The 243,793-nt window shown below is 42.9% G+C and overlaps 18 protein-coding genes and 13 long non-coding RNA genes across 45 annotated transcripts in view; 13 read left to right on the top strand and 18 right to left on the bottom strand.

The window, feature by feature from the left end:
• The window catches only part of LOC135339120 (furin-1-like), a 6,702-nt gene extending 3,918 nt beyond the window's left edge, over positions 1-2,784 (top strand). Inside the window, exon 9 of the mRNA XM_064535251.1 lies at positions 226-2,784. Coding sequence (XP_064391321.1) covers positions 226-2,638 — 2,413 coding nt within the window. The 3' untranslated portion in view covers positions 2,639-2,784. The remainder of the gene's footprint in view (positions 1-225) is intronic.
• A 63-nt stretch (positions 2,785-2,847) lies between these two features.
• Positions 2,848-4,893, bottom strand: LOC135338947 (uncharacterized). Its single transcript, XM_064535042.1, has 5 exons — positions 4,671-4,893; positions 3,910-4,512; positions 3,544-3,812; positions 3,273-3,319; positions 2,848-3,067 (listed from the first exon to the last, which is right to left on the bottom strand). Exons 1-5 carry the CDS (start codon positions 4,891-4,893, stop codon positions 2,977-2,979), a joined length of 1,233 nt encoding a protein of 410 aa, XP_064391112.1. The 3' UTR covers positions 2,848-2,976.
• LOC135338948 (protein EFR3 homolog B-like) lies at positions 4,619-7,670 on the bottom strand. The gene is made up of 6 exons (XM_064535043.1): positions 7,520-7,670; positions 7,210-7,341; positions 6,819-6,900; positions 5,989-5,997; positions 5,654-5,789; positions 4,619-5,431 (listed from the first exon to the last, which is right to left on the bottom strand). Exons 1-6 carry the CDS (start codon positions 7,666-7,668, stop codon positions 5,148-5,150), a joined length of 792 nt encoding a protein of 263 aa, XP_064391113.1. The 5' UTR covers positions 7,669-7,670; the 3' UTR covers positions 4,619-5,147.
• A 1,031-nt stretch (positions 7,671-8,701) lies between these two features.
• Positions 8,702-12,077, top strand: LOC135339122 (NLR family CARD domain-containing protein 3-like). 2 transcript variants are annotated; one of them, XM_064535255.1, is made up of 3 exons: positions 8,702-8,962; positions 9,218-9,569; positions 9,719-12,077. In XM_064535255.1, the coding sequence occupies exons 2-3, from the start codon at positions 9,437-9,439 to the stop codon at positions 12,037-12,039; spliced, it is 2,454 nt and encodes an 817-aa protein (XP_064391325.1). In that variant the 5' UTR covers positions 8,702-8,962; positions 9,218-9,436; the 3' UTR covers positions 12,040-12,077. The 2 variants fall into 2 exon arrangements, with proteins under 2 accessions (XP_064391325.1, XP_064391324.1); XM_064535254.1 differs by having other exon boundaries at positions 8,704-8,962; positions 9,231-9,569; positions 9,719-12,075.
• Positions 12,078-12,481: 404 nt separating this feature from the next.
• On the bottom strand, positions 12,482-85,326 carry LOC135339247 (uncharacterized). Its single transcript, XR_010395958.1, has 3 exons — positions 85,271-85,326; positions 84,706-84,774; positions 12,482-12,781 (listed from the first exon to the last, which is right to left on the bottom strand). It is a non-coding gene; the product is annotated as an uncharacterized LOC135339247 (long non-coding RNA).
• Positions 32,653-35,441, top strand: LOC135338895 (NACHT, LRR and PYD domains-containing protein 5-like). The gene is made up of 2 exons (XM_064534988.1): positions 32,653-32,956; positions 33,115-35,441. Exons 1-2 carry the CDS (start codon positions 32,653-32,655, stop codon positions 35,439-35,441), a joined length of 2,631 nt encoding a protein of 876 aa, XP_064391058.1.
• On the bottom strand, positions 41,456-44,711 carry LOC135338896 (protein EFR3 homolog B-like). Its single transcript, XM_064534990.1, has 9 exons — positions 44,413-44,711; positions 44,037-44,187; positions 43,739-43,863; positions 43,412-43,567; positions 43,089-43,220; positions 42,700-42,781; positions 42,029-42,164; positions 41,531-41,810; positions 41,456-41,468 (listed from the first exon to the last, which is right to left on the bottom strand). Exons 1-9 carry the CDS (start codon positions 44,616-44,618, stop codon positions 41,456-41,458), a joined length of 1,281 nt encoding a protein of 426 aa, XP_064391060.1. The 5' UTR covers positions 44,619-44,711.
• On the top strand, positions 44,778-72,976 carry LOC135339135 (NACHT, LRR and PYD domains-containing protein 5-like). 2 transcript variants are annotated; one of them, XM_064535274.1, is made up of 3 exons: positions 44,778-44,889; positions 70,079-70,417; positions 70,578-72,976. In XM_064535274.1, the coding sequence occupies exons 1-3, from the start codon at positions 44,865-44,867 to the stop codon at positions 72,902-72,904; spliced, it is 2,691 nt and encodes an 896-aa protein (XP_064391344.1). In that variant the 5' UTR covers positions 44,778-44,864; the 3' UTR covers positions 72,905-72,976. The 2 variants fall into 2 exon arrangements, with proteins under 2 accessions (XP_064391344.1, XP_064391343.1); XM_064535273.1 differs by lacking the exon at positions 44,778-44,889 and adding an exon at positions 69,455-69,971.
• Positions 61,532-62,533, top strand: LOC135339186 (uncharacterized). The gene is made up of 3 exons (XR_010395858.1): positions 61,532-61,820; positions 62,172-62,221; positions 62,262-62,533. It is a non-coding gene; the product is annotated as an uncharacterized LOC135339186 (long non-coding RNA).
• On the bottom strand, positions 62,463-64,527 carry LOC135339242 (uncharacterized). The gene is made up of 2 exons (XR_010395953.1): positions 63,869-64,527; positions 62,463-62,651 (listed from the first exon to the last, which is right to left on the bottom strand). It is a non-coding gene; the product is annotated as an uncharacterized LOC135339242 (long non-coding RNA).
• Positions 73,003-74,147, bottom strand: LOC135339211 (uncharacterized). The gene is made up of 3 exons (XR_010395910.1): positions 74,110-74,147; positions 73,906-74,021; positions 73,003-73,539 (listed from the first exon to the last, which is right to left on the bottom strand). It is a non-coding gene; the product is annotated as an uncharacterized LOC135339211 (long non-coding RNA).
• An 8,682-nt stretch (positions 85,327-94,008) lies between the features above and the next one.
• On the top strand, positions 94,009-97,389 carry LOC135338950 (NACHT, LRR and PYD domains-containing protein 5-like). The gene is made up of 3 exons (XM_064535044.1): positions 94,009-94,454; positions 94,567-94,899; positions 95,060-97,389. The coding sequence occupies exons 1-3, from the start codon at positions 94,430-94,432 to the stop codon at positions 97,387-97,389; spliced, it is 2,688 nt and encodes an 895-aa protein (XP_064391114.1). The 5' UTR covers positions 94,009-94,429.
• A 7,835-nt stretch (positions 97,390-105,224) lies between these two features.
• Positions 105,225-106,442, bottom strand: LOC135339230 (uncharacterized). The gene is made up of 3 exons (XR_010395940.1): positions 106,373-106,442; positions 106,184-106,240; positions 105,225-105,326 (listed from the first exon to the last, which is right to left on the bottom strand). It is a non-coding gene; the product is annotated as an uncharacterized LOC135339230 (long non-coding RNA).
• Positions 106,443-106,553: 111 nt separating this feature from the next.
• LOC135339138 (NACHT, LRR and PYD domains-containing protein 12-like) lies at positions 106,554-233,897 on the top strand. Of its 3 annotated transcripts, none has more exons than XM_064535278.1 (3): positions 106,566-106,633; positions 231,078-231,410; positions 231,571-233,897. In XM_064535278.1, the coding sequence occupies exons 1-3, from the start codon at positions 106,609-106,611 to the stop codon at positions 233,874-233,876; spliced, it is 2,664 nt and encodes an 887-aa protein (XP_064391348.1). In that variant the 5' UTR covers positions 106,566-106,608; the 3' UTR covers positions 233,877-233,897. The 3 variants fall into 3 exon arrangements, with proteins under 3 accessions (XP_064391349.1, XP_064391348.1, XP_064391347.1); XM_064535277.1 differs by lacking the exon at positions 106,566-106,633 and adding an exon at positions 230,631-230,970 and having other exon boundaries at positions 231,571-233,896; XM_064535279.1 differs by lacking the exons at positions 231,078-231,410; positions 231,571-233,897 and adding an exon at positions 106,740-109,586 and having other exon boundaries at positions 106,554-106,633.
• On the bottom strand, positions 115,950-123,389 carry LOC135338897 (protein EFR3 homolog B-like). Its single transcript, XM_064534991.1, has 16 exons — positions 123,372-123,389; positions 123,095-123,219; positions 122,768-122,923; positions 122,447-122,576; positions 122,331-122,335; positions 122,058-122,139; positions 121,542-121,550; positions 121,346-121,472; positions 120,847-121,126; positions 120,382-120,594; positions 120,297-120,304; positions 119,824-120,188; positions 119,384-119,497; positions 118,844-118,967; positions 117,438-117,887; positions 115,950-117,389 (listed from the first exon to the last, which is right to left on the bottom strand). The coding sequence occupies exons 1-14, from the start codon at positions 123,387-123,389 to the stop codon at positions 118,944-118,946; spliced, it is 1,656 nt and encodes a 551-aa protein (XP_064391061.1). The 3' UTR covers positions 115,950-117,389; positions 117,438-117,887; positions 118,844-118,943.
• Positions 133,790-136,573, top strand: LOC135338898 (protein NLRC5-like). Its single transcript, XM_064534992.1, has 2 exons — positions 133,790-133,922; positions 134,068-136,573. The coding sequence occupies exons 1-2, from the start codon at positions 133,790-133,792 to the stop codon at positions 136,425-136,427; spliced, it is 2,493 nt and encodes an 830-aa protein (XP_064391062.1). The 3' UTR covers positions 136,428-136,573.
• Positions 137,463-143,298, top strand: LOC135339201 (uncharacterized). Of its 9 annotated transcripts, none has more exons than XR_010395893.1 (8): positions 137,463-137,594; positions 138,105-139,024; positions 139,406-139,504; positions 139,789-140,444; positions 140,558-140,674; positions 140,784-141,238; positions 141,350-141,550; positions 142,324-143,298. It is a non-coding gene; the product is annotated as an uncharacterized LOC135339201 (long non-coding RNA). The 9 variants fall into 9 exon arrangements; XR_010395896.1 differs by having other exon boundaries at positions 141,353-141,550; XR_010395894.1 differs by having other exon boundaries at positions 141,373-141,550.
• On the bottom strand, positions 139,064-143,368 carry LOC135339165 (uncharacterized). 2 transcript variants are annotated; one of them, XM_064535310.1, is made up of 17 exons: positions 143,102-143,368; positions 142,995-143,053; positions 142,770-142,908; positions 142,611-142,718; positions 142,418-142,564; positions 142,289-142,363; positions 142,124-142,240; positions 141,935-142,069; positions 141,654-141,879; positions 141,334-141,599; positions 141,084-141,262; positions 140,747-141,029; positions 140,499-140,692; positions 140,291-140,442; positions 139,780-139,900; positions 139,521-139,720; positions 139,064-139,473 (listed from the first exon to the last, which is right to left on the bottom strand). In XM_064535310.1, the coding sequence occupies exons 1-14, from the start codon at positions 143,132-143,134 to the stop codon at positions 140,313-140,315; spliced, it is 2,091 nt and encodes a 696-aa protein (XP_064391380.1). In that variant the 5' UTR covers positions 143,135-143,368; the 3' UTR covers positions 139,064-139,473; positions 139,521-139,720; positions 139,780-139,900; positions 140,291-140,312. The 2 variants fall into 2 exon arrangements, with proteins under 2 accessions (XP_064391380.1, XP_064391379.1); XM_064535309.1 differs by having other exon boundaries at positions 141,334-141,879.
• On the bottom strand, positions 143,736-146,061 carry LOC135338899 (uncharacterized). The gene is made up of 6 exons (XM_064534993.1): positions 146,030-146,061; positions 145,552-145,778; positions 144,793-145,395; positions 144,427-144,695; positions 144,229-144,275; positions 143,736-144,004 (listed from the first exon to the last, which is right to left on the bottom strand). The coding sequence occupies exons 1-6, from the start codon at positions 146,059-146,061 to the stop codon at positions 143,914-143,916; spliced, it is 1,269 nt and encodes a 422-aa protein (XP_064391063.1). The 3' UTR covers positions 143,736-143,913.
• LOC135338900 (protein EFR3 homolog B-like) lies at positions 146,670-150,336 on the bottom strand. Its single transcript, XM_064534994.1, has 9 exons — positions 150,041-150,336; positions 149,665-149,815; positions 149,285-149,409; positions 148,962-149,117; positions 148,652-148,783; positions 148,262-148,343; positions 147,382-147,426; positions 147,186-147,321; positions 146,670-146,953 (listed from the first exon to the last, which is right to left on the bottom strand). The coding sequence occupies exons 1-9, from the start codon at positions 150,244-150,246 to the stop codon at positions 146,724-146,726; spliced, it is 1,263 nt and encodes a 420-aa protein (XP_064391064.1). The 5' UTR covers positions 150,247-150,336; the 3' UTR covers positions 146,670-146,723.
• Positions 150,397-221,429, top strand: LOC135339132 (NACHT, LRR and PYD domains-containing protein 12-like). Of its 2 annotated transcripts, none has more exons than XM_064535267.1 (3): positions 150,397-150,513; positions 151,174-151,512; positions 218,908-221,429. In XM_064535267.1, exons 1-3 carry the CDS (start codon positions 150,489-150,491, stop codon positions 221,412-221,414), a joined length of 2,871 nt encoding a protein of 956 aa, XP_064391337.1. In that variant the 5' UTR covers positions 150,397-150,488; the 3' UTR covers positions 221,415-221,429. The 2 variants fall into 2 exon arrangements, with proteins under 2 accessions (XP_064391337.1, XP_064391338.1); XM_064535268.1 differs by lacking the exon at positions 218,908-221,429 and adding an exon at positions 151,670-154,115.
• LOC135339219 (uncharacterized) lies at positions 159,956-162,544 on the bottom strand. The gene is made up of 3 exons (XR_010395925.1): positions 161,814-162,544; positions 160,747-160,875; positions 159,956-160,330 (listed from the first exon to the last, which is right to left on the bottom strand). It is a non-coding gene; the product is annotated as an uncharacterized LOC135339219 (long non-coding RNA).
• LOC135339184 (protein EFR3 homolog A-like) lies at positions 167,810-169,510 on the bottom strand. The gene is made up of 5 exons (XM_064535332.1): positions 169,379-169,510; positions 168,799-169,034; positions 168,422-168,582; positions 168,133-168,256; positions 167,810-167,966 (listed from the first exon to the last, which is right to left on the bottom strand). The coding sequence occupies exons 2-3, from the start codon at positions 169,002-169,004 to the stop codon at positions 168,534-168,536; spliced, it is 255 nt and encodes an 84-aa protein (XP_064391402.1). The 5' UTR covers positions 169,005-169,034; positions 169,379-169,510; the 3' UTR covers positions 167,810-167,966; positions 168,133-168,256; positions 168,422-168,533.
• LOC135338901 (NACHT, LRR and PYD domains-containing protein 12-like) lies at positions 180,474-182,791 on the top strand. Its single transcript, XM_064534995.1, has one exon. The coding sequence runs from the start codon at positions 180,626-180,628 to the stop codon at positions 182,789-182,791; it is 2,166 nt and encodes a 721-aa protein (XP_064391065.1). The 5' UTR covers positions 180,474-180,625.
• Positions 190,387-197,026, bottom strand: LOC135339235 (uncharacterized). Its single transcript, XR_010395945.1, has 3 exons — positions 196,401-197,026; positions 194,808-195,481; positions 190,387-190,441 (listed from the first exon to the last, which is right to left on the bottom strand). It is a non-coding gene; the product is annotated as an uncharacterized LOC135339235 (long non-coding RNA).
• LOC135339156 (NACHT, LRR and PYD domains-containing protein 12-like) lies at positions 204,485-207,834 on the top strand. The gene has a single exon (XM_064535300.1). The coding sequence runs from the start codon at positions 204,637-204,639 to the stop codon at positions 206,803-206,805; it is 2,169 nt and encodes a 722-aa protein (XP_064391370.1). The 5' UTR covers positions 204,485-204,636; the 3' UTR covers positions 206,806-207,834.
• LOC135339192 (uncharacterized) lies at positions 207,846-209,989 on the bottom strand. Its single transcript, XR_010395869.1, has 4 exons — positions 209,453-209,989; positions 209,052-209,101; positions 208,283-209,002; positions 207,846-208,091 (listed from the first exon to the last, which is right to left on the bottom strand). It is a non-coding gene; the product is annotated as an uncharacterized LOC135339192 (long non-coding RNA).
• Positions 222,712-225,146, bottom strand: LOC135339227 (uncharacterized). Its single transcript, XR_010395937.1, has 4 exons — positions 224,939-225,146; positions 224,137-224,210; positions 223,975-224,023; positions 222,712-223,889 (listed from the first exon to the last, which is right to left on the bottom strand). It is a non-coding gene; the product is annotated as an uncharacterized LOC135339227 (long non-coding RNA).
• On the bottom strand, positions 230,006-231,141 carry LOC135339228 (uncharacterized). Its single transcript, XR_010395938.1, has 3 exons — positions 231,051-231,141; positions 230,715-230,770; positions 230,006-230,592 (listed from the first exon to the last, which is right to left on the bottom strand). It is a non-coding gene; the product is annotated as an uncharacterized LOC135339228 (long non-coding RNA).
• A 505-nt stretch (positions 233,898-234,402) lies between the features above and the next one.
• Positions 234,403-236,095, bottom strand: LOC135339207 (uncharacterized). The gene is made up of 2 exons (XR_010395904.1): positions 235,822-236,095; positions 234,403-235,708 (listed from the first exon to the last, which is right to left on the bottom strand). It is a non-coding gene; the product is annotated as an uncharacterized LOC135339207 (long non-coding RNA).
• A 10-nt stretch (positions 236,096-236,105) lies between these two features.
• LOC135339193 (uncharacterized) lies at positions 236,106-238,511 on the top strand. Its single transcript, XR_010395870.1, has 5 exons — positions 236,106-236,514; positions 236,632-237,111; positions 237,327-237,463; positions 237,555-237,659; positions 238,320-238,511. It is a non-coding gene; the product is annotated as an uncharacterized LOC135339193 (long non-coding RNA).
• Positions 238,512-243,793: the final 5,282 nt, after the last annotated feature.

Genomic DNA, 243,793 nt, shown 5'->3' on the forward strand with positions numbered 1-243,793 from the left:
TACACTAGATATGCATTTATTTATGATTTGTGTTTTCTGTACATTTTGATGTGGCCATACATGTAACTTAATTTTAGAACGACCAATTTCTAAGTAAAACTTGCAGCTTACTCTTAGGAGCGTTGTCATACACATACAAATACAATAACGTAACAGTTGTACTGACCATTTATTTTGTTGTTAGAGTTAGTGTATATGTTTCACTGTGTCCCCCCCCCCCTGCAGTGGTAACCTGACGTGGAGGGACATGCAGTACCTGCTGGTGTACACCTCAAACCCACACTATCCCCACGACGACCACTGGATCACTAACGGAGTGGGCCTCAAAGTCAGCCATCTTTACGGATTTGGAATCATTGATGCTACAGCTCTCGTTAATCGAGCTAGGAACTGGCTAACTGTATCCCCTCGTCTGAACTGCACCATAGACCTCGCCAAAACTATTGCCACGGAGTCGACCTCTGTACCTAGTGCTCCACTGAAAGTAATGGGCAAATTTTCATCCGATTGTGCTGTATCATATATCGAACACGCCCAAGCGATTGTGACCCTCAAAATGGTGGCTGGTCAACGTAAAGACGTCAGTATTACCTTAACGTCACCACAAGGCACAAAGTCCATTTTACTGCCGTATAGAAGATCAGATCGACACACGGATGGAATTCACAATTGGCCCTTTATGACTTTGTTGACATGGGGGGAATCCCCTCAGGAGGGGGAGTGGTCTCTTGTGGTTAGCACACAGAACGGAGCCAAAGCTGAACTGTCCAGATTAGAACTTGTTGTACACGGAACGCATGAAACCCCAAGAGCTCTTCGCAATGTTCCGGCTGACTGTGACCCCCAGTGTAAAGGGGGATGCTCTGCTCCCGGACCAGAATTTTGTGACGATTGTAAGAATTTTCGAATGTTCTCAACGCTCAAATGTGTTGAAAAATGCCCAGTAGGAACGTTTCAGAATCACCACATGTGTATAAAGTGCCCCGAGCTATGCACAGAATGTACGGATCAGCATACTTGTGTGAGCTGTGTCGATGGTGCGATTCGATTGGACGATGGCTTGTGTGCCGAAGGGTGCCCCTCACTAACATATCTCGCTCAAGATCACACCTGCAAATCCTGTCACAGTTCCTGTCTCAGCTGCAATGGTCGTTCAGAGCATAACTGTACCGATTGCCCGGGGCAATTCTCTCTACAGGATGGACAGTGCGTCATTAGAAATCCAGAATCTTGCGAATTTAGACAATACTTTGATCACAGAGCTTTAGAATGTCGATTGTGCCATGCTTCATGTCAGAACTGTACCGGTAAAGAAAGTAATCAATGTACCCGTTGTCATAGTAATCACACCCTCGCTGACGACGGCCGCTGCTTGGAGAATCAACCCACTATCGAATGTGAGCACAGGGAGTATTTCGACCGAGAGGGTTTTCGGTGTAACCCCTGCCCCATCAAATGTGCTAGCTGCTCTTCAAACATGACCTGTACATTCTGTGAAGATCCCTTCTACCTGACAACCACCGGAATGTGTGTGGAGAAATGTCCAAATCGCACTGTCACCAACAACAAAACCCATACTTGTCTGGATACACACTGCACCGATAAATGTCTCACTTGTTTCGGAGCGTCTGCTGACAGCTGTACAAAATGTGAAGACGGAACTTTCTTGTTTGGTTTGTCCTGTGTTACCGAGTGCGCTGAGCACACCTTTGTTACCTCCGATAACACTTCTTGTCAACATTGTAACGAGTCATGTGCCTCGTGTAATGGACCCTCGATCAGTGACTGTCTCTCATGCCCAAAGGGGAAGTTTCTTGTCCAAAATAATTGTTTATCCGTTTGCCCTGAAGGAAGTTTTGCGTCTGATGATACATGTGCTCCCTGTCTTACCAACTGTGCTCAATGCTCATCTGCTACTAGCTGTCAATTGTGCAAAGATGGATTGTTGCTGATGGCTTCAGATAACTCATGCGTGGAGGAATGCCCAGAGGGCTTTGTCAAACAGCCAGCCAGCAAATCCTGTAAATCGTGTGGACCGCACTGTATCGATTGCTCAGATCCGACCACCTGTCACAAATGCGAGGAAAACTTTGTCTACTATGCTCCTAACCGATTGTGTCAATCTCACTGTCCCGATGGCTACTACCTCAACCCTAACAAGAGAAGCTGTCTCGAGTGTAAGCCCCCGTGCAGCACCTGTGTGGGCTCGGCTAACCAATGCCTTACCTGTGGTAGCAACATGGTATTTGACAAAACTTTGAACAAATGTCGTTCCTGTTGTAACTCTGATCGGGCGGTTGGCGTGCCGTGCTGTGATTGCGATGCTTCGTCCACCGAGTGTGTGAATAAAAACAGTCCGGACGTGCAAGAGCCTCTTGTTGAGAGTAATGGTACACACTTCATTCTTGTCGGCCTGGGGGTGATGATGGTGGTTACCCTGGTGATTATTTCGGCATTATTGGTAGTATATGTACTACACAGACGTAGTCGGAAGTATCGAAAGCTGAATGAGAAGGATCTTTTGAAGATTGAAGATGACAGTGGATCAGATATGGAGATTTTCATACAGAAGACAAAGAAAGGATACACAAGTTTAGACACTATTGATCATGACACTATTGGTCAGGATGCTATTTGATCAGTACATACTGCATAACATCCTGATGTCAATAATTATATAAGTTAATTATCTTATTTTTATAATTACCAAGCTATTGTATTGTCTAGCGATAAAAATAATTTATTTGTTCACAGAAAATGAAGATTTTGCAAAAATGCAATGAATTGCTGTGATGGCGATCTTTACCCATCAACCTGGTCTTTATTAGGAAACAATTAATTAAGGTATCAAATTTTCAAATTCCCAGCTTAATTGGTGCATGAACAGAATATAAAAATGAAACTACCGGTAGAGACGTACACAATAAATCACACACACACGCACTATATCGATTCTATTATTGATAAAGTCTGTGGCTAGTGTAGAGAGGGCAGTTCCATATCATAAGCATTCTGCGGTGAGGCGAGACTGTCCATTGCCCCAGGGATGGGTACAGGGGAGGTCACACTGTGGGGGGGGGGGAGGAAAGAGTAATTACCAATAAATTATCTACAGTTTTAATAATTCGAATGCGGCCGTTATTTTTTACTCACTTGACGACGTACGTGCAAAGATTAATTGCTGTACGAATTCTAATATCACACCATACGAGCGATGTACATTCAGTACAGTTATGTCATAATTATTATACTTTACTGTTCTAGTGCTGTACCTTGTGTTGAGGATTTCCGCGAGATCAGAGAACACAATACTGTCATCCTATATATACACAAATAAACAACAAAAAGTAATCGACTCTGCATATGTACATACCGGTACATGCATGTTTGATGTTAGTTACAATAATGCCCCACACACACACGTACCCCTCTAGAACACTTACCCCTCTAGAAGACTGTTCCACCCCATGCCCCCCCCCTCCTACACACACTTACCCCTCTAGAAGACTGTCCCACCATGCCCTCCCTCCCACACACACTTACCCCTCTAGAAGACTGTCCCACCATGGCCTCAAAGCTCACATCAGGCTTGGCCACATCTTTACCCGCAGTCAAATGAAACACTATATCCGTTGACTGCTCCCCCTGCCCGCCTGTCACGCCACCCTCCTCGCCAGAGATGGCTATCTCCACTTTCTCCTTGAGATTGTTGAAGCTGATCTGGTCGACGTTGAGTGGAGATTCAGGGCCGTAGTCGAGGGAGACAGAGAAGTGATTGGACAGTTCAGGAAGACTATCACGTCCCAGTTTACCTGAAGGGGATGATAATAAACACCGCATACATGTACATGTAGAGTGCACAGTATGTCGAGATTGGTTCGTACACGTATGACAGTCCTCGAGACTTACCTGACGAGGGCGGTGGAGACGTTCTCTTGGCGTCTACTTCAGTTAGGTTGAACAACAAAGTCTCATCGTCAGCCACAGCCGACAGGACCTCCTCATCTGAGACCACACCCCCTGTATCACGCCCACCATCCATTTCGTCTGCAGTCACAAACACAGCCTCAGGAAGCAACTTCGGAGCTGTCTCCCTCCTCTTAGCAATCACTCCATCGATGTGTGTTTTGAGTACCTCATTTCGACTAATCTTGGACGCTAGATGCAGCACACCCGCCACTGTAGCATGTAACACCACTCTGTGATGTGCCTCAAGACCTTTCTCCTTCACAGCAAGCTCTTGCAGCTGGTGTAGGAAGACCAGTATATCCGAGAGCCCTTGATAAGAGAATTCCAGTGTCAGGAGAAATACAAGTTGGTAGAAAGCGAGTGTGTTAGCAGGGCTAGTGCAGAGAGCTTTGGCCAGTTCCAGGAGATTAGTGAAGAGAGAGTTGACTGTTTTAGAGAGGAATCCTTTCGAAACCACACCCAGTGAGAGCCCGACAGCCTCCAGACTCACCCAATCACTGCACAAGGGGAGGGTATAAATACACGTACATGTAGCTGTAAGCACTGCACATGATTGTATACATAGTGAAAGTTACGACAAAAGCTCATATGGACCTGTGTAATTGACAAATAAAATCTAGCACGCCTCAAATGCACACTGAACATAGCAAGGTGCACACACACACACACACACACACACACACACACACACACACACACACACACATCCACGAACGTGTTGAGAGGAATCTTGTCCTTGTTGGCATGGTGATCTACGAGACGATGCCAGAGTAGGGCCACATCCAGCTGTGTGCTGGGCTCTCGTATGAGGAGCAATTGAACGAGGGAGGCGAACAGTTGCCCTGGGAACGCCGTCTCCAGCACTGATGCGTGACAGGTGTCAGCCACCGCCCTCAAACACTTGACCAGGGAGGTAGTCAACATGGGGCTGCATAATAAAGGGAAGAGGGAAGCTTAAACACTTAGTAATGCACGCAGTCTATTGTGCATGGTCACATAATTATAAGCAGATCATCCTCTATAATGCAGTCTACTCAAAGGTTACTGCTATAAACAGGATTCACGAAGGCACCAGAATCAGAGAACACGTACATGTACAAACAGTGTTTATGACAGGAAACTAAACACATACATGTACACAAATAGCTAAATGAAGCAAGAGCTTTATAATATCATTCTCACCTGTTTTGAGTGTCCTGAGGTGCCAGAGGATGTACAGACAGTCCAGTGGTGGCTCCGCTATCAAGACCCCCTGAGGCCACGGGTACATAAGAGTTGATGAGCCCCAGTATATCTGGCTTGTGATAGTCAGGAAGGACTCCTGCAAACTCCCCCACAGTGATAGTGATGGATTGCTGAAAGGTCAGAGAGGACGTGAGGTCGGAGGGGCCTTCTGAAACAGTTTCTATGGAGATACGGAGGTGGCGGACCAGTGTACGGAATATATCCAGTACAGACGGACCTGCATGAGTGGACACAAACTAAGTAATGTAAATACATGTATGCAGATTTAAAGCGTGGAATTAAACCGTGTCAAAATTAACATACATGTACAGTCATGCAGAAACTTTAATAACAGCTATGAAAGCGTCTGCGTATGAAGAATATATGCGTATAGCCTTCTTTAGAAAATGGCCCAAAAATAGTGTTGAAACCATACAAGTACTTTACCATGGAGACTCACCAAGAGAGCTGTCTGCTGCCACGGCAACACACTTAGAGAGTGTGCCGAGGATCCCTTGTTTGGTCTCCCAGGACTCCTTCACCTTGGCATCCAGGTGGTCCACCAGCGACTGGACGGCCTTGTACCGATCCTGTCTCTGTGGGGTACATGTACAGTGGATAATGTACACTGGGGGGCTGTGGGGGTACGTGTACACTGGGGGGCTGTGAGGGTACGTGTTAGATACTGTACACTGGGGGGCTGTGGGGGTACGTGTTAGATACTGTACACTGGGGGCTGTGGGGGATAAGATAATGTACACTGGGGGCTGTGGGGGTACGTGTTAGATACTGTACCCTGGGGGGCTGTGGGGGATAAGATAATGTACACTGGGGGGCTGTGGGGGTACGTGTTAGATACTGTACACTGGGGGCTGTGGGGGGATGAGATAATGTACACTGGGGGGCTATGGGGGTACGTGTTAGATACTGTACACTGGGGGGCTGTGGGGGTACGTGTTAGATACTGTACACTGGGGGCTGTGGGGGGATAAGATAATGTACACTGGGGGGCTATGGGGGTACGTGTTAGATACTGTACACTGGGGGGCTGTGGGGGTACGTGTTAGATACTGTACACTGGGGGCTGTGGGGGGATAAGATAATGTACACTGGGGGGCTGTGGGGGGATAAGATAATGTACACTGGGGGCTGTGGGGGTACGAGTTAAATACTGTACACTGGGGGCTGTGGGGGATAAGATAATGTACACTGGGGGCTGAGGGGGGATAAGATAATGTACACTGGGGGCTGAGGGGGGATAAGATAATGTACACTGGGGGCTGTGGGGGGATAAGATAATGTACACTGGGGGGGCTGTGGGGGGATAAGATAATGTACACTGGGGGGTACATGTCTACACTGTAAGTGGACACTGGAGGGAACAATTGAAATGCTTGAATAAACAATCCTCTTCAGAAAGTGACGGAGTATGTTGGACCTGAAAGCTATCAATGCTACACAACAGAATAAAGCAGAGAGCAACAGAATACTGTTGACAGTCCGTTATGGACAGTCAAGTCAGAATTTACAGTCAATCGTATGACCATAAGTATTTTTATCAAGCTATGATGCACTATACACTATGGTGAGAACACTTGGCCACCAGTGCATGTATATACGTGTACCTGCATGGCTTCCACAACGATGACGTACACACCAGCTGTGAATTCCTTGTCCGATATCCATAGTTTGTTTAGGTCAAAGTGTCTACAAGGGAAGCAATGGAGTGTTACTATATACACAGGAAATGAGACAATGGTTGTCATGGTCTAGACCTGCTGAGACAACATTGCACAATAGGTCAGAGCACTTTACTAACATCAAGAGTTCATTAAGAATCCTAATGAACTCCTGCTGAAAAATGTAGTTCCATTTAAGTTACACCTATTAGGGAAACCACCTTGCCTACAAGTACAGTGTTGTAACACCTACGTACGTACACTGTATACATATACATTAGGGAAACCACCTTGCCTACAAGTAGCACCGACGCACACGAGGCATTGACTGACTTACTGCAGTATTGGCTTGAGGACACTGTCGATGTGAGAGAGTCCGGCAAAAGTGATGAGCTCAGTGAGACTATCCTGAGAGTACCCTCCCAGACTGTCTCCCTCCTCCACAACAGGCTGGATCTCACCAGACTCTCTGTCAGAGTGGGAGGGGGGTTACTATGGGCACACACTGTATAATTATCTAAGGCCATCAATAGGTAAGTTTGATACAGACTGAGGCTATCAACATTTACTCATTGAAGTATGTGTATTAGCCAGTGCTCCAGAAGTAGAACTGAAGCAAATTGTAGTGACTTTCCTAGACAGTATACCTTGACTGGGCGACACTGTGACTGTGCATATTGAAGAGGAATGGCGGCACTATCTTGTTCATGTGATCAAGGTCCCAAATGTTCATCTGGAGGTTGTCTTGCCGACCAATCTTCTTTATCACTCCCCTCAGCCCTTGCAACCCAGCCATCCTCGTCCTGTGTGAGGTGTAGTGGGGAGGGGTGGAGTTGGTGATGAAAGCAATTCAATGTGATCACAAGTTATGCACGTGGCAGAGCACCCTAAGGGCGGTATAGTTCAAATATGACACCTAACACTTCGACCTGTGGCCACACAAACTAATTTCAAAACAGTAAATGTGCACATACTCGTGATATTTGTCGGCGTCGTCGACATTCTTGGTGAGGCTAAGAGAGGCAAAGCGGTGGATGAGGAAGTCGTACTGTCTGTGGTAGGGGGTGTTCCCTTCCTCTCGCTCGGCAAACTTCACAAACTGTGTGTGTGGAGGAAGGGTCGTCAATGTGTTGTATACACAATACACTCTTAACAAAATGAAAAGTATATGTACATGCAATCTAATCGTGAAGATACACGTTCACTCTCTGCACTCACCCACCAACACACTCTACTCACACACCCACACCACACACACTCCCTACTCACCGAATTAGTGGCCATGATATGCAGTTCTGTGTTGCTTGTTTCCAGCATATTATGCAGTATATCCAGGTAGCTATCCACAATCAACTGGAGCTTTCGTGAGTCACAGGCTGACAGCAGCTTCTCCGTCACTTGCAGAGCCACACTCACATGCCTGGGGGGAGGGAGGAGCATGAAAATGGTATTTTGTACCACGTTTGTGAGAAAGCCATTGGATACTATAGTTGTATTATAGACATAACATTTAAAGTTCCCAGCCACATATATACACCATTTTCTGTTTCGTAGGTATGGGGATGGTCGATAACTTTCCCCTATAGCTATATACATGATCATGACATGTCGACATTGTACAGGTACGTCTCTGAAATAGTCGTCTAACCCATTTCTCTCTCTTTGCAGGCTCCGACGCAGTCTCAGAGCGAGGTACTCTCCAATATTGTCCAGATGGTCAGGGGAGGTTTGAGCAAAGAAGAGCAGCTTGTCCATATTAGCAGACACAGGTGTGGGTGTTTGAGGGTCCTCTGGGAAGAGCCCATCAACCAGCCGTTTGTAGCGAGGTTTGGGGCAGCAAAAGCACGTCGCCATAGTTAGATCTAGTTCTGTGTCTTGATTGATAGTAGACCAAGCTGTAAACGTAACATGAGAGCAGAGGTTTTTACAGTAGAGGCTGGCCAGATGTGAAGTAATTATTAAACAACCACACCCTCTCACAGCTAAAGGGAGTGGTCCACTGCAGGGAACTAGTAAGCAAACTCTGGCAAGTAAACAAACTAGATGTACGTACATGTACGTTGGAATGGCCGCTAAAGAGCAAAATCAAGGTAATCTAAGTCCTTGAATGATTCAGTTAGATTAGTACACACAATTACACATGACACATGCCCTAGCTAGCTCGCTCGGGATCTAGATCTTGGTTCTACTATACTGACATCAGCACTAGATCTATACCTATATCATCTATGGTTCTACACCACTTTCACCTTTGGTAGTATAACATCTATTGTACGTATGACGTGCATAGACAGATATTAGAGTCCACTGACTCACTGCTGCAAAATTATTACTATTTTTAATAGTGAATTCCCTCAGAGCTCACAATTGATGATCTGAAGACAGAATTGAAACTGACTGATGAGCAGCTCAATACCGCAATAAAGGAACCAGATCTACCCGAGTTAGCAGCATGTTTCGATAACACTGATGACTATCTTGAAAAGCTGGAGCTATCACCTGGACAGAAAACTGACGTCAGCGAAGTGAAGGCTAAAACACGTCTAAATCGCACTCAAGCCGGAATGAAACTTGCCCTAGAATACTGGCAGAACAAGAACCAACTACAAGCCACCTTCCAAGCTCTGCTACTCATCATACTCTCTCAGCTCAAAGGAGACGTTGCTGTTCAAGTGTGCAAGTATTTGTCTGACAAATGTGAGTCTGTCATGTGAGAGTGTGGTCATTGTGGTACCATACGTTGTGGGAGTGATTGCAACCGAATAAGGTAATTGCTATTGTTACACATACAATTCTGTATTAACTATCACCAGGAATGGTACTCACTTATTGTTTTGTTTCCCCAGACTCCACCACCTCGTGTCCCCCCTCCCGAGAGAGGGTCTTGCTGAACCACAAGTTGTCCTCGTACAGGGACTACCTACAAAGTCGCTACAGAACACAAGTATCCACATCATCCACACAATGGCCTCCTGTTCCAACAAACAAAGTCTTCAAACTGGCCATGATTCAGAAGGAGAAAATACAGAGAGGAAGAATCGACGATGAATTTGTTAGGCTATCAATCACAGGAAAAATCGACGATATTTTACTTCAAAAAACTCCGGTTAACTTGACAAACATTTTCTCTGAGATTGGGGATAGACGAAACTTTGTGTTGATTGAAGGAGCTCCCGGCTCTGGCAAGAGCACCCTTGCTCTACACATCTGTCAGGAGTGGGCAAAGGGGAAACTGTTCCAAAAGTTCGATATTGCAATCCTCGTGAAACTGAGAGATCCACTTGTTAGAGAAGCGAAGACAATTGCTGACGTACTTCCCTGCATTGATACGGCCGTGGCTAACAAGACAGAGGCAGTTATAAAATCACTGTATGGCAAAGGTGTACTGTGGGTGCTAGACGGATGGGACGAGCTTCCTTTTGACCTCCCTAGAGACTCAATCATCAACAAACTAATCCGACCAGACATGTCACAAAAAGGAGCCCTACACGAATCAGCTGTGATTGTAACATCTCGACCGTCATCTTCAGCTGAGCTCCACCCACTAGTCTCGTCCAGGGTGGAGGTGTTGGGGTTCACTCCACATCAACTAGAACAGTATTTTACCGAGTGTCTGAATGGTGACTCACAAGCTGTGCAGACTCTACTGGAGAGAATTCGAGAGAACCCAGTGGTAGAAGGTAGCTGCTACCTCCCCCTCAATGCTTCCATTGTCGTTAATTGCTTCCTTTCTGACAACCACTCCCTCCCAACATCCAACCACGGGATATTCACATCAGTGGTCCAGAGCTCTCTCAAGAGATACCTAAAGGAGAAGTTGAGGAAGACCACTCCAGTGGGAGACATCACATCCCCAGACTCACTGCCCTCGGAAATCAGAACACAGACCGTACAAATGTGTCAACTTGCATATCATGGGATCGAACAAAATAAAGTGACATTTACTGACAGTGATTTGGCCGCACTTCACATTACGAAGGAGATTTCAAACGTTGGATTATTACAAACTGTTCCCAGCATCATTAGCGATGGTGATCTGGTTTACTACTGCTTTCTCCACCTGTCTATTCAAGAGCTACTAGCAGCAATCCACATCTCTCTCATGCCTCCCAAGCAACAAATTTCTGTATTCCAGAAGCTCTTCGGGAATCCTCGATTCAGTGCAGTCTTCCAGTTTTATGCTGGTATCACCAAACTGAGTACTAGTAGACCAATCCTCAGCTTGCTACCTCGATTCTTGTGTCCAGTTCCAGCCACTGTTTTTGATCTGGTCAGAAAGGTTGTCAAAAATGAGAAAGAGAAAGAGTATGGTGAGCCGAAGTCCCTTTTGTTGTCCCTCATCAATTGTTTGTACGAAGCTGAAGACTCGTCACTGTGTGTGTTTGTGGCTAATCTTCTTAATCACAATCTACATCTTGATAACACTGCAATGAATCCTATTGACTGCCTCTCTGTTGGATATTTCGCATCAGTTTGTTCCAACACCAGTAATGGATTCACACTTAGTCTCAGAAGTTGCTCTATTAGTGACCAAGGCTGCAAATTTCTGGCCCGAGGACTTTCCAAGTGTCCCAACTCTAATAATGATATTCCTACAGAAGGGATACACATCGCTGAGATTATCGAGAACACTAGTTCAATATCTAAATTGGTTTTGTCTAATAATGCCATTGGTAACAGTGGACTTGGCACACTCTGTGCGGCCTTGTCCACTAACACATCATTAAAGAGCCTGGACCTGCAAAAGTGCTCACTAACAATATCAGACGACAATGGAGCTGCCCTCTATCAACTTCTGAATACAAACAATTCCCTCGAACATCTTAATTTGTCTGGTAACACAGTGACTAGCTGTCGTCACATTGCTGCTGGACTTGCAGTCAATAAGACTTTGAGAAGATTGGACTTGGGTTTCTGTGAACTGACTGATCAGAGTATCGAGGAGCTATCAACTGGACTGATCAACAAGATTAAAACACTGTACATATGGGGTAATACCTCAATAACAGAAGATGGAATGAAGACGCTTGCCAGACATCTAACCACCCACTGCTCTGAACTGACACGATTGTTGATACCCGACCACCTAAGATTCTGTATCTGGACAGTATTCAGGGATGCTAACAAAGAGAGGAAGAGAAATGGACTACCCGAGATTTATGTGTGATAATTGTTGTTTACCCGAGATTAATTATGTTTATTAATTGATTGATTATTAATTGTGTATTCATTAGATTATTAATTTATAATTAATTGATTATTATTAATAATTAATGTTTAGTTATAATTATATTATGATTATTGTTGTTATTAATTAATTAATAAATGTTAATTAATTTGTTGTGTTATGCATCTAATCTCTATCATTGGTCAATATAATTATAGCACATGTACAGATGGTGACGAGTGAATTCAATGCTTCCTACTGACACGGAGAGCATGTCATGCACTAGCTGTATGTATGTAACTGAATACACTATTGTAATAATGCTATAATCTCCACCTAGCTAGCCTCCTTCACAGGCTTTCAAGAGAAGTGCGGCCTGGGCCGGGATCGAGGCTAATCTCGACATGATCTACTTTTGACAATAATTATATTACTAGGGCAATTTACAAAACAGTTAGTGTACAGAAGACTAGAAATATGTCGGCACATTACATAACAATTACCTAAAAACAAATCAGTTGGAATTGGTCAATATAGCACAGTAATAATGATGGTTTAAATTCTACAGTGTCACAGAGAGCACATGCACTGTACGTATAAAACTGTCAATGAATGTAGTGGAAATCCAATTTAACGCTCTGTCGATTTTTGTTTATAGGAAGATGAGCAGATTAACGTTCACTTTGGCCCTTCCAAACATCTTCATGATTGCCAGGCCCTCATATTGCAGCTGAAGGAGGTCCTGTGTGGGGAGAAGAGAGGGCAGTGAAACACTTCAACTGGTATAAGACAAAGAATGCATGTATTTGTAAGACAAATGAATACATGTACTTACATACACAGTACAAGCATACCAACACTATACCTGACACAAGGCAGTAAACTTCTTAAACACTTTACGTACCTACCAAATTAATTCTACCTGTACACACACCCTCACCTGGAGGACCAGCTCCACCTTCTCTATCTGCTTGACGTGATCTCAAACACAATACTTTCGAACCTGAACCTGGGCGAGTAAGAAATAATGTTCACATAATTATAGCATAACGTTGCACATAAGATCAAGGCCGTAAGCAAGCGGTCAGGCTGGTCAGGTTTTGGCCTAATCACTTTTTGCAGCTCTGTAGGTAATGGTCGTAAATATTGTGAGTGATAATGCGCATGCATGCTGTTTTGGTGAGGAAAAGTGATGACCTTTTCTGAGGTAAAAATTCACCACTGTACAAAAGTTCCAATAGCAGAAAAGCAGCTGACCTTTAATTGCAAGTTGGCCTGACCACTTTAAAGTTGCTTGCTACGCCCCTGCATGAAGATTGGGGCATAAAAATAAGTCAATAGCCTCACACTGGAGGAATTGTTAAAGTCTAGATTAGTAGTATAGTCTGAGCTTCAGTCAAACAGTGGACAAAGTACGTACCAGAGCAATTAATGGCACATGTGATGATGATCATGTTGTTTAATAGAAGTATGCTTGTATAACGGCTACTCAAGTATACGGAGACTCACAGAGTGGGTGGAGCATATCTCCATGAACGCTGATGTATGGATGATTGGCTTGGTCACGTCAGAGTACTTGTCGCTACCCAGCCTTCTGTCCAGGGGGTCCACTGTCGATGCTCGCAAGAACTCTCTGTGGGGGGTACAATGGGTGTATGTATATTCATACCCTCTGCATGGCAACGAAAATAGGTAATGTGCAATTTAGATCATACGATACTTTAGTAGAAGGTAGAAACACACATGGCATCATCACATGACCATCATTCGTACATACACACTTTCAACTATTTGACTACAAATTCAGTTTTGGTTTTCACATTTCTTATACCTAAACTTCTTGAAGACGTCCGAGTGTACGGGTTCATTACTGACAGGGCAGCACTCTCAGCCTCAAACTGTGCAAAGGAACAGGAAAAACACGATAAACTCTTAAACCAACAGACAATAATCATGGAAAGTTAATAATTTTTTGCTGATTTGGCGTTTTTTACCAACAAATAATATCTAGTCCAGTACTAATTTAATGTACATAGATGCAGTGCATAATGTAGGCCATAATCTGTACAGGTATGCTGTACCACTTTTATTACCTGTTGTTTGTAGCACTCAAATATCTACCCCATCGGCACACTGCTCTGCTCCAACTCCTCACAGCGATCCAGTGCCTTCTTGAGCTCTTCCTCCATCACAAGTCTCTCTTGCACAGCAGACTGGGTAATAGATTGCATGGTGGTCATGTACACACACACAGGTATACAGATACAACCATCACAGCATCGTGGTAGTGGTACAGTAGTTATAATAAAGGTACAGTAGACTCTCGCTATTCCGACTCTCTGAAGTAAGGCCTGAAATGTGGCCAACTCGCTATTCTGTATACCTATCTGTATATTTTGCATTTTTGCGAACTCAAATTGCATGGTGGTCGATCATGTACACACACACACACAGGTAATACAACCACCATGTGGTAGTGGTACAGCTGTTTGCTCACTGCATTACCACAAAACAACAAAATACCATACAATGTTGCTATGCAAACAACATGTGGTCCTAAGCAATGATGGCTTCTAGCACTTGTATGTTAAATGGGTACTTTTTGAGGGTTACAAAAATGTCTAATCTGCGAGACCCTCAAAAATTACCCGCTATAAGGTGGCCATCAATATTATAGTAAATGCTCTCACGATCTACTCTTAGTGGTATAATTTTTATATGGAAACTAACATACAAATGAAAGCACCGCGGGTGCTGATGCCTCGGTGGAGATGCCAAAGCTACATAAAATAAAGCTACTAGAGTCTAATAGCTTTTATACACATGACATGATGAACAATTAATTTTGCTGCATGCAAACTCAAGGAGTGGGTAATGATCGACCATGATTGTTGTTAAAAACAATCGATGCCAAAAGTTCAAGTCTAAAATTAATGGCTGCATTAGCAGAGCCTTGCAGCTCTCTTCTCACTCTTGCAGCTACCAATAGCTAGCGTTCTAGTGCAGAGCTAACTACTAAGTAGAGTAGCAACACTCGGTAAACAAGTTTGGCTACGTGCTCTTCTGAAAAGGCTGCAATGGCATTCCAAGTAAGCAAAACTAGGCATAACTCGAGAACGAAGCATTATTTTGCAAATCCACGAATTAAAATCCAAGTAAACATGACTAGAAGCCTATAGAAACTCTTACTTGCACTTGATTCACCCTTGAGCAGCTGTAGCAGTCTACACAGACAGACACACACACACACACACACACACAGACAACTACCGTATACCTCGCTTGCGCATGCGCACCGAGGCATAATTATGGTGAGGATCTGAAATGGAGAATGGGCGGGGACTAGCTTGCATATACCAGCAGATATGATATACATGTAGCTACTAACCGTCCACTGAATGTATGGAAAGCAGTGTGAAGGCTGAAGAAACTGTTAGTACGAAGTACTGCAAAGGACATCAAACAGTGCATGTACATAGTGGGGACCATAGGCAGTGCATGTAAATAGTGGGGCCATAGGCAGTGCATGTACACAGTGGGACCATAGGCAGTGCACGTACACAGTGGGACCATAGGCAGTGCACGTACACAGTGGGACCATAGGCAGTGCACGTACACAGTGGGACCATAGGCAGTGCACGTACACAGTGGGAACATAGGCAGTGCATGTACACAGTGGGAACATAGGCAGTGCATGTACACAGTGGGGCCATAGGCAGTGCATGTACACAGTGGGGCCATAGGCAGTGCATGTACACAGTGGGGCCATAGGCAGTGCATGTACACAGTGGGGCCATAGGCAGTGCATGTACATAGTGGGGCCATAGGCAGTGCACGTACATAGTGGGACCATAGGCAGTCCATGTACATAGTGGGACCATAGGCAGTGCATGTACATAGTGGGACCATAAGCAGTGCATGTACATAGTGGGACCATAGGCAGTGCATGTACATAGTGGGACCATAAGCAGTGCATGTACATAGTGGGACCATAGGCAGTGCATGTACATAGTGGGGCCATAGGCAGTGCATGTACACAGTGGGACCATAAGCAGTGCATGTACATAGTGGGGCCATAGGCAGTGCATGTACATAGTGGGACCATAGGCAGTGCATGTACATAGTGGGACCATAGGCAGTGCATGTACATAGAGGGACCATAGGCAGTGCATGTACATAGTGGGACCATAGGCAGTGCATGTACATAGTGGGACCATAGGCAGTGCATGTACATAGTGGGACCATAGGCAGTGCATGTACATAGTGGGACCATAAGCAGTGCATGTACATAGTGGGACCATAGGCAGTGCATGTACATAGTGGGACCATAGGCAGTGCATGTACATAGTGGGACCATAAGCAGTGCATGTACATAGTGGGACCATAGGCAGTGCATGTACATAGTGGGACCATAGGCAGTGCATGTACATAGTGGGACCATAAGCAGTGCATGTACATAGTGGGACCATAGGCAGTGCATGTACATAGTGGGACCATAAGCAGTGCATGTACATAGTGGGACCATAGGCAGTGCATGTACATAGTGGGACCATAGGCAGTGCATGTACATAGTGGGACCATAAGCAGTGCATGTACATAGTGGGACCATAGGCAGTGCATGTACATAGTGGGACCATAGGCAGTGCATGTACATAGTGGGACCATAGGCAGTGCATGTACATAGTGGGATCATAGGCAGTGCATGTACATAGTGGGACCATAGGCAGTGCATGTACATAGTGGGACCTTTACAGGTCAAATAATTGTTGTAAATATTACAACAAAGGAGCATGCTATTAACTTGTCAATATTGATCAATGTTGATATTGGATTGTGTGGTAGATTGTGAGAGCTTTGAAGTACTAGTTTTGCTGAGCTGCTTGACACTTGAAACTGGATTGGCTCTGGAAGCACTATTGACTTTGTACTCTTTTTTTTTTGCAGGTGATCTTAACTGCTTATTCTCCTGTTCAGCCATTGTCTGTTGGCTACTGCTTCCATCAACACCACCTTTAAAGATGCTAAGTTTAATATTACTTTCTCCAGACACAACTCATCTCTTGTGTGTCCTACTGTGTCCCTTTACCGGTCAAATTGAAGGTTTAGACCAGCTACAGCTTTTAAAGGCCACACATACTTCCATCGAGGCAAGCAGCAAGGCATAATCGACTGGTTAGTGTGTGTGTGTGTGACGTGAGTGTGCACAACCATTGTCCCACGCCCATCTTCTAAGCTAGTCTGGCCACGCCCTCCCCAAAGAAGTCTTCATTGGGGGGCGGCGATCAAATCAAGCTAAGTTGGTGGGTTGGGCTGACCACAAATTCAAATTCAAACTAAAGTGATGACCCTTTTCCCGATTAAACGATTGACCGATAAATGCATGTACATAGTGGGACCATAGGCAGTGCATGTACGTAGTGGGAGCATAGGCAGTGCATGTACGTAGTGGGAGCATAGGCAGTGCATGTACGTAGTGGGACCATAGGCAGTGCATGTACATAGTGGGACCATAGGCAGTGCATGTACATAGTGGGACCATAGGCAGTGCATGTACATAGTGGGACCATAAGCAGTGCATGTAAATAGTGGGACCATAGGCAGTGCATGTACATAGTGGGACCATAGTGGGACCATAAGCAGTGCGTGTACATAGTGGGACCATAGGCAGTGCGTGTACATGTGGGACCATAGGCAGTGCGTGTACATAGTTCCATAGGCAGTGCATGTACATAGTGGGACCATAGGCAGTGCATGTACATAGTGGGACCATAAGCAGTGCATGTACATAGTGGGACCATAGGCAGTGCATGTACATAGTGGGACCATAGGCAGTGCGTGTACATAGTGGGGCCATAAGCAGTGCATGTACATAGTGGGAACATAGGCAGTGCATGTACATAGTGGGACCATATAGGCAGTGCGTGTACACAGTGGGACCATAGGCAGTGCATGTACACAGTGGGACCATAAGCAGTGCATGTACATAGTGGGACCATATAGGCAGTGCGTGTACACAGTGGGACCATAGGCAGTGCATGTACACAGTGGGACCATAAGCAGTGCACGTACATAGTGGGACCATAAGCAGTGCACGTACATAGTGGGACCATAAGCAGTGCACGTACATAGTGGGACCATAAGCAGTGCACGTACATAGTGGGACCATAAGCAGTGCACGTACATAGTGGGACCATAGGCAGTGCATGTACATAGTGGGGCCATAAGCTCTGTACACACACTAGAGGTCAATTTGAGTACCTTTTCTACTTTGCTTAAAAAAATGTTTTTTCAGGTCTGCGCCCCGAACCCCCCCAAATGTTCAACAGCGTACGGCCGTCGTCATTTCCCCCGTAGCTAAAATCCTGCTTGAAACCCTGACAATAGTGAGTATTTGTGACATACCGTATAAGTAGAGGTTGTATGGTGAAAATGTTCGTATATTTCGTACTGTAGAGCATCATACACTGTACGAAAAATAAAACTACAAAACTATTCTACAGCAATAGGCTCAACGTGGCTGTATGAATATTTAAAATACGAAATATTTCCAGTCCTACAGTATTATAAACTCTTTAACCACAACTTTGGTAAACATAATATTATTTCTTACCTAAACTTCTTGAAGGCATGAGTGAGTGTTCGGATTCATTACTGACAGGGCATCATTCTCAGTCTCAACTCACATCAACCTCCAGCATGGGGTGGGTCGATCACAGTGACATAACACACACAAACTGTGCAAAGATGATAAATCGGCATTACGGTAACTTAAACCAACAGATGATAAATGGACTAAAATCATGAAAACTCATGAAAACTCACTAATAATAACGAGTGTTGCAAACTGCGATGTGCTAATGCATGCCTCTCACTTATAGTTTCGATTAGGGGGGGAGGGGCTAAATGAGGCTCTTTATACTGCTAATCACAGGGGCCCCTCTTTCCGTATTCCCCCAAAACCTATAATCGCAGTCACGTGACCCCTAACCTCTAGCGTGAGAGATATGAATGGGCACGTACATGTAACATCTGCTTAACCGATACCTCGCGGATATGAGACAATAAATCTACTGCAACCTGTAAGACTAGTCTGATATACATGTACCACAGAAACAGTGTGCTTGTGTACATGCTAATTTAAAACTACTCACATCTGCCTTGCTGTTGGCCAGTTCCAATTCTCACTCCAGCTTAGCCATGACACCCAGGTCCATGATTTGAGACCTCTCGAGTAGCTTCTCCTCCAGCTCCCTCAGCAGGTCATCCTCTAGACATTGAATGGTCTCACTCTTCTCCTCAACCTGACAGGGGAACATCAATAAGTTGCTGCCAGGTGGAGAATACTCGACATACAACAGTGACGTGCATGTACACTCAACTACTGAATCTGGCAATGAAATTTAACGGTATTCTCCCACTTTGAAATAAAGGTCAGCTTAAACTTGGACTGTAGTAGCAAATAGTAGATCGATTTTGATTAAAGGCCAGTGAATATTCTAACCACTGCACATGTGTATCTCTCACCTCTGTGGGTGGTGTAGGAACGAGGGAGGCCCTCTGATACTGTCTAGAGGACTGGACTTCTTCTCACTGCCAATCTAGGAGGTATGAAAACAAAATATGCATTTGGTAAAGATCTGCTCCCAAACAACATTGCAATTGATCCACATTTACAGGTAAAGGGTCATTAAAGTAAAATATGACATTTGAGCACAAACATTCCTCCTGTCACCTCCTGCTCATTCAGGAACTTCATGAACCTGGTAGGAGTGAAGTGCATCTTGAAGGACTCGTCACATGATCTTGGAGCAAAAGATACAGACTTGGTTGAGGATTTGAGTGGGGCTAAAGTGAGAGAGGAGGTTGTGGGGGGAGGGGCCTCAGATCAGGACTGGTGGGACGTAGTGTCACGTGAAAGAAGACTCGGACACATGGTCCTCCGTCTGGACAGCTGCTGTGAGGAGAATGAGAATTGTAAGGTACTGGAATTGAACTGTGCACAAGCACGAAATACATGTACTATTTTATTCGCACCATGCACATAACTAACTAAAAATGCTCACCAATAAAACACCACACACCACTTGGTGTACAACATTTTAACGAATCTAAAAGTATACAAATGAACATCTGCTCCTCTGCTCCTCTAGATAACCTGCCCAACCCTCCACATACACACTGGCTGGATCATGCATAAAGAAAATGGCATCTATTTTCACAGCGTTTGACCATCAAACGTATCAGAGAATAATCTCACGCCCATTATTGCTGATTTGCTTGAAATGCCCACCACCATCTTAGCAATGTACCAGCAAGGGGCTTTTGTTGTGAGCATCAATGGTAGGCCATGGCATTCAGTTGCTATTGATGAGTCACATGAAATGCAGGTACTCTCTGATAAGAAGATCTTAATTGGACTGTTTGTGTCTGAAATGGGAGGCTTACTACAACTTCATATCAGCTAAAGCCTACAAGGTGTTAGGGCCTTCTAAAAATATGATTTCCTCTACCAACTCAATCAAAACTATATAAGAAACAATTTTACTTTTCCCTAGTGAGATCTCAGCTCTCTCAACTCTGGCGACCAATTACTGCTCAAATACATTCATTCTTAAAGTGATTGAGCTCACCTTTGGTAGCGCTGACTTATCACAGCTGTTGGTCCAGAACTCTGAGCTTCCCCTCGAGGTGCAACTGCAAGTGACAGAAGATTTAAGTTGAGGTTGAGAAAAGAGTTTCATGCAATAAAGTTAGAAGACACTGAATAAGCAGATTACCAGATAAAGTACAGCATAATTATGTTCCGGACAGGAAATTGTCCGGGTATAATTGGAACAGATTTTTATAGCGCATGCGAAGTGTCCGGGAATAATTAGCATGCAGCTGCATACGAGTGAGCTAAGTTTAATAGAACAGGGTACGACTGAATAGTTGCACTATTATAGCTATCTAAAACTAGATACTCAAAGCTATCTAACTGCAGCACTCTAAGTATTACTGGCTGGTTATGACTGTAACTCAACTTTTCAAGGTATTGTCCGGACAAATGTAATATTAAAGCACAAGAGTGTCCGTTGTATTAGAACAACGAAAATTGGCAGGCAAGAGTGTCAGGGATAATTAGAAGTTTCTGAGGCGATAAATTAGAAGATATACGGTACCTCAGAAACAGACATGCAAGTTCGTTGTCTAAGGACATAATTATTGCAGTGCTTATAACTATGGCTAATACAAGGGTGCTCAGTTAAAGTCGACCATACATACTTGATCCATATTATACATGTACCCTGGGAGCAGTACAATAAGTCAAGAGCTCATAGTAAAAAAGAGAGAGTATCGAACGCATCGCTATCTTGCATCAGATATATTCGGAAAGTAACGTGACACCCTGTCTGAAACACGTCATCAATTAAATTGATCAGTTACAAAGCAGGAAGTTACGCTACTTTCCAAATACATCTTATGCTACGTTGGATACTCTCTCTCTCTTATTATGGGACTCTTGTTATTAGCGGCCTCTCAAAAAATTGGCTAAGAATAATTACATGTACACAGCTGTAGGTACACACTTGCCCAACCCACTCACCAGAGAGGACACACCTTCGAGGTTAGGTAAATTTATGACCTCTAAAAGTAGCGACAGCTGCGTTGACAATTAATTTTTAATGCCGCGTCCTAAATGGAGGTAAATGTAGGCACACCCTAGTAAAGTAGTAAAGATTCTAACTCACTGGAAAATACGTTTTTAAGTGGCTATAGAAATCGAGGCAAGTAGACTGAGTAGAGTTACATGTACCTCCAATTAGATGAGACCCTCTAAATAATGGACACCAGGTCTTCAACATGATTTTCAACCTCCAAAAGAAGCGATCTCTGGCTTCAATAAGTTTTAAAAAGTGTTGCTTTAATTAAAGGTCTTACGGTAATCACATTTCTTACTTGAATACGTCGGGTTCATTACTGACAGGCAGCATTCTCAGCCTCAAACTGTGCAAAGGAACAGAAAACATGATCCACGACGTACCTTACAAGGTAACATAAACCAAGAGATGAACCAGACAATCATCTATGGCTAATAAATTGACTCACCATCTTTCCATTGGGAGAATGCTGTAATACTTTAGCAATGGAGCCAGGTTTTGTCTCTAGCTCTAGCTAGCTCTGTGGGTGAAAACAATATGTCTTTGGTGGGTGTGGTGGTGAATGTAAAAAGTGGGTGTATCTCAATCTTAGATATCTGAGATACACCCACTTTTTTTGCAAGTCATGCAAAAACAACAACACTCAATAATATATTTCAGAGAAATCTAGAGCTAGCTAGCTGCAAGGCACAGATTTATTTACTGGAATGGCCACTAAAGAGCAGAACCAAGGTATAAAGACTGTCATGTTTCCTATAAAGGATAAACCCAATGATTGCTAAAGCATAAAACCCTCATTGGTGATTGCTAACCTTGTGTGCTTGCTATCTATTTTCAGAGCTCACAATTGACGATCTGAAGACAGAAATGAAACTGACTGATGAGCAGCTCAATACAGTAATAAAGGAACCAGATCTACCCGAGTTAGCAGCATGTTTCGACAATGTTCACAAAGGCTATCTTGAAAAATTGGAGCTCTCACCTGGAGAGCAAACTGACGTGAGGACTAGAGCATATGTAGATGGCACTCTGGCAGAAATGTTGCTGTCTACTTAATTGCTATTGTTACACATACAATTCTCTATTAACTATCACCAGGAATGGTACTCACCTATTGTTTTGTTTCCCCAGACTCCACCACCTCGTGTCCTCCCTCCCGAGAGAGGGTCCTGCTGAACCACAAGCTGTCCTCGTACAGGGACTACCTACAAAGTCGCTACAGAATGCAAGTATCCACATCAGCCACACAATGGCCTCCCGTCCCAACAAAGACAATTTTCAAACTAGCCATGATTCAGAAGGAGGAAATACAGAGAGGAAGAATCGACGATGAATTTGTTAGGCTAACAATTACGGGGAAAATTGACGATATTTTACTTCAAAAAACTCCGGTTAACTTAACTAACATTTTCCCTGAGATTGAGGATACACGAAACTTTGTGTTGATTGAAGGAGCTCCCGGCTCTGGCAAGAGCACCCTTGCTCTACACATCTGTCAGGAGTGGGCAAAGGGGAAACTGTTCCAACAGTTCGATATTGCAATCCTGGTGAGACTGAGAGATCCCCTCGTTAGAGAAGCAAAAACAATAGAAGATCTTCTCCCTTGTAGGAATTCAACACTGGCATGCCAAATAGGGGCAACAATTATAATTAATTGATTGATTATTAATTGAGATTGATTGTTATTCATACAGTTTTGACAATTGATTTTAATTAATTCTGCCATAATGCATTCAATGACAATTTAAATGCATAGAGAAAAGCAGTGAAGTATTATATACTAGTATATATAATTATGTTAGACACTATAAAAACAAATATTGTTAATTAATTACAACTTGTCAATAGCACAGCAATAACAAAGGCTTCTCCTTGGTAATAATGAACAATAACAGACACACACACACAGTCAGCTTTACCGTATCCCTCGATGGCTACGCCTCGAGGCATAACAAGGGCTTCTCCTGGTAATAATGATAAATGCTCACATGCACAGTAAATTGTCAATGAACATATGCAAGCAATTTGCTAGTGAAAATCCAATTTAACGCTGTGATGCCTTTTGTTCATATAATTATGATGAAGATGAGCAGATTAACATTCACTTTGGCCCTTCCAAACATCTTCATGATTGCCAGGCCCTCGTATTGCAGCTGAAGGAGGTCCTGTGTGGGGAGAAGAGAGGGCAGTAAAACACTTTAACTGGTATAAGACAAAGAATGCATGTATTCTACATAACACAAAATCATATTAGTACTCCCTTTATTGCTCCCCTCACCTGGAAGACCTTCTCTATCTGCCTGCCCAGGAAACGACCAGACACCTCAAACTTGCTCACATCCACTGAAAACACAACATTTCTGAACCTGGGGGAGTGTTAACATAGCGCTCAACGTTACACATAGAGGCATAAAATAAGTCAATAGCCTCACACTGAAATAGATTAGTAGTAGAATCTGGACAAAGTACGTACAAGAGCAATAATATTAAGAGCACATGTCGATGATTATCATGTTGTTTGATCATAGTAGAGGGATTCCCAGAATAGTACATCAATGACAAGAGACATACGAAGCTCTTAACATCAATACCGTGACACACCAATGTATGCAGGAATTGAAAGCATAATTATATTCTATTTAGTATATAGACAGCCCGTATTAAAGATCTAAGCACACAACACAAGTATGTTAGTATCTGCTATGCACTCCAGTACGTAGGTGGAGACTCACAGAGTGGGTGGGGCATATCTCCATGGACACTGATGCAGATGATTTGATTTGATCACGTCAGAGTACGCGTCGATACCCAGCTATCTGTCCAGGGAGTCCACTGTCGATGCTCGCAGAAAGAACCCTCTGTGGGGGGGGGGGGGGGGGAACAGTGAGAGACATAATTATTATGATTCAGTTCCGGGAATAAATGTCATATAATTGACTCACATTTTTTCCAGCCGAGGTAAATGGAACACAGCTATAGGTTACGTCTCTGTGGGGCATGGAAAAATTGATTGACTTAAATTGTGTATCAGGTTTTAAGCAACTAATAAGGATTATCACTTATTGAGCGCACAATTCCCCGCCCACACACACCTGGTCAGTAGACAGCTGATTGCCTATCCACAACATTGAAGGATTTTATCGCAGCTATGTACTTCATTGTACAGCTGCAAGGGGAGTGACGTGTGATACAGTGTGATTCAATGAAAGTCAGTACAACACAGTTAGTGTATGTTTACCAAAGAGGTACATGAGATTGTTCTGACAAATCATTCTTGTACTCTCTAATACACTAACAGGGTTTCATCTAGGATAACAAGTTGGGGGGGGGGATTTGGGAGTGCGTAAGCGCAAGTGTTTGGCTATGCCCACTTAAAAAAAGTTGATTTAATACTAATGTGATGATGTCATTATTCTACAAGATTTGGGGGGGGGGGAAGAACCACCCCCCCCTACTAGATGAAACCCTGACTAACTGATACAGTACCAAAGATGCAACCTTTTACATGGCAAAATTAAAAACGGCCATTGTCAAAGTAATGTAGACGCAATCGGCATCATGTATAAATTGTGTATTTGGCCTGGCCTAAGCCATATTCAGTACATACTATATAGCAGGTCATTTTCGTAGGTTATAACATTCGAAACAAACAACGTCTACACACAGTAAGTGCAGTAGTAGTAGATCTAAGAGGTAGTCTAATGCTCAAGAATGATGGAACATCTTATATACATATAGTAGTCATCTGCAGAATTGTGTAGAGGAGATGTTTCACCATCTTTGAGCATTAGTTTACCTCTTAGATCTACTACTACTGCACTGCACTATACTGCACTTACTGTGTATATAGCTAGTAGGTATCTTCAAGACCAGCTAGCTCACTGACAGTTGACAAACTAATGCTCAAAGATGGTGGAACATCTCTACACAATTCTACTACTACTGCATGCACTTACTGTGTATATAGTAGGTATCTTCAAGACCAGCTAGCTCACTGATGTCGATAGTTGACAAACACTCTCTGGGACAAAAACCATTGTGTAGCTCTTACTTCAATATTTTACAAACTTCCTTTATTTAGAATAATAGCGCATGCATTGCAGAATGCAGGAGGCTGCAAAATAATTATGGTGGGCCGTTTGTTTCAAAATTCAAATGTTACATTTTCATTCAAATCACAATACATTCATTCAAGATGTGCAATTTTCATTCAAGAGCATTCAAGATTATTCATTCAAGATTCAAGATTTTGATGGATGCATAAACATGCATAATTTCAGATGACTTTAGCCACACTTTGTGGTTTTATTGCATGGTGTAGTTGTTTTAATTAACAGGAAATGGGGTTCACAATAATCAACTCCCTCCCTCAGTAGTGGTAAGGTGATTCCCAAACCAGAAACATGACATTGATTGACGAAAATTAACAAGAGGTCAGGGGTTCGTTGCCGACCTTCGAGTTTTGAGCATTAAGCAAAGGACATCTTATAAATGTTGTGTTTTAATGACTGTATATGCATGCATGGCATGCATATCTTGAATAATTATTGTCGACTTGAATGCATTAAAATCTTGAATGACAATTGCATGGTCTTGAATGGTCAGTGGATCTTTGGATCAATTTAAATTTATTTTGGGCAGAATTTCAAATCGATAGAAATTTATGTATTTTTTGATTTTGAATATTTTGAAACTGCAAGAGTACATGCAAATGAGTGCATTCTATTTTCAATTCTTGAGGTCCTGAGTTTCGTGCAGAAAAAAGCAGTTTCATATTTTGCACCCACAGGGGTTAGCTTATAATGACCTTTGTACTCTAAGAAGCTGTGCACTTTATAGTCTGTTATAAAATCAGTATTATGTGCACCTAGCTTGTATGCGTACAGGTTATGTTAACAGTTGTATCCCACCCTGATTGACAATGACAATTACACCCCTGTCTGTATAGGTGTTCCAAGTACCATGGCCAATAGATGAGTGTTCCCAGCATACAGACGGTACTATACATATAATCATACAGTTGTTCGATTGCACACACACACACACAATAATATCATAATTTAATTGATCCTTCAACATTGAAATGTTTAATAATATTAATTATGTACAGTTAAGGAAGTACATTATTATATTATACATAGCAGAGTCGTGCAGTTGGCTAGCCTCGAGGAAGTGATTGGGATATCAAGGCTAGCAGTTGGCAAGGTTATATTCTGGCTATATTTAGCATTGCATTGGAGCATGGCTTCTCAAGAGTACAAAGGTCATTTTAAGCAAACCCTGTGGATGCTATAAGCGCTAGTGATGGTCAAAAATTGAAAATGCTTTTTCTGCACGAAACTCAGGACCAATTCTTCCTCAAGAAATTAAAAGTAGAATGCACTCATTTGCATGTACTCTTGCAGTTTCAAAATATTCAAAATCAAAAAATATATAAATTTCTATCGATTTGAAATTCTGCCCAAAACAAATTTAAATTGATCCAAAGATCCACTGACCTTGAATGAATACTGTATATGCATCTTGAATGAATGTATTGTAATCTGAATGAAAATATAACATTAATTTTGAATTTTGAAACAAACGGCCCACCATACACCATAGCAAAAACACATTGATTTTACAATGTAAAAGGGTGGGCCAGCTCAGCACAATTCAAATAGCAATCAAAATTCCAGGCTCTTAAACGAATAGGACTATTATATCATTCAATGACAATTTAGAGAAAAGTAGCGAAGTACATAGTATGTTAGAACATTAGGTCGTTAATTAATCAATTGCAACGTGTCAATAGTACATGCAGATGATATAAATAATTGAAGAATGCTCACATGCAATTGTCAATGAATACATGCAATTTGCTAATGAAATCCAATTTAACACTCTGAGGATTTTAAAAGTTCATGAGGAAGATGAGCAGATTAACATTCACTTTGGCCCTCCCAAACATCTTCATGATTGCCAGGCCCTCGTATTGCAGCTGAAGGAGGTCCTGTGTGGGGAGAAGAGAGGGAAGTGAAACACTTCAACTGGTGTATAAGACAAAGAATGCATGTATTTGTAAGACAAATGAATACATGTACTTACATACACCGTACAAGCATACCAACACTATACCTGACACAAGGCAGTAAACTTCTTGAACACTTTACGTACCTACCATCTACCTGTACACACACCCTCACCTGGAGGACCAGCTCCACCTTCTCTATCTGCCTGATGTGATCTCAAACACAACATTTCCGAATCTGAACCTGGGCGAGTAAGAAATAATGTTCACATAATTATAGCATAACTTTGATAAGATCAAGGTCGTAGCAAGAGGTCAGGCTGGTCAGATTTTGGCCTAACCACTTTTTGCAGCTGGGTATAGTAATGGTCGTAAATATTGTAAGTGATAATGCGCATGCTGTTTTGGTGAGGAAAAGTGATGGCCTTTTTCTTAGGTAAAAAATTCACCACTGTATGCAAAAGTTCCAATAGTACAAAAACAGTTGACCTTTAATTGTAAGTTGGCCTGACCACTTTAAAGTTGCTTGCTATGCCCCTCCATGAAGATTGGGGCATAAAAATAAGTTAATATAGCCTCACACTGGAGGAATTGTTAAAGTCTAGATTAGTAGTAGAGTCTGAGCTTCAGTCAAACAGTGGACAAAGTACATACCAGAGCAATTAATGGCACATGTGATGATTATCATGTTGTTTAATAGAAGTATGCTAGTATAACGGCTACTCAAGTATACGGAGACTCACAGAGTGGGTGGAGCATATCTCCATGAACGCTGATGTATGGATGATTGGCTTGGTCACGTCAGAGTACTTGTTGATACCCAGCCTTCTGTCCAGGGGGTCCACTGTCGATGCTCGCAAGAACTCTCTGTGGGGGGTACAATGAGTGTATGTATATTCATACCCTCTGCATGGCAACGAAAATAGCTAATTTGCAATTTAGATCATACGATACTTTAGTAGAAGGTAGAAACACACATGACCATCATCACATGACCATCATTCGTACATACACACTTTCAACTATTTGACCACAAATTCAGTTCTGGTAATCATATTTCTTACTTGATTTCTTGAAGGCTTCCTGAATGCACGGGTTCATTACTGACAGGGCGGCATTCTCAGCCTCAAACAGCGCGAAGGTATACAGAAAAACATGATCAACTCTAAACCAACAGATAACCGGACAATTCATGGAAAGTTACGAAAGGGTCAAATTTTCTGCTGATTTGGCATTTTTTTACCAAAAATTAATGATTATGGTTAAATTGAAAAACAGTCTAGTCCAGTAATGTACATAGATGCAGTGCATAATGTATGCCATAATCTGTACAGGTATACTGTATCACTTTTATCACCTGTTGTTTGTAGCACTCGAGTATACCCCATCGGCACACTGCTCTGCTCCAACTCCTCACAGCGATCCAGTGCCTTCTTGAGCTCTTCCTCCATCACAAGTCTCTCTTGCACAGCAGACTGGGTAATAGATTGCATGGTGGTCATGTACACACACAGGTATACAGATACAACCATCACAACATCGTAGTGGTTAGCCTCGATTCCAGGCCGCGAAGAGAAAGGCGGCCTGGAATACCTTGTATGCACATGCGCGTACATTACCCCAAAAAGGGGGTAATCCGTGCATTTGTGGATACTGTCAGTAAAATAAACCGTATACTATTTGTATTTTGAAGTTACGGTCCGTTACATAAAAGTATTGTGCAAATAAAAAATTATGACTGAGTTCTTACGCCTTTTATTGTATCAAGCCAAGTCTCTACTTAACGACACTGTAAGGGCATATCTCATGGACACTGATGCAGATGATTGGTTTGATCACGTCAGAGTACGCATCGATACCCAGCTATCTGTCCGGGGGGTCCACAGTCGATGCTTGCAGGAAGAACCCTCTGTGGGGGGTACAATGAGAGTCATAATTATTATTATGATTCAGTTCCGGGAATAAATGTCATAGAAAGTCACTAATTGACTCACCTTTTTTCCAGCCGAGGCAAATGGAGCACAGCTATAGGTTACGTCTCTGTGGGGCATGCAAAAATTGATTGACTTAAATTGTGTATCAGGTTTTAAGCAACTAATAAGGATTATCACTTATTGAGCGCACAATCCATTCTACCCCCCGCCCACACACACCTGGTCAGTAGACAGCTGATTGCCCATCCACAACATCGAAGGATTTTATCGCAGCCATGTACTTCATTGTATAGCTGCAAGGGGAGTGACGTGTGATACAGTGTGATTCAATGAAAGTCAGTACAACACAGTTAGTGTATGTTTACCAAAGAGGTACATGAGATTGTTCTGACAAATCATTCTTGTACTCTCTAATACACTAACAGGGTTTCGTCTAGGATAACAAGTTGGGGGGGGGGGGGGGAGATTTGGGAGTGCGTAAGCACGTCGCAACATGTTTGGCTACGCCCACTTTTGTTTTAAAAAAAAGTTGATTACAACATGCTTAACCTAACGCATCACAGTAGAGATATCTACCTTTAGTTAACTAATGTGGTGACATGTAGTACTAATGTGATGATGTCATTATTCTACAACATGGGGTGGGGAAGAACCACCCCCCCCCCCCAATAGATGAAACCCTGACTAACTGATACAGTACCAGAAATGCAACTTTTATATGGGAAAAAAAAAAGGACAATAGTCTCTAGACACAATCGGCATCATATATTGTGTATTTTGCCTAAGCCTTAATCAGTACATACTGTATAGCAGGTCATTTTCGTGGGATAAAAAATCCGAGACAAAAACGTAGGCGTGGTGCAGCAGTGATTTCGTGTGTAAAAATTCCCTTTGCTTCACTGCATTGCACGCGTTCCGGTCAACCATGCCTACGTTTTCGTGAGTGATAAATATTCGTCAAGGTTTAGTTTGCCCACAGAAACTATACCCAGGACGCTATACGTACGGTACGGTATACTGTACCACTTTATCACCTGTTTCAAGTACTCTTCCTTCTCCCGTTACTTTGTAGCACTCGAATATGTCCACCCCGTCCACTGCAGGCACACTGCTCTGCTCCAACTCCTTACAGCGATCCAGTGCCTTCTTGAGCTCTTCCTCCATCACAAGTCTCTCTTGCACAGCAGACTGGGTAATAGATTGCATGGTGGTCATGTACACACACACAGGTATACAGATACAACCATCACAGCATCGTGGTAGTGGTACAGTAGTTATAATAAAGGTACAGTAGACTCTCGCTATTCCGACTCTCTGAAGTACGGCCTGAAATGTGGCCAACTCGCTATTCTGTATACTTGCTGCCCCAAACTAGTAATTTTATACGTATACATTTTGGGTGTGGTTTAGCAGAAAAACTGTGTGTGGGGGGAGTGGTTGGGGTGTACAATGAGAGGTAGGAAGCGGGATGCTCATGAACACTACAATGAAAGTTATAAAAAAGGTAAACCGTTTTGTGAGCAAACACAGCTGTGGGATTACATTGTAATAGAGAGGAAATGATTCATTATCTTTATTTATTATCCTCGAGACAAAACCGCAAAATTAGTCATTAATATTCGAGGTAGGTTGATTATAAGCCGCGGCTATTTTCTGAAATGCAAACTACCGCGCTATTCCGGCCAAGTTGCACTGTCCCAAGGGTGGCCGGATTAACGAGAGTCTACTGTACATGTATTAATTATACAGTATTCACCGAGTGTATACATGTACATGCTAAACTCACATCTGCCTTGCTGTTGGCCAGTTCCAATTCTCTCACCAGCTCAGCCATGACACCTGGGTCCATGATTTGAGACCTCTCGAGCAGCTTCTCTTCCAACTCCCTCAGCAGGTCATCCTCTATAGACATCGAATGGTCTCACTCTTTTCCTCAACCTGACAGGGGAACATCAATAAGTTGCTACCAGGTGGAGAATACTCGACATACAACAGTGACGTGCATGTACAGTCAGCTCTCTCAACTCTGGCAATCAATACTGCTCAAATACATTCTTAAAGTGATTGAGCTCACCTTTGGTAGCGCTGACTTATCACAGCTGTTGGTCCAATTCTCCAGAACTCTAAGCTTCCCCTCGAGGTGCAACTGCAAGTGACAGAAGATTTAATTGAGAAAATAGCTTCAATATACAGCTACGTTGACAATTATGTTTTAATGTCGCGTCCTAAATGATATAGCCACACCCTAGCATCGTTTTTGGAAAACACGTTCTAGAAATTGAGGCAAGTATAGACTGAGTAGAGCTATCCATAATCAGATACGACATCAGGTTTTTAACATAATTTTTCAACCTCCAAAAGAAGCGACATCTGGCTTCGTAATTATTAAAAAAAGTGTTGCTTTAATTAAAGGTCTTACGGTAATCATATTTCTTACTTGAAAACTTGAATACGTCGGGTTCATTACTGACAGGACAGCATTCTCAGCCTCAAACTGTGCAAATTAAAGAACAGAAAACATGATCCACGACCTTACAACATAACTTAAACCTGTAGATTTAATAACCAGACAATACTATTGATGAGCAAGACAATAATCTATGGCTAATCAATCGACTCACCCTCTTTCCATTCGGAGAATGCTGTAACACTTTAGCAATGCAATGGAGCTAAAAGCTAGCTAGCCAGGTTTCATCATAGATAAACTATGGTTTCACTCAAATGTCTTTGGTGGGTGTGGTAAATGTAAAAAGTGGGTGTATCTCAATCTTAGATATCTGAGATACACCCACTTTTTTTGCAAGTCATGCAAAAACAACAACACATTTCTGAGAGAGCTAGCTGCAAGGCACAGATTTATTTGCTGGAATGGCCACTAAAGAGCAGAACCAAGGTATAAAGACTGTCATGTTTCCTATAAAGGACAAACCCAATGATTGCTAAAGCATAAAACCCTCATTGGTGATTGCTAACCTTGTGTGCTTGCTATCTATTTTCAGAGCTCACTATTGACGATCTGAAGACAGAAATGAAACTGACTGATGAGCAGCTCAATACAGCAATAAAGGAACCAGATCTACCCGAGTTAGCAGCATGTTTCGACAATGTTCACAAAGGCTATCTTGAAAAATTGGAGCTCTCACCTGGAGAGCAAACTGACGTGAGGACTAGAGCATATGTAGATGGCACTCTGGCAGGAATGTTGCTGGCTTTGAAATTCTGGATTCTGACCAACGAACTAGACGCCACTTTCCAAGCTCTTTTACTCATCATACTCTCCCTGCTCAAAGAAGACGTTGCTGTTCGAGTGTGCAAGTACTTGTCTGACAAATGTGAGTCTGTCATGTGAGAGTGTGGTCATTGTGGTACCATACGTTGTGGGAGTGATTGCAACCAAATAAGGGACTCTTCAACTTAATTGCTATTATTACACATATTCTGTATTAACTATCACCAGGAATGGTACTCACCTATTGTTTTGTTTCCCCAGACTCCACCACCTCGTGTCCCCCCTCCCGAGAGAGGGTCCTGCTGAACCACAAGCTGTCCTCGTACAGGGACTACCTACAAAGTTGCTACAGAATACAAGTATCCACGTCAGCCACACAATGGCCTCCTGTCTCAACAAAGAAAATTTTTAAACTGGCCATGATTCAGAAGGAGGAAATACAGAGAGGAAGAATCGATGATGAATTTGTTAAACTAACAATTACGGGGAAAATTGATGACATTTTACTTTTAAAGACTCCTGTTAACTTGACTAACATTTTCTCTGAGATTGGGGATAGACGAAACTTTGTGTTGATTGAAGGAGCTCCCGGCTGTGGCAAGAGCACCCTTGCTCTACACATTTGTCAGGAGTGGGCAAAGGGGAAACTGTTCCAAGAGTTCGATATTGCAATCCTCGTGAGACTGAGAGATCCACTTGTCAGAGAAGCAAAAACAATTTCTGACATACTTCCCTGCATCGATACGGCCGTTGCTAATGAGACAGAGGGAGTAATAAAATCACTGTATGGAAAAGGTGTACTGTGGGTGCTGGACGGATGGGACGAGCTTCCTTCTGACCTCCCTAGGGATTTAATCATCAACAAACTAATCCGACTAGACATGTCACAAAAAGGAGCCCTACACGAATCAGCTGTGATTGTAACATCTCGACCGTCATCTTCGGCTGAGCTCCACCCACTAGTGTCGTCCAGGGTGGAGGTTTTGGGGTTCACTCCGCATCAACTAGAACAGTATTTTACCGAGTGTCTGAATGGTGACTCACAAGCTGTGCAGACTCTACTGGAGAGAATTCGAGAGAACCCAGTGGTAGAAGGTAGCTGCTACCTCCCCCTCAATGCTTCCATTGTCGTTAATTGCTTCCTTTCTGATAACCACTCACTCCCCACATCCAACCACGGGATATTCACATCACTTGTCCAAAGCTCTCTCAAGAGATACCTCCAGGAGAAGTTGGGGAAAACCACTCCAGTGGGAGACATCACATCCCCAGACTCACTGCCCTCGGAAATCAGAACAGAGACCGTACAAATGTGTCAACTTGCATATCATGGGATTGAACAAAACAAAGCAACATTTACTGACGGTGATTTGGCCGCTCTTCGCATTCCGAAGGAGATTTCAAACGTTGGATTATTACAAACTGTTCCCAGTATCATTAGCAATGGTCATCTGGTTTACTACTGCTTTCTCCACTTGTCTATTCAAGAGCTACTAGCAGCAATCCACATCACTCTCATGTCTCCCAAGCAACAAATTTCTGTATTCCAGAAGCTGTTTGGTAGTCCTCGATTCAGTGCAGTCTTCCAGTTTTATGCTGGCATCACCAAACTGAGAACTAGTAGACCAATCCTCAGCTTGCTACCTCGATTCTTGTGTCCAGTTCCAGCCACTGTTTTTGATCTGGTTAGAAAGATTGTCAAAAAAAAAGAGAAGAAGTATAGGATCCTTTTGTTGTCCCTCATCAACTGTTTGTACGAAGCTGAAGACTCGCAACTGTGTGTGTTTGTGGCTAATCTTCTTAATCACAATCTAGATCTTAATAACACTACAATGAATCCTATTGACTGCCTCTCTGTTGGATATTTCGTATCAGCTTGTTCCAACACCAGTAATGGATTTACACTTAACCTCAGTAGTTGCTCTATTGGTGACCAAGGCTGCAAATTTCTGGCCCGAGGACTCTCCAAGTGTCCCAACTCTAATAATGATATTCCTACAGAAGGGATACACCACTTTGCTGAGATTATCGATAACACTAGTTCAATATCTAACTTGGATTTGTCTAATAATGCCATTGGTAACAGTGGACTTAGCACACTCTGTGAGGCCTTGTCCACTAACATATCATTAAAGAGCCTGGACCTGCGCAAGTGCTCACTAACAATATCAGACGACAATGGAGCTGCCCTCTATCAACTTTTAAATACAAACAATTCCCTCAAATATCTTAATTTGTCATGTAACACAGTGACTAGCTGTCGTCACATTGCTGCTGTACTTGCAGTCAATAAGACTCTGAGAAGATTGGACTTGTATTCCTGTGAACTGACTGATCAGAGTATCGAGGAGCTATCAACTGGACTGATCAACAAGATTGAAGAACTGCACATATGGTGTAATGACTCAATAACAGAAGATGGAATGAAGACGCTTGCCAGACATCTAACCACCCACTGCTCTAAACTGACACGATTGTTCATACCCGACCACCTAAGATCCTGTATCAAGACAGTATTCAGGGACGCTAACAAAGAGAGGAAGAGAAATGGACTACCCGAGATTAATGTGTATGCATTTGATTATTAATTTATAATTAATTGATTGATTATTATTAATATAATTAATGTTTATAATTAATGATGTTTAGTAAATTATAATTATGTTTAGTTATAATTATATTATGATTATTGTTGTTATTAATTAATTAATAAATGTTAATTAATTTGTTGTGTTATGCATCTAATCTCTATCATTGGTCAATATAATTATAGCACATGTACAGATGGTGACGAGTGAATTCAATGCTTCCTACTGACACGGAGAGCATGTCATGCACTAGCTGTATGTATGTAACTGAATACACAATTGTAATAATGCTATAATCTCCACCTAGCTAGCCTCCTTCACAGGCTTTCAAGAGAAGTGTGGCCTGGGCCGGGATCGAGGCTAATCTCGACATGATCTACTTTTGACAATAATTATATTACTAGGGCAATTTACAAAACAGTTAGTGTACAGAAGACTAGAAATATGTCGGCACATTACATAACAATTACCTAAAAACAAATCAGTTGGAATTGGTCAATATAGCACAGTAATAATGATGGTTTAAATTCAATGCTCCCTACAGTGTCACAGAGAGCACATGCACTGTACGTATAAAACTGTCAATGAATGTAGTGGAAATCCAATTTAACGCTCTGTCGATTTTTGTTTATGAGGAAGATGAGCAGATTAATGTTCACTTTGGCCCTTTCAAACATCTTCATGATTTCCAGGCCCTCGTATTGCAGCTGAAGGAGGTCCTGTGTGGGGAGAAGAGAGGGCAGTGAACACTTCAACTGGTGTAAGACAAAGAATGCATGTATTTGTAAGACAAATGAATACATGTACTTACATACACCGTACAAGCATACCAACACTATACCTGACACAAGGCAGTAAACTTCTTAAACACTTTACGTACCTACCAAATTAATTCTACCTGTACACACACCCTCACCTGGAGGACCAGCTCCACCTTCTCTATCTGCTTGACGTGATCTCAAACACAATACTTTCGAACCTGAACCTGGGCGAGTAAGAAATAATGTTCACATAATTATAGCATAACGTTGCACATCAGATCAAGGTCGTAGCAAGCGGTCAGGCTGGTCAGGTTTTGGCCTAACCACTTTAGCAGCTGGGTAGGTATATTGGTCGTAAATATTGTAAGTGATAATGCGCATGCTGTTTTGGTGAGGAAAAGTGATGACCTTTTTCTTAGGTAAAAAATTCACCACTGTATGCAAAAGTTCCAATAGTAGAAAAGCAGCTGACCTTTAATCAAGTTGGCCTGACCACTTTAAAGTTGCTTGCTACGCCCCTGCATGAAGATTGGGGCATAAAAATAAGTTAATAGCCTCACACTGGAGGAATTGTTAAAGTCTAGATTAGTAGTAGAGTCTGAGCTTCAGTCAAACAGTGGACAAAGTACGTACCAGAGCAATTAATGGCACATGTGATGATTATCATGTTGTTTAATAGAAGTATGCTAGTATAACGGCTACTCAAGTATACGGAGACTCACAGAGTGGGTGGAGCATATCTCCATGAACGCCGATGTATGGATGATTGGCTTGGTCACGTCAGAGTACTTGTTGATACCCAGCCTTCTGTCCAGGGGGTCCACTGTCGATGCTCGCAAGAACTCTCTGTGGGGGGTACAATGAGTGTATTCATACCCTCTGCATGGCAACCAAATAGCTAATGTGCAATTTAGATCATACGATACTTTAGTAGAAGGTAGAAACACACATGGCATCATCACATGACCATCATTCGTATATACACACTTTCAACTATTTGACTACAAATTCAGTTTTGGTTATCACATTTCTTATACCTAAACTTCATGAAGGCGTCCGAGTGTACGGGTTCATTACTGACAGGGCAGCACTCTCAGCCTCAAACTGTGCAAAGGAACAGGAAAAACACGATAAACTCTTAAATCAACAGATATAACCAGACAATAATCATGGAAAGTTAATAATTTTCTGCTGATTTGGCGTTTTTTACCAACAAATAATTATCTAGTCCAGTACTAGTTTAATGTACATAGATGCAGTGCATAATGTAGGCCATAATCTGTACAGGTATACTGTACCACTTTTATCACCTGTTGTTCGTAGCACTCAAATATCTACCCCATCGGCATACTGCTCTGATCCAACTCCTCACAGCGATCCAGTGCCTTCTTGAGCTCTTCCTCCATCACAAGTCTCTCTTGCACAGCAGACTGGGTAATAGATTGCATGGTGGTCATGTACACACACACAGGTATACAGATACAACCATCACAACATCGTGGTAGTGGTACAGTAGTTATGTACATGTATTAATGAAAGCACCGCGGGTGCTGATGCCTCGGTGGGGTGCAAAGCTACATAACATAAAGCTACACACATTATCATGATGAATATTTTTGCATTTTTGCTGCATGCAAACTCAAATTGCATGGTGGTCGATCATGTACACACACACACACACAGGTAATACAACCACCATGTGGTAGTGGTACAGCTGTTTGCTCACTGCATTACCACAAAACAACAAAATACCATACAATGTTGCTATGCAAACAACATGTGGTCCTAAGCAATGATGGCTTCTAGCACTTGTAGGTACTTTTTGAGAGTTACAAAAATGGCTAATCTGCGAGACCCTCAAAAATTACCCACTATAAGGTGGCATCAATATTAACTGATACAGTACCAGAAATGCAACTTTTATATGGGGAAAAAAAAGGACAATAGTCTCTAGACACAATCGGCATCATGTATTGTGTATTTTGCCTAAGCCTTAATCTGTATAGCAGGTCATTTTCTTGGGATAAAAAATCCGAGACAAAAACGTAGGCGTGGTGCAGCAGTGATTTTGTGTGTAAAAATTCCCTTTGCTTCACTGCATTGCATGCGTTCCGGTCAACCATGCCTACGTTTTCGTGAGTGATAAATATTCGTCAAGGTTTAGCTTGCCCACGGAAACTCTACCCAGGACGCTATACGTACGGTACGGTATACTGTACCACTGTATCACCTGTTTCAAGTACTCTTCCTTCTCACGTTACTTTGTAGCACTCGAATATGTCCACCCCGTCCACTGCTCTGCTCCAACTCCTCACAGCGATCCAGTGCCTTCTTGAGCTCTTCCTCCATCACAAGTCTCTCTTGCACAGCAGACTGGGTAATAGATTGCATGGTGGTCATGTACACACACACAGGTATACAGATACAACCATCACAACTAGGGATGCGGCGATTATGCGAGCATAATTTTGAGAATAATAGGTAGCTTGGAGCATTAGGAATTATGCGGAAATAAACGGTAGAGTGGGTGGGAATAATTATTATGCCACGTGGCTAACATTCTAAATAAAGCACAATTACCATTGTTATTGTACTCTGATCTGATCTCTGGGCTAGGCTGAGTAGTAGCTAGCTAGCCTTACTGGTAAAGACAGACCATAGACAGTATAGTAGACTACTAGTACTTTATATGGAATCTGAAGAAAATCAAGAGATTAGATTACTGAACCTACTGAAGCCAATTCCAGTTCCAACAAGTAGAGACATATCGATGTTGGATCAACTCAAGGCACTTTGTTTGGTGATCAGCAAGACAATGCTCTTCAGGACTATGTACATTATTGTAGAGACTTCCTTGTGTTGCAATTTATCAAAAGATGATTTTTATTGTGATTTTAATGAAGAATAATGATTTTTTTTATGAGAATAATAGGCTATAGCTTGGGAATTGGAGAATAGAATAATGGGTAAAATTTGGAGCATAATAGCCTCAAGCCTAATCACAACATTGTGGTAGTGGTACAGTAGTAATAAAGGTACAGTAGACTCTCGCTATTCCGACTCTCTGAAGTACGGCCTGAAATGTGGCCAACTCACTACTCTGTATACCTGCTGCCCCAAACTAGTAATTTTATACATAATTATACATTTTGGGTGTGGTTTAGCAGAAAAACTGTGTGTGGGGGGAGTGGTTGGGGTGTACAATGAGAGGTAGGAAGCGGGATGCTCATGAACACTACAATGAAAGTTATAAAAAGGTAAACCGTTTTGTGAGCAAACACAGCTGTGGGATTACATTGTAATAGAGAGGAAATGATTCATTTATTATCCTCGAGACAAAACCGCAAAATTAGTCATTAATATTCGAGGTAGGTTGATTTTAAGCCGCGGCTATTTTCTGAAATGCAAACTACCGCGCTCTTCTGGCCAAGTTGCACTGTCCCAAGGGTGGCCGGATTAACGAGAGTCTACTGTACATGTATTAATTATACAGTATTCACCGAGTGTATACATGTACATGCTAAACTCACATCTGCCTTGCTGTTGGCCAGTTCCAATTCTCTCACCAGCTCAGCTATGACATCTGGGTCCATGATTTGAGACCTCTCGAGCAGCTTCTCCTCCAGCTCCCTCAGCAGGTCATCCTCTAGACATTGAATGGTCTCACTCTTTTCCTCAACCTGACAGGGGAACATCAATAAGTTGCTGCCAGGTGGAGAATACTCGACATACAATAGTGACGTGCATGTACACTCAACTACAGAAAATCTGGCAATGAAATTTAACGGTATTCTCCCACTTTGAGTTTGTGTGCTTGTGTACATGCTAATTTAAAATTACTCACATCTGCATAGTTCCAATTTTCACTCCAGCTCAGCCATGACACCCGGGTCCATGATTTGATATCTCTTGAGCAGCTTCTCCTCCATGTCTAGATGACTGCACTTCTAGAAGGTAAAAGGAAAACAAAATAATGCATTTGGTAAAGATCTACTCTCATGCAAACAACATTGTAATTAGTATTGAGAGCAAATACATGTGATGATCATTACCAAATTTACTGGTAAAGGGTCAAACTGTTAGCAAGAGAGTTCATAATAGACGAACTCTTGCTGTTAGTATGTAAAATTGCCAGCTATGGACCCCAACTAGTACCTACATGCAAATTTTAGGGGGGGGAATTGGAGCTAGGGGGAATATCCCCATTCCCCCCCTGTATGACACACTGCTCACCCTTTAGAAGACTGCCCCCCCCCCCCATACACACACACTCACCCTTCTAGAAGAATGTCCCACAATAGCCTTCGGAGCTGTCTCCTTCCTCTTAGCAATCACTCCATCGATGTGCGTCTTGAGTACCTCGTTTCGACTAATCTTGGACGCTAGATACAGCACACCCGCCACTGTAGCATGTAGCAGCACTCTGTGATGTGCCTCAAGACCTTTCTCCTTCACAGCAAGCTCTTGCAGCTGGTGTAGGAACACCAGTATATCTGAGAGCCTTTGATATAAGAATTCCAGTGTCAGGAGAAATACGAGTTGGTAGAAAGCGAGTGTGTTAGCAGGGCTAGTGCAGAGAGTTTTGGCCAGTTCCAGGAGATTGGTGAAGAGAGAGTTGACTGTTTTAGAGAGGAATCCTTTCTAAACCACACCCTCCAGACTCACCCAATCACTGCACAAGGGGAGGGTATAAATACACGTACATGTAGCTGTATGCACTGCACATGACATACATGTACATGTAGTGAAAGCTAAGACAAAAGCTCATATGGACCTGTGTAACTAACAAATAAAATATAGTGTGTCAAATGCACACTGAACATAGCAAGGTACACACACACACACACATCCACATACGTGTTGAGAGGAATCTTGTCCTTGTTGGCATGGTGATGTACGAGACGATGCCAGAGTAGGGCCACATCCAACTGTGTGCTGGGCTCTCGTATGAGGAGCAATTGGACGAGGGAGGCAAACAGTTGCCCTGGGAACGCCGTCTCCAGCACTGATGCGTGACAAGTGTCAGCCACCGCCCTCAAACACTTGACCAGGGAGGTAGTCAACATGGGGCTGCATAATAAAGGAGAGAATACAATTATGGAAGCTTAAACACTTAGTAATGCACGCAGTCTATTGTGCATGGTCACATAATTATAAGCACGTCATCCTCTATAATCTACTCAAAGGTTACTGCTATAAACAGGATTCACGAAGGCACCAGAATCAGAGAAGACGTACATGTACAAACAGTGTTTATGACAGGAAACTAAACACATACATGTACACAAACAGCTACATAAAGCAATAGCTTTAAAATACAATTCTCACCTGTTTTGAGTGTCCTGAGGTGCCAGAGGATGTACAGACAGTCCAGTGGTGGCTCCGCTATCAAGACCCCCTGAGGCCACGGGTACATAAGAGTTGATTTTCCCCAGTATATCTGGCTTGTGATAGTCGGGAAGGACTCCTGCAAACTCCCCCACAGTGATAGTGATGGATTGCTGAAAGGTCAGAGAGGACGTGAGGTCGGAGGGGCCTTCTGAAACAGTTTCTATGGAGATACGGAGGTGGCGGACCAGTGTACGGAATATATCCAGTACAGACGGACCTGCATGAGTGGACACAAGCTAAGTAATGTAAATACATGTATGCAGATTTAAAGTGTGGAATTAAACCGTGTCAAAACATACATGTACAGTCATGCAGAAACTTAATAACAGCTATGAAAGGATCTGCGTATGAAGAATAAATGCGTATACCCTTCTTTAGAAAATGGCCCAAAAATAGTGTGTGCAACCATACAAGTACTTTACCATGGAGACTCACCTAGAGAGCTGTCTGCTGCCACGGCAACACACTTAGAGAGTGTGCTGAGGATCCCTTGTTTGGTCTCCCAGGACTCCTTCACCTTGGCATCCAGGTGGTCCACCAGCGACTGGACGGCCTTGTACCGATCCTGTCTCTGTGGGGGTACGTGTATAGTGGATAATGTACACTGGGGGGCTGTGGGGATACGTGTTAGATACTGTACACTGGGGGGCTGTGGGGGATAAGATAATGGCTGTGGGGGGATAAGATAATGTACACTGGGGGGCTGTGTGTTAGATACTGTACACTGGGGGGCTGTGGGGGATAAGATAATGTACACTGGGGTGCTGTGGGGGGATAAGATAATGTACACTGGGGGGCTGTGGGGGGATAAGATAATGTACACTGGGGGGTACATGTCTACACTGTAAGTAGACACTGGAGGGAACAATTGAAATGCTTGAATAAACAATCCTGTTCAGAAAGTGACGGACCTGAAAGCTATCAATGTTACACAACAGAATAAAGCAGAGAGCAACGAAATACTGTTGATCACAGTCCGTTATATGGACAGTCAAGTCAGAATTTACAGTCGATCGTATGACCACAAGTATTTTTATCAAGCTATGATGCACTATACACTATAATGGTGAGAACACTTGGCCACCAGTGCATGTATATACGTGTACCTGCATGGCTTCCACGACGATGACGTACACACCAGCTGTGAATTCCTTGTCTGATATCCATAATTTGTTTAGGTCAAAGTGTCTACAAGGGGAGCAATGGAGTGTTACTATATACACAGGAAATGAGACAATGGTTGTCATGGTACTAGACCTGCTGAGACAACATTGCACAATAGGTCATAGCACTTTACTAACATCAGGAGTTCAATAAGAATCCTAATGCACTCCTGCTGAATGCAGTTCGATTTAAGTTACACCTATTAGGGAAACCACCTTGCCTACAAGTACAGTGTTGCAACACATACGTACGCACAATGTATACATATACATTAGGGAAACCACCTTGCCTACAAGTAGCACCTACGCACACGAGGCATTGACTGACTTACTGCAGTATTGGCTTGAGGACACTGTCGATGTGAGAGAGTCCGGCAAAAATGATGAGCTCAGTGAGACTATCCTGAGAGTACCCTCCCAGACTGTCTCCCTCCTCCACAACAGGCTGGATCTCACCAGACTCTCTGTCAGAGTGGGAGGGGGGTTACTATGGGCACACACGGCATACTCATACACATTGCCTAAGGCCACCAATGGGTAATGGTGCGTGTACGTCGCTCATTGAAGCTACAGTATGTATGATTGTGTATTAGCCAGTGCTCCAGGAGCAGCAACTTGTAGATACTATTAATGTTATTACATAATTATAGTATACCTTGACTGGGCGACACTGTGACTGTGCATATTGAAGAGGAAGGGCGGCACTATCTTGTTCATGTGATCTAGGTCCCAAATGTTCATCTGGAGGTTGTCTTGCCGACCAATCTTCTTTATCACTCCCCTCAGCCGTTGCAACCCAGCCATCTGCGTCCTGTGTGAGGTGTAGTGGGGAGGGGTGGAGTTGGTGATGAAAGCAATGTGATCACAAGTTATGCATGTGGCAGAGCACCCTAAGGGCGGTACAGTTAAAATATGACACCTAACACTTCGAACTGTGGCCACTCAAACTCATTTCATTTCAAAACAGTGAATGTGCTCATACTCGTGATATTTGTCGGCGTCGTCGACATTCTTGGTGAGGCTAAGAGAGGCAAAGCGGTGGATGAGGAAGTCGTACTGTCTGTGGTAGGGGGTGTTCCCTTCCTCTCGCTCGGCAAACTTCACAAACTGTGTGTGTGGAGGAAGGGTCGTCAATGTGTTGTATACACAATACACTATTACAAAATGAAAAGTATATGTACATGCAATCTAATCATGAAGATACACGTTCACTCTCTGCACTCACCCACCAACACACTCTACTCACACACACACACACCACACACCCACTCCCTACTCACCGAATTGGTGGCCATGATATGCAGTTCTGTGTTGCTTGTTTCCAGCATATTATGCAGTATATCCAGGTAGCTATCCACAATCAACTGGAGCTTTCGTGAGTCACAGGCTGACAGCAGCTTCTCCGTCACTTGCAGAGCCACACTCACATGCCTGGGGGAGGGAGGGGCATGAAAATGGTATTTTATACCACGTTTGTGAGAAAGCCATTGGATACTATTGTTGTATCATAGATATAACATTTAAAGTTCCCAGCCACATAATTATATATATACACCATTTTTTGTTTCGGAGGTACGGGGATGGTCGATAACTTTCCCCTAGCTATACATGACATGTCGACATTGTACAGGTACGTCTCTGAAATAGTCGTCTAACCCATTTCTCTCTCTTTGCAGGCTCCGACGCAGTCTCAGAGCGAGGTACTCTCCAATATTGTCCAGATGGTCAGGGGAGGTTTGAGCAAAGAAGAGCAGCTTGTCCATATTAGCAGACACAGGTGTGGGTGTTTGAGGGTCCTCTGGGAAGAGCCCATCAACCAGCCGTTTGTAGCGAGGTTTGGGGCAGCAGAAGCACGTCGCCATAGTTAGATCTAGTTCTGTGTCTTGATTGATTGTAGACCTAGCATTTATTTGTAAAACGTAGAGCAGAGGTTTTTACTTTCATAATTATGTGAAGTCTAATTATTAAACAACCACACCCTCTCACAGCTAAAGGGAGTGGTCCACAGCAGGAACCTCTGTACAAGATACACCCCTTTTTGTGAACTAGCCAAGCCAAGCAAGTAAACAAACTCTGGCAAGTAAATATCTATAGATGTACATGTCGGAATGGCTGCTAAAGAACCAAATCAAGGTATTCTAAGTTAGATTCTAACACACATGACGCATGCCCTAGCAGAGCGAGGTACTCTCCAATATTATCCAGATGCATGGTTAGGGGAGGTTTGAGCAAGAGCAGCTTGTCCATATTAGCAAACACAGGTGTGGGTGTCTGAGGGTCTGTACTAGCTAGCAGAACATAACCACCACCATAATTGCCCTAGCTCGCTCGGGATCTGGATCTGGGTTCTACACTTTTGGTTGATAGCAATTATCATATGTACATACATACATAATTATTGATTAATTTACAGCGCCACATCGGATAATTTTTGGGCCCTAAAAGAAGCGCCACCGTTGCTGTAATTATTCTTTTTCTGGCGCTCATAAAAAGGCTTGTTTGAGACATCAATTAAGACAATCATCCTGCATCTTTGACTTCCTTCACACTTTCAGCAGTTGTCTGACACATAGCTAATGTTGTTCACGAGTCAGCTCTCAACGGTGCAGCTAGAAACTGAACTAGACCATGCCCATTTTCTCTATACTAGCTGTAGAACATAAGCGCCACCATAATTTAGGCGCCAGCTGGGCTAAACGCAATTTGTTGTGTTTTGTGTTTTGTACTGCCACAACTACGGTAGTCCACTGACTCACTGATATAAAATCTATTTTTAATGGTGAATTCCCTCAGAGCTCACAATTGATGATCTGAAGACAGAAATGAAACTGACTGATGAGCAGCTCAATACAGCAATAAAGGAACCAGATCTACCCGAGTTAGCAGCATGTTTCGATAACACTGATGACTATCTTGAAAAGCTGGAGCTGTCACCTGGACAGAAAACGGACGTCAGCGAAGTGAAGGCTAAAACACGTCTAAACCGCACTCAAGCCGGAATGAAACTTGCCCTAGAATACTGGAAGAACAAGAACCAACTACAAGCCACCTTTCAAGCTCTGCTACTCATCACACTCTCCCTGCTCAAAGGAGACGTTGCTGTTCAAGTGTGCAAGTACTTGTCTGACAAATGTGAGTCTGTCATGTGAGAGTGTGGTCATTGTGGTACCATACGTTGTGGGAGTGATTGCAACCAAATAAGGGACTTTCAACTTAATTGCTATTGTTACACATACAATTCTCTATTAACTATCACCAGGAATGGTACTCACCTATTGTTTTGTTTCCCCAGACTCCACCACCTCGTGTCCCGCCTCCCGAGAGAGGGTCCTGCTGAACCACAAGCTGTCCTCGTACAGGGACTACCTACAAAGTCGCTACAGAGCACGAGTATCCACATTAGCCACACAATGGCCTCCTGTCCCAACAAACAAAGTCTTCAAACTGGCCATGATTCAGAAGGAAAAAATACAGAGAGGAAGAATCGATGATGAATTTGTTAGACTATCAATCTCAGGAAAAATTGATGATATTTTGCTTCAAAAAACTCCACTTGACTTGACTAACATTTTCTCTGAGATTGGAAATAGACAGAACTTTGTGTTGATTGAAGGAGCTCCCGGCTCTGGCAAGAGCACCCTTGCTCTACACATCTGTCAGGAGTGGGCAAAGAGGAAACTGTTCCAAGAGTTCGATATTGCAATCCTTGTGAGACTGAGAGATCCCCTCGTTAGAGAAGCCATTACAATTTCTGACTTACTTCCCTGCACAAACAAAGCGATGGCTAATGAAACAGAGACTGTGATTATGTCATTGTATGGCAAAGGTGTACTGTGGGTGCTAGACGGATGGGACGAACTTCCTTCTGACCTCCCTAGAGACTCAATCATCAACAAACTAGTTCGACCAGACATGTCACGAGAAAGTCCGCTACACGAATCAGCTGTGATTGTAACATCTCGACCGTCATCTTCGGCTGAGCTCCACCCACTAGTATCGTCCAGGGTGGAGGTGTTGGGGTTCACACCACATAAACTAGAACAGTATTTCACCGAGTGTCTGAAAGGTGACTCACAAGCTGTGCAGACTCTACTGGAGAGAATTCGAGAGAACCCAGTGGTAGAAGGTAGCTGCTACCTCCCCCTCAATGCTTCCATTGTCGTTAATTGCTTCCTTTCTGACAACCACTCCCTCCCCACATCCAACCACGGGATATTCACATCGGTTATCCAGAGCTCTCTCAAGAGATACCTCCAGGAGAAGTTGGGGAAGACCACTCCAGTGGGAAACATCACATCCCCAGACTCACTGCCCTCGGAAATCAGAACGCAGACCGTACAAATGTGTCAACTTGCATATCATGGGATCGAAAAAAACAAAGCGACATTTACTGACAGTGATTTGGCCGCTCTTCGCATTACGAAGGAAATTTCAAACGTTGGATTATTACAAACTGTTCCAAGTATCATTAGCGATGGTCATCTGGTTTACTACTGCTTTCTCCACCTGTCTATTCAAGAGCTACTAGCAGCAATCTACATCTCTCTCATGTCTCCCAAGCAACAAATTTCTGTATTCCAGAAGCTGTTTGGTAGTCCTCGATTCAGTGCAGTCTTCCAGTTTTATGCTGGTATCACCAAACTAAGAACTAGTAGACCAATCCTCAGCTTGCTACCTCGATTCTTGTGTCCAGTTCCAGCCACTGTTTTTGATCTGGTCAGAAAGATTGTCAAAAATGAGATAAAGAAAGAGTATATTGAGCCGAAGCCCCTTTTGTTGTCCCTCATCAATTGTTTGTACGAAGCTGAAGACTCGCGACTGTGTGTGTTTGTGGCTAATCTTCTTAATCACAATCTAGATCTTCATTACACTACAATGAATCCTATTGACTGCCTCTCTGTTGGATATTTCGTATCAGCTTGTTCCAACACCAGTAATACATTCATGCTTAGCCTCCACAGTTGCTCTATTGGTGACCAAGGCTGCAAATTTCTGGCCCGAGGACTCTCCAAGTGTCCCAACTCTAATAATGATATTCCTACAGCAGGGATACACATCGCTGAGATTATCGAGAACACTAATTCAATATCTAAATTGGATTTGTCTGATAATACCATTGGTAACAATGGACTTTGCGAACTCTGTGCGGCCTTGTCCACTAACACATCATTAAAGAGCCTGAACCTGTACAATTGCTCACTAACAATATCAGACGACAATGGAGCTGCCCTCTATCAACTTCTAAATACAAACAATTCCCTCGAATATCTTAATTTGTCTGGTAACACAGTGACTAGCTGTCGTCACATTGCTGCTGGACTTGCAGTCAATAAGACTCTGAGAACATTGTACTTGTTTATCTGTGAACTGACTGATCAGTGTATCGAGGAGCTATCAACTGGACTGATCAACAAGATTGAAACACTGCAAATATGGGGTAATGCCTCAATAACAGAAGATGGAATGAAGACGCTTGCCAGACATCTAACCACCCACTGCTCTGAACTGACACTATTGTACATACCCGACCACCTAACATCCTGTATCGAGACAGTATTCAGGGACACTAACAAAGAGAGGAAGAGAAATGGACTACCCGAGATTAATGTGTTAGATTATTAATTTATAATTAATTGATTATTATTAATAATTAATGTTTAGTTATAATTATATTATGATTATTGTTGTTATTAATTAATTAATAAATGTTAATTAATTTGTTGTGTTATGCATCTAATCTCTATCATTGGTCAATATAATTATAGCACATGTACAGATGGTGACGAGTGAATTCAATGCTTCCTACTGACACGGAGAGCATGTCATGCACTAGCTGTATGTATGTAACTGAATACACTATTGTAATAATGCTATAATCTCCACCTAGCTAGCCTTCTTCACAGGCTTTCAAGAGAAGTGCGGCCTGGGCCGGGATCGAGGCTAATCTCGACATGATTTACTTTTGACAATAATTATATTATTACTAGGACAATTTACAAAACAGTTAGTGTACAGAAGACTAGAAATATGTCGGCACATTACATAACAATTACCTAAAAACAAATCAGTTGGAATTGGTCAATATAGCACAGTAATAATGATGGTTTAAATTCAATGCTCCCTACAGTGTCACAGAGAGCACATGCACTGTACGTATAAAACTGTCAATGAATGTAGTGGAAATCCAATTTAACGCTCTGTCGATTTTTGTTTATAGGAAGATGAGCAGATTAACGTTCACTTTGGCCCTTCCAAACATCTTCATGATTGCCAGGCCCTCGTATTGCAGCTGAAGGAGGTCCTGTGTGGGGAGAAGAGAGGGCAGTGAAACACTTCAACTGGTATAAGACAAAGAATGCATGTATTTGTAAGACAAATGAATGCATGTACTTACATACACCGTACAAGCATACCAACACTATACCTGACACAAGGCTGTAAACTTCTTGAACACTTTACGTACCTACCAAATTAATTCTACCTGTACACACACCCTCACCTGGAGGACCAGCTCCACCTTCTCTATCTGCTTGACGTGATCTCAAACACAATACTTTCGAACCTGAACCTGGGCGAGTAAGAAATAATGTTCACATAATTATAGCATAACGTTGCACATAAGATCAAGGCCGTAAGCAAGCGGTCAGGCTGGTCAGGTTTTGGCCTAATCACTTTTTGCAGCTGGGTAGGTAATGGTCGTAAATATTGTGAGTGATAATGCGCATGCATGCTGTTTTGGTGAGGAAAAGTGATGACCTTTTCTGAGGTAAAAATTCACCACTGTACAAAAGTTCCAATAGCAGAAAAGCAGCTGACCTTTAATTGCAAGTTGGCCTGACCACTTTAAAGTTGCTTGCTACGCCCCTGCATGAAGATTGGGGCATAAAAATAAGTCAATAGCCTCACACTGGAGGAATTGTTAAAGTCTAGATTAGTAGTATAGTCTGAGCTTCAGTCAAACAGTGGACAAAGTACGTACCAGAGCAATTAATGGCACATGTGATGATGATCATGTTGTTTAATAGAAGTATGCTAGTATAACGGCTACTCAAGTATACGGAGACTCACAGAGTGGGTGGAGCATATCTCCATGAACGCTGATGTATGGATGATTGGCTTGGTCACGTCAGAGTACTTGTCGCTACCCAGCCTTCTGTCCAGGGGGTCCACTGTCGATGCTCGCAAGAACTCTCTGTGGGGGGTACAATGGGTGTATGTATATTCATACCCTCTGCATGGCAACGAAAATAGGTAATGTGCAATTTAGATCATACGATACTTTAGTAGAAGGTAGAAACACACACATGGCATCATCACATGACCATCATTCGTACATACACACTTTCAACTATTTGACTACAAATTCAGTTTTGGTTATTGAAGGCGTCCGAGTGTACGGGTTCATTACTGACAGGGCAGCACTCTCAGCCTCAAACTGTGCAAAGGAACAGGAAAAACACGATAAACTCTTAAACCAACAGACAATAATCATGGAAAGTTAATAATTTTCTGCTGATTTGGCGTTTTTTACCAACAAATAATATCTAGTCCAGTACTAATTTAATGTACATAGATGCAGTGCATAATGTAGGCCATAATCTGTACAGGTATACTGTACCACTTTTATCACCTGTTGTTTGTAGCACTCAAATATCTACCCCATCGGCACACTGCTCTGCTCCAACTCCTCACAGCGATCCAGTGCCTTCTTGAGCTCTTCCTCCATCACAAGTCTCTCTTGCACAGCAGACTGGGTAATAGATTGCATGGTGGTCATGTACACACACAGGTATACAGATACAACCATCATAGCATCGTGGTAGTAGTACAGTAGTTATATAATTGCAGGTACATGTATTAATGAAAGCACCGCGGGTACTGATGCCTCGGTGGAGGTGCAAAGCTACATAACATAAAGCTACACACATTATCATGATGAATATTTTTGCATTTTTGCTGCATGCAAACTCAAATTGCATGGTGGTCGATCATGTACACACACACACACAGGTAATACAACCACCATGTGGTAGTGGTACAGCTGTTTGCTCACTGCATTACCACAAAACAACAAAATACCATACAATGTTGCTATGCAAACAACATGTGGTCCTAAGCAATGATGGCTTCTAGCACTTGTAGGTACTTTTTGAGAGTTACAAAAATGGCTAATCTGCGAGACCCTCAAAAATTACCCACTATAAGGTGGCATCAATATTAACTGATACAGTACCCGAAATGCAACTTTTATATGGGGAAAAAAAGGACAATAGTCTCTAGACACAATCGGCATCATGTATTGTGTATTTTGCCTAAGCCATAATCAGTACATACTGTATAGCAGGTCATTTTCGTGGGATAAAAAATCCGAGACAAAATCGTAGGCGTGGTGCAGCAGTGATTTTGTGTGTAAAAATTCCCTTTGCTTCACTGCATTGCATGCGTTCCGGTCAACCATGCCTACGTTTTCGTGAGTGATAAATATTCGTCAAGGTTTAGCTTGCCCACGGAAACTCTACCCAGGACGCTATACGTACGGTACGGTATACTGTACCACTGTATCACCTGTTTCAAGTACTCTTCCTTCTCACGTTACTTTGTAGCACTCGAATATGTCCACCCCGTCCACTGCTCTGCTCCAACTCCTTACAGCGATCCAGTGCCTTCTTGAGCTCTTCCTTCATCACAAGTCTCTCTTGCACAGCAGACTGGGTAATAGATTGCATGGTGGTCATGTACACACACACAGGTATACAGATACAACCATCACAACATCGTGGTAGTGGTACAGTAGTTATATAATTGCAGGTACATGTATTAATGAAAGCACCGCGGGTGCTGATGCCTCGGTGAAGGTGCAAAGCTACATAACATAAAGCTACACACATTATCATGATGAATATTTTTGCATTTTTGCTGCATGCAAACTCGAATTGCATGGTGGTCGATCATGTACACACACACACACAGGTAATACAACCACCATGTGGTAGTGGTACAGCTGTTTGCTCACTGCATTACCACAAAACAACAAAATACCATACAATGTTGCTATGCAAACAACATGTGGTCCTAAGCAATGATGGCTTCTAGCACTTGTAGGTACTTTTTGAGAGTTACAAAAATGGCTAATCTGCGAGACCCTCAAAAATTACCCACTATAAGGTGGCATCAATATTAACTGATACAGTACCAGAAATGCAACTTTTATATGGGGAAAAAAAAAGGACAATAGTCTCTAGACACAATCGGCATCATGTATTGTGTATTTTGCCTAAGCCTTAATCTGTATAGCAGGTCATTTTCGTGGGATAAAAAATCCGAGACAAAAACGTAGGCGTGGTGCAGCAGTGATTTTGTGTGTAAAAATTCCCTTTGCTTCACTGCATTGCATGCGTTCCGGTCAACCATGCCTACGTTTTCGTGAGTGATAAATATTCGTCAAGGTTTAGCTTGCCCACGGAAACTCTACCCAGGACGCTATACGTACGGTACAGTATACTGTACCACTGTATCACCTGTTTCAAGTACTCTTCCTTCTCACGTTACTTTGTAGCACTCGAATATGTCCACCCCATCCACTGCTCTGCTCCAACTCCTTACAGCGATCTAGTGCCTTCTTGACCTCTTCCTCCATCACAAGTCTCTCTTGCACAGCAGACTGGGTAATAGATTGCATGGTGGTCATGTACACACACACAGGTATACAGATACAACCATCACAACATCGTGGTAGTGGTACAGTAGTTATAATAAAGGTACAGTAGACTCTCGCTATTCCGACTCTCTGAAGTACGGCCTGAAATGTGGCCAACTCGCTATTCTGTATACTTGCTGCCCCAAACTAGTAATTTTATACGTATACATTTTGGGTGTGGTTTAGCAGAAAAACTGTGTGTGGGGGGAATGGTTGGGGTGTACAATGAGAGGTAGGAAGCGGGATGCTCATGAACACTACAATGAAAGTTATAAAAAAGGTAAACCGTTTTGTGAGCAAACACTGCTGTAGGATTACATTGTAATAGAGAGGAAATGATCGATTCATTATCTTTATTTATTATCCTCGAGACAAAACCGCAAAATTAGTCATTAATATTCGAGGTAGGTTGATTTTAAGCCGCAGCTATTTTCTGAAATGCAAACTACCGCGCTCTTCTGGCCAAGTTGCACTGTCCCAAGGGTGGCCGGATTAACGAGAGTCTACTGTACATGTATTAATTATACAGTATTCACCGAGTGTATACATGTACATGCTAAACTCACATCTGCCTTGCTATTGGCCAGTTCCAATTCTCTCACCAGCTCAGCCATGACACCCGGGTCCATGATTTGAGACCTCTCGAGCAGCTTCTCCTCCAACTCCCTCAGCAGGTCATCCTCTAGACATTGAATGGTCTCACTTTTCTCCTCAACCTGACAAGGGAACATCAATAAGTTGCTGCCAGGTGGAGAATACTCGACATACAATAGTGACGTGCATGTACACTCAACTACTGAAAATCTGGCAATGAAATTTAACGGTATTCTCCCACTTTGAAATAAAGGTCAGCTTAAAGTTGGACTGTAGTTAGCAAATAGTAGATCGATTTTGATTAAAGGCCAGTGAATATTCTAACCACTGCACATGTGTATCTCTCACCTCTGTGGGTGGTATAGGAACGAGGGAGGCCCTCTGATACTGTCTAGAGGACTGGACTTCTTCTCACTGCCAATCTAGGAGGTATGAAAACAAAATATGCATTTGGTAAAGATCTGCTCCCAAACAACATTGCAATTGATCCACATTTACAGGTAAAGGGTCATTAAAGTAAAATATGAAATTTGAGCACAAACATTCCTCCTGTCACCTCCTGCTCATTCAGGAACTTCATGAACCTGGTAGGAGTGAAGTGCATCTTGAAGGACTCGTCACATGATCTTGGAGCAAAAGATACGGACTTGGTTGAGGATTTGAGTGGGGCTAAAGTGAGAGAGGAGGTTGTGGGGGGAGGGGCCTCAGATCAGGACTGGTGGGACGTAGTGTCATGTGAAAGAAGACTCGGACACATGGTCCTCCGTCTGGACAGCTGCTGTGAGGAGAATAAGAATTGTAAGGCACTGGAATTGAACTGTGCACAAGCACGAAATACATGTACTATTTTATTTGTACTACAAAACTAACTAAAAATGCTCACCAATAAAACACCACACACCACTTGGTGTACAACATTTTAACGAATCTAAAAGTATACAAATGAACATCTTCTCCTCTGCTCCTCTAGATAACCTGCCCAACCCTCCACATACACACTGGCTGGATCATGCATAAAGAAAATGGCATCTATTTTCACAGCGTTTGACCATCAAACATATCAGAGAGAATAATCTCACGCCATATTGCTGATTTGCTTGAAATGCCCACCACCATCTTAGCAATGTACCAGCAAGGGGCTTTTGTTGTGAGCATCAATGGTAGGCCATGGCATTCAGTTGCTATTGATGAGTCACATGAAATGCAGGTACTCTCTGATAAGAAGATCTTAATTGGACTGTTTGTGTCTGAAATGGGAGGCTCACTACAACTTCATATCAGCTAAAGCCTACAAGGTGTTAGGGCCTTCTGAAAATATGATTTCTTCTACCAACTCGATCAAAACTATATAAGAAACAATTTTACTTTTCCCTAGTGAGATCTCAGCTCTCTCAACTCTGGCGACCAATTACTGCTCAAATACATTTATTCTTAAAGTGATTGAGCTCACCTTTGGTAGCGCTGACTTATCACAGCTGTTGGTCCAATTCTCCAGAACTCTGAGCTTCCCCTCGAGGTGCAACTGCAAGTGACAGAAGATTTAAGTTGAGGTTGAGAAAAGAATAAAGTTAGAAGACACTGAATAAGCAGATTACCAGATAAAGTACAGCATAATTATGTTCTGGACAGGAAATTGTCCGGGTATAATTGGAACAGATTTTTATAGCGCATGCGAAGTGTCCGGGAATAATTAGCATGCAGCTGCATACGAGTGAGCTAAGTTTAATAGAACAGGGTACGACTGAATAGTTGCACTATTATAGCTATTTAAAACTAGATACTCAAAGCTATCTAACTGCAGCACTCTAAGTATTACTGGCTGGTTATGACTGTAACTCAACTTTTCAAGGTATTGTCCGGACAAATGTAATATTAAAGCACAAGAGTGTCCGTTGTATTAGAACAACGAAAATTGGCAGGCAAGAGTGTCAGGGATAATTAGAAGTTTCTGAGGCGATAAATTAGAAGATATACGGTACCTCAGAAACAGACATGCAAGTTCGTTGTCTAAGGACATAATTATTGCAGTGCTTATAACTATGGCTAATACAAGGGTGCTCAGTTAAAGTCGACCATACATACTTGATCCATATTATACATGTACCCTGGGAGCAGTACAATAAGTCAAGAGCTCATAGTAAAAAAGAGAGAGTATCGAACGCATCGCTATCTTGCATCAGATATATTCGGAAAGTAACGTGACACCCTGTCTGAAACACGTCATCAATTAAATTGATCAGTTACAAAGCAGGAAGTTACGCTACTTTCCAAATACATCTTATGCTACGTTGGATACTCTCTCTCTCTTATTATGGGACTCTTGTTATTAGCGGCCTCTCAAAAAATTGGCTAAGAATAATTACATGTACACAGCTGTAGGTACACACTTGCCCAACCCACTCACCAGAGAGGACACCTTCGAGGTTAGGTAAATTTATGACCTCTAAAAGTAGCGACAGCTGCGTTGACAATTAATTTTTAATGCCGCGTCCTAAATGGAGGTAAATGTAGGCACACCCTAGTAAAGTATAGTAAAGATTCTAACTCACTGGAAAATACGTTTTTAAGTGGCTATAGAAATCGAGGCAAGTAGACTGAGTAGAGTTACATGTACCTCCAATTAGATGAGACCCTCTAAATAATGGACACCAGGTCTTCAACATGATTTTCAACCTCCAAAGAAGCGATCTCTGGCTTCAATAAGTTTTAAAAAGTGTTGCTTTAATTAAAGGTCTTACGGTAATCACATTTCTTACTTGAATACGTCGGGTTCATTACTGACAGGCAGCATTCTCAGCCTCAAACTGTGCAAAGGAACAGAAAACATGATCCACGACGTACCTTACAAGGTAACATAAACCAAGAGATGAACCAGACAATCATCAATGGCTAATAAATTGACTCACCATCTTTCCATTCTGAGAATGCTGTAATACTTTAGCAATGGAGCCAGGTTTTGTCTCTAGCTCTAGCTAGCTCTGTGGGTGAAAACAATATGTCTTTGGTGGGTGTGGTGGTGAATATAAAAGTGGGTGTATCTCAATCTTAGATATCTGAGATACACCCACTTTTTTTGCAAGTCATGCAAAAACAACAACACTCAATAATATATTTCAGAGAAATCTAGAGCTAGCTAGCTGCATAACACAGATTTATTTACTGGAATGGCCACTAAAGAGCAGAACCAAGGTATAAAGACTGTCATGTTTCCTATAAAGGATAAACCCAATGATTGCTAAAGCATAAAACCCTCATTGGTGATTGCTAACCTTGTGTGCTTGCTATCTATTTTCAGAGCTCACAATTGACGATCTGAAGACAGAAATGAAACTGACTGATGAGCAGCTCAATACAGTAATATAGGAACCAGATCTACCCGAGTTAGCAGCATGTTTCGACAATGTTCACAAAGGCTATCTTGAAAAATTGGAGCTCTCACCTGGAGAGCAAACTGACGTGAGGACTAGAGCATATGTAGATGGCACTCTGGCAGGAATGTTGCTGTCTACTTAATTGCTATTGTTACACATACAATTCTCTATTAACTATCACCAGGAATGGTACTCACCTATTGTTTTGTTTCCCCAGACTCCACCACCTCGTGTCCTCCCTCCCGAGAGAGGGTCCTGCTGAACCACAAGCTGTCCTCGTACAGGGACTACCTACAAAGTCGCTACAGAATGCAAGTATCCACATCAGCCACACAATGGCCTCCCGTCCCAACAAAGACAATTTTCAAACTAGCCATGATTCAGAAGGAGGAAATACAGAGAGGAAGAATCGACGATGAATTTGTTAGGCTAACAATTACGGGGAAAATTGACGATATTTTACTTCAAAAAACTCCGGTTAACTTAACTAACATTTTCCCTGAGATTGAGGATACACGAAACTTTGTGTTGATTGAAGGAGCTCCCGGCTCTGGCAAGAGCACCCTTGCTCTACACATCTGTCAGGAGTGGGCAAAGGGGAAACTGTTCCAACAGTTCGATATTGCAATCCTGGTGAGACTGAGAGATCCCCTCGTTAGAGAAGCAAAAACAATAGAAGATCTTCTCCCTTGTAGGAATTCAACACTGGCATGCCAAATAGGGGCAACAATTATAATTAGTTGATTGATTATTAACACAAAGCAATTTGCTAGTGAAAATCCAATTTAACGCTCTGATGCCTTTTGTTCATATAATTATGAGGAAGATGAGCAAATTAACCTTCACTTTAGCCCTCCCAAACATCTTCTAAACTCAGGACCAATTCTTCCTCAAGAAATTAAAAGTAGAATGCACTCATTTGCATGTACTCTTGCAGTTTCAAAATATTCAAAATCAAAAAATATATAAATTTCTATCGATTTGAAATTCTGCCCAAAACAAATTTAAATTGATCCAAAGATCCACTAACCTTGAATGAATACTGTATATGCATCTTGAATGAATGTATTGTAATCTGAATGAAAATATAACATTAATTTTGAATTTTGAAACAAACGGCCCACCATACACCATAGCAAAAACACATTGATTTTTACAATGTAAAAGGGTGGGCCAGCTCAGCACAATTCAAATAGCAATCAAAATTCCAGGCTCTTAAACGAATAGGACTATTATATCATTCAATGACAATTTAGAGAAAAGTAGCGAAGTACATAGTATGTTAGAACATTAGGTCGTTAATTAATCAATTGCAACGTGTCAATAGTACATGCAGATGATATAAATAATTGAAGAATGCTCACATGCAATTGTCAATGAATACATGCAATTTGTTAATGGCAATCCAATTTAACACTCTGAGGATTTTAAAAGTTCATGAGGAAGATGAGCAGATTAACATTCACTTTGGCCCTCCCAAACATCTTCATGATTGCCAGGCCCTCGTATTGCAGCTGAAGGAGGTCCTGTGTGGGGAGAAGAGAGGGAAGTGAAACACTTTAACTGGTGTATAAGACAAAGAATGCATGTATTTGTAAGACAAATGAATACATGTACTTACATACACCGTACAAGCATACCAACACTATACCTGACACAAGGCAGTAAACTTCTTGAACACTTTACGTACCTACCATCTACCTGTACACACACCCTCACCTGGAGGACCAGCTCCACCTTCTCTATCTGCCTGATGTGATCTCCAACACAACATTTCCGAATCTGAACCTGGGCGAGTAAGAAATAATGTTCACATAATTATAGCATAACGTTGCACATAAGATCAAGGCCGTAGCAAGTGGTCAGGCTGGTCAGGTTTTGGCCTAACCACTTTTTGCAGCTGGGTAGGTAATAGCGTAAATATTGTAAGTGATAATGCGCATGCTGTTTTGGTGAGGAAAAGTGATGACCTTTTTCCCAGAATAGTACATCAATGACAAGAGACATACGAAGCTCTTAGCATCAATACCGTGACACACCAATGTACGCACGAATTGAAAGCACAAATTCTATTTAGTACATTGACAGCCCATATTAAAGATCTAAGCACACAACACAAGTACGTTAGTATGACTATCTGCTATGCACTCTCCAGTACGTAGGTGGAGACTCACAGAGTGGGTGGGGCATATCTCCATGGACACTGATGCAGATGATTGGTTTGGTCACGTCAGAGTACGCATCGATACCCAGCTATCTGTCCGGGGGGTCCACAGTCGATGCTTGCAGGAAGAACCCTCTGTGGGGGGTACAGTGAGAGTCATAATTATTATTATGATTCAGTTCCGGGAATAAATGTCATAGAAAGTCACTAATTGACTCACCTTTTTTCCAGCCAAGGTAAATGGAACACAGCTATAGGTTACGTCTCTGTGGGGCATGTGAAATTGTGTATCAGGTTTTAAGCAACTAATAAGGATTATCACTTATTGAGCGCACAATCCATTCTACCCCCCGCCCACACACACCTGGTCAGTAGACAGCTGATTGCCTATCCACAACATCGAAGGATTTTATCGCAGCTATGTACTTCATTGTACAGCTGCAAGGGGAGTGACGTGTGATACAGTGTGATTCAATGAAAGTCAGTACAACACAGTTAGTGTATGTTTACCAAAGAGGTACATGAGATTGTTCTGACAAATCATTATTGTACTCTCTAATACACTAACAGGGTTTCCTCTAGGATAACAAGTTGGGGGGGGGGGAGATTTGGGAGTGCGTAGGCGCGTCACAAAATGTTTGGCTATATGCCCACTTTTGTTTAAATGATTACATCATGCTTAACTTAATGCTAATGTGATGACATGTAGTACTAATGTGATGATGTCATTAGTTATTAGATTCGCTAAATAATAACTTAGGTACTTTACTGGATACCCAATTGAAACAAAATTAAAATTCCTCACAATTCACCACAACCACAGACAAGTACAATCTATGAATTAGATTATTTTACACCACAACTGTCAAAGATAAAAATCACAAATGTACCTAAGTCATTTTGAAACATACCTTGTAACTCCCCCCCCCCCCCCCTGTACGAGTTATATGTTTGTGTTAAGCACACTTAACAGTGTACTCTAAAAGCTACATTTTGATAGTACAAACTTGGGTATGATGTAAACACTACTGACGTTTTGGCAGGATTAGTGGAACATATATTTATGATCCATTCCCCCCTTAAGCCGTGGCTATTTTAAAATACCTCGCTATTCTGGCCAAGCTTCACTGTGCCAGATTAACAAGAGTCTAGTGTACATGTATTAACGAGTGCTGCAAGCTGCGCTGTGCTAATGCCTCTCGTCATGTTTCGCTTTCTCTCAAACTATGAGAGTGTTAGAGAGTTGAAGAGGTAATTACATAATGTATTACTGTTGACAGAATTGAATTACAAATAGAATAGGAGAGGAGCTGAATGTAAACAGAAGCCTATCTGATGGCTTGATGAATAATCAATCTTCAAAGATAGAAGTAACTGTTATTTATATGGCCTGTAGCCAAACAGTGGGAGCAAACCTTTGTCAAAGGCACAATCTGTACAGAATAGTAATAGAGAATTTGGATCATGAGGCTTATTTAAACACAACAGCAATATTTGAGAAAAGACTGTTGTTACATGCATCTATTGTTACCAGACTTGTGTACTCTATTGTTATCTATTCTATAATCATTGTTGTGCTTGTGGCTTCTTACCACTAGAATCCCAAGAAAAAGTAGATCAGGATCTGGATTATCTCACACGTGGGGATGAGCATGCATGCGCATTAAATCTACACAAGAATAATGGGTGTCTGCAAAGAGAACAAATGGCTACTATAGTTTATAGCATAGATAGAGCAAAGAGGGATTGGCAACAAAATCGACCTCGAATAACCATCCGTGTTACTCGAGGCTGTCTACTTCAACATAGGAAGACAGCCTCGAGTAAAGCACAGGCTGGGAATGGTTGAGGAGACAACTGATTGTCTTACTGTCAGTATAACAATCCTGCTGCTGATTTTAGACTTCATTTCCATGCTTGAGGCTATATGTGATCCAGACACTACTTAGTTAGACAATCTTAGCTACATTATATTATAGGTGCTATTGGTACATAGCCATAAAAAAACGGTGAAAAAGCGCTATGTACCGCTAGCTCTTTCTCAAAAAAGTGTTTCGCGGCGTTACGGTGGGGGACAACACGCATCGTTTCAGGATAAGCCACACCCCCTGCACAAAAGTCCACACATAAGCAGTGCATGTACATAGTGGGACCATAGGCAGTGCATGTACATAGTGGGGCCATAGGCAGTGCATGTACATAGTGGGACCATAGGCAGTGCATGTACATAGTGGGACCATAGGCAGTGCATGTACATAGTGGGACCATAAGCAGTGCATGTACATAGTGGGACCATAAGCAGTGCATGTACATAGTGGGACCATAAGCAGTGCATGTACATAGTGGGACCAAAGGCAGTGCATGTACATAGTGCAGTGCATGTACATAGCGGGACCATAGGCAGTGCATGTACATAGTGGGACCATAGGCAGTGCATGTACATAGTGGGACCATAAGCAGTGCATGTACATAGTGGGACCATAAGCAGTGCATGTACATAGTGGGACCATAAGCAGTGCATGTACATAGTGGGACCATAGGCAGTGCATGTACATAGTGCAGTGCATGTACATAGTAGGACCACATGTACATAGTGGGACCATAGGCAGTGCATGTACATAGTGGGACCATAGGCAGTGCATGTACATAGTGGGACCATAAGCAGTGCATGTACATAGTGGGACCATAGGCAGTGCATGTACATAGTGGGACCATAGGCAGTGCATGTACATAGTGGGACCATAGGCAGTGCATGTACATAGTGGGACCATAGGCAGTGCATGTACATAGTGGGACCATAGGCAGTGCATGTACATAGTGGGACCATATGTGACAGGGCCTAGGAAAACACCCCTTAACGCGGGTGTACCCAAGTTTATTTTTATTGTTGAATCGGATAAAGCGTTCTCTAAGCTTCAAAATGATACCAAGATCGACCTCCTAGCTATTTTCTATCCGGAGATATGTTCGAGGGAACGCTACGAAGTATTGCAACGCCCTCTTGAGTAAATGACGCTCAAACGTCATGAATAATTGAAGTTCAATTATTGATTTCCGGGCACTTCCGTATACTCATAAAGCTTAGTAAAAGATTTTCTGGAGAAGACGAGTTAGTTAGATGAAGGCTAGGCATTCTAGGACTCTCTAGCTAGCTAGTATAGCTATGTAGCTGGATTGCTTGGCATCTAGGAAGGATCTTCTAAGAAATAAAAAGACAAAGACTCCCGTCGCTCCAATGGTAAGCTTTCATGTCTTGTTATCAGCTTGTACTTACTTTCTGTGTCATGTATCAGTCTTATAATAGATCGCTCACTTATATGGAGCCTACAAAAAGTGTCTCTGTTCTTCATAAAGCTTAAAGGAAGCCTGTCTGATCTATTATAGGTGGCCTTTCACTTAGTATTCGTCTATATGCTAGATCCAACTTATTATTAGCCTTACAAGAAGCTTTCCTCCTTTAATTTAGTATTGGTATCACTGCCATTGTGCTTAGTATTAGCAGGCCTGATGGGATGAGTGATCACATCTTGGAGAGCCCAGGAAACCCTGTGAAATTGTCCTATAACATTTATATGGATGGTTCCCCCAGGTCGTTGCGAGTGTCGGAGGCCTGAGAAACAATAGTCTATTGGCTAGAATGTAAGTGATGTGTCTATCTTAACTTACTACTTATCTGTAGGTAGTTATGGAGGGTTTATGAAGACAAGTGGCACGGGATGCATACATCTAAAGAAACAAGAGTGGATCTACGCCAAGCTAGCTAGCTAGATAGCTGCTCTTTCTAATGAATTTCTGTTGCTAAATTATGTTTGTTAAGAAGTGGAGCTATAATATACCTGGCTCCTCTTGATGATTGTACTGGGCTGATGAAATAGTCCTGTACAAGTTGTAATCTTTTTTTGTTAAAAATAATTAACAATAATAGGGAAATTCCCTCACGTAAACAGTAAATTTCATTGTAAAAAATGAACGTTCGGTGAGTTTCTTCAACGTCCGCGCTTGACCTGTTTAAAGCTTCGTAGAGAGCCAAATTTTTACAGGTAGGTAGAGGAAGGGCTGAAGTTAGCACCTGTGAAAAAAAAATTTTTTGCCCATGTTTTTCATTTCTACTAAATAATATTGACCTATAGCCTAATTTAATTAGTGCCGCGTTAAGGGGGGTTTTCCTAGGCCCTGTCACATATAGGCAGTGCGTGTACATAGTGGGACCATAGGCAGTGCATGTACATAGTGGGACCATAGGCAGTGCATGTACATAGTGGGACCATAGGCAGTGCATGTACATAGTGGGACCATAGGCAGTGCGTGTACATAGTGGGACCATAGGCAGTGCGTGTACATAGTGGGACCATAGGCAGTGCGTGTACATAGAGGGACCATAGGCAGTGCGTGTACATAGTGGGACCATAGGCAGTGCATGTACACAGTGGGACCATAGGCAGTGCGTGTACACAGTGGGACCACAGGCAGTGCGTGTACACAGTGGGACCACAGGCAGTGCGTGTACACAGTGGGACCACAGGCAGTGCGTGTACACAGTGGGACCACAGGCAGTGCGTGTACACAGTGGGACCACAGGCAGTGCGTGTACACAGTGGGACCACAGGCAGTGCGTGTACACAGTGGGACCACAGGCAGTGCGTGTACACAGTGGGACCACAGGCAGTGCGTGTACACAGTGGGACCATAGGCAGTGCGTGTACACAGTGGGACCATAGGCAGTGTGTGTACACAGTGGGACCATAGGCAGTGCGTGTACACAGCGGGACCATAGGCAGTGCATGTACACAGTGGGACCATAAGCAGTGCATGTACATAGTGGGACCATAAGCAGTGCATGTACATAGTGAAAATGTTTTTTCAGGTGAGTTGAAGGTGTACAATGCAGTAAGAACTAGACTGAATAGTTGTAAGCACAAAACCTCCAAATTGCACCTTAGACAATCATTCCGCCAAATTTTTCCAGTGGCTGCCCCCCGAACCCCCCCAAATGTTCAACAGCGTATGGCCGTCGTCATTTCCCCCCTTAGCTATAATCCTGCTTGAAACCCTGACAATAGTGAGTATTTGTGACATACCGTATAAGTAGAGGTTGTATGGTGAAAATGTTCGTATATTTCGTACTGTAGAGCATCATACACTGTACGAAAAATAAAACTACAAAACTATTCTACAGCAATAGGCTCAACGTGGCTGTATGAATATTTAAAATACGAAATATTTCTAGTCCTACAGTATTATAAACTCTTTAACCACAACTTTGGTAAACATAATATTATTTCTTACCTAAACTTCTTGAAGGCATGAGTGAGTGTTCGGGTTCATTACTGACAGGGCATCATTCTCAGTCTCAACTCACATCAACCTCCAGCATGGGGTGGGTCGATCACAGTGACATAACACACACAAACTGTGCAAAGGAACAGGAAAACATGATAAACCGGCATTACGGTAACTTAAACCAACAGATGATAAATGGACTAAAATCATGAAAACTCACTAATAATAACGAGTGTTGCAAACTGCGATGTGCTAATTATAGTTTCGATTAGGGGGGGAGGGGCTAAATGAGGCTCTTTATACTGCTAATCACAGGGGCCCCTCTTTCCGTATTCCCCCAAAACCTAATCGCAGTCACGTGACCCCTAACCTCTAGCGTGACAGATATGAATGGGCACGTACATGTAACATCTGCTTAACCGGTACCTCGCGGATATGACACAACAAATCTACTGCAACCTGTAAGACTAGTCTGATATACATGTACCACAGAAACAGTGCGCTTGTGTACATGCTAATTTAAAACTACTCACATCTGCATAGTTCCAATTTTCACTCCAGCTCAGCCATGACACCCGGGTCCATGATTTGATATCTCTTGAGCAGCTTCTCCTCCATGTCTAGATGACTGCACTTCTAGAAGGTAAAAGGAAAACAAAATAATGCATTTGGTAAATATCTACTCTCATGCAAACAACATTGTAATTAGTATTGAGAGAAAATACATGTGATGATCATTACCAAATTTACTGGTAAAGGGTCAAACTGTTAGCAAGAGAGTTCATAATAGACGAACTCTGCTAATAAAGGAGAGAGTACAATTATGGAAGCTTAAACACTTAGTAATGCACGCAGTCTATTGTGCATGGTCACATAATTATACGCAGATCATCCTCTATAATCTACTCAAAGGTTACTGCTATAAACAGGATTCACGAAGGCACCAGAATCAGAGAACACGTACATGTACAAACAGTGTTTATGACAGGAAACTAAACACATACATGTACACAAATAGCTACATGAAGCAAAAGCTGTATAATATCATTCTCACCTGTTTTGAGTGTCCTGAGGTGCCAGAGGATGTACAGACAGTCCAGTGGTGGCTCCGCTATCAAGACCCCCTGAGGCCACGGGTACATAAGAGTTGATGAGCCCCAGTATATCTGGCTTATGATAGTCGGGAAGGACTCCTGCAAACTCCCCCACAGTGATAGTGATGGATTGCTGAAAGGTCAGAGAGGACGTGAGGTCAGAGGGGCCTTCTGAAACGGTTTCTATTGAGATACGGAGGTGGCGGACCAGTGTACGGAATATATCCAGTACAGACGGACCTGCACGAGTGGACACAAGCTAAGTAATGTAAATACATGTATGCAGATTAAAGCGTGGAATTAAACCATACTACCATATTACTAGAATGTTTTGCGAGCATCAAACATTTACGAATTTTGCGAAGGGTTGATCAATTCGCAACAATAATATCCGCAAAACCTAAAAATTATTACTAGTAAATACACACGATCCTTGCCAGAACGCAATAGTTAGATCGCAAAGGGTCAAATTTTCTGTTGATTTGGCTCATTCGAAAAGGTTTTTCACCAGCAAAATATTCTAGTAATACGGTACCAGGAGCACATTACAGAAGGAGCGTCTGACCTCGGAAATCGCATCTCGTGGAAGTTTGCAAAGCATGACCTTATATGCAAAACCACTAAGTGGGTCTGCGGGCGAGTGCTAATTGAGCTGACGGTGCACTTTTACCAAGCATAGGTCAATAAAAGTGAAAAGCTACAGCTAGCTAGCTAGCTATAGGCCTAGTAGTAAGCTCTCTCTTCTAACAATCCCAGTAAGACTCCCTACTGCAAAAACAAAACGCCTAGTATGTGTTAGTCTAAGTCTAGCAAACTTTCTCTGTACAAAGTGACTGGATATGCTCGTATTTTAGAACTTTCTGTACCTTACCGATGACAGCCTCTTCCATGATGTATACCAACATCCATCAAAGATCTAGCTATTCATTTTAGCTCTTTCTGGATCAACCTAGCTCTCCTGCTGCTGAATTACAAACAAAATCCATTTATAATGATATTCACAGGCTGACCGCGGTCCGTACTTTATGTACACAGTACTTACACACTTTTCTTATAAGGCAATGCGGCGTTTAGCACACGAGATGCGATTTCCGAACCCATGCACAGTTAGACGCTCCTTCTGTAATGTGCTCCTGACGGTACGTAGTGTCAAAACATACAATGTCATGTACAAACTTTAATAACAGCTATGAAAGCATCTACGTATGAAGAATAAATGCGTATAGCCTTCTTTAGAAAATGGCCCAAAAGTAGTGTTGCAACCATACAAGTACTCTACCATGGAGACTCACCTAGAGAGCTGTCTGCTGCCACGGCAACACACTTAGAGAGTGTGCCGAGGATCCCTTGTTTGGTCTCCCAGGACTCCTTCATCTTGGCATCCAGGTGGTCCACCAGCGACTGGACGGCCTTGTACCGATCCTGTCTCTGTGGGGGTACATGTAAGTGGATAATGTTACCCTAGGAGGCTGTGGGGGTACATGTACAGTGGATAATGTACACTGGGGGGCTGTGGGGGGTACATGATAGATAATGTAAACTGGGGGGCGTGGGGGTACATGTACAGTGGATAATGAACACTGGGGGGCTGTGGGGGTACATGTAAGTGGATAATGTACACTGGGGGGCTGTGGGGCGTGGGGGTACATGTACAGTGGATAATGTACACTGGGGGGCTGTGGGGCGTGGGGGTACATGTACAGTGGATAATGAACACTGGGGGGCTGTGGGGGAACATGTAAGTGGATAATGTACACTGGGGGGCTGTGGGGGTACATGTACAGTGGATACTGTACACTGGGGGCTGTGGGGGGTACATGATAGATACTGTACACTTGGAGGCTGTAGGGGGTACATGTGTGTGGATACTGTACACTGGGGGGCTGTGGGGGGTACATGTGTGTGGATACTGTACACTGGGGGGATGTGGGTTGTACATGTGTGTGGATACTGTACACTGGGGGGCGTGGGGGGTACATGATAGATACTGTACAAGGGGGGGGTGTGTGGGGGTACATGATAGATACTGTACACTGGGGGGCTGTGGGGGGTACATGATAGATACTGTACACTGGGGGGCTGTGGGGGTACATGATAGATACTGTACACTGGGGGCTGTGGGGGGTACATGTGAGTAGAAAGTACAATACACATGTACACGGGGGGGGGGGTGTGGGGGGTACATGTGAGTAGAAAGTACAATACACATGTACACGGGAGGGTGTGGGGGGTACATGTGAGTGGAAAGTACAATACACATGTACATGTAGGTACCGTATAGCGGGTAGTTTTCGTGGAGTAAAAAATTCGTTCAACTCGGAAAACGGTGGTTTTTGTGAGTAAAAATTTGTTTAGTCTCGTTGCCTGCACTGCATTCCGGTAAGCCACGCCTACGTTAAAATTTCGTGGAGGTCAGCTTGCCCACGAAAATTACCTGCTATAATTACCCGCTGTCTTCGTGGGGGATACACATGTCTACTGGAGGGAACAATTGATCAAGAATAAATCAAGAGTATGTTGGACCTGAAAGCTATCAATGTTACATAACAGAACAAAGCAAAAAGCAACGAAAAACTTGTAGAGACTATTCATTTTATTACATAATTATAGTATACCTTGACTTACTGCAGTATTGGCTTGAGGACACTGTCGATGTGAGAGAGTCCGGCAAAAGTGATGAGCTCAGTGAGACTATCCTGAGAGTACCCTCCCAGACTGTCCCCCTCCTCCACAACAGGCTGGATCTCACCAGACTCTCTGTCAGAGTGGGAGCGAGGTTACTATTGGCACACACTGTATAATTATCTAAGGCCATCAATAGGTAAGTTTGATACAGACTGAGGCTATCAACATTTACTCATTGAAGTATGTGTATTAGCCAGTGCTTCAGGAGTAGAACTGAAGAAAATTGTAGTGACTTTCCTAGACAGTATACCTTGACTGGGCGACACTGTGACTGTGCATATTGAAGAGGAATGGCAGCACTATCTTGTTCATGTGATCTAGGTCCCAAATGTTCATCTGGAGGTTGTCTTGCCGACCAATCTTCTTTATCACTCCCCTCAGCCCTTGCAACCCAGCCATCCGCGTCCTGTGTGAGGTGTAGTGGGGAGGGGTGGAGTTGGTGATGAAAGCAATGTTATCACAAGTTATGCATGTGGCAGAGCACCCTAAGGGCGGTACAGTTAAAATATGACACCTAACACTTCGACCTGTGGCCACTCAAACTCATTTCAAGTGCACATACTCGTGATATTTATCGGCGTCGTCCACATTCTTGGTGAGGCTAAGAGAGGCAAAGCGGTGGATGAGGAAGTCGTACTGTCTGTGGTAGGGGGTGTTCCCTTCCTCTCGCTCGGCAAACTTCACAAACTGTGTGTGTGGAGGAAGGGTCGTCAATGTGTTGTATACACAATACACTATTAACAAAATGAAAAGTATATGTACATGCAATCTAATCGTGAAGATACACGTTCACTCTCTGCACTCACCCACCCACCCACACACTCTACTCACACACCCACTCCCACACCCACACACATCACACTCCCCCCTACTCACCGAATTGGTGGCCAGTTCTGTGTTGCTAGTTTCCAGCATATTATGCAGTATATCCAGGTAGCTATCCACAATCAACTGGAGCTTTCGTGAGTCACAGGCTGACAGCAGCTTCTCCGTCACTTGCAGAGCCACTCACATGCCTGGGGGGAGGGAGAGGCATGAAAATGGTATTTTGTACCACGTTTGTGAGAAAGCCATTGGTTGTATCATAGATATAACATTTAAAGTTCCCAGCCACATAAGATACATCATTTTCTGTTCCGGAGGTACAGGGATGGTCGATAAATTTCACTAGCTATACATGACATGTCGATATTGTATACTGTACAGGTATGTCTCTGAAATAGTCGTCTAACCCGTTTCTCTCTCTTTTGCAGGCTCTGACGCAGTCTCAGAGCGAGGTACTCTCCAATATTGTCCAGATGGTCAGGGGAGGTTTGAACAAAGAAGAGCAGCTTGTCTATATTAGCAGACACAGGTGTGGGTGTTTGAGGGTCCTCTGAGAAGAGCCCATCAACCAGCCGTTTGTAGCGAGGTTTGGGGCAGCAGAAGCACGTCGCCATAGTTAGATCTAGTTCTGTGTCTTGATTGATTGTAGACCTAGCATTTATTTGTAAAACGTAGAGCAGAGGTTTTTATGTAATATGTTGGCAACCCTGCGCTTTCTTCTGGGTTTCTCACCCGTATCGTTTGAGGTACCCCCGAACGAGTCGGGTAAGAACTCAGCTAGTTCGATAAATTCCCCATTTTCCGATTTTTTAGATAGTTTGTCGGGAATGGGGATGGCATTCTGGCCTACATTGACCGTATATGGAATAATGCTTGGTATCGTCGGTAATGTGGGGAGGCTCATGCGGGTTTGAGTACGGGGGGCACTAGTGGATACGAGGGGAACATGTGCTAGTGAGGTACTTGACATACCTGCCGTTCCGGTGCTGACAACAGGGCCTGAGGTGGGACTCCGTGGGGTACCCGAGCCGGAAGCAGAGATGGTTGGGATCGAGGGTGGGACTGATGGTGAGACTGATGAGGGGACGGCTGTGGGGTGGTGTTGTTGGACTGCTGCCTGAATCCGCTGGTCCATTGCGGTGATGATCGTTGGTAACACCGCGCCGAGGGCTGCCTGGACAGAATTGGCAATCATGGTGTTGAAAGTTGTCGGAGTTGTCGTCGGGTTGGTGGAACTGATGGGCGGTGTTCCAGTTGAGGATGTGCTCGAGGAGGTAGTGGTCATCTTCATATAGAGAATTATAGGATAGATCAGCAAGAGAAATCTTGAGAATTATGGGATAGACCCAGAAGAGAAGTTTTCTATTCTTTCACTGACTGCCTGACCACGTGTTTCTTGCGCATGCCCGTGTTGGTTGCAATTGGTACTCCATTATATTTCTGAGAGAGCTAGCTGCAAGGCACAGATTTATTTGCTGGAATGGCCACTAAAGAGCAGAACCAAGGTATAAAGACTGTCATGTTTCCTATAAAGGATAAACCCAATGATTGCTAAAGCATAAAACTCTCATTGGTGATTGCTAACCTTGTGTGCTTGCTTATCTATTCTCAGAGCTCACAATTGACGATCTGAAGACAGAAATGAAACTGACTGATGAGCAGCTCAATACAGCAATAAAGGAACCAGATCTACCCGAGTTAGCAGCATGTTTCGATAACACTGATGATTATCTTGAAAAGCTGGAGCTGTCGCCTGGACAGAAAACTGACGTCAGCGAAGTGAAGGCTAAAACACGTCTAAACCGCACTCAAGCCGGAATAAAACTTGCCCTAGAATACTGGCAGAACAAGAACCAACTACAAGCCACCTTCCAAGCTCTGCTACTCATCATACTCTCCCTGCTCAAAGGAGACGTTGCTGTTCAAGTGTGCAAGTACTTGTCTGACAAATGTGAGTCTGTTATGTGAGAGTGTGGTCATTGTGGTACCATACGTTGTGGGAGTGATTGCAACCAAATAAGGGACTTTCAACTTAATTGCTATTGTTACACATACAATTCTCTATTTACTATCACCAGGAATGGTACTCACCTATTGTTTTGTTTCTCCAGACTCCACCACCTCGTGTCCCCACTCTCAAGAGAGGGTCCTGCTGAACCACAAGCTGTCCTCGTACAGGGACTACCTACAAAGTCGCTACAGAGAACCAGACTCCACATCAGCCACACAATGGCCTCCCGTCTCAACAAACAAAGTCTTTAAACTGGCCATGATTCAGAAAGAGAAAATACAGAGAGGAAAAATCGACGATGAATTTGTTAAACTAACAATCACAGGAAAAATTGACGATATTTTACTTAAAAAAACTCCGGTTAACTTGACGAACATTTTCTCTGAGATTGGAGATAGAAGACACTTTGTGTTGATTGAAGGAGCTCCCGGCTCTGGCAAGAGCACCCTTGCTCTACACATTTGTCAGGAGTGGGCAAAGGGGAAACTGTTCCAAGAATTCGATATTGCAATCCTTGTCAGACTGAGAGATCCCCTCGTTAGAGAAGCCATTACAATTTCTGACTTACTTCCCTGCACAAACAAAGCGATGGCTAATGAAATAGAGACTGCAATTATGTCATTGTACGGCAAAGGTGTACTGTGGGTGCTGGACGGATGGGACGAACTTTCTTCTGACCTCCCTAGAGACTCAATCATCAACAAACTAATTCGACCAGGCACGTCACAAGAACGTCCGCTACACAAATCCACCATGATTATAACATCTCGACCATCATCTTCGGCTGAGCTCCACCCACTAGTCTCGTCCAGGGTGGAAGTGTTGGGGTTCAATCCACATGAACTAGAACAGTATTTCACTGAGTGTCTGAAAGGTGACTCACAAGCTGTGCAGACTCTACTGGAGAGAATTCGAGAGAACCCAGTGGTAGAAGGTAGCTGCTACCTCCCCCTCAATGCTTCCATTGTCGTTAATTGCTTCCTTTCTGACAACCACTCCCTCCCAACATCCAACCACGGGATATTCACATCAGTGGTCCAGAGCTCTCTCAAGAGATACCTCAAGGAGAAGTTGAGGAAGACCACTCCAGTGGGAGACATCACATCCCCAGACTCACTGCCCTCGGAAATCAGAACACAGACCGTACAAATGTGTCAACTTGCATATCATGGGATCGAACAAAATAAAGTGACATTTACTGACAGTGATTTGGCCGCACTTCACATTACGAAGGAGATTTCAAACGTTGGATTATTACAAACTGTTCCCAGCATCATTAGCGATGGTGATCTGGTTTACTACTGCTTTCTCCACCTGTCTATTCAAGAGCTACTAGCAGCAATCCACATCTCTCTCATGCCTCCCAAGCAACAAATTTCTGTATTCCAGAAGCTCTTCGGGAATCCTCGATTCAGTGCAGTCTTCCAGTTTTATGCTGGTATCACCAAACTGAGTACTAGTAGACCAATCCTCAGCTTGCTACCTCGATTCTTGTGTCCAGTTCCAGCCACTGTTTTTGATCTGGTCAGAAAGGTTGTCAAAAATGAGAAAGAGAAAAAGTATGGTGAGCCGAAGTCCCTTTTGTTGTCCCTCATCAATTGTTTGTACGAAGCTGAAGACTCGCAACTGTGTTTGTTTGTGGCTAATCTTCTTAATCACAATCTACATCTTTATCGCACTACAATGAATCCTATCGACTGCCTCTCTGTTGGATATTTTGCATCAGTTTGTTCCAATAGCAGTAATGGATTCACACTTAGCCTCAGAAATTGCTCTATTGGTGACCAAGGCTGCAAATTTCTGGCCCGAGGACTCTCCAAGTGTCCGAACTCTAATAATGATATTCCTACAGAAGGGATACACATCGCTGAGATTATCGAGAACACTATTTCAATATCTGAATTGAATTTGTGTAATAATGCCATTGGCAACAGTGGACTTAGCACACTCTGTGAGGCCTTGTCAACTAACACATCATTAAAGACACTGAACCTGGCTAATTGCTCACTAACAATATCAGACGACAATGGAGCTGCCCTCTATCAACTTCTGAATACAAACAATTCCCTCGAATATCTTAGTTTGTCTCATAACACAGTGACTAGCTGTCGTCACATTGCTGCTGGACTTGCAGTTAATAAGACTCTGAGAACATTGAACTTGGGTAACTGTGAACTGACTGATCAGAGTATCGAGGAGCTATCAACTGGACTCATAAACAAGATTAAAGAACTGTTCATATGGGATAATGACTCAATAACAGAAGATGGAATGAAGACGCTTGCCAGACATCTAACCACCCACTGCTCTGAACTGACACGATTGTGGATACCCTCCCGCCTAAGATCCTGTATCAAGACAGTATTCATGGACGCTAACAAAGAGAGGAAGAGAAATGGACTACCCGAGATTGATGTTTGGTGTTAATATGTGGTAATTGTTGTTTACCCGAGATTAATTATGTTTATTAATTGATTGATTATTAATTGAGATTGATTGTTATTCATAATAATGAACAACACACAGACAATAGCATAGCAATAACAAGGGCTTCTCCTTGGTAACAATAACAGACACACAGACACACGCACACGCACACAGTCAGCTTTACCGTATCCCTCGTGCGGCTACGCCTCGAGGCATAACAAGGGCTTCTCCTGGTAATAATAATGATAAATGCTCACATGCACAGTAAATTGTCAATGAACACATGCAAGCAATTTGCTAGTGAAAATCCAATTTAACGCTGTGATGCCTTTTGTTCATATAATTATGAGGAAGATGAGCAGATTAACATTCACTTTGGCCCTTCCAACAATCTTCATGATTGCCAGGCCCTCGTATTGCAGCTGAAGGAGGTCCTGTGTGGGGAGAAGAGAGGGCAGTAAAACACTTTAACTGGTATAAGACAAAGAATGCATGTATTCTACATAACACAAAATCATATTAGTACTCCCTTTATTGCTCCCCTCACTTGGAAGACCTTCTCTATCTGCCTGCCCAGGAAACGACCAGACACCTCAAACTTGCTCACATCCACTGAAAACACAACATTTCTGAACCTGGGGGAGTGTTAACATAGCGCTCAACGTTACACATAGAGGCATAAAATAAGTCAATAGCCTCACACTGAAATAGATTAGTAGTAGAATCTGGACAAAGTATGTACAAGAGCAATAATATTAAGAGCACATGTCGATGATTATCATGTTGTTTGATCATAGTAGAGGGATTCCCAGAATAGTACATCAATGACAAGAGACATACGAAGCTCTTAACATCAATACCGTGACACACCAATGTATGCAGGAATTGAAAGCATAATTATATTCTATTTAGTATATAGACAGCCCGTATTAAAGATCTAAGCACACAACACAAGTATGTTAGTATCTGCTATGCACTCCAGTACGTAGGTGGAGACTCACATAGTGGGTGGGGCATATCTCCATGGACACTGATTGGTTTGATCACGTCAGAGTATGCGTCAATACCCAGCTATCTGTCCGGGGAGTCCACTGTCGATGCTCGCAGGAAGAACCCTCTGTGGGGGGGGGGGGGGGGAACAGTGAGAGTCATATTATGATTCAGTTCCGGGAATAAATGTCATAGAAAGTCACTAATTGACTCACATTTTTTCCAGCCGAGGTAAATATAGGTTACGTCTCTGTGGGGCATGGAAAAATTGATTGACTGAAATTGTGTATCAGGTTTTAAGCAACTAATAAGGATTATCACTTATTGAGCGCACAATCCATTCTACCCCCCGCCCACACACACCTGGTCAGTAGACAGCTGATTGCCTATCCACAACATCGAAGGATTTTATCGCAGCTATGTACTTCATTGTACAGCTGCAAGGGGAGTGACGTGTGATACAGTGTGATTCAATGAAAGTCAGTACAACACAGTTAGTGTATGTTCACCAAAGAGGTACATGAGATTGTTCTGACAAATCATTCTTGTACTCTCTAATACACTAACAGGGTTTCATCTAGGATAACAAGTTGGGGGGGGGGGGGGGGGAGATTTGGGAGTGCGTAAGCGCGTCACAAAATGTTTGGCTATATGCCCACTTTTGTTTAAATGATTACATCATGCTTAACTTAATGCTAATGTGATGACATGTAGTACTAATGTGATGATGTCATTAGTTATTAGATTCGCTAAATAATAACTTAGGTACTTTACTGGATACCCAATTGAAACAAAACTAAAATTCCTCACAATTCACCACAACCACAGACAAGTACTATCTATGAATTAGATTATTTTTACACCACAACTGTCAAAGATAAAAATCACAAATGTACATGTACCTAAGTCATTTTGAAACATACCTTGTAACTCCCCCCCCCCCTGTACGAGTTATATGTTTGTGTTAAGCACACTTAACAGTGTACTCTAAAAGCTACATTTTGATAGTAAAAACTTGGGTATGATGTAAACACTACTGACGTTTTGGCAGGATTAGTGGAACATATATTTATGGTCCATTCCCCCCTTAAGCCGTGGATATTTTAAACCACCTCGCTATTCTGGCCAAGCTTCACTGTGCCGGATTAACAAGAGTCTAGTGTACATGTATTAACGAGTGCTGCAAGCTGCGCTGTGCTAATGCCTCTCGTCATGTTTCGCTTTCTCTCAAACTATGAGAGTGTTAGAGAGGTGAAGAGGTAATTACATAATGTATTACTGTTGACAGAATTGAATTACAAATAGAATAGGAGAGGAGCTGAATGTAAACAGAAGCCTATCTGATGGCTTGATGAATAATCAATCTTCAAAGATAGAGCATGTTATTTATATGACCTGTAGCCAAACAGTGGGAGCAAACCTTTGTCAAAGGCACAATCTGTACAGAATAGTAATAGAGAATTTGGATCATGAGGCTTATATTCAGTAGTATTTGCACAAAGTAGAAAAGACTGGTGTTACATGCATCTATTGTTACCAGACTTGTGTACTCTATTGTTATCTATTCTATAATCATTGTCATGCTTGTGGCTTCTTACCAGAATCCCAAGAAAAAGTAGATCAGGATCTGGATTATCTCACATGTGGGGATGAGCGTGCATGCGTATTAAATCTACACAAGAATAATGGGTGTCTGCAAAGAGAACAAATGGCTACTATAGTCTATAGCTAATAACACCTCTTTTCTGGCTCTTAGCTAACAAAAAGCTAGCGCTTTAGTGCAAGGCTAACTTATAAGTTGAATAGAAATTTTGTGCGAACAGATGATTCTACGAAAGATTCTGAAGAGACTGCAACAGCCTTCAATGTGGGTCAAACTAGTCATAACTCGAGAAAGAAGCCTTAGTTTGCTAATCCACGAAACAAAATCCAAGAAAACGTGGCTAGAAGCCATAGAAGCTGTTAGTTTTTGTCGCATTGCAACCGTTGAGCAGTTACAGCTGGAATACACACACACACACACACACACACACACACACACAGTCAGCTTTACCGTATCCCTCGTGCGGCTACGCCTCAAGGCATAATTATACAGTATTCACCGAGTGCATACATGTACATGCAAAACTCACATCTGAGTTGCTGTTAGCCAGTTCCAATTCTCAGCCATGACACCCGGGTCCATGATTTGAGACCTCTCGAGCAGCTTCTCCTCCAACTCCCTCAGCAGGTCATCCTCTAGACATTGAATGGTCTCACTCTTCTCCTCAACCTGACAGGGGAACATCAATAAGTTGCTGCCAGGTGGAGAATACTCGACATACAACAGTGACGTGCATGTACACTCAACTACTGAAAATCTGGCAATGAAATTTAATGGTATTCTCCCACTTTGAAATAAAGGTCAGCTTAAAGTTGGACTGTAGTTAGCAAATAGTAGATCGATTTTGATTAAAGTCCAGTGAATATTCTAACCACTGCACATGTGTATCTCTCACCTCTGTGGGTGGTGTAGGAACGAGGGAGGCCCTCTGATACTGTCTAGAGGACTGGACTTCTTCTCACTGCCAATCTAGGAGGTATGAAAACAAACTAATGCATTTGGTAAAATCTACTCTCAAACAACATTGCACATTGACAGGTAAAGGGTTATTAAAGTAAAATATGAAAACATTCCTCCTCTCACCTCCTGCTCATTCAGGAACTTCATGAACCTGGTAGGAGTGAAGTGCACTTTGAAGGACTCGTCACATGATCTTGGAGCAAAAGATACGGACTTGGTTGAGGATTTGAGTGATGATAAAGTGAGAGAGGAGGTTGTGGGGGGAGGGGCCTCAGACCAGGACTGGTGGGACGTAGTGTCACGTGAGAGAAGACTCGGACACATGGTCCTCCGTCTGGACAGCTGCTGTGAGGAGAATGAGAATTGTAAGGCACTGGAATTGAACTGTGCACAAGCACGAAATACATGCACTATTTTATTCGTACCACATAACTAACTAAAAATGCTCACCAATAAAACACCACACACCACTTGGTGTACAACATTTTAACGAATCTAAAAGTATACAAATGAACATCTGCTCCTCTGCTCCTCTAGATAACCTGCCCAACCCTCCACATACACACTGGCTGGATCATGCATAAAGAAAATGGCATCTATTTTCACAGCGTTTGACCATCAAACGTATCAGAGAATAATCTCACACCCATATTGCTGATTTGCTTGAAATGCCCACCACTACCTTAGCAATGTACCAGCAAGGGGCTTTTGTTGTGAGCATCAATGGTAGGCCATGGCATTCAGTTGCTATTGATGAGTCACATGAAATGCAGGTACTCTCTGATAAGAAGATCTTAATTGGACTGTTTGTGTCTGAAATGGGAGGCTCACTACAACTTCATATCAGCTAAAGCCTACAAGGTGTTAGGGCCTTCTGAAAATATGATTTCTTCTACCAACTCGATCAAAACTATATAAGAAACAATTTTACTTTTCCCTAGTGAGATCTCAGCTCTCTCAACTCTGGCGACCAATTACTGCTCAAAGACATTTATTCTTAAAGTGATTGAGCTCACCTTTGGTAGCGCTGACTTATCACAGCTGTTGGTCCAATTCTCCAGAACTCTGAGCTTCCCCTCGAGGTGCAACTGCAAGTGACAGAAGATTTAAGTTGAGGTTGAGAAAAGAGTTTCATGCAATAAAGTTAGAAGACACTGAATAAGCAGATTACCAGATAAAGTACAGCATAATTATGTTCTGGACAGGAAATTGTCCGGGTATAATTGGAACAGATTTTTATAGCGCATGCGAAGTGTCCGGGAATAATTAGCATGCAGCTGCATACGAGTGAGCTAAGTTTAATAGAACAGGGTACGACTGAATAGTTGCACTATTATAGCTATCTAAAACTAGATACTCAAAGCTATCTAACTGCAGCACTCTAAGTATTACTGGCTGGTTATGACTGTAACTCAACTTTTCAAGGTATTGTCCGGACAAATGTAATATTAAAGCACAAGAGTGTCCGTTGTATTAGAACAACGAAAATTGGCAGGCAAGAGTGTCAGGGATAATTAGAAGTTTCTGAGGCGATAAATTAGAAGATATACGGTACCTCAGAAACAGACATGCAAGTTCGTTGTCTAAGGACATAATTATTGCAGTGCTTATAACTATGGCTAATACAAGGGTGCTCAGTTAAAGTCGACCATACATACTTGATCCATATTATACATGTACCCTGGGAGCAGTACAATAAGTCAAGAGCTCATAGTAAAAAAGAGAGAGTATCGAACGCATCGCTATCTTGCATCAGATATATTCCGAAAGTAACGTGACACCCTGTCTGAAACACGTCATCAATTAAATTGATCAGTTACAAAGCAGGAAGTTACGCTACTTTCCAAATACATCTTATGCTACGTTGGATACTCTCTCTCTCTTATTATGGGACTCTTGTTATTAGCGGCCTCTCAAAAAATTGGCTAAGAATAATTACATGTACACAGCTGTAGGTACACACTTGCCCAACCCACTCACCAGAGAGGACACCTTCGAGGTTAGGTAAATTTATGACCTCTAAAAGTAGCGACAGCTGCGTTGACAATTAATTTTTAATGCCGCGTCCTAAATGGAGGTAAATGTAGGCACACCCTAGTAAAGTAGTAAAGATTCTAACTCACTGGAAAATACGTTTTTAAGTGGCTATAGAAATCGAGGCAAGTAGACTGAGTAGAGTTACATATACCTCCAATTAGATGAGACCCTCTAAATAATGGACACCAGGTCTTCAACATGATTTTCAACCTCCAAAAGAAGCGATCTCTGGCTTCAATAAGTTTTAAAAAGTGTTGCTTTAATTAAAGGTCTTACGGTAATCACATTTCTTACTTGAATACGTCGGGTTCATTACTGACAGGCAGCATTCTCAGCCTCAAACTGTGCAAAGGAACAGAAAACATGATCCACGACGTACCTTACAAGGTAACATAAACCAAGAGATGAACCAGACAATCATCTATGGCTAATAAATTGACTCACCATCTTTCCATTGGGAGAATGCTGTAATACTTTAGCAATGGAGCCAGGTTTTGTCTCTAGCTCTAGCTAGCTCTGTGGGTGAAAACAATATGTCTTTGGTGGGTGTGGTGAATGTAAAAAGTGGGTGTATCTCAATCTTAGATATCTGAGATACACCCACTTTTTTTGCAAGTCATGCAAAAACAACAACACTCAATAATATATTTCAGAGAAATCTAGAGCTAGCTAGCTGCAAGGCACAGATTTATTAACTGGAATGGCCACTAAAGAGCAGAACCAAGGTATAAAGACTGTCATGTTTCCTATAAAGGATAAACCCAATGATTGCTAAAGCATAAAACCCTCATTGGTGATTGCTAACCTTGTGTGCTTGCTATCTATTTTCAGAGCTCACAATTGACGATCTGAAGACAGAAATGAAACTGACTGATGAGCAGCTCAATACAGTAATAAAGGAACCAGATCTACCCGAGTTAGCAGCATGTTTCGACAATGTTCACAAAGGCTATCTTGAAAAATTGGAGCTCTCACCTGGAGAGCAAACTGACGTGAGGACTAGAGCATATGTAGATGGCACTCTGGCAGGAATGTTGCTGTCTACTTAATTGCTATTGTTACACATACAATTCTCTATTAACTATCACCAGGAATGGTACTCACCTATTGTTTTGTTTCCCCAGACTCCACCACCTCGTGTCCTCCCTCCCGAGAGAGGGTCCTGCTGAACCACAAGCTGTCCTCGTACAGGGACTACCTACAAAGTCGCTACAGAATGCAAGTATCCACATCAGCCACACAATGGCCTCCCGTCCCAACAAAGACAATTTTCAAACTAGCCATGATTCAGAAGGAGGAAATACAGAGAGGAAGAATCGACGATGAATTTGTTAGGCTAACAATTACGGGGAAAATTGACGATATTTTACTTCAAAAAACTCCGTTTAACTTAACTAACATTTTCCCTGAGATTGAGGATACACGAAACTTTGTGTTGATTGAAGGAGCTCCCGGCTCTGGCAAGAGCACCCTTGCTCTACACATCTGTCAGGAGTGGGCAAAGGGGAAACTGTTCCAACAGTTCGATATTGCAATCCTGGTGAGACTGAGAGATCCCCTCGTTAGAGAAGCAAAAACAATAGAAGATCTTCTCCCTTGTAGGAATTCAACACTGGCATGCCAAATAGGGGCAACAATTATAATTAATTGATTGATTATTAATTGAGATTGATTGTTATTCATACAGTTTTGACAATTGATTTTAATTCTGCCATAATGCATTCAATGACAATTTAAATGCATAGAGAAAAGTAGTGAAGTATTATATACTAGTATATATAATTATGTTAGACACTATAAAAACAAATGTTGTTAATTAATTACAACTTGTTAATAGCACAGCAATAACAAAGGCTTCTCCTTGGTAACAATAACAGACACACAGACACACGCACACGCACACAGTCAGCTTTACCGTAGCCCTCGTGCGGCTACGCCTCGAGGCATAACAAGGGCTTCTCCTGGTAATAATGATAAATGCTCACATGCACAGTAAATTGTCAATGAACACAAAGCAATTTGCTAGTGAAAATCCAATTTAACGCTCTGATGCCTTTTGTTCATATAATTATGAGGAAGATGAGCAAATTAACCTTCACTTTAGCCCTCCCAAACATCTTCTAAACATCTTCATGATTGCCAGGCCCTCGTATTGCAGCTGAAGGAGGTCCTGTGTGGGGAGAAGAGAGGGCAGTGAAACACTTCAACTGGTATAAGACAAAGAATGCATGTATTCTACATAACACAAAATCATATTAGTACTCCCTTTATTGCTCCCCTCACCTGGAAGATCAGCTCCACCTTCTCTATCTGCCTGCCCAGGAAACGACCAGACACCTCAAACTTGCTCACATCCACTGACGTCATCTTAAACACAACATTTCTGAACCTGGGGGAGTGTTAACATAGCGCTCAACGTTACACATAGAGGCATAAAATAAGTCAATAGCCTCACACTGAAATAGATTAGTAGTAGAATCTGGACAAAGTACGTACAAGAGCAATAATATTAAGAGCAGATGTCGATGATTATCATGTTGTTTGATCATAGTAGAGGGATTCCCAGAATAGTACATCAATGACAAGAGACATACGAAGCTCTTAACATCAATACCGTGACACACCAATGTACGCAGGAATTGAAAGCATAATTATATTCTATTTAGTATATAGACAGCCCGTATTAAAGATCTAAGCACACAACACAAGTATGTTAGTATCTGCTATGCACTCTCCAGTACGTAGGTGGAGACTTACAGAATGGGTGGGGCATATCTCCATGGACACTGATGCAGATGATTTGTTTGATCACGTCAGAGTACGCGTCAATACCCAGCTATCTCTCCGGGGAGTCCACTGTCGATGCCCACAGGAAGAACCCTCTGTGGGGAGGGAACAGTGAGAGTCATATTATGATTCAGTTCCGGGAATAAATGTCATAGAAAGTCACTAATTGACTCACATTTTTTCCAGCCGAGGCAAATGGAGCACAGCTATAGGTTACGTCTCTGTGGGGCATGGAAAAATTGATTGACTGAAATTGTGTATCAGGTTTTAAGCAACTAATAAGGATTATCACTTATTGAGCGCACAATTCCCCGCCCACACACACCTGGTCAGTAGACAGCTGATTGCCTATCCACAACATTGAAGGATTTTATCGCAGCTATGTACTTCATTGTACAGCTGCAAGGGGAGTGACGTGTGATACAGTGTGATTCAATGAAAGTCAGTACAACACAGTTAGTGTATGTTTACCAAAGAGGTACATGAGATTGTTCTGACAAATCATTCTTGTACTCTCTAATACACTAACAGGGTTTCATCTAGGATAACAAGTTGGGGGGGGGATTTGGGAGTGCGTAAGCGCAAGTGTTTGGCTATGCCCACTTAAAAAAAGTTGATTTAATACTAATGTGATGATGTCATTATTCTACAAGATTTGGGGGGGGGAAGAACCACCCCCCCCCTACTAGATGAAACCCTGACTAACTGATACAGTACCAAAGATGCAACCTTTTACATGGCAAAATTAAAAACGGCCATTGTCAAAGTAATGTAGACGCAATCGGCATCATGTATAAATTGTGTATTTGGCCTGGCCTAAGCCATATTCAGTACATACTATATAGCAGGTCATTTTCGTAGGTTATAACATTCGAAACAAACAACGTCTACACACAGTAAGTGCAGTAGTAGTAGATCTAAGAGGTAGTCTAATGCTCAAGAATGATGGAACATCTTATATACATATAGTAGTCATCTGCAGAATTGTGTAGAGGAGATGTTTCACCATCTTTGAGCATTAGTTTACCTCTTAGATCTACTACTACTGCACTGCACTATACTGCACTTACTGTGTATATAGCTAGTAGGTATCTTCAAGACCAGCTAGCTCACTGACAGTTGACAAACTAATGCTCAAAGATGGTGGAACATCTCTACACAATTCTACTACTACTGCATGCACTTACTGTGTATATAGTAGGTATCTTCAAGACCAGCTAGCTCACTGATAGTTGACAAACACTAGCACTCTCTGGGACAAAAACCATTGTGTAGCTCTTACTTCAATATTTTACAAACTTCCTTTATTTAGAATAATAGCGCATGCATTGCAGAATGCAGAGGCTGCAAAATATGGTGGGCCGTTTGTTTCAAAATTCAAATGTTACATTTTCATTCAAATCACAATACATTCATTCAAGATGTGCAATTTTCATTCAAGAGTATTCAAGATTATTCATTCAAGATTCAAGATTTTGATGGATGCATAAACATGCATAATTTCAGATGACTTTAGCCACACTTTGTGGTTTTATTGCATGGTGTAGTTGTTTTAATTAACAGGAAATGGGGTTCACAATAATCAACTCCCTCCCTCAGTAGTGGTAAGGTGATTCCCAAACCAGAAACATGACATTGATTGACGAAAATTAACAAGAGGTCAGGGGTTCGTTGCCGACCTTCGAGTTTTGAGCATTAAGCAAAGGACATCTTATAAATGTTGTGTTTTAATGACTGTATATGCATGCATGGCATGCATATCTTGAATAATTATTGTCGACTTGAATGCATTAAAATCTTGAATGACAATTGCATGTCTTGAATGGTCAGTGGATCTTTGGATCAATTTAAATTTGTTTTGGGCAGAATTTCAAATCGATAGAAATTTATATATTTTTTGATTTTGAATATTTTGAAACTGCAAGAGTACATGCAAATGAGTGCATTCTATTTTCAATTCTTGAGGAAGAACTGGTCCTGAGTTTCGTGCAGAAAAAAGCAGTTTCATATTTTGCACCCACAGGGGTTAGCTTATAATGACCTTTGTACTCTAAGAAGCTGTGCACTTTATAGTCTGTTATAAAATCAGTATTATGTGCACCTAGCTTGTATGCGTACAGGTTATGTTAACAGTTGTATCCCACCCTGATTGACAATGACAATTACACCCCTGTCTGTATAGGTGTTCCAAGTACCATGGCCAATAGATGAGTGTTCCCAGCATACAGACGGTACTATACATATAATCATACAGTTGTTCGATTGCACACACACACACACAATAATATCATAATTTAATTGATCCTTCAACATTGAAATGTTTAATAATATTAATTATGTACAGTTAAGGAAGTACATTATTATATTATACATAGCAGAGTCGTGCAGTTGGCTAGCCTCGAGGAAGTGATTGGGATATCAAGGCTAGCAGTTGGCAAGGTTATAATTATTCTGGCTATATTTAGCATTGCATTGGAGCATGGCTTCTCAAGAGTACAAAGGTCATTTTAAGCAAACCCTGTGGATGCTATAAGCGCTAGTGATGGTCAAAAATTGAAAATGCTTTTTCTGCACGAAACTCAGGACCAATTCTTCCTCAAGAAATTAAAAGTAGAATGCACTCATTTGCATGTACTCTTGCAGTTTCAAAATATTCAAAATCAAAAAATATATAAATTTCTATCGATTTGAAATTCTGCCCAAAACAAATTTAAATTGATCCAAAGATCCACTAACCTTGAATGAATACTGTATATGCATCTTGAATGAATGTATTGTAATCTGAATGAAAATATAACATTAATTTTGAATTTTGAAACAAACGGCCCACCATACACCATAGAAAAAACACATTGATTTTACAATGTAAAAGGGTGGGCCAGCTCAGCACAATTCAAATAGCAATCAAAATTCCAGGCTCTTAAACGAATAGGACTATTATATCATTCAATGACAATTTAGAGAAAAGTAGCGAAGTACATAGTATGTTAGAACATTAGGTCGTTAATTAATCAATTGCAACGTGTCAATAGTACATGCAGATGATATAAATAATTGAAGAATGCTCACATGCAATTGTCAATGAATACATGCAATTTGTTAATGGCAATCCAATTTAACACTCTGAGGATTTTAAAAGTTCATGAGGAAGATGAGCAGATTAACATTCACTTTGGCCCTCCCAAACATCTTCATGATTGCCAGGTCCTCGTATTGCAGCTGAAGGAGGTCCTGTGTGGGGAGAAGAGAGGGCAGTGAAACACTTCAACTGGTGTATAAGACAAAGAATGCATTTATTTGTAAGACAAATGAATACATGTACTTACATACACCGTACAAGCATACCAACACTATACCTGACACGAGGCAGTAAACTTCTTGAACACTTTACGTACCTACCATCTACCTGTACACACACCCTCACCTGGAGGACCAGCTCCACCTTCTCTATCTGCCTGACGTGATCTCAAACACAACACTTCCGAACCTGAACCTGGGCGAGTAAGAAATAATGTTCACATAATTATAGCATAACGTTGCATCAAGGTCGTAGCAAGCGGTCAGGCTGGTCAGGTTTTGGCCTAACCACTTTAGCAGCTGGGTAGGTAATGGTCGTAAATATTGTAAGTGAAATGCGCATGCTGTTTTGGTGAGGAAAAGTGATGACCTTTTCCTAGGTAAAAAATTCACCACTGTATGCAAAGTTCCAATAGTAGAAAAACAGTTGACCTTTAATTGTTAGTTGGCCTGACCACTTTAAAGTTGCTTGCTATGCCCCTGCATGAAGATTGGGGCATAAAAATAAGTTAATAGCCTCACACTGGAGGAATTGTTAAAGTCTAGATTAGTAGTAGAGTCTGAGCTTCAGTCAAACAGTGGACAAAGTACGTACCAGAGCAATTAATGGCACATGTGATGATTATCATGTTGTTTAATAGAAGTATGCTAGTATAACGGCTATACTCTCACTCAAGTATACGGAGACTCACAGAGTGGGTGGAGCATATCTCCATGGACGCTGATGTATGGATGATTGGCTTGGTCACGTCAGAGTACTTGTTGATACCCAGCCTTCTGTCCAGGGGGTCCACTGTCGATGCTCGCAAGAACTCTCTGTGGGGGGTACAATGAGTGTATGTATATTCATACCCTCTGCATGGCAACCAAATAGTTAATGTGCAATTTAGATCATACGATACTTTAGTAGAAGGTAGAAACACACATGGCATCATCACATGACCATCATTCGTATATACACACTTTCAACTATTTGACTACAAATTCAGTTTTGGTTATCATATTTCTTATACCTAAACTTCTTGAAGGCGTCCGAGTGTACGGGTTCATTACTGACAGGGCAGCACTCTCAGCCTCAAACTGTGCAAAGGAACAGGAAAAACACGATAAACTCTTAAATCAACAGATATAACCAGACAATAATCATGGAAAGTTAACGATGCTGATTTGGCGTTTTTCACCAACAAATAATATCTAGTCCAGTACTAATTTAATGTACATAGATGCAGTGCATAATGTAGGCCATAATCTGTACAGGTATACTGTACCACTTTTATTACCTGTTGTTTGTAGCACTCGAGTATACACCATCGGCACACTGCTCTGCTCCAACTCCTCACAGCGATCCAGTGCCTTCTTGACCTCTTCCTTCATCACAAGTCTCTCAGACTGGGTAATAGATTGAATGGTGGTCATGTACACACACACAGGTATACAGATACAACCATCACAACATCGTGGTAGTGGTACAGTAGTTATATAATTGCAGGTACATGTAAGCACCGCGGGTGCTGATGCCTCGGTGGAGGTGCAAAGCTACATAACATAAAGCTACACACATTATCATGATGAATATTTTTGCATTTTTGCTGCATGCAAACTCAAATTGCATGGTGGTCGATCATGTACACACACACACACAGGTAATACAACCACCATGTGGTAGTGGTACAGCTGTTTGCTGACTGCATTACCACAAAACAACAAAATACCATACAATGTTGCTATGCAAACAACATGTGGTCCTAAGCAATGATGGCTTCTAGCACTTGTATGTTAAATGGGTACTTTTTGAGGTTTACAAAAATGGCTAATCTGCGAGACCCTTAAAAATTACCCGCTATAATGTGGCATCAATATTATAGTAAATGCTCTCACGATCTACTCTTGGTGGTATATATGGAAACTCACATACAAATTATGGTGAGGATCTGAAATGGAGAATGGGCGGGGACTAGCTTGCATATACCAGCAGATATGATATACATGTAGCTACTAACCGTTCACTGAATGTATGGAAAGCAGTGTGAAGGCTAAAGAAACTGTTAGTACGAAGTACTGCAAAGGACATCAAACAGTGCATGTACATAGTGGGACCATAAGCAGTGCGTGTACATAGTGGGACCATAAGCAGTGCATGTACATAGTGGGACCATAGGCAGTGCATGTACATAGTGGGACCATAAGCAGTGCATGTATATAGTGGGACCATAGGCAGTGAATGTACATAGTGGGACCATAAGCAGTGCATGTACATAGTGGGACCATAGGCAGTGCATGTACATAGTGGGACCATAGGCAGTGCATGTACATAGTGGGACCATAAGCAGTGCATGTACATAGTGGGACCATAGGCAGTGCATGTACACAGTGGGACCATAGGCAGTGCATGTACATAGTGGGACCATAGGCAGTGCATGTACATAGTGGGACCATAGGCAGTGCATGTACATAGTGGGACCATAAGCAGTGCATGTACATAGTGGGACCATAGGCAGTGCATGTACATAGTGGGACCATAGGCAGTGCATGTACATAGTGGGACCATAAGCAGTGCATGTACATAGTGGGACCATAGGCAGTGCATGTACACAGTGGGACCATAGGCAGTGCATGTACATAGTGGGACCATAGGCAGTGCATGTATATAGTGGGACCATAAGCAGTGCATGTACATAGTGGGACCATAAGCAGTGCATGTACATAGTGGGACCATAGGCAGTGCATGTACATAGTGGGACCATAAGCAGTGCATGTATATAGTGGGACCATAGGCAGTGAATGTACATAGTGGGACCATAAGCAGTGCATGTACATAGTGGGACCATAGGCAGTGCACGTACATAGTGGGACCATAGGCAGTGAATGTATATAGTGGGACCATAGGCAGTGCATGTACATAGTGGGACCATAGGCAGTGCATGTACATAGTGGGACCATAGGCAGTGCATGTACATAGTGGGACCATAGGCAGTGCATGTACATAGTGGGACCATAGGCAGTGCATGTACATAGTGGGACCATAGGCAGTGCATGTACATAGTGGGACCATAGGCAGTGCATGTACATAGTGGGACCATAAGCAGTGCATGTACATAGTGGGACCATAGGCAGTGCATGTACATAGTGGGACCATAGGCAGTGCATGTACATAGTGGGACCATAGGCAGTGCATGTACATAGTGGGACCATAGGCAGTGCATGTACATAGTGGGACCATAAGCAGTGCGTGTACATAGTGGGACCATAGGCAGTGCATGTACATAGTGGGACCATAGGCAGTGCATGTACATAGTGGGACCATAAGCAGTGCATGTACATAGTGGGACCATAAGCAGTGCATGTACATAGTGGGACCATAAGCAGTGCATGTACATAGTGGGACCATAGGCAGTGCATGTACATAGTGGGACCTTTACAGGTCAAATTGTTGTAAATATTACAACAAAGGAGCATGCTATCATAGATAGAGTAGAGAGGGATTGGAAATGGAAGTGATTCACGTGATGTTTTACAATGAAGTCTATGTAGTGGCTCTGGGACCATCCGTGTATCTCCTCATAACTCCCACAAAAGCCCGGGAAACTTATTGTGTCCAAAGCATACATCTCAGAGCTACCCCCATTACTGAATCACATGCCCCCTGATAGTAGGTATCAATTGGAAACAAAGAAAATATAATCTCGATTGTCGTGAAGTAGCTAGAGGTACACAGAGCGCTTTTTCATGCTTGTGTTCCTATAGTACCTTTGATATAGCTAAGGCTTTGTAACTAAATAGTGTCCTGTGTCCCAAATGGCCTCAAGTATTAGAGAAAGTTGATGTTTAGCAGAAGAACTGCTCGTGGACTTCTTACAGAGAGCAAAACAATTCTCATGAATTATTCATGTTTAGCCCTCGTGTTAAAAAAGTAAGCCTCGATTAAAACCGCGGAGATACACGGATGGTACTTCGAGGGTACTTCCGTTTCCAATCCCTCTTCTACTCTATCTATGATGCTATTAACTTGTCAATAATTATATTGATCAATGTTGATATTGGATTGTGTGGTAGATTGTGAGAGCTTTGAAGTACTGGTTTTGCTGAGCTGCTTGACACTTGAAACTGGATTGGCTCTGGAAGCACTGTGACTTTGTACTCTTTTTTTTTTTTTACAGGTGATCTTAACTGCTTATGTTCAGCCATTGTCTGTTGGCTACTGCTTCCATCTACACCACCTTTAAAGATGCTAAGTTTAATATTACTTTCTCCAGACACAACTCATCTTTTGTGTGTCCTACTGTGTCCCTTTACCAGTCAAATTGAAGGTATAGACCAGCTACAACTTTTAAAGGCCACACATACTTCCATCGAGGCAAGCAGCAGGGCTGGCTAGTGTGTGTGTGTGACGTGGGTGTGCACAATCATTGTCCCACGCCCATCTTCTAAGCTAGTCTGGCCACGCCCTCCGTGGCCCTCCCCAAAGAAGTCTTCATTGGGGGGCGGCGATCAAATCAAGCTAAGTTGGTGGGTTGGGCTGACCACAAATTCAAATTCAAACTAAAGTGATGACCCTTTTCCCGATTGAACGATTGACCGGTAAAGGGATAAGCAATGCATGTACATAGTGGGACCATAGGCAGTGCATGTACATAGTGGGACCATAGGCAGTGCAAAGGCAGTGCATGTACATAGTGCAGTGGGACCATAAGCAGTGCATGTACATAGTGGGACCATAAGCAGTGCATGTACATAGTGGGACCATAGGCAGTGCATGTACATAGTGGGACCATAAGCAGTGCATGTACATAGTGGGACCATACGCAGTGCATGTACATAGTGGGACCATAAGCAGTGCATGTACATAGTGGGACCATAGGCAGTGCATGTACATAGTGGGACCATAAGCAGTGCATGTACATAGTGGGACCATAGGCAGTGCATGTACATAGTGGGGCCATAAGCTCTGTAAACACACTAGAGGTCAATTTGAGTACCTTTTCTATTTTGCTTAAAAAAATGTTTTTTCAGGTGAGTTGAAGGTGTACAATGCAGTAAGGAACTAGACTGAATAGTTTTAAGCACAAAACCTCCAAATTGCACGTTAGACAATCATTCCGCCAAATTTTTCCGGTGGCTGCCCCCTGAACTCCCCCAAATGTTCAACAGCGTACGGCCGTCGTCATTTCCCCCCTTAGCTAAAAATCCTGCTTGAAACCCTGACAATAGTGAGTATTTGTGACATACCGTATAAGTAGAGGTTGTATGGTGAAAATGTTTGTATATTTCGTACTGTAGAGCATCATACACTGTACGAAAAATAAAACTACAAAACTACAAAACTATTCTACAGCAATAGGCTCAACGTGGCTGTATGAATATTTAAAATACGAAATATTTCCAGTCCTACAGTATTATAAACTCTTTAACCATAACTTTGGTAAACATAATATTATTTCTTACCTAAACTTCTTGAAGGCATGAGTGAGTGTTCGGGTTCATTACTGACAGGGCATCATTCTCAGTCTCAACTCACATCAACCTCCAGCATGGGGTGGGTCGATCACAGTGACATAACACACACAAACTGTGCAAAGGAACAGGAAAACATGATAAACCGGCATTACGGTAACTTAAACCAACAGATGATAAATGGACTAAAATCATGAAAACTCTCTAATAATAACGAGTGTTGCAAACTGCGATGTGCTAATGCATGCCTCTCACTTATAGTTTCGATTAGGAGGGGGAGGGGCTAAATGAGGCTCTTTATACTGCCAAGAGTTTATGATAGAGAGAGAGTATCGAACGTAGGCATACTGTACATGAGATGTATGCGGAGAGTAACGTGACTTCCTGTATCTGTCACAAGCTTGGAATTTGCACACTGACCAATCCAGTGTGGGTGATGTAATCTATCAAGAAAGTAGATTACATCACCCACACTTGGATGGGTTGATAGATTACACCCACGCTTGGATTGGTCAGTGTGCAAATTCCAAGCTTGTGACAGATACAGGAAGTCACGTTACTCTCTGCATACATCTCATGTACAGTATGCCTACGTTCGATACTCTCTCTCTATCATAAACTCTTGATACTGCTAATCACAGGGGCCCCTCTTTCCGTATTCCCCCAAAACCTAATCGCAGTCACGTGACCCCTAACCTCTAGCGTGAGAGATATGAATGGGCACGTACATGTAACATCTGCTTAACCGGTACCTCGCGGATATGACACAACAAATCTACTGCAACCTGTAAGATTAGTCTGATATACATGTACCACAGAAACAGTGTGCTTGCTTGCATACATGCTAATTTAAAACCACTCACATCTGCATAGTTCCAATTTTCACTCCAGCTCAGCCATGACACCCGGGTCCATGATTTGATATCTCTTGAGCAGCTTCTCCTCCATGTCTAGATGACTGCACTTCTAGAAGGTAAAAGAAAAACAAAATAATGCATTTGATAAAGATCTACTCTTATGCAAACAACATTGTAATTAGTATTGAGAGCAAATACATGTGATGATCATTACCAAATTTACTGGTAAAGGGTCAAACTGTTAGCAAGAGAGTTCATAATAGATGAACTCTTGCTGTTAGTATGTAAAATTGCCAGCTATGGACCCCAACTAGTACCTACATGCAAATTTTAGGGGGGGGGGAATTGGAGCTAGGGGGAATATCCCCCTTCCCCCCTGTAGGACACACTGCTCACCCTTTAGAAGACTGCCCCCCCCCCCCCCTATACACACACACTCACCCTTCTAGAAGAATGTCCCACAATAGCCTTCGGAGCTGTCTCCTTCCTCTTAGCAATCACTCCATCGATGTGCGTCTTGAGTACCTCGTTTCGACTAATCTTGGACGCTAGATACAGCACACCTGCCACTGTAGCATGTAGCACCACTCTGTGATGTGCCTCAAGACCTTTCTCCTTCACAGCAAGCTCTTGCAGCTGGTGTAGGAAGACCAGTATATCTGAGAGCCTTTGATAAGAGAATTCCAGTGTCAGGAGAAATACGAGTTGGTAGAAAGCGAGTGTGTTAGCAGGGCTAGTGCAGAGAGTTTTGGCCAGTTCCAGGAGATTGGTGAAGAGAGAGTTGACTGTTTTAGAGAGGAATCCTTTCTAAACCACACCCTCCAGACTCACCCAATCACTGCACAATGGGAGGGTATAAATACACGTACATGTAGCTGTATGCACTGCACATGACATACATGTAGTGAAAGCTAAGACAAAAGCTCATATGGACCTGTGTAACTAACAAATAAAATATAGTGTGCCTCAAATGCACACTGAACATAGCAAGGTACACACACACACACATCCACATACGTGTTGAGAGGAATCTTGTCCTTGTTGGCATGGTATTGTACGAGACGATGCCAGAGTAGGGCCACATCCAGCTGTGTGTTGGGCTCTCGTATGAGGAGCAATTGAACGAGGGATGCAAACAGTTGCCCTGGGAACGCCGGCTCTAGCACTGATGCGTGACAGGTGTCAGCCACCGCCCTCAAACACTTGACCAGGGAGGTAGTCAACATGGGGCTGCATAATAAAGGAGAGAATACAATTATGGAAGCTTAAACACTTAGTAATGCACGCAGTCTATTGTGCATGGTCACATAATTATAAGCAGGTCATTCTCTATAATATAGTCTACTAAAGGTTACTGCTATAAACAGGATTCACGAAGGCACCAGAATCAGAGAACACGAACAGTGTTTATGACAGGAAACTAAACACATACTTGTACACAAATAGCTAAATGAAGCAACAGCTTCATAATTACAATTCTCACCTGTTTTGAGTGTCTTGAGGTGCCAGAGGATGTACAGACAGTCCAGTACTAGTGGTGGCTCCACTATCAAGACCCCCTGAGGCCACGGGTACATAAGAGTTGATGAGCCCCAGTATATCTGGCTTGTGATAGTCGGGAAGGACTCCTGCAAACTCCCCCACAGTGATAGTGATGGATTGCTGAAAGGTCAGAGAGGACGTGAGGTCGGAGGGGCCTTCTGAAACGGTTTCTATGGAGATACGAAGGTGGCGGACCAGTACAGACGGACCTGCATGAGTGGACACGAGCTAAGTAATGTAAATACATGTATGCAGATTAAAGCGTGGAATTAAACCATACTATCATATTACTAGAATGTTTTGCGAGCATCAAACATTTGCGAATTTTGCGAGGGTTGATCAATTCGCAACAATAATATCCGCAAAACCTAAATCATTTCTAGTAAATACACACGATCCTTGCCAGAACGCAATAGTTAGATCGCAAAAGGTCAAATTTTCTGCTGATTTGGCTCATTCGAAAAGGTTTTTCACCCGCAAAATTATTCTAGTAATACGGTACGTATAATTATAAAGATTAAGCCAGTGTCAAAACATACAATGTCATGTACAAACTTTAATAACAGCTATGAAAGTATCTACGTACGAAGAATAAATGCGTATAGCCTTCTTTAGAAAATGGCCCAAAAATAATATGTGCAACCATACAAGTACTTTACCATGGAGACTCACCTAGAGAGCTGTCTGCTGCCACGGCAACACACTTAGAGAGTGTGCCGAGGATCCCTTGTTTGGTCTCCCAGGACTCCTTCACCTTGGTATCCAGGTGGTCCACTGGGGGGCTGTGGGGGGTACATGATAGATACTGTACACTGGGGGGCTGTGGGGGTACATGATACATACTGTACACTGAGGGAGTTCATGTGAGTGGAAAGGTACAATACACATGTACATGTAGGTACCGTATAGCGGGCAGTTTTCGTGGAGTAAAAAATTCGTTCAACTCGAAAAACGGTGGTTTTTGTGAGTAAAAATTTGTTTAGTCTCGTTGCCTGCACTGCATTCCGGTAAACCACGCCTACGTTAAAATTTCGTGGAGGTCAGCTTGCCCACGAAAATTACCTGCTATAATTACTTGCTGTCTTCGTGGGGATACATGTCTACACTGGAGGGAACAATTGATCAAGAATAAATAAAGAGTATGTTGGACCTGAAAGCTATCAATGTTACACAACAAAACAAAGCAAAAAGCAACGAAATACTGTGGACAGTCCGTTATGGATATTATTTACAGTCGATCGTATGACCACAAGTATTTTTATCAAGTATAATGCACCATACACTATGGCCTATATGGTGAGAACACTTGGCCACCAGTGCATGTATATACCGTGTAGCTGCATGGCTTGGTCGAAGTAACGGAATAATGCTTGGTATCGTCGATAATGTGGGGAGGCTCATGCGGGTTTGAGTACGGGGGGCACTAGTGGATACGAGGGGAACATGTGCTAGTGAGGTACTTGACATACCTGCCGTTCCGGTGCTGACAACAGGGGGACTCCGTGGGGTACCCGAGCCGGAAGCAGAGATGGTTGGGATCGATGAGGGGACTGATGGTGGGACTGATGGTGAGACTGATGAGGGGACGGCTGTGGGGCGGTGTTGTTGGACTGCTGCCTGAATCCGCTGGTCCAATGCGATGATGATCGTTGGTAACACCGCGCCGAGGGCTGCCTGGACAGAATTGGCAATCATGGTGTTGAGAGTTTTCGTAGTTGTCGTCTGGTTGGTAGAACTGATCGGCGGTGTTCCAGTTGGGGATGTGCTCGAGGAGGTAGTGGTCATCTTTGTATAGAGAATTACAGGATAGATCAGCAAGGGAAATCTTGAGAATTATAGGATAGACCCAGAAGAGAAGTTTTCTTGTTCTTTCACTGACTGCCTGACCACGTGTTCCTTGCGCATGCCGTGTTGGTTGCAATTGGTATCTGTATGTCACTTGTTAACCACATTTGATTTATATTTCTGAGAGAGCTACAAGGCACAGATTTATTTGCTGGAATGGCCACTAAAGAGCAGAACCAAGGTATAAAGACTGTCATGTTTCCTATAAAGGATAAACCCAATGATTGCTAAAGCATAAAATCCTCATTGGTGATTGCTAACCTTGTGTACGTGTGCTTGCTATCTATTTTCAGAGCTCACAATTGACGATCTGAAGACAGAATTGAAACTAACTGATGAGCAGCTCAATACAACAATAAAAGAACCAGATCTACCCGAGTTAGCAGCATGTTTCGACAATGTTCACAAAGGCTACCTTGAAAAATTGGAGCTCTCACCTGGAGAACAAACTGACGTGAGGACTAGAGCATATGTAGATGGCACTCTGGCAGGAATGTTGCTGGCTTTGAAATTCTGGATTCTGACCAACGGACTAGACGCCACTTTCCAAGCTCTGCTACTCGTCATACTCTCCCTGCTCAAAGAAGACATTGCTGTTCGAGTGTGCAAGTACTTGTCTGACAAATGTGAGTCGGTCATGTGAGAATGTGGTCATTGTGGTACCATACGTTGTGGGAGTGATTGTAACCAAATAAGGGACTGTCACCTTAATTGCTATTGTTACACATACAATTCTCTATTAACTATCACTAGGAATGGTACTCACCTATTGTTTTGTTTCCCCAGACTCCACCACCTCGTGTCCCCCCTCCCGAGAGAGGGTCCTGCTGAACCACAAGCTGTCCTTGTACAGAGACTACCTACAAAGTCGCTACAGAGCACGAGTATCCACATCAGCCACACAATGGCCTCCTGTCCCAACAAACAAAGTCTTCAAACTGGCCATGATTCAGAAGGAGAAAATACAGAGAGGAAGAATCGACGATGAATTTGTTAAACTAACAATCACAGGAAAAATTGACGATATTTTGCTTCAAAAAACTCCAATTGACTTAATGAATATTTTCTCTGAGATTGGAAATAGACAGAACTTTGTGTTGATTGAAGGAGCTCCCGGCTCTGGCAAGAGCACCCTTGCTCTACACATCTGTCAGGAGTGGGCAAAGGGGAAACTGTTCCAAGAGTTTGATATTGCAATCCTCGTGAGACTGAGAGATCCCCTTGTTAAAGAAGCAAAAACAATAGAAGATCTTCTCCCTTGTAGGAATTCAACACTGGCGTGCCAAATAGGGGCAATAATTTCAGGGACTGATGGCAAAGGTGTACTGTGGGTGCTGGACGGATGGGACGAACTTCCTTCTGACCTCCCTAGAGACTCAATCATTAACAAACTAATTCGACCAGACATGTCACAAAAAGGAGCCCTACACGAATCAGCTGTGATTGTAACATCTCGACCGTCATCTTCGGCTGAGCTCCACCCACTAGTCTCGTCCAGGGTGGAGGTGTTGGGGTTCACTCCACATCAACTAGAACAGTATTTTACCGAGTGTCTGGAAGGTGACTCACAAGCTGTGCAGACTCTACTGGAGAGAATTCGAGAGAACCCAGTGGTAGAAGGTAGCTGCTACCTCCCCCTCAATGCTTCCATTGTCGTTAATTGCTTCCTTTCTGACAACCACTCCCTCCCCACATCCAACCACGGGATATTCACATCGGTTGTCCAAAGCTCTCTCAAGAGATACCTCCAGGAGAAGTTGGGGAAGACCATTCCAGTGGGAGACATCACATCCCCAGACTCACTGCCCTCGGAAATCAGAACAGAGACCGTACAAATGTGTCAACTTGCATATCATGGGATTGAAGCCAACAAAGCAACATTTACTGACGGTGATTTGGCTGCTCTTCGCATTACGAAGGACATTTCAAACGTTGGATTATTACAAACTGTTCCCAGCATCATTAGCGATGGTGATCTGGTTTACTACTGCTTTCTCCATCTGTCTATTCAAGAGCTACTAGCAGCAATCCACATCTCTCTCATGTCTCCCAAGCAACAAATTTCTGTATTCCAGAAGCTATTTGGTAGTCCTCGATTCAGTGCAGTCTTCCAATTTTATGCTGGTATCACCAAACTGAGAACTAGTAGACCAATCCTCAGCTTGCTACCTCGATTCTTGTGTCCAGTTCCAGCCACTGTTTTTGATCTGGTCAGAAAGGTTGTCAAAACTGAGAAAGAGAAGAAGTATTATGAGCCGAAGCCCCTTTTGTTGTCCCTCATCAATTGTTTGTACGAAGCTGAAGACTCGCGACTGTGTGTGTTTGTGGCTAATCTTCTTAATCACAATCTAGATCTTGATTACACTACAATGAATCCCATTGACTGCCTCTCTGTTGGATATTTCGTATCAGCTTGTTCCAACACCAGTAATGGATTCACACTTAGCCTCCGAGATTGCTCTATTGGTGACCAAGGCTGCAAATTTCTGGCCCGAGGACTCTCCAAGTGTCCTAACTCTAATAATGATATTCCTACAGAAGGGATACACATCGCTGAGATTATCGAGAACACTAGTTCAATATCTGAATTGGATTTGTCTAATAATGCCATTGGTAACAGTGGACTTTGCGAACTCTGTGCGGCCTTGTCCACTAACACATCATTAAAGAGCCTGTCCCTGAGCAATTGCTCACTAACAATATCAGACGACAATGGAGCTGCCCTCTATCAACTTCTGAATACAAACGATTCCCTCGAATATCTTGATTTGTCTCATAACACAGTGACTAGCTGTCGTCACATTGCTGCTGGACTTGCAGTTAATAAGACTCTGAGAACATTGAACTTGGATGACTGTGAACTGACTGATCAGAGTATCGAGGAGCTATCAACTGGACTGATCAACAAGATTGAAACACTGTTCATTAATGGTAATGCCTCAATAACAGAAGATGGAATGAAGACGCTTGCCAGACATCTAACCACCCACTGCTCTGAACTGACATGGTTGGGGATACCCGACCACCTAATATCCTGTATCGAGACAGTATTCAGGGACACTAACAAAGAGAGGAAGAGAAATGGACTACCCGAGATTAATGTGTTAGATTATTAATTTATAATTAATTGATTATTATTAATAATTAATGTTTAGTTATAATTATATTATGATTATTGTTGTTATTAATTAATTAATAAATGTTAATTAATTTGTTGTGTTATGCATCTAATCTCTATCATTGGTCAATATAATTATAGCACATGTACAGATGGTGACGAGTGAATTCAATGCTTCCTACTGACACGGAGAGCATGTCATGCACTAGCTGTATGTATGTAACTGAATACACTATTGTAATAATGCTATAATCTCCACCTAGCTAGCCTCCTTCACAGGCTTTCAAGAGAAGTGCGGCATGGGCCGGGATCGAGGCTAATCTCGACATGATTTACTTTGACAACAATTATATTATTACTAGGACAATTTACAAAACAGTTAGTGCACAGAAGACTAGAAATATGTCGGCACATTACATAACAATTACCTAAAAACAAATCAGTTGGAATTGGTCAATATATAGCACAGTAATAATGATGGTTTAAATTCAATGCTCCCTACAGTGTCACAGAGAGCACATGCACTGTACGTATAAAACTGTCAATGAATGTAGTGGAAATCCAATTTAACGCTCTGTCGATTTTTGTTTATGAGGAAGATGAGCAGATTAATGTTCACTTTGGCCCTTCCAAACATCTTCATGATTGCTAGGCCCTCGTATTGCAGCTGAAGGAGGTCCTGTGTGGGGAGAAGAGAGGGCAGTGAAACACTTCAACTAGTATAAGACAAAGAATGCATGTATTTGTAAGACAAATGAATACATGTACTTACATACACCGTACAAGCATACCAACACTATACCTGACACAAGGCAGTAAACTTCTTAAACACTTTACGTACCTACCAAATTAATTCTACCTGTACACACACCCTCACCTGGAGGACCAGCTCCACCTTCTCTATCTGCTTGACGTGATCTCAAACACAATACTTTCGAACCTGAACCTGGGCGAGTAAGAAATAATGTTCACATAATTATAGCATAACGTTGCACATAAGATCAAGGTCGTAGCAAGAGGTCAGGCTGGTCAGGTTTTGGCCTAACCACTTTAGCAGCTGGGTAGGTAATGGTCGTAAATATTGTAAGTGATAATGCGCATGCTGTTTTGGTGAGGAAAAGTGATGACCTTTTTCTTAGGTAAAAAATTCACCACTGTATGCAAAAGTTGCAGAAAAAGACAAAGAATGCATGTATTTGTAAGACAAATGAATACATGTACTTACATACACAGTACAAGCATACCAACACTATACCTGACACAAGACAGTAAGCTTCACAGCTTACTGTCAACAGTAACAGGAAAAACACGATAAACTCTTAAACCAACAGACAATAATCATGGAAAGTTAATAATTTTCTGCTGATTTGGCGTTTTTTACCAACAAATAATATCTAGTCCAGTACTAATTTAATGTACAAAGATGCAGTGCATAATGTAGGCCATAATCTGTACAGGTATACTGTACCACTTTTATTACCTGTTGTTTGTAGCACTCAAATATCTACCCCATCGGCACACTGCTCTACTCCAACTCCTCACAGCAATCCAGTGCCTTCTTGAGCTCTTCCTCCATCACAAGTCTCTCTTGAACAGCAGACTGGGTAATAGATTGCATGGTGGTCATGTACACACACACAGGTATACAGATACAACCATCACAACATCGTGGTAGTGGTACAGTAGTTATATAATTGCAGGTACATGTATTAATGAAAGCACCGCGGGTGCTGATGCCTCGGTGGAGGTGCAAAGCTACATAACATAAAGTTACACACATTATCATGATGAACATTTTTGCATTTTTGCTGCATGCAAACTCAAATTGCATGGTGGTCGATCATGTACACACACACACACACAGGTAATACAACCACCATGTGGTAGTGGTACAGCTGTTTGCTCACTGCATTACCACAAAACAACAAAATACCATACAATGTTGCTATGCAAACAACATGTGGTCCTAAGCAATGATGGCTTCTAGCACTTGTATGTTAAATGGGGTACTTTTTGAGGGTTACAAAAATGGCTAATCTGCGAGACCCTCAAAAATTACCCGCTATAAGGTGGCATCAATATTATAGTAAAATAATGCTCTCACGATCTACTCTTGGTGGTATGAAAACTCACATACAAATTATGGTGAGGATCTGAAATGGAGAATGGGCGGGGACTAGCTTGCATATACCAGCAGATATGATATACATGTAGCTACTAACCGTCCACTGAATGTATGGAAAGCAGTGTGAAGGCTGAAGAAACTGTTAGTACGAAGTACTGCAAAGGACATCAAACACTGACAGATCACAAAAGATAGTTTAAGCCTGCTGCTTATACAAATGTATGAGAAATGTGAAATATGTTCGGAATTATTGGTCAAACCGATATACCACAGTGAGCGAATCAGCCATCTGCAGGTTCCTTAGCGTAACAATTTTTCGTTCAGCATGCAAGTCTCAGCACAAGGTGTTGATAGACCATTCTCCATATCAAATCCTCCCCGGTTCTATTAGTTTCCATAGTCTAGTTCTAGGGTATAATCAGTATCTTGGTTGGCTTCTGTTATGATTGTCAGTATTAACAGGAGCCCATAAATAAGAGAAGGAGCAGCTGACTACGGGGATCACGTTTCGTAAGTGGTTATGACCGCATTTCCATATATGCAGAGTCACTTAAGTGGTTGAATCCCTACACGTGTTATACACAATACAGGGCTGCGGTTTGCAAGCACTTAGTCGCTTCCAAACAAGGAAGTGCGGTTTCACCGGCAATTACGAGACGTGATCCCCGAGTATACGTTGAAGTTAGCCGCTCCTTCTCTTATTTATGGGCTCCTGGTATTAACAAGGCAACAAAAGCAATCTGAATCATAACTTGGAATTGCCTGTAAAATGTAAACCTCTTATAATAAGGAAATTTTAGGGAGCTGACTGTATTTACTATCTTTTACTATCTATGCATTTTATCCGGGTCTAACTACCACTGCATATGTAGTGAATCAAATCTGAAAGGAACTTGTGTTGCTCAAAATTGGATTTTCCCAGAAGCAGCTTGTTGACCTCGAGCATCAAGCATAAATGAGTAGGAGGAATGATAATGCTGTGCAAGTAGAGTACATACTCTTTAAGTTGTGTGAAAGTCTGCAGTATAGATAGTCTGTAAGATGCATCACTTTACTGTGATTTTGTGATGTGTGGGTGGTGCATGTGGGTGGATTAAAATAACACAGACAGAGGTAATCACTACATTGTGGTTGCAGTGCTCTTGCAAAGGAAAACCACAGTACTAGCAACTTCATTAGGAAGAGTATGCAACTCCACATACTTAAAACCGTAGTAGGCGTTCTGTTCAACCGTCGTCACATGCTGTCAGGGTTTCATAGGATAAAAACTTGGGGGGAGGGGAAGGTGTACGTGCACCGAAAAATGTTGACCACACCTCCTATTACATCACTATACATAAAGGTTCACCCAAACCCTGGCTGTCGTGAAATCTTAAATTAGGATGTTTGCAATGAATTATCAAGTACCTTTACAAGGGCTAGCACATTGTATCTCAAGTGTCTGTGGTTACAATCAGGGTTTCATGAAGAGGGGTGGGAGCACTCAGATTTCCCAAAATTCCCCCCTGGAAACATGAACAATTAATGATGTACCAAATTGTACAGTGAGATCTAGTACATGTAGCTATAATGATTATTCTACATGTATCAGTCAGATCAGTTGAGAAAAAGCCTCTTACGTCCGTATAGCGGGTATATTTCGAGGGTATAAATTTTCGTGCTATAGCGCCCTTTTTGCAGCATGCATGCAATATTAAATTCGCGGTTTATGCCTAATCCGCGAAAACACGAACATTTATACCCTCGAAATATACTCGCTATACGGTACATCATGTCCATTTTGATCTAGCACATGGTACAGTTCAAAAGTTCAGACAGGAGATGTACATACACAAAATGGATGTGTACAATTATTATATGATACCCTTTGAAATTTAAACCTTACAACATAAGCAGTGCACGTACATAGTGGGACCATAAGCAGTGCATGTACATAGTGGGACCATAGGCAGTGCGTGTACATAGTGGGGCCATAGGCAGTGCGTGTACATAGTGGGACCATAGGCAGTGCGTGTACATAGTGGGGCCATAAGCAGTGCATGTACATAGTGGGACCATAAGCAGTGCATGTACATAGTGGGACCATAGGCAGTGCACGTACATAGTGGGACCATAGGCAGTGCGTGTACATAGTGGGGCCATAGGCAGTGCGTGTACATAGTGGGGCCATAGGCAGTGCATGTACATAGTGTGGCCATAGGCAGTGCGTGTACATAGTGGGGCCATAGGCAGTGCGTGTACATAGTGGGGCCATAGGCAGTGCGTGTACATAGTGGGGCCATAGGCAGTGCGTGTACATAATGGGGCCATAGGCAGTGCGTGTACATAGTGGGACCATAGGCAGTGCGTGTACATAGTGGGGCCATAGGCAGTGCGTGTACATAGTGGGGCCATAGGCAGTGCGTGTACATAGTGGGCAGTGCGTGTACATAGTGGGGCCATAGGCAGTGCGTGTACATAGTGGGGCCATAGGCAGTGCGTGTACATAGTGGGACCATAGGCAGTGCATGTACATAGTGGGACCATAGGATATCCCCCTTCCCCCCTGTATGACACCCTGCTCACCCTTTAGAAGACTGCCCCCCCCCATACACACACACTCACCCCTCTAGAAGAATGTCCAACCATAGCCTTAGGAGCTGTCTCCCTCCTCTTAGCAATCACTCCATCGATGTGCGTCATCTTGAGTACCTCATTTCGACTAATCTTGGACGCTAGATGCAGCACACCCGCCACTGTAGCATGTAGCACCACTCTGTGATGTGCTTCAAGGCCTTTCTCCTTCACAGCAAGCTCTTGCAGCTGGTGTAGGAAAGACCAGTATATCTGAGAGCCCTTGATAAAAGAATTCCAGTGTCAGGAGAAATACGAGTTGGTAGAAAGCGAGTGTGTTAGCAGGGCTAGTGCAGAGAGCTTTGGCCAGTTCCAGGAGATTGGTGAAGAGGAGTTGACTGTTTTAGAGAGGAATTCTTTCGAAACCACACCCAGTGAGAGCCCGACAGCCTCCAGACTCACCCAATCACTGCACAAGGGGAGGGAGGAGTTAACGGTGCAGTACTCTATAAATACGTGTACATGTAGCTGTAAGCACTGTACACCATAATTATACACAACCACACTATCATTGATTGTGTACACAGGGAAAATTAAGACAAAGCTCCAAACATGCACACACATGTACTTACATGTATAACTGACAAGTATGCCTCAAATGCACACTGAACATACCAAGGTACACACACACATGCACCACGTACGTGTCGAGAGGAATCTTGTCTTTGTTGGCATGGTGATCTACGAGACAATGCCAGAGTAGGGCGATATCCAGCTGTTGCCCTGGGAACGCCGTCTCTAGCACTGATGCGTGACAGGTGTCAGCCACCACCCTCAAACACTTGACCAGGGAGGTAGTCAACATGGGGCTGCATAATAAAGGGGAAGTATATGGAAGCTTAAACACTAGTAATGCAGTGAAACCGTGCAGTCTATTGTGGTCACGCAGGTCATCCTCTATAATACAGCCACTATTAGTCTACTCAAAGACTACAATAATTAAGTTTTACAAAGGCGCCAGAATCACACTAAGTACTTTTACATAGAACACGTACATGTACAAACAGTGTTTATGACAGGAAACTAAACACATGCATGTACACAAATAGCTAAATGAAGCAACAGCTAAACATTCCCTCTCACCTCCTGATCATGCAGGAACTTCATAAACCTGGTGTACTTAGGACTCGTCACATGATCTTAGAGCAAAAAATACGGACGTGGTCGAGGATTTGAGTGGGGCTAAAGTGAGAAAGGAGGTTGTGGGGGGAGGGACCTCAGACCAGGGCTGGTGGGACGCAGTGTCATGTGAGAGAAGACTCGGACACATGGTCCTCCGTCTGGACAGCTGCTGTGAGGAGAATGAGAACTGTAAAGCACTGGATTTGAAACGTACTCTTTTGTACCACATAACTAATGACCTCACAAACACACCACTTGGTGTGCAACCATTAATTGTACTCTTAAAGTGAGTGAGCTCACCTTTGGTAGTGCTGACTTATCACAGTTGTTTGTCCAATTCTCCAGAATTCTGAGCTTCCCCTAGAGGTACGTGACAGAATATCTAATTATATATAAGACTTTAAGTTGTGAGGTTGAGAAAAGAGCTCCAATAATTATACATTAATTAGTAGACACTGAATAAGCAGATGACCAGATACTAATTCAGAAACAGACATACATGTTGGTAGTCCTAGGACATATTGCAGTGCTTATAATTATAGCTATTCGAGGGTGCTCTGTCAAAGTCAGCCATAAAGTTATTGTTAATTTAATACATGTACATGTACCCGGGTATATAGGGAGCGAGTGCAGACAACTACACGTGTACATATATTATCGAGGGTGCAAAGAACCCGGTATCTGGCACTCTTATATGCACATGATCAGTCTACTTGCTATTAGCGGCCTCTCAAAATTGCATGGCTAAGAAACTTGCAGCAATAATTATACCGAAACCATTTTATTAAGGAGCATGTTAATGCGTACTACTATATCTATTCAACAGAACAACCAACCTGTATATTAAAATACATACATGTACCCTGGGAGCAATGCAGACGTCAATCAGTCAAGTATTTATTAACAGCTGTAGGCACACACTTGCCCAACCCACTCACCAGAGAGGACACCCTGATAGTGCCGTCACTGTGTTCCTCATCTCTAACCTTGCTTTTAATGGTCAGCTTGTAAATCGAGGTATGGGAAAAACGCTCCAATGTAAACACTGAAAGTGTAGTACTTCAGAAACAGACATGCAGGTTGGTTGTCCTATATTGCAGTGCTTGTAATTATAGCTAGTACAAGGGTGTTCAGTCATGCAAAGTAGACTACGTTACCATAACAACATGATCCATTAATCTAAACATCTTCATACATGCAAAATTCAGTCCATAATAAAAGAGAGAGAGTATCGAGCATATCGTTACCTTGCATCAGATGTATTCGGAGTGTAACATTACACCCTGTCTGAACAACTTGTGGCATAAAATGTTTCTACCTCGAGGTAAGTAGCGGCTTCGGGTACTCGGATTGTTTGGTTAAAAAGCAGGAAGTTACGTCACTTTCCGAATACATTTGACCCAAGGTAATGCTACGTTGGATACTCCCTCTCTTTTATTATGGACTCTTGCTATTAGCGGCCTCTCAAAACTGGTAAGAAACTTAAGCAACTGTAATCACATGACGTACGTACATGTACCGACACCATTTTATGAAGGAGAGAGTATAATTATACAAAGCAGTACATTCAACGTGGGATTAATATAAGGACTGCACATTTCCATGCAGTGCATACTGTACAATGTAACTATAGTAACTCACACGGTTCACTCTGATAACTTAATTTGATATGATCTTCATCAAAAAAGCAACGGGAAGTTTTACTTGATTGGCTACTGTATCAGCTTGTCCCAAAACTGCTCACCCGTGGCACCTGTTGCACTTACACGCTCTGACCAGCCAGGTCAACCAGGCTCTGAACACAGAGAAGGAGGTAAAATCATCATAATAACAATAACTTATATGTACATTTACACATACATAGTCTGTACGTGTAGATCAAATTAAAGCAAAATAGTCGACCTAGTGTATGTTCACAGCTGTAGGCACACACTTGCCCAACCCACTCACCAGAGAGGACACCCTGATAGTAGTGCCATCACTGTGTTCCTCATCTCTAACCCTGCTTTCAATGGTCAGTTTGAATATTGTGTGTGATCTGGAGTTGTGCTCGGTAGATCCAAATGTCCGGTTCTCTGAGCAGAAGAGATTATACACATTACCAGCACATCAGGTGCACAGGCAGCATGCATGTACATGTACACACAAGGCTAAGTCTGAGAGGACACACTAGGGCAGACCAACAGTGGCTGTAATAAAGAGGTGACATGCTAACACAGGTTGCATGAAACCAACCCTATGGAGACTGGGCCATTAACCTGGCTACAGGGTGATCACATTAGACAGACAGGTTCACAAAGGTGCACAAGTGATATAGTGACTTACTCGACTAGTAAATATCTTGGGGAGGGAAATCGGCTCCTCAGACAACCCAACCAACTTATGAGTTAGCCTAGCTTGCACTAATTTAAAGCCCTATTGATTTATTAGTCATAAAAGTGCAACAATAGCAGCAGCCATTGTGAACTTTGACCGCTTTGGAGATACATAATTATGGCAGGAAATGCAACTTCTGTTTCCTATAATTATTGGACAGCTAATTCTCTAGAGGTGCACACTTAATACACGGCAATTGGAGAGTACCAAAACTCAACTCTGCAGTTCTGGTACTGTAAGACCTCTAATTAAGGCAACCCTCCAAATATGCGACACTCTCGAGCTTAGGTAATTTTCTGACTTCTACGACAGCTACGTTGACAATTATGTTTTAATGTCGCGTCCTAAATGAGGTAAATATAGCCACACCCTAGCATCGGTTTTGGAAAACACGTTCTAGAAATTGAGGCAAGTATAGACTGAGTAGAGCTATCCATAATCAGATACGACATCAGGTTTTTATCAACCTCCAAAAGAAGCGACATCTGGCTTCGTAATTATTTAAAAAAAGTGTTGCTTTAATTAAAGGTCTTACGGTATTAAATCATATTCTTACTTGAAAACTTGAATACGTCGGGTTCATTACTGACAGGACAGGATTCTCAGCCTCAAACTGTGCAAATTAAAGAACAGAAAACATGATCCACGACCTTACAACATAACTTAAACCTGTAGATTTAATAACCAGACAATTTATTATTATTGATGAACCAGACAATAATCTATGGCTGATCAATTGACTCACCCTCTTTCCATTCGGAGAATGCTGTAATATTTTAGCAATGCGATGGAGCTAAAAGCTAGATAAACTATGGTTTCACTCAAATGTCTTTGGTGGGTGTGGTATTAAATGCAAAAGTGGGTGTATCTCATTCTTAGATATCTGAGATACACCCACTTTTTTTGCAAGTCATGCAAAAACAACCAATATATTTCAAAGAGATCTAGAGCTAGCTGCAAGGCACAGATTTATTTGCTGGAATGGCCACTAAAGAGCAGAACCAAGGTATAAAGACTGTCATGTTTCCTTTAAAGGATAAACCTAATGATTGCTAAAGCATAAAACCCTCATTGGTGATTGCTAACCTTGTGTGCTTGGCATCTATTTTCAGAGCTCACAATTGACGATCTGAAGACAGAAATGAAACTGACTGATGAGCAGCTCAATACAGCAATACAGGAACCAGATCTACCCGAGTTAGCAGCATGTTTCGATAACACTGATGACTATCTTGAAAAGCTGGAGCTGTCGCCTGGACAGAAAACTGACGTCAGCGAAGTGAAGGCTAAAACACGTCTAAACCGCACTCAAGCCGGAATGAAACTTGCCCTAGAATACTGGCAGAACAAGAACCAACTACAAGCCACCTTCCAAGCTCTGCTACTCATCATACTCTCCCTGCTCAAAGGAGCCGTTGCTGTTCAAGTGTGCAAGTACTTGTCTGACAAATGTGAGTCTGTCATGTGAGAGTGTGGTCATTGTGGTACCATACGTTGTGGGAGTGATTGCAACCAAATAAGGGACTGTCCACTTAATTGCTATTGTTACACATACAATTCTCTATTAACTATCACCAGGAATGGTATATACTCACCTATTGTTTTGTTTCCCCAGACTCCACCACCTCGTGTCCTCCCTCCCGAGAGAGGGTCCTGCTGAACCACAAGCTGTCCTCGTACAGGGACTACCTACAAAGTCGCTACAGAATGCAAGTATCCACATCAGCCACACAATGGCCTCCCGTCCCAACAAAGACAATTTTCAAACTAGCCATGATTCAGAAGGAGGAAATACAGAGAGGAAGAATCGACGATGAATTTGTTAGGCTAACAATTACGGGGAAAATCGACGATATTTTACTTCAAAAAACTCCGGTTAACTTGACAAACATTTTTTCTGAGATTGGGGATAGGCGAAACTTTGTGTTGATTGAAGGAGCTCCCGGCTCTGGCAAGAGCACCCTTGCTCTACACATCTGTCAGGAGTGGGCAAAGGGGAAACTGTTCCAAAAGTTCGATATTGCAATCCTCGTGAAACTGAGAGATCCACTTGTTAGAGAAGCGAAGACAATTGCTGACGTACTTCCCTGCATTGATACGGCCGTGGCTAACAAGACAGAGGCAGTTATAAAATCACTGTATGGCAAAGGTGTACTGTGGGTGCTAGACGGATGGGACGAGCTTCCTTCTGACCTCCCTACAGACTCAATCATCAACAAACTAATCCGACCAGACATGTCACAAAAAGGAGCCCTACACGAATCAGCTGTGATTGTAACATCTCGACCATCATCTTCGGCTGAGCTCCACCCACTAGTGTCGTCCAGGGTGGAGGTGTTGGGGTTCACTCCACATCAACTAGAACAGTATTTTACCAAGTGTCTGAATGGTGACTCACAAGCTGTGCAGACTCTACTGGAGAGAATTCGAGAGAACCCAGCGGTAGAAGGTAGCTGCTACCTCCCCCTCAATGCTTCCATTGTCGTTAATTGCTTCCTTTCTGATAACCACTCACTCCCCACATCCAACCACGGGATATTCACATCAGTAGTCCAAAGCTCTCTCAAGAGATACCTCCAGGATAGGTTGGGGAAGACCACTCCTGTGGGAGACATCACATCCCCAGACTCACTGCCCTCGGAAATCAGAACAGAGACCGTACAAATGTGTCAACTTGCATATCATGGGATCAAAAACAACAAAGCAACATTTACTGACAATGATTTGGCCACTCTTCGCATTACGAAGGAAATTTCAAACGTTGGACTATTACAAACTGTTCCCAGTATCATTAGCGATGGTCATCTGGTTTACTACTGCTTTCTCCACCTGTCTATTCAAGAGCTACTAGCAGCAATCCACATCTCTCTCATGTCTCCCAAGCAACAAATTTCTATATTCCAGATACTGTTTGGTAATCCTCGATTCAGTGCAGTCTTCCAGTTTTACGCTGGTATCACCAAACTGAGAACTAGTAGACCAATCCTCAGTTTGCTACCTCGATTCTTGTGTCCAGTTCCAGCCACTGTTTTTGATCTGGTCAGAAAGGTTGTCAAAAATAAGCCGGCGATCTTTTTGTTGTCCCTCATCAATTGTTTGTACGAAGCTGAAGACTCGCGACTGTGTGTGTTTGTGGCTAATCTTCTTAATCACAATCTAGATCTTAATCACATTACAATGAATCCTATTGACTGCCTCTCTGTTGGATATTTCGTATCAGCTTGTTCCAACACCAGTAATGGATTCACACTTAGCCTCAGAAGTTGCTCTATTGGTGACCAAGGCTGCAAATTTCTGGCCCGAGGACTCTCCAAGTGTCCCAACTCTAATAATGATATTCGTACAGAAGGGATACACATCGCTGAGATTATCGAGAACACTAGTTCAATATCTAAATTGGATTTGTCTTATAATGCCATTGGTAACAGTGGACTTAGCACACTCTGTGAGGCCTTGTCCACTAACACATCATTAAAGATCCTGGACCTGGACTCTTGCTCACTAACAATATCAGACGACAATGGAGCTGCCCTCTATCAACTTCTGAATACAAACAATTCCCTCGAACATCTTAATTTGTCTCATAACACAGTGACTAGCTGTCGTCACATTGCTGCTGGACTTGCAGTCAATAAGACTCTGAGAACATTGAACTTGGGTAACTGTAAACTGACTGATCATAGTATCGAGGAGCTATCAACTGGACTGATCAACAAGATTGAAACACTGTACATTTGGTACAATGCCTCAATAACAGAAGATGGAATGAAGACGCTTGCCAGACATCTAACCACCCACTGCTCTGAACTGACACGATTGTACATACCTAGACACCTAATATCCTGTATCATGACAGTATTCAGGGACACTAACAAAGAAAGGAAGAGAAATGGACTACCCAAGATTTATGTGTGGTAATTGTTGTTTACCCGAGATTAATTATGTTTATTAATTGATTGATTATTAATTGTGTATGCATTAGATTATTAATTTATAATTAATTGATTATTATTAATAATTAATGTTTAGTTATAATTATAATTTTATTATGATTATTGTTGTTATTAATTAATTAATAAATGTTAATTAATTTGTTGTGTTATGCATCTAATCTCTATCATTGGTCAATATAATTATAGCACATGTACAGATGGTGACGAGTGAATTCAATGCTTCCTACTGACACGGAGAGCATGTCATGCACTAGCTGTATGTATGTAACTGAATACACTATTGTAATAATGCTATAATCTCCACCTAGCTAGCCTCCTTCACAGGCTTTCAAGAGAAGTGCGGCCTGGGCCGGGATCGAGGCTAATCTCGACATGATTTACTTTTGACAACAATTATATTATTACTAGGGCAATTTACAAAACAGTTAGTGTACAGAAGACTAGAAATATGTCGGCACATTACATAACAATTACCTAAAAACAAATCAGTTGGAATTGGTCAATATAGCACAGTAATAATGATGGTTTAAATTCAATGCTCCCTACAGTGTCACAGAGAGCACATGCACTGTACGTATAAAACTGTCAATGAATGTAGTGGAAATCCAATTTAACGCTCTGTCGATTTTTGTTTATGAGGAAGATGAGCAGATTAACGTTCACTTTGGCCCTCCCAAACATCTTCATGATTGCCAGGCCCTCGTATTGCAGCTGAAGGAGGTCCTGTGTGGGGAGAAGAGAGGGCAGTGAACACTTCAACTGGTGTAAGACAAACAATGCATGTATTTGCAAGACAAATGAATACATGTACTTACATACACCGTACAAGCACACCAACACTATACCTGACACAAGGCAGTAAACTTCTTAAACACTTTACGTACCTACCAAATTAATTCTACCTGTACACACACCCTCACCTGGAGGACCAGCTCCACCTTTTCTATCTGCTTGACGTGATCTCAAACACAATACTTTCGAACCTGAACCTGGGCGAGTAAGAAATAATGTTCACATAATTATAGCATAACGTTGCACATAAGATCAAGGTCGTAGCAAGCGGTCAGGCTGGTCAGGTTTTGGCCTAACCACTTTAGCAGCTGGGTAGGTAATGGTCGTAAATATTGTAAGTGATAATGCGCATGCTGTTTTGGTGAGGAAAAGTGATGACCTTTTTCTTAGGTAAAAAATTCACCACTGTATGCAAAAGTTCCAATAGTAGAAAAGCAGCTGACCTTTAATCAAGTTGGCCTGACCACTTTAAAGTTGCTTGCTACGCCCCTGCATGAAGATTGGGGCATAAAAATAAGTTAATAGCCTCACACTGGAGGAATTGTTAAAGTCTAGATTAGTAGTAGAGTCTGAGCTTCAGTCAAACAGTGGACAAAGTACGTACCAGAGCAATTAATGGCACATGTGATGATTATCATGTTGTTTAATAGAAGTATGCTAGTATAACGGCTACTCTCACTCAAGTATACGGAGACTCACAGAGTGGGTGGAGCATATCTCCATGGACGCTGATGTATGGATGATTGGCTTGGTCACGTCAGAGTACTTGTTGATACCCAGCCTTCTGTCCAGGGGGTCCACTGTCGATGCTCGCAAGAACTCTCTGTGGGGGGTACAATGAGTGTATGTATATTCATACCCTCGATCTGCATGGCAACAAAAATAGCTAATGTGCAATTTAGATCATACGATACTTTAGTAGAAGGTAGAAACACACATGGCATCATCACATGACCATCATTCGTATATACACACTTTCAACTATTTGACTACAAATTCAGTTTTGGTTATCACATTTCTTATACCTAAACTTCTTGAAGGCGTCCGAGTGTACGGGTTCATTACTGACAGGGCAGCACTCTCAGCCTCAAACTGTGCAAAGGAACAGGAAAAACACGATAAACCCTGAAACCAACAGATATAATCAGACAATAATCATGGAAAGTTAATAATTTTCTGCTGATTTGGCGTTTTTTACCAACAAATAATTATCTAGTCTAGTACTAATTTAATGAACATAGATGCAGTGCATAATGTAGGCCATAATCTGTACAGGTATACTGTACCACTTTTATTACCTGTAGCACTCAAATACCTACCCAATCGGCACACTGCTCTGCTCCAACTCCTCACAGCGATCCAGTGCCTTCTTGAGCTCTTCCTCCATCACAAGTCTCTCTTGCACAGCAGACTGGGTAATAGATTGCATGGTGGTCATGTACACACACACAGGTATACAGATACAACCATCACAACATCGTGGTAGTGGTACAGTAGTTATATAATTGCAGGTACATGTATTAATGAAAGCACCGCGGGTGCTGATGCCTCGGTGGAGGTGCAAAGCCACATAACATAAAGCTACACACATTATCATGATGAATATTTTTGCATTTTTGCTGCATGCAAACTCAAATTGCATGGTGGTCGATCATGTACACACACACACACAGGTAATACAACCACCATGTGGTAGTGGTACAGCTGTTTGCTCACTGCATTACCACAAAACAACAAAATACCATACAATGTTGCTATGCAAACAACATGTGGTCCTAAGCAATGATGGCTTCTAGCACTTGTATGTTAAATGGGTACTTTTCGAGGGTTACAAAAATGGCTAATCTGCGAGACCCTCAAAAAATTACCCGCTATAAGGTGGCATCAATATTATAGTAAATGCTCTCACGATCTACTCTTGGTGGTATATATGGAAACTCACATACAAATTATGGTGAGGATCTGAAATGGAGAATGGGCAGGGACTAGCTTGCATACACCAGCAGATATGATATACATGTAGCTACTAACCGTCCACTGAATGTATGGAAAGCAGTGTGAAGGCTGAACAAACTGTTAGTACGAAGTACTGCAAAGGACATCAAACACTGCTGACAGATCACAAAAGATAGTTTAAGCCTGCTGTTTATACAAATGTATGAGAAATGTGAAATATGTTCGGAATTGTTGGTCAAACCGATATACCACAGTGAGCGAGTCAGCCATCTGCAGGTTCCTTAGCGTAACAATTTTTCGTTCAGCATGCAAGTCTCAGCACAAGGTGTTGATAGACCATTCTCCATATCAAATCCTCCCCGGTTCTATTAGTTTCCATAGTCTAGTTCTAGGGTATAATCAGTATTTTGGTTGGCTTCTGTTATGATTGTCAGTATTAACAGGAGCCTATAAATAAGAGAAGGAGCGGCTGGCTACGGGGATCACGTTTCGTAAGTAGTTATGACCGCATTTCCATATATTATGCAGAGTCACTTAAGTGGTTAAATCACTACACGTGTTATACGCAATGCAGGGCTGCGGTTTGCAAGCACTTAGTCACTTCCAAACAAGGAAGTGCGGTTTCACCGGCAATTACGAGACGTGATCCCCGAGTATACGTTGAAGTTAGCCGCTCCTTCTCTTATTTATGGGCTCCTGGTATTAACAAGCCAACAAAAGCAATCTGAATCATAACTTGGAATTGCCTGTAAAATGCACACCCCTTATAATAAGGAAATTTGATGGGTGTTTTAATTTGGACAAATTCCCAAATTCCAATGTTCTGGTGGACACAACGTCACTGTATATAGTATTGCATTGCATTCGCCAAATAATTACCAAATTTTCCAGCTGTACAGTACGTCAACTCTCCTCATATTTCGTCTAACTGAAGTGATTGCGATGGTACGTAGCTCAGCTAACTTGTTGCTTGATTCATTGTGGCAAAATAATATGAACTCAAACTTGTATGTATAGGGAGCTGAGGGCCTGTATTTACTATCTTTACTATCTATGCATTTTATCCGGGTCTAACTACCGCTACGTATGTAGTGAATCAAATCTGAAAGGAACTTGTGTTGCTCAAAATTGGATTTTCCCAGAAGCAGCTTGTTGACCTCGAGCATCAAGCATAAATGAGTAGGAGGAATGATAATGCTGTGCAAGTAGAGTACATACTCTTTAAGTTGTGTGAAAGTCTGCAGTATAGATAGTCTGTAAGATGCATCACTTTACTGTGATTTTGTGATGTGTGGGTGGTGCATGTGGGTGGATTAAAATAACACACAGACAGAGGTAATCACTACATTGTGGTTGCAGTGCTCTTGCAAAGGAAAACCACTGTACTAGCAACTTCATTAGGAAGAGTATGCAACTCCACATACTTAAAACCGTAGTAGGCATTCTGTTCAACCTTCGTCACATGCTGTCAGGGTTTCATAGGATAAAAACTTGGGGAGGGGGGGAAGGTGTACGTGCACCGAAAAATGTTGACCACACCTCCTATTACATCACTATACATAAAGGTTCACCTAAACCTTGGCTGTCATGAAATCTTAAAATAGGATGTTTGCAATGAATTATCAAGTACCTTTATAAGGGGCTAGCACATTGTATCTCGAGTGGCTGTGGTTACAATCAAGGTTTCATGAAGAGGGGTGGGAGCACTCAGATTTCCCAAAATTCCCCCCTGGAAACATGAAAAATTAATGATGTACCAAATTGTACAGTGAGATCTAGTACATGTAGCTATAATGATAATTCTACATGTATCAGTCAGATAAGTTGAGAAAAAGCCTCTTACGTACGTATAGCGGGTATATTTCGAGGGTATAAATTTTCGTGGAAATGCCTTTAGAAAGGTTTTCGCGAATTTAATTTTCGTGGTATAGCGCCCTTTTTGCAGCATGCATGCAATATTAAATTCGCGGTTCATGCCTAATCCGCGAAAACTAGGAACATTTATACCCTCGAAATATACTCGCTATACGGTACATCATATCCATTTTTATCTAGCACATGGTACAGTTCAAAAGTTCAGACAGGAGATTACATACACAAAATGGATGTGTACAATTATTATATGGTACCCTTTGAAATTTAAACCTTACAGCATAAGCAGTGCATGTACATAGTGGGACCATAGGCAGTGCATGTACATAGTGGGACCATAGGCAGTGCATGTACATAGTGGGACCATAGGCAGTGCATGTACATAGTGGGGCCATAGGCAGTGCATGTACATAGTGGGACCATAGGCAGTGCGTGTAAATAGTGGGACCATAGGCAGTGCATGTACATAGTGGGACCATAGGCAGTGCATGTACATAGTGGGACCATAGGCAGTGCATGTACATAGTGGGACCATAGGCAGTGCATGTACATAGTGGGGCCATAGGCAGTGCATGTACATAGTGGGACCATAGGCAGTGCGTGTACATAGTGGGACCATAGGCAGTGCGTGTACATAGTGGGACCATAGGCAGTGCGTGTACATAGTGGGGCCATAGGCAGTGCATGTACATAGTGGGACCATAAGCAGTGCATGTACATAGTGGGACCATAGGCAGTGCATGTACATAGTGGGACCATAGGCAGTGCATGTACATAGTGGGACCATAAGCAGTGCATGTACATAGTGGGACCATAGGCAGTGCATGTACATAGTGGGACCATAGGCAGTGCGTGTACATAGTGGGGCCATAGGCAGTGCATGTACATAGTGGGACCATAAGCAGTGCGCATGTACATAGTTGGACCATAGGCAGTGCATGTACATAGTGGGACCATAGGCAGTGCATGTACATAGAGGGACCATAAGCAGTGCATGTACATAGTGGGACCATAGGTAGTGCATGCATGTACATAGTGGGACCATAGGCAGTGCATGTACATAGTGGGGCCATAGGCAGTGCACGTACATAGTGGAGCCATAGGCAGTGCATGTACATAGTGGGACCATAAGCAGTGCATGTACATAGTGGGACCATAAGCAATGCATGTACATAGTGGGACCATAGGCAGTGCATGTACATAGTGGGACCATAAGCAGTGCATGTACATAGTGGGACCATAGGCAGTGCATGTACATAGTGGGACCATAGGCAGTGCATGTACATAGTGGGGCCATAGGCAGTGCATGTACATAGTGGGACCATTAGCTAAAAATCCTGCTTGAAACCCTGACAGTATTTGTGACATACCGTATAAGCAAGAGTTTATGATAGAGGAGAGAGTATCGAACGTACACTGCAAAAACACTTTTGTTAATTTAACAAACAAAAGTTTGTCCCGGTGATGAATCTCACATGACAGAATAATATTTGTTAGAATGACAAAGGTAAAACAACCTACAATGTTTTGTCATTCAAGCAAAGAAATTATGTCAAAACAACAAAGTATTATGTCATCTGAATTTCACCAATTTATTGTACTTCTATGTCAAAATAGCAAAGTGAATGCTGAATTAACACTGCTATAAAGTGAATTTCTTTGTTAAATTAACACTATACCTTTGTCATTTAATTAGTTGTTTTCTCGCGCACGTACGCACATGCAGAAGGTCAAACGGTATTAGAACAATGAGTTTATGATAGAATAAGATCACTGGATCACATGACATGCAGCACAATACATTTCTTCTGTCAGTAAATTGTTTTTAGTGTTCATCACTTAGCGTTTCTTGAAATTCCAGTACAGTGAACTGCAGGCGTTTCATTTGGTTTCATGAACGCTACATCCCTCAGATCATTTTCGTCACAATAAGCCCCTACAGAACAAAAGATTGAAGTCACTATAGTTACCAACACATATGTAGTGCAAAATGTAAATAGTATAAGCTATCACCCCCATGGACGAAGTTGACCAGTGTAACTGACACGTGAGGACACATATACACACAAACTCGTAAATCAGTATGCTATAGCTATCACCCCATGGACGAAGTTGACCAGTCGAAACCAGTGTAACTGACACATGAGGACACATACACACAAACTCGTAAATCAGTATGCTAGCTATCACCCCATGGACGAAGTTGACCAGTCGAAACCAGTGTAACTGACACATGAGGACACATACACACAAACTCGTAAATCAGTATGCTAGCTATCACCCCATGGACAAAGTTGACCAGTCGACCAGTGTAACTGACACGTGAGGACACATACACACAAACTGGTAAATTACAATGCTAGCTATCACCCCATGGACGAAGTTGACCAGTCGAAACCAGTGTAACTGACGCATGAGGACACATACACACAAACTCGTAAATCAGTATGCTAGCTATCACCCCATGGACGAAGTTGACCAGTCGAAACCAGTGTAACTGACGCATGAGGACACATACACACAAACTGGTAAATTACAATGCTAGCTATCACCCCATGGACGAAGTTGACCAGTCGAAACCAGTGTAACTGACGTATGAGGACACATACACACAAACTGGTAAATTACAATGCTAGCTATCACCCCATGGACGAAGTTGACCAGTCAAAACCAGTGTAACTGACGTATGAGGACACATACACACAAACTGGTAAATTACAATGCTAGCTATCACCCCATGGACGAAGTTGACCAGTCGAAACCAGTGCATGAAGACACAAACTCGTAAATCAGTATGCTACAGATGAAGGTCGAAACTAGGGACAGTTGCCCTCTAGCTAGCTATATAGTTTTATGGAATCTGACATAACTTGCAAGTCGTTTTTTTGAAGTCGATGAAGGTGGTTAAGTAGACTCCTAGCTGGTACACATTGTGGGGCCGAGGTACGGTAAAATCTGCAGCTGGAAGAAACACGTAAACACATTTATTTAGCAATGAGCAACATAACTTAAATCCTTTTTCTTTGAAGCTGGTACATGGTGGAGTTATACGCCGATACGGTATAGCAGTGATTTGTAAACTGTGAATTCAGAGAGTTTTGGGATCATGTACATGCCATGCGCCAACAGCATGCAATGGAACTTAACTTTTTTCTTTGAGATGGTGGTACTATCTACTCTTAAGAAAATCTGAAAGAGAGTATTGGGCAATAAGTTGAGTAATGAGCACTGACTAACTTGCAATTGTCTTTTCTTTCAAGCTGAAGATGCAGGTGACTCTTGACTCCTAGATCCTAGCTGGTGTACATGGAACATGGTAGCCCAGGGCCAGGGGTACAGGCATGCAGTCAGTGATATGATAGTATAAAGCTGCATGAGCAGCTGCAGTCTGGTGCAGCTGCAAGCACCATGTGCTAAGTATGTTTGAGGCCTCGCCCTGTTATTCCTGAACGCCCCCTCATGCCACACCTATAGTTCCAGCTTATAATTATAGTCTCGAGGCCAAACTCTCCTGGCCTCGAGACTAGCTAGAGCTAGAGAGCCCCAGGCCGCTCTTCAGGCCAGGCCTTGTGAAGGAGGCTATAGAGAGAAGGCTGCCTGCACTGCACTGCACTGAAGGACTCTGGAGGCTCCTGACTTCTTCACTGCCACTGTAGCTTACCATGCCCAGTCACAAGTCTCCAATTGCTACATACACAATTGAACATGAGCATGCAAAGATATAAGCATCAGGGCAACTGAGATGTTTCAGTGTAGACAATTTATTACGAGCTAGGGTAATCGAGTATAGGTTGAGTAGGTTGAAATCAGTGATGCAAACTTGCACGTATCTTTTAGTAGAGTTCTAGCTGTAACTTTATAATTTGTTATTGTCACACATTAATGTTAATTTGACAATGAACGGTAACTTCCACTAAATGTGAGATCAACAACGCTTCGACAAAATGACAACACATGTGTTCAAATAACAATCTACCATTATAATAACAAATATTAATAGTTAGATAAACTATATTAATAGTTAAATAAACTATGATTTGTCGTTATAACAATAATTGCAGGAAATTGACAAACGTTTTGTCAAGATAACATTTTGTGCTGGTAGCAAACTGTGTCACAATAACAAAAGTGTTTTTGCAGTGTAGGCATACTGTACATCAGATGTATGCGGAGAGTAACGTGACTTCCTGTATCTGTCACAAGCTTGGAATTTGCACACTGACCAATCCAGTGTGGGTGATGTAATCTATCAAGAAAGTAGATTACATCACCCACACTTGGATGGGTTGATAGATTACATCACCCACGCTTGGATTGGTCAGTGTGCAAATTCCAAGCTTGTGACAGATACAGGAAGTCACGTTACTCTCCGCATACATCTGATGTACAGTATGCCTACGTTCGATACTCTCTCCTCTATCATAAACTCTTGGTATAAGTAGAGGTTGCATGGTGAAAATGTTCGTATATTTCGTACTGTAGAGCATCATACACTGTACGAAAAATAAAACTACAAAACTATTCTACAGCAAGCAATAGGCTCAACGTGGCTGTATGAATATTTAAAATACGAAATATTTCCAGTCCTACAGTATTATAAACTCTTTAACCACAACTTTGGTAAACATAATATTATTTCTTACCTAAACTTCTTGAAGGTATGAGTGAGTGTTCGGGTTCATTACTGACAGGGCATCATTCTCAGTCTCAACTCACATCAGCCTCCAGCATGGGGTGGGTCGATTACAGTGACATAACACACACAAACTGTGCAAAGGAACAGGAAAACATGATAAACCGGCATTACGGTAACTTAAACCAACAGATGATAAATGGACTAAAATCATGAAAACTCACTAATAATAACGAGTGTTGCAAACTGCGATGTGCTAATGCATGCCTCTCACTTATAGTTTCGATTAGGGGGGGGGGGTAAATGAGGCTCTTTATACTGCTAATCACAGGGGCCCCTCTTTCCGTACTCCCCCAAAACCTAATCGCAGTCACGTGACCCCAAACCTCTAGTGTGAGAGATATGAATGGGCACGTACATGTAACATCTGCTTAGACCGGTACCTCGCGGATATGACACAACAAATCTACTGCAACCTGTAAGACTAGTCTGATATACATGTACCACAGAAACAGTGTGCTTGTGTACATGCTAATTTAAAAGTACTCACATCTGCCTTGCTGTTGGCCAGTTCCAATTCTGACTCCAGCTCAGCCATGACACCCGGGTCCATGATTTGATATCTCTTGAGCAGCTTCTCCTCCATGTCTAGATGACTGCACTTCTAGAAGGTAAAAGGAAAACAAAATAATGCATTTGGTAAAGATCTACTCTCATGCAAACAACATTGTAATTAGTATTGAGAGCAAATACATGTGATGATCATTACCAAATTTACTGGTAAAGGGTCAAACTGTTAGCAAGAGAGTTCATAATAGACGAACTCTTGCTGTTAGTATGTAAAATTGCCAGCTATGGACCCCAACTAGTACCTACATGCAAATTTTAGGGGGGGAATTGGAGCTAGGGGGAATATCCCCCTTCCCCCTGTATGACACACTGCTCACCTTTTAGAAGACTGCCCCCCCCCCCCCATACACACACACTCACCCTTCTAGAAGAATGTCCCACAATAGCCTTCGGAGCTGTCTCCTTCCTCTTAGCAATCACTCCATCGATGTGCGTCTTGAGTACCTCGTTTCGACTAATCTTGGACGCTAGATACAGCACACCTGCCACTGTAGCATGTAGCACCACTCTGTGATGTGCCTCAAGACCTTTCTCCTTCACAGCAAGCTCTTGCAGCTGGTGTAGGAAGACCAGTATATCTGAGAGCCTTTGATAAGAGAATTCCAGTGTCAGGAGAAATACGAGTTGGTAGAAAGCGAGTGTGTTAGCAGGGCTAGTGCAGGAGATTGGTGAAGAGAGAGTTGACTGTTTTAGAGAGGAATCCTTTCTAAACCACACCCTCCAGACTCACCCAATCACTGCACAAGGGGAGGGTATAAATACACGTACATGTAGCTGTATGCACTGCACACGACATACATGTAGTGAAAGCTAAGACAAAAGCTCATATGGACCTGTGTAACTAACAAATAAAATATAGTGTGCCTCAAATGCACACTGAACATAGCAAGGTACACACACACACACACATCCACATACGTGTTGAGAGGAATCTTGTCCTTGTTGGCATGGTATTGTACGAGACGATGCCAGAGTAGGGCCACATCCAGCTGTGTGTTGGGCTCTCGTATGAGGAGCAATTGAACGAGGGAGGCAAACAGTTGCCCTGGGAATGCCGGCTCTAGCACTGATGCGTGACAGGTGTCAGCCACCGCCCTCAAACACTTGACCAGGGAGGTAGTCAACATGGGGCTGCATAATAAAGGAGAGAATACAATTATGGAAGCTTAAACACTTAGTAATGCATGCAGTCTATTGTGCATGGTCACATAATTATACGCAGGTCATCCTTTATAATATAATCAAAGGTTACTGCTATAAACAGGATTCACGAAGGCACCAGCATCAGAGAAAACGTCATGTACAAACAGTGTTTATGACAGGAAACTAAACATGTACACAAATAGCTAAATGAAGCAACAGCTTTACAATTACCATTCTCACCTGTTTTGAGTGTCATGAGGTGCCAGAGGATGTACAGACAGTCCAGTGGTGGCTCCGCTATCAAGACCCCCTGAGGCCACGGGTACATAAGAGTTGATGAGCCCCAGTATATCTGGCTTGTGATAGTCGGGAAGGACTCCTGCAAACTCCCCCACAGTGATAGTGATGGATTGCTGAAAGGTCAGAGAGGACGTGAGGTCGGAGGGGCCTTCTGAAACAGTTTCTATGGAGATACGGAGGTGGTGGACCAGTGTACGGAATATATCCAGTACAGACGGACCTGCATGAGTGGACACAAGCTAAGTAATGTAAATACATGTATGCAGATTTAAAGTGTGAAATTAAACCGCGTCAAAACATACATGTACAGTCATGCAGAAACTTTAATAACAGCTATGAAAGAATCTGCGTATGAAGAATAAATGCGTATAGCCTTCTTTAGAAAATGGCCCAAAAATAGTGTGTGCAACCATACAAGTACTTTACCATGGAGACTCACCTAGAGAGCTGTCTACTGCCACGGCAACACACTTAGAGAGTGTGCCGAGGATCCCTTGTTTGGTCTCCTTCACCTTGGCATCCAGGTGGTCCACCAGCGACTGGACGGCCTTGTACCGATCCTGTCTCTGTGGGGGTACGTGTATAGTGGATAATGTACACTGGGGGGCTGTGGGGGTACGTGTTAGATACTGTACACTGGGGGGCTGTGGGGGATAAGATAATATACACTGGGGGCTGTGGGGGGATAAGATAATGTACACTGGGGGGCTGTGTGTTAGATACTGTACACTGGGGGGCTGTGGGGGATAAGATAATGTACACTGGGGGGCTGTGGGGGGATAAGATAATGTACACTGGGGGGCTGTGGGGGGATAAGATAATGTACACTGGGGGGCTGTGGGGGGATAAGATAATGTACACTGGGGGGTACATGTCTACACTGTAAGTAGACACTGGAGGGAACAATTGAAATGCTTGAATAAACAATCCTGTTCAGAAAGTGACGTAGTATGTTGGACCTGAAAGCTATCAATGTTACACAACAGAATAAAGCAGAGAGCAACGAAATACTGTTGATCACAGTCCGTTATATGGACAGTCAAGTCAGAATTTACAGTCGATCGTATGACCACAAGTATTTTTATCAAGCTATGATGCACTATACACTATGGTGAGAACACTTGGCCACCAGTGCATGTATATACGTGTACCTGCATGGCTTCCACGACGATGACGTACACACCAGCTGTGAATTCCTTGTCTGATATCCATAATTTGTTTAGGTCAAAGTGTCTACAAGGGGAGCAATGGAGTGTTACTATATACACAGGAAATGAGACAATGGTTGTCATGGTACTAGACCTGCTGAGACAACATTGCACAATAGGTCATAGCACTTTACTAACATCAGGAGTTCAATAAGAATCCTAATGCACTCCTGCTGAATGCGGTTCGATTTAAGTTACACCTATTAGGGAAACCACCTTGCCTACAAATACAGTGTTGTAACACATACGTACGCACAATGTATACATATACATTAGGGAAACCACCTTGCCTACAAGTAGCACCTACGCACACGAGGCATTGACTGACTTACTGCAGTATTGGCTTGAGGACACTGTCGATGTGAGAGTCCGGCAAAAGTGATGAGCTCAGTGAGACTATCTTGAGAGTACCCTCCCAGACTGTCTCCCTCCTCCACAACAGGCTGGATCTCACCAGACTCTCTGTCAGAGTGGGAGGGGGGTTACTATGGGCACACACGGCATACTCATACACATTGCCTAAGGCCACCAATGGGTAATGGTGCGTGTACGTCACTCATTGAAGCTACAGTATGTATGATTGTGTATTAGCCAGTGCTCCAGGAGCAGCAACTTGTAGATACTATTAATGTTATTACATAATTATAGTATACCTTGACTGGGCGACACTGTGACTGTGCATATTGAAGAGGAAGGGCGGCACTATCTTGTTCATGTGATCTAGGTCCCAAATGTTCATCTGGAGGTTGTCTTGCCGACCAATCTTCTTTATTACTCCCCTCAGCCGTTGCAACCCAGCCATCTGCGTCCTGTGTGAGGTGTAGTGGGGAGGGGTGAAGTTGGTGATATAAGCAATGTGATCACAAGTAATGCATGTGGCAGAGCACCCTAAGCGCGGTACAGTTAAAATATGACACCTAACACTTCGAACTGTGGCCACTCAAACTCATTTCATTTCAAAACAGTGAATGTGCTCATACTCGTGATATTTGTCGGCGTCGTCGACATTCTTGGTGAGGCTAAGAGAGGCAAAGCGGTGGATGAGGAAGTCGTACTGTCTGTGGTAGGGGGTGTTCCCTTCCTCTCGCTCGGCAAACTTCACAAACTGTGTGTGTGGAGGAAGGGTCGTCAATGTGTTGTATACACAATACACTATTAACAAAATGAAAAGTATATGTACATGCAATCTAATCATGAAGATACACGTTCACTCTCTGCACTCACCCACCCACACACACACTCTACTCACACACCCACTCCCACACCCACACACATCACACTCCCCCCTACTCACCGAATTGGTGGCCAATTCTGTGTTGCTAGTTTCCAGCATATTATGCAGTATATCCAGGTAGCTATCCACAATCAACTGGACAATCAACTGGAGCTTTCGTGAGTCACAGGCTGACAGCAGCTTCTCCGTCACTTGCAGAGCCACTCACATGCCTGGGGGGAGGGAGAGGCATGAAAATGGTATTTTGTACCACGTTTGTGAGAAAGCCATTGGATACTATAGTTGTATCATAGATATAACACTTAAAGTTCCCAGCCAAATAAGTTTCTGTTCCGGAGGTACGGGGAAGGTCGATAAATTTCCCTAGCTATACATGACATGTCGACATTGTATACTGTACAGGTATGTCTCTGAAATAGTCGTCTAACCCGTTTCTCTCTCTTTGCAGGCTCCGACGCAGTCTCAGAGCGAGGTACTCTCCAATATTGTCCAGATGGTCAGGGGAGGTTTGAGCAAAAAAGAGCAGCTTGTCTATAATTATTAGCAGACACAGGTGTGGGTGTTTGAGGGTCCTCTGGGAAGAGCCCATCAACCAGCCGTTTGTAGCGAGGTTTGGGGCAGCAGAAGCACGTCGCCATAGTTAGTCTGTGTCTTGACTGATTGCAGACCTAGCATTTATTTGTAAAACGTAGAGCAGAGGTTTTTATGTAATATGTTGGCAACCCTGCGCTTTCTTCTGGGTTTCTCACCCGTATCGTTTGAGGTACCCCCGAACGAGTCGGGTAAGAACTCAGCTAGTTCGATAAATTCCCCTTTTTCCGATTTTTTAGATAGTTTGTCGGGAATGGGGATGGCATTCTGGCCTACATTGACCGTATATGAGACTTCTGGTCAAAGTAACAGAATAATGCTTGGTATGGTCGGTAATGTGGGGAGGCTCATGCGGGTTTTGAGTACGGGGGGGCACTAGTGGATACGAGGGGAACATGTGCTAGTGAGGTACTTGACATACCTGCCGTTCCGGTGCTGACAACAGGGCCTGAGGTGGGACGTACCCGAACCGGAAGCAGAGATGGTTGGGATCGAGGGTGGGACTGATGGTGAGACTGATGAGGGGCCGGCTGTGGGGTGGTGTTGTTGGACTGCTGCCTGAATCCGCTGGTCCATTGCGGTGGTAACACCGCGCCGAGGGCTGCCTGGACAGAATTGGCAATCATGGTGTTGAGAGTTGTCGGAGTTGTCGTCGGGTTGGTGGAACTGATTGGCGGTGTTCCAGTTGAGGATGTGCTCGAGGAGGTAGTGGTTATCTTCTTATAGAGAATTACAGGATAGATCAGCAAGAGAAATCTTGAGGATAGACCCAGAAGAGAAGTTTTTTTGTTCTTTCACTGACTGCCTGACCACGTGTATCTGTATGTCACCTGTTAACCACATTTAATCCTTCTGATTAAATTCCGTTATATTTCTGAGAGAGCTAGCTGCAAGGCACAGATTTATTTGCTGGAATGGCCACTAAAGAGCAGAACCAAGGTATAAAGACTGTCATGTTTCCTATAAAGGATAAACCCAATGATTGCTAAAGCATAAAACCCTCATTGGTGATTGCTAACCTTGTGTGCTTGCTATCTATTTCAGAGCTCACAATTGACGATCTGAAGACAGAAATGAAACTGACTGATGAGCAGCTCAATACAGCAATACAAGAACCAGATCTACCCGAGTTAGCAGCATGTTTCGATAACACTGATGATTATCTTGAAAAGCTGGAGCTGTCAATGGAGCTGCCCTCTATCAACTTCTGAATACAAACAATTCCCTCGAATGTCTTAATTTGTCTGGTAAACACATTGACTAACTGTCGTCACATTGCTGCTGGACTTGCAGCCAATAAGACTCTGAGAAGATTGGACTTGAGTAACTGTAAACTGACTGATCAGAGTATCGAGGAGCTATCAACTGGACTGATCAACAAGATTGAAACACTGCACATTTATGATGGAACAGAAGATGGAATGAAGACGCTTGCCAGACATCTACACAGGAAAAATATCTAAATTTCCTATACTTTCAGGATAGTACAAAATTTCCTGTAGACTTTCCTGTATGAATCTTACACATGTTCTGAACTTCTTCAGGAATAGTAAAGGAAACTATACAGGAAACGTTGCACTATCCTTTGTAAGTAGGTTGCAGGACACTTGCAGGACACCTGCCATTTTTCAGGAAATGTGCAGATTTTATGGGCTGCACTGTAGCAGCACTGTAGCAGGAAATTTAAATATTTTCCCTGTGCTAACTGACACTATTGGTGATACCCGACCACCTAATTAATATTCTGTATCGAGACAGTATTCAGGGACGCTAACAAAGAGAGGAAGAGAAATGGACTGCCTGAGATTTAATGTGGTTGCATTCTTACCATGATTTTAATTACTTTTTGATAATCGATTTTATTTTCTGCCATAATTATATCACATTATAATAAATGACAATTTGAGAAAAGTAGCAAAGTACGTACTATAATAATATATAGTATATTATGTTGGAACATTAGGTCGTTAATAACGTGTCAATAGTACATGCAGATGATATAAATAATTCATGCACTGCTGTGAATAGTCAATGAATACATGCACTTTGCTAATGGCAAATCCAATTTAACGCTCTGTCGATTATTGTTCATGAGGAAGATGAGCAGACTAACGTTCACTTTGGCCCTCCCAAACATCTTCATGATTGCCAGGTCCTCGTATTGCAGCTGAAGGAGGTCCTGTGTGGGGAGAAGAGAGGGCAGTGAAACACTTCAACTGGTATAAGACAAAGAATGCATGTATTTGTAAGACAAATGAATACATGTACATGCATACACCGTACAAGCATACCAACACTATACCTGACACAAGGCAGTAAACTTCTTGAACACTTTACGTACCTACCATCTACCTGTACACACACCCTCACCTGGAGGACCAGCTCCACCTTCTCTATCTGCCTGATGTGATCTCAAACACAACATTTCCGAACCTGAACCTGGACGAGTAAGAAATAATGTTTTCACATAATTATAGCATAACGTTGCACATAAGATCAAAGCTGTAGCAAGCAGTCAGGCTGGTCAGGTTTTGGCCTAACCACTTTTTGCAGCTGGGTAGGCAATGGTCGTAAATATTGTAAGTGATAATTAATGCGCATGCTATTTTGGTGAGGAAAAGGGATGACCTTTTTCTTAGGTAAAAAATTCACCACTGTATAAAAGTTCCAATAGTAGAAAAGCAGCTGACCTTTAATTGTAAGTTGGCCTGACCACTTTAAAGTTGCTTGCTACGCCCCTCCATGAAGATTGGGGCATAAAAATAAGTCAATAGCCTCACACTGGAGGAATTGTTAAAGTCTAGATTAGTAGTAGAGTCTGAGCTTCAGTCAAACAGTGGACAAAGTACGTACCAGAGCAATTAATGGCACATGTGATGATGATCATGTTGTTTGATAGAAGTATGCTAGTATAACGGCTACTACTCTCACTCAAGTATACGGAGACTTACAGAGTGGGTGGGGCATATCTCCATGGACGCTGATGTATGGATGATTGGCTTGGTCACGTCAGAGTACGCATCGATACCCAGCTATCTGTCCGGGGGGTCCACAGTCGATGCTCGCAGGAAGAACCCTCTGTGGGGGGTACAGTGAGAGTCATAATTATTATTATGATTCAGTTCTGGGAATAAATGTCATAGAAAGTCACTAATTGACTCACATTTTTTCCAGTCGAGGTAAATGGAACACAGCTATAGGTTACGTCTCTGTGGGGCATGTGAAATTGTGTATCATGTTTTAAGCAACTAATAAGGATTATCATCTATTAATCTTGTTGAGCGCACAATCCATTCCACCCCCCGCCCACACACACCTGGTCAGTAGACAGCTGATTGCCTATCCACAACATCGAAGGATTTTATCGCAGCTATGTACTTCATTGTACAGCTGCAAGGGGAGTGACGTGTGATACAGTGTGATTCAATGAAAGTCAGTACAACACAGTTAGTGTATGTTTACCAAAGGGGTACATGAGATTGTTCTGACAAATCATTCTTGTACTCTCTAATACACTAACAGGGTTTCATCTAGGATAACAAGTTGGGGGGGGGGGGAGATTTGGGAGTGCGTAAGCGAGTCGCAAAGTGTTTGGCTATGCCCACTTAAAAAAAGTTGATTACACTATGCTTAACCTAACGCATCACAGTATTTAGTTAATCGCATTAACTAATGTGGTGACATGTAGTACTAATGTGATGATGTCATTATTCTACAACATGGGGGGGAGAACCACCCCCCCCAATAGATGAAACCCTGACTACCAGAGATGCAACCTTTATATGACGAAAATGAAAACGGCCGATAGTCCAGTAATATAGACGCAATCGGCATCATGTATTGTGTATTTTGCCTAAGCCATATTCAGTACATGTACATACTGTATAGCAGGTCATTTTCGTGGGATAAAAAGTCCGAGACAAAATCGTAGGCGTGGTGCAGCAGTGATTTCGTGTGTAAAAATCCCCTTTGCTTCACTGCATTGCATGCGTTCCGGTCAACCATGCCTACGTTTTTGAGAGTGATAAATATTCGTCAAGGTTTAGCTTGCCCACGGAAACTATACCCAGGACGCTATACGTACGGTACGGTATACTGTACCACTTTATCACCTGTTTCAAGTACTCTTCCTTCTCCCGTTACTTTGTAGCACTCGAATATGTCCACCCCATCCACTGCAGGCACACTGCTCTGCTCCAACTCCTTACAGCGATCCAGTGCCTTCTTGAGCTCTTCCTCCATCACAAGTCTCTCTTGAACAGCAGACTGGGTAATAGATTGCATGGTGGTCATGTACACACACAGGTATACAGATACAACCATCACAACATCGTGGTAGTGGTACAGTAGTTATAATAAAGGTACAGTAGACTCTCGCTATTCCGACTCTCTGAAGTACGGCCTGAAATGTGGCCAACTCGCTATTCTGTATACTTGCTGCCCCAAACTAGTAATTTTATACGTATACATTTTGGGTGTGGTTTAGCAGAAAAACTGTGTGTGGGGGGAGTGGTTGGGGTGTACAATGAAAGGTAGGAAGCGGGATGCTCATGAACACTACAATGAAAGTTATAAAAAAGGTAAACCGTTTTGTGAGCAAACACAGCTGTGGGATTACATTGTAATAGAGAGGAAATGATTTATTATCTTTATTTCTTATCCTCGAGACAAAACCGCAAAATTAGTCATTAATATTCGAGGTAGGTTGATTTTAAGCCGCGGCTATTTTCTGAAATGCAAACTACCGCGCTCTTCTGGCCAAGTTGCACTGTCCCAAGGGTGGCCGGATTAACGAGAGTCTACTGTAGATGTATTAATTATACAGTATTCACCGAGTGTATACATGTACATGCTAAACTCACATCTGCCCTTGCTGTTGGCCAGTTCCAATTCTCTCACCAGCTCAGCCATGACACCTGGGTCCATGATTTGAGACCTCTCGAGCAGCTTCTCCTCCAACTCCCTCAGCAGGTCATCCTCTAGACATTGAATGGTCTCACTCTTCTCCTCAACCTGACAGGGGAACATCAATAAGTTGCTGCCAGGTGGAGAATACTCGACATACAATAGTGACGTGCATGTACACTCAACTACAGAAAATCTGGCAATGAAATTTAACGGTATTCTCCCACTTTGAGTTTGTGTGCTTGTGTACATGCTAATTTAAAATTACTCACATCTGCATAGTTCCAATTTTCACTCCAGCTCAGCCATGACACCCGGGTCCATGATTTGATATCTCTTGAGCAGCTTCTCCTCCATGTCTAGATGACTGCACTTCTAGAAGGTAAAAGGAAAACAAAATAATGCATTTGGTAAAGATCTACTCTCATGCAAACAACATTGTAATTAGTATTGAGAGCAAATACATGTGATGATCATTACCAAATTTACTGGTAAAGGGTCAAACTGTTAGCAAGAGAGTTCATAATAGACGAACTCTTGCTGTTAGTACATGGACCCCAACTAGTACCTACATGCAAATTTTAGGGGGGGGAATTGGAGCTAGGGGGAATATCCCCCTTCCCCCCTGTATGACACACTGCTCACCCTTTAGAAGACTGCCCCCCCCCCCCCCATACACACACACTCACCCTTCTAGAAGAATGTCCCACAATAGCCTTCGGAGCTGTCTCCTTCCTCTCGATGTGCGTCTTGAGTACCTCGTTTCGACTAATCTTGGACGCTAGATACAGCACACCCGCCACTGTAGCATGTAGCAGCACTCTGTGATGTGCCTCAAGACCTTTCTCCTTCACAGCAAGCTCTTGCAGCTGGTGTAGGAACACCAGTATATCTGAGAGCCTTTGATATAAGAATTCCAGTGTCAGGAGAAATACGAGTTGGTAGAAAGCGAGTGTGTTAGCAGGGCTAGTGCAGAGAGTTTTGGCCAGTTCCAGGAGATTGGTGAAGAGAGAGTTGACTGTTTTAGAGAGGAATCCTTTCTAAACCACACCCTCCAGACTCACCCAATCACTGCACAAGGGGAGGGTATAAATACACGTACATGTAGCTGTATGCACTGCACATGACATACATGTACATGTAGTGAAAGCTAAGACAAAAGCTCATATGGACCTGTGTAACTAACAAATAAAATATAGTGTGTCAAATGCACACTGAACATAGCAAGGTACACACACACACACACATCCACATACGTGTTGAGAGGAATCTTGTCCTTGTTGGCATGGTGATGTACGAGACGATGCCAGAGTAGGGCCACATCCAACTGTGTGCTGGGCTCTCGTATGAGGAGCAATTGGACGAGGGAGGCAAACAGTTGCCCTGGGAACGCCGTCTCCAGCACTGATGCGTGACAAGTGTCAGCCACCGCCCTCAAACACTTGACCAGGGAGGTAGTCAACATGGGGCTGCATAATAAAGGAGAGAATACAATTATGGAAGCATAAACACTTAGTAATGCACGCAGTCTATTGTGCATGGTCACATAATTATAAGCACGTCATCCTCTATAATCTACTCAAAGGTTACTGCTATAAACAGGATTCACGAAGGCACCAGAATCAGAGAACACGTACATGTACAAACAGTGTTTATGACAGGAAACTAAACACATGCATGTACACAAACAGCTACATAAAGCAACAGCTGTATAATATCATTCTCACCTGTTTTGAGTGTCCTGAGCTGCCAGAGGATGTACAGACAGTCCAGTGGTGGCTCCGCTATCAAGACCCCCTGAGGCCACGGGTACATAAGAGTTGATGAGCCCCAGTATATCTGGCTTGTGATAGTCGGGAAGGACTCCTGCAAACTCCCCCACAGTGATAGTGATGGATTGCTGAAAGGTCAGAGAGGACGTGAGGTCGGAGGGGCCTTCTGAAACAGTTTCTATGGAGATACGGAGGTGGCGGACCAGTGTACGGAATATATCCAGTACAGACGGACCTGCATGAGTGGACACAAGCTAAGTAATGTAAATACATGTATGCAGATTTAAAGTGTGGAATTAAACCGTGTCAAAACATACATGTACAGTCATGCAGAAACTTTAATAACAGCTATGAAAGGATCTGCGTATGAAGAATAAATGCGTATACCCTTCTTTAGAAAATGGCCCAAAAATAGTGTGTGCAACCATACAAGTACTTTACCATGGAGACTCACCTAGAGAGCTGTCTGCTGCCACGGCAACACACTTAGAGAGTGTGCTGAGGATCCCTTGTTTGGTCTCCCAGGACTCCTTCACATTGGCATCCAGGTGGTCCACCAGCGACTGGACGGCCTTGTACCGATCCTGTCTCTGTGGGGGTACGTGTATAGTGGATAATGTACACTGGGGGGCTGTGGGGGTACGTGTTAGATACTGTACACTGGGGGGCTGTGGGGGATAAGATAATGGCTGTGGGGGGATAAGATAATGTACACTGGGGGGCTGTGTGTTAGATACTGTACACTGGGGGGCTGTGGGGGATAAGATAATGTACACTGGGGTGCTGTGGGGGGATAAGATAATGTACACTGGGGGGCTGTGGGGGATAAGATAATGTACACTGGGGGGTACATGTCTACACTGTCACATGAAATGCAGGTACTCTCTGATAAGAAGATCTTAATTGGACTGTTTGTGTCTGAAATGGGAGGCTTACTACAACTTCATATCAGCTAAAGCCTACAAGGTGTTAGGGCCTTCTGAAAATATGATTTCCTCTACCAACTCGATCAAAACTATATAAGAAACAATTTTACTTTTCCCTAGTGAGATCTCAGCTCTCTCAACTCTGGCGACCAATTACTGCTCAAATACATTTATTCTTAAAGTGATTGAGCTCACCTTTGGTAGCGCTGACTTATCACAGCTGTTGGTCCAATTCTCCAGAACTCTGAGCTTCCCCTCGAGGTGCAACTGCAAGTGACAGAAGATTTAAGTTGAGGTTGAGAAAAGAGTTTCATGCAATAAAGTTAGAAGACACTGAATAAGCAGATTACCAGATAAAGTACAGCATAATTATGTTCTGGACAGGAAATTGTCCGGGTATAATTGGAACAGATTTTTATAGCGCATGCGAAGTGTCCGGGAATAATTAGCATGCAGCTGCATACGAGTGAGCTAAGTTTAATAGAACAGGGTACGACTGAATAGTTGCACTATTATAGCTATCTAAAACTAGATACTCAAAGCTATCTAACTGCAGCACTCTAAGTATTACTGGCTGGTTATGACTGTAACTCAACTTTTCAAGGTATTGTCCGGACAAATGTAATATTAAAGCACAAGAGTGTCCGTTGTATTAGAACAACGAAAATTGGCAGGCAAGAGTGTCAGGGATAATTAGAAGTTTCTGAGGCGATAAATTAGAAGATATACGGTACCTCAGAAACAGACATGCAAGTTCGTTGTCTAAGGACATAATTATTGCAGTGCTTATAACTATGGCTAATACAAGGGTGCTCAGTTAAAGTCGACCATACATACTTGATCCATATTATACATGTACCCTGGGAGCAGTACAATAAGTCAAGAGCTCATAGTAAAAAAGAGAGAGTATCGAACGCATCGCTATCTTGCATCAGATATATTCCGAAAGTAACGTGACACCCTGTCTGAAACACGTCATCAATTAAATTGATCAGTTACAAAGCAGGAAGTTACGCTACTTTCCAAATACATCTTATGCTACGTTGGATACTCTCTCTCTCTTATTATGGGACTCTTGTTATTAGCGGCCTCTCAAAAAATTGGCTAAGAATAATTACATGTACACAGCTGTAGGTACACACTTGCCCAACCCACTCACCAGAGAGGACACCTTCGAGGTTAGGTAAATTTATGACCTCTAAAAGTAGCGACAGCTGCGTTGACAATTAATTTTTAATGCCGCGTCCTAAATGGAGGTAAATGTAGGCACACCCTAGTAAAGTAGTAAAGATTCTAACTCACTGGAAAATACGTTTTTAAGTGGCTATAGAAATCGAGGCAAGTAGACTGAGTAGAGTTACATGTACCTCCAATTAGATGAGACCCTCTAAATAATGGACACCAGGTCTTCAACATGATTTTCAACCTCCAAAAGAAGCGATCTCTGGCTTCAATAAGTTTTAAAAAGTGTTGCTTTAATTAAAGGTCTTACGGTAATCACATTTCTTACTTGAATACGTCGGGTTCATTACTGACAGGCAGCATTCTCAGCCTCAAACTGTGCAAAGGAACAGAAAACATGATCCACGACGTACCTTACAAGGTAACATAAACCAAGAGATGAACCAGACAATCATCTATGGCTAATAAATTGACTCACCATCTTTCCATTGGGAGAATGCTGTAATACTTTAGCAATGGAGCCAGGTTTTGTCTCTAGCTCTAGCTAGCTCTGTGGGTGAAAACAATATGTCTTTGGTGGGTGTGGTGAATGTAAAAAGTGGGTGTATCTCAATCTTAGATATCTGAGATACACCCACTTTTTTTGCAAGTCATGCAAAAACAACAACACTCAATAATATATTTCAGAGAAATCTAGAGCTAGCTAGCTGCAAGGCACAGATTTATTAACTGGAATGGCCACTAAAGAGCAGAACCAAGGTATAAAGACTGTCATGTTTACTATAAAGGATAAACCCAATGATTGCTAAAGCATAAAATCCTCATTGGTGATTGCTAACCTTGTGTGCTTGCTATCTATTTTCAGAGCTCACAATTGACGATCTGAAGACAGAAATGAAACTGACTGATGAGCAGCTCAATACAGCAATAAAAGAACCAGATCTACCCGAGTTAGCAGCATGTTTCGACAATGTTCACAAAGGCTATCTTGAAAAATTGGAGCTCTCACCTGGAGAGCAAACTGACGTGAGGACTAGAGCATATGTAGATGGCACTCTGGCAGGAATGTTGCTGGCTTTAAAATTCTGGATACTGACCAACGGACAAGACGCCACTTTCCAAGCTCTGCTACTCATCATACTCTCCCTGCTCAAAGAAGACGTTGCTGTTCGAGTGTGCAAGTACTTGTCTGACAAATGTGAGTCTGTCATGTGAGAGTGTGGTCATTGTGGTACCATACGTTGTGGGAGTGATTGCAACCAAATAAGGAACTGTCCACTTATAATTGCTATTGTTACACATACAATTCTGTATGGTACTCACCTATTGTTTTGTTTCCCCAGACTCCACCACCTCGTGTCTCCCCTCCCGAGAGAGGGTCCTGCTGAACCACAAGCTGTCCTCGTACAGGGACTACCTACAAAGTTGCTACAGAATACAAGTATCCACGTCAGCCACACAATGGCCTCCCGTCTCAACAAAGAAAATTTTTAAACTGGCCATGATTCAGAAGGAGGAAATACAGAGAGGAAGAATCGATGATGAATTTGTTAAACTAACAATTACGGGGAAAATTGATGACATTTTACTTTTAAAGACTCCTGTTAACTTAACTAACATTTTTTCTGAGATTGGGGATAGACGAAACTTTGTGTTGATTGAAGGAGCTCCCGGCTCTGGCAAGAGCACCCTTGCTCTACACATTTGTCAGGAGTGGGCAAAGGGGAAACTGTTCCAAGAGTTCGAAATTGCAATCCTCGTGAAACTAAGAGATCCACTTGTTAGAGAAGCAAAGACAATTGCTGACATACTTCCCTGCATTGATACGGCCATGGCTAACAAGACAGAGACAGTAATAAAATCACTGTATGGCAAAGGTGTACTGTGGGTGCTGGACGGATGGGACGAGCTTCCTTCTGACCTCCCTAGAGACTCAATCATCAACAAACTAATCCGACCAGACATGTCACAAAAAGGAGCCCTACACGAATCAGCTGTGATTGTAACATCTCGACCGTCATCTTCGGCTGAGCTCCACCCACTAGTCTCGTCCAGGGTGGAGGTGTTGGGGTTCACTCCACATCAACTACAACAATATTTTAGCGAGTGTCTGAATGGTGACTCACAAGCTGTGCAGACTCTACTGGAGAGAATTCGAGAGAACCCAGTGGTAGAAGGTAGCTGCTACCTCCCCCTCAATGCTTCCATTGTCGTTAATTGCTTCCTTTCTGTAAACCACTCACTCCCCACATCCAACCACGGGATATTCACATCAGTTGTTCAGAGCTATCTCAAGAGATACCTCCAGGAGAAGTTGGGGAAGACCACTCCAGTGGGTGACATCACATCCCCAGACTCACTGCCCTCGGAAATCAGAACACAGACCGTACAAATGTATCAACTTGCATATTATGGGATTGAACAAAACAAAGCAACATTTACTGACGGAGATTTGGCCGCTCTTCGCATTACGAAGGAGATTTCAAACGTTGGATTATTACAAACTGTTCCCAGTATCATTAGCGATGGTCATCTGGTGTACTACTGCTTTCTCCACCTGTCTATTCAAGAGCTACTAGCAGCAATCCACATATCTCTCATGTCTCCCAAGCAACAAATTTCTGTATTCCAGAAGCTCTTCGGGAATCCTCGATTCAGTGCAGTCTTCCAGTTTTATGCTGGTATCACCAAACTGAGAACTAGTAGACCAATCCTCAGCTTGCTACCTCGATTCTTGTGTCCAGTTCCAGCCACTGTTTTTGATCTGGTCAGAAAGGTTGTAAAAAATGAGATAGAGAAAGAGTTTGAGCCGAAGATCCTTTTGTTGTCCCTCATCAATTGTTTGTACGAAGCTGAAGACTCGCGACTGTGTTTGTTTGTGGCTTATCTTCTTAATCACGATTTAGATCTTGGTTACACTACAATGAATCCTATTGACTGCCTCTCTGTTGGATATTTCGTATCAGTTTGTTCCAACACCAGTAATGGATTCACACTGCACCTCATAAGTTGCTCTATTGGTGACCAAGGCTGCAAATATCTGGCCCGAGGGCTTTCCAAGTGTTCACAGAGTGAGATTAGTCTTAATCTTTCTAATAATGATTTTCAAGAAGAAGGGATACACCACATTGCTGAGATTATCGAGAACACTAGTTCAATATCTGAATTGAATTTGTCTAATAATACCATTGGTAACAGTGGACTTAGCACACTCTGTGAGGCCTTGTCAACTAACACATCATTAAAGAGCCTGAAACTGTACAGTTGCTCACTAACAATATCAGACGACAATGGTGCTGCCCTCTATCAACTTCTGAATACAAACAATTCCCTCGAACATCTTCATTTGTCTAGTAACACAGTGACTAGCTGTCGTCACATTGCTGCTGGACTTGCAGTCAATAAGACTCTGAGAACGTTGAGATTGAGTTACTGTAAACTGACAAATCAGAGTATCGAGGAGCTATCAACTGGACTGATCAACAAGATTGAAACACTGTACATTGATGGTAATGACTCAATAACAGAAGATGGAATGAAGACGCTTGCCAGACATCTAACCACCCACTGCTCTGAACTGACACTATTGTACATACCTAGACACCCTAGACACCTAAGATCCTGTATCGAGACAGTATTCAGGGACACTAACAAAGAGAGGAAGAGAAATGGACTACCCGAGATCAATGTGGTTGCATTCTAATCTCGACCACCATGATTATGATCATTATTTTTTACATAATTATTCATGCATGTATGACAAATAATTGCTTAGTATATATAATAGCTTACAGAAATATAATTATTGGCACAAACCATTAAATAGTGAACAGAAGTATGTTAGCACATTACACATGCATGCAACGTCGTTAATAATTAATCAACTTGCACAGCAATAAGGCCACTGTTAGTTGCATACTTGTTTCAGATGAGAATACCGTATATAGAAGATATACGGTACTAGCTCAACCCCGATAAGGGAGGGAGGTCTTCATTACCATTATTTGATGACGTCATATCCTGTATTTTTTAACTGACAAAAATACACAAAAGGACGGAGTCATGAACATAAAAATAGTTTAATTTTTTTTGCGCACTGGCTTTTTGGTGCACAGTGCAACTTGCAATGGCGCATGGTAAAATAATGCAAAAAAAAGGACTTTGCAACCTCAAATAATGGCTGATATCAGCAATAATGACTTAATTGAGGAGGTGAGCAAAACCGAGGAGGGAGGTTGATCTGAAACAAGTATGCAACTAACAGTGGCCTAATGATGTTGTAAATTCAATCTCCTAGTATCACAGAGAGCACAAACTAAGACATGCTGTAAACTGTCAAGAAATACAATGTCATGCAATTTGCTAATAATTATATCCATTAACGCTCTGACGATTTTTGTTTATGAAGATGAGCAGATTAACACTTTGGCCCTCCCAAACATCTTCATGATTGCCAGGCCCTCGTATTGCAGCTGGAGGAGGTCCTGTGTGGGGAGAAGAGAGGGCAGTGAACACTTCAACTGCATGGTATAAAACAAAGAATGCATGTACAGTAGACTCTCGTTAATCCGGTCACCCTTGGGACCATGCGCTTGGTCGTAATAGCGAGGTGGCTGTATTTCGGGAAATAGCCGCAGCTTATAACGACCTTACGTCAAATCTAATGACTACTTTTGCAGTTCTTGTCTCGAGGATAATGAAGATAATGAATCATTCTATTCTGTATTTAAGTGTAATCCAATTTTATTTGCTAAACCACACCCAAAAGGTCATATCCGGCCGTAATACACGTATCAAATTACATTGAAAACCTTGTTTGGGACAGCCAGCACTGGCCGGTAAACGGAATAGAGAGTGGCCGTACTTCAGGGTGAGTTTTGTACAGTAAACATAATTATAGCATTCCATGCTAAATCGAATTGCTGGTATATCGAGGTGGCCGTACTTCAGAGAGCCGAAATAGCGAGAGTCTACTGTACATGCACTTACGTATTAGTTATTGCCCAGCCAGAGTGCAACATGCCATATATTGCACTGGAGCAATATAATGCCCGAGGGCCGCAGGTTGCACGAGGGCGCCGGCAATAACTAACTTGTTGCCCAATGACGTTAAACTCGTCTGACTGGTCATATAAATCGTAATAAAAGACATGTGTTTTGAAGGAATTTAGTGTATTCATTAGTTTTGCTGAATTCCATAGTAAATGTTTTAGGTTTTCTTCCCACTAGTAGTTGTAAAGGTAGTAGCCTGTAAAAGGGACCAACTGAGTATTGGGTGGGATGGTGGGGCATAAGTCCCAAATGGATTAAGGTTATAGGGTATTGTGATCACTCATGAATATTCATGAGTTTACTTATGTCAGCTTTTTCTCTTTTGCAGGTTCAAAGAAGTCTGCTGTACTTATATTGTATGATTATCAACTCTATTGCTATTGTTTTGTTTTATGCCATGATTATGAAGATGCATGAATGAGAAAAGTGGGCATCAAAACCGCAAGTATATGGACTATTTTTTGCGTCAATTTATAAGAGCAGTAAGTACTTTCAGCAAGCTTTATTGGTATCTATATGTAGCTAAGTACCTTCCAGAGGGCCAGACAAAGAGATATTCGTTGTAGAACTTCATACGGGCGAGTAAAAGCTAAGAGTAGACGGCAAGTATCTAAAAATACGCTTGATCCCAAAAAGACACAAGAGTCTACTGTATGAAACATGGCTGCAGGATAGAAACAGAAGTCATGCAGGAGGACGAAGTTGACAAATACTACAAGTTGAAGACATGCTTTCATGCTTGTGACAATGGACCCAGAACTGTTATAATCATTGGCTCTTAGTGTTCCTCGTAGAGACAAGAAAAGATACTGGTGAGCCCTACCATCAACCCAGCAAACGCTATAGAAACTGGTAGTGAAAAAACTGAACAGCCATAGCTAATTATCATGCAGCTAGCTACAGCTTTATTATCATTTCTGTGCATTCAAAAAAATTATACTTGTACTTTATACCCTCAAGCTTATAATTCCCTGGGAAACTATGAGATTATGGCTCATAATTCCCTGCTAAACACACACAAGTGGGATCTAAGACAGTTAAACCCCACTAGACTACACAGCCAAAAATCCACGGGGCGTGTCAGGTCCGTTACATGTCCGTTACAGGACGTTGTGAACTTCCTGATACGGGACCGTTGGGTAGACACTACTAAACAGGCCGTTCTAACAGGTGCTTCACAGGCCCTTCTAACAGGTGCTTCACAGGCCGTTCTATCAGGTGCTTTACAGGCCGTTCTGTATCTAACAGGTGCTTTACAGGCTGTTGTGTTACTATATCATGAGCTACTGTATTGAGAAAATAATTGGCACACTTGAGATCTTTAAGAGGTACAAATTAAATGTAATGACAATAGATATAAAAACTAAAAACTAAATAGAACTCATGCAGTATTTGTTAATGCAGTACTGGTTGTGTTCGTAATCGTGTTGTACTGAGAAGTACTTGTCAGTGTTTATCTCTTCCCTTTCTTTTGTGACTGAAGCTGTGGTAGTGATGGTGCAATTCTTGTTGCAGTCATGTACAATTGACACGGTCTTGATTAGGCAATTAGGGTGAATCTTTATTAAGTGATTGGTTGTCTCCACCAGCTCACAATTTTTCTCGCTCATTCGTCCCACTTCCTTGTAGGGCAGCACCACCGCTACCTGCGTGTCGTCAGGAAACTTCAAAAGGGTTGATAGTAGTCCATATGCAATCTGCAATGAGGAGACTGATGACAATGCAATGGTTAGTTGTGTTTTACCTTGTCATCATTTTCTCTTCTGTAGGCCACACTTTCTCCCACTTTCCGTCTAGGTAAACAGATTTGTATATAAGCATCGGGGTGTCTCTGTTTACACCTATGAAGAAGACATAGCCAGCCATTCTTAGTTCTCCAAGTGTTGTTTCCCCTTTTGGTAAACTGAACGTCACTTCTTTCAATGGTACTGCCTTAGACTGTTCCTGTAATGAAAATAATGTGCATTCAGCAATAGTACTGTATATATATATATGCACTGTACCTTCCTCAGAGTGCCATGCTGGTAGATCTCCTTGGAAGAGTTGAGTGTGTGAGGGTGAATATTGAAGGCATACTGCCGCACTTCTTGAGAGGTGAGTAGATGGGCTAGATCATCTCCAATTCTAAGTGTGGGGAAAATAATCCAAATTGATTTTATGTTTAGGCCAAATAACCCAGGCATAATCTATTAAAAATCGAAGATGAGAGGAGTCTTTTTTTCTTGGTAGGGCAACAACTTGGCCACTCCTCCTTACATGTCACATACAAAGTAGAAAAAGTAAAGGCACCATGTGAAGAGATGGTAATTAAACATGGCCATATTAAAGCAAATAAAAGGATCCATGTAGCCCATGAGGGGTCAAAAAATTGAAGCAGGAGGGCCTGAGAAACAAGTCATTAAGTTTGTGTGGCCTTATGACCAATAAAAACTAAAAGGTCCAGCTGTAGTGTATAAAGAGTACAAGTATATAAATATTATACGAATGCGTTATCTAGTCTGTTATACAATGTACCTTACTGTAGCGTCTTCTGGTGCTATACACCCTTGTTCAGTAGGAAGTAGAGTTGCTCCATCACTGCAAATCTCTTGGCAATGTCACGACTCGATGACTGCCGATTGGTGTGCAGGTTGTGCTCACGCATGAGTCCATTGAAACTTTCGCACCTGTAAGATACATAATTATAGGTGCATGTAGATACAAAAGCGACTATATAGCTTGCCTCTCCGTGTTGTATGCCATTGTTGGTCCAAATGACTGCATGCTCTCGTGTAAATGTAGGAAAAGGTGAAACTTAGGTTTAAGGAGCAACTCCGGCTTGGCATGCCTCACGGTCTCAACTAACTCCTTGGTCACTTCCTTAACATTCTCCACAGTCTGGGCACTTACTTGCTCACAGTAAGCTGCCCTGAACACCTGTCAGTATAATAATGTACCTATTTAGCAATGTAACAATTTTATAAAAAATACCTCTGATAGGAGTAACCAGATCTTCCTCTCTGTGCAGGTGAGGTGTTCCCAAAGAACAAATGGTGCCATTTCTGCGAGTGCCTTAAAATCCCTGCCAACACAGGACTGGTAGTATCTGGTGATACCGCCGGACAGAGATGACGTACGTCCTGATGCAGGGAAGGCTGTTATTTTGGCAGCTATGCTCTTCTTCAAAAATACTGTGGCTTTCTGCATCAGGTCTTTGAAGAGGTACTTGTATGCACCCAAGAGGATAGTATGGAGACATTCAATAGGGGTGCTCCTAAACAGTTACAAATAATTATTATACAGTTATGCCATGTTACTGAGCTCTTACTTGTACAAATCAACCGAAAGCTGAAAGAGTGCATTGGTCTGACCATACAAGCCATATTTTGTCTGCAATTGCTTAGCAAGAGACTTTGTTTGTGCCCGGTTGATGATCCCCATCTGATTTAGTGATGCCTCCTTTGAGCGCCGTCTGGATATCATGTGAGCCGTTGTGTCTCTGTTACTCTGCAATACATAATAATGTGCAGTTGTATGATGATTTATATGCTGTGTGAATGTGTGCTCAAATTGTTTACCATGCATATCCGACAGTAGTGTTTGGCTGCACTACCCAGGTGTGAGGTGAGCTCTGAAGCACGAGGATTGTCACAGATCAGCGCTATCACTGTAGCAATCAGCAGCACTTCACATTGGAGATGAGCATCATACACAACGATCCCTTCCGTCTCGAGTTTCACCAAGTCCTCAATGAAGCCTTCAGCCAGGTCAATACAGTCCATTTCGTTTGAGCAGGTGATGAAGTGAATGTTCTGTAACTGTGTGTTTTCAGCCTTTGGGATCCCTAAGGTATTGGTAGTACATGAATGTGGGAGGTTTAACATTTCAAAGTACTTACCAGCAATCTGGCACTGTAAGGAGATACACATATTACTGCTGTACACATACATGTACGTTATCATACCAGTTAGTACTAGTGCGTTTTCCTTCAGGAGTATCTGTGCCCATTTATCAGTAGATATGGCACTAAAAGTCCCATAAACATGTTGTACCCATTTATTAAATAGTTTGTACAGCTTTCCCGGTTGTTGCGCCTCAATAGGGTTTTCTCTTGCATACTTTCTCTGTGCAAAAAGATGATATGATGTTTCTTAAAACCCCTAAAGTCAATTTACTCACTAGCAGGGCTAAATTATGGGTGTATGCTGTCTCAATCTCTCGGTCCATGGGAGCCTTCAAAGTTCTCACAGTCTCTTTAGCTAGGTCGCTACATTTCTTTAGGGGAAATCCTTTGTAAGGTTGGCGACCTAGCACCTATATAAAACCATGCTTTTGCGACAGCCATAATATTTTGCTAACAAAACATACCTTGCGCCTTTCGTCGATACGCATATCGCTCAACCTTTTTTTGCACCATTTTAGAGTAAGTGACAGTACCTCCGTGTCTGCCCTATCATCCATGTCCATACATGCTCTCATTTGTGCCTAGTAATAATTTAGGTTTGTATAATAAATTATATCTTGATTAATAACCTTGATGGCTTCGTCTCCTATTTCTCTACTTTCAGACATTAGGAAGAGTTTGGCCAAATTGGAACTCAGAGAAACCTGCAATTATTGGATTATAATGTCGAGTTTTGAAAATGCTATCTATGTACTTACACCCCACGACGTGCTTTCCACGGTAAAAACGTGAGAGTTTTTCTCAATCATTGTTTTTAACGTGTCAATGGCCTTCCTGCTGTGTTGTTGCTCTTCTTGCACTTGTCTTAGTTTAGCTTTAATTTCCTTTAATTCCTTCAGCACTTCCTATGTGTTAGTAAAACTTAAAAATACATTAATTTTTAGGAATTACTGTCAGAATAGGATTGTGTGAGTGCTTGCTTGGGTGATTTGTGGAGGGTGCATTGCCCAGATGGTAAACCCCGCCATTGACCAGTTTCGTTGTAGGAGCCAGAACCCTCTGTATTTAACAAACATGTTGTCGATTGTATTGTGCACATATAGTTTATACCTTCTTTCTGTCTTGAATGACTTTGCTTGCAATGTCAAAACTCATGCTTGTGCTTAATTCACACAGAGCTCTCTCCACTGTGGTGGCTTCGATTTCGACAGGTTCCGAACCCCCAAAGTAAATTAGTACCAACGTTTTCCTACATTACGGATGTATAAACATGTATTGTGTGCATTTGAGAAGGATAATTTTGTCGCAATATAAACATTATGCAATAATACTTACTTTCGTTCTTTTGTTTTGACTGTAGGTAAGTCTGACGTCTTGAACGGAGCAGCAAATACCTGGCCAATGAATAATAATTATTGTATTCTATCTATATCTTATCTTACTTTAGATGTACTTGGAATGTTTGCCATATTCATTCTATCTCATTAATGGTGTGGGTATGACAGCTGGACTTGCTTCCAAAAGTATGCGCATGCTCAGTGATTAACGTGCCGTGTACAGGACGTGGGTGCTACACCCTGATACAGGCCCGTATTTACAGGCTGTAAACAGGATGTAGCCCCACGTCCTGTGTACAGCCCGTATTCACGGGCTGTACACAGGACGTGAGTGGGCTACGTCCTGATACGGGTCCGTTCACGGGCCTGAAACGGACCTGTGGATTTTTGGCTGTGTACATGGCAAAAGTGTAGTAGGTGGGAAATATATAATAGTTAGACACTGTTTTGGAGGTGTCTATGGGATTTAGAAGCCCAAAGGCACTGATTTAGTATCCCGAGCGTAGCGAGGGTACTAAAGTGGCTGAGGGTTTCTAAATCACATGGACACCGACAAAACAGTGTCTAACTCATTTAGATACTAGTGCGCAAACTGCTTGACTACAATTAATACAATTACTTGACAACGGAATACTAGGTATACTAAGTAAATTTACAGGTATACTAAGTCCCATAGTATACCTGCTCTGAGGCAGTTTTCCCATGTACTTCCCATGTAGATCTTATCTACTAGTGTCTAATAATTATTATAATGATCTAAATTGTCCAAATTTTCAAATTCCCAGCTTGGTGCATGAACAGAATATAAAAATGCTAATTAACACAAACTACCGGTAGAGACGTACACAATAAATCATATACACACACACACACACACACAACGCACTATATCTATAATAATTATTATTGATCTGTGGCTAGTGTAGAGAGGGCAGTTCCATATCATAAGCATTCTGCGGTGAGGCGAGACTGTCCATTGCCCCAGGGATGGGTACAGGGGAGGTCACACTGTGGGGGGGGAGGAGTAATTACCAATAAATTCTCTACAGATTTAATAATTCGAATGCAACCATATTAAAAAGTCCCAGCCAGCGCAATTATACTCGTTTGACGATGTACGTGCAAAGATTATTGCTGTACGAATTCCAGTGCACTAATATCACATCATACGAGTGACGTGCAATCAGGCAGTTATGTCATAATTATTATACTTTACTGTTCTAGTGCTGTACCTTGTGTTGAGGATTTCCGCGAGATCAGAGAACACAATACTGTCATCCTATACACAAATAAACAACAAAAAGTAATCGACTCTGCACATGTACATACCGGTACATGCATGCTTGATTGTAGTTACAATAATGCCCCACACACACACTTACCCCTCTAGAAGAATGTCCCACCATGCCCTCCCTCCCACACACACTTACCCCTCTAGAAGACTGTCCCACCATGGCCTCAAAGCTCACATCAGGCTTGGCCACATCTTTACCCGCAGTCAAATGAAATACTATATCCGTTGACTGCTCCCCCTGCCCGCCTGTCACGCCCCCCTCCTCGCCAGAGATGGCTATTTCCACTTTCTCCTTGAGATTGTTGAAGCTGATCTGGTCGACATTGAGTGGAGATTCAGGGCCGTAGTCGAGGGAGACAGAGAAGTGATTGGACAGTTCAGGAAGACTATCACGTCCCAGTTTACCTGAAGGGGATGATAATAAACACCACATACATGTACATGTACAGTGCACAGTATGTCGAGATTGGTTCGTACACGTATGACAGTCCTCGAGACTTACCTGACGAGGGCGGTGGAGACGTTCTCTTGGCGTCTACTTCAGTTAGGTTGAACAACAATGTCTCATCATCAGCCACAGCCGACAGGACCTCCTCATCTGAGACCACACCCCCTGTATCACGCCCACCATCCATTTCGTCTGCAGTCACAAACACAGCCTCAGGAAGCAACTTCGGAGCTGTCTCCCTCCTCTTAGCAATCACTCCATCGATGTGTGTTTTGAGTACCTCATTTCGACTAATCTTGGACGCTAGATGCAGCACACCCGCCACTGTAGCATGTAGCACAACTCTGTGATGTGCCTCAAGACCTTTCTCCTTCACAGCAAGCTCTTGCAGCTGGTGTAGGAAGACCAGTATATCCGAGAGCCCTTGATAAGAGAATTCCAGTGTCAGGAGAAATACAAGTTGGTAGAAAGCGAGTGTGTTAGCAGGGCTAGTGCAGAGAGCTTTGGCCAGTTCCAGGAGATTGGTGAAGAGAGAGTTGACTGTTTTAGAGAGGAATCCTTTCGAAACCACACCCAGTGAGAGCCCGACAGCCTCCAGACTCACCCAATCACTGCACAAGGGGAGGGTATAAATACACGTACATGTAGCTGTAAGCACTGCACATGATTGTATACATAGTGAAAGTTACGACAAAAGCTCATATGGACCTGTGTAGCTGACAAATAAAATCTAGCACGCCTCAAATGCACACTGAACATAGCAAGGTGCACACACACACACACACACACACACACACACACACACACACACACACACATCCACGAACGTGTTGAGAGGAATCTTGTCCTTGTTGGCATGGTGATCTACGAGACGATGCCAGAGTAGGGCCACATCCAGCTGTGTGCTGGGCTCTCGTATGAGGAGCAATTGAACGAGGGAGGCGAACAGTTGCCCTGGGAACGCCGTCTCCAGCACTGATGCGTGACAGGTGTCAGCCACCGCCCTCAAACACTTGACCAGGGAGGTAGTCAACATGGGGCTGCATAATAAAGGGAGAAGGGAAGCTTAAGGTTACGGTCAACCGTTTGCTCATTAATTATTCATGAGCTAGCTATAGATCTAGTGATCTTTTCCAGCTAGAATGAGCTGGAAGTCCAGCTGAAACGCAGTAGTCACTTTATGGCTCGAATAGACATTTTTACTATAAAGCTTAGGTACAGTCTACTGTAGCTTCACTATATGCAGGGTGTGTAGAAGAGATATTTCGAAAAAAGGCTACTGAAAGCTCACAAGAGGCTGTTTTCCTTGGCTCTGGCCGCCATTTTAAGTGAAGTTAGTCTACATATTATTATTTTGTGAGAGTTTGTTGGCCTGGAAAGAAAAAAACGCTTCTACACGCCCTCCAGAATGGTAAGAAGCATCATATAAGACCAAGAACACAGAGCTAGAAGTGTTTTTGGAAGTTTAAAATGACTACTAGTTTTGTGTTGTTTCTAGTAACTTGATGATCGCTCAGAGCTTCCACTGGAAGATGTTTTGAAGATTGATACTTGTCATACAGATTGATACACCAATATATTTATCATGTATGTGCTTCAAATTTCTCTCATGGCATTTATAGTTTCACAAAAATCATTATAAGAAAAATCATGAATATTCATGAGCAAACTGTTTACCGTAACCTTAAACACTTAGTAATGCACGCAGTCTATTGTGCATAGTCACATAATTATACGCAGGTCATCCTCTATAATGCAGTCTACTCAAAGGTTACTGCTATAAACAGGATTCACGAAGGCACCAGCATCAGAGAACACATTTGTGTACATGTACAAACAGTGTTTATTTCAGGAAACTAAACACATACCGGTACATGTACACAAATAGCTACATAAAGCAACAGCTTTACAATTACCATTCTCACCTGTTTTGAGTGTCCTGAGGTGCCAGAGGATGTACAGACAGTCCAGTGGTGGCTCCGCTATCAAGACCCCCTGAGGCCACGGGTACATAAGAGTTGATGAGCCCCAGTATATCTGGCTTGTGATAGTCGGGAAGGACTCCTGCAAACTCCCCCAAACTCCCCCACAGTGATAGTGATGGATTGCTGAAAGGTCAGAGAGGACGTGAGGTCGGAGGGGCCTTCTGAAACAGTTTCTATGGAGATACGGAGGTGGCGGACCAGTGTACGAAATATATCCAGTACAGACGGACCTGCACGAGTGGACACAGGCTAAGTAATGTAAATACACATGTACATGTATGCAGATTTAAAGCGTGGAATTAAACCGTGTCAAAACATACATGTGCAGTCACGCAGAAACTTTAATAACAGCTACATGTATGAAAGCATCTATGTACGAAGAATAAATGCGTATAGCCTTCTTTAGAAAATGGCCCAAAAATAGTGTTGAATCCATACAAGTATTCTACCATGGAGACTCACCTAGAGAGCTGTCTGCTGCCACGGTAACACACTTAGAGAGTGTGCCGAGGATCCCTTGTTTGGTCTCCCAGGACTCCTTCACCTTGGTATCCAGGTGGTCCACCAGCGACTGGACGACCTTGTACCGATCCTGTCTCTGTGGGGGTACATGTAAGTGGATAATGTACACTGGGGGGCTACGTGTTAGATACTGTACCCTGGGGGTTTTGGGGGTACGTATTAGATACTGTACACTGGGGGGCTGTGGGGGATAAGATACTATACACTGGGGGGCTGTGGGGGATAAGATAATGTATACTGGGGGGCTGTGGGGGATAAGATAATGTACACTGGGGGGCTGTGGGGGTACGTGTTAGACACTGTACACTGGGGGCTATGGGGGGATAAGATAATGTACACTGGGGGGCTGTGGGGGTACGTGTTAGATACTGTACACTGGGGGCTGTGGGGGATAAAATAATGTACACTGGGGGCTGTTGGGGGATAAGATAATGTACACTGGGGGGCTGTGGGGGTACGTGTTAGATACTGTACACTGGGGGCTGTGGGGGATAAGATAATGTACACTGGGGGGCTGTAGGGGGATAAGATAATGTACACTGGGGGGCTGTGGGGGGATAAGATAATGTACACTGGGGGGCTGTGGGGGGATAAGATAATGTACACTGGGGGCTGTGGGGGTACGTGTTAGATACTGTACACTGGGGGCTGTGGGGGATAAGTACACTGGGGGGCTGTGGGGGGATAAGATAATGTACACTGGGGGCTGTGGGAGGATAAGATAATGTACACTGGGGGGTACATGTCTACACTGTAAGTGGACACTGGAGGGAACAATTGAAATGCTTGAATAAACAACCCTGTTCAGAAAGTGACGGAGTATGTTGGACCTGAAAGCTATCAATGTTACACAACAGAATAAAGCAGAGAGCAATGAAATACTGTTGACAGTCCGTTATGGACAGTCAAGTCAGAATTTACAGTCAATCATATGACCACAAGTATTTTTATCAAGCATGATGCATCATACACTATGGTGAGAACACTTGGCCACCAGTGCATGTATATACGTGTACCTGCATGGCTTCCACGACGATGACGTACACACCAGCTGTGAATTCCTTGTCCGATATCCATAGTTTGTTTAGGTCAAAGTGTCTATAAGGGGAGCAATGGAGTGTTACTAGGAAATGAGACAATGGTTGTCATGGTACTAGACCTGCTGAGACAACATTGCACAATAGGTCATAGCACTTTACTAACATCAGGAGTTCATTAAGAATCTTAATGAACTCCTCCTGCTGAATGCAGTTCCATTTAAGTTACACCTATTAGGGAAACCACCTTGCCTACAAGTACAGTGTTGTAACACCTACGTACGCACAATGTATACATATACATGTACATTAGGGAAACCACCTTGCCTACAAGTAGCACCGAAGCACACAAGGCATTGACTGACTTACTGCAGTATTGGCTTGAGGACACTATCGATGTGAGAGAGTCCGGCAAAAGTGATGAGCTCAGTGAGACTATCCTGAGAGTACCCTCCCAGACTGTCCCCCTCCTCCAAAACAGGCTGGATCTCACCAGACTCTCTGTCAGAGTGGGAGGGAGGTTACTATTGGCACACACTGTATAATTATCTAAGGCCATCAATAAGTAAGTTTGATACACACTGAGGCTATCAAAATTTACTCATTGAAGTATGTGTAATAGCCAGTGCTCTAGGAGTAGAACTGAAGCAAATTGTAGTGACTTTCCTAGACAGTATACCTTGACTGGGCGACACTGTGACTGTGCATATTGAAGAGGAAGGGCGGCACTATCTTGTTCATGTGATCTAGGTCCCAAATGTTCATCTGGAGGTTGTCTTGCCGACCAATCTTCTTTATCACTCCCCTCAGCCCTTGCAATCCAGCCATCCGCGTCCTGTGTGAGGTGTAGTGGGGAGGGGTGGAGTTGGTGATGAAAGCAATGTGATCACAAGTTATGCATGTGGCAGAGCACCCTAAGGGCGGTACAGTTAAAATATGACACCTAACACTTCGACCTGTGGCCACTCAAACTGAAATGCAAAACAGTAAATGTACACATACTCGTGATATTTATCGGCGTCGTCGACATTCTTGGTGAGGCTAAGAGAGGCAAAGCGGTGGATGAGGAAGTCGTACTGTCTGTGGTAGGGGGTGTTCCCTTCTTCTCGCTCGGCAAACTTCACAAACTGTGTGTGTGCGGAGGAAGGGTCAATGTGTTGTATAAACAAGTTCACTTCACACACTCACTCCTGGCCAATGGCATACCCCCTCCACACCCACTACACACACCCACACATATACATGCATGTTCACTTTCCGCACTCTCACACTCACACTCGCTACTCACACCCACACACATACACGCACGTTCACTCTCGGCACTATCACAGACACACACTCTACTCACACCCACACACACCACACACCCACTCCCTACTCACCGAATTGGTGGCCATGATATGCAGTTCTGTGTTGCTCGTTTCCAGCATATTATGCAGTATATCCAGGTAGCTATCCACAATCAACTGGAGCTTTCGTGAGTCACAGGCTGACAGCAGCTTCTCCGTCACTTGCAGAGCCACACTCACATGCCTGGAGGGAGGGAGGGGCATGAAAATGGTATTTTATACCACGTTTGTGAGAAAGCCATTGGATACTATTGTTGTATCATAGATATAACATTTAAAGTTCCCAGCCACATATATACACCATCTTCTGTTCCGGAGGTACGGGGATGGTCGATAACTTTCCCCTAGCTATACATGACATGTCGACATTGTATACTGTACAGGTACGTCTCTGAAATAGTCGTCTAACCCATTTCTCTCTCTTTGCAGGCTCCGACGCAGTCTCAGAGCGAGGTATTCTCCAATATTGTCCAGATGGTCAGGGGAGGTTTGAGCAAAGAAGAGCAGCTTGTCCATATTAGCAGACACAGGTGTGGGTGTTTGAGGGTCCTCTGGGAAGAGCCTATCAACCAGCCGTTTGTAGCGAGGTTTGGGGCAGCAGAAGCACGTCTCCATAGTTAGATCTAGTTCTGTGTCTTGATTGATTGTAGACCTAGCATTTATTTGTAAAACGTAGAGCAGAGGTTTTTACTTTCAGATGTGAAGTCTAATTATTAAACAACCACACCCTCTCACAGCTAAAGGGAGTGGTCCACAGCAGGAACCTCTGTACAAGATACACCCCTTTTTGTGAACTAGCCAAGCCAAGCAAGTAAACAAACTCTGGCAAGTAAATATCTATAGATGTACATGTCGGAATGGCTGCTAAAGAACCAAATCAAGGTATTCTAAGTTAGATTCTAACACACATGACGCATGCCCTAGCAGAGCGAGGTACTCTCCAATATTATCCAGATGCATGGTCAGGGGAGGTTTGAGCAAGAGCAGCTTGTCCATATTAGCAAACACAGGTGTGGGTGTCTGAGGGTCTGTACTAGCTAGCAGAACATAACCACCACCATAATTGCCCTAGCTCGCTCGGGATCTGGATCTGGGTTCTACACTTTTGGTTGATAGCAATTATCATATGTACATACATACATAATTATTGATTAATTTACAGCGCCACATCGGATAATTTTTGGGCCCTAAAAGAAGCGCCACCGTTGCTGTAATTATTCTTTTTCTGGCGCTCATAAAAAGGCTTGTTTGAGACATCAATTAAGACAATCATCCTGCATCTTTGACTTCCTTCACACTTTCAGCAGTTGTCTGACACATAGCTAATGTTGTTCACGAGTCAGGTCTCAACGGTGCAGCTAGAAACTGAACTAGACCATGCCCATTTTCTCTATACTAGCTGTAGAACATAAGCGCCACCATAATTTAGGCGCCAGCTGGGCTAAACGCAATTTGTTGTGTTTTGTGTTTTGTACTGCCACAACTACGGTAGTCCACTGACTCACTGATATAAAATCTATTTTTAATGGTGAATTCCCTCAGAGCTCACAATTGACGATCTGAAGACAGAAATGAAACTGACTGATGAGCAGCTCAATACAGCAATACAGGAACCAGATCTACCCGAGTTAGCAGCATGTTTCGATAACACTGATGACTATCTTGAAAAGCTGGAGCTGTCACCTGGACAGAAAACTGACGTCAGCGAAGTGAAGGCTAAAACACGTCTAAACCGCACTCAAGCCGGAATGAAACTTGCCCTAGAATACTGGCAGAATAAGAACCAACTACAAGCCACCTTCCAAGCTCTGCTACTCGTCATACTTTCCCTGCTCAAAGGAGACGTTGCTGTTCAAGTGTGCAAGTACTTGTCTGACAAATGTGAGTCTGTCATGTGAGAGTGTGGTCATTGTGGTACCATACGTTGTGGGAGTGATTGCAACCAAATAAGGGACTAGCTCTTCAACTTAATTGCTATTGTTACACACATATTGACTATCACCAGGAATGGAACTCACCTATTGTTTTGTTTCCCCAGACTCCACCACCTCGTGTCCCCCCTCCCGAGAGAGGGTCCTGCTGAACCACAAGCTGTCCTCGTACAGGGACTACCTACAAAGTCGCTACAGAGCACGAGTATCCACATCAGCCACACAATGGCCTCCTGTCCCAACAAACAAAGTCTTCAAACTGGCCATGATTCAGAAGGAGAAAATACAGAGAGGAAGAATCGACGATGAATTTGTTAAACTAACAATCACAGGAAAAATTGACGATATTTTGCTTCAAAAAACTCCAATTGACTTAATGAATATTTTCTCTGAGATTGGAAATAGACAGAACTTTGTGTTGATTGAAGGAGCTCCCGGCTCTGGCAAGAGCACCCTTGCTCTACACATCTGTCAGGAGTGGGCAAAGGGGAAACTGTTCCAAGAGTATGATATTGCAATCCTCGTGAGACTGAGAGATCCCCTTGTTAAAGAAGCAAAAACAATAGAAGATCTTCTCCCTTGTAGGAATTTAACACTGGCGTGCCAAATAGGGGCAACAATTTCAGGGACTGATGGCAAAGGTGTACTGTGGGTGCTGGACGGATGGGACGAACTTCCTTCTGACCTCCCTAGAGACTCAATCATTAACAAACTAATTCGACCAGACATGTCACAAAAAGGAGCCCTACACGAATCAGCTGTGATTGTAACATCTCGACCGTCATCTTCGGCTGAGCTCCACCCACTAGTCTCGTCCAGGGTGGAGGTGTTGGGGTTCACTCCACATCAACTAGAACAGTATTTTACCGAGTGTCTGGAAGGTGACTCACAAGCTGTGCAGACTCTACTGGAGAGAATTCGAGAGAACCCAGTGGTAGAAGGTAGCTGCTACCTCCCCCTCAATGCTTCCATTGTCGTTAATTGCTTCCTTTCTGACAACCACTCCCTCCCCACATCCAACCACGGGATATTCACATCGGTTGTCCAAAGCTCTCTCAAGAGATACCTCCAGGAGAAGTTGGGGAAGACCACTCCAGTGGGAGACATCACATCCCCAGACTCACTGCCCTCGGAAATCAGAACACAGACCGTACAAATGTGTCAACTTGCATATCATGGGATTGAAGCCAACAAAGCAACATTTACTGACGGTGATTTGGCTGCTCTTCACATTACGAAGGACATTTCAAACGTTGGATTATTACAAACTGTTCCCAGCATCATTAGCGATGGTGATCTGGTTTACTACTGCTTTCTCCATCTGTCTATTCAAGAGCTACTAGCAGCAATCCACATTTCTCTCATGTCTCCCAAGCAACAAATTTCTGTATTCCAGAAGCTATTTGGTAGTCCTCGATTCAGTGCAGTCTTCCAATTTTATGCTGGTATCACCAAACTGAGAACTAGTAGACCAATCCTCAGCTTGCTACCTCGATTCTTGTGTCCAGTTCCAGCCACTGTTTTTGATCTGGTCAAAAAGGTTGTCAAAACTGAGAAAAAGAAGTATGGTGAGCCGAAGCCCCTTTTGTTGTCCCTCATCAATTGTTTGTACGAAGCTGAAGACTCGCGACTGTGTGTGTTTGTGGCTAATCTTCTTGATCACAATCTACATCTTGATTACACTACAATGAATCCTATTGACTGCCTCTCTGTTGGATATTTCGTATCAGCTTGTTCCAACACCAGTAATGGATTCACACTTAGCCTCAGCATTTGCTCTATTGTTGACCAAGGCTGCAAATTTCTGGCCCGAGGACTCTCCAAGTGTCCCAACTCTAATAATGATATTCCTACAGAAGGGATACACATTGCTGAGATTATCGAGAACACTAGTTCAATATCTAACTTGGATTTGTCTTTTAATGCCATTGGTAACAGTGCACTTAGCACACTCTGTGAGGCCTTGTCCACTAACATATCATTAAAGAGCCTGGCCCTGAACAGGTGCTCACTAACAATATCAGACGACAATGGAGCTGCCCTCTATCAACTTCTGAATACAAACAATTCCCTCGAATATCTTGATTTGTCTGGTAACACAGTGACTAGCTGTCGTCACATTGCTGCTGGACTTGCAGTCAATAAGACTCTGAGAACATTGTCCTTGGGTTCCTGTGCACTGACTGATCAGAGTATCGAGGAGGTATCAACTGGACTGATCAACAAGATTAAAACACTGTACATTGGGGGTAATGACTCAATAACAGAAGATGGAATGAAGACGCTTGCCAGTCATCTAACCACCCACTGCTCTGAATTGACACTATTGTGGATACCCGGCCGCCTAGAGTCCTGTATCGAGACAGTATTCAGGGACGCTAATAAAGAGAGGAAGAGAAATGGACTACCCGAGATTGATGTGCGTATTACTTTTTGACAATCGATTTTATTTTCTGCCATAATTATATCATGTCATTATAATATCAATGACAATTTGAGAAAAGTACTTATAATTACTATAATAGTATGTTAGAACATTAGGTCGTTAATAACGTGTCAATAGTACATGCAATTGATATAAATAATTCATGCACTGCTGTGAATAGTCAATGAATACATGCACTTTGCTAATGGCAAATCCAATTTAACGCTCTGTCGATTTTTGTTCATGAGGAAGATGAGCAGATTAACGTTCACTTTGGCCCTCCCAAACATCTTCATGATTGCCAGGCCCTCGTATTGCAGCTGAAGGAGGTCCTGTGTGGGGAGAAGAGAGGGCAGTGAAACATTTCAACTGGTATATAAGACAAAGAATGCATGTATTTGTAAGACAAATGAATACATGTACTTACATACACCGTACAAGCATACCAACACTATACCTGACACAAGGCAGTAAACTTCTTGAACACTTTACGTACCTACCAAATTAATTCTACCTGTACACACACCCTCACCTGGAGGACCAGCTCCACCTTCTCTATCTGCCTGATGTGATCTCAAACACAACATTTCCGAACCTGAACCTGGGCGAGTAAGAAATAATGTTCACATAATTATAGCATAACGTTGCACATAAGATCAAGGCCGTAGCAAGCGGTCAGGCTGGTCAGGTTTTGGCCTAACCACTTTTTGCAGCTGGGTAGGTAATAGCGTAAATATTGTAAGTGATATAATGCGCATGCTGTTTTGGTGAGGAAAAGTGATGACCTTTTTCTTAGGTAAAAAATTCACCACTGTATGCAAAGTTCCAATAGTAGAAAAACAGTTGACCTTTAATTGTTAGTTGGCCTGACCACTTTAAAGTTGCTTGCTACGCCCCTGCATGAAGATTGGGGCATAAAAATAAGTTAATAGCCTCACACTGGAGGAATTGTTAAAGTCTAGATTAGTAGTAGAGTACTGCAAAGGACATCAAACAGTGCATGTACATAGTGAGACCATAGGCAGTGCATGTACATAGTGGGGCAGTGCATGTACATAGTGGGACCATAGGCAGTGCATGTACATAGTGGGACCATATAGGCAGTGCATGTACATAATGGGACCATAAGCAGTGCATGTACATAGTGGGACCATATAGGCAGTGCATGTACATAGTGGGGCAGTGCATGTACATAGTGGGACCATATAGGCAGTGCATGTACATAGTGGGGCAGTGCATGTACATAGTGGGGCCATAAGCAGTGCATGTACATAGTGGGACCATATAGGCAGTGCATGTAAATAGTGGGACCATAGGCAGTGCATGTACATAGTGGGACCATAAGCAGTGCATGTACATAGTGGGACCATAGGCAGTGCATGTACGTAGTGGGACCATAGGCAGTGCATGTACATAGTGGGGCCATAGGCATGCGTGTACATAGTGGGACCATAGGCAGTGCATGTACATAGTGGGACCATAGGCATGCGTGTACATAGTGGGACCATAGGCAGTGCGTGTACATAGTGGGACCATAAGCAGTGCACGTACATAGTGGGACCATAGGCAGTGCATGTACACAGTGGGACCATAAGCAGTGCATGTACACAGTGGGACCATAAGCAGTGCATGTACATAGTGGGTGCGTGTACATAGTGGGACCATAGTGGGGCCATAGGCAGTGCATGTACATAGTGGGACCATAAGCAGTGCGTGACATAGTGGGACCATAGGCAGTGCATGTACATAGTGGGACCATAGGCAGTGCGTGTACATAGTGGGACCATAGGCAGTGCATGTACATAGTGGGACCATAGGCAGTGCATGTACAGTGCAACAACCAAAGAGAGTAGATTTTTTTTTATAATATTATTATTATTTTTCACATTTTGTGGCATATCTTCTGAAGTAAAAGTGATATGATCTATTTGAGTGCAGGTACTGAAAGTTCAATTATTGGCGCTTCCATTGAACCACCACCTGTTACATCATATCACTATGAAATGGCTGTCTGAAGATGTGTACCTCCGAAAATATGTTAGGAATAGAAGTAGCTTATTTGTTTGAGTTAAGATCTGAAATTTATTGTGTATGTACCTGACTATATTGCTCATCTTTTGAGCTTCAACGGAAGTCTGGGCTGCTAGTAAGTTCTGAGAAATACTGAATTTTGTTGTTTTTTGGTGGCAAATATGTTAGGAATACAACTTTCGATTTTATGCTAGTTAAGGTCTGATTTTTGAGGAGCATGTACTACAATAGCATAGAATTCATCTGTACTAACTTACAGGAGCTAGACAAGTCTCATCTTTGCTAGAGCGGCCCTTCTTGTCAAAAATGGTGATTTTGCTCCGTTTTGCTACTTTTGCTGACGTATGCAATGATATTCATTGATTTGTGGCATCACAAATCATCTTGTTGTTATTTGCTACATCCAAAGGTCATGCGATGTCTACCTGCAAATACACAGTTGGTGTTGGTCATTCTGTGTCACAGGGGCGTGGTAATTGAGCTTACTACGTAGCCAAATTGCCCCAAAAGTCATAAAAAGCACTGTTTTTGACAAGATGGGCCGCTCTAGCAAAGAAGAGGCTAGCCTAACTCCTGTAAGTTAGTACAGATGAAAAGTACACTATTGTAGTACATGCTGCTCAAAAATCAGACCTTAACTAATATCAGAGATACAAAAGAAAGGGGATTGGAAACGAAATTTTTACGAAATTTTTGCGTGAAGCATTCCGCGTTATAGGGCGAGGCTAAAACTTCAAAGGATTATATTTATAGTCAGCATGCTCATTACCAGTCTTGACTGCTCTACAATGTGCTGTACATAGAAACAGTGAAATTGATCATTTTTAATGTTGATTTTTCTAAAAAGTAAAGAGAATTTAGCTCTAAAAAGTCGACTAAGCCATGCAGCCACTATTACTAGACAAATAAATGCTATGCAAGAAGAAATAGCCTTTACTATGAAGTCGTAGGAGGGACAGGCCCGTGGCGTGTCTAAAAGTATACTAAAGCAGTTTGAAGGACTATACTGCAAACGTTTATGAACAGTACAGCTTATCTATAGCATGAAGCCATTCTATGTAGCACTTAGATACATAATAACCAAGTCAAGCAATGTCCTTTGCTGTTTTGACTTCACAGGAGGGACAGAGAAAAGTTGACATAGAGTAATTCAAGCTAAACTCAAAAAAATTGGAAACAGAGTAAAGACAACGGACTTAGAGCTTGTCAGTGGTATAAGCTTACTTCTCTCAAGTATCTCCCAGGCCCTGAGTGATCTCTAGTGGATAGGAGAGCTAGAAACCAGGGATATAAAACTTTTCCATGTAATTATTTGCGAGCGCAATAATTACACGGAGTGCTTCACCGGATGTCAGTCCTTTTACATAGGGCGTGGGCGGTCGTTTCCAATCCCCTTTCTTTTGTATCTCTGCTAATATAAAATCAAAAGTTGTATTCCTAACATATTTGCCACCAAAAAACAACAAAATTCAGTATTTCTCAGAACTTACTAGTAGCCCAGACTTCCGTTGAAGCTCAAAAGATGAGCAATATACTCAGGTACATACACAACAAATTTCAGATCTTAACTCAAACAAATAAGCTACTTCTATTCCTAACATATTTTCGGAAGTACACATCTTCAGACAGCCATTTTATACTGATGATGTCATGTGATGTAACAGGTGGTGGTCCAATGGAAGCGCCAATAGTTGAACTTTCAGTACCTGCACTCAAATAGATCATATCACTTTTACTTTAGAAGATATGCCACAAAATGTAAAAAATGTGTACCAAAAAAAAAATCTACTCTCTTTGGTTGTTGCACTGTACAAAGTGGGACCATAGGCAGTGCATGTACATAGTGGGACCATAAGCAGTGCATGTACATAGTGGGGCCATAGGCAGTACGTGTACATAGTGAGACCATAGGCAGCATGTACATAGTGGGACGTGCATGTACATAGTGGGACCATAGGCAGTGCGTGTACATAGTGGGACCATAGGCTGTGCATGTACATAGTGGGACCATAGGCAGTGCATGTACATAGTGGGACGTGCATGTACATAGTGGGACCATAGGCAGTGCATGTACATAGTGGGACCATAAGCAGTGCATGTACATAGTGGGACCGTAAGCAATGCATGTACATAGTGGGACCATAAGCAGTGCATGTACATAGTGGGACCATAAGCAGTGCATGTACATAGTGGGACCATAAGCAGTGCGTGTACATAGTGGGACCATAAGCAGTGCATGTACATAGTGGGGCCATAGGCAGTACGTGTACATAGTGGGACCATAGGCAGTGCATGTACATAGTGGGACGTGCATGTACATAGTGGGACCATAGGCAGTACGTGTACATAGTGGGACCATAGGCAGTGCATGTACATAGTGGGACGTGCATGTACATAGTGGGACCATAGGCTGTGCATGTACATAGTGGGACCATAAGCAGTGCATGTACATAGTGGGACCGTAAGCAAAGCATGTACATAGTGGGACCATAAGCAGTGCATGTACATAGTGGGACCATAGGCAGTGCATGTACATAGTGGGACCATAGGCAGTGCATGTACATAGTGGGACCATAAGCAGTGCATGTACATAGTGGGACCATAAGCAATGCATGTACATAGTGGGACCATAGGCAGTGCATGTACATAGTGGGACCATAAGCAGTGCATGTACATAGTGGGACCATAGGCAGTGCATGTACATAGTGGGACCATAAGCAGTGCATGTACATACTCTGCGCACTTAAGGCCCGGGTCCAGATTTCAATACCAAAATTTACACTATGTTCATACTGCTGTATTATTTGCAATATACAGTGTATGCTGCATCAAAATGATCCAAAATGAAGCTCAATAATTTCTTTTTCCAAAAAACTAATTAGCTTAATTCAATTATGCTAATTAGTCCCATAAATGGTGATGACGTCATGCCACTTTCAGAAAGAGAAGTGCAAATACGGCGTTGAAGATGCCAAGATCAAGCTTCAAAAACAAGGCTAGATGAACATCTCATAGCTAGGTACTAGTATTCTTGATGGGAAGAGTAGGAGTTATTGTATTCTTGAGATACACAAAATAGCCTACCTCTAGGGTGGCTGTCAGAGCTAAAGAAGCCAGCATAGCTAAGAAAGTTTTGGACATTTTTACTTCCCATCAAGGAAATATAATCATAACAACATACTCTATCTTTTGAGGGCCTAAACAGCTACTCTTACCTTGTTTAAGTCCGCCGTATTTGTTGCCAAAGATAATCTATAATAGTTCTAGCAGCTAGCTAAGCAAATACATTGACCTTATGACGTCACATGCAATGAATAACATTAATAAACATTATGAATCTCATTAACACTACATGATCTACATAAAATGTTGGCAATGAATAAAATTAATCTTATCAGTGCCTGACCCAGGCCTTAACTGCGCAGAGTAGTGGGACCATAAGCAGTGCATGTACATAGTGGGACCATAGGCAGTGCATGTACATAGTGGGACCATAAGCAGTGCATGTACATAGTGGGGCCATAGGCAGTGCATGTACATAGTGGGGCCATAGGCAGTGCATGTACATAGTGGGACCATAGGCAGTGCATGTACATAGTGGGACCATAAGCAGTGCATGTACATAGTGGGACCATAGGCAGTGCGTGTACATAGTGGGACCATAAGCAGTGCATGTACATAGTGGAACCATAAGCAGTGCATGTACATAGTGGGACCATCCATAGGCAGTGCATGTACATAGTGGGACCATAAGCAGTGTATGTACATAGTGGGACCATAGGCAGTGCATGTACATAGTGGGACCATAGGCAGTGCATGTACATAGTGGGACCATATAGGCAGTGCGTGAACATAGTGGGATCATAGGCAGTGCGTGTACATAGTGGGACCATATAGGCAGTGCATGAACATAGTGGGACCATAGGCAGTGCATGTACATAGTGGGACCATAGGCAGTGCATGTACATAGTGGGGCCATAAGCAGTGCATGTACATAGTGGGACCATAAGCTCTGTACACACACTAGATGTCAATTTGAGTACCTTTCCTACTTTGCTTAAAAAAATGTTTTTTCAGGTGAGTTGAAGGTGTACAATGCAGTAAGGAACTAGACTGAATAGTTTTAAGCACAAAACCTCCAAATTGCACCTTAGACAATCATTCGGTAAACATAATATTATTTCTTACCTAAACTTCTTGAAGGCATGAGTGAGTGTTCGGGTTCATTACTGACAGGGCATCATTCTCAGTCTCAACTCACATCAACCTCCAGCATGGGGTGGGTCGATCACAGTGACATAACACACACAAACTGTGCAAAGGAACAGGAAAACATGATAAACCGGCAATACGGTAACTTAAACCAACAGATGATAAATGGACTAAAATCATGAAAAAACTCACTAATAATAACGAGTGTTGCAAACTGCAATGTGCTAATGCATGCCTCTCACTTATAGTTTCGATTAGGGGGGAGGGGCTAAATGAGGTTCTTTATACTGCTAATCACAGGGGCCCCTCTTTCCGTACTCTCCTAAAACCTAATCGCAGTCAAGTGACCCCTAACCTCTAGCGTGAGAGATATGAATGGGCACGTACATGTAACATCTGCTTAACCGGTACCTCGCGGATGACACAACAAATCTACTGCAACCTGTAAGACTAGTCTGATATACATGTACCACAGAAACAGTGTGCTTGTGTACATACTAATTTAAAACTACTCACATCTGCCTTGCTGTTGGCCAGTTCCAATTCTCACTCCAGCTCAGCCATGACACCCGGGTCCATGATTTGAGATCTCTTGAGCAGCTTCTCCTCCATGTCTAGATGACTGCACTTCTTCTTACTACCACTCTAGAAGGTAAAAAGGAAAACAAAATAATGCATTTGGTAAAGATCTACTCTCGTGCAAACAACATTGTAATTAGTATATACATGTGATGATCGTTACCAAATTGTGGGTAAAGGGTCAAAAAAGCAAAATAATTATGATTTTTATAAAAACATTCTTCTCAACTCCTGCCATTCAGGAACCTCGAACCTGGTAGGTATACCATATATCTTCTAATTTATCGGACACTTCTAATTACCCCGGACACTCTTTTGGGCAATTTTTGCTGTTCTAACACAACTTCTAATACAACGGACACTCCAGTGCTTTAATATTACATTCGTTCTAAATATCCGGACAATATCTTGAGTTACATTCATAGTTACGGCAAGTAAGACTTAGAGTGCTGCAGTTAGATAGCTTGAGTAGCTAGTTTTAGATAGCTAGTGCAACTATTCAGTCGTACCCTGTTCTATTAAACTTAGCTAGCTCGCATGCAGCTGCTTGCTTGTTCTAATTATTCCAGACACTTTGCATGCTCTATAAAAATCTGTTCCAATTATACCCAGACAATTTCCAAAATAATAATTTTTTGCTGTCCGATAAATTAGAAGATATACGGTACTCAACCCTCAATACCGTCCCCCCACACATGTACAAGACTGCCCCATACTCACCAGGGTGTCATACAGGATTTTGAAATAGAGAGGGTAATAAGAAAAGTGACTAGAGCTAAAAAAAGGTCAACTGTTATTAGTTAGCAAGAGTTCACAATAGACCTTTATCATGAACTCTTGCTGTTAGTATGTAAAATTGCCAGCTATAGACCCCAACTAGTACCTAAATGTAAATTTTAGGGGAGGGAGGATTGGAGCTAGAGGGGGATATCCCCCTTCCCCCCTGTATGACACCCTGCTCACCCTTTAGAAGACTGCCCCCCCCCCCATACACACACACTCACCCCTCTAGAAAAATGTCCCACCATAGCCTTCGGAGCTGTCTCCCTCCTCTTAGCAATCACTCCATCAATGTGCGTCGTCTTGAGTACCTCATTTCGACTGATCTTGGACGCTAGATGCAGCACACCCGCCACTGTAGCACCACTCTGTGATGTGCCTTAAGGCCTTTCTCCTTCACAGCAAGCTCTTGCAGCTGGTGTAGGAAGACCAGTATATCCGAGAGCCCTTGATAAGAGAATTCCAGTGTCAGGAGAAATACGAGTTGGTAGAAAGCGAGTGTGTTAGCAGGGCTAGTGCAGATAGCTTTGGCCAGTTCCAGGAGATTGGTGAAGAGAGAGTTGACTGTTTTAGAGAGGAACCTTTTCAAAACCACACCCAGTGAGAGCCCTACAGCCTCCAGACTCACCCAATCACTGCACAAGGGGAGGGTATAAATACACGTACATGTAGCTGTAAGCACTGCACATGATTGTATACATACATGTAGTGAAAGCTAAGACAAAATGGACCTGTATAACTGACAAATAAAATCTAGTACGCCCACTGAACATAGCATGTGCGCACACACGCACGCACGCACGCACGCACGCACGCACGCACGCACGCACGCACGCACGCACGCACGCACGCACGCACGCACGCACGCACACACACACACACACACACACACACACACACACACACACACACACACACACACACACACACACACACACACACACACACACACACACACACACACACACACACACACACGTGTTGAGAGGAATCTTGTCCTTGTTGGCATGGTGATGTACGAGACGATGCCACATCCAGCTGTGTGCTGGGCTCTCGAATGAGGAGCAATTGGACGAGGGAGGCAAACAGTTGCCCTGGGAACGCCGTCTCCAGCACTAATGCGTGACAAGTGTCAGCCACCGCCCTCAAACACTTGACCAGGGAGGTAGTCAACATGGGGCTGGAATACAATTATGGAAGCATAAACACTTAGTAATGCACACAGTCTATTGTGCATGGTCACATAATTACAAGCAGGTCATCCTCTATAATATATTCCCCACTTGGGGTCTGTTTCATAGCAACTGGCTGGGGTTTAACTACCATAAACCCCAGCCCTAGCCTGGAGCACATTCCTCATAAACTCCCTTGCCTTGAGGGCGCACTGATTTTATACTAGATCTACACAGCCAAAAAGAAGCTAGACACTTGTTGACAAAGGCAGGACAGATGGGTGGGGCTCACTAAACACCAGGAAGGCTGGAGGTAGCCTCTACACAGGCTCTCCTTTTTCTGTTCTTTATCACAATCGTTCAATAAGATAAAATACTGTATTAATCGTTCAATGAGATAAAATACGGTATTAATTGGAGGAATAAAGAAAGAAATAGATGTAGAGTTAGGAAAAAGGAGAGCCTGTATCGGGAAGTCGCGTGAGGGTAGAAGGGTGGTAGAAGGGTGAAAATGAGCGTGGGCATGCTGAGCTAGAGATGTTGGACTGCCCACGTAGAGATCTATGACTAATAAAACTTTGCCTGCAGCAAGCTGGACATGGACTTGGAACTGGAAGTTTGCAAGCACTATAGCTAGCTAAACCTTAGGCTTAGCTAGATGATCTACTAGTTATATGTTCAGATTCTATCAGACTATCACCTTTTCTTGTGTCTTTCTATAGTCTACTGATAGTATAGATCAAGAATAGCTTAGTCATCATTATCATATAGCAGGTAGCTACTGCCACCAGAGCTGGCCACGCTGGTTCTCTGATCTGACTTGCAGCACAGCTTGGTGGTTGTCTCAGTTCTTATTAATTAATTAACTCTGAATGCGTGGGAGAATATCTTACGTCACGATTGTGGGCTACATATCGCCCACGTTCATAAAAATCCTTGTGGATCACGCGATTTCCCGAACCAGGCCTTACTTTTTCTTAACTGTACGCCCATTTCTTTCTTTGCTGCCTCACTATGTCTTTCTTATGATTTATCGATGAACAGTGACAACAGCAAGAAAAAGTGTAAGGCCTGGGATCGAGGCTAGGCTGGAGGATGGGTGAGGCTCACTGCTTGGACATTGACAAGTTAGTGCGTAGAGCTAGAAGCTTAGCACTGGCTAAAAGCTATACGCACAACCTTTTTGCCTCAATAGTTTTTGAGACTGTTAGCTAGTTGTATCCAAGGTAAGGTAGCTTAGGTAACAAGTACTTTTCATTCAAGTGGGTATATAACACTTACTGTCCACTACATTTGAATTTATGGCAAACGTAAACCATCCTTGGCCTCGGAGCTTCACCCTCGTCCTCGGAGGTTTACTGCCATAAATTCTGATGTACGGACAATAAGTATAACATAATATCATAGTCTACTCAAAGGTTACTGCTATAAACAGGATTCACGAAGGCACCAGAATCAGAGAACACGTACATGTACAAACAGTGTTTATGACAGGAAACTAACACATACATGTACACAAACAGCTAAATGAAGCAAAAGCTGTATAATATCATTCTCACCTGTTTTGAGTGTCCTGAGATGCCAGAGGATGTACAGACAGTCCAGTGGTGGCTCGGCTATCAAGACCCCTTGAGGCCACGGGTACATAAGAGTTGATGAGCTCCAGTATATCTGGCTTATGATAGTCGGGAAGGACTCCTGCAAACTCCCCCACAGTGATAGTGATGGATTGCTGAAAGGTTAGAGAGGACGTGAGGTCGGAGGGGCCTTCTGAAACGGTTTCTATGGAGATACGGAGGTGGCGGACCAGTGTACGAAATATATCCAGTACAGACGGACCTGCATGAGTGGACACAAGCTAAGTAATGTAAATACATGTATGCAGATTTAAAGCGTGGAATTAAACCACACTACGTATAATGAAAGCACCACGGGTGCTGATGCCTCGGTAGAGGTGCCAAAGCTACATAACATAAAGCTAGCTTTTATACACACATTGATCATGATGAACATTTTTAATTTTGCTACATGCAGAATCCAGAATTACAGGGAAACTCGAAGAGTGGGTAATGACCGACCGTGATTGTTGTTAAAAGCGATCAATGCCAAAAGTTCAAGTAGAAAATGAATGGCTGCAAGCCAGCAGAGCTTTGCAGCTCTCTTCTCACTCTTGCAGCTATAGCTAGCGTTCTAGTGCAGAGCTAACTACTAAGTAGAGTAGCAACACTCGGTGAACAAGTTTTGGTACGGACTCTTCTGAAAAGGCTGCAATGGCATTCCAAGTAAGCAAAACTAGGCATAACTCGAGAACGAAGCATTATTTTGCAAATCCACAAATTGAATCCCAAGAAAACATGACTAGAAACTCTTACTTGCACTTGATTCATCCTTGAGCAGCTGTAGCAGTCTACACACACACAGACACACAAACACACTACTGTATGCGCACCGAGGCATAATTATAGAGATTAAGCCAGTGTCAAAACATACATGATTGTACAGTCAGCAGAAACTTTAATAACAGCTATGAAAGCATCTAAGTACGAAGAATAAATGCGTACAGCCTTCTTTAGAAAATGGCCCAAAAATAGTGTTGAAACCATACAAGTACTTTACCATGGAGACTCACCTAGAGAGCTATCTGCTGCCACGGCAACACACTTAGAGAGTGTGCCGAGGATCCCCTGTTTGGTCTCCCAGGACTCCTTCACCTTGGCATCCAGGTGGTCCACCAGCGACTGGACGGCCTTGTACCGATCCTGTCTCTGTGGGGGTACATGTACAGTGGATAATGTACACTGGGGGGCTGTGGGGGTACATGATAGATACTATACACTGGGGGGGGGGGGGGGGGGGGGGTGTGTGGGTGTGGGCATGTGCATTGGATAATGTACCCTGGGGGGCTGTAGGGGTACATGTACAGTGGATAATGTACCCTGGGGGGCTGTGGGGAGTACATGATAGATACTGTACACTGGGGGGCTGTGGGGGGTACATGACAGATACTGTACACTGAGGGGCTGTGGGGGGTACATGATAGATACTGTACACTGAGGGGGTACATGTGAGTGGAAAGTACAATACACATGTAGGTACTGTCTTCGTGGGGATACATGTCTACACTGGAGGGAACAATTGATCAAGAACAAACTAGAGCACTAAAGTGCAAACCCTCGGCTGGTACATGGTGACATGATTAAAAAGAAACCAGAAATATAATGCAGTGCATATAGTGATGTTGTTATCATGTATGACTTGCACAGCAACTAAGGAGCAATACAACTAAACCAGACTGGAGGCATGCTGAAACATTTGAGAACAGGTAGTGGTACTATAGATATATGCACTGTGGATTAGGATCACAGTAAAGAAGCCTGGAGTCTCAGAGAAGTATGGCTCCAGGTTCTCATGGAGTAGGATCCCAGTCAGCAGCAGGAGCTATAATTCAAGCTTCTACTTTAGTGACCCTGTTCCATTGTTCCTGGTATATACAGCTTTCTACTTTAGTGACCCTGTTCCATCATTCTTGGTACAAGATCACTTCAGTTATAAGTAACGCATGGTGCAAGTTCTGTTCAAGTTTTGCTCGCTTTTATTAGACAAAGGAGCTTTAACACCGAAAGCTGCCACTATCAAAAGTACTAACTTGTTGTGTGGAGGCTACTCATGCTGTAAACGCAGTGCTAGAGCATCCAGGTAAGCAGACCTAGTCACAAGCTTATTCAAGCTTCTTAGCTTTTGCTCGACAAAGAAGCTTTAACAGCAAAATCTGCCACTATTTAAATCAAGATATTGTTCTGTGAAGGCTACCCATGCTGTAAACGCAGTGCTGTGGCATCCAGGTGAGTAGATATACCTGTGACAAACAAACAAACAGACAAACAAACAAACCAACAGACTACTATACCCGTGGCCGCCCACGCGCGCCTCGGGTAACAAGGAGTATGTTGGACCTGAAAGCTATCAATGTTACACAACAGAACAAAGCAAAAAGCAACGAAATACTGTTGATCACAGTCCGTTATGGACAGTCGAGTCAGAATTTACAGTCGATCGTATGACCACAAGTATTTTTATCAGCATGATGCACTATACACTACCGTATAGCGGCTAATTTTCGTGGGGTAAAATATTCGTTATTTTCGTAGGCAGGCTGACCTCCACGAAATTTTAACTGGCTTTATCAGAACGTAGGAATGTCGTGCAGCCACGAGACTAAACAAAATTTTTACTCACGAAAACCACAGTTTCTCGAGTTAAACGAATTTTTACCCCACGAAACTTACCCGCTATACGGTATGGTGAGAGCACTTGGCCACCAGTACATGTATATACGTGTACCTGCATGGCTTCCACGACAATGACGTACACACCAGCTGTGAATTCCTTGTCAGATATCCATAGTTTGTTTAGGTCAAAGTGTCTACAAGGGGAGCAATGGAGTGTTACTATATACACAGGAAATGAGACAATGGTTGTCATGGTATTAGACCTGCTGAGACGTACAACATTGCACAATAGGTCATAGCACTTTACTAACATCAGGAGTTCATTAAGAATCCTAATGAACTCCTGCTGAATGCAGTTCCATTTAAGTTACACCTATTAGGGAAACCACCTTGCCTACAAGTACAGTGTTGTAATCCTACGCATGTACACTGTATACATATACATTAGGGAAACCACCTTGCCTACAAGTAGCACCGACACACACGAGGCATTGACTGACTTACTGCAGTATTGGCTTGAGGACACTATCGATGTGAGAGAGTCCGGCAAAAGTGATGAGCTCAGTGAGACTATCCTGAGAGTACCCTCCCAGACTGTCCCCCTCCTCCACAACAGGCTGGATCTCACCAGACTCTCTGTCAGAGTGGGAGGGAGGGAGGGAGGTTACTATTGGCACACACTGTATAATTATCTAAGGCCATCAATAGGTAAGTTTGATACAAACTGAGGCTATCAACATTTACTCATTGAAGTATGTGTATTAGCCAGTGCTCCAGGAGTAGAACTGAAGCAAATTGTAGTGACTTTCCTAGACAGTATACCTTGACTGGACGACACTGACTGTGCATATTGAAGAGGAAGGGTGGCACTATCTTGTTCATGTGATCTAGGTCCCAAATGTTCATCTGGAGGTTGTCTTGCCAAACAATCTTCTTTATCACTCCCCTCAGCCCTTGCAACCCAGCCATCTGCGTCCTGTGTGAGGTGTAGTGGGGAGGGGTGGAGTTGGTGATGAAAGCAATGTGATCACAAGTTATGCATGTGGCAGAGCACCCTAAGGGCAGTACAGTTAAAATATGACACCTAACACTTCGACCTGTGGCCACTCAAACTCATTTCAAAACAGTAAATGTACACATACTCGTGATATTGTCGGCGTTGTCCACATTCTTGGTGAGGCTAAGAGAGGCAAAGCGGTGGATGAGGAAGTCGTACTATCTGTGGTAGGGGGTGTTCCCTTCCTCTCGCTCGGCAAACTTCACAAACTGTGTGTGTGTGGAGGAAGGGTCGTCAATGTGTTGTATACACAATACACTATTAACAAAATGAAAAGTATATGTACATGCAATCTAATCAGTCCACCCTCCGCAATCTCACACATACACACTCTACTCACACCCACACACACCACACACCCACTCCCTACTAACCAAATTTGTGGCCATGACATGCAGTTCTGTGTTGCTAGTTTCCAGCATATTATGCAGTATATCCAGGTAGCTATCCACAATCAACTGGACAATCAACTGGAGCTTTCGTGAGTCACAGGCTGACAGCAGCTTCTCCGTCACTTGCAGAGCCACTCACATGCCTGGGGGGAGGGAGAGGCATGAAAATGGTATTTTGTACCACGTTTGTGAGAAAGCCATTGGATACTATAGTTGTATCATAGATATAACACTTAAAGTTCCCAGCCAAATAAGTTTCTGTTCCGGAGGTACGGGGAAGGTCGATAAATTTCCCTAGCTATACATGACATGTCGACATTGTATACTGTACAGGTATGTCTCTGAAATAGTCGTCTAACCCGTTTCTCTCTCTTTGCAGGCTCCGACGCAGTCTCAGAGCGAGGTACTCTCCAATATTGTCCAGATGGTCAGGGGAGGTTTGAGCAAAAAAGAGCAGCTTGTCTATATTAGCAGACACAGGTGTGGGTGTTTGAGGGTCCTCTGGGAAGAGCCCATCAACCAGCCGTTTGTAGCGAGGTTTGGGGCAGCAGAAGCACGTCGCCATAGTTAGTCTGTGTCTTGACTGATTGCAGACCTAGCATTTATTTGTAAAACGTAGAGCAGAGGTTTTTATGTAATATGTTGGCAACCCTGCGCTTTCTTCTGGGTTTCTCACCCGTATCGTTTGAGGTACCCCCGAACGAGTCGGGTAAGAACTCAGCTAGTTCGATAAATTCCCCTTTTTCCGATTTTTTAGATAGTTTGTCGGGAATGGGGATGGCATTCTGGCCTACATTGACCGTATATGAGACTTCTGGTCAAAGTAACAGAATAATGCTTGGTATGGTCGGTAATGTGGGGAGGCTCATGCGGGTTTTGAGTACGGGGGGGCACTAGTGGATACGAGGGGAACATGTGCTAGTGAGGTACTTGACATACCTGCCGTTCCGGTGCTGACAACAGGGCCTGAGGTGGGACGTACCCGAACCGGAAGCAGAGATGGTTGGGATCGAGGGTGGGACTGATGGTGAGACTGATGAGGGGCCGGCTGTGGGGTGGTGTTGTTGGACTGCTGCCTGAATCCGCTGGTCCATTGCGGTGGTAACACCGCGCCGAGGGCTGCCTGGACAGAATTGGCAATCATGGTGTTGAGAGTTGTCGGAGTTGTCGTCGGGTTGGTGGAACTGATTGGCGGTGTTCCAGTTGAGGATGTGCTCGAGGAGGTAGTGGTTATCTTCTTATAGAGAATTACAGGATAGATCAGCAAGAGAAATCTTGAGGATAGACCCAGAAGAGAAGTTTTTTTGTTCTTTCACTGACTGCCTGACCACGTGTTCCTTGCGCATGCCAGTACCGTGTTGTAATTGGTATCTGTGTTGCAATTGGTATCTGTATGTCACCTGTTAACCACATTTAATCCTTCTGATTAAATTCCGTTATATTTCTGAGAGAGCTAGCTGCAAGGCACAGATTTATTTGCTGGAATGGCCACTAAAGAGCAGAACCAAGGTATAAAGACTGTAATGTTTCCTATAAAGGATAAACCCAATGATTGCTAAAGCATAAAACCCTCATTGGTGATTGCTAACCTTGTGTGCTTGCTATCTATTTCAGAGCTCACAATTGACGATCTGAAGACAGAAATGAAACTGACTGATGAGCAGCTCAATACAGCAATACAAGAACCAGATCTACCCGAGTTAGCAGCATGTTTCGATAACACTGATGATTATCTTGAAAAGCTGGAGCTGTCAATGGAGCTGCCCTCTATCAACTTCTGAATACAAACAATTCCCTCGAATGTCTTAATTTGTCTGGTAAACACATTGACTAACTGTCGTCACATTGCTGCTGGACTTGCAGCCAATAAGACTCTGAGAAGATTGGACTTGAGTAACTGTAAACTGACTGATCAGAGTATCGAGGAGCTATCAACTGGACTGATCAACAAGATTGAAACACTGCACATTTATGATGGAACAGAAGATGGAATGAAGACGCTTGCCAGACATCTACACAGGAAAAATATCTAAATTTCCTATACTTTCAGGATAGTACAAAATTTCCTGTAGACTTTCCTGTATGAATCTTACACATGTTCTGAACTTCTTCAGGAATAGTAACGGAAACTATACAGGAAACGTTGCACTATCCTTTGTAAGTAGGTTGCAGGACACTTGCAGGACACCTGCCATTTTTCAGGAAATGTGCAGATTTTATGGGCTGCACTGTAGCACAGCACTGTAGCAGGAAATTTAAATATTTTCCCTGTGCTAACTGACACTATTGGTGATACCCGACCACCTAATTAATATTCTGTATCGAGACAGTATTCAGGGACACTAACAAAGAGAGGAAGAGAAATGGACTGCCTGAGATTTAATGTGGTTGCATTCTTACCATGATTTTAATTACTTTTTGATAATCGATTTTATTTTCTGCCATAATTATATCACATTATAATAAATGACAATTTGAGAAAAGTAGCAAAGTACGTACTATAATAATATATAGTATAATTATTATGTTGGAACATTAGGTCGTTAATAACGTGTCAATAGTACATGCAGATGATATAAATAATTCATGCACTGCTGTGAATAGTCAATGAATACATGCAATTTGCTAATGGAAAATCCAATTTAACGCTCTGTCGATTTTTGTTCATGAGGAAGATGAGCAGACTAACGTTCACTTTGGCCCTCCCAAACATCTTCATGATTGCCAGGTCCTCGTATTGCAGCTGAAGGAGGTCCTGTGTGGGGAGAAGAGAGGGCAGTGAAACACTTCAACTGGTATAAGACAAAGAATGCATGTATTTGTAAGACAAATGAATACATGTACTTACATACACCGTACAAGCATACCAACACTATACCTGACACAAGGCAGTAAACTTCTTAAACACTTTACGTACCTACCATCTACCTGTACACACACCCTCACCTGGAGGACCAGCTCCACCTTCTCTATCTGCCTGATGTGATCTCCAACACAACATTTCCGAACCTGAACCTGGACGAGTAAGAAATAATGTTTTCACATAATTATAGCATAACGTTGCACATAAGATCAAAGCTGTAGCAAGCGGTCAGGCTGGTCAGGTTTTGGCCTAACCACTTTTTGCAGCTGGGTAGGCAATGGTCGTAAATATTGTAAGTGATAATGCGCATGCTATTTTGGTGAGGAAAAGGGATGACCTTTTTCTTAGGTAAAAAATTCACCACTGTATAAAAGTTCCAATAGTAGAAAAGCAGCTGACCTTTAATTGCAAGTTGGCCTGACCACTTTAAAGTTGCTTGCTACGCCCCTGCATGAAGATTGGGGCATAAAAATAAGTCAATAGCCTCACACTGGAGGAATTGTTAAGTCTAGATTAGTAGTAGAGTCTGAGCTTCAGTCAAACAGTGGACAAAGTACGTACCAGAGCAATTAATGGCACATGTGATGATTATCATGTTGTTTAATAAAGTATGCTAGTATAACGGCTACTCTCACTCAAGTATACGGAGACTTACAGAGTGGGTGGGGCATATCTCCATGGACGCTGATGTATGGATGATTGGCTTGGTCACGTCAGAGTACTTGTTGATACCCAGCTATCTGTCCGGGGGGTCCACAGTCGATGCTCGCAGGAAGAACCCTCTGTGGGGGGTACAGTGAGAGTCATAATTATTATTATGATTCAGTTCCGGGAATAAATGTCATAGAAAGTCACTAATTGACTCACATTTTTTCCAGTCGAGGTAAATGGAACACAGCTATAGGTTACGTCTCTGTGGGGCATGGAAAAATTGATTGACTTAAATTGTGTATCAGGTTTTAAGCAACTAATAAGGATTATCACTTATTGAGCGCACAATCCATTCTACCCCCCGCCCACACACACCTGGTCAGTAGACAGCTGATTGCCAATCCACAACATCGAAGGATTTTATCGCAGCTATGTACTTCATTGTACAGCTGCAAGGGGAGTGACGTGTGATACAGTGTGATTCAATGAAAGTCAGTACAACACAGTTAGTGTATGTTTACCAAAGAGGTACATGAGATTGTTCTGACAAATCATTCTTGTACTCTCTAATACACTAACAGGGTTTCATTTAGGATAACAAGTTGGGGGGGGGGGGGGGAGATTTGGGAGTGCGTAAGCACGTCGCAACATGTTTGGCTACGCCCACTTTTGTTTTAAAAAAAAGTTGATTACAACATGCTTAACCTAACGCATCACAGTAGAGATATCTACCTTTAGTTAACTAATGTGGTGACATGTAGTACTAATGTGATGATGTCATTATTCTACAACATGGGGTGGGGAAGAACCACCCCCCCCCCCCAATAGATGAAACCCTGACTAACTGATACAGTACCAGAAATGCAACTTTTATATGGGGAAAAAAAAAGGACAATAGTCTCTAGACACAATCGGCATCATGTATTGTGTATTTTGCCTAAGCCTTAATCAGTACATACTGTATAGCAGGTCATTTTCGTGGGATAAAAAATCCGAGACAAAAACGTAGGCGTGGTGCAGCAGTGATTTCGTGTGTAAAAATTCCCTTTGCTTCACTGCATTGCACGCGTTCCGGTCAACCATGCCTACGTTTTCGTGAGTGATAAATATTCGTCAAGGTTTAGCTTGCCCACGGAAACTATACCCAGGACGCTATACGTACGGTACGGTATACTGTACCACTTTATCACCTGTTTCAAGTACTCTTCCTTCTCCCGTTACTTTGTAGCACTCAAATATGTCCACCCCGTCCACTGCAGGCACACTGCTCTGCTCCAACTCCTTACAGCGATCCAGTGCCTTCTTGAGCTCTTCCTCCATCACAAGTCTCTCTTGCACAGCAGACTGGGTAATAGATTGCATGGTGGTCATGTACACACACAGGTATACAGATACAACCATCACAACATCGTGGTAGTGGTACAGTAGTTATAATAAAGGTACAGTAGACTCTCGCTATTCCGACTCTCTGAAGTATGGCCTGAAATGTGGCCAACTCGCTATTCTGTATACTTGCTGCCCCAAACTAGTAATTTTATACGTATACATTTTGGGTGTGGTTTAGCAGAAAAACTGTGTGTGGAGGGAGTGGTTGGGGTGTACAATGAGAGGTAGGAAGCGGGATGCTCATGAACACTACAATGAAAGTTATAAAAAAGGTAAACCGTTTTGTGAGCAAACACAGCTGTGGGATTACATTGTAATAGAGAGCAAATGATTTATTATCTTTATTTCTTATCCTCGAGACAAAACCGCAAAATTAGTCATTAATATTCGAGGTAGGTTGATTATAAGCCGCGGCTATTTTCTGAAATGCAAACTACCGCGCTCTTCTGGCCAAGTTGCACTGTCCCAAGGGTGGCCGGATTAACGAGAGTCTACTGTACATGTATTAATTATACAGTATTCACCGAGTGTATACATGTACATGCTAAACTCACATCTGCCTTGCTGTTGGCCAGTTCCAATTCTCTCACCAGCTCAGCCATGACACCTGGGTCCATGATTTGAGACCTCTCGAGCAGCTTCTCCTCCAACTCCCTCAGCAGGTCATCCTCTAGACATCGAATGGTCTCACTCTTCTCCTCAACCTGACAAGGGAACATCAATAAGTTGCTGCCAGGTGGAGAATACTCGACATACAATAGTGACGTGCATGTACACTCAACTACAGAAAATCTGGCAATGAAATTTAACGGTATTCTCCCACTTTGAGTTTGTGTGCTTGTGTACATGCTAATTTAAAATTACTCACATCTGCATAGTTCCAATTTTCACTCCAGCTCAGCCATGACACCCGGGTCCATGATTTGATATCTCTTGAGCAGCTTCTCCTCCATGTCTAGATGACTGCACTTCTAGAAGGTAAAAGGAAAACAAAATAATGCATTTGGTAAAGATCTACTCTCATGCAAACAACATTGTAATTAGTATTTTGAACAAATACATGTGATGATCATTACCAAATTTACTGGTAAAGGGTCAAACTGTTAGCAAGAGAGTTCATAATAGACGAACTCTTGCTGTTAGTATGTAAAATTGCCAGCTATGGACCCCAACTAGTACCTACATGCAAATTTTAGGGGGGGGAATTGGAGCTAGGGGGAATATCCCCCTTCCCCCCTGTATGACACACTGCTCACCCTTTAGAAGACTGCCCCCCCCCCCATACACACACACTCACCCTTCTAGAAGAATGTCCCACAATAGCCTTCGGAGCTGTCTCCTTCCTCTTAGCAATCACTCCATCGATGTGCGTCTTGAGTACCTCGTTTCGACTAATCTTGGACGCTAGATACAGCACACCCGCCACTGTAACATGTAGCAGCACTCTGTGATGTGCCTCAAGACCTTTCTCCTTCACAGCAAGCTCTTGCAGCTGGTGTAGGAACACCAGTATATCTGAGAGCCTTTGATATAAGAATTCCAGTGTCAGGAGAAATACGAGTTGGTAGAAAGCGAGTGTGTTAGCAGGGCTAGTACAGAGAGTTTTGGCCAGTTCCAGGAGATTGGTGAAGAGAGAGTTGACTGTTTTAGAGAGGAATCCTTTCTAAACCACACCCTCCAGACTCACCCAATCACTGCACAAGGGGAGGGTATAAATACACGTACATGTAGCTGTATGCACTGCACATGACATACATGTACATGTAGTGAAAGCTAAGACAAAAGCTCATATGGACCTGTGTAACTAACAAATAAAATATAGTGTGTCAAATGCACACTGAACATAGCAAGGTACACACACACACACACATCCACATACGTGTTGAGAGGAATCTTGTCCTTGTTGGCATGGTGATGTACGAGACGATGCCAGAGTAGGGCCACATCCAACTGTGTGCTGGGCTCTCGTATGAGGAGCAATTGGACGAGGGAGGAAACAGTTGCCCTGGGAACGCAGTCTCCAGCACTGATGCGTGACAAGTGTCAGCGACCGCCCTCAAACACTTGACCAGGGAGGTAGTCAACATGGGGCTGCATAATAAAGGAGAGAATACAATTATGGAAGCATAAACACTTAGTAATGCATGCAGTCTATTGTGCATGGTCACATAATTATAAGCAGATCATCCTCTATAATCTACTCAAAGGTTACTGCTATAAACAGGATTCACGAAGGCACCAGAATCAGAGAACACGTACATGTACAAACAGTGTTTATGACAGGAAACTAAACACATACATGTACACAAACAGCTACATAAAGCAATAGCTTTAAAATACAATTCTCACCTGTTTTGAGTGTCCTGAGGTGCCAGAGGATGTACAGACAGTCCAGTGGTGGCTCCGCTATCAAGACCCTCTGAGGCCACGGGTACATAAGAGTTGATGAGCTCCAGTATATCTGGCTTGTGATAGTCGGGAAGGACTCCTGCAAACTCCCCCACAGTGATAGTGATGGATTGCTGAAAGGTCAGAGAGGACGTGAGGTCGGAGGTGCCTTCTGAAACAGTTTCTATGGAGATACGGAGGTGGCGGACCAGTGTACGGAATACATCCAGTACAGACGGACCTACATGAGTGGACACAAGCTAAGTAATGTAAATACATGTATGCAGATTTAAAGTGTGGAATTAAACCGTGTCAAAACATACATGTACAGTCATGCAGAAACTTTAATAACAGCTATGAAAGGATCTGCGTATGAAGAATAAATGCGTATACCCTTCTTTAGAAAATGGCCCAAAAATAGTGTGTGCAACCATACAAGTACTTTACCATGGAGACTCACCTAGAGAGCTGTCTGCTGCCACGGCAACACACTTAGAGAGTGTGCTGAGGATCCCTTGTTTGATCTCCTAGGACTCCTTCACCTTGGCATCCAGGTGGTCCACCAGCGACTGGACGGCCTTGTACCGATCCAGTCTCTGTGGGGGTACGTGTATAGTGGATAATGTACACTGGGGGGCTGTGGGGGATAAGATAATGGCTGTGGGGGGATAAGATAATGTACACTGGGGGGCTGTGGGGGGATAAGATAATGTACACTGGGGGGCTGTGGGGGGATAAAATAATGTACACTGGGGGGCTGTGGGGGGATAAGATAATGTACACTGGGGGGCTGTGGGGGGATAAGATAATGTACACTGGGGGGCTGTGGGGGGATAAGATAATGTACACTGGGGGGTACATGTCTACACTGTAAGTAGACACTGGAGGGAACAATTGAAATGCTTGAATAAACAATCCTGTTCAGAAAGTGACGGAGTATGTTGGACCTGAAAGCTATCAATGTTACACAACAGAATAAAGCAGAGAGCAACGAAATACTGTTGATCACAGTCCGTTATATGGACAGTCAAGTCAGAATTTACAGTCGATCGTATGACCACAAGTATTTTTATCAAGCTATGATGCACTATACACTATGGTGAGAACACTTAGCCACCAGTGCATGTATATACGTGTACCTGCATGGCTTCCACGACGATGACGTACACACCAGCTGTGAATTCCTTGTCTGATATCCATAATTTGTTTAGGTCAAAGTGTCTACAAGGGGAGCAATGGAGTGTTACTATATACACAGGAAATGAGACAATGGTTGTCATGGTACTAGACCTGCTGAGACAACATTGCACAATAGGTCTAAGAATCCTAATGCACTCCTGCTGAATGCAGTTCGATTTAAGTTACACCTATTAGGGAAACCACCTTGCCTACAAGTACATGCAGTGTTGTAACACATACGTACGCACAATGTATACATATACATTAGGGAAACCACCTTGCCTACAAGTAGCACCTACGCACACGAGGCATTGACTGACTTACTGCAGTATTGGCTTGAGGACACTGTCGATGTGAGAGAGTCCGGCAAAAGTGATGAGACTATACTGAGTCGTGAATGTGTCTATTCAGCAACAAAATTTACTTAGTATATATCCTGAGAGTACCCTCCCAGACTGTCTCCCTCCTCCACAACAGGCTGGATCTCACCAGACTCTCTGTCAGAGTGGGAGGGGGTTACTATGGGCACACACGGCATACTCATACACATTGCCTAAGGCCACCAATGGGTAATGGTGCGTGTACGTCGCTCATTGAAGCTACAGTATGTATGATTGTGTATTAGCCAGTGCTCCAGGAGCAGCAACTTGTAGATACTATTAATGTTATTACATAATTATAGTATACCTTGACTGGGCGACACTGTGACTGTGCATATTGAAGAGGAAGGGCGGCACTATCTTGTTCATGTGATCTAGGTCCCAAATGTTCATCTGGAGGTTGTCTTGCTGACCAATCTTCTTTATCACTCCCCTCAGTCCTTGCAACCCAGCCATCCGCGTCCTGTGTGAGGTGTAGTGGGGAGGGGTGGAGTTGGTGACGAAAGCAATGTGATCACAAGTTATGCATGTGGCAGAGCACCCTAAGGGCGGTACAGTTAAAATATGACACCTAACACTTCGACCTGTGGCCACTCAAACTAATTTCAAAACAGTAAATGTGCACATACTCGTGATATTTGTCGGCGTCGTCGACATTCTTGGTGAGGCTAAGAGAGGCAAAGCGGTGGATGAGGAAGTCGTACTGTCTGTGGTAGGGGGTGTTCCCTTCCTCTCGCTCGGCAAACTTCACAAACTGTGTGCGGAGGAAGAGTCGTCAATGTGTTGTATACACAATACACTATTAACAAAATGAAAAGCTCATTATGCTGTACATGCAATCTAATCAGTCCACCCTCCGCAATCTCACACATACACACTCTACTCTACTCACACCCACACCACACTCCCCCCTACTCACCGAATTGGTGGCCATGATATGCAGTTCTGTGTTGCTAGTTTCCAGCATATTATGCAGTATATCCAGGTAGCTATCCACAATCAACTGGAGCTTTCGTGAGTCACAGGCTGACAGCAGCTTCTCCGTCACTTGCAGAGCCACACTCACATGCCTGGGGGGAAGGAGGGGCATGAAAATTGTATTTTGTATCACGTTTGTGAGAAAGCCATCGGATACTATAGTTGTATCATAGATATAACATTTAAAAGTTCCCAGCCAAATAAGATACATCATTTTCTGTTCCGGAGGTACGGGGAAGGTCGATAAATTTCCCTAGCTATACATGACATGTCGACATTGTATACTGTACAGGTATGTCTCTGAAATAGTCGTCTAACCCGTTTCTCTCTCTTTGCAGGCTCCGACGCAGTCTCAGAGCAAGGTACTCTCCAATATTGTCAGAGGAGGTTTGAGCAAAGAAGAGCAGCTTGTCTATGTTAGCAGAGACAGGTGTGGGTGTTTGAGGGTCCTCTGGGAAGAGCCCATCAACCAGCCGTTTGTAGCGAGGTTTGGGGCAGCAGAAGCACGTCACCATAGTTAGATCTAGTTCTGTGTCTTGATTGATAGTAGACCAAGCTGTAAACGTAACGTGAGAGCAGAGGTTTTTACAGTAGAGCTGGCCAGATGTGAAGTAATTATTAAACAACCACACCCTCTCACAGCTAAAGGGAGTGGTCCACAGCAGACGGGAACTAGCCAAGCAAACTCTGGCAAGTAGTTTGTTTAGATGTACAGTGCAACAACCAAAGAGAGTAGAACTTTTGACTTTTTAGCATTTAGCATTTATTTGTAAAACATAGAGCAGAGGTTTTTATGTAATATGTTGGCAACCCTGCGCTTTCTTCTGGGTTTCTCACCCGTATCGTTTGAGGTACCCCGAACGAGTCGGGTAAGAACTCAGCTAGTTCGATAAATTCCCCTTTTTCCGATTTTTTAGATAGTTTGTCGGGAATGGGGATGGCATTCTGGCCTACATTGACCGTATATGGAATAATGCTTGGTATCGTCGGTAATGTGGGGCGGGTTTGAGTACGGGGGGCACTAGTGGATACGAGGGGGACATGTGCTAGTGAGGTACTTGACATACCTGCCGTTCCGGTGCTGACAACAGGGCCTGAGGTGGGACTCCGTGGGGTACCTGAGCCGGAAGCAGAGATGGTTGGGATCGAGGATGGGACTGATGGTGAGACTGATGAGGGGCCGGCTGTGGGGCGGTGTTGTTGGACTGCTGCCTGAATCCGCTGGTCCATTGCGGTGATGATCTTTGTTAACACCGCGCCGAGGGCTGCCTGGACAGAATTGGCAATCATGGTGTTGAGAGTTGTCGGAGTTGTTCGTCGGGTTGGTAGAACTGATCGGCGGTGTTCCAGTTGAGGATGTGCTCGAGGAGGTAGTGGTCATCTTCTTATAGAGAATTACAGGATAGATCAGCAAGGGAAATCTTGAGAATTATAGGATAGACCCAGAAGAGAAGTTTTCTAATTCTTTCACTAACAGCCTGACCACGTGTTCCTTGCGCATGCCAGTACCGTGTTGGTTGCAATTGGTATTCTGAGAGAGCTAGCTGCAAGGCACAGATTTATTTGCTGGAATGGCCACTAAAGAGCAGAACCAAGGTATAAAGACTGTCATGTTTCCTATAAAGGATAAACCCAATGATTGCTAAAGCATAAAACCCTCATTGGTGATTGCTAACCTTGTGTGCTTGCTATCTATTTCAGAGCTCACAATTGACGACCTGAAGACAGAAATGAAACTGACTGATGAGCAGCTCAATACAGTAATAAAGGAACCAGATCTACCCGAGTTAGCAGCATGTTTCGACAATGTTCACAAAGGCTATCTTGAAAAATTGGAGCTCTCACCTGGAGAGCAAACTGACGTGAGGACTAGAGCATATGTAGATGGCACTCTGGCAGGAATGTTGCTGGCTTTGAAATTCTGGATTCTGACCAACGGACAAGACGCCACTTTCCAAGCTCTGCTACTCATCATACTCTCCCTGCTCAAAGAAGACGTTGCTGTTCGAGTGTGCAAGTACTTGTCTGACAAATGTGAGTCTGTCATGTGAAAGTGTGGTTAGTGTGGTCATTGTGATACCATACGTTGTGGGAGTGATTGCAACCAAATAAGGGACTGTCCACTTAATTGCTATTGTTACACATACAATTCTCTATTAACTATCACCAGGAATGGTACTCACCTATTGTTTTGTTTCCCCAGACTCCACCACCTCGTGTCCCCCCTCCCGAGAGAGGGTCCTGCTGAACCACAAGCTGTCCTCGTACAGGGACTACCTACAAAGTCGCTACAGAGCACAAGTATCCACATCAGCCACACAATGGCCTCCCATCCCAACAAAGAAAATCTTCAAACTAGCCATGATTCAGAAGGAGGAAATACAGAGAGGCAGAATCGATGATGAATTTGTTAGACTATCAATCACAGGAAAAATCGACGATATTTTACTTCAAAAAACTCCAGTTAACTTGACTAACATTTTCTCTGAGATTGGAAATAGACGAAACTTTGTGTTGATTGAAGGAGCTCCCGGCTCTGGCAAGAGCACCCTTGCTCTACACATCTGTCAGGAGTGGGCAAAGGGGAAACTGTTCCAAGAGTTCGATATTGCAATCCTCGTGAGATTGAGAGATCCACTTGTTAGAGAAGCCAAGAAAATAGAAGACCTTCTCCCTTGTAGGAAATCAACACACGCAAACCAGATTGGAGATGAAATTTTAGAAACTGATGGCAAAGGTGTACTGTGGGTGCTGGACGGGTGGGACGAGCTTCCTTCTGACCTCCATGGAGATTCGATCATCACCAAACTAGTTGAACCAGGCTTTGCACAAGAAAGTCCGCTACATAAATCCGCCGTCATTGTAACGTCTCGCCCGTCGTCTTCAGCTAAGCTCCACCCACGTGTATCGTCCAGGGTGGAAGTGTTGGGGTTCACTCCACATCAACTAGAACAGTATTTTACCGAGTGTCTGAATGGTGACTCACAAGCTGTGCAGACTCTACTGGAGAGAATTCGAGAGAACCCAGTGGTAGAAGGTAGCTGCTATCTCCCCCTCAATGCTTCCATTGTCGTTAATTGCTTTCTTTCTGATAACCACTCACTCCCAACATCCAACCACGGGATATTCATATCAGTTGTCCAAAGCTCTCTCAAGAGATACCTCCAGGATAGGTTGGGGAAGGCCACTCCAGTGGGAGACATCACATCCCCAGACTCACTGCCCTCGGAAATCAGAACAGAGACCGTACAAATGTGTCAACTTGCATATCATGGGATCGAAAAAAACAAAGCAACATTTACTGACAATGATTTGGCCGCTCTTCGCATTACGAAGGAAATTTCAAACGTTGGACTATTACAAACTGTTCCCAGTATCATTAGCGATGGTCATCTGGTTTACTACTGCTTTCTCCACCTGTCTATTCAAGAACTACTAGCAGCAATCCACATCTCTCTCATGTCTCCCAAGCAACAAATTTCTGTATTCCAGAAGTTGTTTGGTAATCCTCGATTCAGTGCAGTCTTCCAGTTTTATGCTGGTATCACCAAACTGAGAACTAATCGACCAATCCTCAGCTTGCTACCTCGATTCTTGTGTCCAGTTCCAGCCACTGTTTTTGATCTGGTCAGAAAGGTTGTCAAAAATGAGAAAGAGAAGAAGTATTATGAGCCGAAGCCCCTTTTGTTGTCCCTCATCAATTGTTTGTACGAAGCTGAAGACTCGCGACTGTGTGTGTTTGTGGCTGATCTTCTTAATCACAATCTAGATCTTAATTACACTACAATGAATCCTATTGACTGCCTCTCTGTTGGATATTTCGCATCAGTTTGTTCCAATAGCAGTAATGGATTCACACTGAGCCTCGGAAGTTGCTCTATTAGTGACCAAGGCTGCAAATTTCTGGCCCGAGGACTCTCCAAGTGTCCCAGCTCTAATAATGATATTCCTACAGCAGGGATACACATCGCTCAGATTATCGAGAACACTAGTTCAATATCTAAATTGGATTTGTCTAATAATGCCCTTGGTAACAATGGACTTAGCACACTCTGTGAGGCCTTGTCCACTAACACATCATTAAAGAGCCTGCACCTGGGAAATTGCTCACTAACAATATCAGACGACAATGGAGCTGCCCTCTATCAACTTCTGGATACAAACAATTCCCTCGAATATCTTAATTTGTCATTTAACACAGTGACTAGCTGTCATCACATTGCTGCTGCCCTTGCAGTTAATAAGACTCTGAGAACATTGGACTTGAGTTCCTGTGAACTGACTGATCAGAGTATCGAGGAGATATCAACTGGACTGATCAAAAAGATTGAAACACTGTACATATGGGATGACTCAATAACAGAAGATGGAATGAAGACGCTTGCCAGACATCTGCCCACCCACTACTCTGAACTGACACAATTATACATACCCGGCCACCTAGGATTCTGTATCAAGACAGTATTCAGGGACACTAACAAAGAGAGGAAGAGAAATGGACTACCCGAGATTGATGTTAATTATTAATTGAGATTGATTGTTATTCATATATACAGTTTTAACAATTGATTTTAATTCTGCCATAATACATTCAATGACAATTTAAATGCATAGAGAAAAGTAGTGAAGTATTATACTAGTATATATAATTATGTTAGACACTATGAAAACAAATGTTGTTAATTAATTACAACTTGTCAATAGCACAGCAATAACAAGGGCTTCTCCTTGAACAACACACAGACACACACACACAGTCAGCTTTACCGTATCCCTCGTGCGGCTACGCCTCGAGGCATAACAAGGGCTTCTCCTTGGTAATAATAATGATAAAGGCTCACATGCACAGTAAATTGTCAATGAACACATGCAAGCAATTTGCTAGTGAAAATCCAATTTAACGCTGTGATGCCTTTTGTTCATATAATTATGAGGAAGATGAGCAAATTAACGTTCACTTTAGCCCTCCCAAACATCTTCTAAGCATCTTCATGATTGCCAGGCCCTCGTATTGCAGCTGAAGGAGGTCCTGTGTGGGGAGAAGAGAGGGCAGTGAAACACTTCAACTGGTATAAGACAAAGAATGCATGTATTCTACATAACACAAAATCATATTATTACTCCCTTTATTGCTCCCCTCACCTGGAAGACTAGCTCCACCTTCTCTATCTGCCTGCCCAGGAAACGACCAGACACCTCAAACTTGCTCACATCCACTGACGTGATCTTAAACACAACATTTCTGAACCTGGGGGAGTGTTAACATAGCGCTCAACGTTACACATAGAGGCATAAAATAAGTCAATAGCCTCACACTGAAATAGATTAGTAGTAGAATCTGGACAAAGTACGTACAAGAGCAATAATATTAAGAGCACATGTCGATGATTATCATGTTGTTTGATCATAGTAGAGGGATTCCCAGAATAGTACATCAATGACAAGAGATATACGAAGCTCTTCCATCAATACCGTGACACACCAATGTACGCAGGAATTGAAAGCATAATTATATTCTATTTAGTATATAGACAGCCCGTATTAAAGATCTAAGCACACAACACAAGTAAGTATGTTAGTATCTGCTATGCACTCTCCAGTACGTAGGTGGAGACTCACAGAGTGGGTGGGGCATATCTCCATGGACACTGATGTAGATGATTGGTTTGATCACGTCAGAGAACGCGTCGATACCCAGCTATCTGTCCGGGGAGTCCACTGTCGATACTCGCAGGAAGAACCCTCTGTGGGGGGGGGGAACAGTGAGAGTCATAATTATGATTCAGCTCTGGGAATAGAAAGTCACTAATTGACTCACATTTTTTGGAGCACAGCTATAGGTTACGTCTCTGTGGGGCATGTAAAAATTGATTGACTGAAATTGTGTATCAGGTTTTAAGCAACTAATAAGGATTATCACTTATTGAGCGCACAATCCATTCCACCCCCCGCACACACACACCTGGTCAGTAGACAGCTGATTGCCTATCCACAACATCGAAGGATTTTATCGCAGCTATGTACTTCATTGTACAGCTGCAAGGGGAGTGACGTGTGATACAGTGTGATTCAATGAAAGTCAGTACAACACAGTTAGTGTATGTTTACCAAAGAGGTACATGAGATTGTTCTGACAAATCATTCTTGTACTTTCTAATACACTAACAGGGTTTCATCTAGGATAACAAGTTGGGGGGGGGGGGAGATTTGGGAGTGCGTAAGCGCGTCGCAACATGTTTGGCTACGCCCACTTAAAAAAAAAAAAAAAAAAAAGAACATGCATGTTCAACAACCATTACAGTACATACTGTATAGCAGGTCATTTTCGTGGGATAAAAAATCCGAGACAAAAACGTAGGCGTGGTGCAGCAGTGATTTCGTGTGTAAAAATTCCCTTTGCTTCACTGCATTGCATGCGTTCCGGTCAACCATGCCTACGTTTTTGAGAGGTATAGGATATACCACACCTAAGAGGAGGATATGCACCCATATATCCTCCGCTACCGTGGTTACTCCGAGGCGGAGCCGAGGGGTATGTAACCACGGTAGCGGAGGATATATAGGGTGCATATCCTCCGAGTAGGTGTGGCATATCTGACTTATACCACGTGACCGTAGCACTATAAAAGGACCTCCCCCTAGCAACAATTCAATCGCGATGCAGACTGCAAAAAAGAACAAGACTATGCCGGATTTTGCAGCCGTCAAAGAGCTAGTTGAGCAACATGTTGACTCCTACAGATGCTCAAGAGCTTCCTTGGTCCAAGCTTTGACCATTCGACGTCCCCTACTGGAGTTGCAAGCTCTCCTTGGATAAAATGTATCTAAACCGCGCCCATGGACCCATGGAAGCTTAGCCATCTTGTTGGCCAATTGGAGAGCACCTTCCTTGTTTCTGCCGTCGCTTTGAGTCTTAGTACTGTCAAGCATGGCTCTTTTCTCTTTGCTTACTTTCTTGAACAAATAAAAAAACTAAAAAACAACTTGAAAAACTGTGCATGCCTGGGGCTGTATGCTAATATTCTATATATCCTACAGCTGTTGACCAATGAGATCAATTAGTGGTGACATAAGTGTGGTATAATGATAAATATTCGTCAAGGTTTAGCTTGCCCACGGAAACTATACCCAGGACGCTATACGTACGGTACGGTATACTGTACCACTTTATCACCTGTTTCAAGTACTCTTCCTTCTCCCGTTACTTTGTAGCACTCGAATATGTCCACCCCATCCACTGCAGGCACACTGCTCTGCTCCAACTCCTTACAGCGATCCAGTGCCTTCTTGAGCTCTTCCTCCATCACAAGTCTCTCTTGCACAGCAGACTGGGTAATAGATTGCATGGTGGTCATGTACACACACACAGGTATACAGATACAACCATCACAACATCGTGGTAGTGGTACAGTAGTTATAATAAAGGTACAGTAGACTCTCGCTATTCCGACTCTCTGAAGTACGGCCCGAAATGTGGCCAACTCGCTATTCTGTATACTTGCTGCCCCAAACTAGTAATTTTATACATAAAATTATATATATTTGGGTGTGGTTTAGCAGAAAAACTGTGTGTGGGGGGAGTGGTTGGGGTGTACAATGAGAGCTAGGAAGCGGGATGCTCATGAACACTACAATGAAAGTTATAAAAAAGGTAAACCGTTTTGTGAGCAAACACAGCTGTGGGATTACATTGTAATAGAGAGGAAATGATTCATTATCTATTATCCTCGAGACAAAACCGCAAAATTAGTCATTAATATTCGAGGTAGGTTGATTTTAAGCCGCGGCTATTTTCTGAAATGCAAACTACCGCGCTCTTCTGGCCAAGTTGCACTGTCCCAAGGGTGGCCAGATTAACGAGAGTCTACTGTACATGTATTAATTATACAGTATTCATCGAGTGTATACATGTACATGCTAAACTCACATCTGCCTTGCTGTTGGCCAGTTCCAATTCTCTCACCAGCTCAGCCATGACACCCGGGTCCATGATTTGAGACCTCTCGAGCAGCTTCTCCTCCAGCTCCCTCAGCAGGTCATCCTCTAGACATCGAATGGTCTCACTCTTCTCCTCAACCTGACAAGGGAACATCAATAAGTTGCTGCCAGGTGGAGAATACTCGACATACAATAGTGACGTGCATGTACACTCAACTACTGAAAATCTGGCAATGAAATTTAACAGTATTCTCCCACTTTGAGATAAAGGTCAGCTTAAAGTTGGACTGTAGTTTAATTTTTGTAATATATAGTTTTCAAAGTATTGTCCGGGTATAATTGGAACAGATTTTATACGAAGTGTCCGGGAATAAGCATGCAGCTGCATAAGAGCGAGCTAAGTTTAATAGAACAAGGTACGACTGAATAGTTGCACTAGCTATCTCTCAAAGCTATCTAAGTGCAGCACTCTTAAGTATTACTGGCTGGTTATGACTAACTCAACTTTTCAAAGTATTGTCCGGACGAATGTAATATTAAAAGCACAAGAGTGTCCGTTGTATTAGAACAATGAAAATTGGCAGGCAAGAGTGTCAGGGATAATTAGAAGTGTCTGAGGCGATAAATTAGAAGATATACGGTACCTCAGAAACAGACATGCAAGTTCGTTGTCTAAGGACATAATTATTGCAGTGTTTATAACTATGGCTAATACAAGGGTGCTCAGTTAAAGTCGACCATACATACTTGATCCATATTATACATGTACTCTGGGAGCAGTACAATCAGTCAAGAGCTCATAGTAAAAGAGAGAGAGTATCGAACGCATCGCTATCTTGCATCAGATATAAAAGTAACGTGACACCCTGTCTGAAACACGTCATCAATCAGTTACAAAGCAGGAAGTTACGCTACTTTCCAAATACATCTTATGCTACTTTGGATACTCTCTCTCTTATATTATGGGACTCTTGCTATTAGCGGCCTCTCAAGAATTGGCTAAGAATAATTACATGTACACAGCTGTAGGTACACACTTGCCCAACCCACTCACCAGAGAGGACACCTTCGAGGTTAGGTAAATTCTGACCTTTTAACGTCGTCGCATCCTAAATGGAGGTAAATGTAGGCACACCCTAGGCCCTAGTACACTAGAAAATACGTTTTTAAGCGGCTAGAAATCGAGGCAAGTATAGACTGAGTAGAGTTACATGTACCTCCAATTAGATGAGACCCTCTAAATAAAGGACACCAGGTCTTCAACATGATTTTCAACTTCCAAAAGAAGCGACCTCTGGCTTCGTAATTATTAAAATGTACTGCTTTAATTAAAGGTCTTACGGTAATCACATTTCTTACTTGAATACGTCGGGTTCATTACTGACAGGGCAGCATTCTCAGCCTCAAACTAACTGTGCAAAGGAAAAGAACAGAAAACATGATCCACGACCTTAAGCTTACAAGGTAACGTAAACCAAGAGATGAACCAGACAATCATCTATGGCTAATAAATTGACTAACCATCTTTCCAGCCGGAGAATGCTGTAATACTTTAACAATGGAGCCAGGTTTTGCCTCTAGCTCTAGCTCTGTACTGCATGTACTAGTTTATACTAGCTAGCTGTCTCGGCTAGCTGTGCGGTATGTGAAAATCAATGTCTTTGGTGGGTACCGGGTGTGGTGGTAAATGCAAAAAGTGGGTGTATCTCAGTCTTAGATATCTGAGATACACCCACTTTTTTTGCAAGTCATGCAAAAACAACAACACCCAATAATATATTTCAGAGAAATCTAGAGCTAGCTAGCTGCAAGGCACAGATTTATTTGCTGGAATGGCCACTAAAGAGCAGAACCAAGGTATAAAGACTGTCATATTTCATTGCTAAAGCATAAAACCCTCATTGGTGATTGCTAACCTTGTGTGCTTGCTATCTATTTTCAGAGCTCACAATTGACGATCTGAAGACAGAAATGAAACTGACTGATGAGCAGCTCAATACAGCAATACAGGAACCAGATCTACCCGAGTTAGGCATGTTTCGATAACACTGATGACTATCTTGAAAAGCTGGAGCTGTCAATGGAGTAGCCTCGACTCAAGTCCGAAGCGGCCTTGAATCGAGGCTATCAATGGAGCTGCCCTCTATCAACTTCTGAATACAAACAATTCCCCCGAATATCTTAATTTTTCTGGTAACACAGGATAGGAAACGTTGCACTATCCTTTGTAAGTAGGTTGCAGGACACCTGCCATTTTTCAGGAAATGTGCAGATTTTAAGGGCTGCACTGTAGCAGGAAATTTAAATATTTTCCCTGTGAGGGACGCTAACAAAGAGAGGAAGAGAAATGGACTGCCTGAGATTTAATGTGGTTGCATTCTTACCATGATTTTAATTACTTTTTGACAATGGATTTTATTTTCTGCCATAATAAATTATATCACATTACAATAAATGACAATTTGAGAAAAGTAGCAAAGTACTATAATATATAGTATATTATGTTGGAACATTAGGTCGTTAATAACGTGTCAATAGTACATGCAGATGATATAAATAATTCATGCACTGCTGTGAATAGTCAATGAATACATGCAATTTGCTAATGGCAAATCCAATTTAACGCTCTGTCAATTATTGTTCATGAGAAAGATGAGCAGATTAACGTTCCCTTTGGCCCTCCCAAACATCTTCATGATTGCCAGGCCCTCGTATTGCAGCTGAAGGAGGTCCTGTGTGGGGAGAAGAGAGGGCAGTGAAACACTTCAACTGGTATATAAGACAAAGAATGCATGTATTTGTAAGACAAATGAATACATGTACTTACATACACCGTACAAGCATACCAACACTATACCTGACACAAGGCAGTAAACTTCTTGAACACTTTACGTACCTACCATCTACCTGTACACACCCTCACCTGGAGGACCAGCTCCACCTTCTCTATCTGCCTGATGTGATCTCAAACACAACATTTCCGAACCTGAACCTGGACGAGTAAGAAATAATGTTCACATAATTATAGCATAACGTTGCACATAAGATCAAGGCCGTAGCAAGCGGTCAGGCTGGTCAGGTTTTGGCCTAACCACTTTTTGCAGCTGGGTAAGGCAGGTCAGGTTTTGGCCTAACCACTTTTTGCAGCTGGGTAGGTAATGATCGTAAATATTGTAAGTGATAATGCGCATGCTGTTTTGGTGAGGAAAAGTGATGACCTTTTTCTTAGGTAAAAAATTCACCACTGTATGCAAAAGTTCCAATAGTAGAAAAACAGTTGACCTTTAATTGTAAGTTGGCCTGACCACTTTAAAGTTGCTTGCTACGCCCCTGCATGAATATTGGGGCATAAAAATAAGTCAATAGCCTCACACTGGAGGAATTGTTAAGTCTAGATTAGTAGTATAGTCTGAGCTTCAGTCAAACAGTGGACAAAGTACGTACCAGAGCAATTAATGGCACATGTGATGATTATCATGTTGTTTAATAGAAGTATGCTAGTATAATGGCTACTCTCACTCAAGTATACGGAGACTCACAGAGTGGGTGGAGCATATCTCCATGGAGACTGATGTATGGATGATTGGTTTAGTCACGTCAGAGTACGCGTCGATACCCAGCCTTCTGTCCGGGGGGTCCACTGTCGATGCTCGCAAGAACTCTCTGTGGGGGGTACAATGAGTGTATGTATATTCATACCCTCTGCATGGCAACGAAAATATCTAATGTGCAATTTAGATCATACGATACTTTAGTAGAAGGTAGAAACAACCATGGCATCATCACATGACCATCATTCGTACATACACACTTTCAACTATTTAACTACAAATTCAGTTTTGGTTATCACATTTCTTATACTTAAACTTCTTGAAGGCGTCCGAGTGTACGGGTTCATTACTGACAGGGCAGCACTCTCAGCCTCAAACTGTGCAAAGGAACAGGAAAAACACGATAAACTCTTAAACCAACAGATATAACCAGACAATAATCATGGAAAGTTAACGATGCTGATTTGGCGTTTTTCACCAACAAATAATATCTAGTCCAGTACTAATTTAATGTACATAGATGCAGTGCATAATGTAGGCCATAATCTGTACAGGTATACTGTACCACTTTTATCACCTGTTGTTTGTAGCACTCAAATATCTACCCCATCGGCACACTGCTCTGCTCCAACTCCTCACAGCGATCCAGTGCCTTCTTGACCTCTTCCTTCATCACAAGTCTCTCAGACTGGGTAATAGATTGAATGGTGGTCATGTACACACACACAGGTATACAGATACAACCATCACAACATCGTGGTAGTGGTACAGTAGTTATATAATTGCAGGTACATGTATTAATGAAAGCACCGCGGGTGCTGATGCCTCGGTGGAGGTGCAAAGCTACATAACATAAAGCTACACACATTATCATGATGAATATTTTTGCATTTTTGCTGCATGCAAACTCAAATTGCATGGTGGTCGATCATGTACACACACACACACAGGTAATACAACCACCATGTGGTAGTGGTACAGCTGTTTGCTGACTGCATTACCACAAAACAACAAAATACCATACAATGTTGCTATGCAAACAACATGTGGTCCTAGGCAATGATGGCTTCTAGCACTTGTATGTTAAATGGGTACTTTTTGAGGTTTACAAAAATGGCTAATCTGCGAGACCCTTAAAAATTACCCGCTATAATGTGGCATCAATATTATAGTAAATGCTCTCACGATCTACTCTTGGTGGTATATATGGAAACTCACATACAAATTATGGTGAGGATCTGAAATGGAGAATGGGCGGGGACTAGCTTGCATATACCAGCAGATATGATATACATGTAGCTACTAACCGTTCACTGAATGTATGGAAAGCAGTGTGAAGGCTAAAGAAACTGTTAGTACGAAGTACTGCAAAGGACATCAAACAGTGCATGTACATAGTGGGACCATAAGCAGTGCGTGTACATAGTGGGACCATAAGCAGTGCGTGTACATAGTGGGACCATAGGCAGTGCATGTACATAGTGGGACCATAAGCAGTGCATGTACACAGTGGGACCATAGGCAGTGCATGTACATAGTGGGACCATAAGCAGTGCATGTACATAGTGGGACCATAGGCAGTGCATGTACATAGTGGGACCATAGGCAGTGCATGTACATAGTGGGACCATAAGCAGTGCATGTACATAGTGGGACCATAAGCAATGCATGTACATAGTGGGACCATAGGCAGTGCATGTACATAGTGGGACCATAGGCAGTGAATGTATATAGTGGGACCATAGGCAGTGCATGTACATAGTGGGACCATAGGCAGTGCATGTACATAGTGGGACCATAGGCAGTGCATGTATATAGTGGGACCATAGACAGTGCATGTACATAGTGGGACCATAGGCAGTGCGTGTACATAGTGGGACCATAGGCAGTGCACGTACATAGTGGGACCATAGGCAGTGCACGTACATAGTGGGACCATAGGCAGTGCATGTACATAGTGGGGCCATAAGCAGTGCATGTACACAGTGGGACCATAGGCAGTGCATGTACATAGTGGGACCATAGGCAGTGCATGTACATAGTGGGACCATAGGCAGTGCATGTACATAGTGGGACCATAAGCAGTGCATGTACATAGTGGGACCGTAGGCAGTGCATGTACATAGTGGGACCATAGGCAGTGCATGTACATAGTGGGACCATAAGCAGTGCATGTACATAGTGGGACCATAAGCAGTGCATGTACATAGTGGGACCATAAGCAGTGCATGTACATAGTGGGACCATAGGCAGTGCATGTACATAGTGGGACCATAGGCATGCGTGTACATAGTGGGACCATAGGCAGTGCATGTACATAGTGGGACCATAAGCAGTGCATGTACATAGTGGGACCATAGGCATGCGTGTACATAGTGGGACCATAGGCAGTGCATGTACATAGTGGGACCATAGGCAGTGCATGTACATAGTGGGACCATAGGCAGTGCATGTACATAGTGGGACCATAGGCAGTGCATGTACATAGTGGGACCATAGGCAGTGCACGTACATAGTGGGACCATAAGCAGTGCATGTACATAGTGGGACCATAGGCAGTGCATGTACATAGTGGGACCATAGGCAGTGCATGTACATAGTGGGACCATAGGCAGTGCACGTACATAGTGGGACCATAAGCAGTGCATGTACATAGTGGGACCATAGGCAGTGCATGTACATAGTGGGACCATAGGCAGTGCATGTACATAGTGGGACCATAGGCAGTGCACGTACATAGTGGGACCATAAGCAGTGCATGTACATAGTGGGACCATAGGCAGTGCATGTACATAGTGGGACCATAGGCAGTGCATGTACATAGTGGGACCATAGGCAGTGCATGTACATAGTGGGACCTTTACAGGTCAAATTGTTGTAAATATTACAACAAAGGAGCATGCTATCATAGATAGAGTAAAGAGGGATTGGAAACGGAAGTGATTCACGTGATGTTTTACAATGAAGTCTATGTAGTGGCTCTGGGACCATCCGTGTATCTCCTCATAACTCCCGCAAAAGCCCGGGAAACTTATTGTGTCCAAAGCATACATCTCAGAGCTACCCCCATTACTGAATCACATGCCCCCTGATAGTAGGTATCAATTGGAAACAAAGAAAATATAATCTCGATTGTCGTGAAGTAGCTAGAGGTACACAGAGCGCTTTTTCATGCTTGTGTTCCTATAGTACCTTTGATATAGCTAAGGCTTTGTAACTAAATAGTGTCCTGTGTCCCAAATGGCCTCAAGTATTAGAGAAAGTTGATGTTTAGCAGCAGAACTGCTCGTGGACTTCTTACAGAGAGCAAAACAATTCTCATGAATTATTCATGTTTAGCCCTCGTGTTAAAAAAGTAAGCCTCGATTAAAACCGCGGAGATACACGGATGGTACTTCGAGGGTACTTCCGTTTCCAATCCCTCTTCTACTCTATCTATGATGCTATTAACTTGTCAATATATTGATCAATGTTGATATTGGATTGTGTGGTAGATTGTGAGAGCTTTGAAGTACTGGTTTTGCTGAGCTGCTTGACACTTGAAACTGGATTGGCTCTGGAAGCACTGTGACTTTGTACTCTTTTTTTTTTTTTTTACAGGTGATCTTAACTGCTTATGTTCAGCCATTGTCTGTTGGCTACTGCTTCCATCTACACCACCTTTAAAGATGCTAAGTTTAATATTACTTTCTCCAGACACAACTCATCTTTTGTGTGTCCTACTGTGTCCCTTTACCAGTCAAATTGAAGGTATAGACCAGCTACAACTTTTAAAGGCCACACATACTTCCATCGAGGCAAGCAGCAGGGCTGGCTAGTGTGTGTGTGTGACGTGGGTGTGCACAACCATTGTCCCACGCCCATCTTCTAAGCTAGTCTGGCCACGCCCTCCGTGGCCCTCCCCAAAGAAGTCTTCATTGGGGGGCGGCGATCAAATCAAGCTAAGTTGGTGGGTTGGGCTGACCACAAATTCAAATTCAAACTAAAGTGATGACCCTTTTCCCGATTGAACGATTGACCGGTAAAGGGATAAGCAATGCATGTACATAGTGGGACCATAGGCAGTGCATGTACATAGTGGGACCATAGGCAGTGCAAAGGCAGTGCATGTACATAGTGCAGTGGGACCATAAGCAGTGCATGTACATAGTGGGACCATAAGCAGTGCATGTACATAGTGGGACCATAGGCAGTGCATGTACATAGTGGGACCATAAGCAGTGCATGTACATAGTGGGACCATACGCAGTGCATGTACATAGTGGGACCATACGCAGTGCATGTACATAGTGGGACCATAGGCAGTGCATGTACATAGTGGGACCATAAGCAGTGCGTGTACATAGTGGGGCCATAAGCAGTGCATGTACATAGTGGGGCCATAGGCAGTGCATGTACATAGTGGGGCCATAGGCAGTGCATGTACATAGTGGGGCCATAGGCAGTGCATGTACATAGTGGGGCCATAGGCAGTGCATGTACATAGTGGGACCATAAGCAGTGCATGTACATAGTGGGACCATAGGCAGTGCATGTACATAGTGGGGCCATAAGCTCTGTAAACACACTAGAGGTCAATTTGAGTACCTTTTCTATTTTGCTTAAAAAAATGTTTTTTCAGGTGAGTTGAAGGTGTACAATGCAGTAAGGAACTAGACTGAATAGTTTTAAGCACAAAACCTCCAAATTGCACGTTAGACAATCATTCCGCCAAATTTTTCCGGTGGCTGCCCCCTGAACTCCCCCAAATGTTCAACAGCGTACGGCCGTCGTCATTTCCCCCCTTAGCTAAAAACCCTGCTTGAAACCCTGACAATAGTGAGTATTTGTGACATACCGTATAAGTAGAGGTTGTATGGTGAAAATGTTCGTATATTTCGTACTGTAGAGCATCATACACTGTACGAAAAATAAAACTACAAAACTATCAAAACTATTCTACAGAAATAGGCTCAATGTGGCTGTATGAATATTTAAAATACGAAATATTTCCAGTCCTACAGTATTATAAACTCTTTAACCACAACTTTGGTAAACATAATATTATTTCTTACCTAAACTTCTTGAAGGCATGAGTGAGTGTTCGGGTTCATTACTGACAGGGCATCATTCTCAGTCTCAACTCACATCAACCTCCAGCATGGGGTGGGTCGATCACAGTGACATAACACACACAAACTGTGCAAAGGAACAGGAAAACATGATAAACCGGCATTACGGTAACTTAAACCAACAGATGATAAATGGACTAAAATCATGAAAACTCACTAATAATAACGAGTGTTGCAAACTGCGATGTGCTAATGCATGCCTCTCACTTATAGTTTCGATTAGGGGGGGAGGGGCTAAATGAGGTTCTTTATACTGCTAATCACAGGGGCCCCTCTTTCCGTACTCTCCTAAAACCTAATCGCAGTCACGTACGTGACCCCTAACCTCTAGCGTGAGAGATATGAATGGGCACGTACATGTAACATCTGCTTAACCGGTACCTCGCGGATATGACACAACAAATCTACTGCAACCTGTAAGACTAGTCTGATATACATATACCACAGAAACAGTGTGCTTGCGTACATGCTAATTTAAAACTACTCACATCTGCCTTGCTGTTGGCCAGTTCCAATTCTCACTCCAGCTCAGCCATGACACCCGGGTCCATGATTTGAGACCTCTTGAGCAGCTTCTCCTCCATGTCTAGATGACTGCACTTCTTCTTACTACCACTCTAGAAGGTAAAAAGGAAAACAAAATAATGCATTTGGTAAAGATCTACTCTCGTGCAAACAACATTGTAATTAGTATATACATGTGATGATCGTTACTAAATTGTGGGTAAAGGGTCAAAAAAGCAAAATAATTATGATTTTTATAAAAACATTCTTCTCAACTCCTGCCATTCAGGAACCTCGAACCTGGTAGGTATACCATATATCTTCTAATTTATCGGACACTTCTAATTACCCCGGACACTCTTTTGGGAAATTTTTGCTGTTCTAATACAACTTCTAATACAACGGACACTCCAGTGCTTTAATATTACATTCGTTCTAAATATCCGGACAATATCTTGAGTTACATTCATAGACGGCAAGTAAGACTTAGAGTGCTGCAGTTAGATAGCTTGAGTAGCGATAGCTAGTGCATCTATTCAGTCGCACACTGTTCTATTAAACTTAGCTAGCTTGCATGCAGCTGCTTGCTTGTTCTAATTATTCCGGACACTTCGCATGATCTGTTCCAATTATACCCAGACAATTTCCAAAATAATTATTTTTTGCTGTCCGATAAATTAGAAGATATACGGTACTCAACCCTCAATACCGTCCCCCCACACATGTACAAGACTGCCCCATACTCACCAGGGTGTCATACAGGATTTTGAAATAGAGAGGGTAATAAGAAGAGTGACTAGACCTAAAAAAAGGTCAACTGTTATTAGTTAGCAAGAGTTCACAATAGACCTTTATCATGAACTCTTGCTGTTAGTATGTAAAATTGCCAGCTATAGACCCCAACTAGTACCTAAATGTAAATTTTAGGGGAGGGAGGATTGGAGCTAGAGGGGGATATCCCCCTTCCCCCTGTATGACACCCTGCTCACCCTTTAGAAGACTGCCCCCCCCCCCCCATACACACACACTCACCCTCTAGAAGAATGTCCCACCATAGCCTTCGGAGCTGTCTCCCTCCTCTTAGCAATCACTCCATCAATGTGCGTCGTCTTGAGTACCTCATTTCGACTGATCTTGGACGCTAGATGCAGCACACCCGCCACTGTAGCATGTAGCACCACTCTGTGATGTGCCTGAAGGCCTTTCTCCTTCACAGCAAGCTCTTGCAGCTGGTGTAGGAAGACCAGTATATCCGAGAGCCCTTGATAAGAGAATTCCAGTGTCAGGAGAAATACGAGTTGGTAGAAAGCGAGTGTGTTAGCAGGGCTAGTGCAGATAGCTTTGGCCAGTTCCAGGAGATTGGTGAAGAGAGAGTTGACTGTTTTAGAGAGGAACCTTTTCAAAACCACACCCAGTGAGAGCCCTACAGCCTCCAGACTCACCCAATCACTGCACAAGGGGAGGGTATAAATACACGTACATGTAGCTGTAAGCACTGCACATGATTGTATACATACATGTAGTGAAAGCTAAGACAAAATGGACCTGTATAACTGACAAATAAAATCTAGTACGCCCACTGAACATAGCAAGGTGCACACACACGCACGCACGCACGCAAGCACGCACGCACACACACACACGCACGCACACGCACACACACACACACACACACACACACACACACACACGCACGCACGCACGCACGCACGCACGTGTTGAGAGGAATCTTGTCCTTCTTGGCATGGTGATCTACGACACGATGCCAGAGTAGGGCCACATCCAGCTGTGTGCTGGGCTCTCGAATGAGGAGCAATTGGACGAGGGAGGCAAACAGTTGCCCTGGGAACGCAGTCTCCAGCACTGATGCGTGACAAGTGTCAGCCACCGCCCTCAAACACTTGACCAGGGAGGTAGTCAACATGGGGCTGCATAATAAAGGAGAGTATACAATTATGGAAGCATAAACACTTAGTAATGCACGCAGTCTATTGTGCATGGTCACATAATTATAAGCAGATCATCCTCTATAATATTCCCCACTTGGGGTCTATATCATAGCAACTGGCTGGGGTTTAACTACCATAAACCCCAGCCCTAGCCTGGAGCACATTCCTCATAAACTCCCTTGCCTTGAGGGCGCACTGATTTTATACTAGATCTACACAGCCAAAAAGAAGCTAGACACTTGTTGACAAAGGCAGGACAGATGGGTGGGGCTCACTAAACACCAGGAAGGCTGGAGGATGGCCGGGTGGGGCTCACTGCTTGGACATTGACAAGTTAGTGCGTAGAGCTAGAAGCTTAGCACTGGCTAAAAGCTATACGCACAACCTTTTTGCCTCAATAGTTTTTGAGACAGTTAGCTAGTTGTATCCAAGGTAAGGTAGCTTAGGTAACAAGTACTTTTCATTAAAGTGGGTATATAACACTTACTGTCCACTACATTTGAATTTATGGCAAACGTAAACCATCCTTGGCCTCGGAGCTTCACCCTCGTCCTCGGAGGTTTACTGCCATAAATTCTGATGTATGGACAATAAGTATAACATAATATCATAGTCTACTCAAAGGTTACTGCTATAAACAGGATTCACGAAGGCACCAGAATCATAGAACACGTACATGTACAAACAGTGTTTATGACAGGAAACTAAACACATACATGTACACAAATAGCTAAATGAAGCAACAGCTTTATAATTACAATTCTCACCTGTTTTGAGTGTCCTGAGGTGCCAGAGGATGTACAGACAGTCCAGTGGTGGCTCCGCTATCAAGACCCCCTGAGGCCACGGGTACATAAGAGTTGATGAGCCCCAGTATATCTGGCTTATGATAGTCGGGAAGGACTCCTGCAAACTCCCCCACAGTGATAGTGATGGATTGCTGAAAGGTCAGAGAGGACGTGAGGTCGGAGGGGCCTTCTGAAACAGTTTCTATGGAGATACGGAGGTGGCGGACCAGTGTACGGAATATATCCAGTACAGACGGACCTGCATGAGTGGACACAAGCTAAGTAATGTAAATACATGTATGCCGATTTAAAGCGTGGAATTAAACCATACTACCGTATTACTAGAATGTTTTGCGAGCATCAAACATTTGCGAATTTTGCGAGGGTTGATCAATTCGCAACAATAATATCTGCAAAACCTAAATTATTAGTAGTAAATACACACGATCCTTGCCAGAACGCAATAGTTAGATCGCAAAGGGTCACATTTTCTGCTGATTTGGCTCATTCGAAAAGGTTTTTCACCAGAAAAATATTCTAGTAATACGGTACGTATAATTATAAAGATTAAGCCAGTGTCAAAACATACAATGTCATGTACAAACTTTAATAACAGCTATGAAAGCATCTGCGTATAAAGAATAAATGCGTATAGCCTTCTTTAGAAAATGGCCCCAAAATAGTGTTGAAACCATACAAGTACTCTACCATGGAGACTCACCTAGAGAGCTGTCTGCTGCCACGGCAACACACTTAGAGAGTGTGCCGAGGATCCCCTGTTTGGTCTCCCAGGACTCCTTCACCCTGGCATCCAGGTGGTCCACCAGCGACTGGACGGCCTTGTACCGATCCTGTCTCTGTGGGGGTACATGTACAGTGGATAATGTACACTGGGGGGCTGTGGGGGTACGTGTATTATAGTGGATAATGTACACAGGGGGGCTGTGGGGGAGGTACATTTAAGATAATGTACCCTGGGGGACTCGGGCTGTGGGGGGCACATGTAAGTGGATAATGTACACTGGGGGCTGTGGGGGTACATGTAAGTGGATAATGTACACCGGGGGCTGTGGGGGTACATGTAAGTGGATAATGTACACTGGGGGCTGTGGGGGCACACGTAAGTGGATAATGTACACTGGGAGGCTGTGGGGGCACATGTAAGTGGATAATGTACACTGGGAGGCTGTGGGGGCACATGTAAGTGGATAATGTACACTGGGGGCTGTGGGGGCACATGTAAGTGGATAATGTACACTGGGAGGCTGTGGGGGCACATGTAAGTGGATAATGTACACTGGGGGCTGTGGGGGCACATGTAAGTGGATAATGTACACTGGGGGCTGTGGGGGTACATGTAAGTGGATAATGTACACTGGGGGCTGTGGGGGCACATGTAAGTGGATAATGTACACTGGGGGCTGTGGGGGCACATGTAAGTGGATAATGTACACTGGGGGCTGTGGGGGCACATGTAAGTGGATAATGTACACTGGGAGGCTGTGGGGGGTACATGTAAGTGGATAATGTACACTTGGAGGCTGTGGGGGGTACATGTAAGTGGATAATGTACACTGGGAGGCTGTGGGGGCACATGTAAGTGGATAATGTACACTGGGGGCTGTGGGGGTATATGTAAGTGGATAATGTACACTGGGAGGCTGTGGGGGGTACATGTAAGTGGATAATGTACACTGGGAGGCTGTGGGGGTACATGTAAGTGGATAATGTACACTGGGAGGCTGTGGGGGGTACATGTAAGTGGATAATGTACACTGGGGGCTGTGGGGGCACATGTAAGTGGATAATGTACACTGGGAGGCTGTGGGGGGCTACGTATAATTATATCAAGATATAATTTTTGGTTACGAAATACTGAATGTAGGGCATAATAGGTTCTTTCCACAAGCATAATAGGCTGAATTTGGGGCAGTGCTCAAAAGCATAATAGGCATCCAGGTGGTCCACCAGCGACTGGACGGCCTTGTACCGATCCTGTCTCTATGGGGGTACGTGTACAGTGGATAATGTACACTAGAGGGCTGTGGAGGGATAAGATAATGTACACTGGGGGGTACATGTCTACACTGTAAGTAGACACTGGAGGGAACAATTGAAATGCTTGAATAAACAATCTTGTTCAGAAAGTGACGGAGTATGTTGGACCTGAAAGCTATCAATGTTACGTTGTGGACAGTCAAGTCAGAATTTACAGTCGACCGTACACGACCATAAGTATCAAGCATGATCAAGGGCGTATACAGAGAAGAGGGCATGCAACTCACTATGTATCCTACGTACTCATCCGACTTCGTATCAGAGACCGGATATGCTAAAAATAGAATTCAGTATACGGACGTGAACAAGTGGGCGGTGCTGTTTACGGAGTTATAATTATGGGCGTGTACATCAGAGCTGCCTTTGCTAGCTAGCTAGCTAGCTAACATAACATGAACAGTGCAGTATTATTTTAGAGAAGTGTCATGACCAGTCCTAGTCCAGCCAGGTCCAATACAACCCCTTCGAGCAGGAAGTTAAGTGCTGGGCGCATTGTTAAGAAGTACCAGAGACTCAGGAAGACAGGTTTATTGTACCTACATGTAGGTTTCATCTTCTTGGAGTTGCAACTGTTGGATGGTTTGCCTCTTTGCCTTTGACACTGCTAGTACGAGCCATACTGCTGCTGAGAACTAGTTTTACTATGCTGCAATCAAGCTAGCTAGCTAGCACAGATATAAAAAATACTTTGATTTACCTTGTGCGGTCAAAGGTTACGCATGGGCGTTTTTGTGGGAAGTTCTAAAAATAGCTCAATACAAAGTCGGATGATCTGAGAATAGGGCGAGAGTTGCATGCCCTCTTCTCTGTATACGCCCTTGGCATGGTGCACTAATAATAATACACTATGGGGAGAACCGTTTCCAAGTTGGCCACCAGTATATACGTGTACCTGCATGGCTTCCACGACGATGACGTACACACCAGCTGTGAATTCCTTGTCTGATATCCATAGTTTGTTTACGTCAAAGTGTCTACAAGGGAAGCAATGGAGTGTTACACACAGGAAATGAGACAATGGTTGTCATGGTACTAGACCTGCTGAGACAACATTGCACAATAGTCATAGTACTTTACTACCATCAGGAGTTCAATAAGAATCCCAATGCACTCCTGCTGAACATGCAGTTCGATTTAAGTTAGGGAAACCACCTTGCCTACAAGTACAGTGTTGTAATACCTACGCATGTACGTACACTGTAACATATACATTAGGGAAACCACCTTGCCTACAAATAGCACCTATGCACACGAGGCATTGACTGACTTACTGCAGTATTGGCTTGAGGACACTGTCGATGTGAGAGAGTCCGGCAAAAGTGATGAGCTCAGTGAGACTATCCTGAGAGTACCCTCCCAGACTGTCCCCCTCCTCCACAACAGGCTGGATCTCACCAGACTCTCTGTCAGAGTGGGAGGGGGGTTACTATGGGCACACACTGCATATACTCATACACATTGCCTAAGGCCACCAATGGGTAATGGTGCGTGTACGTCGCTCATTGAAGCTACAGTATGTATGATTGTGTATTAGCCAGTGCTCCAGGAGCAGCAACTTGTAGATACTATTAATGTTATTACATAATTATAGTATACCTTGACTGGGCGACACTGTGACTGTGCATATTGAAGAGGAAGGGCGGCACTATCTTGTTCATGTGATCTAGGTCCCAAATGTTCATCTGGAGGTTGTCTTGCCGACCAATCTTCTTTATCACTCCCCTCAGCCCTTGCAACCCAGCCATCTGCGTCCTGTGTGAGGTGTAGTGGGGAGGGGTGGAGTTGGTGATATAAGCAATGTGATCACAAGTAATGCATGTGGCAGAGCACCCTAAGCGCGGTACAGTTAAAATATGACACCTAACACTTCGAACTGTGGCCACTCAAACTCATTTCATTTCAAACAGTGAATGTGCTCATACTCGTGATATTTGTCGGCGTCGTCGACATTCTTGGTGAGGCTAAGAGAGGCAAAGCGGTGGATGAGGAAGTCGTACTGTCTGTGGTAGGGGGTGTTCCCTTCCTCTCGCTCGGCAAACTTCACAAACTGTGTGTGTGGAGGAAGGGTCGTCAATGTGTTGTATACACAATACACTATTAACAAAATGAAAAGTATATGTACATGCAATCTAATCGTGAAGATACACGTTCACTCTCTGCACTCACCCACCCACACACTCTACTCACACACCCACTCCCACACCCACACACATCACACTCCCCCCTACTCACCGAATTGGTGGCCAGTTCTGTGTTGCTCGTTTCCAGCATATTATGCAGTATATCCAGGTAGCTATCCACAATCAACTGGAGCTTTCGTGAGTCACAGGCTGACAGCAGCTTCTCCGTCACTTGCAGAGCCACTCACATGCCTGGGGGGAGGGAGAGGTGGTATTTTGTACCACGTTTATGAGAAAGCCATTGGATACTATAGTTGTATCATAGATATAACATTTAAAGTTCCCAGCCAAATAAGATACATCATTTTCTGTTCCGGAGGTACGGGGAAGGTCGATAAATTTCCCTAGCTATACATGACATGTCGACATTGTATACTGTACAGGTATGTCTCTGAAATAGTCGTCTAACCCGTTACATCTCCGTTTCTCTCTCTTTGCAGGCTCCGACGCAGGTACTCTCCAATATTGTCCAGATGGTCAGGGGAGGTTTGAGCAAAGAAGAGCAGCTTGTCTATATTAGCAGACACAGGTGTGGGTGTTTGAGGGTCCTCTGGGAAGAGCCCATCAACCAGCCGTTTGTAGCGAGGTTTGGGGCAGCAGAAGCACGTCGCCATAGTTAGATCTAGTTCTGTGTCTTGATTGATTGTAGACCTAGCATTTATTTGTAAAACATAGAGCAGAGGTTTTTATGTAATATGTTGGCAACCCTGCGCTTTCTTCTGGGTTTCTCACCCGTATCGTTTGAGGTACCCCCGAACGAGTCGGGTAAGAACTCAGCTAGTTCGATAAAATCCCCTTTTTCCGATTTTTTAGATAGTTTGTCGGGAATGGGGATGGCATTCTGGCCTACATTGACCGTATATGAGACTTCTGGTCAAAGTAACGGAATAATGCTTGGTATGGTCGGTAATGTAGGGAGGCTCATGCGGGTTTGAGTACGGGGGGCACTAGTGGATACGAGGGGAACATGTGCTAGTGAGGTACTTGACATACCTGCCGTTCCGGTGCTGACAACAGGGCCTGAGGTGGGACTCCGTGGGGTACCCGAGGCGGAAGCAGAGATGGTTGGGATCGAGGATGGGACTGATGGTGAGACTGATGAGGGGCCGGCTGTGGGGCGGTGTTGTTGGACTGCTGCCTGAATCCGCTGGTCCATTGCGGTGGTAACACCGCGCCGAGGGCTGCCTGGACAGAATTGGCAATCATGGTGTTGAGAGTTGTCGGAGTTGTCGTCGGGTTGGTGGAACTGATCGGAGGTGTTCCAGTTGAGGATGTGCTCGAGGAGGTAGTGGTCATCTTCGTATAGAGAATTACAGGATAGATCAGCAAGGGAAATCTTGAGGATAGACCCAGAAGAGAAGTTTTCTAATTCCTTTGTTCTTTCACTGACTGCCTGACCACGTGTTCCTTGCGCATGCCAGTACCGTGTTGGTTGCAATTGGTATCCTTCTGATTAAATTCCATTATATTTCTGAGAGAGCTAGCTGCAAGGCACAGATTTATTTGCTGGAATGGCCACTAAAGAGCAGAACCAAGGTATAAAGACTGTCATGTTTCCTATAAAGGATAAACCCAATGATTGCTAAAGCATAAAACCCTCATTGGTGATTGCTAATCTTGTGTGCTTGCTATCTATTTCAGAGCTCACAATTGACGATCTGAAGACAGAAATGAAACTGACTGATGAGCAGCTCAATACAGCAATAAAGGAACCAGATTTACCCGAGTTAGCAGCATGTTTCGACAATGTTCACAAAGGCTATCTTGAAAAATTGGAGCTCTCACCTGGAGAGCAAACTGACGTGAGGACTAGAGCATATGTAGATGGCACTCTGGCAGGAATGTTGCTGGCTTTGAAATTCTGGATTCTGACCAACAGACAAGACGCCACTTTCCAAGCTCTGCTACTCATCATACTCTCCCTGCTCAAAGAAGACGTTGCTGTTCGAGTGTGCAAGTACTTGTCTGACAAATGTGAGTCTGTTATGTGAGAGTGTGGTCATTGTGGTACCATACGTTGTGGGAGTGATTGCAACCAAATAAGGGACTCTTCAACTTAATTGCTATTGTTACACATACAATTCTGTATTAACTATCACCAGGAATAGTACTCACCTATTGTTTTGTTTCCCCAGACTCCACCACCTCGTGTCCCCCCTCCCGAGAGAGGGTCCTGCTGAACCACAAGCTGTCCTCGTACAGGGACTACCTACAAAGTCGCTACAGAGCACGAGTATCCACATCAGCCACACAATGGCCTCCTGTTCCAACAAACAAAGTCTTCAAACTGGCCATGATTCAGAAGGAGAAAATACAGAGAGGAAGAATCGACGATGAATTTGTTAAACTAACAATTACGGGGAAAATTGATGACATTTTACTTTTAAAGACTCCTGTTAACTTGACTAACATTTTCTCTGAGATTGGGGATAGACGAAACTTTGTGTTGATTGAAGGAGCTCCCGGCTCTGGCAAGAGCACCCTTGCTCTACACATCTGTCAGGAGTGGGCAAAGGGGAAACTGTTCCAAAAGTTCGATATTGCAATCCTCGTGAAACTGAGAGATCCCCTTGTTAGAGAAGCAAAGACAATTGCTGACGTACTTCCCTGCATTGATACGGCCGTGGCTAACAAGACAGAGGCAGTTATAAAATCACTGTATGGCAAAGGTGTACTGTGGGTGCTAGACGGATGGGACGAGCTTCCTTCTGACCTCCCTAGAGACTCAATCATCAACAAACTAATTCGACCAGACATGTCACAAAAAGGAGCCCTACACGAATCAGCTGTGATTGTAACATCTCGACCATCATCTTCGGCTGAGCTCCACCCACTAGTGTCGTCCAGGGTAGAAGTGTTAGGGTTCACTCCACATCAACTAGAACAGTATTTTACCGAGTGTCTGAATGGTGACTCACAAGCTGTGCAGACTCTACTGGAGAGAATTCGAGAGAACCCAGTGGTAGAAGGTAGCTGCTACCTCCCCCTCAATGCTTCCATCATCGTTAATTGCTTCTTGTCTGATAACCACTCACTCCCAACATCCAACCACGGGATATTCATATCAGTTGTCCAGAGCTCTCTCAAGAGATACCTCAAGGAGAAGTTGAGGAAGACCATTCCAGTGGGAAACATCACATCCCCAGACTCACTGCCCTCGGAAATCAGAACACAGACCGTACAAATGTGTCAACTTGCATATCATGGGATTGAAAAAAATAAAGCAACATTTACTGACGGTGATTTGGCCGCTCTTCACATTACGAAGGAGATTTCAAACGTTGGATTATTACAAACTGTTCCCAGCATCATTAGCGATGGTGATCTGGTTTACTACTGCTTTCTCCACCTGTCTATTCAAGAGCTACTAGCAGCAATCCACATCTCTCTCATGCCTCCCAAGCAACAAATTTCTGTATTCCAGAAGCTCTTCGGGAATCCTCGATTCAGTGCAGTCTTCCAGTTTTATGCTGGTATCACCAAACTGAGTACTAGTAGACCAATCCTCAGTTTGCTACCTCGATTCTTGTGTCCAGTTCCAGCCACTGTTTTTGATCTGGTCAGAAAGGTTGTCAAAAATAAGAAAGAGAAAGATTATGGTGAGCCGAAGCCCCTTTTGTTGTCCCTCATCAATTGTTTGTACGAAGCTGAAGACTCGCGACTGTGTGTGTTTGTGGCTAATCTTCTTAATCACAATCTATATCTTGATTACACTACAATGAATCCTATTGACTGCCTCTCTGTTGGATATTTCGTATCAGCTTGTTCCAACACCAGTAATGGATTCATACTTAGCCTCAACAATTGCTCTATTGGTGACCAAGGCTGCAAATTTCTGGCCCGAGGACTCTCCAAGTGTCCCAACTCTAATAATGATATTCCTACAGCAGGGATACACATCGCTGAGATTATCGAGAACATTAGTTCAATATCTGAATTGAATTTGTCTGATAATGCCATTGGTAACAGTGGGCTTAGCACACTCTGTGATGCCTTGTCAACTAACACATCATTAAAGAGCCTGAACCTGACCAATTGCTCACTAACAATATCAGACGACAATGGAGCTGCCCTCTATCAACTTCTGAATACAAACAATTCCCTCGAATATCTTAGTTTGTATGGTAACACAGTGACTAGCTGTCGTCACATTGCTGCTGGACTTGCAGTCAATAAGACTCTGAGAACATTGGACTTGAATTCCTGTGCACTGACTGATCAGAGTATCGAGGAGCTATCAACTGGACTGATCAACAAGATTAAAGCACTGTACATATGGGATAATGACTCAATAACAGAAGATGGAATGAAGACGCTTGCCAGACATCTAACCACCCACTGCTCTGAACTGACAGCATTGTGGATACCCAGACACCTAATATCCTGTATCGAGACAGTATTCAGGGACACTCACAAAGAGAGGAAGAGAAATGGACTACCCGAGATTTATTGTGTTAATTAGATTAATAATTAATTATTAAATTGAGATTGATTGATATTCATACAGTTTTGACGATTGATTTTATTTTCTGCCATAATTATATCACAATGTCATTATAATATCAATGACAATTTGAGAAAAGTACTATTAACCCTTTCCCGGCTTTAATTAAAACAAAATAATACAGAATAAATACATGTTTTTCTTTAAAAATCCATATCTTATGAACCGTACATTGAAATCACTCGTAACTATTTCCTACAGGTAGCCCAGACCCCGGGGGTACCATGACATCATCATCGTTACCTAGCAACTGACCACCCCCAACTAATTAGCGATTGTTTACAAACATTCACAATTATGTACACAAACAATATTATACGAAGGCACAAAGTGACTATAGACACTAAGTAAGTGTTCTCAATGTTCTCACGGTGACATAGTTCGATCAGGATCTGCCGAAACTTCTCTGCGAGGTCGTATCAGCAGACGCCCTTTTCCCGGGAAACGTTCTTCACCTACACACACGTTTATAAGTTCAATGGTGGCTCATGATATCCACTGCTGTACTAACTAGCCTAAGCAAACCTATACTGAAGCTATCCTGAAGCTATCAGAATACAGTAGGTTGTACAAATGCTACTCTAGACTTACCAGATCCAGAAACTTGGTCCAGCTCCTTCAGGCTCCTCAGGCTCTTTATTTTTTAGCTTGAGGTAGCTTCCTACCTAGCTACGATCCCAGTCACTGTCCTCTCACTCTACAAGGCCATAAGCATCGATATTCTCACTGTCTAGCAGCTCTAGAGCCCCACTGAGGTTGTACTACAAAGATCTTGAAGTCATCATCAAACGGTCACTTTTCTTTCGACAGTACTGCACAAAGCGTACCTCGAAGCAAGATGTTGAAAATACCACGTGAAAGAGCAGCTCAATGCGCATGTGCTGGTACCTACAGTGTGCGCATAGCTCCAACACAGCCCGCACAGCAAATTTTTGAAAAATCTCGGTCAGCTGGACAACATATGTAGTCCAAAGCCGGGAAAGGGTTAATAATAGTATAATTACTATAATAGTATGTTAGAACATTACGTCGTTAATAACGTGTCAATAGTACATGCAGATGATATAAATAATTCATGCACTGCTGTGAATAGTCAATGAATACATGCACTTTGCTAATGGCAAATCCAATTTAACGCTCTGTCGATTTTTGTTCATGAGAAAGATGAGCAGATTAACGTTCACTTTGGTCCTCCCAAACATCTTCATGATTGCCAGGTCCTCGTATTGCAGCTGAAGGAGGTCCTGTGTGGGGAGAAGAGAGGGCAGTGAAACACTTCAACTGGTATAAGACAAAGAATGCATGTATTTGTAAGACAAATGAATACATGTACTTACATACACCGTACAAGCATACCAACACTATACCTGACACAAGGCAGTAAACTTCTTGAACACTTTACGTACCTACCATCTACCTGTACACACACCCTCACCTGGAGGACCAGCTCCACCTTCTCTATCTGCCTGATGTGATCTCAAACACAACATTTCCGAACCTGAACCTGGGCGAGTAAGAAATAATGTTCACATAATTATAGCATAACGTTGCACATAAGATCAAAGCTGTAGCAAGCAGTCAGGCTGACCAGATTTTGGCCTAACCACTTTTTGCAGCTGGGTAGGTAATGGTCGTAAATATGTGACAGGGCCTAGGAAAACCCCCCTTAACGCGGCACTAATTAAATTAAGCTATAGGTCAATTTAGTAGAAATGAAAAACATGGGCAAAAAATTTTTTTTTTCACAGGTGCTAACTTCAGCCCTTCCTCTACCTACCTGTAAAAATTTGGCTCTCTACAAAGCTTTAAACAGGTCAAGCCCTGACGTTGAAGAAACTCACCGAACGTTCATTTTTTACAATGAAATTTACTGTCTATGTGAGGGGAAATTCCCTGGGAATTTCCCTATTATTGTTAATTATTTTTAACAAAAAAAAATTACAACTTGTACAGGACTATTTCATCAGCCCAGTACTTACAATCATCAAGAGGAGCCAGGTATATTATAGCTCCACTTCTTAACAAACATAATTTAGCAACAGAAATTCATTAGAAAGAGCAGCTATCTAGCTAGCTAGCTTGGCGTAGATCCACTCTTGTTTCTTTAGATGTATGTATCCCGTGCCACTTGTCTTCATAAACCCTCCATAACAACCTACAGATAAGTAGTAAGTTAAGATAGACACAATATCAATGTCACTTACATTCTAGCCAATAGACTATTGTTTCTCAGGCCTCCGACACTCGCAACAACCTGGGGGAACCATCCATATAAATGTTATAGGACAATTTCACAGGGTTTCCTGGGCTCTCCAAGATGTGATCACTCATCCCATCAGGCCTGCTAATACTAAGCACAATGGCAGTGATACCAATACTAAATTAAAGGAGGAAAGCTTCTTGTAAGGCTAATAATAAGTTGGATCTAGCATATAGACGAATACTAAGTGAAAGGCCACCTATAATAGATCAGACAGGCTTCCTTTAAGCTTTATGAAGAACAGAGACACTTTTTGTAGGCTCCATACAAGTGAGCGATCTATTATAAGACTGATACATGACACAGAAAGTAAGTACAAGCTGATAACAAGACATGAAAGCTTACCATTGGAGCGACGGGAGTCTTTGTCTTTTTATTTCTTCGAAGATCCTTCCTAGATGCTAAGCAATCCAGCTACATAGCTATACTAGCTAGCTAGAGAGTCCTAGAATGCCTAGCCTTCATCTAACTAACTCGTCTTCTCCAGAAAATCTTTTACTAAGCTTTATGAGTATACGGAAGTGCCCGGAAATCAATAATTGAACTTCAATTATTCATGAAGTTTGAGCGTCATTTACTCAAGAGGGCGTTGCAATACTTCGTAGCGTTCCCTCGAACATATCTCCGGATAGAAAATAGCTAGGAGGTCGATCTTGGTATCATTTTGAAGCTCAGAGAACGCTTTATCTGATTCAACAATAAAAATAAACTTGGGTACACCCGCGTTAAGGGGTGTTTTCCTAGGCCCTGTCACATATTGTAAGTGATAATGCACATGCTGTTTTGGTGAGGAAAAGTGATGACCTTTTCTGAGGTAAAAAATTCACCACTGTATGCAATAGTACAAAAACAGTTGACCTTTAATTGTAAGTTGGCCTGACCACTTTAAAGTTGCTTGCTACGCCCCTGCATGAAGATTGGGGCATAAAAATAAGTTAATAGCCTCACACTGGAGGAATTGTTAAAGTCTAGATTAGTAGTAGAGTCTGAGCTTCAGTCAAACAGTGGACAAAGTACGTACCAGAGCAATTAATGGCACATGTGATGATTATCATGTTGTTTAATAGAAGTATGCTAGTATAACGGCTACTCTCACTCAAATATACGGAGACTCACAGAGTGGGTGGAGCATATCTCCATGGACACTGATGTATGGATGATTGACTTGGTCACGTCAGAGTACTTGTCGATACCCAGCCTTCTGTCCGGGGGGTCGACTGTCGATGCTCGCAAGAACTCTCTGTGGGGGGTACAGCGAGTGTATGTATATTCATACCCTCGATCTGCATGGCAACGAAAATAGCTAATGTGCAATTTAGATCATACGATACTTTAGTAGAAGGTAGAAACACATACAAATTCAGTTTTGGTTATCACATTTCTTATACCTAAATCTTGAAGGCGTCCGAGTGTACGGGTTCATTACTGACAGGGCAGCACTCTCAGCCTCAAACTGTGCAAAGGAACAGGAAAAACACGATAAACTCTTAAACCAACAGACAATAATCATGGAAAGTTAATAATTTTCTGCTGATTTGGCGTTTTTTACCAACAAATAATTATCTCTAGTCCAGTACTAATTTAATGTACATAGATGCAGTGCATAATGTAGGCCATAATCTGTACAGGTATACTGTACCACTTTTATCACCTGTTGTTTGTAGCACTCAAATATCTACCCCATCGGCACACTGCTCTGCTCCAACTCCTCACAGCGATCCAGTGCCTTCTTGAGCTCTTCCTCCATCACAAGTCTCTCTTGCACAGCAGACTGGGTAATAGATTGCATGGTGGTCATGTACACACACACAGGTATACAGATACAACCATCACAACATCGTGGTAGTGGTACAGTAGTTATATAATTGCAGGTACATGTATTAATAAAAGCACCGCGGGTGCTGATGCCTCGGTGGAGGTGCAAAGCTACATAACATAAAGCTACACACATTATCATGATGAATATTTTTGCATTTTTGCTGCATGCAAACTCAAATTGCATGGTGGTCGATCATGTACACACACACACACACACACACACAGGTAATACAACCACCATGTGGTAGTGGTACAGCTGTTTGCTCACTGCATTACCACAAAACAACAAAATACCATACAATGTTGCTATGCAAACAACATGTGGTCCTAAGTAATGATGGCTTCTAGCACTTGTATGTTAAATGGGTACTTTTTGAGGGTTACAAAATGGCTAATCTGTGAGACCCTCAAAAATTACCCGCTATAAGGTGGCATCAATATTATAGTAAATGCTCTCACGATCTACTCTTGGTGGTATATATGAAAACTCACATACAAATTATGGTGAGGATCTGAAATGGAGAATGGGCGGGGACTAGCTTGCATATACCAGCAGATATGATATACATGTAGCTACTAACCGTCCACTGAATGTATGGAAAGCAGTGTGAAGGCTGAAGAAACTGTTAGTACGAAGTACTGCAAAGGACATCAAACAGTGCATGTACATAGTGGGACCATATAGGCAGTGCATGTACATACTGGGACCATAGGCAGTGCATGTACATAGTGGAGCCATAGGCAGTGCATGTACATAGTGGGACCATAGGCAGTGCATGTACATAGTGGGACCATAAGCAGTGCATGTACATAGTGGGGCCATAAGCAGTGCGTGTACATAGTGGGACCATAAGCAGTGCATGTACATAGTGGGACCATAAGCAGTGCGTGTACATAGTGGGACCATAGGCAGTGCATGTACATAGTGGGGCCATAAGCAGTGCGTGTACATAGTGGGACCATAAGCAGTGCATGTACATAGTGGGACCATAAGCAGTGCATGTACATAGTGGGGCCATAAGCAGTGCATGTACATAGTGGGACCATAGGCAGTGCATGTACATAGTGGGACCATAAGCAGTGCATGTACATAGTGGGACCATAAGCAGTGCATGTACATAGTGGGACCATAAGCAGTGCATGTACATAGTGGGGCCATCTCAGGTGCATTAAGGACTGGGACCAACATAAAAAAGACATTTATAAGAGGCATTTATAAGAGGCACTTCAACCTGCTGATGTTTACTGTGTATATTGATCTGTGTAAAACTTTTATGATGAAATGAAACACTGGCTTCCATTCTCTAGGAAAATATTAAATGAAGCCCCGCCCACTAATTGATCAGTGGGGGTGGTCCGTTTTGTCGAAGCACTATTTCACTTTTCTATTGAAAAATCGGCGTTTAAACACTAAGTCTACTAGCTATTGCTGCTGCTCATTATACTTAGTTCTATCTAAGCTAACAACTCACTCTAGCGCTTAGCCCTCCTGGTCTTTGCAAAGGAGAAATAACAGAAAATTGTTTGATGTAGCAGTCTCATCTTGGATAGTAGGCTTCCCAGGGACATGGTCAACAATTTTTTGACAAAGTACAAGGATAAATCAGCTAAGGAAGGCTTATGGAAGTCATCTATTGCCTCGCAAGCTTTACTAGAGGGTGTTTTAAACGCCGACTAAGTCACTTCTCTAAACTAGCTGAATTACTGCAAAATGAAAAGGGAGTGGTACGTTGAAGTAATGAACGCGTGGGCGGAACCATGGCGACCGCATGGGCGGGGCTTATAATTTGCAAATTCAGCAATAATTGAAGGTCCCAGTCCTTAATGCACCTGAGATAAGCAGTGCGTGTACATAGTGGGACCATAGGCAGTGCATGTACATAGTGGGACCATAAGCAGTGCATGTACATAGTGGGACCATAAGCAGTGCATGTACATAGTGGGGCCATAAGCAGTGCATGTACATAGTGGGACCATAGGCAGTGCATGTACATAGTGGGACCATAAGCAGTGCGTGTACATAGTGGGACCATAGGCAGTGCGTGTACATAGTGGGACCATAGGCAGTGCGTGTACATAGTGGGACCATAGGTAGTGCGTGTACATAGTGGGACCATAGGCAGTGCGTGTACATAGTGGGGCCATAAGCAAGGCAGTGCGTGTACATAGTGGGGCCATAAGCAGTGCATGTACATAGTGGGACCATACGCAGTGCGTGTACATAGTGGGACCATAGGCAGTGCATGTACATAGTGGGACCATATAGGCAGTGCGTGTACATAGTGGGACCATAGGCAGTGCATGTACATAGTGGGACCATAAGCAGTGCATGTACATAGTGGAACCATAGGCAGTGCATGTACATAGTGGGACCATAGGCAGTGCATGTACATAGTGGGACCATAAGCAGTGCATGTACATAGTGGGACCATACGCAGTGCATGTACATAGTGGGACCATAGGCAGTGCATGTACATAGTGGGACCATAAGCTCTGTACACACACTAGATGTCAATTTGAGTACCTTTTCTACTTTGCTCAAGACAATCATTCCGCCAAATTTGTCCGGTGGCTGCCTCCTGAACCCCCCCAACTGTTCAACAGCGTACGGCAGTCGTCATTTCCCCCCTTAGCTTAAAAATCCTGCTTGAAACCCTGACAATAGTGAATATTTGTGACATACCGTATAAGTAGAGGTTGTATGGTGAAAATGTTCGTATATTTCGTACTGTAGAGCATCATACACTGTACGAAAAATAAAACTACAAAACTATTCTACAGTAATAGGCTCAATGTGGCTGTATGAATATTTAAAATACGAAATATTTCCAGTCCTACAGTATTATAAACTCTTTAACTCTTTTTTGTCTCTGTGGGGGTACGTGTACAGTGGATAATGTACACTACAGGGCTGTAGGGGTACGTGTTAGATACTGTACCCTGGGGGGCTGTGGGGGGATAAGATAATGTACACTGGGGGGTACATGTCTACACTGTAAGTAGACACTGGAGGGAACAATTGAAATGCTTGAATAAACAATCTTGTTCAGAAAGTGACGGAGTATGTTGGACCTGAAAGCTATCAATGTTACGTTATGGACAGTCAAGTCAGAATTTACAGTTGACCGTACACGACCATAAGTATCAAGCATGATCAAGGGCGTATACAGAGAAGAGGGCATGCAACTCACTATGTACCCTACGTACTCATCCGACTTTGTATCAGAGACCGGATATGCTAAAAATAGAATTCAGTATACGGATGTGAACAAGTGGGCGGTGCTGTTTACGGAGTTATAATTATGGGCGTGTACATCAGAGCTGCCTTTGCTAGCTAGCTAGCTAGCTAACATAACATGAACAGTGCAGTATTATTTTAGAGAAGTGTCATGACCAGTCCTAGTCCAGCCAGGTCCAATACAACCCCTTCGAGCAGGAAGTTAAGTGCTGGGCGCATTGTTAAGAAGTACCAGAGACTCAGGAAGACAGGTTTATTGTACCTAGGTTTCATCTTCTTGGACTTGCAACTGTTGGATGGTTTGCCTCTTTGCCTTTGACACTGCTAGTACGAGCCATACTGCTGCTGAGAACTAGTTTTACTATGCTGCAATCAAGCTAGCTAGCTAGCACAGATATAAAAAATACTTTGATTTACCTTGTGCGGTCAAAGGTTACGCGTGGGCGTTTTTGTGGGCAGTTCTAAAAATAGCTCACTACAAAGTCGGATGATCTGAGAATAGGGCGAGAGTTGCATGCCCTCTTCTCTGTATACGCCCTTGGCATGATGCACTAATAATAATACACTATGGTGAGAACCGTTTCCAAGTTGGCCACCAGTATATACGTGTACCTGCATGGCTTCCACGACGATGATGTACACACCAGCTGTGAATTCCTTGTCTGATATCCATAGTTTGTTTAGGTCAAAGTGTCTATAAGGGGAGCAATGGAGTGCTACTACCGTATAGCGGGTATATTTCGAGGGTATAAATTTTCGCGAATGGACCATTACAAAGGATTTCGCGGATTTTATTTTCGTGGTCTGAGTTCCAGCCTTTTGGCGCATGCGCACATCAACATGCAGCTGTTACCACCACACCGTTAGCCTCGAATCCAGGCCTAGCCTATAACGGTGAGGCACCTCTTATTGTCGATAGGTGTGGTCAATAATACTGAACACGCCTACTATTCAATAAAGATATAAATTTTCGTGGGTAAAAATTTTCGCGGTAGAGGCTCAATCCGCGAAAACCGCGAACATTTATACCCTCGAAATATACCCGCTATACGGTATATACACAGGATATGAGACAATGGTTGTCATGGTACTAGACCTGCTGAGACAACATTGCACAATAGGTCATAGCACTTTACTAACATCAGGAGTTAATTAAGAATCCTAATGAACTCTAGCCTCGATCCCAGGCCGCACTTCCCACTAGGGAAGTAGGCCTGGTATCGACTGCTTGCGCATGCCCTAATATCCCCCCGATATCTGGGGGCTTTGGATAACATCGTTTATGCTCAGTAAAACTATGACATCACAACGAAAGGAAGTGGATTGAAAGAAGTAGATAGAAAGTTCGATTGAAGGTTTCTAGCCCATCGGATAGCATTCTCTGATAGCTACCCTTAGCCTGCTATGTTAACAAAAGACTCACAGCCTGCAACAGTGTGGATGACGATCGTCTGAAAGGAGTGACGGCTGATAAAAGCCTATATGGACAGGCCACGCCCATTTAACACTAACTTGGTGAAAGTCTACTATACTACTGCTACTGATTCTATCAGAAGAAAATAGCAGTACAACAAACCTACACAGCTCTGTCTCTAGCTAGCTAGCTATATAGCTCTGTGTATGACTTTTAGGATATTTTCTCTGATGTATCCAGTATTATAGGAATATTTATTTGGCGCATGCGCAAGCAGTCGATAGCAGGCCTTCTTTCAAAGGCCGGTGAAGGAGGCTAAATGAATTCCTGCTGAATGCAGTTCCATTTAAGTTACACCTATTAGGGAAACCACCTTGCCTACAAGTACAGTGTTGTAACACCTACGTACGTACACTGTATACATGCACATTAGGGAAACCACCTTGCCTACAAGTAGCACCTACGCACACGAGGCATTGAATGACTTACTGCAGTATTGGCTTGAGGACACTGTCGATGTGAGAGAGTCCGGCAAAAGTTATGAGCTCAGTGAGACTATCCTGAGAGTACCCTCCCAGACTGTCCCCCTCCTCCACAACAGGCTGGATCTCTCTGTCAGAGTGGGAGGGGGGTTACTATGGGCACACACTGCATATAATTATCTAAGGCCATCAATAGGTAAGTTTGATACAGACTGAGGCTATCAATGTTTCTGGTACATGTATGTAGCTCATTGAAGTATGTGTATTAGCCAGTGCTTCAGGAGTAGAACTGAAGCAAATTGTAGTGACTATCCTAGACAGTATACCTTGACTGGGCGACACTGTGACTGTGCATATTGAAGAGGAAGGGCGGCACTATCTTGTTCATGTGATCAAGGTCCCAAATGTTCATCTGGAGGTTGTCTTGCCGACCAATCTTCTTTATCACTCCCCTCAGCCCTTGCAACCCAGCCATCCGCGTCCTGTGTGAGGTGTAGTGGGGAGGGGTGGAGTTGGTGATGAAAGCAATGTGATCACAAGTTATGCATGTGGCAGAGCACCCTAAGGGCGGTACAGTTAAAATATGACACCTAACACTTCGACCTGTGGCCACTCAAACTCATTTCAAAACAGTAAATGTACACATACTCGTGATATTTATCGGCGTCGTCGACATTCTTGGTGAGGCTAAGAGAGGCAAAGCGGTGGATGAGGACGTCGTACTGTCTGTGGTAGGGGGTGTTCCCTTCCTCTCGCTCGGCAAACTTCACAAACTGTGTGTGTGCGGAGGAAGGGTCAATGTGTTGTATAAACAAGTTCACTTCACACACTCACTCCTGGCCAATGGCATACCCCCTCCACACCCACTACACACACCCACACATATACATGCATGTTCACTTTTCACACTCACTACTCAAACCCACACACGTTCACTCTCGGCACTATCACAGACACACTCTACTCACACAAGAGTGTTGGTATGGACAGTTTGGGAGGCGTGGGCATGTGCCAAAGTTCCAATTGCGGCTGCCGAGTTGACAGCCGCAATAGGTCGTTTGTGGTAGTTAGTAGGTGCTTTGGGAGGTTCGTAGTCATCGCATTCCGTCGTTGCGTGGTCTAGGCTAAAGCATAACGAACAAAGCTCTTTGGTTTTTGCATTTACAAAAGCCATAGCATAAAATGTTTGATAGATCTCGCCCCACTTCATGGCTGGGTTAGCTGCAGCTGATTTTCTAAAGTTTCTATCATACTGTATCCACATACTGTATCCACCCGTCTCCAGCGTATTTCCGGGCCGTGTGGACGATTAGTGAGGAATACGCTAAAAGGTCATGCACGCGTGTGGGGTCACGTTGCGTGACAAATGAGACGTATGCGTTAAAGCATTCAACCCACTGTAATATGTTGGCAACCCTGCGCTTTCTTCTGGGTTTCTCACCCGTATCGTTTGAGGTACCCCCGAACGAGTCGGGTAAGAACTCAGCTAGTTCGATAAATTCCCCTTTTTCCGATTTTTTAGATAGTTTGTCGGGAATGGGGATGGCATTCTGGCCTACATTGACCGTATATGAGACTTCTGGTCAAAGTAACGGGGCTTGGTATCGTCAGTAATGTGGGGAGGCTCATGGGGGTTTGAGTATGGGGGGCACTAGTGGATACGAGGGGAACATGTGCTAGTGAGGTACTTGACATACCTGCCGTTCCGGTGCTGACAACAGGGCCTGAGGTGGGACTCCGTGGGGTACCCGAGCCGGAAGCAGAGATGGTTGGGATCAAGGGTGGGACTGATGGTGAGACTGATGAGGGGCCGGTGTTGTTGGACTGCTGCCTGAATCCGCTGGTCCATTGCGGTGATGATCGTTGGTAACACTGCGCCAAGGGCTGCCTGGACAGAATTGGCAATCATGGTGTTGAGAGTTGTCGGAGTTGTCCTTGGGTTGGTGGAACTGATCGGCGGTGTTCCAGTTGAGGATGTGCTCGAGGAGGTAGTGGTCATCTTCGTATAGAGAATTACAGGATAGATCAGCAAGAGAAATCTTGAGAATTATAGGATAGACCCAGAAGAGAAGTTTTCTAATTCCTTTGTTCTTTCACTGACTGCCTGACCACGTGTTCCTTGCGCATGCCAGTACCGTGTTGGTTGCAATTGGTATTCTGAGAGAGCACCCAATATAATTATTTCAGAGAGAGCTAGCTGCAAGGCACAGATTTATTTGCTGGAATGGCCACTAAAGAGCAGAACCAAGGTATAAAGACTGTCATGTTTCCTATAAAGGATAAACCCAATGATTGCTAAAGCATAAAACCCTCATTGGTGATTGCTAACCTTGTGTGCTTGCTATCTATTTCAGAGCTCACAATTGACGATCTGAAGACAGAAATGAAACTGACTGATGAGCAGCTCAATACAGCAATAAAGGAACCAGATCTACCCGAGTTAGCAGCATGTTTCGACAATGTTCACAAAGGCTATCTTGAAAAATTGGAGCTCTCACCTGGAGAGCAAACTGACGTGAGGACTAGAGCATATGTAGATGGCACTCTGGCAGGAATGTTGCTGGCTTTGAAATTCTGGATTCTGACCAACGGACAAGACGCCACTTTCCAAGCTCTGCTACTCATCATACTCTCCCTGCTTAAAGAAGACGTTGCTGTTCGAGTGTGCAAGTACTTGTCTGACAAATGTGAGTCTGTCATGTGAGAGTGTGGTCATTGTGATACCATACGTTGTGGGAGTGATTGCAACCAAATAAGGGACTCTTCAACTTAATTGCTATTGTTACACATACAATTCTCTATTAACTATCACCAGGAATGGTACTCACCTATTGTTTTGTTTCCCCAGACTCCACCTCGTGTCCCCCCTCCCGAGAGAGGGTCCTGCTGAACCACAAGCTGTCCTCGTACAGGGACTACCTACAAAGTCGCTACAGAACACAAGTATCCACTTCAGCTACACAATGGCCTCCTGTCCCAACAAAGAAATGTTTCAAACTAGCCATGATTCAGAAGGAGGAAATACAGAGAGGAAGAATCGACGATGAATTTGTTAGGCTATCAATCACAGGAAAAATTGACGATATTTTACTTCAAAAAACTCCAGTTAACTTGACTAACATTTTCTCTGAGATTGGAAATAGACGAAACTTTGTGTTGATTGAAGGAGCTCCCGGCTCTGGCAAGAGCACCCTTGCTCTACACATCTGTCAGGAGTGGGCAGAGGGAAAACTGTTCCAAGAATTCGATATTGCAATCCTCGTGAAACTGAGAGATCCCCTCGTTAGAGAAGCCATTACAATTTCTGACTTACTTCCCTGCACACACAAAGCGATGGCTAATGAAACAGAAACTGCAATTATGTCACTGTACGGCAAAGGTGTACTGTGGGTGCTGGACGGATGGGACGAACTTCCTTCTGACCTCCCTAGAGACTCAATCATCAACAAACTAATTCGACCAGACATGTCACGAGAAAGTCCACTACACGAATCAGCTGTAATTGTAACATCTCGCCCGTCGTCTTCAGCTAAGCTCCACCCACGTGTATCGTCCAGGGTGGAGGTGTTGGGGTTCACTCCACATGAACTAGAACAGTATTTCAAGGAGTGTCTGAAAGGTGACTCACAAGCTGTGCAGACTCTACTGGAGAGAATTCGAGAGAACCCAGTGGTAGAAGGTAGTTGCTACCTCCCCCTCAATGCTTCCATTGTCGTTAATTGCTTTCTTTCTGATAACCACTCACTCCCCACATCCAACCACGGGATATTCATATCAGTTATCCAAAGCTCTCTCAAGAGATACCTCCAGGATAGGTTGGGGAAGACCACTCCAGTGGGAGACATCACATCCCCAGACTCACTGCCCTCGGAAATCAGAACACAGACCGTACAAATGTGTCAACTTGCATATCATGGGATTGAAGCCAACAAGGCGACATTTACTGACGGTGATTTGGCCGCTCTTCGCATTACGAAGGAGATTTCAAACGTTGGATTATTACAAACTGTTCCCAGTATCATTAGCGATGGTCATTTGGTTTACTACTGCTTTCTCCACCTGTCTATTCAAGAGCTACTAGCAGCAATCCACATCTCTCTCATGTCTCCCAAGCAACAAATTTCTGTATTCCAGAAGCTCTTCGGGAATCCTCGATTCAGTGCAGTCTTCCAGTTTTATGCTGGTATTACCAAACTGAGTACTAGTAGACCAATCCTCAGCTTGCTACCTCGATTCTTGTGTCCAGTTCCAGCTACTGTTTTTGATCTGGTCAGAAAGGTTGTCAAAAGTGAGAAAGAGAAGAAGTACGGTGAGCCGAAGCCCCTTTTGTTGTCCCTCATCAATTGTTTGTACGAAGCTGAAGACTCGTCACTGTGTGTGTTTGTGGCTAATCTTCTTAATCACAATCTGCATCTTGATAACACTACAATGAATCCTATTGACTGCCTCTCTGTTGGATATTTCGCATCAGCTTGTTCCAACACCAGTAATGGATTCACACTTAGCCTCATAAGTTGCTCTATTGGTGACCAAGGCTGCAAATTTCTGGCCCGAGGGCTTTCCAAGTGTTCACAGAGTGAGATTAGTCTTAATCTTTCTAATAATGATTTTCAAGAAGAAGGGATACACCACATCGCTGAGATTATCGAGAACACTAGTTCAATATCTAAATTGGTTTTGTCTTTTAATGCCATTGGCAACAGTGGACTTAGCACACTCTGTGAGGCCTTGTCAACTAACACATCATTAAAGAGTCTCGATTTCTCTGAATGCTCACTATCTCTCAACGATCACGGAGCAATCCCTCGACTACTGAGCACAAACACTACTCTTGAAGACCTCACATTGTCACGCAATGTTATTGGTAACACTGAGCTGAAGAATATCTGTGAGGCCTTGTCAACTATCACATCATTAAAGAGCCTGAACCTGACCAATTGCTCACTAACAATATCAGACGACAATGGAGCTGCCCTCTATCAACTTCTGAATACAAACAATTCCCTCGAACATCTTAATTTGTCTAATAACACAGTGACTAGCTGTCGTCACATTGCTGCTGAACTTGCAGTCAATAAAACTCTGAGAACATTGTACTTGGATTTCTGTCAACTGACTGATCAGAGTATCGAGGAGCTATCAACTGGACTGATCAACAAGATTGAAAGATTGGACATTGATGGTAATGACTCAATAACAGAAGATGGAATGAAGACGCTTGCCAGACATCTAACCACCCACTGCTCTGAACTGACACGATTGTGGATACCCAGACACCTAAGATCCTGTATCGAGACAGTATTCAGGGACGCTAACAAAGAGAGGAAGAGAAATGGACTACCTGAGATTGTTTAATATTATAATTACTTTTTGACAATCGATTTTATTTTCTGCCATAATTATATCATGTCATTATAATATCAATGACAATTTGAGAAAAGTACTATTAATAAGTATAATTACTATAATAGTATGTTAGAACATTACGTCGTTAATAACGTGTCAATAGTACATGCAGATGATATAAATAATTCATGCACTGCTGTGAATAGTCAATGAATACATGCAATTTGCTAATGGCAAATCCAATTTAACGCTCTGACGATTATTGTTCATGAGGAAGATGAGCAGATTAACGTTCACTTTGGCCCTCCCAAACATCTTCATGATTGCCAGGCCCTCATATTGCAGCCGAAAGAGGTCCTGTGTGAGGAGAAGAGAGGGCAGTGAAACACTTCAACTAGTATAAGACAAAGAATGCATGTATTTGTAAGACAAATGAATACATGTACTTACATACACCGTACAAGCATACCAACACTATACCTGACACAAGGCAGTAAACTTTAAACTTCTTGAACACTTTACGTACCTACCATCTACCTGTACACATACCCTCACCTGGAGGACCAGCTCCACCTTCTCTATCTGCCTGACGTGATCTCAAACACAACATGTCCGAACCTGAACCTGGGCGAGTAAGAAGTAATGTTCACATAATTATAGCATAACGTTGCACATAAGATCAAGGTCGTAGCAAGCGGTCAGGCTGGTCAGGTTTTGGCCTAACCACTTTTTGCAGCTGGGTAGGTAATGGTCGTAAATATTGTAAGTGATAATGCGCATGCTGTTTTGGTGAGGAAAAGTGATGACCTTTTTCTTACGTAAAAAATTCACCACTGTATGCCAATAGTAGAAAAGCAGCTGACCTTTAATTGCAAGTTGGCCTGACCACTTTAAAGTTGCTTGCTACGCCCCTGCATTAAGATTGGGGCATAAAAATAAGTTAATAGCCTCACACTGGAGGAATTGTTAAAGTCTAGATTAGTAGTAGAGTCTGAGCTTCAGTCAAACAGTGGACAAAGTACGTACCAGAGCAATTAATGGCACATGTGATGATGATCATGTTGTTTAATAGAAGTATACTAGTATAACGGCTACTCTCACTCAAGTATACGGAGACTCACAGAGTGGGTGGAGCATATCTCCATGGACACTGATGTATGGATGATTGGCTTGGTCACGTCAGAGTACCCGTCGATACCCAGCCTTCTGTCCAGGGGGTCCACTGTCGATGCTCGCAAGAACTCTCTGTGGGGGGTACAATGAGCAGGGTGTCATACAGGGGGGGGAAAGGGGGGATATCCCCCCCTAGCTCCAATTTCCCCCCCCTTTCAATTATGACTGAGTGTCCATAGCTGGGTATTGAAATAACGGTTGACCTTTTTTTAGCAACATTTTCTGGTTACTTTTCTCATTTCCCCCCTCTACTTCAAAATCCTGTATGACACCCTGATGAGTGTATGTATATTCATACCCTCTGCATGGCAACGAAAATAGCTAATTTGCAATTTAGATCATACGTAGGTACGATACTTTAGTAGAAGGTAGAAACACCCATGGCATCATCACATGACCATCATTCTTACATACACACTTTCAACTATTTAACTACAAATTCAGTTCTGGTAATCACATTTATTCCTTGATTTCTTGAAGGCTTCCTGAATGCACGGGTTCATTACTGACAGGGCCACATTCTCAGCCTCAAACAGCGCGAAGGTATACAGAAAAACATGATCAACTCTAAACCAACAGATAACCGGACAATTCATGGAAAGTTACGAAAGGGTCAAATTTTCTGCTGATTTGGCATTTTTTTACCAAAAATTAATGATTATGGTTAAATTGAAAAACAGTCTAGTCCAGTAATGTACATAGATGCAGTGCATAATGTATGCCATAATCTGTACAGGTATACTGTACCACTTTTATCACCTGTTGTTTGTAGCACTCGAGTATACCCCATCGGCACACTGCTCTGCTCCAACTCCTCACAGCGATCCAGTGCCTTCTTGAGCTCTTCCTCCATCACAAGTCTCTCTTGCACAGCAGACTGGGTAATAGATTGCATGGTGGTCATGTACACACACAGGTATACAGATACAACCATCACAACATCGTAGTGGTTAGCCTCGATTCCAGGCCGCGAAGAGAAAGGCGGCCTGGAATACCTTGTATGCACATGTGCGTACATTACCCCAAAAAGGGGGTAATCCGTGCATTTGTGGATACTGTCAGTAAAATAAACCGTATACTATTTGTATTTTGAAGTTACGGTCCGTTACATAAAAGTATTGTGCAAATAAAAAATTATGACTGAGTTCTTACGCCTTTTATTGTATCAAGCCAAGTCTCTACTTAACGACACTGTAAGGGCATATCTCATGGACACTGATGCAGATGATTGGTTTGATCACGTCAGAGTACGCATCGATACCCAGCTATCTGTCCGGGGGGTCCACAGTCGATGCTTGCAGGAAGAACCCTCTGTGGGGGGTACAATGAGAGTCATAATTATTATTATGATTCAGTTCCGGGAATAAATGTCATAGAAAGTCACTAATTGACTCACTTTTTTTCCAGCCGAGGCAAATGGAGCACAGCTATAATAGGTTACGTCTCTGTGGGGCATGTAAAAATTGATTGACTTATATTGTGTATCAGGTTTTAAGCAACTAATAAGGATTATCACTTATTGAGCGCACAGTCCATTCTACCCCCCGCCCACACACACCTGGTCAGTAGACAGCTGATTGCCCATCCACAACATCGAAGGATTTTATCGCAGCCATGTACTTCATTGTATAGCTGCAAGGGGAGTGACGTGTGATACAGTGTGATTCAATGAAAGTCAGTACAACACAGTTAGTGTATGTTTACCAAAGAGGTACATGAGATTGTTCTGACAAATCATTCTTGTACTCTCTAATACACTAACAGGGTTTCATCTAGGATAACAAGTTGGGGGGGGGGGAGATTTGGGAGTGCGTAAGCACGTCGCAACATGTTTGGCTACGCCCACTTTTGTTTTAAAAAAAAGTTGATTACAACATGCTTAACCTAACGCATCACAGTAGAGATATCTACCTTTAGTTAACTAATGTGGTGACATGTAGTACTAATGTGATGATGTCATTATTCTACAACATGGGGTGGGGAAGAACCACCCCCCCCCCCCAATAGATGAAACCCTGACTAACTGATACAGTACCAGAAATGCAACTTTTATATGGGGAAAAAAAAAGGACAATAGTCTCTAGACACAATCGGCATCATGTATTGTGTATTTTGCCTAAGCCTTAATCAGTACATACTGTATAGCAGGTCATTTTCGTGGGATAAAAAATCCGAGACAAAAACGTAGGCGTGGTGCAGCAGTGATTTCGTGTGTAAAAATTCCCTTTGCTTCACTGCATTGCACGCGTTCCGGTCAACCATGCCTACGTTTTCGTGAGTGATAAATATTCGTCAAGGTTTAGCTTGCCTATACCCAGGACGCTATACGTACGGTACGGTATACTGTACCACTTTATCACCTGTTTCAAGTACTCTTCCTTCTCCCGTTACTTTGTAGCACTCGAATATGTCCACCCCGTCCACTGCAGGCACACTGCTCTGCTCCAACTCCTTACAGTGATCCAGTGCCTTCTTGAGCTCTTCCTCCATCACAAGTCTCTCTTGAACAGCAGACTGGGTAATAGATTGCATGGTGGTCATGTACACACACACAGGTATACAGATACAACCATCATAGCATCGTGGTAGTGGTACAGTAGTTATAATAAAGGTACAGTAGACTCTCGCTATTCCGACTCTCTGAAGTACGGCCTGAAATGTGGCCAACTCGCTATTCTGTATACTTGCTGCCCCAAACTAGTAATTTTATACGTATACATTTTGGGTGTGGTTTAGCAGAAAAACTGTGTGTGGAGGGAGTGGTTGGGGTGTACAATGAGAGGTAGGAAGCGGGATGCTCATGAACACTACAATGAAAGTTATAAAAAAGGTAAACCGTTTTGTGAGCAAACACAGCTGTGGGATTACATTGTAATAGAGAGGAAATGATTCATTATCTTTATTTATTATCCTCGAGACAAAACCGCAAAATTAGTCATTAATATTCGAGGTAGGTTGATTATAAGCCGCGGCTATTTTCTGAAATGCAAACTACCGCGCTATTCCGGCCAAGTTGCACTGTCCCAAGGGTGGCCGGATTAACGAGAGTCTACTGTACATGTATTAATTATACAGTATTCACCGAGTGTATACATGTACATGCTAAACTCACATCTGCCTTGCTGTTGGCCAGTTCCAATTCTCTCACCAGCTCAGCCATGACACCTGGGTCCATGATTTGAGACCTCTCGAGCAGCTTCTCCTCCAGCTCCCTCAGCAGGTCATCCTCTAGACATCGAATGGTCTCACTCTTCTCCTCAACCTGACAGGGGAACATCAATAAGTTGCTGCCAGGTGGAGAATACTCGACATACAATAGTGACGTGCATGTACACTCAACTACAGAAAATCTGGCAATGAAATTTAACGGTATTCTCCCACTTTGAGATAAAGGTCAGCTTAAAGTTGGACTGTAGTTAGGTATTAAATAGGCATCTGCTATCAGGGTTGTTGCAATAACTATTATAAAGAGATAGTAGCGTACGTGTACATACAGCTGTAATCACACAGTACACCATCAGATCGGCTATTCAGAGCATAGATCATACAGTATATACATGATCAATTGCTAAATGCTCTGAAATGCAGCTCACTAGCAAAAAAAAGTAATGCCTAGCAAATACCGTATAGCGGGTATATTTCGAGGGTATAAATGTTCGCGGATGGACCTCTACAAAGGATTTTGCGGATTTTATTTTTGTGGTCTGAGTTCCAGCCTTTTGGCGCATGCGCACATCAACATGCAGCTGTACCTACACACCGTTAGCCTCGAATCCATAATACTGAACACGCCTACTATTATAAATTTTCGCGGTACAGGCTCAATCCGCGAAAACTGCGAACATTTATACCCTCGAAATATACACGCTATACGGTAGTAGATCTATTTTGATTAAAGGACACTAAACACTGCACATGTGTATCTCTCACCTCTGTGGGTGGTATAGGAACGAGGGAGGCCCTCTGATACTGTCTAGAGGACTGGACTTCTTCTCACTGCCAATCTAGAAAACACAATACGCATTTGGTAAAGATCTACCGTAATCGTTCTCATTATAGAACCAGTAAAAAATTTTTATTATTCTAGAAACAATGTACCAAAAAAAATGAAAGAGGGCGTCCTAATGGAGGCTGGTTCTATGATTGGAATGCTTATGGTACTCCCAAACAACATTGACCACAATTGATCCAACAAAATTAAAATTCCTCACAATTTACCACAACCACAGACAAGTACTACATGTATCAGATTATTTTACACCACAACTGTCAAAGATAAAAATCACAAATGTACCTAAGTCATTTTGAAACATACCTTGTAACCCCCCCCCTGTACGAGTTATATGTTTGTGTTAAGCACACTTAACAGTGTACTCTAAAAGCTACATTTTGATAGTAAAAACTTGGGTATGATGTAAACACTACTGACGTTTTGGCAGGATTAGTGGAACATATATTTATGATCCATTCCCCCCTTAAGCCGTGGCTATTTTAAACCACCTCGCTATTCTGGCCAAGCTTCACTGTGCCGGATTAACAAGAGTCTAGTGTACATGTATTAACGAGTGCTGCAAGCTGCGCTGTGCTAATGCCTCTCGTCATGTTTCGCTTTCTCTCAAACTATGAGAGTGTTAGAGAGGTGAAGAGGTAATTACATAATGTATTACTGTTGACAGAATTAAATTACAAATAGAATAGGAGAGGAGCTGAATGGAAACAGAAGCCTATCTTCTCAACGTTACACAGACTTGTGTACTCTATTGTTATCTATTCTATAATCATTGTTGTGCTTGTGGCTTCTTACCAGAATCCCAAGAGAAAAAGTAGATCAGGATCTGGATTATCTCACACGTGGGGATGAGCGCGCATGCGCATTAAATCTGCAAGAATAATGGGTGTCTGCAAAGAGAACAAAATAATGGCTACTATACTATAGCTATATAGCTGCTTTAAACAACAGATCTTTTCTGGCTCTTAGCGAACAAAAAGCAAGCGCTTTAGTGCAAGGCTAACGAATAGTGTGAACAGATGATTCTGAAGAGACTGTTACAGTAACAGCCTTCAATATGTGAGTCAAACTAGCCATATCTCGAGAAAGAAGCCTTAGTTTGCTAATCCACGAATAAAATCCAAGAAAACGTGGCTAAAAGCCTATAGAAGCTGTTAGTTTTTGTCGTATTGCAACCGTTGAGCAGTTACAGCTGGAATACACACACACACACACACACACAGTCAGCTTTAGCGTATCCCTCATACGGCTGCGCCTCAGTCGAGGCATAATAAATTATTATACAGTATTCACCGAGTGTATACATGTACATGCTAAACTCACATCTGCCTTGCTGTTAGCCAGTTCCAATTCTCTCACCAGCTCAGCTATGACACCCGGTTCCATGACCTCTCGAGCAGCTTCTCCTCCAACTCCCTCAGCAGGTTATCCTCTAGACATCGAATGGTCTCACTCTTTTCCTCAACCTGACAGGGGAACATCAATAAGTTGCTGCCAGGTGGAGAATACTCGACATACAACAGTGACGTGCATGTACAGTCAGCTCTCTCAACTCTGGCAATCAATACTGCTCAAAGACATTCTTAAAGTGATTGAGCTCACCTTTGGTAGCGCTGACTTATCACAGCTGTTGGTCCAATTCTCCAGAACTCTGAGCTTTCTTTCGAGGTGCAACTGCAAGTGACAGAAGAGAAAATAGCTCCAATAATATTATACAATAATTAGTAGTATAGACACTGAAAGAGCAGATTACCAGGGACATAATTATTGCAGTGCTTATAATTATAGCTGCTCAAAGTGGTCATAAAGCTTCAACAGAATAACCAACCTGTATATTAAAATACATGCATGTACCCTGGGAGCAATGCAGACGTCAATCAGTCAAGTATTTATTCACAGCTGTAGGCACACACTTGCCCAACCCACTCACCAGAGAGGCCACCCTGATAGTGCCATCACTGTGTTCCTCATCTCTAACCCTGCTTTCAATGGTCAGCTTGTGTTATCTAAATCGAGGTATGAGAAAAACACTCCAATGTAAACAGTAGTACTTCAGAAACAGACATACAGGTTGGTGTCCTATATTGCAGTGCTTGTAATTATAGCTAGTACAAGGGTGTTCAGTCATGCAAAGTAGACTACCTTACCATAACAACCAATCGTGATCCTAAACATCTTCATACATACAAAATTCAGTCCATAATAAAAGAGAGAAAGTATCGAGCGTATATCGTTACCTTGCATCAGATGTATTCGGAGTGTAACATTACACCCTGTCTGAACAACTTATGGCATAAAATGTTTCTGCCTCGAGGTAAGTAGCGGCTTCGGGTACTCGGATTGTTTGGTTAAAAAGCAAGAAGTTACGTCACTTTCCGAATACATTTGACGGAAGGTAATGGTACGTTGAATACTCCCTCTCTTTTATTATGGACTCTTGCTATTAGCGGCCTCTCAAAACTGGTAAGAAACTTAAGCAACTGTAATCACATGACGTACGTACATGTACCGACACCATTTTATGAAGGAGAGAGTATAATTATACAAAGCATCACATTCAGCGTGGGATTAATATAAGGACTGTACATTTCCATGCAGTGCATACTGTACAATGTAACTATAGTAACTCACACGGTTCACTCTGATAACTTAATTTGATATGATCTTCATCAAAAAAGCAACGGGAAGTTTTACATGATTGGCTACTGTATCAGCTTGTCCCAAAACTGCTCACCCGTGGCACCTGTTGCACTTACACGCTCTGACCAGCCAGGTCAACCAGGCTCTGAACACAGAGAAGGAGGTAAAATCATCATAATAACAATAACTTATATGTACATTTACACATACATAGTCTGTACGTGTAGATCAAATTAAAGCAAAATAGTCGACCTAGTGTATGTTCACAGCTGTAGGCACACACTTGCCCAACCCACTCACCAGAGAGGACACCCTGATAGTAGTGCCATCACTGAGTTCCTCATCTAACCCTGCTTTCAATGGTCAGTTTGAATATTGTGTGTGATCTGGAGTTGTGCTCGGTAGATCCAAATGTCCGGTTCTCTGAGCAGAAGAGATTATACACATTACCAGCACATCAGGTGCACAGGCAGCATGCATGTACATGTACACACAAGGCTAAGTCTGAGAGCTCACACTAGGGCAGACCAACAGTGGCTGTAATAAAGAGGTGACATGCTAACACAGGTTGCATGAAACCAACCCTATGGAGACTGGGCCATTAACCTGGCTATAGGGTGATCACATTAGACAGACAGGTTCACAAAGGTGCACAAGTGATAGTGACTTACTCTCCCCGATCTCAATGAGACTAGTAAATATCTTGGGGAGGGAAATCGGCTCCTCAGACAACCCAACCAACTTATGAGTTAGCCTAGCTTGCACTAATTTAAAGCCCTATTGATTATTAGTCATAAAAGTGCAACAAAAGCTGTGCTGCCTAGCAGCAGCCATTGTGAACTTTGACCGCTTTGGAGATACATAATTATGGCAGGAAATGCAACTTCTGTTTCCTATAATTATTGGACCAAAGCTAATTCTCCAGAGGTGCACACTTAATACACGGCAATCAGAGAGTGCAAAAACTCAACTCTGCAGTTCTGGTACTGTAAGACCTCTAATTAAGGTGACCCTCCAAATATGCGACACTCTCGAGCTTAGGTAATTTTCTGACTTCTACGACAGCTACGTTGACAATTATGTTTTAATGTCGCGTCCTAAATGATGTAAATATAGCCACACCCTAGCATCGTTTTTGGAAAACACGTTCTAGAAATTGAGGCAAGTATAGACTGAGTAGAGCTATCCATAATCAGATACGACATCAGGTTTTTAACATAATTGTTCAACCTCCAAAAGAAGCGACATCTGGCTTCGTAATTAGTTAAAAAAAGTGTCGCTTTAATTAAAGGTCTTACGGTAATCACATTTCTTACTTGAATACGTCGGGTTCATTACTGACAGGGCAGCATTCTCAGCCTCAAACTGTGCAAAGGAACAGAACAGAGCATGATCCACGACCTTACAAGGTAACTTAAACCAACAGATTAACCAGACAATATTATTGATGAACCAGACAATAATCTATGGCTGATCAATTGACTCACCCTCTTTCCATTCGGAGAATGCTGTAATACTTTAGCAATGGAGCCAGGTTTTGTCTCTGTTGGGTATGTGAACAGTGAAAATCAAATATCTTTGGTGGATGTGGATGTGGTCTGCAAAAAAAGTGGGTGTCTGAGATACACCCACTTTTTTGCAAGTCATGCAAAAACAACACACAAATATATTTCAGAGAGAGCTAGAGCTAGCTGCAAGGCACAGATTTATTTGCTGGAATGGCCACTAAAGAGCAGAACCAAGGTATAAAGACAGTCATGTTTACTACAAAGGATAAACACAATGATTGCTAAAGCATAAAACCCTCAATGGTGATTGCTAACCTTGTGTGCTTGCTTATCTATCTTCAGAGCTCACAATTGATGATCTGAAGACAGAAATGAAACTGACTGATGAGCAGCTCAATACAGCAATAAAGGAACCAGATCTACCCGAGTTAGCAGCATGTTTCGACAATGTTCACAATGGCTATCTTGAAAAACTGGAGCTCTCACCTGGAGAACAAACTGACGTGAGGACTAGAGCATTTGTAGATGGCACTCTGGCAGGAATGTTGCTGGCTTTGAAATTCTGGATACTAACCAACGGACTAGATGCCACTTTCCAAGCTCTGCTACTCATCATACTCTCCCTACTCAAAGAAGACGTTGCTGTTCGAGTGTGCAAGTACTTGTCTGACAAATGTGAGTCTGTCATGTGAGAGTGTGGTCATTGTGGTACCATACGTTGTGGGAGTGATTGCAACCAAATAAGGGACTCTTCAACTTAATTGCTATTGTTACACATACAGTTCTCTTTTACTATCACCAGGAATGGTACTCACCTATTGTTTTGTTTCCCCAGACTGCACCACCTCGTGTCCCCCCTCCCGAGAGAGGGTCCTGCTGAACCACAAGCTGTCTTCGTACAGGGACTATCTACAAAGTTTCTACAGAGCACAAGTATCCACATCATCCACACAATGGCCTCCTGTCCCAACAAACAAAGTCTTCAAACTGGCCATGATTCAGAAGGAGAAAATACAGAGAGGAAGAATCGACGATGAATTTGTTAAACTAACAATTACGGGGAAAATTGATGACATTTTACTTTTAAAGACTCCTGTTAACTTGACTAAGATTTTCTCTGAGATTGGGGATAGACGAAACTTTGTGTTGATTGAAGGAGCTCCCGGCTCTGGCAAGAGCACCCTTGCTCTACACATCTGTCAGGAGTGGGCAAAGGGGAAACTGTTCCAAGAGTTCAATATTGCAATCCTCGTGAAACTGAGAGATCCCCTCGTTAGAGAAGCAAAGACAATTGCTGACATACTTCCCTGCATTGATACGGCCGTGGCTAACGAGACAGAGGCAGAAATAAAATCACTGTATGGCAAAGGTGTACTGTGGGTGCTGGATGGATGGGACGAGCTTCCTTCTGACCTCCCTAGAGACTCAATCATCAACAAACTAATCCGACTAGACATGTCACAAAAAGGAGCCCTACACGAATCAGCTGTGATTGTAACATCTCGACCGTCATCTTCGGCTGAGCTCCACCCACGTGTATCGTCCAGGGTGGAAGTGTTGGGGTTCACTCCACATCAACTAGAACAGTATTTTACCGAATGTCTGAATGGTGACTCACAAGCTGTGCATACTCTATTGGAGAGAATTCGAGAGAACCCAGTGGTAGAAGGTAGCTGTTACCTCCCCCTCAATGCTTCCATCATCGTTAATTGCTTCCTTTCTGACAACCACTCCCTCCCAACATCCAACCACGGGATATTCACCACAGTTGTCCAGAGCTCTCTCAAGAGATACCTCAAGGAGAAGTTGGGGAAGACCACTCCAGTGGGAGACATCACATCCCCAGACTCACTGCCCTCGGAAATTAGAACACAGACCGTACAAATGTGTCAACTTGCATATCATGGGATTGAACAAAATAAAGCGACATTTACTGATGGTGATTTGGCTGCTCTTTGCATTCCGAAGGAGATTTCAAACGTTGGATTATTACAAACTGTTCCCAGTATCATTAGCGATGGTGATCTGGTTTACTACTGCTTTCTCCACCTGTCTATTCAAGAGCTACTGGCAGCAATCCACATCTCTCTCATGCCTCCCAAGCAACAAATTTCTGTATTCCAGAAGCTCTTCGGGAATCCTCGATTCAGTGCAGTCTTCCAGTTTTACGCTGGTATCACCAAACTGAGAACTAGTAGACCAATCCTCAGCTTGCTACCTCGATTCTTGTGTCCAGTTCCAGCCACTGTTTTTGATCTGGTCAGAAAGGTTGTCAAAAATAAGCCGACGATCTTTTTGTTGTCCCTCATCAATTGTTTATACGAAGCTGAAGACTCGCAACTGTGTTTGTTTGTGGCTAATCTTCTTAATCACTATCTAGATCTTGATCGCACTACAATGAATCCTATTGACTGCCTCTCTGTTGGATATTTCGCATCAGCTTGTTCCAATAGCAGTAATGGATTCACACTTAGCCTCAACAATTGCTCTATTGGTGACCAAGGCTGCAAATTTCTGGCCCGAGGACTCTCCAAGTGTCCCAACTCTAATAATGATATTCCTACAGCAGGGATACACATCGCTGAGATTATCGAGAACACTAGTTCAATATCTAAATTGGATTTGTCTAATAATGCCATTGGTAACAGTGGACTTTTCGAACTCTGTGCGGCCTTGTCCACTAACACATCATTAAAGAGCCTGAACCTGCGCAGTTGCTCACTAACAATATCAGACGACAATGGAGCTGCCCTTTATCAACTTCTGAATACAAACAATTCCCTCGAATATCTTGATTTGTCTGGTAACACAGTGACTAGCTGTCGTCACATTGCTGCTGGACTTGCAGTCAATAAGACTCTGAGAACATTGGGCTTGTATAACTGTAAACTGACTGATCAGAGTATCGAGGAGCTATCAACTGGACTGATCAACAAGATTAAATCACTGAACATTTATGGTAATGCCTCAATAACAGAAGATGGAATGAAGACGCTTGCCAGACATCTAACCACCCACTGCTCTGAACTGACACGATTGTTGATACCCTACCACCTAATATCCTGTATCGAGACAGTATTCAGGGACGCTAACGAAGAGAGGAAGAGAAATGGACTACCCAAGATTAATGTTGTTTATTAATTGATTGATTATTAATTGAGATTGATTGTTATTATGCCTCTAGGCGTAGCCGCACCAGGGATACGGTAAAGCTGAATGTGTGTGTCTGTTCCAGCTGTAACTGCTCAACGGTTGCAATGCGACGAAAACTAACAGCTTCTATAGGCTTCTAGCCACGTTCTCTTGGATTTTGATTCGTGGATTTGCAAACTAAAGCTTCTTTCTCGAGTTATGGCTAGTTTGACTCACATTGAAGGCTGTTGCAGTCTCTTCAGAATCTTTCATAGCATCATCTGTCCGCACAAACTTTCTATTTAACATATGAGTTAGCCTTGCACTAAAGCGCTAGCTTTTTGTTAGCTACAATACTCAGAAAATATCTGTTAAAACAGCTAGCTAGCAGTAGCCATTTGTGAAATTGATCTCTTTGGACACACCCTTTAATTATTCCTGTGTATGTAATGCGCATGCGCGCTCATTCCCCACGTGTGAGAAAATAATAATATCCAAGATCCAGATCCAGATCCTCCTGGCAGAATCATCTTTGTCTTGAGGGCCTGGTAAGCCACAAAACACTACCATAATTATAACAATATAGATAACAATATGCATGTACACAGGTCTTTTCTTCTTAGATATTATATACACTGAACTACAGATCTTGGAAGAATCAATTTTCTTCTTTCTTGAGGTCCTAGTAAGCCACATAATACAACAATAGATGCATGTAAATAAGTCTTTTCTTCTCAGTGACTTTATATAGATAAGCTAACTTTAATATAAAATTCATTATAGAAACTAATATAACACTCTAATACTTTTCAGCGAAAGCAAAAACATGGCGAGAGGCATTAGCACAGCGCCAGCTTGAACACTAGTTCATACAGTTTTGACAATTGATTTTAATTAATTCTGCCATAATGCATTCAATGACAATTTAAATGCACAGAGAAAAGTAGTGAAGTATTATATACTAGTACATATAATTATGTTAGACACTATAAAAACAAAATTAATGTTGTTAATTAATTACAACTTGTCAATAGCACAGCAATAACAAAGGCTTCTCCTTGGTAACAATAACAGACACACAGACACACGCACGCGCACACAGTCAGCTTTACTGTATCCCTCGTGCGGCTACGCCTCGAGGCATAACAAGGGCTTCTCCTTGGTAATAATGATAAATGCTCACATGCACAGTAAATTGTCAATGAACACAAAGCAATTTGCTAGTGAAAATCCAATTTAACGCTCTGATGCCTTTTGTTCATATAATTATGAGGAAGATGAGCAAATTAACGTTCACTTTAGCCCTCCCAAACATCTTCTAAACATCTTCATGATTGCCAGGCCCTCGTATTGCAGCTGAAGGAGGTCCTGTGTGGGGAGAAGAGAGGGCAGTGAAACACTTCAACTGGTGTAAGACAAATGAATACATGTACTTACATACACCGTACAAGCACAACACTATATACCTGACACAAGGCAGTAATTTTTTTCTTCTCCTTGGTAATGATAGACACACACACACACACACACACAGTAAGCTTTACCGTATCCCTCGTGCGGTAATAATAGACACACACGCACAGTCAGCTTTACGGTATCCCTCGTGCGGCTACGCCTCGAGGCATAACAAGGGCTTCTCCTTGAATTGGATAAATGCTCACATGCACAGTAAATTGTCAATGCAAGCAATTTGCTAGTGAAAATCAAATTTAATGTTCTGATGCCTTTTGTTCATATAATTATGAGGAAGATGAGCAAATTAACGTTCACTTTAGCCCTCCCAAACATCTTCTAAACATCTTCATGATTGCCAGACCCTCGTATTGCAGCTGAAGGAGGTCCTGTGTGGGGAGAAGAAAGGGCAGTGAAACACTTCAACTGGTATAAGACAAAGAATGCATGTATTCTACATAACACAAAATCATATTAGTACTCCCTTTATTGCTCCCCTCACCTGGAAGACCAGCTCCACATTCTCTATCTGCCTGCCCAGGAAACGACCAGACACCTCAAACTTGCTCACATCCACTGACCAGTTGCTCCGCCATCTGACAGCTCACGTGAATATATTTGCAACCGTGACGTCATCAACAGCAACAAAAATCACAAAGAAGCTCCGCTTGATAGTGTTGTAGGTTAGTGGCAATAGCTGAAGATACAGTCCTATAACTCAAGCTATAAAGTCTGATACTGGCTGCATAGGTGTTGTAGCAACCACCAAGCCTTAACCCTTTCCCGGCTTTAGCCGTCATATGACGGCAGCGGTAGTGATAATTTTCAAAAAATCGTTGTGGGCGCTGTGTTGGAGCTATGCGCATGCTGTAGGTACCAGCACATGCGCATTGGGCTGCTCTTTCACATGGTATCTTTAATATCTTGCCTCGAGGTACGCTTTGTGCAGTACTGTCGAAAGAAAAGTGACCGTTTGATAATGGCTACAAGATCTTTGTAGTACAACCTCAGCGAGGTTCTAGGGCAGCTAGACAGTGAGAATAATGATGCTTATGGCCTTGTTGAGTAAGAGGACAGTGACTGGGATCATACCAAGAGAGGAAACTACTTTTCAGAGGTCAAGCTATAAACATAGAGCCTGATCTGAAGAGCCAGAGGAAGAAGCTCCTGAGCATGAACCAAAGTCCTGGACCTTGTAAGTAACTATGGAGTATCATATGTAGTCTGGATAGCTTCAGTATGGTATGCTTAGTCTAGTTAGTACACAAGTGGACATCATGAGCCACCATTGAACTTGTAAACCTGTGTGTAGGTGAAGAAAACATTTCCCGGGAAAAGAGCGTCTGCCGATACGACCTCGCAGAGAAGTTTCTGCTGATCCTAATTGAACCATGTCACCGTGAGAACATTGAGAACACTTACTTAGTGTTTTTAGTTACTTCATGCCTTCATACAATATTCTTTATGTTCATAATTGTAAATATGTGTAAAAAATTGTTAATTAGTGGGGGGTGGTCAGTTGCTAGGTAACGATGATGATGTCATGGTACCCCCAGGATCTGGGCTACCTGTAGGAAATAGTTGCAAGTGATTTCAATGCATTGTTCATGAGATATTTATTTTTAAAGAAAAATATGTATTTATTCTGTATTTTGTTTTTTTAATTAAAGCCGGGAAAGGGTTAAATAATGCCATGCCTCTTATTTTTGAAAGAGGTTGCACTGTTTTTGTTACAAAAAGCTACCACCAGCCCCCCTGGAATTTTTACTGAGACGGCGCTTATGGAATAACGGTGAGCGAGTACAAGTCAGTTTTAGCTGGTAGCTGTTGTACAAGCCTTTAGCTACAGTGTATGCTAAGTAAGGAACAGATTCGTTGTTACCAAAATTTTTTGCCACTTGTTTTAGCATGCCTAGTAAAGCCACACACAATTTGAGTACAAGTAAAAATATAAACAATATTTTAAGCATAACAAACAATATCTTAAACATAACAATTTAATATTAGTCTAACTCAGGCTCTGATTCGGACTGACTGGTTTGACTGTCACTCCCTGTATTTTGTCCGAACACCCAGTCGACGATGTCTTCCCCTTCTCTGTCTGTCAATCTGCCTGCCTCCACATCTTCTTCCAGAGATATAATGTGAGTTTCGTTCTGTTTTGACCCTGCTATGTTATTACCACAATTTAAACACTCACAGCCAATTGAACAATGCTTCCCCCTTTTCTTGCAGCCACACCGTCCAGTCAAACAACCTGTCGAACACTTGCATCCTTTAAGGAGTGAGTTGACTCGATCACGGACAGCCTGTACGTTGGTGGCAGTATCCCATTTAATGGTGAGCTCATTGTCTGTGATACTCCAACCGTAGTTTTCTAATGGCTCTAATGTCATAATGGGTTGATCAGATTGTTGCCACATGTGTAGAACCCAACACGATCGCTTCCAATGAAGCAAAAGTGCATCATCAGATGGTATCATCTCGTTTTCAAATTTGACCCTGTCCCAAATATTTTGCCTTATATTGTCTAGCCAAATAGAGTGTTGTTCTTTAACTGTTAAATTTTGTTCAGACAATGAATGGTAATATGTAGCTGGTGAGTTAGTGTCAAATCCTGTTGCATGTTGTTTAAAGTAAGCTGTTCCCACCAGACGTACAAATGCTAAAAAACCCAATTCGTACTCTTGATTTGAAAGTCTTACATTTGCTAGGGTGCCTGGGGTCGAGCTTTCCAATCCTGAAGATATAAACTTAGTGTTCTGGTAAAAATATCGTAAAAATGTTGTTTTTCCTATTTTGCTAAAAAAGGATATGTAGTCACATCCACTTTAGCGTGTCGAAGTGCATCTTCTATGAGATCTTTGGGTTTACCGAGTGACGCTAGTATAGCATCTGTAACATTCCAATACACTACATATGCTTTTTTGTTAGGTTTGTCCCATTGTGGTGCGTATGTATCATCCCCTAAACAGCGTGTTATATCTTTTCTACATTTAGGACAAACCTGACGAGTGAAATCAATCTTCAAGGAGGCTGCAAGGGTACGTGCTGGCTCACTTCGCCAGTTGCTTGGACTACTCATATTCCCACTGACGCCATGGCACAACTCACATACTCCGTTGTCTGCAACACTGTCACTGACTTCCCCAAAAGAAAGCTGCCTTCTAGTTTTTCGCTTACTAGCTAGACACTATTAATTTTTACAAATGTTTGTATTAATTTTTTATATCATTATTGTGTGACACAACAAACCTGGAATGTCTATGATGTGTCCATAGTCTGTGTACGTGTGGTGCACTCCATCTTGTGGGACTCCATGTGGTTTGACATGGAAATTGTGGTCAAGTTTGCAAGCTCATAATTTTTGCTTCAAAGCTGGGTACAAGCAAAATGTTTTTGCAAAGTAATGCTCAAAGCTTACAAATTTTGTTGATACCCATCACGTAGCTTCACTTTGTTAGCAAAATTTTTTGTCACTTGTTCTAGAGGAGTACTATCATATGACATAGAGTGCTATTTGAGCTCGTGGAGCCAAACTTATAAAAGCTTAACAACTATTCTCGTGTATGCATGTAGACTAGGAACAGTTCTACGTGCCTGAGCTCGTTCGTGAGTGTATGTACAATACTTCGTAGAATATAAGTGTGTGAATATTTAATTACTTGTAGTATTAGCTTCATTTTGATAGCGGAAGTTGAACTTCCGTTGCAAATAAATTTGTGTACTTATATAGTACTTCCAGAATCTTGGCGGAACAACTGTGACGTGATCAACACAACATTTCTGAACCTGGGGGAGTGTTAACATAGCGCTCAACGTTACACATAGAGGCATAAAGTAAGTCAATAGCCTCACACTGAAATAGATTAGTAGTAGAAGCTGGACAAAGTATGTACAAGAGCAATAATATTAAGAGCACATGTCGATGATTATCATGTTGTTTGATCATAGTAGAGGGATTCCCAGAATAGTACATCAATGACAAGAGACATACGAAGCTCTTAACATCAATACCGTGACACACCAATGTACGCAGGAATTGAAAGCATAATTATATTCTATTTAGTATATAGACAGCCCGTATTAAAGATCTAAGCACACAACACAAGTATGTTAGTATCTGCTATGCACTCTCCAGTACGTAGGTGAAGACTCACAGAGTGGGTGGGGCATATCTCCATGGACACTGATGCAGATGATTTGATTTGATCACGTCAGAGTACGCGTCGATACCCAGCTATCTCTCCGGGGAGTCCACTGTCGATGCCCGCAGGAAGAACCCTCTGTGGGGGGGGGGGGAACAGTGAGAGTCATATTATGATTTAGTTCCGGAAATAAATGTCATAGAAAGTCACTAATTGACTCACATTTTTTCCAGCCAACGTAAATGGAGCACAGCTATAGGTTACGTCTCTGTGGGGCATGGAAAAATTGATTGACTGAAATTGTGTATCAGGTTTTAAGCAACTTTTTTTAGCAGAATCTCATTGAACATCTACTTATTCAACGTATATATAACGTATAAATCACTTATTGAGCGCACAATCCATTCTACCCGGCCCACACACACCTGGTCAGTAGACAGCTGATTGCCTATCCACAACATTGAAGGATTTTATCGCAGCTATGTACTTCATTGTACAGCTGCAAGGGGAGTGACGTGTGATACAGTGTGATTCAATGAAAGTCAGTACAACACAGTTAGTGTATGTTTACCAAAGAGGTACATGAGATTGTTCTGACAAATTAATCTTGTACTCTCTAATACACTAACAGGGTTTCATCTAGGATAACAAGTTGGGGGGGGGAGATTTGTGAGTGCGTAAGCGCGTCGCAACATGTTTGGCTACGCCCACTTTTTATGTTTTTTTTATTTGATTACAACATGCTTAACCTAACGCATCACAGTAGAGATATCTACCTTTAGTTAATCACATTAACTAATGTGGTGACATGTAATACTAATGTGATGATGTCATTATTCTACAACATGGGGGGGAAGAACCACCCTCCCCCCAATAGATGAAACCCTGACAAACTGATATAGTATCAGAAATGCAACCTTTATATGGGGAAAAAAAAACGGGCAATAGTCTCTAGACACAATCGGCATCATGTATTGTGTATTTTGCCTAAGCCATAATCAGTACATACTGTATAGCAGGTCATTTTCGTGGGATAAAAAATCCGAGACAAAATCGTAGGCGTGGTGCAGCAGTGATTTTGTGTGTAAAAATTCCCTTTGCTTCACTGCATTGCATGCGTTCCGGTCAACCATGCCTACGTTTTCGTGAGTGATAAATATTCGTCAAGGTTTAGCTTGCCCACGGAAACTATACCCAGGACGCTATACGTACGGTACGGTATACTGTACCACTTTATCACCTGTTTCAAGTACTCTTCCTTCTCCTGTTACTTTGTAGCACTCAAATATGTCCACCCCGTCCACTGCAGGCACACTGCTCTGCTCCAACTCCTTACAGCGATCCAGTGCCTTCTTGAGCTCTTCCTCCATCACAAGTCTCTCTTGCACAGCAGACTGGGTAATAGATTGCATGGTGGTCAACTACACACACACAGGTATACAGATACAACCATCATAGCATCGTGGTAGTGGTACAGTAGTTATAATAAAGGTACAGTAGACTCTCGTTATTCCGACTCTCTGAAGTACGGCCTGAAATGTGGCCAACTCGCTATTCTGTATACTTGCTGCCCCAAACTAGTAATTTTATACGTATACATTTTGGGTGTGGTTTAGCAGAAAAACTGTGTGTGGGGGGAGTGGTTGGGGTGTACAATGAAAGGTAGGAAGCGGGATGCTCATGAACACTACAATGAAAGTTATAAAAAAGGTAAACCGTTTTGTGAGCAAACACAGCTGTGGGATTACATTGTAATAGAGAGGAAATATGATTCATTATCTTTATTTGTTATCCTCGAGACAAAACCGCAAAATTAGTCATTAATATTCGAGGTAGGTTGATTTTAAGCCGCGGCTATTTTCTGAAATGCAAACTACCGCGCTCTTCTGGCCAAGTTGCACTGTCCCAAGGGTGGCCGGATAAACGAGAGTCTACTGTACATGTATTAATTATACAGTATTTACCGAGTGCAAACATGTACATGCTAAACTCACATCTGCCCTTGCTGTTGGCCAGTTCCAATTCTCTCACCAGCTCAGCCATGACACCCGGGTCCATGATTTGAGACCTCTCGGGCAGTATCTCCTCCAACTCCCTCAGCAGGTCATCCTCTAGACATTGAATGGTCTCACTCTTCTCCTCAACCTGACAGGGGAACATCAATAAGTTGCTGCCAGGTGGAGAATACTCGACATACAATAGTGACATGCATGTACACTCAACTACTGAATCTGGCAATGAAATTTAACGGTATTCTCCCACTTTGAAATAAAGGCCAGCTTAAAGTTGGACTGTAGTTAGCAAATAGTAGATCGATTTTGATTAAAGGCCAGTGAATATTCTAACCACTGCACATGTGTATCTCTCACCTCTGTGGGTGGTATAGGAACGAGGGAGGCCCTCTGATACTGTCTAGAGGACTGGACTTCTTCTCACTGCCAAGGTATAAAAACAAAATATGCATTTGGTAAAATCTACTCTCAAACAACATTGCACATTGACAGGTAAAGGGTTATTAAAGTAAAATATGAAGTTTGACCAAGCATTCCTCCTCTCACCTCCTGCTCATTCAGGAACTTCATGAACCTTTGAAGGACTCGTCACATGATCTTGAAAGATACGGACTTGGTTGAGGATTTGAGTGGGGCTAAAGTGAGAGAGGAGGTTGTGGGAGAGGGGCCTCAGACCAGGGCTGGTGGGACGCAGTGTCACGTGAGAGAAGACTCGAACACATGATCCTCCGTCTGCGGACAGTTGCTGTGAGGAGAATGAGAATTTTAAGGCACTGGAATTGAACTGTGCACAAGCACGAAATACATGCACTATTTTATTCGTACCACATAACTAACTAAAAATGCTCACCAATAAAACACCACACACCACTTGGTGTACAACATTTTAACGAATCTACAAATGAACTGCTGCTCCTCTAGACAACCTGCCCAACCCTCCACATACACACTGGCTGCATCATGCATAAAGAAAATGGCATCTATTTTCACAGCGTTTGACCATCAAACGTATCAGAGAATAATCTCACGCCCATATTGCTGATTTGCTTGAAATGCCCACCACCATCTTAGCAATGTACCAGCAAGGGGCTTTTGTTGTGAGCATCAATGGTAGGCCATGGCATTCAGTTGCTATTGATGAGTCACATGAAATGCAGGTACTCTCTGATAAGAAGATCTTAATTGGACTGTTTGTGTCTGAAATGGGAGGCTTACTACAACTTCATATCAGCTAAAGCCTACAAGGTGTTAGGGCCTTCTGAAAATATGATTTCCTCTACCAACTCGATCAAAACTATATAAGAAACAAGTTTACTTTTCCCTAGTGAGATCTCAGCTCTCTCAACTCTGGCGACCAATTACTGCTCAAATACATTTATTCTTAAAAGTGATTGAGCTCACCTTTGGTAGCGCTGACTTATCACAGCTGTTGGTCCAATTCTCCAGAACTCTGAGCTTCCCCTCGAGGTGCAACTGCAAGTGACAGAAGATTTAAGTTGAGGTTGAGAAAAGAGTTTCATGCAATAAAGTTAGAAGACACTGAATAAGCAGATTACCAGATAAAGTACAGCATAATTATGTTCTGGACAGGAAATTGTCCGGGTATAATTGGAACAGATTTTTATAGCGCATGCGAAGTGTCCGGGAATAATTAGCATGCAGCTGCATACGAGTGAGCTAAGTTTAATAGAACAGGGCACGACTGAATAGTTGCACTATTATAGCTATCTAAAACTAGATACTCAAAGCTATCTAACTGCAGCACTCTAAGTATTACTGGCTGGTTATGACTGTAACTCAACTTTTCAAGGTATTGTCCGGACAAATGTAATATTAAAGCACAAGAGTGTCCGTTGTATTAGAACAACGAAAATTGGCAGGCAAGAGTGTCAGGGATAATTAGAAGTTTCTGAGGCGATAAATTAGAAGATATACGGTACCTCAGAAACAGACATGCAAGTTCGTTGTCTAAGGACATAATTATTGCAGTGCTTATAACTATGGCTAATACAAGGGTGCTCAGTTAAAGTCGACCATACATACTTGATCCATATTATACATGTACCCTGGGAGCAGTACAATAAGTCAAGAGCTCATAGTAAAAAAGAGAGAGTATCGAACGCATCGCTATCTTGCATCAGATATATTCGGAAAGTAACGTGACACCCTGTCTGAAACACGTCATCAATTAAATTGATCAGTTACAAAGCAGGAAGTTACGCTACTTTCCAAATACATCTTATGCTACGTTGGATACTCTCTCTCTCTTATTATGGGACTCTTGTTATTAGCGGCCTCTCAAAAAATTGGCTAA

The sequence above is a fragment of the Halichondria panicea genome, chromosome 7, assembly GCF_963675165.1.
Source record: "Halichondria panicea chromosome 7, odHalPani1.1, whole genome shotgun sequence".
In the NCBI taxonomy this organism is placed as follows: Eukaryota; Metazoa; Porifera; class Demospongiae; order Suberitida; family Halichondriidae; genus Halichondria; species Halichondria panicea.

Coding starts and splice junctions, on each gene's coding strand:
- LOC135338947 (XM_064535042.1), bottom strand. CDS start 4,893: ATGTTGACTACCTCCCTGGTCAAGTGTTTGAGGGCGGTGGCTGACACC. Junction 4,513..4,670: donor CAACACGTTCGTGGATGTGT/GTGTGTGTGTGT, acceptor AATCATGTGCAG/TGCTTACAGCTACATGTACG. Junction 3,813..3,909: donor GTCTCCACCGCCCTCGTCAG/GTAAGTCTCGAG, acceptor CATCCCCTTCAG/GTAAACTGGGACGTGATAGT.
- LOC135338948 (XM_064535043.1), bottom strand. CDS start 7,668: ATGGCTGGGTTGCAAGGGCTGAGGGGAGTGATAAAGAAGATTGGTCGG. Junction 6,901..7,209: donor GTCCTCAAGCCAATACTGCA/GTAAGTCAGTCA, acceptor CTTCCCTTGTAG/ACACTTTGACCTAAACAAAC. Junction 5,432..5,653: donor GGCAGCAGACAGCTCTCTTG/GTGAGTCTCCAT, acceptor CCACTCATGCAG/GTCCGTCTGTACTGGATATA.
- LOC135339122 (XM_064535254.1), top strand. CDS start 8,926: ATGTACGTTGGAATGGCCGCTAAAGAGCAAAATCAAG. Junction 8,963..9,230: donor CGCTAAAGAGCAAAATCAAG/GTAATCTAAGTC, acceptor GAATTCCCTCAG/AGCTCACAATTGATGATCTG. Junction 9,570..9,718: donor CAAGTATTTGTCTGACAAAT/GTGAGTCTGTCA, acceptor TTGTTTCCCCAG/ACTCCACCACCTCGTGTCCC.
- LOC135338895 (XM_064534988.1), top strand. CDS start 32,653: ATGAAACTGACTGATGAGCAGCTCAATACAGCAATAAAGGAACCAGAT. Junction 32,957..33,114: donor CAAGTACTTGTCTGACAAAT/GTGAGTCTGTCA, acceptor TTGTTTCCCCAG/ACTCCACCACCTCGTGTCCC.
- LOC135338896 (XM_064534990.1), bottom strand. CDS start 44,618: ATGGCGACGTGCTTCTGCTGCCCCAAACCTCGCTACAAACGGCTGGTT. Junction 43,864..44,036: donor ATATCATGGCCACCAATTCG/GTGAGTAGGGAG, acceptor CCACACACACAG/TTTGTGAAGTTTGCCGAGCG. Junction 43,221..43,411: donor CACAGTGTCGCCCAGTCAAG/GTATACTATAAT, acceptor CCACTCTGACAG/AGAGTCTGGTGAGATCCAGC.
- LOC135339135 (XM_064535274.1), top strand. CDS start 44,865: ATGGCTGCTAAAGAACCAAATCAAG. Junction 44,890..70,078: donor TGCTAAAGAACCAAATCAAG/GTATTCTAAGTT, acceptor ATCTATTCTCAG/AGCTCACAATTGACGATCTG. Junction 70,418..70,577: donor CAAGTACTTGTCTGACAAAT/GTGAGTCTGTTA, acceptor TTGTTTCTCCAG/ACTCCACCACCTCGTGTCCC.
- LOC135338950 (XM_064535044.1), top strand. CDS start 94,430: ATGGCCACTAAAGAGCAGAACCAAG. Junction 94,455..94,566: donor CACTAAAGAGCAGAACCAAG/GTATAAAGACTG, acceptor ATCTATTTTCAG/AGCTCACAATTGACGATCTG. Junction 94,900..95,059: donor CAAGTACTTGTCTGACAAAT/GTGAGTCGGTCA, acceptor TTGTTTCCCCAG/ACTCCACCACCTCGTGTCCC.
- LOC135339138 (XM_064535278.1), top strand. CDS start 106,609: ATGGCCACTAAAGAGCAGAACCAAG. Junction 106,634..231,077: donor CACTAAAGAGCAGAACCAAG/GTATAAAGACTG, acceptor ATCTATCTTCAG/AGCTCACAATTGATGATCTG. Junction 231,411..231,570: donor CAAGTACTTGTCTGACAAAT/GTGAGTCTGTCA, acceptor TTGTTTCCCCAG/ACTGCACCACCTCGTGTCCC.
- LOC135338897 (XM_064534991.1), bottom strand. Junction 122,577..122,767: donor CACAGTGTCGCCCAGTCAAG/GTATACTATAAT, acceptor CCACTCTGACAG/AGAGTCTGGTGAGATCCAGC. Junction 118,968..119,383: donor TGGCCAACAGCAAGGCAGAT/GTGAGTACTTTT, acceptor TCCTTTGCACAG/TTTGTGTGTGTTATGTCACT.
- LOC135338898 (XM_064534992.1), top strand. CDS start 133,790: ATGTTGCTGGCTTTAAAATTCTGGATACTGACCAACGGACAAGACGCC. Junction 133,923..134,067: donor CAAGTACTTGTCTGACAAAT/GTGAGTCTGTCA, acceptor TTGTTTCCCCAG/ACTCCACCACCTCGTGTCTC.
- LOC135339165 (XM_064535309.1), bottom strand. CDS start 143,134: ATGAATATGGCAAACATTCCAAGTACATCTAAA. Junction 142,909..142,994: donor GTCAAAACAAAAGAACGAAA/GTAAGTATTATT, acceptor TCCGTAATGTAG/GAAAACGTTGGTACTAATTT. Junction 142,241..142,288: donor TAGGAGACGAAGCCATCAAG/GTTATTAATCAA, acceptor AATTATTACTAG/GCACAAATGAGAGCATGTAT.
- LOC135338899 (XM_064534993.1), bottom strand. CDS start 146,061: ATGGCGGCCAGAGCCAAGGAAAACAGCCTCTT. Junction 144,696..144,792: donor GTCTCCACCGCCCTCGTCAG/GTAAGTCTCGAG, acceptor CATCCCCTTCAG/GTAAACTGGGACGTGATAGT. Junction 144,276..144,426: donor TGGGACAGTCTTCTAGAGGG/GTAAGTGTGTGT, acceptor ATTTGTGTATAG/GATGACAGTATTGTGTTCTC.
- LOC135338900 (XM_064534994.1), bottom strand. CDS start 150,246: ATGGAGACGTGCTTCTGCTGCCCCAAACCTCGCTACAAACGGCTGGTT. Junction 149,118..149,284: donor GACGCCGATAAATATCACGA/GTATGTGTACAT, acceptor CACCTCACACAG/GACGCGGATGGCTGGATTGC. Junction 147,427..148,261: donor TCGTCGTGGAAGCCATGCAG/GTACACGTATAT, acceptor TATCCCCCACAG/CCCCCCAGTGTACAGTATCT.
- LOC135339132 (XM_064535267.1), top strand. CDS start 150,489: ATGGCTGCTAAAGAACCAAATCAAG. Junction 150,514..151,173: donor TGCTAAAGAACCAAATCAAG/GTATTCTAAGTT, acceptor GAATTCCCTCAG/AGCTCACAATTGACGATCTG. Junction 151,513..218,907: donor CAAGTACTTGTCTGACAAAT/GTGAGTCTGTCA, acceptor TTGTTTCCCCAG/ACTCCACCTCGTGTCCCCCC.
- LOC135339184 (XM_064535332.1), bottom strand. CDS start 169,004: ATGGCGACGTGCTTCTGCTGCCCCAAACCTCGCTACAAACGGCTGGTT. Junction 168,583..168,798: donor CTGCAAAGAGAGAGAAACGG/GTTAGACGACTA, acceptor CCCTCCCCCCAG/GCATGTGAGTGGCTCTGCAA.
- LOC135338901 (XM_064534995.1), top strand. CDS start 180,626: ATGATTCAGAAGGAGGAAATACAGAGAGGCAGAATCGATGATGAATTT.
- LOC135339156 (XM_064535300.1), top strand. CDS start 204,637: ATGATTCAGAAGGAGAAAATACAGAGAGGAAGAATCGACGATGAATTT.